This window comes from Perissodus microlepis, chromosome 9 (assembly GCF_051167445.1).
Source record: "Perissodus microlepis isolate ML-2025 ecotype Zambia chromosome 9, ASM5116744v1, whole genome shotgun sequence".
Taxonomy (NCBI): domain Eukaryota; kingdom Metazoa; phylum Chordata; class Actinopteri; order Cichliformes; family Cichlidae; genus Perissodus; species Perissodus microlepis.
The window spans coordinates 22,820,944-23,105,963 of record NC_140469.1 but is presented as its reverse complement, the minus strand read 5'-3'; the positions used below and the strand labels follow the sequence as shown (position 1 = coordinate 23,105,963).

Genomic DNA, 285,020 nt, shown 5'->3' with positions numbered 1-285,020 from the left:
TTGTATTATGAATACATATTCATTCTTTGACTAGTACCCTAAAGAGTAATATGAAAGTAGTAATCTAAAGGGAGAAGACAAAACCAAAAGCCAGCCACAAAAGGATACTGCCCACAGACAAATGAATAACGTAAAGCCTTTGAGTTTCAGACTGTATGCTTTGAATGTACTGAATGATCTTGCATTTCTTTCATTTCATATAGTTTTTTAATTTTGCAGAAGAGTGTTTTATTTTTTTCCTTCAGTTTGTCACTAACTTAATCCCTTTGACCAAGTGTTTACATTATTTTATGGTGTTTCTGTCCTGAACATAATACTTTTTGATCCTTAACCATGCTATATTTAATATAAAAAAGATATAGTAAAAAATAATAATCCATAATGGAACATAAAGCTTAGCTAGTCTTAAAGCCTTACCACAAAGAGAAAACTAGCTAACTCAGTTGATAACCTGGTACTACTCAATAGCACTGGGTTATATCCTCATTGGTCTTTCCAAGTAATTTTTCTTCTTTGTGACATAAATTCATCACGGTGCAGAATACATTTCTCAGATATTTGGTCCACGTTGACACTACACAGTTGCTGATTTGTTGGCTACACATCCCACTTCTGCTATTTACATAAGCAAGCAGCTAAAAAGAAATACCTAAAACAATGGCCAGGGAGAGTGTGTTAACTAGAGAGCATTTAATGACTCTTACTCAGTTTATTTTCTTTCAAAAAGAGCCCGAATAGATGTTTTTGTTTCCAGTCTTTATGCTAGGCTAAGCTAACTTGCGGCAGTGTACAGATCTGCAGACAAAACAGTGGTATCACAGAGTGAGCTACACAGATAACAGTCTTCCTTTAATCCAGGCATGTTTGCCCTTTACAGACTCTTCTCCAGCACAGTGCATTGCCTGAGGTAAAGCAGAATGAATTATCAGTGTTATTTCCAGGGGCTAGTGCAACTCCTATGAAATTATCCTTTTCAGCTTCACAAAGTCATTTCTCCATTGACGGCGCTAATCTGTCCTCATGAATTTCACTGACATAATAAATCAAAATCATTTGCAATACACACACACACAGACAGAGAGAGAGAGAGAGAGAGAGAGAGAGAGCAGAGGAATCCCAGTCACATTGTTCTTCAGGAAAGGTCATCAGATGTTAATCATGTTTTGCGAGTTAGCATTTCCAACAATTATGGCAAGAAGTAATAAGTAGGTACGTAAAATTGGCTTTAGTTGTTTGCAATTCAGAATGACCTTTGGATGGAGTTGTTCAATAATGTTACAAACTTTTTACCTTCTTCACCTGAGAGCTTCTGTACGTGATGGATTGTTTTTTTCCCGTATGTGAACAGCGATTAATAATGAGCATCAAACAAAGGTCACTGTAATATATTTATAATTGCAATAACATAGATGAGGGTTGTTGATACAGTACATCATGTATGACAAACATGATAGATTGCAGTACAGTCGCTGCAAGGTGGGAGATGTCAGGCATGAAAGCTGCCCACCCAATCACTGCATGTTCAAATACCGTACTCGGAATTAAACGTGGATCATTACGAAGTTATCAAACACTGCACTTCCACAAGTGCCTTAGAAAATATACACTAAAAAATATTCCTGAGCCTCATAAAAATGACACAATAATCTTGAGTAAGATATAACTGAAATATATAACATCAAATGTTTATACCTGTATCATTAATCTGGACTGCACTGGTGGTTCTTGCTTTGAATCTAGTCATCTTTCATTTCACGACTTCTCTCTAAAGTCATCTGTCAAAAGTTTAAAAAATATATATATATATATATAACATAATGCAAAAACACATTATGTGCATGTTATATGTTCAGTTTTCTACTCTAATTTATTTGGTATCTTGCAGGAGAAAAATATTATGAATTGCTGAGGCTAACCTCCAGATGTAGAAATCCATCACAGAGTAGAAATACCTCCCTCCTCTCCAATTGACCATAATGCTAACATAAATCCTTATATATTTCCAGAAATCTGCATTTTACAGCAGCACTCTTTGTTATTAAAGGCTGCAGAAACGTATTCTGTGAAAAGTAGGAAGTAAAAAGATGGAAATACAAACTGATTTGAAGGCAGCAATTTCTGGGCAGTCGTCTCTGTCTCACCATCCCCCAGCTCATCTGACATGTTTGCTCTTTAAGAAGGGAAGAAAATGCCCCAAAATACTTCAGCTAAGAGTACTTTTGTGAAATAAGAGGCTGCAGCAGTGGTGGGCATGCCATGAAAACAAACTGACACTTAAAAAAATACAAACTGCTCATGTGTTGAAGATATTTTGAGAGTTTATCAGGAAGTAAAGTTGTGCGTTTTTGTCAGCCTCATTTGCCCAATTATCATCAGCAAAACCAGTGCCGGATGCATTAAACTGTCTGTGTTACTTTTCAGCTGACAAAAGATTGTTGAGAACCCCCCGCAGGAACCAGCAGCCAAAGACCCTGAATACACCAGAGGACTCCACCTATTACAACCTGATTCATGTAAGTCTAAGAGAAGGCGACGAACGATTTCAGATATTTTCTACAACAAAGCTTTGCCGTCAGCTGCACCTGTAACCGCCTTCCCAGCATCTAGCTTTAATAATGCACTATTGATTGTCAAATTTTACCCTGTAGTAGAGCTCTTTACCACACAGCGTATGTTGCCAAGGTGAGAAATATCAGACTATTATGAAGCTGTCTGGAAAAGTATTTTTGTCAATGGAGTGATTTTCTTCAGAAGTTTCCCTTTTGTACTAAAAGTAGTCCCTTTTTATTCAGTGTTTATTGTTAGAAATCTTTTTATCATTTTGGTGCACAATAGCACCTGGTTGCTGTTTACTGTTCTGTTTGTTCTGTAGTGTAGTAAAAACTGCAGACACAATCTATCTAGTCGATAATTAGACTGACGATCTCTTTAGACATTTAGGCATTCAACACTCAAAGCAGCAGACTTTTACTAAATCGATTACTGTGCTTTCACATTTGCTCAAGTAGTTTTAAAACAGAAGAATTCCGTTAAACTTTAGTGGAATTAATATTTAAACAATGTTTCATTTTGCATTGTTGAAAATATGTAGTGATTGTTGAATCATTGTTGAACAGCCACTAAAATGGTGGTGCATCCCATTAAAAACAGACATGAAAACATAAAAACAGAAAACCTATGGCTAAGGGGAAGAAAATCCACTCGCTGGACCCTTTATTAGCTACTATGAGGTTAGACCCCCTTTTACCTTCAGAATAACCTAAATTCTTCATAGCAAAGCTAAGTATTGAGTTTAAATGAGGCTTAGTTGGTACTACAAGGCCCAAAGTGTGCCAAGAAAATGTACAGTGACACCATTATACTATGGTGGATGGAGAGATGCTTTCATGTTGTTTACACCCAGATTTGACCCATTTGCCATCTGAATAATGCATCAGAAATCATTAGACCAGAAAATGTTTTTTCTTCTGCTGCTGTAGCCCATGTTCTTCAAGTTTCAACATGTTGTGCTTTAAGAGATGCTCTTCTGCATACCTTGATTGCAGCAAATGGGTATTTGAGTTACTGTTGCCTGCTTGATAGTTGTGTGGGAAAATCCCAGCAGATCAGCAGTTTTTGAAATAATCAGACCAGTCTGCCACATTCAAAGTCACTTAAATTACTTTCTTCCCCATTCCGATGATCAGTATGGACTTCAGCAGGTTGTGTCTATATGGTGCAATCAAATTGGCTGATTAGATACTTGCATTAATGTGCAGTTTGGCTAACGAAGTGGCTAGTGGGGGTCTTTTATCTGACGTTTCTCACTGAGTGACTGAAATGCCTCTCATAGACATCAGTGACCATCATGCTTCAGTTTAACGCATTATTTCCAAATTGTTGTGTTTTTCTCTAGATTAGTTGATTGTGATTAGTGGTAATGCTCTCCTATAAGATGATATGTCACCGTCTTATACAACAAGATATGTCATCTAGAAACCATGAATATAGAGTGTTTGTGGGTAAATCCATCCAGATATTACTGTTGGCTGTTTGACATTTAATAATCAGTTCTCCATCTCTCTTCATTCAGCGGTCTGTCCAAGATGATAAACGCAAACCCAGGAAAGAGGGGTAAGTGTCCCACTCTTATTTTAACAACCTATTAGCTACTGTTTTATGAGGTTGGCATGCTGCCTCCTTGCTTGCTACTCCTGGGCCATAGTAACAACTACAGCCTGGTGCCGACATAGGGACAGTGAAAAGGCATAGGATCCAAACTTAATGATCCACAGTGATACACACATCCACAGTTAAATTAATTGCCCTCATCTTTTACCTCTTTACATTGGCTGAATATCATATTCTTAGAGAAATTTAACGTAAGGAATCCCAAATTGGTGGTTTGGTATCATTTATAGGAGTTGTTCTGTGGGTTTCTGCATTATGTGACATGTTTCTAATATACTGGTAAATGTTTTCAGCATTTTTGTTAAAGAAAAGAAAATGAAACCAGAAAGTATCTGTGGATGTGTGCAGTCATGCATATGTATGTGCTGTACAGGCCACAAGGTGAGCATCCCGCACAGAGTGAGGGGTTGAAGATAGACCGATAGGGCTGGCTGAACAAGCAGGGGCCTGGGTACTTTATCACAGCAGTCTGAGGAGACACAGACATGCACACACACACACTGAGCCACCTTGATGTGGACACACACAATACAACACAGTGCTAAACATCAAGGGTAATAATTTGTTAGCAAATAAATAAAGCCAGCGATGGACAGGAGCAGTTTACATGCATCATTAAGGATGAGAAGGTCAGCAGGAACAATAGTGTCTCTGGCTGAAGCTGACAGCAATTGGGCTTGGGAAATGGGAAAACGTGGGTGGTAGGGATAGAAAGCTGGAGAGTATACTGATGTGATGATAGTAAATGAGAGTGAATACATGAGAAATGGGGAGGGAAAGTGTGATTGCATAGCACAGATATCTATATTTTAGTACCACCTATTCAGCATATTTCAAGCTTATGAAACCTTATAGGCTTCTCACCACACTGCATTTCAAAAATATGTCTGTAATCGTTGTGCATTCAGTGCATAATTAATTCTGTCATATTATTTGGGACATTTCAAACAAGTCTGCAGCTATAGGTTAATGTATGCTTGTGGCTAATGATATATTGCTACTTTAAGCTAAATACTAAAATGTTGATCTCTGGTAATATTTGCTTAGAGCATTAAAAAGGCCTGTAACCCTATTTTTAAGAAAAAGTTGTTATCTAAGTTATTAGAACTCAGGACATTTAGATTTGCCTGCTTCTTGTTGGTATGAAATAGTCTTCCATCTGCTTTTTTCCCCAAGGGGTGATAACATTTTACATTTTACACCACATCTTCCTGAAGCAAACGTCCCATTTTTCCAGGACTACACTAACATATGACACACTGCGGTTGGATCTCCTGCCAGAAATAAACCAACGATCTTTTGTGTAAATGCCAAATGTGTTAACCATTACACTACAGACAATTCATAAAAAGCTAACTGTGAGCTAACCTTTTGTGTTCTAAAATGAGGCCAGATTTAGACATTGGCTATTTCTTACCTCAGTAGCTTTACTTCTCAGTGTAAGAGAATGTTTACAAAAAAAGCCACCATGTTGATTTTGGTCTGAAATTAGATACCCCACAAGTTGCATTCATCTTGCTCATCAAGCATACAATGCTGGGAAGTCATCCAAAAATGCTTCCGTGTGCATATCAAGGTACTTCACTTCAATCAAATGAATAATTTGTCTAAAACAATTGTCTAAAACAATTTCACTTTCAGTCTGGAGTGACATATGGCTGTTGCTGTCCCTAAAGCCATGCATGGCTACATAAATCAGTAATGACAACAGTAATTAAAAGTAATCTCTGAAATGTGGTAATGCATTTATGTACTTCATGTCTATGTAAATTATATGAGTAAAATCGAGTGTAGAAAGACAGAAATATAAAGTCAACCTTCCCAAAAATTAAAGAAAAAAGAATTTTTAGTCTACCCAGAAAAATTCAAAAAATCCCAGACAAGCCCCGCTTTTTTGTTCTGACCCAGCTTATAAGCCACTTCTTTATTTTGGATTGAGTGCCTTGTAAAATGGCAGAATAGCCACCTAGCTTTAAAAAAAGAAAAGAAAGTTTGCTCAGTCACTCCTCAAAGCTTCTCTCACCTTATCAAAGAAACTCAAATGTTTAGTCAACCAGAAGAATCCAGAAGATCCCGGACGAGCCCCCATTTATTTTCTGACCTGGCTCATTAGCCAGTACAAAAAATGAAGAGTGATTTCAGAGCTTTAGATTACTGAAAAATCAAAGTTAAAAACTGAGATGATGCAGTATAAAACAACAGTGAAGACTATATGCTGTACTTTACCAATAGTGGCTGGCCTAAGCCAACCCCCAACCCAGGTATACCTTTATCTGGTATGCCTGAAAAAGACTCATGCACTGCCACTCCAAGGTCAATAAGGGGTTCAGAAGGGCTTGTTAAATGTGCCATATCTGGTTAGTTCAATGTGGCAAGTGCCTTGAGATATTCAATCAATTTATGTTGTCGTGTTAGTAATGTTTGAGTTGTATATGGCAGCGGTCCCCAACCTTTTTTGCGCCACGGATCGGTTTATGCCCGACAATATTTTCACAGACCGGCCTTTAAGGTGTCGCGGATAAATACAACAAAATAAAACTAGTACTGGTACCAAAAAAAGAAGATTTACTCTTAACACACGTGAAAAGACCCAGGAAAACCGAGTTAACAATAAAAACGATAACAAAATAACGCTGAAAACCGATTAAAAACCCTGAAAACCACACATTTCACACCTGAGCCTCAACTCTTTCAGCCCGATACCAAACAACTCACGGACCGGTACCGGTCCGAGGCCCAGGGATTGGGGACCGCTGGTATATGGCATAAAAAAAGAAAAATCAGTGGATGTTGTAGGAAATGGCAATACTTCAGCTAGTTAAAATACAACCAGGTATAACCTGAAGTCTTTGTCACAGAGCCATCTTAACAAACAAACTGAACATCTGCATTCCTCTGTGAATTATTTGTATCTAGTGCTACAAAAACTTAAAAAAAAATTAATAGCTCTTATATAATAGATCAAAATCTTGTGCTAGCCATTGTCATTGTGGTTTTTCTTTGTCCGTGCTGTGTCAATCACATAATTGAGCTAATAGTTTAGAGGACAGGAGAGGTAATTATAATCAAGGAGAAAGAATGTATTTCAGCTATAGAATAGCACATTTATTGTAATTCATCAGTGGGATAATTGTGTGCCAACCCCGCCTCCAAAAGTACAGTGTTCAGGTCAAGCTTCAAACACATCACAATGTAAGAATGAGATCAGTGTACTGGGCAGTACTGACTATATATTCTGATAGTGGTTATTACCTTATGTTAATAATGTGTGAGACATATTGATCTGCACATTGAAACTGTCCTTTTCACACTTCTGTTCAAATGGAGGTCAAAGTGACGGCTGAGAGAAGGGCTGCACAGTGCAGATGGACAGTTTGCACAGTCTGGTGAGCAGATACCTGGATGATGAGGACTTGATAATTATCCTCTTCTCAATAAGATTTGTCTTCTTTCTGCTGCTCAGTTAATTTTATAGTCACTGCTATCACAGAGACAAATTTTAAAGATGTGAAATCAGCTGGTGAATTAACTTGGGGAAAATATTTTTCTCCTTTTCTACAATAAAGAAATAGTTATATTGATGCCAGCATTTAGTGGCTTCTAAAAGAAAAAAAATCACAAAAAGCAGAAGATCATGAGTATCTCAAAGACCTGCTTATAGACGAAGAAAGTTAGAAAAAACTATAGCTCTGCACGTGAGCAGAATAGCTAAACCCTCTGTTTATGAGGGGCAACCAGTCAAAGGAAAGTTAGCCTAAAGGGGAGTGGCCTTTAAGGAGATGTTTTGACTTGTTTTAGACAGGAAGCAAAGGGCTTCACAACAATCAAGTATAAGAAAAACAAGTATAATTTTGAAGTCTGATTCATGCAGAGCAACTTCAGTCAAGTCAAAAATAAAAATTTGAGTATGAAATGAGCACATGTGGTCCCCTTTAAAGAGTTGCTGAGGTAGCTGCATTGAAGTCCATATAGCCAACCTGCGCCTGCTCCTAATTTTAAAATAAAAACTTGAATAGAGTTTTATCTGACCTTAGACAAATGACTTTATAATCAGATTTGAACGTAAAGTAAGAAAAACATAACGAGAGGGAAAGCACTTAACTTCAATCAAAATCTACTATTGAGGTTGTTGTGTTTATGAGAAATGTGTTGCATTGATTTTTACAGCATTCGCGTCTGGTTTCAGTCACACCTGTGCTCTATTTGCATCCGGAGAACCTGTTTAAAGACTATTTGATGACACTCTAATGTCTGTCTGACCCCGTCCTCTTATTTTTGCTGTAGCTCAGGGAAACTGTTGGATGTGGATGACCACTACTACCCAGCCCTCTCTACCAGCCGTTCTGAACCCTCCATGTCCAAAGAGAACACATCATCCATGCCTGAGAGGAAGCAATCTATAGGGAGGAGGCAGTCAATGGAAAGGAGGCGGTCCGTAGAGAGGAAGCAGTCCATGGACAGGAGACGATCTATGGATAGAAGGCAGTTTGGGGACAGGAGGCAGTCTGTAGAGCAGAGACTGACTGCTCCCAGTCGACAGATCCGAGAGAGGGCCGCCACTGAACCGGAGCGTCCCAAATCTGCCAAAGAAAACAGGTGTGTCATTTATGTCTTCTTCATAGTGTCTCTGGCAATAAGTACATGTCCTATAAAGTGTCCCTGTATTTTTGTGAAACTGTGCATGACTGCATTAATTACTTGTTTCTGCTTTTTTAATAATAACAACTGTAGACCTCCAGCTAGGTTTCAGCTGTAACATGAACCAACCCCATTCAAAGCACCTGAGAGATAACTTTCAGCTATGTTGTAATCAGCACCATCAATAAGCTTCAACAAGGTGGAACCACTTTTAAGCTGGAAATCAGTTTCCACTTTTTATGATGCCATTTTAATCTTTGTCAATACCAACCACGAGGTCCCATTATGACATTTTTGGGATTGTTTTTCCAACCATCTCGTCATCATTTCCATCGACTCGCAGATGAAAGATAGGTTATGGCCTTCAGGATTTTTGTCCAGCTGACCGCTTTGTTACCGTCTGCACGTACAATTTATTACAGTTCAGCTTTACTGATTCACAAATATAGTCACAAGTTACATTATTAATGTTTGCTAACTGAATTTGTTACGTTTCTACTTCAGCATAATAATGATACTACTGTTGCTACTGTTTAAAAATAAATGTAATCTCAGTGAATTTGGATGATTTGTAAAGTCAGACCTTAGTTTACAGAAAGAGGGAAAAGCATTATCTACATAACCATAATAAGACAAAGCTATACAGGCTGTATATGAAAGATGGAAGTTCTCACCATGATATCACCCACTGAAGACACTTCAGAAGCTTTTTGGCTCCATCTTGGATTTAAGAGACAGATCTGATCGTATTTTAGTGAGGCTGGAGTGCTAAGCTAGCAGCTAATGTTGGCTAGCTGGTAAGGCTATAGTTACAGTAAGGACAATAGTGGTTAGAGACCATGGCATGCTACAATTTTATTGCAACTGTGTACAGTAAACTTTGTAGTTTTGAAAGTCTTCACACCAAGTCTATGAAAACTCAGTCAATTGTTTTCTTCAAAGTGACTTTGCTGCTTTAAAGTTGGTGATAAAATGGCAATAAGATGAAGTCAGTCTGCTGAATAAGGTCAAGTAAATAATTACACGCAGTGTGTTTATGATAATAAGGAAAATTGCTGTCATTCGTTGCTAATCTGTTGCAGTCTACACATTCAACAGAAGTTCGCATAAATTACTTATATTCATAGTCCAGTCAGAACCTCACAGATATAAGACAGAAATTCTGAAATTCCTTCACAAATAGTGATGTAGTTGTCTCTTGTCTTTAATTCTAACGTTGTGCTTGATTGTATAGGCACAGTGCACAGATATCAACTAATTAGTGCTTTGTAACATGCAAATAAAATACCAGACTTTAACTCATCACAAGCGTGGACTTGGAGAGTTTGTATCACTTAGCTGGTCAAATAATTTCATCATAAAGCTACAAAAGGCAGAAACACCACAAACACAGTCAAGACTTCCAGTTCAGTGACTTTAATTAGCTGAGGTGAAGCCTAGCAGACAGATTAGCAACCTAGCCTGCATCCACCTGTCACTCAAACCAGTCTCACCCATAATAATGCATAATTTTAAGCCTTGACTAAATTTAAATTGCTGATTCATAATAAAAATTTCACTCCACAATAAAGTTTTTGTGAAGAGGTAAATTATCTGCAGAGCCAACAACTGGGCTGTAAACATGTTTATTTTTACAGAAAGTTGTTCAGTTTAACATGAACTTACTGCAGTCTGCCTCAAGTGGCTGTTTGACGAACTGCACCTTTTGACACTTCAACTTTCTTTTATTTTTCAGTGCTATGCAGCTGCCTGTCACTAAAAGATATTATTAAAGATTCTTCAGATCAGGACTACAAATCAGATACTTGATTTGTAGTTTTAGTCTGGCCACATCCTTACTCCATAATAGGACTTGTGAGGTACCAGCACCTCTGTTTATGAGTCTGGTTTTTGAATTTTAGTTTTTACTTGCTCGAAGGATAAATTCATGTATGAATTTAATCTATTTTCCCTTCATCTTGGCCGCTCCCTTGGACAGCTCATGATAAATGGCCCAAATATGATAACCAGTATGAAAACCTTGAACCCTGAACATGAATCTTTTCATCTCCTTTCCATTTAATTTTGTTTGTTTGTTTGTTTACATCCCCACGTCCTACCTTGTGTTCAACATTTCTGTTTTTATCTACTTGTGCTGAAATTAGTCTCCTTTGTGTAATCGACAGACGCTCTGTTCCCAGAATGGCCTCCACAGAGAGCCGGACTGAAGAGAATCCATACGACTTCAGACATCTACTGAGGAAGACCTCGCAGAGACAAAGGCTGATCAAACATTACTGAATACAGGAAGTGACTTTTGGCTGTTCGGGACTTGATCGGTCGGGATCGCTGATCGCACCGTGTGGCAGTTTGTCCTGCTAACAACAGCACATGTTTCATTTATTTTATTGATCTTCAGACACATTGTACAACAGTTTGGGTAGGAAATGAAACTCCTCTGGACTTAACTGTATTGATTTCCATACATACAGTGAACACAGAGTACAGTCAATGTAAATAACAAGATGTCATACTTTTAAACTTGCTGTAAAATAAGGTTTTATTTATGAGACCAACAGTCTAGTTACTGGTATTCTGTATTTCCAATGTTTTTTCTTCGATATCTTTATTTTCTTTCAAAAAATTTGCAGGTTGTGCTCTTAAAACTTTGCATTTCAAGTCATTCCGAAGTCTAATCAGCTTCATATTGTGAAGAATGTACATTATTTTATCTGCTCAAATGTTCAGTTTGTTCACTTAAACAAAAAAATATATTAAATTCCTCGTCCCATTTCATTATTTTCAGTTCGTTGCTCTCAAATTAGCCGAAATCGCAAGCTTGTCATAACCATGCAAAATGAATAACGTAGAAGGAAAAATGCAAAGACATTCAGTGTTTCATTGCCTGTGTATATAAAGTACATCAATTCCTCACATTATCCCCCATCCCACGTTATTGTTGCTTTGTGCGCAATAATCACTACATTTGAAATAGCATTCACTCAAATGACAGCCTTTGATTCTTGTGAATATTTGGTGGAAAAGTGAGAAGGACAGAATGTTTTTTATTTATGTATTTATTTGAATATTGATGCCAGATTCAACCTCTGACCTTTATGTGACATTTTTGAAAGAGAAGCCCCCCTTGGGGGCTGTTAGTGAATTCCCAGCTACATGTTGACTACACACAGTGCACAGTGGCACAAAAACACGTAGGGCTGAAGAAATCCTGACAAAATGCAGACTACGGGAGAAAAACTGTTACAGCTTCCTCCACACACAGGATTCACAGACAAATGATTTAAAATAAAGAAATATTACAAAATGTTACACCAAGTTTGAACAAAGAATAAAACTCGGAAATGACACAATAGAGTGAGTGATCTCATAATACACTGAGTGTGGGTTTATATATATATATATATATATACATACACATATTTTAAAGGGTTCAGTTTATGTTAATGAGTCTTTTTGGGTATTAGATAACTGTTGACCAGTGCATTTATAAATCACGGCAGATGAGGCTCAGTGTCGCTTTGATGCCTGCAGGGTTAATTTACACTAATTCGTGGAGACAGAAGGTGACAGTGTTGGACTTCCACGTGGTGATTTGTAACTAGATATTGTAAGTAACATAAAATGTTATTTCTGTAGCACCTTTGCAGACAAACACACACTGCTTCACAACACAATACCAGAGCAAAGAAAAACAGAGTTAATATTGTTTTTAACTATTTCCATTTGTTTTCCTCCTTGTATCCGGATATTTTGACGCAGTTAAACTACAGATTTACCGGCTTAACTTTATTTTGGATGGGGTGGGTGGAGGGGGGGCGGTCTCAAAATAAGAGGGGAAAAAACACTTTGTGAGTAAAGAAAATAAAGCATGCCCCTCTCTCAGTAATAAATATTTTCCGAGTAACGCGCCCCTGGAGTGAGCGGAGAGAGGAGGGACCCACGAGCACTCTGTGCATTTGAACCGAGTCCCCTCTCCGCCCCGCTGTCTCCTCCACCGGAGGCTGGCAATTAGAGGTCTGAAGAAATAGGTCTGCGATTGCTGGGCAGATGAATTAGTTGGCGTTCAGTGTCTGTATGGAGGGTAAGTTCTGTGCGCAGGGGGCCAAAAATGTCGGGGATGTATGGAGTCACGACGCACGACGCAGCGCGGCTCGTCATGACCTGAAGTGAATCACGACGGGATTGCTTTAGTGACGTGAAATTTAGGTTGGCTGCAATTAGGCATGGCTTGTGCGCCGCATATTTACCACCAGCTGTAGCCTCATAGCTGCTTTTTTCCCCCCCCCTCCACCATTTTCATCACCATTTTCTTTTTGCTTATTGTTTTTCTCTGAGTCATTTTTTATATAATGTAGCAGCTTTGCATCAAAAGACATTTCACTACATCCGGAACTTGCGCAAACTATCTTGCGCTGTATTGCATTTTTCCCCCTATTAAGTAAAGAGCGTGGCTGCTCTGCGCTGGTCAAGTGTTTGCGGATTTCTTTCTGGACACGGCGCTTCATGCTTCGTGCACCTGTGGACGCCTGCAAAGGAGGAAGCGAGGACGCCTTTTGTGATTTCTTTTATTTTTTTTTACCCACCCCACGCTCACACACGCACATACGAGGGTCGGTTTATTTGTAGTGTCTTTCCAGCGAATTAAAGCGTCTGTCGGATGCACGGCTGGATTTCAAGCAGTCTGAAAGGTCTGGTCAGATTCAGCACCACATCGGCTCTGAACAGCTCCCGGTCGTCGCGTGTGGATGGGCTCTGTCGTTCTCCGCGCCTCCTGCAGCTCCTAACTACCGGCAACAATGGCATCACACGGGTTCTGGTCTCTTGGCGGAGATAATGCGGGGGCCAATACCGGGAGTCAGAGCCCGAGTACGCGTGAGTGGCTTTTTGTCTTCAAACCACCTCCTGATGGACCGGGCGCAGTAATTCCTGAGCGTTGTCTCAAGCCAGTGCCCTGCATTCACCGAACCACCAGACAGGCCTTATAATAGGCAACAATCCTGCTTTCTTTTTTTTCTTTTTGCTTCTTTCTTTCTTATTTTTCTCCACATGAGACATTTTTCGTGTATCTAAAGAGCTGTTTTATTCCAAGTTGCATGGCGCATTTTGTGTTTCCCTAAACTTGGACTGAAGCTGAAGCCAGCACATCCCTTATCTGATTTATCCCACTTCTCTCTTTCAGCCAGGGCTTGGTGCCAAGCAGCGGCCCAGAAATTATCCGGAGGAATTGGATCGAAATTATGTGGTATGTTGGGGAAGGAGCGGGGGTGGGGGTGGAGACGGAGGGGAAGCTATTTTTAGGCAAACCTGCCAGCTATTTCCATCATCCAACTGTCTGGCCCTAGAGTAATAAAAATATATATTTCGATGCTCTTTTTTTGTGGGTTTCCAAAGCGCTGCTAAATGTCGGGGAGGTGGAGAAACCCGCCGAGCCGGGCGCCAAGCAGCCGCCCCAGACGGCTGCAGGAACCTGCGGCTGCAACAAATCCTGCAACTGCACCAAAGCTGCTGTGGGCTTCTCCGACCTCTATTCAACAGGTACAAAAGTGCACTGTGAAGCTGGATTAATTTTAAGATTTATTTTCTTCCCCGAGTCCAAACTTGGCTTTGCATTGAGCAGTTTTCACTGTGCGAAGTAGGCTAGAAAATAGACATTGTTTTTATGCAATATTTGTATATAATCATCTTAACTATAAAAGGAAATAATCTCAAAATGCGTATCAAATATTTGCATCTGATCGCACAAACTCCTGAGAAATTATTGGCTGAAGTTATCCGCTTTAATCTCAATTTATAAAATAACACATTGTGTATTGGATGAATAGTTTTGTCCATCATTTTCATTTTTTCACCACATTCTGAGAGAGGAGTTATGTTGGTCTGTTCTCCTCAAAGAGGGGCTATTTCCGAGAGGTCACCTTCACCAGAATCAGGTGTTGAGCGCAAAACACGAGATTTTCGTATAAAGCAGAATCAGTGTTCGGACGTGGAAACAATATAAAATATTTATTTGTATGGAGGAAAAATTCAAAGACAAAAAAATAAATAAAACTTTGACTCGTGTAAATGTGAATCTTAATATTGCGTGGAAGCATTTTTTGCACACATTCCTCCGTCCTCAAATAAAAATCACAAAATGTCTCCACTGTAATCCACCCCCCCTCTCGCAGACCTGTTACCGGCCACGGACGGTGATACCAAAACGATGACCTTCCTGCAGGAAGTTGTGGATATTTTACTGGCCTACATAGTGGAGTCTTTCGACCGGGAAACGAAAGTTATTGATTTTCATTATCCGAACGAGCTGCTTCAGATGAACAACTGGGAGCTGCAGGACGAACCTGCGACTCTGGACGACATCTTGATCAGCTGTCGCGCTACATTGAAATACGCCATCAAAACAGGTGGGCCTGGGTCTGATTTTATTGCATGCATGCAAATCAATAAATTCACTTTTTAATATACATATATGTTTATTTAAAAAAATGCTTCGGAGTGTTGGAAGAAATTTCCCCCCCAGGCTGTATCATCACACGCAGGCCTGAATCCCGGCCTTTCGCTCATCTTTGTGTGAAATCTGCCAAAATTCCAATATTTACGCATATAAATGGCAAATTAAAAACATGTTTTGACAATAAAATAAAAAGAAAAGCTATATAAATTACAGAGAGCCACTGTGAAAATTATGTTACACCCTACAAATTATTTAAAACTCGAGTTACTGCAAAACTAAACTGGAAACACGAAAGCGGTAAGCTTAAAAAACCGACCCGGAAAGAGAGAGGCAAACAAAGAAAACGTCTTTAACGTGTTCCGGGTTTAATAAATAATTAAATAAAATGATAAATGATGCCTATAAAGCATCAACACAGTTGTCCTCCTTTTCCTCCTCCTGACCACCAGACCGATAAATGCAGTGACGCAGTAAATCTGGTTCACCAAGTAGGAGATAATAGGCTAATAACCAGGCTTCATAGGCCAAGTCCATTATTCTCCCCTGAGTGACACACGCAGGGGGGGATTTACAGCAACGCCACAGGACAGATTTCAGCCTCCAAAAAAAAAAGAAAAAGAAAAACTGAAAAAATAGTTTATGGTGGTGATGAATATTTAACAACCTTAAAAACAATTAAAATCACACTGTAATGCGGATATAAGCAAAGATGTGAGGATTTCAATCATTTATTGTAATCATTTATCAGCAATTTTCCTCTGCTACGAGAAAAATGTTTATTATTATTATTTAGGAATTATATGGTGTTGAGAAGGACATGCACCAGATTTATAAGTACAGTTATATCTTCCTTCCTTTGTTTTTTTTTTCTTTTTTTTTTTTCTTGATCACCCCCATAAATTACTCTTTATTTTAACGCCCGTGTTTATGACGCACACTGAGATCTGATCACGTGTCAGTGCTGTAACATGGTTTGTGTGTTTACCTTTTACATTACACCAAATGTTTTCATCATTTGGTGTTTTCATTCACGTGTTTTTTTTTTAAGTTGACTCTGCAGCTACAATTCTAACCCGCAATTAAAGCGCTCAGGAGATGACAGCTTCTGCTCGCTAAGGAAAACCTTAAAATTGCAGCCATTTCACACTCCTCCTCTTTGCCTTTTCCATCCTCTGCTCCTTTCCTGTCAGCCCACCCCAGGTACTTCAATCAGCTCTCCACGGGATTAGACATGGTCGGACTTGCAGCCGATTGGCTAACATCCACCGCCAACACCAATATGTAAGTATGTGGTCTGCTTCATCGCGATTTTAAGCGGTGATAATGATAATGACAATGGATTCCATTTCCGGACCATCCGCGTGCAGTCTGCTCTGCGTCTGCATGGCCTGATAGCCCCCCCCCCACGCACACACACACACACACACTCAGTCATGGCGAATGAAAAGGGCTGAGGCCCCCACCCCTCAGCCCCCCACAAGGCTCCCCCCTCTCCCCCTCAGCCTTTTATCCCTCCCCTTCACCTCTGATCCTCCTGGGGATTCGAGAGGAGAAAATTAGCTCTGAAATTAAATTCAGACTAATCTGGAGCTAATTTCACATGTGTGTTTTGGGGGAGATAAACTCTTTTGGCAACTGTGAGGAAATGAAAAGTAAACCTGCTGTTTACAGTGGAGGGAGGTTCAAATGAATACAGCCAGTATCTTAATACAAAAATATATTTATAAATATATATAGAAATATTAGGGAGCACACAACAGAGATGCAAGTTTTAAATAGGAGCAGGATGATGAAAATGTGGGAGTTCAAAATATTAAAGGAGTGCATTTTGTCAGTAAAATTTTGGGTGTTTGGCTTGAAAAAAATATTTTCATGTGCATTTAAGTGTTTCTATATAAATGGAAAAAACTTCAGAATGCATCAGAGCTGTTAAAATGTGTACACACGATTGACAGTAATTCTGCACTTCTTCAAAAGTGAAGCCAGAAACCTCCAGAAAACCTCAGAATCTGAGCATTTTTTAAATGAACCTCTGCACAGGCCAACGACAACCCTCCTTTCCTGAAACGTCCAAACTTCAGATTTTTAAAAAATAATGTCCGTTTAATGGCAGCTTTTTATTTGTTGATGAGTCACGATGGCACCGTGCTCCTGTAACGAGCGCCATGTGATGCGTCTTGTGTAACGTGCAGGTTCACCTATGAGGTGGCTCCTGTCTTTGTGCTGCTGGAGTACGTCACTCTGAAGAAGATGAGGGAGATCATTGGCTGGCCGGATGGGCGAGGAGATGGCATTTTTTCTCCTGGTATGTTTGCATGGAAGGTGGCGCAGAGCGCTCTGACACCCCTCTGTTTGACTGGAGATGGAACTGGCTGTGTGTGTGTGTGTGTGTGTGTGTGTGTGTGTGTGTTGTAACGTGTCAATTTGCATTTTGATGATATAAATGGAACGTGTTTCAAAGCCAATTAGCATAAAATAATTTTCAGTTTAAGCCCCCTCACCCACCCCAATCTTTAATTTCTCCCATGCACTTCATAATGAGAGGCAATCATCGGAGAATTTACTGACAAAGCCTGTGATTGGCTGTGACATTGTGGACAGCGAGATGCAATTTTGGATGCTTTGTCATTTCTTGATATGCTCTTGATAAACAAAAGTTTGTTTTACATGAACATGGACATCTTGAAACAATGTAGCAGCCTACTTTTTTTATCAGTAGTTTATTGGCTTACACATTTACCTAACAAGCAAAAGATTTGTGGTTCAATCCAATGAGAAGACAGATTCCTTTGGGGTTGTGTCAGTAAACATGCAGAGCTATCTACTGTGGCAGCTCCTTGAGAATAAGGGAGCAATCGTTTAGAAACCCTGCATCACTCCCTGGAGACACGTCCCTAACTCAATCCTGTCTGTCCTCCAGGTGGTGCTATTTCTAACATGTACGCCATGCTGCTGGCCCGCTTCAAGATGTTCCCTGAGGTGAAAGAGAAGGGAATGTCATCCGTTCCCAGACTGGTGGCCTTCACATCCGAACATGTAGGCATCCGTGTTTAAAATCCGCTCGATTATTTCCTCACGGCATCGTCAGTGTGTGTCTGCTTGACTCAAACGGTGAACACTGAACACTATTTGGACATTTCTTTAAGTCAAATGTCAAAAAATGTATCTTTCAGCTGCTAGAATAACACAAAAAAGATCTCATGGTAACTGTGGCTGTGCTTGATGTGTGACTACGTGTCACTTTAACTCCACCGCTGCTGATAAAAAGCTGACATTATGCGCGTCGCATGCAGAAGGACACGAGGTGACTGGTGTGCCTGTCACCTTCATCTTTAGAGGACAGCTGAAAGATGCTGTGAGGAAAAAAGCAATGAAATTACAAACAAATCGGTCATAAGACGTACATATTTACGGATCCGGTCACTTATTATCTTTTTTCCCCCCTTGTCTTCAACTCTTAGAGCCATTTTTCAATCAAAAAGGGTGCAGCAGCTCTCGGCATTGGGACCGAAAGCGTGATCTGCATCAAAGCAGATCAAAGGTAAAACTGGCTTCAGTCGTGCATCATACTTCAGTTAAACCATGAGGCATATTCATTGTTTTTGATGTTAAAAACACTCGATATAGAAACAGTTATTATTGTATTATTGTGGAGAAACACTACAGCCTTCTAATCCTCACAAACTTGTTTTACCCAAACCAATAAGGCCTAAAAACCTGATAATGTTCACAAGTAACAGTAAAAATGTGTCACTCAAATTTATATTTCATCTTGTGACCCTTTAAAAGAAGTCCAAACCCTAGACTGGAAAACACTCAATGATGTGTAACTACAATACTTAACAATGATTCATGACTATTTGTAACCTTATAATATGATATGAAATCCTTTATATATTACTGCTTATAGTTGTACTTAAAGGGACAGTTCCTCCCAAAATTACATTTACATTGTTTTCTCCCTCTCATCTGTGTTTCGCTTTATCCATCTGATCTGTTTTGTGCTCAGTTTTGGAGAGATGTCCACGTCTTGAATCTAATGGAACTCTCCTCGAGGCGTTAAGAGCATCAGAGTATCAGCATTGTCTCTTTCAAGTAATCGTGAATAGGTCAACCGAATAACCTACAAAACTGTTTCCATTGCTCACATTCCCCAACCAACGGAAGTAGAAGCTAACATTAAACATTAAAGTCAAGAGAGGTGACATTAATGTTTACAGCGTGCCTGGAAGAAAATGGATGAGCGGGTGGACTTTGGCTTGTATAGTCGCACTGTGAGCTTTATGGACGGGCTCTGGGGGTCCAAGCCCATACATAAAGGTCACTGTGCCCCCTAAGCTGAATTCTACTGGCATTTAGAACTAAAAGTAAAATTAAGCAATAAAATTTGGCAATAAAAATGTTTAATACCTCAAATGTTGTAGTAACAATTACGCCAGTGTTAATTATTAGGTTAAATACCAGAGTAAGTCAAGTCTTATGCCTCCCTGTCAAAGTTAGTTGCCCATCCACTCCATGTGCTCTGGTGCCGACCCTGTCCTGTCCCTTTAAGTAGAATTTCAAATGCAATACTTGCACTTATATTTTCTGTATTTCTGTTCCTGTGCTGCCTTTTGTTTTTAAGGTAGAAGGCCTTCTTTGCCCACTGACAGTATGACAAACAACTTTAAAGCCAACTAAAGCTTGTTTTCCCTTTGCAGCGGTAAATTGATCCCAGCTGACCTTGAGAGGCGAATACTGGAGGCAAAACAGAAGGTAAGATGATGTACATTTATTACCCTGCTATAAATAGACAGATATGACTTCATACAGTTTGGATTTTATGGGGTGCACTCGACTGAAACTGCAGGGATGATGAGGGAAATTTGGGAACATATTGTAACAACATAACGGCCTCATATGCAGTATTTTGGTTGCTCTTGTGCAGGGTTTTGTACCTTTCTTCGTAAGTGCGACTGCTGGGACAACAGTGTACGGAGCTTTTGACCCCCTCATTGCCATTTCTGACATTTGCAAAAAGTACAACATCTGGATGCACGTGGATGTGAGTAAAGCAAGTTTCTTCCTGATTTATTTAAAGTGTCATATTGACCTTTCACATGTGGGATTTTTGGAGTGTTTGTGCACAAGAGGGATTTTAATGGAGGCATACACAGAAGCAAAGAGCTCACCTCTGAGTTTGACAAATCTATTATGTCTGTCTCGCCTCTAACTGCTTGCGGTTGACCCAGATAGAGAGCGCGCCATTTCCTATCTAACACTGGAGATTAGAAAAACTGGAACAGAGGCTGTAAATCATCTCCTCCCCTGACTTTACCATCATGGGCCGTCTCACTGAAGGAACTCTATCTCTTAATGAAAGTGATTTAGTCCTGACAGGGGGACACCTCTATTAAGAGCAATAAATGGCCTTGTCTGTCATCCCTCAACTAGCTGAGATGGGTAAAAAAAAGCACGCACGCATGCACACATGCACACACACACACACATTGTGATTGTTAATCATTTTCATTGGTTTATCTCCTAAATTTTCTAGCTACAGCTCCCAGAAAGACATATACTCACTTATTAATACACTTTATGTGGTACACCTTTGGCCCCCTTTTTGCCCTCAGGTCTGCCTTAATTCTTCCAAACATAGATTTAGCGAGGTGCTGGACACGCTCCTCAGGGGTGTTGGTCCCTTTTGACATCACACCATTGCACAGTTGCTGCAGATTTGTTGTCTCGACATCCATGCTGCTAATTTCCCATTTCACTCCATCCCAGAGGTCCCTATTAGATTGAGATCTGGTGACAAAAAGTCAAAGTTGTGCATTCAGAGATGCTCTGCTTCATACTTTGGTTATAACGAATAATTATTAGAGTTACTCTTGCCTTCGTATCTGCAGTGTGGCCATTCTGTTAAGACCTCTGACATCAGTACGACATTTTCACCCTGACAACAGCCACACACCGGATATTTTTGCTTTTTCAGGCCATTCTCTTTAAACCTTAGAAATGGTTGTGTAAGAAAATCCTGATAAAACAGCAGTTTCTGAATTACTCAGTCTGACTCCAACAACCATCCCACATCAGTTAAATCACCTTTCTTCCCCATTTTGATGCTCAGTTTGAGATTCAGCAGGTCGTCTTGACCATGTCAGTGTCCATGACCACATCACTCAGATGTTGCCATGTGATTGGCTGATTAGATATATTCATTAGGAAGCACTTGAACAGATGCAGTGTATATATTCATAGACAAAACAGTGATATTAAAGTGTACTAATACTACTACTGTGTGTGTGTGTGTGTGTGTGTGTGTGTGTGTGTGTGTGTGTGTGTGTGTGTGTGTGTGTGTAGGTGTGTGTGTGTGTGTGTGTGTCACAAAAATAGTCCCTGTTGTGTTTTTAAATCTTAAATATTAAATGAGGTTGGGCTAGTTGGCAGAACTTCTACAGAAATCAAAGGCTTTAGTTCTGGAGTGTTAAACATGTGGCCAGGGCCAAAATTGGCCCACCCAGGTGTCTAATCAGGCATTGTAGATGGCTTTGCAAAATAGGAAAAATGCAGGGGAGCTTGGCATACATGTTGGAGTATTTACTGTGTGAGTGATGAAGTCAGTAGTACACAAACCATTAAATGACAGGAAATCAGATAGAAATTTTTTTACAGTAAAAAAAAAACCCATTTTCTATTAATTAAAACAGCAATTCTTTTTTTTAACTTATGGCACAAAGTTCGGGTAATGAGCTGCCAGTATGATGTCTGTCTTTTTGTGCTCAGACTTAATTTTTGAAAGTTTAACCGCAAGGAGCAGTGCTGATGTTTTTTTATTTACTACAGTAGTACTTCTTTGTATTGTGGAAAGACTGAGACAGTTCATTTTTCTTAAGACATGTCAGGATTTCACCATCAGTTTTATACATGGATGGTTTATTAAATGTGGATGCTAATGTCTTTCATCTCTTCGTGTTTCAGGGAGCATGGGGAGGAAGTCTGCTCATGTCCAGGAGACACAGGTGGAAGCTGGACGGAGTTGAGAGGCAAGTAACTGTTTTATGTGGTTTGGCCCCAAATGGGCAAATATTATAAGCTAATGAGCATTTCATATAACGTTGAATGATGGTTGGTTCTTTTTGTTTTGTTTTTTTAAACTGCAGGGCCAATTCAGTCACATGGAATCCACACAAAATGATGTCCGTCCCTCTGCAGTGTTCTGCCCTGCTGGTCAGAGAGGAGGTAGGCCTCAATTTCTCAGCCCCATGCTGCGTATTCCTGCTTTTGTTTATTGAGGTGATTCTGTAAATGCTCTGGCTCTCACTTCACAGGGTCTTATGCAGAACTGCAACCAGATGCACGCCTGCTACCTATTCCAGCAGGACAAACACTACGATCTTTCTTACGACACCGGAGACAAGGCGCTGCAGTGTGGACGTCATGTGGACATCTTCAAGCTGTGGCTCATGTGGAGAGCTAAGGTAATATAAATATAAATATAAAGTTTGATGATTGTAAGCAGCTATTAATAGGGTATAAATAATAATATGCTAGAACACTATAATCAATGAAGATTGTTGTACTGTCTGCAAAAATGTATATATTTGGCAGCATGGGTCTGTTCTGGGACCTCCTTGGCCTTCTGCATTGTTACATGGAAAGCTAGAGGCAGGGAGAGCAGCAGCAAGACCTCACCTTTGATTGATAAAGTGATGGCATGCTGCTACAGAGCAGAAATCAATAACAATAGCCGTACTATTCAGTCAGACACAGCTAGAAAAGGAAGAGCTGTGGATCCAGATGTGTTGCAAAGCAGCTTGCAGATTTAAGAATGTTAAACTGTCTTAAAAAGTGCATCTTGTGCAAGATTTGTCAGTCTAATGGTTAGAAGAGTATCAGATGAACCATCAGCTGATGCTGGCTGTCATTAAGCTAATCCAGCTGTTGTCAGACTGTTGCAAATGCTTTCTCTCTTTTCAGTTAATTAAGCTGCTTCCCCTTGTTTCACTTTTCATTTTCGTTTTGGCTCTGCTATATTATATTAATGCATTTTTAAAAAATTGCTTATGCATAGATTATATATGAAAGCTTCTCAAAATTTCAGTCATTTACTCTTCTAAGAAAATGTGTCAAAACTCAGAGAAAAACTTTGTGAGTTATTAAGTCAAAATTAAAAATAAAAACCTGAAATTTTGAATTATGGATGTCAAAAAAATTAAATGACGGAAACTGAGTTTAACTTCGGAGAAGAAGACAAACTCTGAGATCCTACAGCAACTTCTAAATGTCTTTTATTTGTTTGTTGTCATTTTAAAATTGCTTTTATACTTTAATCTATATACTAATATATATTAATTTTGTATTTATTTATTGTTTGAAAGTGTCTTGTGTCGTGGATATGTGACATCAGGTGGGGGAAAAACACCACTTTTGAGTTTTATGGACCAAATAAGATGCCACCCTGGTTTTCTGCTGGACACGCCCCATTTCCAGGGACCAGATGACCAGATTTAAATCAAATTTTCAAATATTCAACCTATCCTTGTTGGTCCCTCATTGGCTAAAATGCATTTGGCTGCATATGTAACATGTTTTAGATTGACCCTGATGAAGCCCAAAGCCAAATGTTCTCTATACTATATTATAAATTTATATACTGCTGTGGCATTTGAACAATTGCAGATAAACATCTTTTCTTTGACAGGGCACCATTGGGTTCGAGGCTCAGATTGACAAGTGTCTGGAGCTGTCCGAGTACCTCTACAACAAGATTAAAGACAGGGAAGGATACGAGATGGTCTTTGATGGCAAAGTATGTTCACATTCATCTTTCATTCTCTCTAAAGGATAATTCATCTGCAGTCACACAATCATGTAAAAGTAGCTGACATTAACCCATGTTGCTCCTTTTTCCTCAGTGTCATTATTGCTGACTTGATTTCCATGCAGAGTGTTCTGGCTTTGAGTTGGATGAATGCCATTTTTACCTCCAGATGCCAGTGTAATGTGCTGCTATTATGTTTAATGAATAGCATAACGGCCCATAATTGCTCATATGCATATGAATAGCGTGGTGTCTGAAATATCCTGCACTAAACTGAAGTACAACACAAACATATGTGGGTATGAAGAAAACTCTCTTATGAAAGGGGTGCTTGGACACATGGGGTAATTTATTATGAAAGCTCTTTAATGTTTCAAGCCTTATTGTTTTCCTGCTGAGCCCCAAAAAGGCTATGAGCATCATAACCCAGAGGGGGATGAGAAAAAGCCAAGTCCTCTGGGCAATGGCCCAGGTGCTCACTTGTCTGTGCCTTCCATTGAGCCATTACATCAATCTGATGTTGAATATACTACAGCCAAACCAGCCCAGCTGTATAAATGAGGCTGGTGTGCATGGTTAGTCAGCTGTTGGTAATGAATGCCCTTCCGCTCTTATGCAGACAGGCAGGCAGGGAGTTCTTGCAGGGATTCGGGTGCCAGAAACTAGTACTGTGAGGAGCTTTCAGACATCTAGTGACAGAAGGCACGCTACCTGTCCGATGCTGTGAACTCATATTGGATTGTTGCTCTGGGATGCAAATCAGCATTTTCATTCAAAATCAGTTTGGCTTAGGATACAAGCATTTTAATGTCATAAGATTTCTGCAGGATTTTAGGCATGAATAGCTTTGAATTCTACAAAACGGTTGTATACCATGTTTAAACTGCGTGTATAAAGGTGTAGGTATATGCAATACGCACACAGACTGTATATATAAAAGATGAATCCTTAATTTTCAGAATTGGTTAGTGCTAAATTATATCACCTCTGCTGTCTGGCCCTGCCTACTATATTTTTTTACTTTGCCATATATAATTAAATTCATAATTCGCCATTAAATAAAAAAGTAGAACATATTCTACACCAGGGTCATTTTGAAGTTTTAAAGATGTGCACACCAAGACCTGCTCTACAATTTAATGGGCTTATGAATAATCATTACTCTCATGAACGCCAAGATAAATCAGCATTTTTTTTATTATTATTTTTATACAACTGCACTCAGTCGCTGTTTGTTTTTCCTCAGTTTATTCCTCTGATATCTTGTGGTCTGTGTGTCCCCTCAGCCTCAGCACACCAACGTCTGCTTCTGGTACCTGCCGCCTGGCATCCGCTACATGGAGGACAAAGAGGAGAGAAAGAAACACCTGCACAAGGTGGGTACTCTCAGATAAGAAGTCTCACTGTAGTATCTCCCCAACACAACTTTCACGAGCCCCGTCATTCATATCCAGCTCGACTATCACACATCTTTCTAATTAGGGGCAGCTTATACTCAGGATTAAAATACTACTTTGCCCTGCACATGAGGAGAAAAAAATGGCAGCGGTCTTAAACAGGACACAGAGTACGGGTTAAAAAGAAGTGAGGCTTTTCAGCTGGCTAATGTGGTGGCCATTCAGAGGATACTACAGCAGCAGGGGCCTCATAATTGACAATCAGGACAAACAGATGGCGTTCATGTCTGCCATACAAAGACCACTTCTCTCTCTTTTCTCTCTCTTCCCGTTGACTAGAAATTGTTACCAGCTTCATCATTGCTCTGCAAATGCAGATGTTTCCCTTTGTTTTCTTTGAAAGATTACTTGAAAAAAACACCATGGTCATGCTTCACCGAGTAGACAGACTGACTGGACAGCTTTTCCACACTCTGACTCTGAGCCTGAGGGGTGACGTAATGCTGCCAGATTAGCACTTTGAGGAAGAGCTAAGAACTGAAGGAGCCCTCATCAGTTTCCACGTGTCTTAATGACATCCTCTAATGGATGAGGAGAATGGGAGGAACTGTTAAAAGATTGATTTGAAGGAAATCAGCACACAGTAAATTATTTTGCAGCAAGCACGCCAACTGCAGTGAGACACCTGCAAGACATTAGGAAAAAAATGACTGATTATGTGATGAGAGCTGTAGGGAAACAACTAACTAATCTAGCAGGCAGTAATCTGAAACTGAAGTCAACTTCCTCGAGAAGTTAGCTGAGTGTTAAAGCCTGTTTTGGTAATACCCACAGATTTATTAAAATTCTTGCACGATTATTCTGGGTTATATGAGCCACGGTTAACTTAAGCTCTTAAGCTAAAGCTGCACTGAAACTGTCACTTGAACTTGCTGGATCTCATCTGCATATCCTGAAGTTGGTCATGATGAAACCTTTTTATACAAATCCTCTAACCAACCAAGCCCTAAAAATGATATTCCAGAGACACAGACGCTAAGGAGTTTTCTCTCAGTGAGCCATCTAACAGGCCGAGCGTCGGTCAAAACGAGCACTGAGAGTTTCAGACATGAAATTGAATCTGTCGCCGCTCATCACTACAAAGAATCTACACCAGCATCGTGACTCTGCTGAGTACAAAATAAATGAGCATCACCCCTGGCTTCGCTCTTAGAGATAACCTCTCAGCGTGGCAGGAGCAGTAGTCATGGGGCTGTGCACCCAGCTGCTGTTACATTTAGCTGTCAGACCGATGGGGGGGTAAATGACCTACATGGTCTGTAGGTCTGATGAACCTGGGAAGAACTTTGACTTGTATAAACAAACAAGCACCCATTTAGATCCGATTACACGGAAAGAGAAGTAGTCAGGCAATACTCTCCCAAACTGTTCCTGCAATTTGAGTTAGACGACAGTTAACAACCATGTAAAATGTAAAAACACGAACTAAATGCTCATATAAATGAGATATTATCTGTGAAAAAAAGTAGTTCTGCAATCAAATCATTTAAAGTACTGAGAATAAAATATTATTTTCCTACATTTTTATTTTAAAAATTTAAAAATGCAAGTAAACAGTGATTACTTTTATTATATGCAGACACAAAATTTATGAGAAAATGTCAAGATCCTACAGTCGTCCCAGGGTTTGCTGAATTCTTGTTCTTTAATAGTTTTGCATTTCTTTTTTTTTTAGTTTTGTTTAGGTTTTGTTTTGCTCTTGAGCATTTTTAGCCTTTAGGTGTTATTATATTTGAGTTCTGTTTACTGTATGCATTATTGCAGCTTTATTTGCCCCATTGGTATTTCCCTTCATCTCCTCATCTCGTCCCATCTCTTCTGTTAAGTTCACTCAAGTTCTGTTTGTCCTTATTTGAATATATTTCCTGTTTTAGTTTTGTGGTTGTTTGTCTCTTGTGTTTTGCATTTAGTTTTATTTCCCCTTCAGCCTCGTTAGAAAATTAATAAACTGGTGTAGTAATCTGCACAAAATGAGTATGAGTTGACTTAAATAGAAGAAGGACACAAAATGACCATAAACAAACTCAAAACAAACACAAGGTCAGGATATAGTCTGAGGATATCCTTTCTCACATTTAACACTAAATCGAGGACAGTCCGCTTCAGGCCCGCTCTATTTATTGGAAATACTGTGTGCTGGTCTGGGTGTTTCTTGCTTAGAGCACGCAGGAGGTAAGACACGTAACGCTGTGAATTCACAGGATGCTTACCTGCTTACCTATTCTTTGTTAACATGGTTAACCTTGCAAAGCATCTAGCTGTATAGCTCACCATGTTTGTGAGGTAAGGTTGCGAGACTTTTTCATTTGCGCCCAATGGCCCATTTTGTCTCTGCCCTGACCTTCTGTGTATCTTTCACATATTTTATTTTCTCTTCCTGAAGGAACAGCAATTCATGCTGTATTTGTTGCATGTTGTCAGGTGGCTCCCGTCATAAAAGCCAGAATGATGGAGTACGGGACAACTATGGTGAGCTACCAGCCACAAGGGGACAAGGTCAACTTCTTTCGCATGGTGATCTCAAATCCTGCTGCTACCTTTGAGGACATCGACTTTCTTATTGAGGAGATTGAACGACTTGGCCAGGATCTATAAGACACATCTCTCCAAATCCTCTTGTACTTTTCCCCTTGACGGATGAATTGTTTGTCGTGAATGTACTGGTAAACTTATTTTCTTTTCTCTCAATCTTTCCTCCAAAGTCTCATATTTAAGAGTATATTTGAGAAAAAAGATCCGCAGATATATCCATATATTACGTATTGTAGCTTTGCCGTGGGCTGACTTGGTCCAAAGCTATGTAAAAGTGCTTCTGTCTGCTTCTCCTGTAGTGTAGTAGATCCCAGAGTAGTGTAAGTGACGTAACTTTAATGTAATTTTTGTGATATGAAATGCTTGTGCAATAAGTCGATGAGAAAGAGTTTATTTCTCAATCATTTCTCATTTGCCGAGTCCGTTGTTAAGTGCCAAACGTGGTTGTGTTCTATTGTAACTTTAAAGCATTTTAAACTTCTCGTTTAAAACAAAAATAGCACTTCACCTTACCTCAGCTTAATCAACTGCCTTTACATCTGCACATTATACTCAAAGCAGGACAGAACTCCTTCTCTTACCTGGTGTTGTTACACAGTGCCAGCACATGTTAAAGACATAACCCAGCCAGAGCAGACTGCATGATGGAAACGTGAAAACAGAGCAGTTCAAAGCATTTACAATCAAGCCAGTTCACCACCCATCACCTCTGCCTTTGATAGTTCAACCTGCAGCTCATGATGCTGCTCTGCTTATTGATTATTAAGACTTTTTTACTCTCTTTCTAATGTGTTTAGGCGATAAAGGCTTGTAAAACCCATGCCGCTGGACATTGTTGACTTGCTACATGAATACATCGAAATGGGATCCATTTCCATCCTTGCTGTATAATTAGCTTTGCTCCATATGTTAGAATGAAGAGCAGCACTTGAGCTATAATCCTTAAGTTTCCAGTGTATTGAACTGCATTGAATAGATTTCAGATTTTCTGCAGTAGTCATCAACTGTATTTGTGTCCTGTTACTGTTGCTATGTGTGGTAGTAGTACCAGTTGTTTTCCAAAGCATTTCACCTAACAACCTTATTTTTTCATTGCATATTTGACAGACTAACTGCTGAAAGCCAATCTGCTGCCTCCAGGGGCCATTACATACATGTATTCATTTCCTTGCACTGAGTAGCACACCAAGGTAGTAGTTGAGTAGACTTTTTTTCTCTTCTTGGAAAGGACACCAACTGTGCACATGACCAGACATGTCCAAGGGTCTACAGTTTGCTTTATGTAGGCTGTGTTGGGAACATTAGTTTAGTCCAAACAACATAATGAGTCTAATGTAAATTACTTCAAATTCTCTTAGAAGTCTTCTTCACTTCTTTACCTTGACCGCTTGACATTTTCATTTTAAAGGAGGACAAATTAGGTAATTGTTTGACTATTTTTATCACAACCCTGATGTTCCAATACAGCTCCCAAATTAAATTCATTGCTCAGTAAAGGTATACCCCAAATACGTAGGGTTACCCACTCCATCCGAACGAACAACTTCCTGCCAGCCTGCATCATTAATTCACCTCTTTGAGACTTGAAAAGGCGAAGACATACAAGGAAGCATGTTGAAATTAAGTCCTTGCCTTGTTTCTTTTGCACAACAGTATATGGGAAGTATGACCAATTGATCATTTAGGCAAAGTGCTACCAAGGTGCCCCAAAGGGCATCATAGCCCTGGCTTCACTGCATGCCCACTGCCATTTATATACAGGGAATTTGCAGTACTAAAGATTCACTATGAATGGATCTGTTATCTAACTTTGTGGATATTCCTTGTACAGAGAGTCTATGTCAACGTTTGGCAAAAATGCCTATATACTTTGTTTTATTTAAAATGTTACAAATGAATTGCTTTTTAGTGCTGGTTGCAGTGAACCTACTGGAACTTGGATGTTACAGGGTACATGGTGCATTGCCCAGGTGGCAGTTTAAGTCATATCCCCTTTTTTCGCCCCATCAGGTTCTTTAATTCCAGTACCATCTCTGGGCACTGCTCCCAAAGCTTTGTGGCACCAAATTGCCGCTAGCCTGCCAAACAAAACAGGACAGAAATCTTAAGGATTATAACTTTAAATATGAAAGAAAAGATTTTCTTTTTGTAGTCACGCTTTTGAATGAGCACTTACTGAAAGGTTGTGGATCTTAAGAAACCAAGAATTGGGCAATAATGGGGTATTGTTGGGATATAGGATCTTAACCAGATTTGCAGCTACTGTATACCTGACATTACTTGCACTAAATCACTGTTGGGAGGAGCCGCATCCCTTTGCATTGCAACTGAGATTTTGTCTTTCTGCATTCACAAGCAATATTTGAGTATGGGTCCAATATATATATCTATATATATATACATACGCATATATGTATCCTGCATAATATCAAAAGGATCAATAGTAAATGATAATCAAGTTTCCAGACCAAACCCATGGTAGTTTGCAAAAAACAAGAACAAAAAAAGAAACCTGGAGTAAAAGCAGGCTTATCGTAGGCGGGTTAGTTGGAATGTGAACCCTGATTTATCAGGCAGAGGTTCTGTAGCATTTTCATTAGAACAAGTTAGAAAAGCACAATTATAGCTCAACATGGTCGGTCAGTGAACAATCACTTTTGATCATAGACTGTAAATAGTATTTCAAGATGTCCTAAGTACATATCTTTGTGTATACATACGTGTATATAAGACATTTAACCAGAGACTATTTGTGAGGTAAAGTTCTTCATATTTTCTCTATCTCCAATATAGATTACCTGTATTTTCATCCAGTTTGTCCAAAAGGCTTTTTTCCTTGTGTGTATGTATGTTCGATACTTGATTTGTGACTTCTAGCTATTTCAAAGATGTGTTTCAGGGACTGGCTTTAAAGAAACTGATAGATTTTACTTTGAAATACTTCCAAGTCTTACTCAGAGACTCGGGTGTTTGGATTTTCAATGAATATGCAAAGCCATTTTGACTCTGAAGCCCTGTGTTTTTCGTGCACAAGTGATACTTGACGGTATGTGCCAACTGTGTACCTTAGTGTGTTTGTAAGTGTGTTGCCTTAGTATGAATTTTTCAGTATTGTCTAGTTTTCCTCCAAATGGGAGGTTGTGCACTTTAGAGTATACACATGATCAAATAACGTGCAATGTCCGATGGTTGTCCATAAGTTGATGTTTAAAAAAAATTCTACTACTCAAGATATGTAATTTAAGCTCTTTGGTCTGAATGTGCACTGAATCGAGGGTCTGCCAGAAATGAAAGGATTTATTTTTTTCTCAGTTTGTAGATATTGTAAAGCTTCTCCTTTAAATGTTTTACATCTCAACGGAGAGTTGCCTAAAGTTTCAAATTTTTACTTTCTGTTTCGCCCCAAACCAAAATTGGCTTCCACACTGTGACACAGACAGCATCTGATTTATTACAGCGACAATAAAATCTCACTTTGGTAGTCTCGGAAAGCCAGACACTTTGTTTCTCTTGCTGCTGCTGCTAGACTTGCTTCCTTTGCACGACATGCATGCGATGCCTTGCCTATCCAGCTTGTTTGATATACAGTCTCCTATATATCTATTTATATCTATCTCTCTCTCTATATATACATATATACAGTTTGTGTAGCTCCTGTAATTAGCTTTAGTGTCCGATGTATAGCTTAGCTTGTAGATTAGTGCTGTCGCTCTAGCCTTTACATGTGATCTCTGTGTCTTGAGCTTCCTGTAAAGTTTCTTTGTGCCGCCAGCATGCTAACCTCGCCTAGCATTGTACTCCTCTCCGCGCTTGATCTGACTTTCTCTATCCTCTGTCTTTCTGCTTGAAGACTGTCGCAGCTCTGAACGTAGCGTATTATATCTATATGTGTAGTCCCTCAGCATGTCTTTCTGAAAGCTCCTCTCTGCTCTGCGCCTGTACGACCTTTTTCTCTCTTTCTCTTCCGCTTCGCCCTCTGGTAGCAGTGACAACGTATCCTCGCGCTTTCCTCTGATGTTTCTCGGCTGCCCGCTGTCGTTCTGTTCGCGTGTCTGAGACAGTGTGTTGGCTTGTGTCATGGTGCCCACAGTGTCACCGTTTCTGATGTTTGTTTCACAAAGGCCCTTGACTCTGTGGGATGTATGCGAAATAAATTTATCTTAGACTTTAACAAATATATAAGGAAAAAATAGACCCTAGTTTCTTGCTTATGAGAAATATTGTTTGTTTATAAGAACAGTTAAAACTTCCAGTATTCAGAGTGCAGATCATTTCACTGAATATGGTGCAATTTTGAATCATACATTCTGCAAACTGCTGTGCTGGCTTTATCAAACGTTCATTTGTCCTGAACTATATGTTGCTCTTGGGAAAATAGAAATAAATATTGCCAAAACAAACAAAAAAGTGTGAGTCCCTGTTATTTTTACTCAAACCTACAGTTTTATGAGTATTCTCACTGCCATTGTAGCCTGCAGCACTAATGAGTCCTCAAACACTTGTGAATGGAGCCAAATGGCTAAAACATCTAAACCTGCTTTCAGACAAAAAGCTGTAAAATTTTACAATATACACTCAGGGCCACTTCATTAGCAACACTCTGTGGCAGCAACTCCGAATGTCACACATTTGGTGTATTTCAGAAACTGCTGATCTACTGGGATTTTCCCAGATTTCAGCAAATATGCCATCATCTGAAGTTCTCTGGGTGAAAATGCCGTATAGCAGCAGAAGACCACACTGGGTTCCTCTGGTCAGCTAAAAACCATCGTCTGAGTCTCGATTTCTTGGTAGTAAGATGAGAATATGAACACATGGATGCAACCTTGGACTATTATAATCCCGTGCTAGTGTTGTTCCTAAATCATCATAACAATGATCGTCCAGAATCAGCATTACAAGTAACCAATGACTTTCTCTGAACAGTCTGTGAAGGTTCGTAGTTTAAGGAGCTTGGAAAGAAAAGCATCTGGACTTCTTTGCTTGAAGATGGTTCACCTCTCATCTGAGAAGCTTCATCAGTTCTAAGGTCAAATGGTGGAGAGGCCCAGATTTAAGCCCTGTGGGAGTGTCCCTCACGAGCCAAGGTATGAAAATGGGTGTTGGTCACAATCAGACAAGGTTTCAGGTGAGCTCATTGTGAAACCTAGCCCTACCCTATCATGTGATTTCCTGAGGTCAGATGGCCCAGGATGTGAGTGGGCATTAAAGCATCTGGGAAGGGATCTCAAAACTGGATTATAGATGACAGACACTTGGTGTCGAAAGCCACCGCCTCTGTTCAAAGATGGTCATTCACAGTGGACAAAGATGGCTTCTTTCACTCCTCTTTCAAGCCATCTGTCTTCTCTGTCCAAAATGTGAACACTGGTGTCCTCAAAAGAGTGACCTTTGTCCTTTAGATGCAAATGGACAGCCAAGTCTTGTCCCGTCGAGGAGGCAAAATTTGACCTTAGAACTGAAAAAGCTTCTCGGATGAGAGGTGAAACATCTCCAAGCAACTCAGAGAAGTCCAGACGCTTTTCTTTCCAAGCTCCTTAGACTTAGCAGTCAGTTAGCATTAGCAAAGAATTTACATTAAAAAGAATTTAACGCTATTAAAACCTATCCTTAGCAAACTGACATGAGTAAAGTAAATCTGGCTGACAGCAAACCTAACTTGATAATCTATTTATTTCATTAGATACATTGATAAAGAAAATAATCAAAATGATTACCATGAACAAAGGCATATCTTTTGTTTTTTCCATGCAGCGCAAAGCTATGACATCACAACAATGCAACTGGTCAGTTGCAACTCTGTGTACCATTATCATGATACTGCAGGAACAATACCAACATAGCATGACGTTTGCATAATTAGAAATTTCTGATCCAGACCTAGAGTTTTCAGAGCTACCTTTTCACTCACCACCTTATGCTTGATAAAAGTTTATTTCGGACTCATATTGGCCAAAGCACAGTGTTACATGAACAGAAAACATTTAACGTGTTACATAAACTGGGGGGAAAGTCCTTGAATGGTTAAGTGGGACATAATAAGCGGCACTTTTACAGCACTACAAAGTAAAAATGGATCTGCAGTGTGAGTGGAGGACTGTTGGCATTTATGTAATCTCTTTCAGACCTTTACAGTCATGGTTTTTATTGCCTCTTGAGTTATAAAGTCAAAATGCAGTGCATGGACTCAGTTTTCAGACATCAAATGAATCCAAAAGGCAGCATTCTCATTGAATTTATAATACATTCCGATAATTAACTCTAAAACATACACAAGAGGGAAAAGAGGAATTTAGAACTCGAGTATTACATGTATCTCCACATGTATAAATACATTAACAAGCAGTCAGAGCAGATTAAAAACCCTTTTAATAATCAAATGTGCATAATAAAAATGATCTTATCCAATACATTTAAACACCAAAAACTATAGTGCAAATATGAACACCCTCTAATAATAATGCAAAGCAGCACTGTCACAGTTTCAATCTACAACAGCAGATCTCTCTCCAAGGCCATTGCTCTATTTTGCACTACATGTACTCCACATCGCTACTGTGGTCCATGAAAATTGGCTTGGTAAGTTTTGAATAAGCAAAAAAAAAAAAGTATTTCTGAGCATCTTCACTGGCAGGTTGCTCTCGTCCCTCTAGGTGGCACTGCCGCCTCACGATTTCCATCACAAGGAAGCCACAGGGAGTTTGTTTCTGCCACCAAAGCAGGCGTGTCCAGCAAATGTGGATGGAAATTCTTTTTTTTTTTTGGCAAATAAAAATTATTTTTCCTGTGTTGTCCCCACGAGTTGTTATTTTTACATTTGCGCTCATTCATTTCTGATTACAGCTTCCTTTTGAGTCCAAAGAAAAGAAGAAAAGATTTAAAAAGACATCCTGTGTAATGCGAAGGATTACCAGATGCTTTGCGTCACAGAAGTTTTTTAAAAAAAAATGATAAATTGTATTGACTGATGTCTCTCTCTGACCAATTTTCACCTCACAACCAGACACAGAAACACACTTTGTTTATTCGAGCGAATTAAAGTCCCGATAAGACAGAGATGCATAATTTAAACAAAACATCTGGGGAGCTCACTATCAGCTGGCTCCGCTGACAGCACTCAGAGGAAATGGATGGTTTTAACATTACAAATAAAAACTGGAATCATTCAGTTAGTTAACTGTTTCCACACAGTGGGTCAAGACAGTTCAGCACAGCCACTGATCTGTCTCCAACACCTGATTATTCCCCAAGATGTAGATGAGTAAGAGAGATTATATTTTGCATCTTTGTAGTTTCAGACTTGATCAGTATCTCACTCTTGAACCTTCTGTGGACCTGATTTTAACAAATAATCAGTTATGTCGAATCTTCTTCCTGCATAGCAACGCTGTTCATAGTTCAAGCTGGCGACCGTGTTATTGTTATTGACCGTGTGTTTCCTATACCACAGCAAAATCATTATTAGCACATCTGGGTTGTATTTCTTAATGTTTAGTGGTTCTCTCTTGTTTGCTTATAGTAGCCAAATGCAGGAGATGTATCCAGATTAATTCTGTTAAAAAAAAATAGCCTCAGGGGGTGCAATAATTATCATTAGGAGCATATAATATAACAAAAACAACATGCTGTTTGTTTTCATGATTGCACTAATGGAAATGTTCGACTTCTATGTGTTTTTTTTGAAGTTCTAATTTAAGTGTAGCAGAAGTTCTCGAAGTGAAACGGGTTCCTCTTCTGAGCACGTACACAGTAACTTCATTTGTTACTGTGGCCAGAAGTCAAATAAATATTGTTTTAATAGTTTTTAAGATCTCATTTACATGTGTGCATGTTTTGTGTAGGCAATCAAAAGTTCATTAAAGTTCTATAAAAAGTGATCATTTGGAAAATAACAGCTTGTCTAGTGATTGCAAACACACGGGGATTCAAAATGTAAATTTTTTTACAAATATTTTTTGGACAGACTTCACTGAGTAGCAGTTTCATATAGCAGGGGTGAAGCTGAAGGTAATAGATAGCAACTGGAGTCGTCAGTCTGGTTGCCATTGGTTGGTGAAGCAAACGTTACTGTGAATTTGAAGAGCTTGCAAAAAGGGACTGATTGGCTGTCCGGGATGGTCCTCTCCTCTGGCCTAGTGAGAGCTGGGAAAGGCTCCAACCCCTGCTGTGACTCTGAATGGATGGATTTTGACACCATGGCCGAACAGAACTGACAAACATAGCATCAAGGATAGCACATACAACCAGAGGGTTTATGAGAGAACAGAGCTTCCTTACTTAACTTACTTCTTGAAAATATTAGATTCAGAAAAGAGCCCGAGGCCAAAGGTGTTATTAGACACACATTTTCCTCAGAAAAGCTTTTGGAAATCCAGACATTAGCTTTTGATATTCTTGTTCCAACAGGAGAAATCCTGCCTTTATGTCTTATCAGATCTGGAAAATTTGTTGGAGAGCTCTAGTAGCCAGATGGTTATAGCCCATGCCACAAGACTGAAGTGGTCCTGGTTCAGTTATAGCTGAAGATATGCGTTACATGTACACATCTCTCTCATTCTATATTATCCGTTACCTCTTAATTATCAGATTAAGAGTCCTCAGCATTTCAGTTAGAATCACTTTATAACCAAAATGTATTCTTCTGTCCATCTTCAGTGATTTGTATTTCATGGCGAGCCTCTATTTTGGGGGGCATCCCTGCCCATCCACTTAGGTTCCAAGTGATTGCTGACCAAATTATTGCTAAAGTCCCAGACACAGACCCTTCAGACCACCCAGTTATAGCATTTCAGTAATTCCTCTATCAGTTATCCCCAATGCACAGTCTTCCCTAGCAACAGCTGGTCTGCTAAGAAAAATGTATATTCCCTAACCAGTTGGCAAAAAGCTCCTTGTGACTCGTTTGGTCGCATATTGTTGCAGTCATAGTTTAAATAGAAGTGACAAACATGCGCACAAAGTTGTCCAGTTACTCTCCGAGCTCAAGTGAAACAGCAAAAAGTGCAACACAAACCACAAATGAAAACTGTTTGCCGTCAAATTAAAAGTTGTGCCCCGTGAAACATGTTAGCTACAGCGCTGGGGCACCTTGAACTGTTTAAGTTTTACTACCACAAGGCTAGTTGTTAGCAAGTATTTTCAGACAAAGATGAATAACTACAGGTTACCAAGAATCTGCTAGCAACCAAAGCAATCATTAGGAGGCTGTGCAACCAATTTCATCCCCCAAGGCCCAGCAACCTTCAACAACCACTGCCAAGCAGAACACAGATTTCTCCCTCTCAACAGTTGGTTTCATCGCATCCAAAATGGTGGACAATGTGAGCATGACATCTATGAGAAACCTCAATTCCAATGTGAAAAATAAATCTTTATGACGCTCTTACTTTTGTTCAATAAGAATCACCACAGATTTATGCAGTTTTTGTGATTTTGAATGCAATCAATTTGAATAAAACACAAATTTTATGCTACAAACCAACAACACCACAATGCCAATATCACCACCACTAAACTCCCACCTTTGGTATTAAGACACTGAATGTCATCAACAATGGTTGAGACTTATTTAGTGGCTTCTTCGCAACTTTCACACCAGGGCATGCAACAAGGATAGTATTTACTAAACATTTCATGAAGATACTGATGCATGCTCAATCATCCAGGTAGGGAAGTTAAAAGTTTGTCCAGATGAACAAAATCAACTTTCTGGGATTTCATGTAGAAGAAGAAAAGCATTGTATTAGGTCGTATTAACAACTTCTGGTATCTAACTTTTCAAAAAGTCCAATGACATTGTGTCAAGGAAATCCAAACTATAAAATGTAAATTCATTTTCTGACTCATTTCTGAAGCACTGTGCCCTAAATGAGATTTGTCAGTAGGAGGGAGGTATCACAGCTGAGCCTTTTTGAGCTAATGAAGAGTAGAGCACTTTTTCAACCCTGAAGTTATAAAGTTTATAAACTCAACAGATTCTTAAAAATCTAATTAAAACTAAACTAATAAAATATAATGTTATAATAACTACTTTCAAGTAAAACATTAAAAGTTCAAATGAAATCTAATCTCTATCTCCTCACTATCTGAAAAGTCATTATGAGAGCTAGCCTCCCTTACACAGTGGGAGTTTTAAATCTTCCACAGAGACAAAGTGGCTTGTCAGCTCATTCTCCATTAATTATCATCAAGGAATTACCTATGTGTATTCTCGCCATCACATTTTAAATTCTTGTGTCATGAGACTTCCAAATTAATTTCAATCAACTCTGATGTGCTGCCTCTGTAGATTCTCTGCCACTGCTATCTTCCAGACGGGCAGTTCAGTCTTCCCCAGAGTCGAAACATTTCCATCGCTGCTTTTACAGATTAAAAGTTACCTCAAAGCGCAACGATTACCTGACCAGGTCTGGCAATTCTCAAGGATTTACTCTGCAAGCTTCCTTCCGCTGAGTGATCAGAGATGTTCCCACATGAGCAGTTTATCACCTGGATGATCTGCTCAGTGTTTGCAGCAGCCTTGACCGTGTCACAGGCCTTGTAAAGTCCCGACACTGTATAATCCTACATGCTGTTACACAAAGAGGAGACAAGCTGCTCGTTCCAAACACACAGGCTGCAGTTAGGAGAAATGTAGCAAACATGTCATAAAGTTTAAGATGGCGACATTACTCCTTTCTGAAACTTGCCGGTGATTTATGAGGGAACCAGCAGATGGTAAAATCAGGGTAGCTGGCTCGAGAGAGGTTTACCAAAGCATTTTGACAGAAAAGGCAAAAAAAAGGGGCAAAAGGGTTCTCAGACTCTCTTTTAAACGACTGAAGTCTTTCCTGAAAACAAATCGAGTGTGTGCGTGTACAAGCATGTGTGTACAATGACTAAGCCAAGCCAGATGTTGATGTCTGCTGAAGTTGGTGGCACTCATTATGCAGTCTAAGTTGCTTAAATTCTCCCTCTGCCTCTATGTTAACCTGGAATCTGTAAGGTAATACCCAGTGTTTGGATTTGCTCGGATGAAAGCCTTGTCAGCTTATGAAAGAGGGTTTTGTTGACAGCAACAAAAAAAACAAAGCATGCATTTGTTTCTCAACGTGTAGCTTTACTTGTCAGATGACCAGCCAACTCTGAAAGCCAGGAGTAGATTAAAATAGTATCTTAGGTCCCTTATCAACGAGACAACAGCCAGTTCATTGAAGACAAACATGAGCTAAAGACAGTACGGGTGAGCAGGAGATAAGTTTGGAGGGGAGGCTGAATTAGTTAGGTAGTTTTTGACCTTTTCTTTTTAATCGAGTTCACAATTCCCCCCATTAAAAATCTATTTAATTGCTTAATAAGTCAATTTTACAAGGTTAGAATTGGTTAGATCCTGCAAGTTATGCAATTTTTCTGGGTATGCTAACATCAGCTGCTAATGCTGTGCCAATCAACTGGTTGCCAAGATTAGCTTTAGCAACATAAAATATTACTTGTTTTCATAAAGAAAATGACAATCCTTCATATTTATAACATCATTACAACTTCATTGTACATTTATGCTCAAACAAATGTAGCTTTAATGTCAAAAAATAATAATAATACGAAAAGGTCTGATGCTATTATTTCAGCAGCTAGCATTAGCGTCACTACTGGCACTGTGAAAGTATCCTCTGCCTATTGATTGAAAACTGGATAGTTGTTGGATCCACTGAGCAGCACACCATCCAGGTACTGGTAATGCACTTTATGTGAGCGTAAAAGCACTTCTGCACTGTGTTTGTTGCTGTTGTTTTGAAATTGCCAGACTTGTGGTTGCAACCTGTTTAGCGTAATGTTTATTGTGTCTACTAATTGCAAGAAGTTACTGAGCTTTATGTTTTTGTTTTAGGCGGGGTGGAGTTTGCATGTGTTTATCTCAGCCTTAGAGATATGGACGTTTGTTTGCTTCCTGTTATTTTTCTGTGACACTGCTTGGCTGGTATTTAAAGGTTTTTTATGGTCCTCTGGTTTTGTTTTATTTGCTGTATTTGTGTTATTTATGTTTATGTTGTGCTGTTATTCTTGTGCTGGAAGTCAGATTGTTGAATTTTTATGTTTGTTTAGTCATGACTTTTTCATGAAAAAGCCATGACTAAACAACATTTAGTTTTCTTGTTTATTTGAACTCACGCATCAATTAAGTAGGGTTAGTTTTGAATTCTTGGTCTTTATGGAGCTTCACTTCCTGTTTAGAGTTTATTCAGAGTGTGTTTAGTTCCCTCAGGGTTTCCCTATCAGTTCCTCCTTCAGTCTGCTCTTTTTATAGACCTAAAATGTTACTGGTGTATGTGAAAATATAAATGTGTGAAAGTGTAAATGTTTGCCGTACTGACTTTTTAACGTGATGACACATCAGTGTTGTTTTTATTCCTCACTGCATTAGTTTCAGCCTCTGTACAATTCAGCCTGGGGTATTTTTCTACTAAATTCACTACAGAAATCTGTGAACACAACTTAATAGAAAAAACACAGTCTGATGAAACCAAAAAGAATTGTGTTCTTTTTTATAGTTTCATGGCTGACTTTAACATTTTGCTTTAACCCATCAACCTGTTTTCATTTATCGATTCGGAATTCGACATTTCAGTGGTGCTCAGTTTCATGTTTCACCTTGACATGATGTGGTTCAGAGAATCTTGGCAAACACTTGTTTACAGCATGACTAACCATGTAATCCCTTATATTATACACACATCAGCTACGAGGCCAGATGACTGTGCAGAGAGACACCAAAGAAAAGATGGAACAAGACATCAAGGATTCATATAAGCTGCATTTCGTGTGAAAACAACTGACTGTTTAGCAGTTACAAACCTCTCCAACTTGCCATATTTAATTATAGGCGCTATTTCCTTACACTGTATTGCCAAATGTATTCACTCCCCCATCCAAAGGTGTTCCAACCACATCCATGGCCACAGGTGTGTAAAAAAAAAATCGCTTTCAGGAGCTCAGCAAATTCCGTCATGGTACCGTGATAGGATGCCGTCTGTGCAACAAGTCCATTTGGGAAATTTCCTTGCTACTAAATATTCCACAGTCAAGAATGACAGCAGCTCAGCCACAACTCTGCAGAGTCAGTCACTACAGACTTCACGTGGCCTTCACATTACCTCAAGAACAGTGTGTAGAGAGCTTCATAGAATGGATTTCTATGGCTGAGCAGCTGCATTCAAGCCTTACATCATCAAGCGCGATGCAAAGCATTAGATGCAGTGGTGCAAAGCACACTGCCAGTGGACTCTAGATTAGTGGTGGGTTGTTCTCTGGAGTGATGAATCACACTTCTCAGTCAGGCAATCAGCCAATGGACGAATCTAGGTTTGGCAATACTTGTCTTACTACATTGTGCCAGTGTAAATTTTGGTGGCAAGGTGAATATGGTGCAGGGTTATTTTTCAGGAGATGGGCTTGGTCTTTTAGTTCCAGTGAAAGTAACCATGACATTTTGGACAGTTTTATTGCCCCACGTTTGTGAGAACAGTTTGGGGTTCACCCCTTTCTGTTCCAACATGTCTGCGCACCAGTGCACAAAGCAAGGTCCATAAAGACATGGATGAGTGAGTTTGGTGTGGAAGAACTTGACTGGCCTGCACAGAGCCCTGACCTCAATGCGTTATAACACCTTTGGGATGAATTAGACTGTGAGCCAAGCTTTCTCGTCCAACATCAGTGTCTGACCTCACAAAGGCTCTCTGGAAGAATGGTCAAAAATTCCAACAAAATTGTGGAAAGACTTCCCAGAAGAGTTGAAGGTGTTATAGCTGCAAAGGGTAGGCCAACCTTATGCATTAAGTATGGGATGTCACTCAAGTTCATATGCATGTGAGTATAGTATACTCTGAATACAGCATCACTTCTGTCTTGTTTTCTGCGAGTCTGTTAAGCCAACTTCATTAGTCAGAGTCAGTTGTCCTCATTAGCTTCTATAACCTCACTGTGCACCGTGTCTGCTACCTAAGCATACATGATGTTCTGCTGCAGAGCATACCAACCTTACACACACACAGCACTCACTCTGCTTAACTTATTGTGGTATGCGCAGAGTCATTTGTATGGATGCATTCTGTGAGATAGTGAATCTGTAAGCTCCTGCCGGAGAAAGCAATTAACCTCACCGACCACCGGGGAGTTGATACGAGTGAGGGAGCATCTCTCCGCCGTTTAAATATACACCAGAGGGGCTCGCGCGCTCATTCAGTCAACCTATTATTCATCATCAGCGCATTAAATGGCCTCTTCATGAAGACAGCAAGACAGGCCTCACTCCCTTTTACATATACATGTGTATACTCCCCCCACACACACACACATTCACTTCCACAGCCAGGCTGACTGATCCCCATGGCTCTGGAGTTTCAGTTGCCCTTGACGCAGAAATGATTAAGGTCAGCTAAAGAACAAGAAAATTAAATGCTGCATTCCTAGTGATCTGGGAATTTACCAGACACTGGAGGGAACTATGCACAGCCTTTGCCAAGTCTGGAAAAGGGAGATAGAGAATGTCCGGCCTGATTATTTTCAGTGCCAGTATAGTTTTCGCCTAGCGACAATATCCAATAGAAACAAGTTTCGTAATTTTTCTGCAGAATAGCTATTTTCTTTTTAAGTGTTTTTTTTTCTTGATAGAACAAAATCTATCCAGTGACATTTAAAGAAAAAATTCAATTTAAAGGAGCTCGTGGTGAACTTTTTCCTTTTTTGTGAGACTGCAAACTTTTCACAAGCTGTTCAATATGAATCTCACTGTGGTTACTGACCTGCCAGCTCATTCCCTCATGCATCAGTAACCTCTCTAATGAGGTGAGAAACAACAGCACAGATGGACAAAGGAGGGGAGGAAACTGCAACAGATGACTGGATGCATAAAAGAGGAGGATGATGGAGAATTCGTGATGAAATGAAGACTGAGAGACAACTAGTCAAAGATATAGATGCAGCAGATCTGTCCTTGAGTGCATGGCAGTTACACAGTGGGCTTTATCTTAGACTAAACTATGTCACAGAACAGCATAAGCAGAGTTAAAGTCATAATTTGATTGAAACTTCATTGATTTTAGACAATCCAACTTAGCTGGTTTGATACCTGGCAGACATCTACCAAACTAGTCAGCATCTACCTGTCTCTCAAAGCAGTGGTGCCATAATGCATACATCTTGATTCTTTTTTCTTATTATGCTCACTGGCTAAGCGTCTCTCACCAACAAGTAACTATGACTTTTTCCATTTATTAAAATAAGTTGTCCCATACAATTTTGAAGTAAAAGGAGCCAATGTGTACATTAAAACATATGCTTCACAACCCCAAATAGCAATTTAAAAACCTCTCAGAGGGGATATTATCTGGAATGTCACCGTAGCTGAAAGATGTAGCCCTATGCGATGGCTCTCAGTTTCCTGTCTAAAGGATTGTATCCACTGAGAGCCATCCAACTAGTCAGTGCACAAAGTTTAAAAAACAGAAAAACTTAAAGATTTACATCATGGAAAGATCTATAAGAAAATGCAAAGTGAGCTACAGTCATCTGGCCGGTGTGCTGTATAATAAGAAAGTGATTTTAATGGCTATAACTCAAGTGTCTGGTAAAAACTTTACAATGAAGACATTTCAGGCTTTCCCCATTTTGACTATTTGCTTTGATTAATTCTCAAAAGAAATGAAAAATCTGGATGTAAAACATCAACAACACCAATACAAATTTTCTTCACACCCCATAAATTCACCATAGTGCACTAGTGTAACGCACTTTGTGGAGGTTTACAGTGTCTAACGTGACCACATGGTCTAAACATTTCCCCGTAGACGAGAGACCTTGGCTCATACAGTGACATCCGCTTCTGATTAAAGCAAGCCTGTCTCCGGCTTTGTCCTTTTTAAGTCAACATCGGAGCAGACTGGGGCCAGGTTTCGGTTAGGAGGGTGTTCACCTCGACTACAAATCACTGTGACTGATGTGTCTATTGAACTGACACCATGTTGTATTTTTGCTCCAAACATAAACAAATGATGCTGATTCACATTTAGAATATTAAGCTAAACACTTTCTAAACACGAGAAGGGGTAATATTAGACTTTGCCGGATGGTTTGGTTGCTGCAACACTGCTGCTTTTGGAATAATCAGTGATTTTTGTCAAAGTAGCTCGCATGTCATCGACTGAGAGAACCACAAACACAAAAACCCTTGGAAAGCAAATAAACTCACAACAGATGCATTGTGGTGATAAATGATGTCTCTCTGTTTAGCCACAAAAATACTGGCATGCAAGTCTGCAGCCCATTAAAAGGCATAGCACCTTTTATGTTGTTGAAATGACAACATTTATGAATTTTACCATTTTTTATTCTTTTGGTAGATTAACCAAACTTCCTTTTCAGTTTCCTGCAGCTTTATACCATCCTGCTTCTCAACTGATTGTTCAGGCTGTAATGTTACAATTTTTGTTCATATTTATTGCATCTGCATCAGAGTTTCCAGGAGTGAAAAGTTCTGAACGTAGTGGAGCGTTTAACAGATGAACAATTGCTTTGCCTAGAATTACGTCACATCTCCGAACACAAGTCAGCTGCAAGATCAAAACCAGCTAAACTGCCTGCCTAATAGTAAATAGGTCCTTCTTGTGCTGCTAAAACAGTTCTGACAAAACAGTTAGGGCATGAATGGGAGAACTCTGGGGGTTTTAAATTGGGACTTGGGAAGTTGGGGCTCTTTGAAGTGTGTCTCCTGTCATTCCTAAACAGTTTTTGTGGTGTGGAGGGGCGTACTTGTCCTGCTTGGGGAGACCACTGCTGTCAAAATGCCATTGCCTTGGTTGGTGTGCTTGTTCTGCACCAATTTGGGTGGGTGGCAATCCAAATCATGAGTAAACATCCACATGAATGCCAGGATCGAAGGTTTCCGAGCAGAACAGTACTTTGTAACACTTTATCAGAGTTATTTACCTGTCAGTGGTTTTACTGTTTTTCTACCCGCTTCTTCTTCTTAAGTGCTGTGCCAAATGGCGATTGTGTTACTCCAAGATTCTCTAAACAGTTTGGTGGGGTTTTTTTTCATTTAGTCTTTCATTCGGTCAATAATGGTTTGTTTTCTTCTGCCTCTGCACTGAAAAAAATATGTTGTTGGATTTACTTAATTCAATGGTGGACATTTGTTGCACACAGATGTTTTGCTTTGGCAGCAACTTAAACAATTGAGTTAAATTAACACAATTTATTCATGTTCAATAAACCTGTGCAATTTGTGTTGATAAAATGTGACTTAAACATGTTTTGATGAAGTAATTTGAGCTCTTGGAATATTTTAATCCTTCACAATTTTTTCACTTTATCCCAACACCATTCAATAACTTTTACCCAATACTACTTGGTCACTTAAATACTAATACTGTTATCTTCAAATTACATTTTGCTATTATATTCTAGTATCAAATACACAATTTTCAAATGGAGGCCTTATAACAGATTGTATTGTTTTCTTCCAAGATGGTTGCTGGCATCCACCAGTAACCTTTCAAAACAAAATGTCTAATTTCACTGCATTGACAGTAGGTAAAGAATTAAACTGACATTACTCCTCTACCGAATCTGTATAAATCAACAGTTAAATGATGTCAGTTCTTCCGTGTTCTCTGGAATCAATCGCAGCAAAGAAATTAGACTGTTTCTTTTGAAAAATGTTACAGGACAATACAAAACATTCTATTTAAGGCCTCTGACGTCAAGATTCAGTTAAACAACAATTATAACTAAACAATTTGAGGTAATGTTAGTTTCCATTAACATTAAATTAGGTTACTGAATTGGCAAACACCTTCCTATTAACATTACCCATTTTACCCCAATAACTAAAGAAATTAGCACTTGCAGGTCAAAAACTTTATTCAAGAGACGCAAAAATAACATTGATACAGTGACTGTCAAGAATTACAGCACTGATCATACTGTGACATCTTGGTTCAAAACAGCACACTTAGAAATATTCAACGTTCTTTACTTCAACTGAATGAAACTGAAAATACCATTTCACACGACCCATATGGGATATTTAGACTGTATAACTGTTCACGCTACATCTCTTCACTAGTAAAAGAAAGAAAAAATACAAAGAGAAATTTAAAAATGCTGCCAAACAGACAAACAGAGAACTTGTACAGAGCAAAAGGAAAAACAAACAACAACAACAAAAACGGTTCGTCCTCATGGCAGTTGCAGAGTATATAAAAATGAACCCTGCGATCTGTTCCTGGAATTGAGCTTCAAAAATGCAGCAGAACAAGTGTGAGATTTAAATGTCCTCTCACCTAGAGCTGATCACCTCACATGCATAACAGTGAGCTTTCCTTGCAGGAGCAGTTTTGTCTTAGTTGTGAGCTTTTCTTGAGAGCTGAGTTGCATCCAACTCCATTACCACCCTTTGAATCACCTCAAAAGTGTAGCAGAGCTGTGATGGGTAACTCATATCGAAGGAATAAAAAAGGCCCAAACAGCATGGCTACTGCAAAGGTCACGTTATCCAGATCTTGAAGAACTACTATACCCTCGATGATGATGCCAACATCAGAAAAGTCATTGCCTGGCGCATCCTCTGGAGACAGATGTTCATTGTGGTTTTCTCAATCTGTGCAGTGGCCTCAGTCAAGTCCTGGTTAAACACAAAACATTTCTTTAAGATTCCTTTTTAAACTCATCTCTTTTGAATCTACCAGTTCTAATGTTAGAGTAATTTAAACCAATGAAAGCAACATAGTAAATAGCTATACCAAAGAGTGGCCTGCCATGCTGCCATTCATGGTCTAACAGAGTTTCTAAGAGAGAGTGAAAAACATAATAATTTCAAATGCTTTACATTAGTTTTTGTTAGAAAGACACCGGCCCATCAGAAATCCAGGTTATGTCACTCAGAAGATGTTAGAATTTAGACTTTCAGCCCCACAATTTGGTTAGTTGTTGGTCAGTTGGTCTTTTTTTTTTTTCAAACAAAAGCTAATGTAAATATTGGTGGGATTTTCCTTTGTACACTAGAATGACAAATTTAAAGTTTTTTCACACTGATGTGACCCCTAATACAGGGGTGGGGCCTCAAGGGCCGGCGGCCGAGTTCACTACCAGGCCTCATGTGAACTTCAAATTATTAAAGAGGACTACTGGTCCTAACCAGTCCAATGAGGATCAAGTGGATAACTAAATGCATTTTTAAATGTTGCAAAGCCACAATCTACTCATAAAACACTCACCATGAACTCCTGCACCAAGATGTTGCAATTGTCTTTCACACAGATGCGGAGCACTTTGATGAGACTCCCTTTGAGCATTAATGTCATCCTTAAGTATTATAACAAAGAAAACAGAGATTTGTGAACTTTTCAGTAGCACAGAAGAAAATGATCCCAGACAAAAACTCTTGACTTTTTAAACCAGTCAACATGCAACACCAGCATCTACAAAGCAATATCAAAAATTCCTGTTTGACATCAACTTTATGGATATATAGTTTCCAGAACATATATTTTTAAAAAAAGATACATTTTTCTCAGCGGGCCAGTAAATGCATGACGAAAATTATGGCATCCTTTCAGTGGAATCAGTACTCACAGGTAATAGTTGACTGTTTCAGTGGATGCAGCATAAAAATCTTTTACTGACCTAATGCAATACATATACACTTTGTAGTTAAAGAATTTTAAAGTTCTTACTGTCATCGTGGCAGCTACATCCTTTAGCTTTGTGCCCTGTTCCCCCGATCACTTTGCAAACACTTTCAGCAGACTGTCAGAGAGAAACTCAGCTCCGTCAGAAACCTTGACTGTAAAGGCATGGTTGGGATGCACTGGAATGCTGCATTTTATCTGAAATAACATTTTGAAATTTTGAAATAACAGCAGGCACTGTGCTTGGTTAATCAGTAATGTTTTGTTGAATAAAAACTGTGTTTCCAGATCTTATGGGATTAAACAAAATCCAAAGATGTTTGTTTCTGATTTGCAACCCAACAACCCACAAGTTACAACCTCATTTTAGTTCAAGTGTGCATTAATGTGAGTCCAGTAATCACCTTTCTGACAATACATACAGGTATAAGTTAAACCTATGGCAGATTTTGGATTTCTCTGTTGTATTAATAGGGTGGTCTGTTTGAGTATGCATGCACCTAATAATTATACAAAACCCATTATAATTAAGTTACAGAAACCTTAAGCGAAAATAGAATATACTTTTTCACCATAACACCTTGAACCCACAATCCATCAGCTGACTCCTGGTGAAATGCAGAATAGAGGTCGTCTCTCAATGTGCAGCAAAAAAAACAAAAGGACTGCAGGTGAGGGCAGGTGAGGGCAGGAGGGGTAGGGATGTAAGCTAGCATAATGCCGCTAATGATATTAGCTAAAGCTGTTCAATGTCCAAAATCTCACTAACACCAGGTGCAGTAAATACACAATGTAACTGAAGAGTCAGTTGGCAAATCTATTCACACAGAAAACCAAATTATGTTATGAGTGCCTCATAATTAGGTTTAATGTGATATTACGGCTCTTGTGCCAAAGACAAATTCAAATGAAAAAGCGCCAATTCTTTGACAACAGATAAAACAGCAAATAAGCTAACGGCTCTTTTTTAGCATGTTACAAGGCGACGCTCTAGACGTTTAACTACATTTGGCTGAAATATGGTAAATATTAATTCAAAAAATCAAGACATACCAAAAACGTAGAGTTGGCTGCTCAACTTGACTGAGATGGATGCCTTTTTTGAACCACGATCCAAAGCCCGCGAGATGAAATCACGCGTGGTTTCACGAGATTTAACGTTGCTATCTTATTGACTTACTTCACCTGAACATGATATGAAAATTTAATACACCCTTTCTGCATATCATGTAGTTTTTACACTATATAGTTACATTTATCTTTAAAACATGAGGTAATTGTGTTAAATACATGCAAGATGCTTACATAAATCCAAGAGATGGCCAGTCCCTTTTTTCAGTGTGCTTCTTCTCCCTTCGATTTATCCAGATGCAATATCATATTCCAATCCTGCTCTTCTTCAAAAAATCTTGCTTGTTTCTCTCTGGTATTTTTATATACTGATCTTTGGTGTTTACTCAGTCCCGATCCCTGTAAATGCTAATTAAGACCCTCAATTGCTAATACTTGCTCATTAAGACTAGCATTTGGTTGTTATGTATAAATATCATATTGTTTGTTGGTCATATGCAGAGCCTGCACACAGCTTTGCAGATCTTCATCTACATGTTACAGCAGTTTGCTGTAACCAGGGGCAGTGACAAAAAAAATGTGTGGAACAGCCCGTCAAATGCAAAAACATTTAAAAATGCCTTCATTTTGTCTAGTCCATCACTCCCGCAAAGCCCCATATACTTCAAATTGAACGCGAATTTAATTTTCTTTATTTTGCCACAATTTTATGTTAAGATTATTTTGGGTTTTATTGTAAAATGTAACTATATGCTATTAAAAAACTGTGATCAGCTGTCTTTTTGCAACATGAAGTTTTTGCAATGTGTGTTCAAATATGGAACTTAGCAGGAGCGCTGGGTGTTTTTTCCATATTTTAACAAGCCAATACTTGACAATGTTTGATGCATTTCTCCCAAATTATAGATCTTGGTTCATTTTGATGGTAAAAAATACCAGTGAAAATTCTAGGCTTTTATCGGTAATAATCGATAAATTTCAGTGAATTTCACAGCACTCATTATAAATGTCCAAATTGTCTACCGCAAAATTTTTGTGCAAGTCGGAGATGGTTGAGCAGAAGGCTTGGTTGGCTGGAGATGAGCCATACCCAAAATCATTCACATAGTCACAGACCTACGCAGGCAGACAGTTTAGCCCCTAGTACTTACAATGTGATTACTTTATTCATTATTAACCTCGTTCTACTGCCACCATTTGATATTGACCTCATCTTTTTTGTGTGTCTTGATCTGTCTTAATTACAGCTGATATATTATTTTGTTTTTTAGATTCAGCCTTACTGAGGGTTAGCAAACAATATGATAATATTGTATTAATGTTCACAGAATTGACATCCAAGTCACATAATTCCTCTAATAAAGGAAAAAATGCCTGCTACGCATAGACTGTGGTGCAGGTAGTTCCTAAACTGTTGACTAAACTTCATATTTAAGTGCTACTGTGATGGATCACCTTTGGGCATTAAGTCTCACAACAATCACCGTGCCATCTCCCACAATCTGGACTCTTGATGAATGTAGGCCTATAGTCTTAGTTTTTTAGCTCCTATCCATTCAAGGGGGAAAAATCTGCCTCTTTATTTGATTTAGCAGCTTCCCCAGCTAATCGCTACATTTCTCTGCCTTCCATTTGGTCCAGAAAGGTACCATAAAGTGGGTTTTTTAGAGCTTTTTATCAGTCGACTCCTGGAAGTTGATTGAAGGGGAATTTGTTAGCGCTACAGTGAAAACAAAACCACAAAAACACAAATCTATGAGGAACAAAAAGAAGCAATATAGGGAACAAGAGTTTCATCACTTTGTACTTTTTTTTAAAATTCATTACTAATATAGAAGTGGAAGAACTTTAAAGTTTGGGTTTTTTAATATACACACATAGCTCTCTCTCCTTTGTGTTTTCCCTTTCCTGTTCTGTTTCTCTGTCCCTGTTTCTCTCTCTGATGTCTCTGAAACTCTTCATGTGCTAAGAGTCTCATTTGATCTACAGCGTCAAACATCTGGAGCAGTGCTGCGCCCAAACACCTGTTTCCAATTCAGGCAGCCGACAGAAACATTTGATTGTTTCTCGCATGCAGACTCCCCCTCACCCTCACCCCCGTCTCTTGCTCTCTTCCTTCTTTGACTCATAGGCTATTTGTTAAATTTAAGTCAAAGAACTGGCCTTCCATAGGTAGTAATAGATGGAAGAATAATATGAAGCTGATTAAGACCAATTGTGAGGAAAATACAGTGTATGATTTTTCAGGTGTTTTGGCACCTTTGCTGCCGAATAAGGCTGCTTTAAAAAAGGCTGCTTTTAGTTTCAGTATGTTTGAGGTTGAGCTGAGTGAACACTGTCGGAAGGTCAAACTTTTACCCGCCAATTTAAAGGAAATTGATAGCTGTTCACTGTGAAATGTTGATTGTCATGATACGTGGTTCCAAAATATAAAATCACTCTCGGGTTGATAGAATAAAGGTCACATTAGAGGTCCAATGATGTGGCTACACAGGAATCCATTAGAGGCACATTACGCATTCACATATACTACAATGATCCAATAACTCTGTAAAATACCTTTCTCGTCTGGTGAGGATTAGCAGCGAAACTGTTTTTCATCCACAAGTCAATATTTTTGGAATAAAACCAGCAAAGTAACATTTTTTTTTTCAAAAGAAAAAAGAAATTCCTTTTATGGCAAAATATATGTATATTTTATTTGGTGTTGAACCAGAATACTGTAAATACACTGACGTTCCACAAGAAACTTGCAGGGAGTCTAAAAGCACCTCAAAAATATCACCGCGTGCAAAGAAGTGAGAAAAAAGGTGAAGAATTTCAGCGGCGCCTTTGCTGCCAGCTCTCTGAAACACTTAATTATGCCTAATTGTTCAGAGGACAGAACACACACAGAGGCAATTAGGAGGGATATGCATGGGCAGCTCTTTACAGAGGAACAGCGTTTAGGCAAAAGAATAACAAAGGAAGATGTTTGCATATTCCATAATACTACGCAAAACTATATGTGTACAAGTAGACACTATCACTACATGTCTACTCAGTGCTTTACTCCATACTATACATATTTTTACTGTTTTATCATACCTAACAATTCATATGCATTCCACAGCAAAATACAAAGGTCCTGTTTCGTAAAATAAATACCAAAAACAACATTTTTTTTAAATCCCTGCTCTTTTAAATGGTACTACAATAGATTTGGCGAGACTATTTTTTATATATTTCAGCAAATTACCATATTTTGAAAGGAAGTTAGATGAGAACAATGATAGCATTCTCATATCGGTGTGTTATCTATGAAATTAGCTTAGTTTAGCTACACACAGAGACTGAAACAGAGGGAAACAGCTGGCTTGGTTTTGTGCAGTAGTTAAAAAAAACAGCCTGCCAGTATTGTCAAAGCTCAACAATTTACAAGTTAAATTGTGTTTGTTTAATCATTACAACAAAAAAGCAGAGCCGTCAAGGGCTGAGAAAATTAAGCTACTGTAGAAGTGCCAGAAACTCCAGATCCTCAAGTCTAGCCTCGAGGCTAGCTTCAACTCCCCACTTAAAACACTTATTCACAGTAGAGATGTTCACAGCCTCATGCAAAAACTGGTTTTCTTTGATGTCCTTTAAACAGACTAATAACATCCTAAGTTGGTGCCTCTTCATGATGTCTGTGTAATGCTGACTGAATTGCTACATGTGAATGCCAACACAGGCAGCTGGAGCTATTAGCTGTTTATCTTTGCTAGCTAGAAGTGACTGAACCAGACTTCTCCAACACAACGGTGCCAAGACCCTACAAAAAAGCCTATTAAACAAGAGTTAAAAAGTTCAGTTGATGACATCAAGACGACTACATCCATCTTAACGGAGCAACTCAGCAAAAGCTAATGTGTAATTTAGCTGCTTTATGAGGGGTTATTTCCTAACTCTGAGCATTTGCCAAGTGATTTTGACTAGTGAGTTCCACAAGCCAAGGAGTTACCAATCAAAGCAAAGAACACCTCCACAACCTGCATTTTATTTGGAACTGAAGCGTATTTATATGCTTCCAAGTTTTCTGTGCTAGCCCACAGAACTGCCAAAGTGCGGGTACCCCACAACGCAATGCTGTGACTTAACACATTTGATAGGTTAAAGGTGTTACAGTTTCTGTGTCTCTGAGGATGCAAAGGTTCACACGGTTAGAATGCCTAAAGCGCTTGAAATAAAGGCAACAGGACTTCTTTCTGATGAAAGAAGACATTTTAACTTTCATTTAAGTGGCTTCGTCGGTTCTAAAAACTGATGGAGAGTCGCAGATATTTAACTGCTGCAGTGGTGTCCCCTTGGAGGTGGTCCTGCAGGTTGCTGTAGACACAGATGGATGAAGCAGGGAATGTTCCTTTGGTTAAATGCTGCTGTGTATTAGAGATGCTAATACATTTCCATACTGTTGGCTAATACCAGGTCAGCTGTTTCCCCTGTTTGAAGTTTTTGTGCTAAGCTAACTCCAGAAAACGGTTCTCTGCATTTCCCCAAATGTTAAAATACTGCTTTAACAACCTCATAATTCAATACAAAAAGGTTTAATACAGTATGGATGTTAAGTATTAATATATACATATTAAATGATTCACACGCAAAAGTAGACATGCCAATGTGTGTGTACATACGCACAGACATACATAAGCACCATTTCCAAGTATCCACACCATTTACACATACAGACAAACACACACTCACACATTCAGACATTTGATGTAGAATTGGTCACTGCTCAACCAGCCGAAGTACTTCAAGCAAAAAGCAGTACTTTTAGCATCTAAGTGTTACACCCTACAAAAAAAATAATCATAAACGTCTATACAGGTGCAGAAATATACATTAAAGATAATGTGACAGGATATGTGGAAAAGAAGACTACATTTTATTAGCCCGTATTTGTCCTTCAACATGTGCAAAACTGTCTTTTTCCACAAAATGATGATGAGAAAAGCTCAGCCCCTTCTTGGATCACACTGCCACCCAGAGAATTGAAATGTTAGTGCCGCCCTCGTGTGCTATCTGGTTAATTCGTCCACGGATGCAGTCCAGTGTGACGTACAGAGCCGTGCCATTCTGGACTTGAAATGAGGCTCTCAGCCCTACACTGGCCCACTCGCTTCCTTCAGGCATAGATCCTGACACCTGCTGAGCCACAGGACCAGCCTGCTTGCCCTGACCCCCTACCCGCTGCAGAGTGAGTTTTACTATATTACAAGAGTGGATCAGCTTGAGGTTGAGAGCTATGTTCACTGTTCCTTTCTCACGGAATATAAAGTTCTTCCGGCTGTTTGGCTCCCCAGAGCGGGCCAAGTGGACCTGTGGTGTATCTGGGCTGATCTGCTGGAACAATAGAGGTTTATTCCTCACCGCTCCAAAGGGAAGACCGGTCCTGGACACAGTAGCCGTAAAGGCTGACGACACTGCTGAAGGAATCCAGATAAGACTCAAAATACTGATTCCAGTGCTGTCCCCAAAATAGCGGACGTTGCACTGAGACGGGGATGTGATCTCAAAGTTGAGCATGTCTCCACTGTCCACGCTCACAGCACCTGAGAGTGTAATGGAAGTGTCCCTGTAATTAACGCCAGTCTTAAAAGCCTGCATCACCTCTTGGCCGGTTCCGTTGCGGTTTATATAGGCAATCAAGGAGAAACCCTCTCGAACGCAGGTGTGCCCCATGGAGTAAAGTGCTTGCTGAAGGACAAACTTGACCACTCCGCGCTCGGTGAAGCGCACCCCACGGTTGTCATGAGTCAGGCTGATCATGTAGGGGTCTGAAACTGAGGTTATGCGGAAAGTTGGGCGGTAGCTGGTCTGGTAGTGCATCAGCAGGGACATCTGAGCTGTCATAGCTACAGCACCAGTATCATGAGACAACCAGAGCAGACTCAAAGAGGGCCCTGCAGCATCATACACGTGAAGATCTTTGCTCTGATTGCAATGTTGATTTGGACTCCTCAACAGCAGTGTGAAGCTGTGGTTAGGCTCCACCTCCACCCCGGTACTGACGCTGACCCCCTGGAAATACTTCCCATCTGGTTGTTCGATGCGAACACCGCTGAGGTCCTTACCCTCCTCCTCCTGGCTCCCATTTAGCCTCATCCCCAACTGGAGGAAGTTCCTGCAACTGTGCTTTATTGCAAAGTTATGATCCAACCACACCAGCCCGTGCTGCTGGAAGGTCAACTGGCCGACCTGGTTGGACAGCAAATCGCTTTTTTCTTTGCTTCGTATGTTTAGCTGAAGCCCAGGAAAGATGTGGGTGCCAGATGATCTGGCGGGGGGAACTGCCACATTCGCCATCCAAGACTCAGAGAGCCGGGTCTCCGAAAGCTGGCCACAGATGGTGTCACTGACTGCTGTACAGGGAACAGTGACAGGCTCTCCATCACAGTCAGAGCAGGCCTGGCACTCCTGCAGCTCCTGGTTGTAGAAATATTCATGACCGCACAAGCCCATTATTGCGTCTCTCTCAGAAATGCCCAGACACCTGAATCCCCCTGCAAAATAAAAAGGTCCAAACAGGCTCTGACAGCTGCATAGACACGTAGCTCAGTAAAGTATGGCTGTTTTCTCAGCGCAAATAACGTTTTAGATAAACTGGTGGGAAATTTTTCTATATCAGAGTGAAAATAAGGAATAAGGATTCATTAATTATCAGCAAAATAAGCACTGCGAACTCACCTGGAGTATTAAGGCACTTCACTCGCTCTCCACAAATATTTGGTAATTCAAGGCATTCGTCTCTGTCCTGCAAGTCATGCAAATTAAAAGTATCATCATGAGTGTATCCTGTACATCAATAACTGGGTTTAACTGACGCATTCTTTAAAGCATTTATGCTTGATCAGGAAATAGATAAGATGAGCTATCTAAGCTCAAAGGTATAAACATTCTCACCTCCACATCAGCTATGTTTAGATTTTGGCATATGCTGGCATATGCTTGGGAACCACTAGCTGGAAACCAACACGTGAAACCTCAACTATCAGCTAAAACCGCTTCACACTTTTTTTTTTTTTGTTTGTTTCCTTTTTTTCCTGTTTTGCTCTCAGTTTGTTTTGACACATCAGATGACGGCATACCTGGCACATTCTGTCCGCAGTTGGAGAGCACTGTGAGATGAGGAAGAAACCTGGTGGACACATGGTGCACTTTTCACACCGAGCTGGGTCCTTTTGAAAGTCACAGTACTCCTCTGATCCACAGGGTGAAGGACAGCCCAGGAGAGGCTGAGGAAAGTGAGCCTCCCCGACCACATCCATCACCTTAGAGTTGATGTCCACTTTGTGGACGGCGTAGGATTTCTGCAGGTGGCTGCGGGCTTGGCTTTGCAGTCCAGCCAGCTGGCTCTCGAAGTAGCTCTGCAGCTCGCCCTTCAGGCCCTGGAAGGAAACCTGTTTGAAGGTGTCTGAGAGGAGACCGTACTGGGCCTTCACCACATCCATTTGCTCATACATTCGCTGCTGCTGCTCCAGGATTTCACGCTGCTGTGACAGCAGGGCCTCCTGTTGGTCAGCGAGCTTCTGCTGCAGATCGCGGATGATAATCTGCTGGGCTCTCAGGGCCTCCACAAGCTTCTCCTGCCCCTTGGACAGCTGGAGGTGCAAGATGAGGGCATCTTCCGAAGGAACTTCATTCTCCCCTGTCATGAAATAAATGCACAGTGAAGGGAAAAAAAACAGGGAGAAGAAATCGATTAGATGTCGTTAAGCCTTGTACTGAGGTGTGACTTCTCCAAACAGTGCTGACAGTAAGTGTGAACAGCCTGTGACTCCAGCTGCATAGCCAGCCATGGCCAAGTGTAGCCTACTAAAAGTTTCCTGTATGGAGCCACATCAAAGCATTCAAAATTTTCTGGGCAATTGACTCTGAGACATTTTTCCAGTCCAGCTACTCTTTGCCCTGCAGGTATCTTTTTTTTCTTTCTTTCTTTTTTGTGGGGGGAGGCTGAAGGTCAACAAAGTTGTCATTTGTCTCCAGAACACTCTTGTGTTGATCATTAATGAGAGATTGTAAGTCAGTAAAGGGCAGCATGCATTTGAGTTATTTATATACACCCACCTTTTAGTAAAGGCATATCACTTTTAAGAGTCACAATGTGCATGTCTGCATTTTTTTTTTTGTTCCTGGCATGCAGGAACTTATAATATAATGTTAAATAGATAAATAAATAAATAAATAATATATAATAATGTTGATGAACATAGCAGACCTGGCTTGATATCACATGTAAGCTGGACACCTAAAGGCGCTGCGCCAAGTTCCGACGATGGATATCCAAACTCCGGAAAATCCCCCAGAAACTGCGCGGCTCTGTCCGACAGATGTACAGGAGGCACGCTCTCCTCTGAACCGGCCAGACATCCTTCTCCCACACAAGCCACTGCTCGAGCTTTTGGCCGTATCCTCAGCGGCAGTCTGCACTCGATCCCTTTACAGTCTCTGGTGTCATTGCTGGGTTGAATTTGTCTCACATGAACAGCGCACTCCGCATCGGTGCATCCTGCAGGTAAAACTTCAGGCGCACTCCTCCGAGTGCTGCCGTCGCTGTGCCGCCCGCGCAGTAGCAGCTGGGCGCCTGGAAAAGTCTCCGGTGCCGCTCTTGGAGAGCTCGGGTACACGCGGTGTTGGCCGGCGGCTACATGAGCCGTTTTCCCCTGCGTTGACGGGTTAAACTGCCGCGGGGGTCTGGAAGATCGGCTCCCCGGACAGTGCGCCCCGGTGCACGGTCTTGGATCGCCGGTGTCTCCGCCATAGCAGTGCGTCCCCCGGCAAATCTCCGCTACAGCTTGCGCGGCGTTGTGCAGCGATACCCAGGAGAGTTGCAGCAACAGCAGAGATGTCAGTAAAAGCATTTTCGCATCTAATATGTGGGCTTACTCTGCCTGCAAAAGAAGGAAACGCGAGGTAAGAGTCCCAAATGGAAAACTTGGAGGAAAAAATCTCAAAGGTGATAACTCAAGCCATCACTGATCTCCTTCTCGATTAAACCCACCTCTCACACAACTGAAACAAACTTTACAGACTTGGCAGCTCATCTGTGCACATTACCTTCAGCTCCAGGGTTTGGTGAGGCTGGCTTTCCCGACCGTCACAAAGGAGTAAAAACACTGGACTCACGCATTACTGCCGGCTCTCTCCATGCCTGACCCACTCTGAGGGCTTCTGCACTATAATGTCAGTGTATGTGGCATTCCTGAGACTTAATTAGCATCAGGTTTCCCCAGCTACAAATTAACCCTTCACCCTCTCCTCTCCCTTGAGTTCCCCTCTGAACTAAAAGGTTTTGAAAGAACAAGAATAAAATAACATTTTTGATGCCTGAAACTGAAACATCCCTAATTTCAACCTGAAACAAATAAACGAAAGGGGAAAAAATGACATGCATTTTAATTATATCTCATCTTTTCACTTTTGACTTTGCTCACTGTTGACTTTTCTTTGACCCTGTGGCCCTCTGAGTTGCAAAAGCATACAGTACTTTTTGTTTAGCACACCCTGAATGTTGAGACAGCTGCTGGTTCCTCAACCCAGCGTCCTTCGTGCTTTAGCGCTGGCCTTGTCAACCCTTTTTATAGACAAAGCGAGCAGAGGTCAAACTTTTGTGAAGAGACCTATGGCAGAAGTCAGGAATGTGAAAAACACATCTGGTTTTTGGACTCGCTCCCAATTTCTCTCCTTTTTTTGTTTTTAGTGCTTCTGCACAAGCACATAAGGTTATCTGAGGATGACGTCTGCATGGATGTTATTAGTTAAGCAGTTCTGATATTACTGTCTTATTCAAAGGTCCAGGAGCCAAATGAATAGATGCAAAAGTTGTATGATCATATTTAACTGAATAACTCAAGATTTAGCCAAATTTCAGAATATTTAAAGCAAAATGCTGGACATTTTACAGCATCATGGGTACAGACTCTTAGAAATGTACATGTTTTAGTTTACATCACTCATTTATACGTCTTGTGATTATTGTTTCAGGGTTTCTGAGGTGTTATTTTGTCTTTAGACTTTGATTGTTGTGGACATGTTTGTGTGGATGTGGTTTAGAGTGTTTGTGTGACTGACAGCAGAGTTAGGGTTTAGCAAAGGAAAGGGGCCACTGTGAATGAGGCTCCTGTAGCGATTAATCACATCCAGCCACCGTTTCTATTCTGGGTGGCTGTTAAAAATGTTCAATCAAAAAGAGTTCCTGTACCCATCTGGTGCAAAGAAGAGAGGAGCTGAGGCGAGGCAGAACTCAAGAAAGACGAGTAGCTGCGTCCAGAGTGCAACTTTTCATCTTCAAAGTAAAGACGAAAGGTTACTTAATTAATTGCTTATGACGGCCAATCAAATGGCAGTAATTTACTGTAAAGCTTGTATTCTATAACACACAGCAGTGTAAATTTGATTAAAGAAGTCACACTGTACAATTAAACAGTTTAATGCTGGTAAAAATGTACCTTATGATTTTATTATAACATAATCATGCCTTTTTCTCTTTTAATTTTGTCTTTCCGTGTCACATTTTGGGCGTTTTTGCTCACGTTTTCGACTCAGCCAGTCACAGCAGTCATCCTAGCCCATGTTAACAAAAGCAAACCTCATTGTATTCATTTATTGGGCTCAGATGGCAAATAAATTCAGCCAAGCAGAATAAGGAGGGCTGTATCAGGAATCCATTTGTATGTTCTTGCATTCAAAAACATCCAGCTAGCAGTTGCTTGTTATCCCGGTGCAAACTTGCGGTGTTGATCATTGCACCACAAAGAGGGAGTGGGGAAAATAACTGCAGGTTGGTAGGTTCACACCTCCCACTGATTTCAGTCATGTTTGGCATGTACAGTACAGCAAAGAACAAACAGAGGGCACTAAAAGACTCCTGCATGCATCACTTTTCACATCATCTCAGTGACAGTTTCTCCTCTGCAGCACTACATATCGTTTTGCAAGGTGCCCACTGGTTTTGTCATTATCACCCCATTTCCTTTTAGTGCCCAGGCACAAGAAATGCATCTTGAGGTGTGTTGGAGCGCTCAGAATGCAGACTAATGGCTAAAAAGAATGCTCCACACCTCACACCTTACCATATGCAGTTCTGCAACTTTCAAGCCGACAGACTTTTCTTTGTGCAGTAGAACTCAAGGCTCGACACTGCAGATCCCCCTTTAAGCACACAGTTTGATTAAATAACTAAAAAATAACAATCTCGTTCAGCTTCTTGGCTCGGTGCTGTGATGTATGAGCTGCAACATATGCTGGCAAAAACCATTATCAGAATCAGCTCTCCTGGACCACCCTCAGTCTCCGAGGAGAGCGCAAACGCAAAGCGGAGCAGACAAAAAAATCCCCTCGCTCTCTGCTGCCGAGCTCCACAACTGTTAATCAGTGTATTTATTTGAGAAATGTTCTCCGAGGCACTGGCGTGCTTGTGTTTGGGAGATGTTTAGAGCTAATGGGAGGCTGCCTTTGGTGTCCATCTGTTTGTCAAACCCTGAGAGAATGAGGAAATGAGGGTGGTTGGGACACATGCTTGTACCCAGGGTGTTTGTTTAATACATCACGAGTCATGAAAGACTCTTGGAAGCATTCAAGGTTATTTGGTTTCCCCCTCGTGGTGCTCAGATTTACCATATGATGACGGGATTTCGCCACAGTGGTTTGTCTTTGCTGTCATGGCTCAGGCTGGTCTTGAGGGGAAATGGGACATAGAAGTGTTAATATTAGTAAAAATCAAGATAATCTGTTCTGTTAGGCATAATTTCAAATTAATTTTTTTATATTGTATGTGAATTCTTTTTAAGGTGGAAAGAGGATAAAAAAAGAGATCAGAAATCTTGTTTTTGGCCTCCCAAGATGACTCAAGGAGAAATGCAAATAAATACAGCTATCTGTGTCTGCACGGTCAGATAACAGAGCCAGAGGCTATTCATAGTTTGACAGTTTAACTCTCCTTGGTTCCTCCTAAAGATAACCGACTTTGTTGCACCACACCATTACCCTAAGACAATTCTTCCTGATTTTAACAATAAAAGCTAAGATTTTATGTAAATTAATGTATTCTAGTGCACTCTGCTTACATTTAGGAGGTATGTTAGAGGTTGTACAGCAAATAATGCACTTCATTTAGGCGACTGTATTTTCTAACAAGAATTTAGACAAGTAAAGCCCAGCTGAAGTGTCTTTCACCACTACAGCGTGCCACTCCTGTCTACAGACTTGCTGTAAATCAGTTTCAGTGAGGTGAATTATTAACCAAGACCCGTCACATTCCTCCCGCTGATTCAGCCTTTCTCTCGATCCAACTGAGGCATTTCTTTTTTCTTTCAATAAAAAAAAAAAAACTTCCCAATCTGCTCGAGTGGCTGTCAGTCACCCTCGAAGTCTTAGTGAGAAGCCACAACACATTTATGATTTCTCCCTCGCTGTCCCCGTTGGCACAGTTACAGTACAGTGCAGATAAGGAGCACTGTTAAGGAGAGGATGGATCAACGCTGCCCAGACAAGAGTGTTGTGAAAGTGCTGAACTCTGTAGCAGGAATGCAATGACAGGTCTAGACCTGAACTTCCGCGTTAAGCAGGAAGAAGCCAACAGTCAGACAAATGCAATCTTCAATCTGCTCGCACACCCAAAATCTGCCTGCATATGACTTTAATTTTTGGTGTCGAGCTTAATTAGAGAATAGTTTTTCGAAGTGGAGCTGATGTCCATGAAGCTGTTATCTTGAAACTTAGTGGCGAAGCAAAGGATTAACACATTTTAAAAAGGTGAGTTTCATCTCTGTTAACTTGGATGTTGTGCCTTTGGATATAACGGTAACAACCGAAGCTGCTTTCCTCTGAACGCAGAGCGAGAACATTGTTCGTTGATGTTTGAGCACATTACAAGTGAGGATTGTGGTGGCTGTTGTGCTGAAAAACAAAACAAAATAAAAAACAAATGAGAGATTTGTTTGTAATATATGTATATTCAGCTACAGCAGAATAATTTAGCTTGAGGACGTTATGTACAGATATGTTGTAGATGAGAATCTTAGACATCCTGTCAAACTTTGTGAGATACAGCGCGCTCTGATAAAAACTCTCAAAAGGTTTTAAATTTAATAGTACGAGAAATTAAAGAAAACTCTTTTTAGAAGATTTTTTTTTACCATGTTTTAATTTGGTGAAAAGAATGTAAGTTCATATCTTTCCAACTGGGTGGACCCCGCTATCGTCTCATAGTGCTGCATGACTCAATAACCACATGAAACTAATAGGGCCGGCCTCTTATATTAAAGTTAATAGTGCTGTCATGACGGGAACATTTTGTATATTTGGCTTGTGGCATTTTTGGTTTTAAATCATGTCACAAAAATATGAAGTGAATTTGTTATGAGTATAACTGAACGCATTGCTTTCAGAGCGATGGATTAAAAGGCTTTTAGTCAAGGGGGTGTTTGCTTTTTCTAAGAGATGTTAAGCAAGAAATTTTATTAAGGGTACTGATTGTAGTAGGTTTGAGTCTGATTTGAAACCTGCTTCAGCAAACATTAGGGTTCTGATTCATTTTCATACTCTTCAGTGGTTTGTGCCTGCTGCTCAACCTCTAATTTGCCTACTTTGCAAAAAGAGTACATCAAGTCTTGTAAACACATCTGCTTAAGAGCCAAGCACAGAAATATGATCCGATCATACGAGGGAGAGTTTCTGTATGTTATGGTAAACACTGGAGTTGATGTCTGCTTTTGATTTTCTACCCTGGAGCTACATATGTGTGGCATGTAAAAGGCTGAGACATGTATTTGAGATTATTGGGGGAGGGAAGGGGGGAGGGGGGTGTTCTAGAGGAATGCAGAAGCTATAAGCTATGAGGTGCTTTTAGATTTGCTGTTTTTTATTATAAAAAGTACAACAGTACAGTTGCCGCTTTTCACAATGCGCTCATTTGACGTCCAACAATAACATTTAAGAACGCCGATAGGTCACAAATGCCTTTTGTCTGACAATAAAATAGTGAAAAGTGTGAAGAGACAGTGGCACAGTTTTGTGAATCGAAAGTGTGAAAATGTGACTACAAGTTCACAAACATGAACTCTGTTGCGGTAAATTGATATATTGAAAGGCACATAAAGCTACAGAGCTTGCAGAGGAAAAATTCCTGGTGTTATTAGTTTGGTTTCTTTGTAGAGCTATTACTCATTCATAAAAGGGACACTGGGGTGACTTTGAATAGTTGAGCTGTTCTGGTCTTCAGCTTTCAAGTTTGCGATTTTTTCCGGTTACTGATGATAAAATCTTTGGCCAGATTTCTTTAAAAATCCTTTAAAAGTCTGATTTTAAACGGTGCTTTAATCATGGCCGTTTCCTTGTGAGGTATTATTGACTATTTGGTCAAATGTAGGATTTATTGTGTTTTCTGTGAACAGCCAATTTATACAACTCCACAGATTGTAGAAATAATCAGTGTAGCTTCCAGATCTAAAACGCATTTGTTCTAGTAGCCACCAGGGGGCGACTCCTCTGGTTGCAAAATGTTATGTTTTAAACCCTCATTTAATATAATGCAACACTAACTTTATTCATTATGTTTCCATTTATAGTAAAGTAGATGCTGAAGTTGGGTATATTTCACAACCTGTCAACATTGTGTTTGACAAATTGCTTGTTTTCAAATTCACAAACAGCTACTGTAACTAGGTAAGCTCTCCCAAAGTACACCCAACTCATCCCCTAAAGCTTGAAAAGTCATGAGTACATTATATTCATTAGTTTCTCTCAAAAAAAAAGTAAAATTTCAAAGGTGGATTTGGTCATCTTTGAACAAATCTAGGATACCTTCAAGCTTCAGAATCCCCCGTCCTTAAGGTCACATTTGAGTAAAACTAATTAGTCCACCCATAATCACACTAGTGGTGCTGCAATGACTCTGAGGTTAACACCTTTATCTGTATATCAGTTGCAGGATCACACCTACAAATAGCACAGAAAAAGTCCATTCCTCACATTGTGTCTGAGATATCACTCCACTAATGCACACGTCTAAGACACCGAGGAGGGAGTGTGTTAAAATTGGGTCGATTTGTTTTCACCAGCGGAAGCCGTCTTGTTTTCACGGTCTGTTCCTGCCGCTTCTCACTTCTCCTCGCTAATCTGGGAGCGGTTCATTTCATGCATTTGGCGTCAAAACACAGCCTCTCAGCAAAATCTGACTGACTGACTAAACTTCTCTTCCAGTGACTTTAAAACTACTAACAAAAAGTAGCACCAGACGTTCAGAGATGGTGCGTTCTTTTACTCGAAACGTCTCACGCCGACCACGTATAGGTGAAAAAAAGTGACATAATGAGAACTGAGGAAGCAGTACCATGAAATTTGCAGGCAGCTGCTTGTGTCACCATTTCCGATACCATTTCAACATTGCAAGTTCCAGGAAGTTTACCAGTTACCACTTCCTCCTGGGGGTAAACCGTTTGTGTAAAAGGTGGAGGATTGCGCTCACGTGCTATAGCAGTGAGCCCCACATATGTACGTCACATGGAAATTATGGTGCGCAAACAAATTCTATCAGTGCGCAGAGGCGTTTCAGTTTATGAACCGTGCGATTTGATATATGACACCAGAAGATTAACAGTTTCTCGTGAGCTTCCAACACGCAGCATCTGTTAGATGTTTGAAACAGTATTGATCCTGTATAAACTCTTTCCTGGAACACAATCAGTCACTCTTGTCTCCTACACAGTGTCAATGAGAGATGTACCCCTGTGTCTTTTAATTAAATTCCAGCAATTTATTTTTTTCGTGTTGGATCTAAATGTCATTAAACACATTCCAGACTCTGTGACGAGTGAAAGCAGGGAGTTAAACTCTGCAGCATCGCCCAATATTTTCCTCTCTAATGGACGCTACCACGCAGCAGAGAAAAAATAAAGACTAGAGGATAGCAATGCAAATATCTGTGCAGAGAATCTCACTGCATGAGTTAAACCAATTAGATTAGGGCTGATTTAACAAAAGAGGTTGCAGCCACCCCCCACTCTTCCTCTTGCACACCCTGTGAAACGCTTTTAATTAGTGCTTAATTCACAAAACCAGTCAGAAATAAGAAGAAAATGCATTACATAACAGACTCATACACGTTGTCATGCTTAGTCACCCTCTAAAGACTCATACAGAGGCTGAAAAAACACAATAATAGGGTAGCTCTTTGATGCTAAGCATTCTTGCAATATGAGGTGTGGCTTAGACCCAGTAAGTACAGCGCATCGGTTTCTTAATCAGTTTAACCACACCAAACTTGAGACTAACCCCAGCAATTTATAACTGACCTGAGGCAAACCGAAGCTTATATTCATGCAGTTTAATCACAGTCCGTCAAAATTAGTAAGCCAGCAACACTCGGGTTAGCTGGTAAAATGTCTTGATTAAAAAAGTGTTGTTTTTAAAAAAAGGTCGCACTTATTTTATTGCTTTTACTTTGAACATATTAACAGTGAATCAGGTGTTACTCAGTAACTGTGCTGCGCCATGCTGACATTGTTGTGACGTCAGATTACAATATTGAGTAATCTGCATAAAACATTATGCAAATTGGAGCTGTTTTTTTCACATTGACTCACATTGAGATGTTTAGATAAGCTGGATGTGTTTGTTATCGTCACTCTATCTCAGAATGAATGAAGGATAAGATCTGGCTGAAAGCATTAACTGCAGCTGAGTGTCATATTCTTCTTTTATATTGTTTCACAAATGTACAAGTTCTGACCAGTGAGATCTTTTGACCTGATGATGGTGCTAAATGTACTAAAGATTCAGACTCATTCTAATTCATTAATAACTGCATAGTCTGCATGTTAAACAAGAATATTTATATCTTTCCCTTCAATCTCTTCAGTAGATACTTAATAGATAAGTAGTAAAAGTCATGGAAATCGGTGATTAATCCTCTGGGGATCATGACTAATATACATTTTAATGCAGTCTTTCTGGTAATACAACCAGGCACAAGCAAATGTTTACTTGTTATTTTGTAGCATTCAGGTCAGTAGAAGGTGAGAAGGTGGAACCAGTGAATCCGGATGGTTTACTGGTCATGAAACTCCTCTAATGAATTAATTTAGTAGTGACAGCTTCAGCAGTTACCCACTCATACCTTATGTTAACAAGCCTTTAGTAATAATATATTTGCAGTTATGTGAAAAGTAGGCCACTACCACTATCCTCTTAATAAGTAGCAGCCAGGTGCTGCTAACCAAATACTTTTGATTAACTGATCATGAGCAAGTGTGAGCACGTCTATAAAAGCAGATCTGGACTCTTCAGGTTTGTGTTAATGCAATGCCAAGGGAAAAAAGACATCAACGGTCATCTTAAAGAAGCAGTTGTTTAATTGTCCTTTAGTCTGCGAAAGGTTACAAGGCCGTTTCCACACACTCTGAAGTCCGTCAATCTACAGTGAGAAAGATTATTCACAAGGGGATCGTTTGAATAATCTTCCCAGGAAACCATCACCCTGAGGTCAGATCATGCAATACTCAGAGAAACTCCAAAAAGAGCTACACCTCAAACTCTACCTCAGTTAGCATGTCAGTTAGCATAAGTTAGCAGAAGACTTGTTTGAATGGGTTTCTAGGAGAAAGCCTGTTCTATCTAAAAACAGCATGGCAGCACTGTTTAGTTTAGAAAATTTGCATCTGAACAAACCACTCTGTACACAGAAATATGATCTAGTGTGTGAGGCCATCTGTCTGACACATGAAGCTTGGCTCGAATTTGAAATATTCCTTGAAATGGGACAAAGATCCAGAGCACAGCACCAAATCTACAACAGAATGGCTGCAAAAGAAAAGAATCAAGGTGTTGCAAAGACCCAGTCAAAGTCCAGACCTCAAGTCGATGGAAATGCTGCAGTGAGACCTTAAGAGAGCGGTGCATAAATGAGTGTCTTCAAACTCAAAGAACTGAAGTATTGATGTAAAGAAGAGTGGGCCAAAGTTGCATCTTTATCAATGAGAGACTGATAAAGTCATAAAGTTATTAGATTAGAAAAGATGGTTCTATAATTCACTGATTTATCGGGTGCACTTCATTTGCAGTACAGTGGTCATTATCAGAAACATGCTATACTAGAAGCAGAAGAATTAGGAGAGCCCACATGTAAGCAATATAAAGTAAGCTACCATTAGCACCACTTTAACTGGATGAACTCCCACTGACACCTTCAGTGTTTCTGTGGTACCACTCACGTACCAGCATAAGAAAACAGGGACTCTGTTTTGACTGCACATTCCGGACCATCATAACATTTGCTTTGAGAAAAGAGGCTTCAAATAATACGTGCAGGGGAGACGGCCTACTGTGCATAATTACGAACGTAAATCTCAAGCGAGGCTTTCGGAGTGGTTTTCAAAAAAGGCGCAGTGACCACGGTGGCTCCTCGGGCTGTTACTCTGCTTAAAATGAAAAACATAACCTTCATTATCCTGACATTTCGCTTCATCCATCCACATCGGGGATGCATATAAATCTGTACCAGCCTGATGTATGAGTCCATTTTGAAACTTGATCAGCAGTTAAGAGTAATTTCGAGCTAAGCACATTATGGAAGCTTGCATACTTTATGCTCTTCCACTTTCCTTAGGCATCATAATGTTGCATGCAGTTTTTCTTCTTCTTCGTATAATGATTCAAACAAACACTCATCATACAACATGAAGCATGATTTCAAAATCCAGATTACTAAAGGACACAGCCGACAGCTTAAAAAAGTCAACTCTGAATATGACAGAAAAGGCAACATAATATTTACTCGCTGCTTCACTCACTTGCTCCAACAAGAGACAACAAGTTATGGCAAATAATGACTGCCTGCAGTTATGCATACACACTTTGTTCCTTCAAGTCTGGGTTGGACATGTTTCGCAATATAGCATAACCTGGGGAAACGTTTTACATCTGCAAATACTTCACAGCAAAGTAGCAGCACTGTATCAGCACTCACCGCCTGCACTTGCTTTTACCCATGCAAATGGACATACCGTCTGTTTCATCTTCATTATTCAGTGCAGCTCATTAATACATATTATAAATATTATATTTTTTCAAATTGGAAATAATGATCATTTCTATATCTGATTATTCTATTGATTCTTTCACCAGATGGACGACATTGACGCCATGTTCAGCGCCATGCTGGGGGAGATGGACCTCCTCACCCAGGTGACTTACCAGCCATTGTTTGCTTATATATTTTTATATATACTTATTCTATTCTTGTTGCTTTATAGCACAAAATACCCTTAGAGCCATCTTTTCAAAACACAAACATTGAATATGTAGTTAATTTTCGGTGGATGAATAATGTGATTGCTCCTGTCCGTTCTGGTGTGTATATCAATTTACAAAATAGACAAGTTGTAGCTGTGACAACAAAATAAAACAAAGACAAAACCAAGAACTGAAAGAGGAAAGAATGAGTGGATGACGCGTACCCAGGCGCACCCTGAAGATACATTTTTCTGCTTATTTTTTCCTCCAGTTTCCAATATCTGAAATAAGCGGGTGTCACTTTTTCATCTCTTTTTCTCCATTTAAATTTAAATATATTTAAATTATATTGTATAGAATGTATTAAACATGACAGGATTTAATATGATACCAATATAAAGTAGCAGAGGAGCTTGTGCCACTACCACATTTTCTGTTAATGAAAGGCATAAATCTCAATGTTCATGCAGCACATAGACAAAAATACATTTTTTTTGTTCAAGCTGCCCATGATTAATTATCTCGCCTAAGGACTTAGAGATACTTTTCTTCTTCAGAGAAGATGACAAAGTAACAAAAACCCACCATCCTTAACTGAGACGCTCGTGACTGGGACAAAACACACTTTGTGGTCATGTAAGAACCATAAATACCACCCTTTTCTGGAAGGGTGGGTTAAATGGCAAAACCCAACCGAGTAAGGATTACGCCTTTTTTTTCCCTCTTAGTAAAAAACCCCATTGATCACTTTAATGTTTTCCATCTCAGTTCTTCCAAGATGGGGTGTCATATTGTTCATGCAGTGGGTACACTCTCACTCTTACCCCCCAAAAGAAAATAAATACAACTCTGTCCTCTGACATAATGTTTTAGAACAGTTTGGTTTCAGAGCGCTCAAACATGAAAGTGTGCTCCTCTGCGGTGGGGGGTGGGGAAGTATTTTGGCTGTGCAGAAATTGTATTTGCGTTCTTACAACCACACTGCTTGCTTCATTCTGTGTCTCAGAGTCTTGGAGAGGAAACGGTGCCCCCTGAAGCTCTCTCCGGCACAAAGAAGGAAGTCAACTACTCCATCGGCTTCACTGACCTGAATGGTGACTTCACATTTTGACATTATGTGTGGAAACACTACAAAGAGCTGGGCGTTGAGCTTTTGTGCAGTGTCAACACCCGAGTTGTGCAAGGGTGGGATGTGTCGTGTGCTTGCTCAAATTAACAAGAACTAGCATGGAAATACACAAAATAAAAAATAGAAAAGGTGCACTTCCTGGCAAATGAAGGCACAGATTAAAGTCTAATTACTCACTGTTTGCCTCTGGGTTTAATAAGCTAAAAAAAAATGAGCTGCAATAATGTTAGAACAAGGTCACAATATCAGCTGGTGTTAGCATCTAACTTTCCCCTTTTCTCCGTTCATTGTAAATGCCATTAAATCTTGTTAGATTGAGTTGATAGGCTGTGCAGCACTTTATAACAAATGCCTGCCTTGAAGGACTTTGCAAATGGAAAATGTCCTTGATATAAATAAACTATCAATCACAACAAATGGCTATGTTTTATAAAAGACTATAATCTACATGCGCTCTTGCAGCTCAGTAAGGCTGTGCCCAAATGCGCGAGTGCAAACTGTTAATGCCATCCACTTTAAACTTAGCAAATGTATTACTGGGGACCAGAGTATGTGCAACACAGAGTGAGAGGTAGATTTAATAAGGTGCTTTCACATTTGCGCTAAAGGATGGCTACAAATTTAACCATCAAAACAATGTGCAAAATTTTTAATCTAACCTTAACATATTTCTATATTAAGATGAGATGAGATGAGATGAGATAAGATAATGGGTCAGGGGCCTCCTGAAATGTTTTAATCCTTAGGCAGAGGTGTGAAAAATACTTGGAAAAAAGTATTTTTCACATCTCTGCCTCTGCCTGGTCAAAGAAATTTTGAGATGTTATCAGTTTGATCCTCACGTGATCCCACAAAGATAGTTGAATAAGTACATGCCATTATTTTTCAAAAACTATTTCTCAAATTCTATGTATCTGTAGTTAGCAGTGAGTCGAACAAAATTCTGTCTCGAATGCAAACTTTAGCGACCGTTAATGCAATTGTAATTGTAAACGCAACAACAGACGCGCAACTAGATGCTATAATTGCTCTGTGTGGGATGATGTTCATGCAGACTGGCCTAGTTATTAGGGGGAGATACATAAATAATAAATAGTCATACAGAGTTCAACACTCAATTACTAACAATACAATTATTCTAGTAAGATTTATTTATTGTCTTTGGTTTCCTGTGATGAGCAGTTCTCCAGAGCTGCAACCTTTACCTTGAAAAGCCACAGTCACACACATTAGTTAAGTGAGATTGACCTCAGAGCTGGACTCTTTTCATAGCAGTAACTTTAAGCCAAAACAAAGTAATCCAGGTTGCACTCGCTCCAAATCAGCAAAGGCAAATTATTTTGACTGGTCTATAACATACAGTTACTTTTCTTTATAAATGTATTAACTTAATAATGCTTTGAGGAATCTAAATACAGGACAGCCTACAAAAAGCAAAACTAAAATTTGCATGCAGACGAAACTGTTGCTTCTACTGAATTCTGAAACTTGATTCCTCAGTGAAGCAATATTGGGAACGTGAATGAGGAATAAAATGAAAGAACTCCTTTCATTGACTTTGTTTAATAAAACACAACTGAAAGGGGAACTTGTTCAAAAAAGGAAAGTTCTTCATAATTAGGGAAAAAAGGCAAATTACTTTGAAAAAGGAACAAAAGGAAATTCTATCCAACAATATTCTCTATTGAGGAACTTCCTGACAAAATTTTTCTGCTTCACCAGAGTCCCTTCATGAACTGGAGGGCAATGACTTGGATGCACTCATGGCCGATTTGATGGCTGACCTCAATGCAACGGAAGAGAAATTGGCAACAGAGATAGAATGCTTGAAGGCACCGTCAGCGTCTCAACCAGACTTCCCACCACCGCCCAAGGGCCTGAGCATCGAACCTGCCCCATCGCACATTTCACCGTCATCTGCAGGAAGCAGAAGCAGCAATGTTAGCACTCCTGTCCCTTCTGCTGCCTCCTCTTTAGCACCTCCACCTCCTTCTGGTGCAAAGCCCACAACGGTGAGTGAGCCCACATGCAGCAATTCTGCAAGTGCCGTTTCAAACCTTAAACCAGAGCATTAATCAAGGCTTGAGAGAGCTAGTTTCGAGGGCAGTGCCACAGGTCAGAAGGAAGAACCGTTTGTTGAGCTCCTGGTAGAACAAATCAACAACGTCACAATCTTTCTTTTATTTGCGCATGTCTTGGTTTACCATGAGTAAATGCTTTATAAGCCATGCGTGACAAGACAGTTTTACAACAAAAACATCACCAGTTCCCAGCACATAAATTTAAGATGAGTTTTGTATGTTTTCGTGAAACCTGGAAGAGTGGTATTGCTCTTAACGGTGAGATCATAGCAAAGTCGTTCCTGGATGGAGGCATCTGTTACAGTTACAGAGACGTGTGAGGCGAAACAGCCGAGGGTCTGTCTGGAACAGATCAAACACATACGGCAATGAGAAAAGTGTAACGGGATCGATAGCAAAGGTTGGGCTTGGAGTAAGGGAGGTAAGATGTGACAGTTTTGGAGGTGGGGGTGGGGGGGGGGGGGGGGGGGGGGGGGTAGACGGGAGCTTATTGCTTTAGCAGAGGTTGTTACCTCATCTGTCTGAGGTAAAAACACCAGCTGTGCTGAGGCAGCGAGTGCGTCACTGTAAGGTAGACGTGGACGAGTTCATTAAAGTTGCAGTCAGGATTTTCACGGGTGATTGCATCTGGAGAAAACAGTAACCCAAGTTAATTGAGATCTAGCAGGTAGGATTTAATGTCTGAGATGGAAGTCTTGCATGGAGATTTCAACACCCACACAGGAGGGGATGAAGTGAGAACAAGACATTACACCTCTTGAAAAATGTTGAAGTGCTACATCACAGAGATAGACTTGCTAGAGTTTGATCTTCTGACTCGCCCTTGGGACCCTTTCTGCAAACTAGAAGTACGTGTCATTACTTTCTTGGAGAGTTTAATGACACAGATACGACTGTCTTTGCACAGTGAAATATGAAGCTACAAACAGCAGCCAGAAAAAGTTAACCATAATCATTGGATCTGTACACAACTTTATGCAACATAAACCTCCTAAATGATGTATAATGATGAGAGCTATAGAGCTGACTGGAACTGGTTCTATGGAAAAAGACTTTGAGTCGGTCACTAATGAGTCACAAAGGTCTCTAACCAAACAATCACGTTGTGTATTGTTTCTAAGGCCTGAATCCACACATGTAAACACACCTGAGGCTACACATAGGAGTGGTTCCACTTGAAAGTAGGACCTAGGTGGGATGATAGGCTCAGCCCCCAAACACTTGACTAGTGTTTGTAAGAGATTGTGGTTTTGTTAAAGTAAACAGTTTTACAGCAGTAGATAATAATAGAAAGCTCCATTTTCTGAGCTTCCAGTGGTGGTACTGGTGTACTAGTGTTGAGCTTTGCTTCATTTAAAGGTGAAGATATACTTTACATGCTCTTATTCGCACAGATGTTACATTCTGCCTTACATTAAAATGAGCCGTAAGTCATAACAGTATTCATAAATGATCTAGTGGGTCATTTTCACATTGAATCACACCTTGAGAGTGCGTCAATGAGGTTGCTCCTAGTTCAAGTGAACTGCAGTAATCTCACTAACCTACACATGTTGTTAACCTCAGAACACCCCATAGAGTGTCATTATATGGAGTAATACTACATAATGCAATTAAGTAAGAGTTGTCTGCTGGGAACTTTGTGTTTTACACTTTTGATGTGAAATATCCCCCTCCTCATCATTAGCCCCGTTAAAATTTTAAAAATGACTCACAGAGATGTCTCATGCTTTCCTTTTTTCTTTTTTTTGTTACAAAACTGCAATATTTTTTGTTGTGACTCATGACTTTATATGATAAGAAAGGAACTTTTGGCAACCTTTATTTTAAATTAAAAACAGTTTTCCTTGAAAGATAATAATTGTATATTGTCGAACAAATACCAGATTATAGCAGGGTACACCCTGAAAAGGTCGTCAGTCTGTTAAAAAGTGAATTAACACATTTTCTTTATGATTGTGAAGTTTGTTAATTTTCTTTTTGGTGCTTACATTGTACTTTTCTAAAAAAAAAAAAATGGTTGACGACCATGTACCATCTCATCCCTGTGCACATCTTATTCAGGAGGAGATCGAGGCGCAGATGAAGGCAGACAAAATCAAACTCGCTCTTGAGAAACTCAAGGAAGCTAAAGTTAAAAAGGTAAGACAAGCAAACACCGACTTCTTGTTTTGCCCTCTGAGCTGACGTCCACTGCCAAGAGTAGAGACGTATAGAATTACAGCTACCTGAACATTACTGTAGAAGAGTTGATGGTCAAACATAGCATGGGTTTCCTTTTTTCTCTTTTGGAAGAGCCATCAATCACAGTAATGGATGGTTACTTTCATCCAGCCAACATCCCGCAGGACAGTGTGGTTTCCTGTTTGGGGGTGATATGTGGACACTTTCTCATCTTCAAAGCAGCATTCAAAAGCTCAGACATGTGTTCTTGCATGCAAAGCTACACTTCCAGAGCAGCAATTTTTACACAAAACCAAACTAGTTTCACGCAGATGGCATGCCATTCTTTTATCATAGATGACTGTGACTGATACGACTGCCAAGTTTTACTCTTTTACTCGTGATTTGGCTCTTCGCAGTGACCTAGTTCCCTGTTAAGATGGTAGTTACAAATTCTTAGAAGTGAAAACTAAAAAGGAACTTTTTCCAAAAAGCCATGTGTGTGTGTGGAAGCTGAGGAAACACAGGCCACTTTCATATGGATGTGTGTCTCTGGGTTCATAGAAGAGATACAGAAGTGCCAGGTTCACTTCCAGGAATTTCAGCAGAAAGTGGTCAGAGGACCACAAGTTTCAGATAAGCCCACTGGTTTCTTAGCATGTTTGGGGATATTTTTTATAAGATAGCATCTTGGGGAGAGGAAGTGCTAGGAGGAAAATAAAATTTCCAGCGATAGTTCATTCAACCACATGTCAAAACCCGACTGTTTTTCAAGGAAGGGTGAAACTGAGTGACTTGTGACCTGAAGCTTTAAATCCTCTTGTGATAACATCTCTGAAACCCCCATTTTTATGACAAAAAGCAAGCAACTGGCTGACCTTAGTGCTGTGAAACTCCTCAGCTTTTCCAAAGCAGGATTTCTTACCAGATGAGAGGAATTGTGAAACCATATGAGCCTGCAGGGGAAGAAATGCTTTGCTCTGGGGCAAAATTAATCTCATCCAACACTCTGAGTGAGGTGCTAAGACTGCAAAAAGACAATAAAGAAGAAATTACAGCAAAGCTCGAATCAGAAGACAGAAGTGCTGATGCTCGAAGTCTTCCAGTAAAGCTAACGTTAGGAGACAGAAACATCCATTTACTGTGCATATCCTGTAATTAAACTGGCAAACAAACAAGCTGCATGTGCATAAAGGCTGGATTTAATGTCTTACACCTGCTGCTGTCCAACATGTTGAAAACCTTAAACTTAAACCTTTTGCTCTGTTTCTTGCTGGGAGTTAGATTAAAAGATGCAGGCTAAATCTAGTTAATGCTAATCTATACTGTAAACGGCTTTCTATGAATACTGTGAATGCAGTTCTGTACACAAGACGAAGAATGTGCTTGTTTGTTCAAAGATTACAAGAAGTATACAGTAAAAATGAGCTTTAACTCTTTTGCTTTGGCAAGCTAAGGTAAGCTAATCCAGTTTGCTATAAAAATAGAATTTTTAAAATCTAAAGTTGTGCAAGAACACCAGAAAACATCACTTTTATATACTGGAATGATATTTTTTGTGCTTGTGTGGTAAAAAAAAAAAAAAAAAAAACATTTTTAAAAAGCTGTGTTTTTCTGTTTGACAGTTGGTGGTGAAGGTACTAATGAATGATGGCAGCTCCAAGACGCTGATGGTCGATGAGCGACAGAATGTCAGGGAAGTTCTGGACAACATGTTTGAGAAGTCTCATTGTGACTGCAATGTGAACTGGAGCATATGTGAGACCAACCCAGAACTGCAGCTTGGTGAGTTACCATAATATAGCATGTAAGCTACCATAGAGTAGATGCTATACAGTGCTATGTTGATGGTGTTAACTTCTTTTAGGGTCAAATGACTTAGTCTGATGACCGGTCTGAAATTATCTGACAACCACCGGTTGCTAGAAAAAGATACATATTCCCTGACCGTTTGACAAAAAATGCTCGTGACTGGTTTGGTCAGTAACAAATTGCTGTGGTTGCATCAAGACACTGTCTGTTCTTGTCTGGAAACACTTGCTAAGTAACCGCTGAGCATTAGTGAACCAGAAACAGAAACCGTCGTGCAATTTGAAATGTGTTGACAGTTTAGCTTTTATCTTGAAGGTGATTCTCCATTTCTGGTTTCTGTTACACTTTTTTTAAATTTTTATTTTACTACTGCTCGACAAGTCAGTGTCTTACATGCAAACTATGGACAGCCATGGCAACTATAGCAATCATGAGGAGGTTTTTAGTGACCAATTTTATCAGCCAGCAACCTCCAACAGCCACTCGCTAACTGGTCAGGGGTAACAGACTGGTGGTTGTATCATGATCAATACAGGAGACAGTTCTTGATCAATGTGAGCATAATGTCACACCAAAAAACTCTATAGATGAGCCTTTGTCTTGACCTTTAAAATGTTCTCTGAATGAGTTTATGGGCCAAGTCACTGATTTTTATTCATAATGACTGAAAAGTTATGTCAGTTTTGTAAATTTTGGTTATTACAAGCGTCAGAAAGGAAGGAACCCTGTAAGGAGTCTGAAGTTCAAATCTCAGTCACTGTTAATTAATGGTAAGTCTAAGTTGAACTGAACAAAAGTTACAGGCACTATATGCAGAATAGCTCGGTCACATATTTCTAGGAGACGGTACTGTATAAAGCTGTGTGTCATCAGCATAGCTGTGGTAAGTGACACAGTGTCTGTTAGTAAAAATATATAGTATATGTACCTTTAAAAATGCTGCAGTGAGTCTGATGGGAAATGCAGCCGCAGTGTTGATGGAACCTTTATGGCCAATGATTTTAAGGCACCATTGCACTATGATTCAATATGTAGTTATTTCATAAGATATTTGCTGTTTTTAAAACCCGCAGACAGGTTAAGTGTTTTCAGGGGAAAATAAGAAATCTTTTCTGCAAAGAAAAAGACGTTTGCGATTCGAGGAGCAGTTTGGAATAAATCAAAGAACTCGATCGCACGAATGAGTAACTACCTAAATGACATTGGCAGAAAATACAGAGAAAGATGTCAAAGTTGTGCTGACACCGCTTCACCGACAAGTGACATCTGGGTAATTTAGTGCAGAAACGCCGTGGCAATAAGCACTAGCTGAGCAGCAAATATATCAACAAAACCAGAAAAACACAGTGTTGGTATATTACTGTGTTAACAACACCAGACTTCAGTGTGTTTTTATATGAACTGTCAAACTGTCTCAAACACACTCACACACAAAAATATACACTCACTGTACAAGGTGGGATATTTCACCCTGGTCGAGATGATGGACTGTGTTTTTATTGGCACGGTGGCAGCCAAACTGCACCGAGCTCACAATGAAACACTGATCTTACTCCCATCCATCTCTTTCTTGCTCTCTCCTCTCCTTTATATTTATATTCTCTGTCGCTCTCTTGCTTACACTCACACGAGGAGTGTAGACAGGTGGGTTTAATTTGCTGTATCGGACACTGTCAGTCATCCTCCCTGTCATGCGGAAATAGAAGCCTTATGATCTCAGTCCTCCGTCTGAGCTGTCTGTGCTATATTTACTTCGGCTGCTGGGCTGCACCTCCATTGGCGGTACCATCTGCTTTTTGTGTTTTCTTACCACTTTATCAGATTTTAACAGAGATAATTGGTGTTTTTAAATAGCCATTTTTCTATATCATGCACAGAGATTTGTTTTATTTCATCCTGAAGCAGTTTTAATCAAATACTGGTGGTAAAACCATTAACTTTTGTGAGCAATAAAATATGAGTCGTTATTATTTTGCTTTGAAGAAATTTTATATGCTGTTGTGACGCACAAAATTAATGGCTAAGCGTTGAATTATTCAATTTCTTATTTTTAATTTGAAGATGAAGAATAAGAACATGTTAATCCACTGCAGTTTACATCTTTAGACATTCATCATAATTATATAACTTTAATAATATATTATTTTGCTGGGGACTGTGGTGTGTAGAAAATATTACTCAGAAACAGAAAAATCATAAATTTGTTAATGACTGTTTTCAACAGAGGATAAATACACGTTTCTGACAACATGAGAGGACAGTGGTACAGAATAATAAACTTTATCAGATTGGGATATATATCATTAGGTTTTTTTTTCATAACACTTGTTTTAAAAATGTTTTCCTTTCAAAGAATGTGTTTGTTAAAGGGTATAATACATGTAAAATAAAAATAAAATCTTCAACTAAGACTTTACTCTTGGTACGGATGGAATAAATCAACAAAGCACTCTCATATATATATCATACTGTACATAAAAGATGGACAAAGCCACTGTGACATCACCTATTGGTTTAGACTAGATTGTCTTTTCACAATAATTTTTCGGACATTTTTGCCTTTGTTAGATAAAACAGGGAAGATTAGACAAATGTGGAAACCCAGTGAGCTAAACTACCAGTCATGACATTTACAAGTGAAGGTGGAGTGCTAAAGGTATCAGCTAAAGCTAACTAGCTTGACTGAACCTGCAATTTAGTTATAAGTGTCATACAGAGAAAGTAATAAAGTACTAAAATATCACTCTCAACAACTCTGAAAAACAATTCTTGAATGGAGGAAATTAAATTCACAACAAGCCATATTATTTCTCAAATAATTATACACAAATGCTCTTAAAGTAACAAATTAGATGAAATGATACCTAGCATGTAGATAGCAGCTATGCTAATGTTATCACCAACCTCTTATTTGAAGCAAACAATGCAAACGTCAAGCCTTTGTACAGTTAATACAGTACAATACAGAGTTTTTGTTGTTGTTTGTTTGATTTTTATACAAGGCATGTATTTCAACTGTAAATTTGGGCATATTACATCAGCCACTGGATTTAGCCTCTCCATTCTGAAGCTTCAGCATTAGCTTTTTGGCTGTCAGCAAACTACATCATGATAACGAGAGAGACATGGCTTCGGAAAGATATTCCAGACACCCTGAATCAACTAGAAAGTTTTTTATGTGTACAGGGAGGGGGATTTATGTGTCTTCTTCTTTTAAAGCAAGCCTCAAGTGGCCATTAGAGGAACTGCAGGGTTTAGTAATGTTTTTAATCTCAATTTCAAGTTAAATTCCTCTTCCTGCATTTTGATTTATATTCCCACTTCTATTTGCACCTCATGGTAAAGATGACATATCTGTGCTGCTGGTGCAAAAAATAAGAGCCGACGTGCGTTTTTCCCTTTGGTCAGCACTAACCAAATCATAGTTCTTGGCTTAAATTAGTCGTCTGACACACAGACTGCTATCTATAGTGTGCCAGCCATGCAAGAATTCCTCTGTGTGCGCCATTTGACTCACAGGCACAAGAGTGTTTGGGATTTTGTGTCACCTTTGGCTAACTGCACAGCAAAACAGCTCCAAAATGGAAACAGTTAATTCATTTTTAAACCCTTGAACATTACTAACACTGCAGCTGACCTTTAATCTTCTTCAGCAAAACGTCAAAGCAAATCATGCCCAATAAACACCCACAGAGCTCAACGAGCAACACCAGCTCTCCAGAAAATCTCCACTGTTATACATTCACCCATGTGCTCGCCATGCACACTACTGAAAAGCACCATGTGGTTAATGCAGTTCAAAGGGACTTTTACTCCTAATAACTCACTCCAGCAAGCAAAGTCACACCATCCATTTAATGATTGTAATAGTCAAACTAGTCTGGAACCCTGGCAGCAATTTATTTAATGCCTACCTCTGCCTCAGCTGGTAACCCATAATTTGAGACCAGGGCTAAACTACATTCAAAGGGCCAGTATATGATGGAGATCTACAGCACCAGGCATGTGGGTGGGCAAAGGAGGAAAAAGGAGGAGAAGGAGGAGGAGAAGGAAAAAGCTCTTAATGTGTTTTGGAGGTTTAGTACCATTTAAAGTCCTCCCAGCAAATGCTGAAGGTTGGATTTTATTGGGTCCTCTCTTAATTCAGCTCATTTGAAATAGACAATTGTAAAACTGTGCGATTGACTTTGAAGCAAGTGCAGCTGATTTAAAGATTTCGCGATGGAGTGATCTACTGCGGCGAAGCATTTGTTTTGACTTGCTTCATGGCACAAAGATAAAGTCTGGCGTGCTTTCTGGTTTGAACAATAGTGCACCGAGAAAGTAAACTGGAGACAGTTTAATCTTCCAAAGTGGCTGAGCCAAACTATATCTCATGGCTGATTGAAGAGAGATCAGCTGGATTTACTGCAGAGATAGAAAGAAATGGTGCTTTACTTAAATGTGCTAATAATATCTGACATTCAGAACCACCACATGTTGCATGAAAGGACCAGCATCTGAGAACAAGGGAACAAAAAATAAATTCCTTCAGCGTGCTTTTCACCTCCGGCTCTGAAGACTTTGGACTGCTTTCTGTCATTTTAGTTTTAAAATGCAAAAGTGGGAGGTTACTCTACAGTTCCTAAAAGCATGGGGAAGACCGAGGAGGAATTTGCAGAGGCTGCTATGCATGTATAGCTAAATATATTAGCAAAAAATAAAATACAGAAGCTGTTTTTTTTTTTTTAATTTTTCAGAGCAGGAAAAGAAACGTATTGCTCTTTGAACCTCAGGCTGCTTTGGCTTTGCAAATGATGACTGTGTTAGAAACAAAAAGAGAACTACTTGTTTCCTTCTGTTGAATTTAAAACTGACCCCGATGAAGGTTCAAAGCAAAAAATTACTAATCTCACAATACAATTTTTAAAAAAAAAATAATGGACTTTTGTCCTCATCAGTCATCTAATCACATCCTTTTAGATGTGAGCCTTTCTTGACATTTCACAGGGTAATAATATTCTTTATTTCCACTATTGTCCAGTGACAGCAGGTATAAATTTTAGTGATATATTAAATAAAGCTAAAATTAAGTAAGATGAAGCACCACATGGATAAGCTCCAGCATTAAAATCACAGATTTTAAACACTTAATTAGAAGGTTTCTTTTTCTTTTCTTTAGCTTGATACTTGATACTGTGGACATATGTGTAACAAGATATTGAACTACAGTTTTTTAGGAAGTAGACAAATAACATATCAGAATAGAGACTATAAATAGCAATATGTGTGTCATACGCTTGAGAGACTCACTCAGGTCTGGGTTAAAGTCGCTCTGGCCCTTTGGTACCTTAATATTCTCCAGTTCAAGCCTCTTCATTCCCCTGGCGTGACTTTGCATGGTGGAATTTCAAAAGCTAAACTATGTGAAGAATCTGTCATCTCATTAAAAAAAAACAGTACATCAAAATGACTCTTCTCCAGCAATATTTCACTATGAATGTGCCAGACTAATAAGTTATACATCTATTCTTTTCTTTTGGCAGAACGGGCGTTTGAAGACCACGAGAACCTTGTGGACCCACTCTCAGCGTGGACAAGGGACAGCGAGAACAAAGTACTCTTCCAGGAGAGACCAGAGAAATATGAGGTTTTCAAAAACCCACAGGTTGGTCTACTTCAATAGTTTCTCTTTTATAAAACTATATGAACCTCTATAAATGAACACTGATAATAAGCAGCGTTCGTGTGGGATCTCACACATCCATTGGGTGAGATGTGGTGTGGCTCCTTATTCTTGAACTGAATTTGTGCAAATCTATCTGCACGTTGTTTCAGCTCTGCGCCGTCTGGTTGTTTTCACCTTCTCAATTATGCAATGTCTTTTCGTCCGTGCGGCACGACCTCTTACGTTTATGTCCACACTGCAGTATATCAAGCGAAACAGCTTCAGGCAAAAAAAATTTGATCTTGGCATGTTTGTGATACCATGAGACCCTTTAATATCTTACAGTATTTAATGGATTCGGTCTGTTGGCAGAGGCAAACAGCTGGGTTGGAAAACCAGCGAAGATTTTCTCGTTTTTAAAGTATTCCATCATGTCTTCCATGTCTTCCAACAAAAGACAGATCTCTTTCATACAGTATGTCCTTATTCATTTACTATTTGAGCTTTTGACACGAACTACCAAATAGATTTTCCCTCTGGGCTTTTCCTCACAATGAAAACATACTGGCTCGGACTATGATATGACGCCAAAGTATTTCACTCATACAGAGACAAAAGGGATTGAGACCCCGATGTTTTTTGTTTTTTAAAGGTTATATGACTTCTTCTGCTCTTTTAGAGAATGATATCCTTTAGTTTAATTCCTTAACCCTTAAAACCTTGAAGGTAGAGGAGCTAAAACTGCTCGTTTCAGACAGAGGATGAACCGACAAGCTGCATCAAGGCCCAGTGAGATAAATAAGCATTTTTCTGAATTGTTATTCATGCAAACCTTCTTCATATGATTCCAAGAAGAAAAGAACTGAGCTGTAAATAAGTCTAATAGGTCCAGTTTAAGTTGTTTTACAAAGAGGTGGCCTAACCAATAAACCAACATGCCCGTCCCTAAAGCAATAATTCAAGCACTTTGTTTTGTTCCTGCAGAACTTTTATCTGTGGAAGAAGGATAAGAAAACTCTCAGAGATATGAAAGATAAGGACAAAGAGTTATTAATACAGGTAAAACACACTCACATACAACCTATAGGTGTAACATCATCCATAAGGTGACTTTTTCCTATTAGTAACTTACCCTTTCACTGCAGGAGAACTTCTGCGGGACTTCCATCATCGTGCCTGATCTCGAGGGGGTACTGCATCTTAGAGAAGACGGAAAGAAGTCCTGGAAGCAGCGGCTCTTCCAGCTGAGGGCCTCGGGAATTTATTATGTGCCCAAAGGGAAGACCAAGGTCAGGAGTCAAAAGGAGAATGCAAGAGAGAAAACACACGTCCAACTGCTAATGCTCTGATTCAGCCGGCCTCAGACGTGCTGAACAGGAGTGGTGAAAGATGAAAATCCCACAGATACAGAGATATTTTTGCTATGTCAACTGAAACCCTAATGAAGTGTAATATCAAGTTTTTTCATCTTTCCAAGGGGCTGTTAAGAGTCTTTCAGCTTTATTAACCCCACTTTTGTGTTCTGCACCGCTGGATATAACTGGGGTTATTACTCCCCCTCTGATACCTACAGTGTACTTGCCACATATCTCAGATCTTTTGGCAGCTCCTGCTCCCAAATAACCATTTATGCATCACATTATACCCTGCTACTGCATCTGTAGGGTAGATATTGAATTTAGTTGGCACAGAAACAGGTAAATGGCAAAAAAGAAAAACCCCAAACCGAACAATCGTCTTTTGTTCCCTTTCAGTCGTCCCGTGACCTCGTCTGCTTTGTCCAGTTCGACAACGTAAACGTCTACTACGGCAAAGACTTTAAGAGCAAATACAAAGCTCCAACTGACTTCTGCTTTGTGCTGAAGGTAAGGCTGCATATCGATTCAGCTCACTAAAAAGCCACACGCCACACGCCCTTTCATTGTGGACCAGATAAACGCAGAAGCTGCAACTTCCTTCACACTGTGTGCTACACTGAGTGCTGCACTATTTATAAGATGCTAACCAAAGTGGTGAGCGTGGCAAGCCCTGCAGCTGCCTGCATGGCTGGAAATTTTCAAAAGCAATTAATACTTCGATTTAAAGAAGTGAAACAGCACCGTTTTGTCCTATTTAGTCTCAAAAGTGGCAAGAATTTCAAGAAACTTCCTACTTCTTGTAATCATTTACACAAAAGTACTTTTTGTCTATTTAAGAGTGATTTTAAAGTGTAATAGTGGCAGTAGTTTGAGGTACTTACAGTAATCATTTAAGGGTAAAAAATGCTGACGGACGCAAAAGCAAGAATTAGATGGTTTGCTGGTCAGTGTTAAAGGGATGTGAAAGTCTGCTTTTTTCTTTTCCCCTATCTTGTCTGGGAAACACTAGAATCAGCAGATCCCATTAGACTAGATGTTGAGGAGCAGAGCAAAAAGAGCTTAGAGAAGCAAAGAAACTGAATTAGCTTCAAGTGAAAGACAAAATACTCGAGGCTTGGGTTGAAGGGAATAAGGCGCTGCTGCAAGGGCAAACAGAAAATTACCTTTCAGAACTCCAGCCAGGTTTCAACTGGCCTCCTGACCTTAAAGTTAAACTTACAAAGTAAATACAGTAATAGCTGAAGCTGTTCTTAGCTGCCAGAATGTTAAATTAGCATTTTGACAGATTGATGAGGTGGCGTTTATGAGCTGACAAAAAACTGCTGCAATTCAAGGACGACAACAGAACAATTTAGCCTCATCAATTTGCTGTTAAATACTCAGAGGAGCAGCCGGAGGTGATCTCTAATACCACCCCCATTATGAATAACCAAGCTTCTATAACTCATATTGTGTCATTACAAGGTAATTTAACTTTGGCTTCAGGGAGGGAAACAATAGACTGGGGGAATTAATGTTACAGTAAGTGTTTATGGTCATAAAGTTGGCATATGTGGATATCTTCTTGCATGGAAGCAACAACAAAAGCAAAACGAACATCAGCCTTCTCACTAGTCGCAATAATATGGAATTACATGATCCATCTGAGGACTGGTTTCTGTTCACACCTGCAAACAGAAATATCCCACAAAACAGGAAGTGAATATACATATTTATTATTTATTTGACTTGCACCAAACTATCTGCTTCTAGACCCACACTGCCCCCTTATGGCTCTCTGTAATATCGAGGAGAAGGTAAACAATAGCAACAAGTAGGTCACAGTGTAGCAGGTTTAGCCTGTCGTTGCCTCAAAACCAGCTTAGTGTGCATTTAATATAAGTGACTGTTAATATATTTAATTAAGATAGGGTTCCTGTAATGAAGCAGATTTGTGCAGTTGGGTTTTTAAAATACATTTCAGGACATAAATTATCATGGAAACTTAAAGCTAATTTCTTGAACTCTTTCAAATCTGTACATCTGAGCATGAAAACAGTCATGAGGACTCATAAATTATTAATGCTTTTATGAGAAGATGAGACCCTGCATGTGCATAAAATCCTGATCAATCTGCCAGAATGGACACGAAGGAACCGGACCACTTACAGAGTTACACCAGCTGTTCAGCCATGGAAATCCATGCCGTTAAGCTCCTGGTGCGCAGTTTTTGTGCTGATGTTAATGTCAGAGGAGATCTGGAGCTCTGCACTTACTGAGTCACCAGAGCCTTGGCCACTTGTACAAACTATGTGCCTCAGCAATCAGTGAACTTTATGTGGTTTGACACTTTGTGGCTGAACTGCTGATATTCCTTGTTTGCAGTTTGCAATAATCCCATTTACAGCCAATGGTGGAATATATAGGAGAGAAGAAATTTAATGAATGACATGAAAGACCTTATATTCAATGGTAAAATAAGTCCTAATTGGCTATGGGTTGTTAATTTCAGTTGTTAAAGCTGTTAAAAAACATTTCTTTGGACATCGCGAGTTTAATTTAGAAGGTGGGATTGATGCAATCTGGCTGATCACTTGCCACATATACATTGCATCTACAGGAGCCATGAAAGCCTCTGGTCCACAGGTTTTGTGCTAATGCTAAAGGAGCTCTGTAATGTTATGTGGTCTTGCTACAGTTTCTAAACACTACAGTTTGTAATAACATAACTTACAGCTGATCGTGTAATATTGAGAATGGAAGATATTTCAGAAACGAACTTGTTGCAATGGTGCCATCCTGGAACATCCAAATTCAGTATTCAAATTCAGTGAGCTCTTTAGTAGAGAAAAAAACATCCTTCACAAATGTTTGTAAAGCAGACTGCACGGTTAGGTGCTTGATTTTATACACCTGTGGTGATGGGACTGAAAACACAAGGAATCAAAGATTAAAAGGTGTGGCCCAATGTTTTTTCCATGTGGTGTTTTTGATTGGCTGATCAAAAACGTATAAACGTATGTGGCTTTGCCTCTGCAGCATCCTCAGATCCAGAAAGAGTCTCAGTACATAAAGTACCTCTGCTGTGATGATATTTGGACCATGAACCTTTGGGTGACCGGAATACGGATTGCAAAGGTAAATATGAAAACTGTACAAAATACAGTTTTTCCTTAAGCAAAGATACAAAATCGGGTTGTCTTTTTCTTTTTCTTCCAGTACGGGGCATCGCTGTATGAAAACTTTAAAACAGCAGAGATAAAGGCTTCTAACTCTGTGTGGACGAACCGCAGCACTCCATCGAGCTCCAATCAATCAACGCCCTCACCCACAGTCAAAGGTAGCATGACATGCAATTTCTCCTTCACTGATGGTTTCATTGATCTGATGCAGTGATATTAGCACACACTTTTTCACTTGTACTGAAAGTTCACTTGAGTGTTTCTCTTCCTCTTCCAGCTAAATCACCAAACCAGGCCAACGGTCATGCTACCAAGCCGCAGCCAGGAACTATTTCTCAGGTAAATAGCACTTCATCAGAAGGGAAGCACTGGTTAGCCGTTATTGTGACTGTTTTTATAGTTTAGTCTATAAAAACAAACCATGCATAGGACAAACTGAAGCTAGCTCCTACATTTCCCATAATGCCATCAACACCATTTATCCAGTACAAGCCCTCTCCTCTTCTTTTGTTTAAGAATCTTTTCCCTTCCTGTCAATCTTATATCTTTCAATATTATTCTAACTTATCAGAATCCAGCTCCACCACCACCACCACCATTAGCCGAGGTCCTCCCCCCACCACCTCCAGACCCAGTGCTCCCTCCTCCTCCTCCTCCCATGGCTGCCAAGACTGCCTCAAAACCCACCCCCCCAAAGCGGAATCAACCAAACAACTTCCCTCCACCTCCACTTGATATGGACAATCTCCCTCCTCCACCACCACCTCCACCCACTGACGACCACTTAGAGGCTCCGCCAGACTTTCTTCCACCACCTCCTCCAGCTACTGGCTTTAGTTCACTGCCACCACCACCTCCTAGTTTTGGTGGCGTGGACCACTCTCTGCCCCCCCCACCACCAGATCCAGTGTCTTTGCCACCACCTCCACCTGACCCAGTGTTTGTAGCTTCTGGGGCTCCACCACCACCACCACCACCTCCTCCACCACCACCTGCTGCTCCTGTCGCCACCCTAAGACCAGCTGTGAGGACCTCTGGGTCATTGAAGAAGGTTCCTCCGGCTCCACCAAAGAGGACTGCACCAACGCAAGGAGGCGGAGGAGGAGGAGGTGGAGACTTCATGTCAGAACTGATGCTAGCCATGCAGAAGAAGCGTGCAGACCAGTAGCCTGAACAGAGAACTTGTGGAGTATAAATACAGAATGAACTATGCCTGCACAGCCAACAACTTAATCAGCCTTTTCTCAAAGATGAAGCTAGTGGAGTTCTCTGTAGATTTCTCCTTTTAGTCATTCATCCTTTTTCTGAACAGCTTCCAAGACAAAAACGAGTTAACCTTTGAAAAAAGTTCCGTTTTGAAAAGCATTTGAAAACGTTGGGCTCAAAAAGACTATTACAGTTTGCTTTGTCATGCTGTTTTCGTACTTCCATATTGTATATATATTTGCATACATAGCTGTAAATACTGTAAAAACACAGTCATTGTGTTACCAGTAAATATACAAGTTAGATAGTTTGTTTTCATTTGACTCTTCAACCCACCTAAATAAACCCTTGAATCTCCTGGCTGTGCTGCACCATCAAGATCTGTATTATTAAAATATGTTGTTGCTTTGCTGGACAAGTCGTCAGTCTGCCGCAGGGCCAGCACAGTCTAGACCTCATGGACATGGCTAAATGCTGTGCTTCCTCCCCTCAGACAGGCTTTTACAGTAACCACCTGCAGTCGGTGCTTGTTTGTGGATCTCTTTGCCTTTTGGAGCAAATATATTGCACAACAAATGACACATCACACCAAAATATGCTACAAGTTTTTTATTAGGAGGTCACTCATGACGAACAGCTGACCTTTGACCTGCTAGCCCACTGTGGAGGTCTTGCTGCATAGCCCGCCTCCTCTGCAGTCTCTTGTGTAACAAAGGGTGAGGACAGGATGTGGTGCAGCAGCTCCACCTAGTGGTAAAGTGGTAAAGTAAACTGTAGTAGAAACAAATCATAAACAACTTCGAGTGTCGTTTCATTTGTTTTGTGTGACAGGTCCTTTTATCAGACACATACCTCGGAAAAGTCATTCCTCTCAGCTTTCCTTATTGCAGACTCTGCCATCCAGTTCCTCAGCACATATCTCGGATTTACATCTGTAAAACATTTAATCCAATCAGATGTTTCTGTCACCACTGCATAACAAACATCTAAGAATATAAATATTTATATCCCTCATCGTTTAATCAACATTAAGATTTAGTTACAGTTTGATTTACTTTTCATCCTGTGTTGACGATCCAAATCGCTATCATCCTGCTGTCTGAACAGAAACAGAGGAAAGAGATTAATTCACAGCAACAAACATCCTGATGTCACACAAATGTAAATAAGTAAATTCAAAATGACCTCTCGTGACCTTCCTTACCTACTGAGCCGGAACAGGTACTTGTTAAGCCAATCAGAAAAGTGCTTGTGGTGTGATAGGTCATCAAGAGCCCACATCTGATTTAGAAATAATACAATCCTTTACATTTCCTGCATGCCTAATTATAAGAAATGCATGCTGTGCAAGGAAAGCTCAGTATTGGTACAACTGATTCAACAGATCGGCCAGCTTCACAACAAAATCTAGAGATTGAAAGGAACAACAACATTTTGTCACTTTTAGCTTCACCTGCGTGAAGTTCTTGTTAAGAAGCTGCTTGGCTGAAACTTCGCTGAGCTCCCTGAAGGTCATGGTGAAGTCAGACTCTGTGTCCTCCATCATCTGTAAAGGGAAAGTGAAATTACAGTGCAGAGAGTGAGACTAAACTGATTTAGAAGACTGAAACAAACTGTATAATAACAACCGCAATTGGCTCACCTTAAGCAGGAAAGCAATGAGGTCGTTATCGTCCTCATCTTCACCAAGAAGTCCCAGTTTTGCCTTAAATATCTGGTGAACCCTGAAGTGGAGACATGAATAAATGCAGTCTTGGCTTTGCTGCAGCATGAACACAAGTAAGATAACATTTCACATGAAGCTCACCTCATTTGGTAAATGTTAGCATATCCTTTAAGAATAATTTTCGCCCTGCAAAAGGTTAAGATGACAAGTTTACAATTTGACTTCATGAATTTCTTCAAATTACAAAAGAAGAAGTCACATTAATAAACTTGAAGGTGTAATAAGCAGCTACGTATATCCCACTGAACTTTTACCTCTTTTTTTTTTTTACCTATTTGCTCTTTCAATAGATTACAATATTTATGCAAAAAAGTAAGTACAGCATTAGCATAAGAATTTTAGCATTTTAGGTTGCATCATTGAATAGCTTCACTCAGGCTCTATTCTTGACCACTCCTCTAAAAATCTCTTGACTGTCTCTACTGCCTAGTTTGAATTCACCTGCAATATTTTAATAGGATTTAAATCCAGTCTTTGATTACGCAGCTCATTATTTATACTTTTTGAACCACATTTGTGTTAGTTTTTTAAGGTTTTCACGATCCACTGCAGCTTAAACTTTCAGATCACTTTGTCTTCCTCCACTCTTTGGAACATTTCCAGTCAACATAAGTTAAGTTATACTCCTGAACAGCTCCTAAAAACATTTGAATTGTCCGTCCAGAGAACATCATTCCAAAAGTTCTTGTATGTAGTTCTGCAATTGATACATCTCGTGACTTATTATCCGTGGAATTTGTGCAATCTCTTCATGACTGTTACAGCCCTAGCAGGCCTAGTGTGTGTGTCTGTGTGTGTGTTGGTGGATGTGTCCTGTTTCCAACTGCAGTATAAAAGCTTGAGAGAAGCCCCTGAGCCCCAGAGTGTGGGTCAGCTCCAGTAGTTTTGTGATGTGTGTTTCTGCACTAGCAGTAAGTGGTTGTGTTCTCCATCCTGCAGAGGATTGTTCTGTGGTGTGTTTTCTGTTAGGGGCTATGAATGCATAGTTGTTGCCTTCTTTGAGCAGAATTGTTTTTCTTTGGTCTGTTTGTTAAATGTCCTTTTTGCTGCAGCACCTCTGTTTTGCTGACACCTTCATTTCTGTTGTTTGATTGAACTGTCTCTTTAAGTTGAACCTTTTAATAAAGTTTCTTTTAAAAACTGCATGGTTTGCTTTTTCACACAGATCTTCCTGTTGTTTTTGCTTTCATCCCAGTTCATTTTCGAGGGATATAAAAACAACTATAGATGATTCGTCTCACAGTGAAAAATACATTTACAAGAATAATCCAGAACTTTTTTTGACACCTTAAAAAGATTTGTAGATATTTGTATGATGACAAGAAACACTAAATGGTTGTTTGCTTTGCTGGGGTCAGTTTTCATAAGAGGGATAGATTTAAAGTGAGGGGTGTACTTACTTTCCATGTGGCTGCTTTCATTTTGTTGCATTGTGTGACTACTTTATTTCTACACTTTCTCAAAGAAAATCTTTAAAGATATATTGGAATTAAAATATGCTGAAAATAAATTGTGGGATGTATTATTCTTTTCACATGGCTTTGTGTGACTCTGAAGTTATTTTGCTCGTGTTTCTGTGCTTTTGTTTTTCAAACAAACAAACAGGCTTCTGTAAGAACGAGCTAACAGCAAAGCTGTTCCAGTTTGTCGAAATGACAAAAAGAGTTCAAGTCCTATATTTAGTAAATCCCCCTTGAGACAAAGTGATGTTGTGGTATTCTTACTGTTTCTGTTGTGTCTGTGTAAGCACAGGAATCAGAGCCACCAAGAGTTTCTCTAGATTGAAGAGGCCAACATTTGCCTGAGCTCCAATGCTGTACCTGCCTTCATCATCAGATGTGTTGGGGATAAAATCTGCAACAAAAAGAAAAAAATATATGTATTTGTTTGAGAACTGACAGCAAGAGGATTTCAGTTATTTTGGAGTAAAAGCGACATGAAACAGTCTACACACTGGGGTTATATGACTCCATAAAGCCAAAGGGTCCGTAGTCGATGGTGATAGAAAGAAGACTGAAGTTGTCTGTGTTGCACACACCTGTGGTGAGAACAGCGACAGCTATCAGTAGTGTTGGTTTAAACTGTGTGATAAGAATGTTCAGTTTCTCACCATGTGCAAAACCGACTGACATCCACTGGGCAATCAGATGTGCCGTTTCATTTACAACTGTGGAAAAAAACACCTGCAAAGAAAACCTCAATAGCTTATTTACTTAAAACAAAAGCGGTACATTCAGCTGTGCTTTTTTATTACTCACCAAATATTTTTCTGGGTTGTCTGGATTTATAAAAGGAAAATGTTCGTCTATCACAAAGTTCAACAGCTTTCTAAAACAAAAATAACGATAAACTAACATTACAAACACAACAGCACACAGAACAAAGCCAGATGTAAACAACTATGAAGTAAACTTTGTCATGTGCCCAGGCAGTCTTACCTCAGAAGATTTATTTCTCCACTTTGAGACAAAATTTCTAAGGATCCAATCCGAAACCATGACTTGGCCAATCGCAGAACAACAGCTCCTGTGGGGAATAAAGAAAAGCTGAACCAGAACAAAGATTAAGGCAGCAGACAAAACATCTGCATAACAGTAACAAAAATTATGCTGGATTGTTAAAAAGTAATGCAGTTTGAAATAAAAGGCTCCAGTCATGGGTAAATCCTGTACCTCTCTCTGCTTTCACATTTCCATTGTAGAACTGATCCCTCAACACTGGCTCCTCACTGACAATCAGACTAAAAAAAGAGCAAAGAATTAGCAGATAAATATAAAACACATAACAACTAGATGGTGACAAAAATCACACGATTCACACAATTTCTGGGTTTTAATTTCTTTAAAAACGCCTCTTTTTTTGCAAGTCACATGAGTCAAGCTCGTATGACTTGAACTAATTTTATGTGAATGAATGAAATATAAATTGATAACACATTTCTGCACATCAAAAGTCCTGATTGACAGTTATTAGGGTAAAATTTGTAGTAGGTAAAACTGATCATTGCCTTGTGTGGATAAAAACACAAAGTCCAATGCCAGAAAAATTACTGCAAAAGCTACAAGTTTTATGGTTTCGGCTAAACAGGGACGTCAACAGCCTTTAGCCCGAATCAATCACTTGCTGGGAGTTAATTAATGATAATACAGTGCCAAATCAGGTAAAGAAGCACTTGGAAACCAAACATCCGTCTTTGCTACTGAATCTGAATCAGAGGTACCAAGAATGTTTGATTGCTTGTAAATGTCTGATTAGGCAAATTATTATTACTACATAGAATCATGGTAAAAACAAATAATTATCATCAACCAAACACATTTCTTTACTTTTTGTGCTAAGTTTGTAATCTCATACCAAACTTATAGCTCTCAAAATCATTTATTCTCACCTGGCAGCTCTGCTGGTGGGAACACCCAGGAAATGCATCGCTTCACTGCACAGGAACTCCCTGACAGAAGACCGGATTACAGCACGACCGTCTCCTGACCTGCAGCCAGATGTGAAGTCATACTTTTTTGGTTGCATTGCATGACTGCACAGTTCTACAGCCATGCATACTATTATTAATAACCATGCGTACTACTTATTCATTTTTAGGGGTCATTACAGCAGATCATCTGCCTCCATGTCACCCTCTACCTAGCATCCTCCTCTGCCGTCCTTCAAAACATCATAGACCCTACAATTAAAGCCCCTACTCTCACCTCCACGCTCCTGCCTTTCCTTCTCTTTAGCTATCTCCTAACACACCTGTATATTACTACAAATAATAAATGTAATAGCTATTGCACAAATATATGTACAAATAAATACAAACCTTGAATATGGTGTTTTTCCAGATCCTTTAAGCTGGAGTTCCCATACCACTCCCTTTCTATGAAAATTGAGAAGGAAAATATGTAAAGGCTTTAAGTGGCAGAAAATTACTTAAAACATAAAAACATAATTTTAAAAAATTAACTTACTTGTTTGAATATTGACCAAGGAAATGAGCTCGACCATCACCCAGCTGGCCTGCCCAGTAGCCAAACTATCGAGGAAAGTAAAGCGTGTCAAAAAGATCAAGTCAGCAAATAAGCAAAAGCTTTATAGCTTTTAAAAAGTTATCAGGTATAAAACTCATTTATACCTGATGACCTCCATATCTGTGAGCAAGTGGCACAGACCCCGGCAGTAGTCTGCCACCACTCGCATAATGCAGAAAATCACCTGACCGAGTCACTGACGCATCTAAATCTAAGATCCCCTCGATGACATCCTGTTAACACAATTTTAGACATAAATGAATTCACTATATTGTGAAATTACAGTGCTGATAGTGACATGGCATCCTCACCTTAGACGCTGCTGTCAACCTCAATGGACCTTTCAGTGGGGTTGGAATGGATTTGGAAAATATGCAGTTCTTCACAGTGCGAACAAAGTTGCCATCAACTTTGTCGATTGGGAGTGCCTCTGCAGAGAGGACAGACGGGATTGTATGATAACAGCGCCTTCCTCTATATTTTGACCTGTAAGGACAAGAATCTGTTTTACCCAATAGCTTCTTGCAGGAGACTCTGAACTGGTTGAGGTCGTGCATGAGGCTTGAAGCATTCAAGGTCCACTTGGACTTCACAGTGTGCGATGACGATTGGCTGTTTGATGCGGTGTTGTGGCCACTGTGACACTCAGGACTTATATTTTGGCACAACTCCAGGACATACGCAGGTGTGAAGCTAGATGCTGCCACCAGAGCCAAGACTAGTGCTGTACAGGTGCTCCACATTTTCACAGATGGAGCAGCTGACTTATTGAAGGGTTTCAACTTTTCTCTGGCATGCCCCACTTTAAGGTTCGTACCAAACGCCCCACAGCTTTATCAATCATTAACTTAAAAAAAAATCATATTATATTCTAGTTCACCTTAATTTTGTTTTATATTTTTCACCTGGTTATCCACATCCACAGCCCAGGGTTTGAGAAGTACTGCATTAAAGATAGCAGATCTGAGGGAAGCAATAAAAAAGGGTAAACCACACTTCCCCTTAGTGCTTATTCTAAGCCAAACAGCTGATCTTTTACTTACGATAGTAAAAAAAAAGACTTAGTCGCTATTAATAGGCTACTAAAGTGTTAAGTAAAATATAATTTTTGTTTGCCATTAAATGGAAATACTGGAGTGATGTAAAAGGATCTTAAAATTGTATTTCGGGACTTTTAAACCTTAATCAGAGTAAATAAATTAGCAGTTGCACGTTACGTTCATACACAATTCCTCCAATCAACTTTTAAGGGTTTTTTTTAACTATTAACTTACATAAATAACGAGTTAAACATGAACTAAACAACCTTAACTTTGTCTGTCAGCTCTACCGTATACCCGTAAATAACGATATGGTAATTTTAGTTTTTACGGTAGTTTATTATTACATATTACACCCCAAATAATAATAAAGTGTCATGAAAAGGCGAGAGCTAGCTTAGCTGTTAGCAACCCAGCAACTAGCCTCATCCCAGACATCCGTATATTATCTGAAGACGAGCTTGAAAACACTTTTTCCAGCACTAGCTTGAGGTATGTATACCTAAATTATTGCGCATTTACTCTCTCTATCATTTCCTGCCTTCTGCTGCTCCTCGTTATGAGACGTCACCGGATATTCCTTTACTGTTTTTCCGGTTCACGTTGCGATATGTAACTTCCGATGCATGCTGTTAACCTAAGGTAACATGGCGGGGCCGTGGTGGAGGCAATGCCCGAGGTTGACTACGGGCTGCACGGCCACGAATATATTAGAAAATTTGTGGCACTTGAAGGGCAGGCCTGTGTCTTCCTCCGCCTCTGCATCCCTGTTGAGCCGGGCTTCCTGCATCTCCACGCCGGAAACCAGGGTGAGTTTGCGGTTAATAAAAAGCTGGAGAGCCGGCATGGAGGACTTTTCAAAACCAGGAAGGTCATTCACTGCAGAGTGGTGGTTTAGAGGCAATGCCCACTTCTGCTTTATTCCACTGTCTGTCATATCCCATGCCAGTGAAACTTTATTTACATTCCTCAGTAAAGAGAATTTTATATCTGTGTGTTTAAATGAAATGATTGGTGACTTGTTGAGCTCATAAAGGTTGAGACTTCCTGCTTGCACGTAAGCTGTCTTTGACTTGGCCAGCTGCCTGCCTCAGTTGCATTTGATTCATTCATTCATTCATTCGGCATTGACCCACATGTGCAACACTTCAGTTATATGAAATGTAACACCTGCATTTTAAACAGAAAACAATGTTTCTATCTTGTATCAATCCCAGTTAGTGTGAGCGTATTCTTTATTTTATTGTTCCTATGTTAAGTGAATGCACCCAGGGCTTAAAATCTGGGTCCATAAATAACTGATCCTGTGTAGGTTTAAAATTGTTTAATAACAACTAACTCCAGGGTGCTGGAACCTCTGCAAACCTGATGTGCTGCACATGCCTGAGCTCATCTTTGTTATGATCTCATTTTCAATTTCAGCTGCCAACAGCTGCACAGATAAACATGAAAGCAGGAAACTTTCTAATCAGGTGAGTTGTTAGGTAGTCCAGCTAAGTAGTGATTTTTACATTTTATTTATTAATATATTTTAGGAGATATATCTTTTGTGCATTTCAAATCACACGTTCAGTTTCAGCATAAATATTTGCATATCTTTCTTTCCAGACACCAGTCACGGTTGCTGCTTCCAACACTACAGTCTTGCTGTTGCAGAGCGACACACAGTGACACAAAGCCCAAGGACCCCTTTACGTTAGCCCAGAAAGACTTGACGAGTTTATATGACGACATCAAAAAAGTAAGTCTTCAAAGAGATCAGTCCAATTTAGCTTTCAAATAGAATAGTTGTGCTGAAGCCATTGTTGTGCTGTATTCTGTTTCGTGTTGCATCCCTTTCTCTGGTCACTTCTCGAAAAGTAACAGCTTTATTTCAGCTCACATATATTAGTTTTTCAACCCAATTTTAAGGTTGAACAAATCAGTAGTTAAATCCAGATGTTTGCAAAGCTTTATCTTTAATGCAGTCAGGATTCATTCACTAATACTGGCAGGTTTTTACCTTTTTACTACTTATTAACCACCAAGCCTGTTAGCTTTCCCATTTAACTGTACTCTGAATTTCTCCTTGAACCAGTCTGCCTCCCCTCTCACCCGCCAACAGAGCAAAGCCACACCCTTCTTTCACAATAGGGGTTTTAAGCTGCTAAAGAACGTAGAGAAAAACTAAAAGGAAGTCTGTCTGAGATATTTTTGCAATGGCTGTGACAAATTAATAAAGGCTGTTGGGTCAGAGTGGGCGGTTTCCTGCCCTGTGGTGATTGGCAGATTTCTTTCTGCACAGCAGTTGCTTCTGGCGGAAATAAAACGCTTGCTTTTTACTGTCCTTTACAGGAGCTGTTTGTGTCCAAAGTAGAGCTGAAATCTCTCTGTGAATACTATTTCGATGGCAAGGGGAAGGCCATCCGACCAATGATAGTGGTACTGATGGCTCGCGCCCTTAACATCCACAGCAACAGAGCCGGGTAAACAACCCTAAACTCAGTTGTATTTTACTCTGCGACACACGGGTCAGAGTCCTGATTACACCGTCATGACAAGCTCTTTGTTTCAGATAATTGCATCTGACTTCCTCCTGTTTGCTGTCTGTGTTTGTCCACTGTAGAGATTTGCTCCCAGGGCAGAGGGCCATCGCTATGATCTCTGAAATGATTCACACTGCCAGCCTGGTGCATGATGATGTCATAGATGGATCGGATAAGCGAAGAGGGAAGAGAACAATTAATGAAGTGTGGGGTGAAAAAAAGGTAAAGGAGATAAAATCGTTTGGTCTGATATGTTTTTCCGAACCACCCGTTCGTATATCATTCGGCCTCCTCTCTTCCAGGCTATCTTAGCCGGAGATTTCATCCTCTCGGCTGCCTCCATGGCCTTGGCTCGTATCGGTAACATCACAGTGGTGAAAGTTTTATCTCAGGTCATAGAGGACCTGGTGCGAGGTAAGTCACGATGAGCCGAGAACCAGCATGCAGAAGAACTGGCCGGAAGAATGCATTTACATATAGCCTTGTGATTGCAGGTGAATTCATGCAGTTGGGTTCCAAGGAGAATGAGAACGAGCGATTCAAACACTACCTCGAGAAGACCTTCAAGAAGACAGCGAGTCTTATTGCAAACAGTTGTAAAGCAGTATGTACGTTCTGTCTTCACATAAATAGCAGAGAGATGGAGAAAAGCCTCGTTTTCTGCACTTCTTAATGTTTTTTTCGTTGACTGTCTGCACTCTTTCATTTAAGGTTTCCATTCTGGTAAACTCTGATCCTGAAGTGCATGAAATAGCGTACCAGTATGGGAAGAATGTTGGCATTGCATTTCAGGTACCGGCTGTTAAGCAAAGCGTCGCCCTCAGTGATAAGCAAATATCAGTAATGATTTTTTGCACAGTAGTTATATGTAATAAGGTGGTTTGTTTTGTCCTGTAGCTGGTGGATGATGTTTTGGACTTCACATCTGGAGCCAGTCAGCTGGGGAAGCCCACAGCGGCCGATTTGAAATTGGGTTTGGCTACTGGTCCGGTCCTGTTTGCTTGTCAGCAGGTGAGACACCGCCACCATCGCTGTTACTCAAGACATGCAGACAAACTGTGCACCACTAGCTGAATGAGATGGACTGCAAACTGTCTTTAGTCAGGTTTTATCTGTTTGTCATTTCAGTTTCCTGAGCTTCATGCAATGATCATGAGACGTTTCGCCTCCAAAGGAGACGTAGATCGAGCCTGGCAGTACGTCCTTCAGGTATGAGCCGTAATACGCCATAAGTGAAAGCCTTAAAGGTCCAACCAAAAGAAGGGCTCTCTTAATAAAATTTATATCAAAAAATAAAATGATGTGAAATTAGCTTCTTAAAAGTCATGACACATGCATGTAGGTCAAAGTCTAACAATCTGCACTCTGAAACTAACGATGTGAGGATGGTTTTATAGATTTTTGGAAATGCATTTAAAAACCCAAAGTCTCATTTACAGAAGTAGTCAAACTCACTCGGTACTTTTAGCAGTACTGTCACTCTGGTGTAAACTGTGCGAGCACAAATCGCACCTGGATTTGTGCAGATCCTCCAAAGCTTTGTCAGATTAGATGGGAAAGTGCTTAACTGTCATCTTCAGGGTCTATCCTCAGATGTTCTTTGGGCTTTAGATCTGGGATTTGGCCGAATCACTCAAAGACAGAGACTTGTCCCAGTGCGTCCCTTAGAGAGGGATCGGTCCTGATTATTAAAAACGGTGTGGAGTGCCTTGGTCAAGGACTTTTTCTGAAGCAAGAATTTAATCCGGTCTTACTTGTGCTTTAAGGTGAACTCGCTTCCTTTATTCTTTTATGAATTTCTCCTTTCTCCCTTATTGCATGATGCTGCCACACCGTATTTAACCATAGGGTTGGTATAACCAGGTTATGAGCAGTGCCTGCTGTAATATTTAATCATTCACAAAAGGCTGCAAAACTGTAACCAGAAGTAGGTGTTTAGTAAACGAAGCTGAGCTCTGCGTGACAAAAAAGCAGTTGTCAATGATTTTAGTGTTTTATTGTTGATAGCAGAGCCAGAGCAGACTTATCAGCAAGCTGATATTATTATCCAGTATTAGCTACTTGCTGATAGTATCAGCATTTATAGCAGTTGATAAATTACTTTTTTTTTTTTTTTTAAAGGATAGGAGAACCACCCTTCAACCATGTTATGAGTGGCAGATGCCAGTTGCCAGCTCACTGGTTGAGCAGGTGCCCATATGCCCTATGGCTGAAATGCAGCAGCCCGGGTTCACATCCAACCTGCAGCCTTTTTCTGCCTGACTACTTCTTCGTGTCTTCTCTTCACTGCTAACCGATCACCAAAGAAAAAAGGCCCGCCTAAAAAGCAAAAAAATACATAAAAATAAACAAATCTGTGCATTGAAGTTATGTAGTTTCTCCACCAGAGGGAGCTCTGCAGCTTCTCTGTCGACAACACATGTTTGGAACGAGCTGATCCAAGCAGACACATTTAGATAAATAAATGATAAATGTTAGGGAGACTCTGCTAAAAAATATTTATTTTTTAATTACCACATATCTGTATTGGTCAGTCTTAAAAGTCCGATATAGGTTAATAGATTAAAAACTTTAATAATGTGAGTGCTCCTCCTTCTGTTTTAGAGCAATGGTGTGCAGCAGACCAACTACCTGGCCCAGCACTACTGCAAAGAAGCAATCAGGCAGATCAGTAGGCTCAGGCCATCCCCAGAGAGAGACGCCCTCATCAGGCTCACAGAGATGGTGCTAACCAGAGACAAATGATCCTCCTCTGCTTCTCTTCAGGCAGCTATTCCAGGGGAGAAAAGCAATTTACCTGCCACCCTTAAGTCCTTAGACCAGCAGGGTTGGACAAAAATAGCGAGGGAGGCAACAGGAGTTTGGTTTGGATGGACCTCTGGTGCTGATCTGAGTGCCAACTCTGGCTTAACAGAACAAAACGGCAAGCAGGGTCTGAATCGTGGCGCTTTTCCTCTTGACTTGAGGTTTGGTATTAAGGATGCACTGATTTATTTTTTGGGCTCATTCTGATGTTTAAAATTTTAGTTTGACGGAAACCTGATGCCAATGCCAATATTTATTTTGTTGTTGATAACAAGAATCATCACAAAAAGAAGAATTTTAAAGTTTTTCAGCTCCTCGTCAAACGGTCTTTGAACATTTAACAGGCCAAAGTTGGTGCAACACAAATGTTACCAGATTTGTTGAAAGCCCCAAACCAGGCCGTTAAATTTGTGCATCCTTACAAAGCGCAAGTAAACTTGGTATTTAGGCAAATTGTGATGTTTGAGTTTCTTACAGGAAACATATATGTAAATGAATAATTACAACTGAAAACTGCAGCTGAACCCTTCACTGCTTACAGTACTGTAACTGCAAAAGCCTCCCGTGGCTCAGACTAGCAGACTGTGAGTGAACAGTTTGTTACACGCTGGTCCTGAGCTGCGATGGAGGCGTTGCAACATCTGTGTAATTCCTAATGAGAGGGAAGTGCATCGTTGTGTACTCGCTTGGATCCGTCCTCACCTCAAAGGCCAATCAGTCACGTGTCTTTCTTTTCCACTCTGAAGTGTTATATGGTTACTTCTGTGATGCAAAGTGTCCTGTAACGACCACGGCCTTAACATCTGCAATGACTGTGCGCTCAATAAACCAACTGCATCATTTTTTTTATTTCATTCAAGCCGAAGCTTTGGTTCCTTGTCAAAAGTAATGACACGCGCATGTTGTACATAGATTTGTTTATTATAAAACACTGTACATAAATTTCTCAATCAACATTTTATTATGTACAAATGAAGGGCAGAGAGAGATCTATGACGAAACTGAGCTGGAAATAAAAGAAACTGGGTGAAAGGTGACCACAGCAGGTAGCGGTTTAACACTGCATTTGGAGGTCATGTTAGATGACAGAACCAGCATGAAAAAGTACAAGATGATGATTCTTATACCTGAGAGACACCTACGTATGGACTGGCTGATTTATACTGGAGATAATGTATTATATACACCCGTGCAGCCCAGAGGATTACACGTTCCTAGCAGTCAGCGCGGTCTTTGAACCCAGACGGGGCCAGTGGTGCTTTGAGAAGACCGAGGAGGTACTAGTTGCTTAAATGGTCTACGTTATCGCATCTGAATTGTCACGTGGCAGTTTTGGGGCAGGACGATTCCACTCTCAGGTGACAAATTGCAGGAAGTGTTTGCCAGGCCAACAGAGGTTAAAACAATTTGCGGTTTTCATGATGGTGATGAGATCTGGTGACTCCAAAGGGCGTAATCACAGTTTTCATACACAAATGATCCAGTGACCCCCTCTGTGCCCGTGACTATTAGTAACCTAGAAAGGGTTAGAAATGTTTCAACACTTAGTAAGAAAAAAACCCTGTGCTGTGGTTGTCCTCATCTTTACTTTGCTAAAATTGTAGTGCACAGGTTCAGAAGCATTAATTTGTCACCCATATGCACAGGAATGATATTCCTGCCAGTCACCGAAAGATCTTCCACATTTTCTGCATATAAAATTAACAGTGAATCCTAAAATGCTCCATAATAAGCCGAAAATGGATGGAATGTCTTTGCTTTAGATGGACCCAAATTCATGAAATTTAAAAGAAGGCGATAAAAGGGACGAGCCTGTCATTTACTTCAGTTTTTTAAAAAAGTGATTTCAACAGTGTAATAAGAAAGCAAAGGTGTATACATTTACAACATAATGGAAGGATAATGGCAATAAACTTAAAGTTACATTAGCTCTTGAAAAATTTTGCATGCTTCGACGCTGAGACTGATTTTCCCGCAGTAAATTTTCTTTCCTTTGAAATACGATTTACAGTATTTATTTGCGAATCACCAACCGTCCATCTGTCATTTACAGAGTTGAGGAGGAGGAGGGCGGCACCACTAATGAAAAGCATATGATCGACATTCACTGAATTTACATTACAGAACCCCCCCTTCCCTCCCGGAGTGGCTGCAGCTCGGATTATGTACAACCAACAGTACAAACACTTCCACTGAAGGTGCTCACGTTACATTTTTATTTGTTCCATCGAAACCTAAAAACTCTTGTTCACAAAGTTTTTTGTTCAGGCAAGATCTCACCGTACATCCTTCAACTGTGTGAGCATGTGCAGTCCAATTCATTTTAAAAAAAGTTTATTTTACATATTCCTTAAATGTTCCCCACCTGTCCATAACACCAAAATTAACTAAATAGATATACCTTTGTCATTTTATTTGCAATCAGTAAGGGAAAAAACATTCCGTCATATCAAAAGAAAAAGGGCGGCGGGGGGGGATCACATGGATATGCATCTCGGGAGTCAGATTTCTGCCGTCAGTCTCTCAGTGGATTGTGATATGACTGAATAAATATGCTGTACTTTAACTGAAAGGTCCCTTCAGTCGGCGTAGTGCATGATGGACTCCACGTAGTTGCCGGGGAAGAGGCCGGTGGTGCCGTTGCACACGCCTTCGAACCACCCGTCGTCGTTCTTTTTGATGACGTAAATAATGGCGCCCTCCATGAAAGTCAGCTCGTCGTCCTTGTCCTTGGCGTAGTCGTAGATGGCCACCACTGCGAACAGGAAGGGAAAAGGTTTGCTCTTGGACTCAGTACCCAACGACAGGACTTCGCCTGCAAATAATTAGAAACGTTAAGCAAACCTTTCTCGATGTAGCTCTTGGGAGCCCACTGGGGGTCTCCGTCGGCGTAGGGGTCGTTGTAGTGCACGACTGCGGCGTCTTCCTCCTCGTAATCCACCGGAGGAGGCGGCGGAGGCGGTGGCGAGTCGTCAAACATGGGCATGTCATCCGGAGGAGGAGGGGGAGGTGGAGTAGGAGTATCTGCAACTATTGAACAGACATCAAAAGTGAGACTCGTTTTGGTTGGAGTCACAAGATGTCCTTAGTGATAGAGGTGGCGGCGGTGGGAGAATCATGCATAAGAAATAAATCAAGGCATGCAAAGTTTGTCTGACAATCAAGCAGGGTGCAAGGCTTCTCACAATTGACATGCCGTATGTGTGCGAACCTCTCAAGTGGCTCATGTAGTTTGTGCTCCTGTTGTAGCTTTGAACGTCGCTTCACATGCATATGCAGAAAAAAGGACACCTATATATATTATTTATGAGCACTTAAATAATGAAAAATACACTCCAAGTCATGCCATTTAGTAGGTTAGAGCTGACTGCATCCACTCCAGGACAAGAAAAGGTATGAAAACATATACTGACTGCATCTGACACTATAACAAACTGAAAATATGACGCCGTATTGTCTAGAATATACAGTTAAAGTGTTGGATGCTAACATTAAACACGGCCAACAGGGTCACTGTTTGCTAAATTCTCTGCTTGGTGTCAAAAAGATGGAATTTCCTTACATGGGTATATCAGGCACACCTCATCCATCTGACTGAGGTTTACAGTAGATACAATTTCATTTTTGAGACCAACAGCACCCAAAAGCCAAGGTAGGTGTGTGTTACTTCAAATTGAGCTCACTGGCACGTCTGTCTAATATTGGTGAGACCAAATCAGACCAAACAGTTACTACAGTTTCTGTGCAGAAGTTTTGCAAACACAACATAGCTACCAGGGTTTGTTTAAGAATCTTGTTAACACTTACAAAATGTTCTTATGCAGTTGAGAGTAACAGCAGCTTATTTAATGGTGTATAGTGTGTACATTAAGGTCTGAATTTTGCCTTGACAAAAAGGAATTGTGCAAGTCTTTTTCTGGTCAGGGGCCCACAAGTGCCAGGTTCTGTTTGAGGAAGCCAGACGAGGGGCAGCCAATCAAAGAAATGGCTTTTGAGTTAACTGGGGCGATCGTGGCTCAAGAGTTGGGAGTTCGCCTTGTAATCGGAAGGTTGCTGGTTCGAGCCCCGGCTTGGACAGTCTCGGTCTGGGCAAGACTTCACCCGTTGCCTACTGGTGGTGGTCAGAGGGCCCGGTGGCGCCAGTGTCCGGCAGCCTCGCCTCTGTCAGTGCACTGGTGATGCCATCACCAGTGTGTGAATGTGTGTGTGAATGGGTGGATGACTGGATATGTAAAGCGCTATACAAATACAGACCATTTACCATAACTGTCAGCTAAAATGCTTTGCTAACAAAGTGTGAATTAAGGAGTTTCAATACAGGCCACTATAAAATAAATAGTTTGTGGTATCAGCAAACTATCCAGAGCTATTCTAGTGAAGTTTACCATTAATATATTAGTTCCCTTTCAATAAATGAGCATATGGCAGGTTTTGGATCAGAGGGGACAGCAGAGAGTGGTGACCATTGGCACGTTTTTCCATAAACATTATCAATGACTTTAGCGTAACTCTATAGTGCTACATGTACTCTGTATTATACCTCTATAGTAGTGTAGATTTGTAGCTGCAGAAACAAAGAAACGAAATTATAAGTTGCCTAATAGAAGCTTAAATAATGAGTGGAATCTAGTAAGAATCAGTTCAGTTTTGGAAGAGGACGGTATTAAACAGGATGAACACAGTGCATGCTCTGTGTTTGGGAGTTGGAACAGTTGGCGCAGATAACGAGGAAAGTGCTGTGTGTGTGTCTTAGCCTCTTCACTTACTGCTCTCCTGCATCCTGGCCACAAAGCCAGTCAGAGGTATCTGTGGAGTCAGCTGGGGCATGGGGGGAGGAGGAGGAGCGATAGACACTGAAAGCCAGCGGAGAAAAAGGCAGGAAGGCCGACAGAGTGAGCATCAGAGAAGGAGAAAAAGACAAAGCCCATCAGTCACCAAGAAAGACAGTTCAGGGTCCAACCCAACCCCCAAGCAAACAACAGTCAACACAGACACACTGCAAGAACTGGGAGCATGTACACATCTAACAAAAGCACAGTTAAGCACTATACTGGAAGACTGATTGTTTAAATAAATTAATATTTTTTTCTTCTATTTGACAGAGATCACAGATCAGACGCAAACATGAGCTGAAAAGTTCAGCAACATCTGCGACTGTGATGAGATTCACATGGTATCAGGGGATCATTAGAGCAAGAGGATAAAAAGCAGATTATGTTTGATTTCTGTCGATCAGACCGTTTCCACTAAATCGAAAAAAAAAACAAAAACAGGGGACTTCTAATAGCCACAAGGGGGCAGTATTTACTTTAGATGTCTCATCCTGAACTCATGTGAAGCAACTCCCTTCAGACCTGTTTTAGTAATGTTAAAACTACTTTAGATTCTCATGTTAGTTTTCCTCAGATCACATGATCAATTTTAGGTTAAATGCTGTGAATAAGTAATAGTCAAGAACCAGTGTTTCAGAAAATATCACTTTTAGGCTTCAGGCGATGACAAAGCTATCAGGAATCTGCAGATGTGCAAGAAAGACCACATGTGAGGTGTAAATTCTCTCTGAATGAAGTGTTTGGAACGGAATGGGCACATCTGCACATCTGGAGGTCATCTGGCTTGCACTGTGATCTGTATAAATGGGATCCATACAGCGTGAAAAGGCCACCTAACTATTCCTGCTATCTCAAGCTGCAAGTCTACCCTTTAAAAAAAAAAATAAAAAATAAAAAGAGACTTAAAAATCAATGATGCCTGTGCTTTGCCTTTATTTTCTTGACCCCACCTAATAAAGCTGTGCGAAGAGATCTCTTAGCAATATAGGCATAACTGAAGTGAGGTTAACAGCTGACCTAACTAAACTGCAGTACAATACACAGCCAGTAAACTTTGCCTAAGTTTTTACAAGATGCCAAAGACTGACTCTGCACTGCTAGCCAACATTGATTGCCTGCATTGCATCTGTGTACAAATCCAAGGATGAGGCATTCTGCATCAATACTAAAGACGCCCCACAGTTGGATAAAAAGGCTTAACCTGCACTTTCAGATTAAAAAAAAACGTCAATAGATCTGTGAAGAACTCAGCCTGACCTTCAGAAAGCACTGATTTACTTGCAAATATAAAATATAAAGATTTTGTGTGTGGCTACAAAGGTTAGTTCGCTTCGGGTGCATGATTTGGGAAGAATGTGAGGTTGTGTGTCCTTCAGTGACAGCTCTGGATCTAGAAAGCAGTTGGGAGCTGGAGACAAGAGGGCCTTACTTGAGTTCTGACCATAGCCAGGAGTGCCTCCATTAATATGAGGCTGCTGTTGCTGCTGCTGCTGCTGTTGTTGCTGCTGCTGCTGCTGCTGCAAGGAGAACTGCGAAGTGACCGACGGCGCCCGCCGGTAGGTGCCCGTGGCCGAAACCATAGAGACAGAGGAGTTGGAAGAGTTGTGCCGCGAAATCTGCCGCGAGATGGTTCCAAACTGGGACATTGGAGCGGGTCCCAGACCAGGTCCAGGGGCCACAGCTAGAAACCCCAAGGACGGGGAGGAAAGAGAGGAAAGCCAAGCAGGGTAGCAAAGGAGGGAAGAAGGTTGGAAATGAGAGGGAAGGGGGAAACCAACCAAAACATGAATCATCAACACCATGTGAGATAACATGAGCTTTTACATTCTGATCAGAGCCCCCTGCCTATTAAAAACATGTTAAAGTTAGTCAACAAAAGTCAGAGGAAGCAGGTGATCTTGGGGAAGCAACAGAGATTGTAATTTGATTATAAAAGAAACAGACACTTCATGAAGAGTTTCATCAACAAGTTATCTTAAATGTAGCTTTCTTAGACAAGAAGGAAAGGAAGGATCGATTGAGGAATAAGAACGCAGCAACAGAACAGATGGATCCTGCAGGTTGTCGCTGAAGCAACAATTTAAACAGGGATTTCAAACTCATTTTATATGCCACGCTTTGATGTGAAGTGAGCTGGACCAGTGAAACTGCATGATAAATGTATGAAGCAAACAAAAGGTTCCCACAGTTCATTGGTCAGGGTGTCCGGTAAGTATAGATTTAGAATATGAAGCTTTCATTGATTCACTTTGGTGTAGTATAGATGGCAGTGGGTGTGTGGGGGATCTTTATCAACAGGAAAAACTGTTCAAAATCTTTGCCCTTCCTTCACATTTTCTTAAGTTGTCAAGGATGCAGAATTGGAGTCTTTACAAAGCCGATTCAGTGTGTTTGACACGGTTTAAAAGACTGCAGGTAGCATTTAGGATTACGTGCATCACTACACCGCCATCAAAGAATAACTGAAGCATCTCTGTGAACAACAGCTTTAAAAAAAACAACAACAAAGAACTATTTGAAGATTGAAGCAATGTGTGCGGCTGTGGCCGACAAAAATAGAGAGGGCGAGGAGGGGTTTAAGTTTTTTTTCTGCCTTTCTTTCTTCTGCTCGAGCATTTCCTGTTCACATTTCTAGATAATATACATCCTCTCGGGAGAGATAGGAATGGGTGGGACCAGAGGAAGTAAAGATTCAGAGGAAAACAACCACAAATAAACTTCGCTACAGTGTCACCAGCAGAATAATTATAAGTGGAAAATAAAGAGACTTGTGATGTTCAGAGGATAAAATGTGCACAATTCAAGTGATCATCTCGGCCACAAAGATTACCGGAGTCGATGAGCGAAGAGCAGCTGCTGCTCAGGCTTAGACACTTACCGGTGGACACCGATGAAACAGCTGGATGCTTTTAAGCTTTACAGAGCTGGGACTCTAAATCAATCCCAGCATCACGAATCTGTGATTCAGAGGCCGTGTAAATTAAAACTACATCAGGCACTGCTGAGTATCTGAAGCACCCAAAAGGCTGGCTGAATGGTTTGGGGAGTCCATTACCCTGAAATCATTATGTGGCATTTGCTGTGGCTCAAACAGTCTCCATACTGAGTCACTGCTTTACTTTCTACCAGTGAAAATCATTAGCATCTCTGAATTCAGCTTACCCACTCTCTAAACCTGTTGCAAAGACGCATTGAGCACAGTGTTCAATAAAAGGCAACTAACTACATAAAAACATAACAGGGTTTCCAATAAATCAGGTTTAGAGGGACAAATTAGCTTTAAATGTATTAGATGTGACGTGTTGTTTGACCCCTCGGTCTACCAATGCTGGTGCAGCAATTGTAATTTTAAAAGTTAGGCCCAATAGGAACGTTTTACTTTTTATACTGCATCTGTCTAAACAGACCGCACCCTGCATCAGCAAGTTATCTTTAGCTTTGCCCGCTGATGGGTGAACATTTACAGTAACGACCGAGTTTGGGGATGTGTCAATCTTTTTTTGCAACTTTGCAAAAATAGTTTTTCTGTTTCATCACAGACCATGATCACAGCTAATGCACACGCAAATAGAAAGTAGCAGCGATGCGGCACAGAGACGGCTGACAATCAAATGGGGAGATTTAAAGATGCAAACTCATCTCAAATTGTAGCCACGCCGATTACCGATTAAAAGGGTTAATTATGAAACCAGAGTCTGGAATGTCCACAACCAGCTTACAGCTTTAAATGTGAATGATCTTGAGTTCAGGAAAGTGTTGCCTGATGCAGCTTTAACCACAATCATGTTTTTGGAAATTAAAAAAATAAATAAATAAATCAAATGAGCCACATACTGTACCCTGCAGTAGAAGTCTCAAAGTCACGTTTCTGTACATCTGTACAGATTTGAAATAAAAACTTATTTTATTATCCACAACAGCTTGAGATTAAAATGTAAAGGACTAATTTAAGAGAAATTACAGGCACTAATTAACTTTAGCCAGGCCCTAGGTGACATGAGACTTCTGTATTAACCGATTACACTTCAGTGAAGAAGAGCACCACCACCACCAAAACCACCACCGTGAAGGATTAAGTTAAATGTCACACTGTGCTTAACAGAAGCACGAAACTCTGTCCACACTGCAAGCAACGACAGAGCTGAACAACCCAGAAATCTTTGGCTGATGTGTTTAGTTCAGCGAGTTTCTTGGCTGGGGAAAGCTCGTCATGGCCAACGCTCGTCGAGAGCGTAATTCGATTTTTATCTTTCTCCCCCATTTCCTTAATAATGTTTCCTCATTTTGTGAATACCGCTTCAGCCTAAGTGGATGACAGAGAAATCTCTCAGAGATGATGCGGCTGTTTCTGTTGCTTTATTCTTGATTTTTTTAAAGAGGAAAGCTATGAGAAGATTTGATAAGAGGACCCTTTGCTTGCAGTGTGCACAGACAGACATCGGCACCCACAGCACCCTTATTTTGTGCATCTCCATCTCCATCCAGTCGGCAGAGGTCCCACAAGCGGCTCTGGAGCTTCGAGGAATCTCACCTATGGGAGGTGGCGGTGGTGGCGCTGGAGGGGCCATCCCGGCCATGGGAGGAGCAGGTGGAGGTAGAGGAGGAGGGGGTGGGGGAGGCGGAGGGGCTCCCGGGGGAGCAGGCATGGTTGGGACTGAAAGGAGGACTCACGTTAGTGACCATTTAGCGGTGAAGCAGGAGCAGAGCGTGTCCTTGCCGCCTCCTACACCTCTATTACATAACATCATATCAATTTACTTAAGAACCCTCTGGGCCCGGAGGAGCGCTCCGACTTCTCGCGCACTTGGACACACTCCTTTGCAGTATGAATCGAGTGTTTCCATGGCGACCAGCTTGCACATCACAGAGAAAGAGAGAGAGAGGGAGTGCTGTGGAAAGTCCTGTGCTGCTGGCCTGATCCTGGCGCCGAGGTAAAACAGCTGCTACGTCAACCTACAATGCTCCAAACTTAAACGCAGCACCATCTCCGCCGTGATCACGGTACAGCGCGACACCACGTGTAGCAGCTCGTCGTGTTACGTGGGCTTTACTGTTTAACTGTAAAGTGTCAGGCCTCACGCAGCTTGGCCTATTTACACAGTAGGATAGAGAATCAGCTGTGCTTAGAACACAATGGGGCTCCATAATCCCTGTCTGGTAAACATAGGCTTTGTGATGCACACTCTCTCTATCTGCCAGTAGCGTCATACATTTACACTTTATCAAACTTCATCATATATTCAGATTTTACGCTTAAAAACACTTAAATTGTATTTTTTTAGCCATATATTGATTGAGAAATGTATGTGTTTAAAGTTTGATTCACAAAGAACACACCATTGACTGTACCTAAATGATGGACAATCAGTAGCAACATTGATCTGTCCCAGATGTTTAAGAAGTCCAAGGTTGTCACCTTGCATACTGTTTTTTATTGTCTATTTTACTCTAAATAATGATAATGACTTTAAACAAATGAACACTGTTGCATTAGCTATTAGCTAAAGCTAATGTATAAGGACACATTCTCATTAGACGTTTACTGAGGTCAAATATCAACTGAGCTGTAGGAGCATCTTCTCATTGACTTCTGTGAAACTGGACTCATCTTTAAACAAGAGCAGTCGCCCTTCGGTGACCATTTCAGACCTGGAAGCTACATCTAGATTTGATTTAGTTAGTGTGCATCTTGCCAAACGGAGCAGTCCTGTAGTGTCATCATCTTGTTTTAACTGGGTGGAAAATACACCAGAACTCAAGTGACAACATTCCTGAGGGTGTACACAGATTTCTTACTCATTAAAGCAAATATTTCTCCCTGCGTTTCTAATCCAGGTTATAAAAAAAAAAAAAAACCCACTTAAAAATAAAAAACAACTGCCAATAAAAGCCTCACTGAAAATCAGCATAATTTGGATACCGACTGGCCGATTGTTACCGTTTACTGTTTAAGTCACCATCACTGTCAAGCTCACCTGGTCCAGAGTTGGGGATGGAGGGTGTAGGCACGGCGATGGGAATGCCAATTCCGCTGCTGCCGCTGTTCTCCCTGCTGCCGCTGCCCCCGCTGCTTCCACTGAGGGAGGAGAGACAGAAGGAAAAAGAGGACATTGTTTTATTCAGGGCAACCTGCTTAGACTGCACAGCAGGTAACACTGCAGATATAGGGGACTCTGCTGCTTCGCTGCTTATGTCCCATTTAGAAGTAAAAGGCCAAAAACTCCACATTTTTAAGTAATACTCCAGGGTGACTTTGCTCTTCCACACTTATTCAGTCTATTGGCTTGTTAAGACCGAGCTGCAGGGTGACACACCCAAGTGAAAAAGACATGAGTCACCCTATCGAAGCACTTTTGGTCACAGTCTGTCAAAGAAACTGAATAAAAAGTCAATATTCCAGGATTTAAGAGGGTATTTAAGCATTCAGCATGCAAACCACCTTAAAATATCTTGCTTTTGACACTCCAATTGCCCCCCCAAACACAAATTTACAGTGATCATCATATAGTGTGGATGATAATCACCAACATTAAGCCTTGCTTTGAGAGTAATGGGGGGAACAGTCACTTTGTTGTACATGATACGAGGCCTTGCCAAACACGTCTAAATGTTCCGCATGATTTATTTTTAGAGAACGAAATAAAAGGAACAAAGACGTGACTGTATAACCGGAACATCAGTCTGCACATCAGTTTAAGCAGGCCACACACATGCGCACACGCTTACTGCAGCTAGCACACATTTATGAGAAGCAGGTTAGTCAGCAGGATTTAAAGATTATTGAAATTGGAATTTATCATACCAACACACACATATTTGTGAATGTTTTCCTACTACACACCCAGTATTATGTAGAATTTGTGCTACTGTAGATTTACTGGTACAGGAATAAGTGTGACGCATGAATTAACGCCTCACACCACTGCATTTATAGCCTGAACAAATCTGCAGTGTCTATCACTGGATGGCTCTTTGTGCGAGTTATTTGTTAGGCTAACTGGTGACTAAATTGACTGTAGATGTGGACGTGACAGTCGTCTCTCTGCGACGAACTGGTGACCTGTGAACTGTGGATCCTGATTCTCACTCAACACTGCAGTTAAGAAAAAGGACATATGGAGTCATGTTAAAGAATGAGGTGAATATTCATTAGCTGTTTGTTTTTTTTAAATAACAAAAGCTACAGAGGAACAACTTTTTCAACATCCTGAAATTATAAATTATATAAATTATATATGCGTTTCAAATATTTTGAGGTGTTGGACTTAAATTTTAAGACATGTGTTCCCAGGACCCACATCACAGGCAATTTTCATATTTTTTTATGACAAATTATCTACTGTTCTCAAAAAAAATATTCCATTCATAATAAATTCATGAAACCAGCACAGTGATGTGGATGCTGTACTGATCTGTTGCGGTAAAGCGAGAGCTAAGCAGAAAAGCGAAGCTGTCGATTTACTGGTCCATCTACGTTCCTGCCCTCACCTACAGTCATGCGCTCTGAGCAGTGACTGAAAGAATGAGGTCGCAGATACAAGTATTGGAAATTAGTTTCCTCCAAAAGGTGCCTAGGCTCCCCCTTGATATATGGTGAAGAGCTCAGAGGGACTCTGAGTAGAGCCGCTGCTCCTCCACATTAAAAAAGGAGCCAGTTCAGGCATCTGACTTGATGCCTCCTGGACACCTCCCAGTAGGCGAGGTATTAGGAGCATGTCCTACTGGGAGAAGGCCCCAGGGAAGACCCAGGACTGTCTGGAAGAGGTGGCCGGTGTGAGAGAAGTCGCTGCTGTCGCTGCGACCCAGATAAGCGGTAGAAGATAAATGCATGGATCATCAAACATTTAAAAGGCGATTCTGTGGAAAATCCGTAACATAAGACCTGCCAATAAGCATATCTTTAAAAAAAAAAAAAAAAAGCATAAAAGACATTGTTTTGACAGACTTGCCTTAAAAGTCTCTGTCCATTCCATCCCACATAGAGACAAAGCCTTTGTGGGTTGTGTCACAAAAGGTATTCGTCATAACAATTAGCTAAGTCAAATATGTGGCGCTACCTGCTCCACTCTCCTGTCACCCCGTGTGAATAAAGGAGCAACTGAAAGGAGCTTTGCTCAGACATAATGTTTTTACTGGATTTCAGCAGCTTTGCCCAGCACTTGGATGTAGGTCATGTGTATGTAATATGTATGTCAGCTCTGCATTTTCAGCCTGTACATGACCCTACAGCTCGTAGATCAATGGCCAGGACAAATAATTCCCTCCTCCCGCTCTTTCGCTATCTCTCAGGCTGGCCTTGATCCTCATTTCTGCTACAACCCCTCATCCCACCTCTTCTTTTTTTTCCCCTGCCGCTTTCATCCTTGTTTTTCAACTGATCCTCCCCTCACCCTTAACCATCCCTTGACCTCTTTCTCTGATCTCTTCATCGCCTGTAAAGTGATTCCCCATTCATCTACCAGAACCCCTCTCTCCCTCATCTCCTCTGATTCCTTCCACCCCTCTGAACCCCTGCTCACTCCCACCTCCCCCACATCCCTTTATCCCCCTTTCCCTTCACCCCTCCTCCCCTCCCCTCTGCCCTCTCCTCCTCTCTGATCTGTGTCAGTCAAGCCCTGGGGCTCTCCGGGCACAAACAGCGGGAGTTACTCCTCTAAAGGACGACGGTGGCAGTAGGAGCTAACTGTCTGTGACTATAGAGGCTAAACAATATTGTGCCCTCTTTTAAAGTCAACACCCTTCCTCCTCATCTCTGTGATTTAGATTTATCCCTTCTAATCTCTCTATAACTTACCATTCCTTTGCCAACCCATTTATCTCTTCCCCTGCTTTTGCTTTCTTTAGTCGTCTTTGTTTCAAAATGGTGTCAAATAAAACCAATGAGCTCTTTCTGCGCTGCTCCGCCTCCTTCTTTCAGTCTGTACTTATTACAGGGAACTGTTGATAAATTAACTGTGAGGCCTAAGAAAGTTCCAGCTCACTTGCTCACAACTGACAAAAATCTCTAGAGCCAATATGGAAAAACAGCTTTCTCCATGAAAATGAACAAAAAAATAAAAGCATTCTGTAGTGTATACGAGTATCATCACCTGGAAGGAGGCATTCACCTTTTAAAGCCATCTGTGACACTGATATTTAAAGGTAGTCGTCTGGTATTTATCCATACTCACTGTAAATAGGCAGCTTTGACGTTTCATTTGAAGTGGGAAGTCAGGAATCCCAAGATCCTAACTGGAATTTCAAGCCAGTGTTGAGCCAAAAAGTAATTTTTTTTGTTTATATCTAATCTCTTTGGTTATATTGATGAAGACTGCAGTTAACAGGATTTGCAAAGGTTTTATGTATAAAATAAGGAAATTACCTGTTCTGCCAGGACCTTATGACTCTGAAATCTTGCTTTCATCAATTGCGTCTTATTTGCAAGGCCAGACATTATGTCCCGCACAAGGACGTCTGTACTTATTGCAACTCCCTTTACTTTGGTCTTAACTCTACTCTTCTCCATACACTGCAAATTGTTCAGAATGCGGCGGCTGGTTTTCTTACTGGTACTGGGCGGCGTGTTTCTATCACCCCTGTCCTCGCTGACCTGCACCGGCTCCCCGTTAAGTATCGTATTCAATTCAAAATCATGCTGCTCACCTTTAGAATTATTAACAATATAGTGCCAAGTTACCTCACTGAACTACTTAGTGCTCTAGCAGGGGTGTAAAATCTAAGATCATCTTCCCAGTTTCAATCTTTCAAATCGTGGTTAGAAACCTATTTATTTAACGTCGCCTTTTATACCAGTTAATGCTTGTTTGTTAGTTAGTTTAATGTTTGTTGCTACTTTCGTTCTATTTTTAACTACTTTTAATTATTTTAAATTTTTCTTGACTCTCTTATCTTTTACACATATTGTTCTATTACGCTTTTATATGCATTTCTTTTGTCTCTGTGTTTTTAGTGCCGTCAACCTGCTAGCATGTTTGGTACTTTGCCATGGCCATCATCTTTCTCTACTACTTACGTTTGACCCTCTCGTATGTTAAGCACTTTGGTATTCCACTGGTTTTAAATGTGCTATATAAATAAAGTTTGCTGTTGTTGTTGCATTAAATCCAATCCTGTCCTTTTGGTCAATTAAAAATATCTTTCTAATGTATACTTGATTGATCCTCCTCTCCGCATTTAACCCATTCACTCAGTGAAGCAGCGGGCAGCCAGTGTGGGAGCGGGGAGCAGTGTGTAGGGACGGTACCTTGCTCAGGGGTACCTCAGGGTCGCTGTTCAGTGGATTCGAACCCCCGACCTTCCAATCATGGGGCCACCACTGTACCTACTGAGCTATCCCTGCCCAATTTCAGACCTGTGATGTCATATTTGCTGCTATTTCTGCTTCCCCAGCTCAGCCAGATCTGGATATGATATAGGATATATCCTATAAATATGGGATATAAAGAATAAATACAGATATGTAAAGTCACTTTTCCAAAAGCTGATTGCAGTGTCTCTCTGATGGAAAGGTTTTTTTTCCTGGTTCAAAAAGACTCGACATCATTTTTGATAGATATGTTTGACAGCCTAACAGTTTAAATACCAGCAATTATTTTTTGGCACAACACCGAAACGGTCGGACTTCCCACTTGTAAAGTTGCAGAAGCAACACCAAAGCTGACCTGATGCGGTAGTGAGTTTAAACAGCAATAAATTTATAAAGCCTTTAATCTGTGCGTCCACAGTTGTGCATTTGTGACTCGTTTTATGCATCTGTGTATGTAACCATAATCTAACCATAAGAACAACTAATTTCAAATCAAGTCCTTCACATGGCACAAAATGTTTTGTATGATTTGCACAGCAAACATTTTTTGGGGTGTGCTTTTAGGGTACCCTATAAAAGAAAGATAGCAAACCATCCATTTGCACTTTTGAATTGCTTTATAATGACATAAAGAATATGGGTATAGCAGTTAAAGAAGAAGTTGATAGTTCTGCAGGAACTATGTTTAACATTTGTATTTTGGTACATGCTGTGTCCACAAAGCCAAACACCATCTTTAACATACAGACTCTGTCCGGATATCCAAACCTGTAATGCTAGATTAGAGCAAATTTTTACTCCAAGCATTCTGCGGTGACTAAAATTAGCACGGCTCCTAAAATAAAACGTTCCCTGCACGCAAGAGTGTAATCGCTCCTATACAAAGATATTAGATAATAGCAGGGAACGTGTAGCAGCATACGGGAGCCTATATTGAATTCAGACCTCAGCTGAAGATGACAGAGACTGTTGAGCTGAACAAGCACAGCTTACTTCCAGGCAGTGTAATCAAATAGTGATGCCACAGCGATATTAGCTGCAGCAGGGAGTTTGGGACTCTGAGGACAGCATTCAGTTTGTTAAGGGGACATCAGAGCAGATCGCAACGGTGACGCCAAAGAACCTAAAACTGTGCACATTCAAATACGTTTTAACAGATGAGGCAGAACAGCTGTAGGAAAGAAGCAACAAGCATGAAACTAAAAGGGAAGTTGGACAAAGAGGGTTTAAAAATAAATAAAATTTGCTCATAAATACGTAATATTTACGAGCATCACAGCCAGCATTACAGGCTTTTTAGCTAATGAGGAGACTTCACTCACTCGTAACTCAAATTTGATGAAAGCTCCTGGAGATTTCTGGGGAACAATCCGTGAGAGTAATGTTCAAGGGGTTCCACGCTGTGGTGGACTTTTTTTCTTTTTTTTAACAGCACTTTATTTCAAAGGCTTTTACAGATATTAATATCAGAGTGATTCAGAAGCCCTCCAATCCTTGTCAGACAAATGCTGGATTTAGTGTAGTGGAGAAGAAGAGGTGTGAAAGTGCTCTAAGCCGCTGAACTGAATGAAGAGATTAGAACTAGCCGACATAGAGGGGACCGGTGTTTTTGGATAGATGCTTTACACACATTACTCAAACCCTAGGTTTATATTCAGTGAGCAGTTTTAGTGGTGTAGCTGGAACAACCAATTCCACTTCAACCTCTCAAAATTTTGGAAAAAAAGTGTTACGTGCCTGTTGCACTGTTCATAAAAAGCTGCTGATTAGCACTGCAGATTTTAAACTGCACTCTGCATGAAAGTATTTTTCTGTGACTCTCTTATCCTCTTCTAGCGTCAATATTTGGTCAGTTTTTGGTCATATATTCGGATCGTATTCCTCTCACGTGCTACTACCACACTTCTTTTAACTGCTTCAGCCTTTTTACGTCCGTATTGGAATTTTATATGTGGTTAATTGTACTGCAAGTCCTTAAATAGTTTGTCCTGAGTTTTTCTTCAGTGTCGAAGTGTAGTTGTTTATTTGTGTGTTACTTAGTTGGAATTAGTAGGTCTCTGCATCACTGCACAGTTTATGGAAACGGCTTGCTGTCCTAACTTGTTATGTTTAGCCGTTAATTTATCATTAAAATATATACAAAATATAATATTCTGGTTACAGTAATATATACAGAAAAGCAACAGAAGCTGCTGTATCTGCATAGCTGCGTGCACTGATTTTTCCCTCTTTCCTCATCTACCTGTGCGTGCGTTGCCTCTGGCTGAGCGACGCCGTGCGCCCGGGGCTCTGCTGCTGTCCGTGCTGGCTGCCTAGTCGGGCGGGGCTGGTCATGTAGTCATTGGGAACCGTGGGCGGCTTCACTGGCTCCAGGGTCTTGTAGGGCGTGTTGCGTCTGGAGTGGCCCAAAAATGAAAAGCAATAAACAAATTATGGTAAAATCAAAGAAAAGAATGATCATCACTGAGCATAAAGCCTACTATCTGAATGTTATGGGTGTGTCCACTAAAGCGTTGTAAATCCTATCAGTTTACCCAGCTGGATGAGGTGCGCTAAACATCGCTGTTTATCCCTGGAATTAATATCTGATCAGCATCTGTGACTGTGTTTGTGCACCGGGGCAGGACGCACTACAACAGCCCTGCATGTTTCTTTTTCTGGATCCTGCCACTTATCAGCTTCTTTTCCAGCAAAAGTGACCACTGATCCATCAAGTTCACTCCTCAGCAAATGTGCCCAGTGTTTTTATCTCTTGGACTTATAAAGCAAAAAATAAAGTCAAGTGACGTGCTTAAATTATTCATAATTAAAGGACTGGGTTTCCTTTTCTGGTGACTGTGATGGAAATCTTACCCAAGCGTGCCACGCCCGGACATCGGCGGACTGGGCGGCTTTTGCGTCGGCGGATTGGTCCTCGATAGTGTTCCTCCTCTGATCGACTGATTGTTTCCATGTTGCTGTGGTTGGAAAGAAACCCCAGAAGAAGCTTGTTTTATGCACACATTCCTCCAGTCACAGTGGGTGAATATTACTAATGTGATCACAATCTACTCTTACAGGCTGCCCAGATGACACAGCGTAATATTTGAGGGTAGATGTAATCCCTCCCCCAGGGTGTGCAGTTTACACTCTGATGGAATTTTGGAGCAACGGCAGTTATCTGGGAAACCCGTAAGCATTAAACAAACTACGTGACATTAAGGGACGAGTACACAACATGAAAGTAAATAACAACACATACATGGTTGGTAAACAGACAAGGGAGTGTGAATAAGACTACGCTCATCTGTGGGAGGACTACAGGTCAGTTAATGTGAAGTAACATGGGAGACGATGACAGCAATCACACGAGGACGAGTCTGCCGTGGAAGGGAGTTGAACAAATCTATCAATAATACATCGGAGCAAAATGGGTCATGTGACAAAGCAGACTTACCTTGGCTTTTAGCCACTTAGTGTGGGCGAAGGAAAAAAGAAGAAGAAAAAAAACACAGGAGAAAGAGACAGAAAGAGGGCATGTCAAAACAGCCACATGTAAATGGATCAGTCCAAGTTAAGTGAGCAGCAGAAAAATGATTCCTCCTTGTATTTACACTGTTAACTCGTAGCAAGACCTCAGAAGGTCAGTAGTAAAAATCATGCCATTTATAGAAAAACACTGTTTCCTGACTTGTGCCCTTTACTCCAGCACCACACCCAGAGCAAGAGCCAGACAGCAAAGATTTTTCAGGGATCTAATGGCAAAAGAAACTGAAGAATTTATTTTTGTGCATCGACAAAATGACATAAGAAAAAGTTGCAGAGAACCACTCCAACCTTTGATAACCTTTTATGCATTTTCTATGATGTGAACTGCATAATTTCAGATCATCGCTTCACTGGCACCCCTAGAAAATGAATTCAAAACTCATACTTGTGTAGCTTTCTGTCTGAAAACAGAGCCAGCATAGCAGCGGGGTTGATCTGCAGTTTGACAACTACAGAGTCAAGTGGCTCATCTATAATGCAGCTTCCCCAGTGGCCTTTGCAGAAAGCACTGTAGCATCACAGGACCACAACAGAAAGAACGGATGAAATCAAGAGTAAATTCATAGCACAGGTCAACAGGAGCAGACCTTTGCACGCTTAAAAACAGGAAACTGCTTCAGTGCAGCTGCGAAAGGCTAACTTCATGTTCAGATTTCACTCTCCTCGGGTTATCACAGCTAGAAGAGATTCAATTTACAATCTAGGTCATGCTGGAAATGCCAAGGCCCACTACTGCCTCGCCTTATCTTCCTGGCAAATGCTGCATCTCTGTTCTGCTGTACAAAATAAATAAATAAATGAATAAAACAGACGGGCAGTGTGGAAATGCTTTACTGACATCAAAGGTGAATTATGGACTGACAGGTTCAGGGTGAAAAAAAAGAAACTACAGCTCTGCAGTGTGTCAAAGGTGCATGAAGGCAACAGACACTGCCGGAGGTCCGGTTAATATATCTTACATCTTATTAAACCTGTGTTAACTGCCGCTTCCCTTTAAAAGCGTTGAACTTATTTAATGTGACGCAGCCGCTGCCACTGGAGTTTAATGTGACTGAGCTTTAAAAAAAAAAAGCAGCTGAAAAATGCTCATTTAAGGTTTTTAAGGCAAAACTTAGCAACTGTAACCAGTTAAAGTTGCAGCGCTCTCGCCTGCAAACTACTGCCTTTGTGTGAAATCTGAACATGCCTGCAGCTGCTAAGGGTAAAGGTCTTGTATCAGTAGCCTGTCGGGTGTTATCACATCTGCCAGAACTGAACAATTAACCATTGCTGCCCTAACTAGCAGTCACCAAGGGAGCAATCTGCGGTGCTTAAGAAATAAATAAATAATTAATCTAAAGATGATCCTCCAAAAATTGCAGTTCGCCTACTTCAGGCTTGCTCCAAAAACACATGATAGGTTTGAGTTGCAGAGGCAGCTGAATGGGTCTGGCAGGCCTCACCTCAACTAATTCACGTCTTTGAACTAGAGCTCTCTACCATGTTTGCGCCGTTGTTGCATTTCATTCAATTTATCTTACTAATGTTAAGGCTCGAAGTGTTGGTGGAGGCCAAAACTACCGTGTAATGTCCATGTTTTATACAGTCTCTGGTTGGAACAAAACACCACTTAACTGTTGGTTCCAACAGGGCCATTATGAACCATCAGTTTAATGATATATCAGTGATAAATCATTAAACTGGCGGTACAAACAAATACGATCGTACAGCCGTGCCTGGCTACACCACAAATATCAGGGGCTTTCAACATATGTATGCTAGACTGATTCTTTCATATAGCGTAAATATGTTTACAGACAATGTGTAAGATTAGAATTGTGCTCACTTGTGACTGTTTTCATACACTCACAGCAGTGGATTAGTCAGATTTTTACTCAACTAGGAAACGAGTTACCAGAAACATCCCCGATACAGAGGAACAACAGCAGCCGCCGTCTTTGTCATGAAGAACTTGAACCATCCCCTTTAGTAATCTTGTAAACTCTTAACTGACACAGGACAGAATATCAAAGGACTGAAATCTGACTTCAAACAGCCGACGTGCCTGGTGCATTCCTGAAAGCCTCGCTGACTAGATTAAGCATCATCTGACTGGAAGAATAAATCTCATCTTTCGTATTAAAGCTAAAAAGCATCATGTTGCTGTCAGAAAGCCTGCAGGAGCATCCTGATCTGTCAGTGGTGAGACTGCAGTGATTACTGCTGTGTTCTGTTTGTTTATACCACATGAATTTCATCTTCCTTCTTTTTTTTCCCACCTCCCATTTATATAAAAACTTTTCTTCAATAATGTATGTTAGCAAACCAAATTTTATTTTCCTCTCCGCAGGTGTCTAACACCAACTTTTTGTAAGGTCGTAAAGCCAACTCAACATTTAGGCCAAAGCTAACCCTCAGGCAGACACAGCAAGTCTGAAAGCAAACTGGAGCAGATATTCACGATCTGAACTCATATTAAGGTATTGATTCTGGTCAGTAAATAAAACGCGGCTACAGACGTTCAGACTTTTGACAGCTGCCATTGCAGCATGCGCTATGAATTAATGTGGAGTATTGATGTTGCGTATCGATCGCTCTCTGGCTCTCGACATGCATAGATGAGAGGAGGTGAGTGATGTAGGGCTGCCGGATGTGCGGGTGTGCGCTCCCCACATTCATAGGCTAAACGTGGCATAGACAAAGACGTTTAAGGCAGAAAATCCACAGAGATTAGGCTCAGAGTACTACGTGATGATCTTAAAATAGACTCAAACGGCTTTAAAGCAGCCGTGCAGGAGCACGACACTTACAGTGATATGAATTTATTGTGCATCGACGAGGCCTAATTTTGAGCGTCTCTTTTATTTAATCTAAGGAGTAGGTACAGAACTGGGGATGATTAAAATGGACCTTATTGCACGGTTATGCCTGGTGATCCTGGTTTTGATTAGATTAGATGGAAACAGTGGGAAAAACAACCTCACCTCAAAATTCGCAAGTTTTACTTTTTTTCCCTGTTTAAGCAATGTAGGGAAAGATGTTTGATAAGCACAAAAAATAAAACAAAGATAGTTGGAATAATTAAGAAATAGCATCATCACAGTTTGTCCAGCTTACAATACTTTCAGGGCCGTCTGTACCACATGTAGCAGAGTAGCATGGCAGTGAAGCCATAAGACTGCAAAGTTTTTCTTCATTGTGGCCAACCACTGTAAATATGACACATCAATCCACTGCTGTGAAAAAAAAGAAAGACTTGACTATCAGTCTGTTGAAATGTGTTATTTCTGGGTCTATCGCTCAGCCACACCTCTGGAGTTTGTGATTGTATGATATTTTCTGTGGTAGTTTCGGTCTGGACCCAAAACTAAAAATGTGTATCGCCACTCCAAATCCACTATCACTATCTATTTTTGTAAACTGTATCTGCCAATTATTTCATTTTCTCTGAATCTTACTCACAGGAAGAAAGACTCCTGCTTTTATTATTCCTGAAACTGTAAATAGCCACACATTTACGGCTCAATAGTCATAATTACTGGTGAAAGTCTAGAAAGTCTAGGGTGTAACACACCCTAACAAAATGTTTCACATCCCATTAACCGTGACAGAGGGCTTCAATGCAACTCCCCACACAGAAAATTGAGAGTGGCACAATGGCTTTTATCTGGTCTTATCAATGCCTGTAACACTATGGGACGCTAATGGCGGGGTCTTTAATCCAATCTGTCTGACAGCTGAGATTGATTGGCTGACTGATGGCGCAGAGGATGCTCATGAGGGAGAATGGAGATCTCCAAAAAAATAAATAAATAGAAAAACTGCCTGCAGCTGTCAGGAAATGATGTCACCGAGCGACCCCTAGAGCGAGCCCTAATGGCTGGGAGCTGCGGGTGAGTCTCTGTTTTGAAGAGTTTATCACATCAAAAAGCTTCTTTGCTACCTTTCACACTGAAGATAAATAAACTACAAATTGAACCATAACATCATCGCCATAATGAGATTATGAGAGCGGCTAAAGTGCCTTTAAAAAAAAAGAAAAGAAAAAAAACGTCCCACAAATGTGTCTCTGATCACCATTTTCACAACAATCCAAGAACAGAGCTGTTTTCTGAAAGCTACATGATGTAATTGCTTTTTTTTAAGTTTATCTCCATCTCCATCTCCACCCTCCCGAACCAGTTCCCACTAACACACACTGCAACATATTCCTGCAGGGTCAGAGAGGGGTGTTTTCTGAAGATGAAAGAGAAAGCACAAGAGACGCCGTTTGAGCGAGAAAAACAGACAAAGTGGGAGAGGAGACAGAGAGAGATAGGAGTACCTCTGGCGAGAAAGCAAAGAGGGGGAAGGGAGAGGAAAAAGAAGATGGAAAAACTAATGGACTGAGCAGAGGAAAATATTATATGCGAGCAGAAAATTAGTGCCACATACACACAAAACAAGAAAAATCTGCTCACCTTAACGCCGTGGCCGACATCATCCAGTAGAGTGTAGTCAATTGGCTTCCTGATGTACCTGACTGGCCGCTCCATATTGGCCGGCGCTATGATCTTATGAGTCCTTGCTGTGTTCTTGTTAGTGGTCAGGATCCCGATCTCTCGCCTGGCCACCTTCTCTTTATGGATGTCCACCGTCTGTAAATGAGAGAAGTGAAGATGTGTGTCACACAGAAAACTTAACAAGGTTTAATTAAATCATGAGGCTGTGCTTTTCATCAGTGGGGCCTTAATCTAAATCTAACACGGCAATTCAGCATATTAGCGAGGTAAAAGCACACAGACACTAAGTAAAGATGACTTACTGTTGCAAGAGCTGTTGGAGCGATCGCACAAATCTCTCAAAAGAAGAATAAACTGAAATTTACTATATATTTAAATCCTGTTTTCACAATTTTCACTTTTTCAGAGAAGCGTGTCCTTCCAATATGCTTTGCAAGGGTCAAATGCTTTATTTATGCCTCTGGTGGCTGCTTTTCTCCTGAAACTGACCCATTGTTTCATTTATTGGTCACACTGCTATACAGCTGTTTCCAAATGACATGACAAATTTGGATTTCTTAATACACTTGATCATGTATTACTAAATTTGGGCAGATGACTATCGCTTGTGCACACGAGGCAAGCACCAACTTCCAGAGACTTCCAGAACTAGACTTTCAGAGAGTCAGAAATGACATTGTGTTGTCATTTTCCATAGAAGAGAGAAAAAACAGATCTGAACTCCTGACAGAGGTGCCAGTAGCAGCTAGTGGCACCTGTGGTTGCAAAAAAAGGCTTCTGGTCCTTTAGACGTCTACTGGAAAACAGCCCTGAGTGATGACCTTTGTAAACACTTTCTTAATGAGTTTATGGGCCCGCTCACTTATTTCTGGTCATATTCTATTCTTTCCAAGCATCATAATAAAGGAATATCAAGGGTATGTTAGATGCCAACGAACCCAAGATTTATGCAGATTTGTTGAAGACTGAGTTTCTGTACTGATGATGTATCAGTGCAGATTCACAGATTATACAGAGGGAGATGATGCAACAGCTTGGAAAGATGAGACCACATCATTATAGCTATACACCAGCACTTTATTCATTTTATTATTCCTCAGACACTCAGAACTTTATTTAGGTTTAAAATTAGAGGCTGAAACAGGGGTAAGTCGCCTTTTACTGTGTTTGTGATCACTGATAATGCAGTGATCTAACAAATAACAAGGTTTGCTTAACAGCTCATCCATAAAAGCATTTGTTCCAGTTTTTGCGAGTCCAGTTCTAGTGTTTTACTTGATTGTTACTTAGCACTATGTAGAAGGTAGCTGTGTCTAATAATGGTGCTTCAAACAGGGCTTCACAAACCTTAATATAATCTGTGCTTGTCTATGACACATTTGTGTATTTTTTGGTGTTTGTTTTGTGGCCTTTAATGTTTATCCACACGGCTATAACCTCACAAGTACTCACTACACAACCAAACATTGAACGCCTCCCATCAAGCCAAAAGGAGCCCAGGAGCAGCTGCTGCTGTTGCAATGGGAGATGAAAGGCCGCAATGTCTGCAGAGGCCAGACCAGGAAAATGGTGGTCTCTCGTGTAGGGGAAGGAGTCAGAAACCAGCGCCAACAGAGGATTCCTTTCATGCCACAGTGATCTGAGGCTGGACTGAGCTTTGTCTCTTTATTCTGCACTGCTCCACTGTATGTACAGACTTAGCCCTCAAGTATCATTCATCCCAGAGTTGAGGGAATTAGTAACACTCAGGATGGCTTATATGTAGCCCAGCACAGCACAATCACGCCAACAACATCTCTCTTTTTTCCTCTCTCTGGGTAACATCAAATCTAATTTTAAACTGTGACACTAATGAGATATTCGCCTGAGAACTGGCAACAAACTCTAATATCTATTAAGACTGACGCATAGCAGGTTCCTGCAGGACATGCAGGGGTATTAAAAAAGCGGATTGTTCACAATTGCAGAAAAAAAGAGCAATCAATATTTTATAAGAGCCAAAGATATTCTTGCATAATTGCTCCCTAAGAGACTTCCCATGCAAAGAAGGAGCGTCCGTTCTGTTCCAGTGCCCTGTTGTGTCTATTTGAATTAAGAGATATGACAGAGTGCTGATTACAGCCATCTTTTTTAACCTGAGACAAGCTGCCAGGATACAAGAGGCTCTTGACATAAAAACGAACTGTAGTGACAATATCTTCCCTGAGCTGCGAACAAACCAATGCACAATTTAGTGGATAAGAGCCCCATTATGATGGGATTTGAGCCAATAGCTTTGACTCCACATGCAGCTCAGAGATAACTCCCAAATTGTCATATATCATGATCATCTGAAAGCAACTGGGCCAAAATCGAATCAGCCTATTTGGCTTCCATTTGCAGGGGATGTGATGGAGCTCAGTGATCGGCTGAGATGGAACAAGGCAGAAAGAGGGGAAAAGGAGGACGAGGGATGGGCTCAGTCAATCTAGACCTGGTTTTACTTCGAAAACAGCTTTGCTCACATTTCACCACTGATTCTAAAGAAAACTGAAGTCATAAGTGTTGCACACTGTCATAAGATTCTATGAGGAAGTAGACAAAACATGAAAAGTTCACTTGAAACTGGAAAGAGAACCGTTGTTGAAATGCAGCAGCTAAACTGGGAAAGAATCTGTTCTTGGCTGTACATACTTCCCATATCAGAGAACAGCGTTCGGACAAACGTCATCGCAGCTGGCAGGGGCAGGAAGTTAGAAGCAGCGTAGCGAGTTCATCTCCATCCTGTACAAGCCCTGCTGCAGCAGTGCACAGCCCTGATGTTACACAAGTGTTGACAGAAGGGTAAATCTGAAACCACCTTGTTTAGCAAACTTCCACACAGCGAGCAGCAGCACCCCGTGGATATCGCATTGCTAATCCACTGTCCACTGTCCAAAGAACATTAAATGGATCTGACAAAAAGGTCTAAGTATGACAGTGCATTCTGGCTTCACCCCATCGGACTCACCCAGCAGGGAACCCAAATCTGAGCAACTGCGACTTAACGGCCCATCTCTTCCCTCGACTGAGCGGGGAAACGATTTTCCTGACTTTTCAACTGGCACTAAAAAGGTGTTTACTCGATCCCAATGGTCCATCTGCTGGGTGGAAAACGTCTTGCCAAACTGAAAGGTGCATGATTCACATGTGCTCTCAACCACTGCCACCCATATGTCTCAGGCCTATGGCTGTTTTCCCAAAACACTGAGAAGTTGGTGTTTGGCTTATCCATCATCTAAGGGCTTTTAGGACTTTAAAGTGCCCCCCACTTCGTTGTCTGCTTTTATTGAACTGCTCTTTTCATTTGTCACCTTGAAGTCCTTTTTTTTTTCCGGCATCTTTTATTTTTTTTTCCCCTCTCTTTTTTAACCCTGTAGTTCTTCCCACACCCAGAGGAGTCACCCATCTATGACTAGTGCAGGGATTTAGGTCATAAATTGGAGCTACTGCCAACATCATCAGCGTCATCCACATTCAGTTAAGAATGCGTTAGACTTGGAGACTTTTTCCCCATTTTGGAATATGAGGGAGTCGGTGCAGTGCTTGCCACAATGAGAAATTCTTGTTGCGTTGTTAGTAGCAACCAGTGGCTAAATATTTAGGATTTATTTATTTTGAAGCCAGATTGTTACCGTTTTGGTAGAGGCTGTGCCCGGTTTTCATTGCTAAGCAGCATCCCCACTGTTGGTCAATGGTAACTTTATTGTCCCTAATGGGAAATTGATTTGCAATATGTCCATACAGAAATATGGACATAATGTTGCCAAGTGCTTCGTCAAAAGAAAATATTTGGGTTCATCAACATTACTTTGCTAATGTTCGCATTATGCAGTGTACTCAACTTTCACTGTAGGTTGCATCAAAAAAACAAAAAACAAAGACACACACACACACACACACCGTCAACGAAAGCCAAAAAAAACTTTGCAAACAACTTATTGTAACTGTCAGTGTAGCCCACCCAATAACAACAGATCGCTTTGGATCAATGTCCCTCCCAGCCTGCTCACCAGTGATTGATGCCAGTTGATAGGTGAAATTGGTCGCAAAGAGGTAAATGGATAGCTGTGACCTTTGAGATGTATCGATTGCAGTGTTAAGGTACAATTTTTACTTAGAAAGGCCAAGGGTTTCCATTCCCAGTTTACATCGCACATTTACAGCTTCATGACCATTTGGTGAGCAGTTGGTAAGTGTTTGCAGACAAGTCAGTTCTTCCATGCAAACTATGGATGCCCATGGCAATCTGCTAGTAACCAAAGCAATTGCACAGAGGTTTTTGATGTAGTACAATCTTTATGTCCAATTTCACTTAGCAACTGGTCAACAACTGACGCGAAAATTATAAGTCTACTATTAAAACCTGAGGCCCCATAAGCACCCACTGTAGAGGACTACTCCTCCTCTAATTTAAAAACAATACCCAACTTTGAGAACACATCGCTTTCTGGTCTTCAAATCTAAGTCGACCCCCGCTTTCAATGAATGCTTATTGCCTCTTTCAGGCCAGTGCAGCCCACTGCTCAGATAAGGGGGAAGGCTGGACTACTTGGGAAAGGAGGTCATACATTGACAGAATGTATCCACACGAGATCAGCAGAAGGGGCATAAATCTCTGAGTGAAGTGGGAACGGCCAAGCAGAGGTCTAGGGTTGGAATTTCAAAATCTTGAACAAACGTAACTTGACAACTTCCCACCAGACAAGCACACAGTGTTTTGGCAAGCGAGTTGAGCAGCGACTTAAAAGAAAAGAACTAAAAACGTGTACACTTTATCTGGAATTGAGACAGTTGCTTTCCCTTCGACACGTACTGGAAAGAGAAGAAAACAGCCTTTTCAGCACTTTGGCAGACTGGCTGCAGGATGATATCCTCGGTAAAACGCCGACTATGCACAAACGCACGGACAAACAAAAAGCTTCCCAGCGTGTACTGTAGGCGTAGTAAGGATGAGCTGGGCACTTACACTCAGCATGGGGAAAAACCTACAGCTAGACAAACACACCCTACATACCGATGTTTCTGTGTGTGGCTTGCCAGACCAGACAAATGTGTCAATAGTTAATAACAGACTTCAGCTACAGATAATTATAAGATCTGAATAAAATGGTTCAGCAAACTGACAAGAGAAGAGAATATCTATGTTCTTAAGTCCATGAGAGCTATTTTTACCACCATAAATCAGGACTACACGATGATGATGTCCAGACATTGGAGGTCCTTGTTGTACTGTGCGATTACGCCGTTCACTCAAACATCTGAACCTCAATTTCAGCCTTGCTGCAGATTAAGGAGTGAGGTGAAGACAGCCTAATCAGGCCATCTCTTCTTTTCAGCCTTACATCTCCAGTAAATCTTGACCATGTGCAAATACACTCTCTCAGCAAAACACTTTTCCCCGCCCACAAAGAGCAGATTTGAACAATTTGCAATGCTCGGTGTTTAAGCAGCTATCTCATGATGAAGTGCTTTCCTGCTTCTAGGTCTGCTTCCACAGACCTAGACCATTTCCTACACTTCCCAAAATAACTTCATGACAGAAGAGTCCTGAAAATGTTGCTATTGTGAAACGTGGAAACACTAGCTCACAAAGGAGCTAGGGTTCAGACGTACTATTAAGACATCTTGTGGTTGTGTTTCACAATTATATAATTAGGCTCATCTTGGCTGGAGAGACTGTGACTGTTCAATGGAAGAAAAAATAAATAAAAACAACTTTTTTTTTTTTTTTTTTTTATTAAAAGACACAAAACCACAAGGATCTCTTAAAAATCCAACCCTCTGTGTCCTAAAATAAGAACAAAACAACTCCCAAAGAATCCATATAAGACAGCATTACTTGTTAATCTCAAGGCAAATGACTACTTTTAGTTTGTAGTGTGGTTCTAACAGAGGAGGCTCTACAAGCTTTTTCTGTGATCAACTATAACTTCTTACAGATGCCACAAGCTGGATAACCATAAACCATTCTGTGTACTTCAGCATCAGGCATAAGGCGTGGCTTTAAAAAGAGAAGCCATCGTGTCAGATGAAGAACTGTTATTTACTCATGTATAAGTCGATGTGCTTTCTCATCTTTGCATAATCCTTTCCTTCTTTAATGACGCAGGCCTGGCATTAAAGTTTGACTTTGCTACACAAGTGAATGTTCCACAAGTAATGAAATGCAGAAACTGGTTTGACGTGATTTATATTTGAGAAAATGACTGTGAATATGAATATATTCATTCATATTGATCAATATAAAACTGCCTGCCAGGAGTCCATATTTATTGCATAACGCAGTGCGTTTCATCAGCGACCTCTGCAGTCGTGCATATGAGAAGTAGCAGGATGCAAGCCAATGAAAAAACTTGATACTTCATTTAAAAGGATTATTTCATCAATCTCACAACACTGGCACGTAAAGCTGAAAGAAACAAAAAACAAACAACAAACCTTGGGCTTGGGTTTTTAATTGTGCGATGTGTAATTCTACCCGAGTCAGTCTAACCTGTTGCCAGTGACACTATGAGACAGTTACATAAAGATGGAACAAATGAAAGCAAAACAAAGTGTCGGTGTTAAGTGAGGGATCTCTTAAAAGCTTAAAAATTGAGTGTACAAAACACCGCTTCACATTCAAGTGGAACTCTTATGCTTTTCCTTGTTTTCTGTCACATATGCAAACTGTTTCAGTGCTGGATGCCCATATTAAACATGGCCAAGCCTTCAAATAACAAGGTCAGTGTACGTGTAAGCAATGCCCATGGGCCAAACGCTCAGGTTTCAGACAGTTTTTTCTACTTTTGGCTCCCTGTGATATCAATGAGAACAGATGTTTACAAGGGAGCCAATCAGAATACAGCGTCCTTAAAGGCAGAGGAGTTTAAAGGGCTTGTTTCCTGCAGTGCCATGCAACTGTACAACACAAATAAGGATTATTTTGATTGTTTTAACATTGTAGTTCAAAATGAACATCATTGGTGGCTTTAATAAGGCCCGGCATTTTGTGTAGCAGTTAGTTTTGTGAAATAATGACAAATGTTTGTCAGATTCATGATCATTACACTTATTAACTGTCTAAAAAGTTCCTAATCTAAATCCTAATACTGTCTAATTTGGAATCAGATGTGTGCAGGCTACCTTCATGCATGTATGGGTTAATTTAGGCCACATTACAGTCATATAAAACCCCTGTGAAACTAAACAAATAAATGTCCCATAATGCAAACTTTTCCTTTAAATGTAAGACAAGTTTGTTTGTTTGGGTTTTTTATCTTTTGCGACATAGTACAAATGGTTTGTACGGGCATTTGCATTCCTCAAAGTAGGATGTTAAAGAAAGTGCTGTTTTGGTGCAGAAACAGCTTTATTTGTTAATAAAGTCTGCATTTTAATAGAGCGTAGGAGCTTGAAAATGTAAAAGTTGTCAGTATTTCACAAGATAAAGCAAACACTGGGGGGAAAACAGAGGAAATATTCTGATTTCCTTGAGAAATATGTATTATATTTTTCTGCTTTGTTATCAGTATCGTGAACCAGTGGCCCTGAGGACTTTGCCCTAGATTTGAACCTCTTAACTCTGTTTGTGCATTGTAGCCTCATCTGTAAGAGAAGCTCCATCCAAAACTCCCAAATCCACAGTGAGGCAAAACGGCTGCTGAACAAGAGCAAATGCCTCTTTGTCCAATGCGTTTCTCAGCGTGATTGCAGCCAGCACATCTGAATCCCGTCATCTGTAGAGTCTAACATTTGTCCAAAACGGCCCTGCAGCGAGGCCGCTTCTCTGAGCGGTTAAAGCGACACAGAGCATGCCAGAGCTTCCATGTGCACTCTGAGCCAAAATGGGAGGTCAACTGCACTGTGGGGAGTTCTCAGTTTGGCAGCTTCGGTTAAACATCCCTCAAAAATCCGATCCCTCTGGTAAATCTAACAACCCACGTGTGACACGATGGAGCCAGGATTGGACAAGTGTTAAACCTCGAAGAAAGGCTCTCAGAGACACAGAGAGAGAGAAAAACACTATTAAAATGAGCCGGGAAAGCATGCCAAGGTCAACGCGGTGTTTGCTAACACAGCACATATGGAAACACCTCAGCTGGCCTTTGCAGTCTCACTTGGGCGGCAGCCAAGGCAGCATTCTGACTGAGAGCTGAAGTTTACATACAAACTGAAAGCTGAGAGCAAGCATTTACCATTCCCAGACTGAGAGGTAGACAACATTGAGAAGAACAAACACCTAAAACTGAGACTCAGGTGCAAAATGAAAGGAAAAGTGAAGGAAAAGCATTTCCCAATCGGCTGTGTTGATGCAAAGGTGACAAACAATTCCCTACACTGCTCTTGTGGTGCCGAACAAAGGTGCAATGATTAGATGCAACTGGAGAGTTGTTGGCTGGGAAAGAATGCACTGGTAATAATGAGAAGGCACTCTGCTAGTGGGGAAGGAGGAGTAACCACAGAGCAGAGAAGCTGATGATTCACTAAACAACCTCAGTCACCAGTTATTTCACATCATCACACATCCAACCTTTAACATCCATCCATGCAGGACGGAGTCACACGTCGCATTCAAGCTACAAACGCTCCCATATGGAAAAGATATATATAAATCTTATAAAGTTTGTATCTGTCTTGTGTGAAACTTGTATGAAAAGCATATACGAGTGAAAACGGATATAAGATCCCTTGAGAAATTATATAATGAAACTTGTATGTTTTGGATACTTACTAAAACAATGTATGAAAGTAATGAGAAAGTGGCCACTTTCATGAGTAAATCATGTAAGCCTTATATGATTTACTCATGAAAGTGGCCACTTTCATGAGTAATCACATATAAGTTTTTACTATTTCTTTTCCATATGGGCTACAAGGAGGAGAAAAATGCGACAACAGAAAATATGAGATTAACAGAAAAAAAATCATTAAACGCTGAAATTATTTATTTAGCGAGAATGACAAACAATTATTTCTTGAAGTTCTCAAATGTAAAGATTTGTTTTTAAACATTTTATAGAACAAACATGTTTCAATTAAAAAGGGGAAATTTTAATAACTGCCAAACAGAATGAAAAGTTTCACTTTATTCCCAAAGGGGTAGTTAGATTTCTTTTAAAGCAAAACAAAAAACAGGATCTGTTGGTCTCCTTTCTTACAGGTTTGATGAGCTGATCAACAAAATTGATTTTAAAATTTGCTACATTTTGTGTTTCACAAAATTGTTGTAGATCATCCATTTTTTTTTTCTTTTTAATGCTTGCTGTTACGTAAGCAAAAGTAAAAGTCTGTTTTCAGGTCAGACTTGTTTATACATTTTTATAAATGTTATTTTTATGAGTCAAATCACATTAATTCAAGATATGATCCATGAGAATGTGAGAAGATTCCAACTGGGTGGTAAGAATCATAATTAATTTTGTCCAACCAGAATTAAATGAACACGACTGACCGATATTCAAAAAGCTCTGCCAATGACACACAAGCATGAGCAAATTAAGCGCTCCCTAAATCACTGCTGGATGTCATGCCTGCGAGTGGCAGTTACAGCCGTTCCCTGCACCGTGCAGCTTTACATATACAGGATGTATTCAAGTCAAAAGACGAACATATACACAACAGATAAAAGGTTAGAGAAGCACAAACCAAATGTCTGGCAAAAGAGAAGGTGATCCCTACAAGCTGATCGTCATTATCCACTGTTTGGAAACTTTAGTGCAAGTGATGTGGAGTTGCGTCTGTGTCACAAAGCAACACAATTAACTTATTCAGCCATCAAAAAACATCCCACAAACTGCAGTGTGAAGGAATACCAAGAAAAATAGCACAATAGTTTCCAAAGTCAACTCAGAGATCCTTAAAAGTGAGCATGTACAGTCAATAAATCTATCAAAGACACATTGAAATCTCCAATGCAATCACATTGCATTTTGCTAAACATAATGAGTAACAAAGGCTTCAGAAATATTGCTGAATTACTGGACAAAGACACTCAATTACTGGTTATACTCAGATATGCTTGTGAATCTGTAGAGACATATAAAAGATGTCAATGTGATTTAATAAATAGAATTACAAAAAAAGGTCTAACTTCATTTAGACGTCACAGATTTGTGAATTTCTTTCCACAGAATAATTTTCTAACCCCCCATTTTTTTTTTCGTGAATCCAAACCTTCCAATACAAACCCCATATTTTAAATAACTGCTGTTAAGAGGCAAGAGACCACACAAGGATCTGACCGCCGATCCTGCCACATCACTATAATCCACTGAACGGTCATGTAGAAAAACGTGTAAATATCTAAGAGTGGAAAGTAGACCACCAGGCGAGAGAAAGGAGAGAGCGAGCAGAGGGATCAGCAGGAAACACAAGCAGCACACAGAAACGCAGACAGAACGAGAAGGTTCCAGTTCCTGTTTGGAGCGATGCCATTTCTTCCTCAACAGGAGGTCAGCAAGTCAGCACCGCAGCACAGACACAACCTTAATTCCTAGCATGCATGCTGTCTTATCACAGCCTTTTACACACACAAGCAGTGGACTGTAAAGGCATGCAACTGCTCATGCGAGGAATGACGATTGAAATGACAAATAACTGAAACAGTAAGTGTGCCAACCTGGCCTCATAAACACAAACCGAATCCGACTCTGAACACAAACATGGGCTGGCTCATGTGATCAGATAAGAATATTGTGTAACTGTAGAAACACTGAGTGAACCTCACAGCTGTGGGAACAAACTGAGTTTTCATTGTGCGTGCGTGTGTGTGCGTATCAGCTGCTTTCTGCATTCACTGCGTTCACTGAGTTCAGTCTGCACACAAGCCAGGTCCAAATGTAAGAGAGAGCAGTTGAAATCACTACAAATAAATATGAGCTGGCAAACAAACAGTCAAGTATTTTCAATAACGGCATGCGTCGCTTGTTTTATTACAGCACTGTCAAAGGATCATTTTCATTAGATTAGTCAACACAGATAGATCGATTTGTGCTATAATGCAAGTGCAATCTACAGTTTCACAGGATAAATGCTAAAAAGTTAAATCAATTCATCTAAATATTTTACAGGCTTTAATTACTTGCACTTTTCCTTTTATTTTGATATCATTTTACTCTGTTGTGCTGTACTGATGCTGCATTCGCACTGTCTTAAAAGGTCTTAACGATCACAGTTTCCTCCATTTGTGGCCTAAGATTGAGTTTCTTCCCCGATGCGATCAGTCAAGAGTCAAGAGAACTTAAGACTGTGCCACTAAAAATGGTCATAACCACATATATACACACAAATCGCCGGGTCTTTATTTATAGGTCAGAATGTGAGTTTAAGTATGTGCCTGTCTTTTTTAGTGTGGCATATTTTCATGCTCAATTTACCGACATTACCTTTGCTTCGTTCTCGTCTTCGATTAGCAAATGTAAGCATTACAAAAAATTGAGTCATTTTATTTAAAAAGATAAGATTACCGTCAAAATTTTGCTCATACTGCAGACGTTCAAAATCTTTAACTCCTTATGTTGTACATCTGTTAACAAATGTCTTTTGTTATTTAATAGTCTTTTTCACCAAAATGTAGCCAATAAGAACAGCTATAAATGTTGGTTTAATTCACTCCCATTAAAGAAAATGTGAATACTGTGTAGTTTTCTTCAAACAAACAAACAAAAAAAAAAATCCACCATTGTGAAAATAATGAGAGCAGAGCTGAAACAAAAATAAAGAATCACAAAAAATCACATATTCACCGTAATAATCTAATATATTTTCTTTCATTTAAGCTCAGTTTTTCTCTGCTGCATCATTTGCTGATTATTTGTGCTGGTTTCTCTCCTCTGCTCTTTGTCTCACTGTGAGCAGAGCAGCAAAGAACAGGAAGTCATGTCACTGAGTTGATAACAACACTGCAGACTCACCACCACACGAAAGTATTGGCATAAAAGCGTTTATGTAACACCTATTTACCCTGGAAGCTTTAAGATACATTATTATATTCACTAGGTTGTTTCTCCCCTTTCTCTGGCCTGTAACTCTTCCAGTAATTCTATGGCTCATCAATTTTGCCTTTAAATGAAATGCTTAATAGTTAATATCTTTATTTGGTCAAGTTTCTCTCCTCTGCTCTCTGTTTCACCATGCAAGCAGAGGAGACCTCTAATAGAAAGTGTTGACCAAAATGGTAGCCAAGAGCCATCTTTGAGTTTCTTCAGGCGTCTTTCTTGATAAATTACTTTGTTTTTCCATCATGTCCCATCTTTCCATATCTAACACTTACTCATGAAAAACTTGATGTAACTATGATTGAATCAGACATCTATCGCAGGTAAATGAGAGAGGCTTTACTCTCTCTTGCTGTATTTTCAGTGCCTCTGGGTGAATTGCGTGAAATCAAATTATGCAATGGAGACTGAATTTAAGGAGAACGCATCCAAAAACACATACACCCTTTCTTCCCGTCCTCCCTCTCTATTCGGGGTATCACAGAGAGGTTCTCAATGCGAGGCACGGCTTTCTTCCGCCGGACAAACAAAGCACTCCCTGTTCGCAGCCTCTTAGCAGCCACTTCACACGCAGCACAAGGTGGAAGCCCCGCTAGCTACTCTATTCTCCCTTTAGACCTTCCGCCTGAATACTGCAAAGAGATTGTAAATGGCAATGACAGCAGGGAAGGTGACACGCCAACAAACACCCAGAGGAACACATTGAAACATTTATGTAAGTTGTACTGCAGCAGGACACTGATATCCACTGAATAACAACAAGTAATTTGGGTACGATCAAATGTAGCAGAGACTAAATTATTACAAAATGTTGTAAATATAAAGACATCACATTTATGTTTTCTGATCTGCTACAAATGAGCCGAGCTTCATCTTCTGTGTCCACCTGCTTCATATCGAGCCTGCAGACAGCACAATATTTTGTCTGACAAGATGGTCACACTGTCAATTGAGTCAAAAACAAGTCATAATTTCTTGCTGTGCCTTGGCAGAGACAGCACAAACTACAAGTTGGTCGCTGGCCAGTCATAGCTTGGCATTTCTCAAGACTCATGATGAAGAAGGGACCAAGTACTGGAAACAAGAAGGCCAACAGATAAGGGCACAGACAGCTGTCTCGAGTTTGGAAAAAGAAAGAAACGGGAAAAATGAAGCAGGGATTGCCTGATTTCTTTGTACGACATCACAAACACATGGTGGAAATTTTTACAACAAATAAAATAACTTTCATGTGCCATACGGAGCACCCTGCAGTTTTCTAATTTGGCAAAACAGAACCCATTAGTCACTCGTATGCACCCCAGCACAAAGGTAAACAACATGAATGTGCTATATTCCAGACGGAGAGATGCCATCACAAAGCAGACACACCCTGACCAGAGTGAATCCCTCCCAACTGTGGGCAAACCAAAGAAAGCTGCCATGACGCCAGCACACGTCTCACCACAGGCACTGACTGTACTCTGAGGCATCTCTAGCTTTGAGCAGGAACTGGTACAGGCTTATGATACTGACAAAATTGATTATAGGGAGAATTATAGGACTCATCCAGCGCACGCAACAGCGTGTTCATGTTTCAGAGGCAAATGAGGAAATTTCCCCCGCAAGTTACAGGCTTTCCTCTCCATTAACCATTCAGCAGAATGCCACTGTGGCCTTTAGGGCTTCCGCTAATCTCACATCCATGAGCTGTGAGGGCAACACGATAATGATCCACCTCTGAACACGACAGCAGAGAGCTATAACAAACCCACAGCCTGCAGAGCTCACACAGCCCTCCCTTTTTGTTATTAAAAACAGAGATACGCTTCATAATGCCTAACTCATTAAGACCTCTGCTCTCACTTATTCATAAAAACAACCAGGCAGAGAAGAAGGCGTAATGAATGAAAAGGATATTAAGCACTGTGGCGTATGTTTGGCAACAGACAAAGCTGCTAAATCCTTTACATTTCCAGAGACCAATTATATTAAAAAAAAAAGAAAAAAGAGGCAGCAGAGTGTTATTCCTGTAGCTACAAAGGCTGTCAGCTGGGGAAAATAGTAGTTTGAAGTAGATATGCACCAACTGGTCACTGGCTTTTCAGCTAATTAGCCTTGACCTCTGACCAGCCTTCCTATCATAATAATAGAGTACTGTGTAAAAACTTTGGCCTGCTGATCATCTCTTATTTTGCTTCCAAAGAGTCACGCTTTTGTGAAACTTTATTGCTCAATGATCTTGAGCAACAGTTCCCTGGGCTTTCTTAAGGTTTTTCAACAGGGAGATTCCCAAAGAGCTATTAGCTAAAACATCAAATCTTGGTATGATGTGCAGTGTGTCGTTCAAGATTTTGACAAAAATAGCAAAAATAGCACTACCAGTAGCACTACTAGCACTACCAAAAATAGGTGGCTCCATGAAGGCTGCAGAAACAAGCGTAACCACCTGACCAGAGTACTGTGAAACATGCCACCTGGCTAACATAAGCCACACTCATCAAATTAATTTAGCTTTTGGAATAAGTGCAATGCATCTATCTGCCATTTAAAATCAATTTCATTTACATAACAATGTGATATTAAATGGTTTTACGTTGCTTTTGAGTACACACCTTTGATTTCTACCACTATGGTCAGAGTTGGCCATTTTCTTCTACACTGGATGTAGGCGTTAGTCTGACATTTATTCTCAAATTCAAGTGATTAGGAAATAAGTTCCTTTAAAATTAGAAGCTTTACAAGAAGGTAAAACATGTTGGGTAAGTCACATTTACAATGTAAATTCTGTCCAGTAACATGGAGCACTTTATTCCAAGATCTATCCAAGTGTGTGATTAAATGAAAAAAAAAAAGTATAATCAGGTGTAGCTGTGGAAAATATTTTTATTGTTCAATTTTTTATAAACAATGCAAATTTATATTTCTTAGAAAGCAAAATCAGAATCAGCCAAGGAAAGTGGCATTTGGTCCATCGATGCTCTTTTGGTACTCTTGCTTTATTATTATAATTTTTTTTTTTAATAAATGAGAAGAGCATAATGAGGGGAAACCTGGCTGTCAGCTGACCTAAAGTGACACTATTTAGTCATCTTAGAGGCTTCTCCATGGCTACACACTGTGCACAACATTGAGTTTAAAAATAGCAAAGGAAGTCTGGAATTTCCCACGACAAGATACGAGACCATGGAAACAAAGTCAAATAGTGTAAACTAAGCGGAGTGTTTAGTGCACGGCTTTCTTTGCTGATCTGAAACAACAGCTGTCTTTCAAATATTTTTTAGATGTAGCTCAGGGGGTTGTCATGGAGACTGAGGCAGGCAGTGGTGTCACAGTGACCTTGGTATCAGCTGAAGGCTGTTTGTCAGGAAACTGACTCAAAACTTAAAGTAAATTTGTCTTTTTGGGAGTCTCTCTCCGCTTTCTTTGCTCATCATCAGTCATCGTCTGTTCCTTTCCCTCACAAACCCTCCGGCGTCGCAAATGATCTTTTCCACCACCAGACTAAAAATGTGACCTTCAGTACGTCTTGTTATCAAGAAAAAGCAGGGAAAAACTAAATCAAAGGAACTAGAGCCTCATTCCTCATCCAACCACTCCAAGTATAGTCATTTTAACACAAATTTTGGCGTGCTCAGGGTGTGGTGAATCTCTCCCAGTTCTAATCTATGAGATGCCACATGGCTGGAGTTCTTTGTTTGATTTGTCTGAGCTCTTAATGCCTTCATTGGATGAGCGGCTGGATTTACCTGCACATGGCAAAACCCTCACCCTGCAGAGAGGAACGGCTACAGGAGTGAGCTACTCTATGTGTTAGCAATGTGGTTCAAGTCATTTAACAAAAGCGTTTAACAGTTAGGCTGCTAAAATACTGAACACGGTCAATAAGTAAAAGAGTGAGCTACTTACTCTCAAGTATAAAATAAATATCATTTTAAAAGTCTCTGATCAATTGAACCACATTCATAATGAACTACATAATGCAATTTCAGGTTGAAATTTTCCCAGAGAAAAACTTCCATCATCTCTTTTTTCCCCTCATGTCAGTCCTGAGGATACAAACCTCGTGTTTGCAAAAGCTTTATTGGAACTGGCACTGAACAAAAGTGACCAGGGGCTTCGTATCGAAGGCTCCGGTCACACAGGCCTAGAGGCTGCAATCGCCTGGCAACCACCGGTTGCTAAAACTGAGTATTTGCCAACAGTTGTAGGTTGCTGGCAGTTGCTGTGAAATTTCTTGCTCAAGCCAAACTTGCTCTGACCTACAGATCTGCCAATGACCCACTGGTAAAAAGGGAAAAACATGTATTGCTCAACATGTTGGTGAGTGGTTGTGGGTACGTTACTGGCATTTCTTTGGCGAGTAAAGTGCAGTCACCGGCTCTTTGTGTGGAAGACACCGGCTTGTCTGCAAACACTTGCAAACGACTTGCTAACTAGTAAAGAAACCGAAGAGGACGGAGAACATTTGTTTTCAAACTTTTACATTTCAGCTGTAAAGTATGTGATGCAAAGTTTTGCGTACTTTAAAAAGCACATCTAGGACAGGATTCATTTTGCTTGGGCAATAAACAGCGTGATGTGTGGCTTTGTTTCTTGCAACATGCCTGTTTCTACACAAGCTAAAATCTAAAAAACAAATAAAGTAAACAGCATTAAATAGACTTCTGACAGTTTGTGACTGACAAAAAATGTCAAATCTATTATTTCTAAGTTTTTCTTTAAATAGGCGACAGAATAAAGCTTTCAAATGCTGTTATTTTAGCTTATTTATTTAAAAAAAAAAAAAGTAATATGCTGTGGATGAATGGATTACAACCAGCTATGACAAATCTAACCCTGTGTTTTGAGGATGTCGATGGCTGTTGGGGGAACTGTTTCATCATTTTTATGCTTCTCAACCACGCTGACATAAAATAAAAACAAACAGACCACCAGTCAGGACTTGAGTAAGACTGATAAACCAATAAAGGGAACCATGGATGCTACTGTTTCATGCTGTGACTTAAAATAACCGAGTCTGTGTGAAAGTGAGAGGAGAAGTGGAAAGCGTGGGGCAGCGATCTTCACAGCTGCTTGGTCTGTGGCCAGGAGTTTCTGTGTGCATTTCTGACCTGAGAGATGTGGTTGATGGAGGACTCCATGCGCCGCAGCTGCGAGGCCTGGATGTCCAGCAGCTGCAGCACATTGTTGGCTAAGGCATTAATCTGGTAGGCCACGCTAGCCAGGGACTGGGTGGTGTAGGCTTTGGTTTCCTCCAGAGCTTTCCTCTTGTCCTGGGCCTGTGCACAGAAATAAAAATGTCAGTTACTATTAAAATTGACATAACATCAGGCCAAAAACACTGCAAAGACCATTTTCTCCCCCAACTCTCAGTTCTGAGATACCACACTGTAACGGATCCTGTAGCCACCATTCAAGAGCAAAATATCCGCTTTTCTAAACTCAGAGACTGCTTCACAGAGCTGAACCTGAGAGATTCAACACAATAATTCATTCGTATTATTAATAAGAAAGCACAGCGTTGATAGCAACAGTTCACTTGTAATTCAAGATCAGATAACAGCCACACCTCTGCTATTTCACATCTAGTTTAAGTAGGAAACTTTGCAACGTTATCTTACATGCAGTTTTATTGTCCCCTTCTCTTCTGTCTTCTCTGTTTATTATTTCTATCCATCTAGTTTTTCCTTTTTATATTTTTTTGTTTGCACCCTTTTAAAAAGCTTTCCAATTATTCTGTTTGGCTCTCCATGTGAATTTACAACATGAATACTCTTCTTTTTATCTATCCAATCACTTTTTTAAAAAGGTGCTACACAATTAAAGTACATTTTTATATATCATCATGTCAAAAAAAAACAAAAAAAAACACCTAGTATCATATTTTTGGTATAATCAAGCATGTCTGTGTGGCCCATAACTGGCCCACTCGGCGTATATGAAGCTAAACATTTACATGTATGCAGCAATGTATTCAGTAACAATTTAACGACATGTTGTTCAGCCACCTCCCTTCAGACGGGCATAGCTCCAAGCTGAGGAGCTGTTGTGTTTGATCTCTGTGGGCTCTTCCCTACACTGCTCTCAGTCACCAAGTCCAAAGAGCACTGCCTGGAGGGTAAACGCTGGGCTTTGATAACAGGGTGCTGTAATAGAAGACAGGTGGTGGCAGCAGTGGGTGAGGTGATGATAGGTAATGGTAGCATTAAGGGGGCAAAACAGGGGGAAAAAAATTTGACCATATGAAGACAAGAGAGGTGACAGTGCAAAAGAAAAAAAACAATCGACGCAACTAATACACAAACTGTCCATATGGCTGGCTAAAAGCTCCCGACCAGGAGAGCTGCAGCACCGGCTTTTCCACGGCCGGTGTTTCTTTTAGCGGGAATCAAAGCGGCAGATGTGTTGGGCGATAACAGCCTCAGGAAGCAGGAAAGATTCCTCCAGAGGGTTCAGTGCAAAAGGCCATCTGTTGAAATCACACTCGTCCTTGCGTGCACGCAGACACCTACCACTGACGCCGCAATATGCAATGTGGTGCGTGGATTAACAGCTGGAGGGAAACAGATGAAACAACAACCGCAAACAAACAAAAAAACAAACAAACAAACCAGCCTTTACATCCATGATAGCAATTTCCAAATTGCAAGAGGATGCAGATTTTTGCTGTATAAACAGATTAGTGAACAGCTCGTGCTTAGCTGTGCAGAACTGCTGGCCTACATATCACGCCACAAGTTAGTTTAAAATAAATAAACACGGCCCAAAGAGAAGTTGTGCAAGATCCATTCATTATAGATATACAGACTGCAAATGCAAATATGTTGTTTGCAACGCTGTTATAACTAAAAAAAACTGCATGATTATGTTGTTTTTGTTAATGCACTGCAGCTGTGAACAGCACAGACAAACAGGCCCATTGATGTTTCGGATCACAAACGCTCAAGTGTGATGTGTAAACTCTACTGTCTCCATTTCTGTCAGACATACAAATTAATTCAAGGTTGCCAAAGCTTAAATCCAAAGAAACGAAAACAACGTGATGCTGTTTGGGCTGCGTTCTCGAACGGCTGCAGTGCAAAACGCTCCAAAACATGCACGATCGCCCGTCCTGCTGACTCAAAGTTTCCCGCGGTGTTAAGTACAGAACATGTAAGCTGATGACAGCACAAATTAACCAGTCTGTATCACTTTGAAATTGAAGGTGCAAGGCCAGGACTTAAAATTAGTGCACCACAGGCTGCCCTTCGCTGCCGTTTCCTCTCCTTTGAGACGCAGACGCTACAACGACTCGTCCGCCAAGAAAGCTGACGTGACGAAGCAAAAAGGCCAGGCTGATCTTTCCTGGTTTACACGAAGGTAAATGTTTTACCTGCACATTAATCAAAAACTGACAATCTCAGTGAGCTGCACAGCCCGCTTTTTAGCCATTTCACTATATATTTCCCAAATAGTTAAATAACAGATCCCTCTTTGCCCTCTATTCTTCTTTTTCTGAACAGAATGATTCACTCTGCATTAGCTGCCAGAGCCGTGATATGAGGTCAGCGGTGGGTGCCGGGAGGACAGATGCAACACTTGATTGCATCGCCACTGGCGGCAATCTTAGATCCTCCTGCTCTAGTTACATCCCTGGCATCCCTAGTCCCTTTGCTGGTTCATGCATCAAATCCTCAAAACCAACCAGATTTGTTGTCTAATTACCCAGCAATCTGCACATTTCTTCAAAAAAAAAAAAAAAAAAAAAAAAAAAAAAAAAAAAGACAATGGGAGAGATGTAGTAGATCCTAAAAAATGAGAACAAACAGCGCTTTAGCAGACAAGGAACAAAGGGTGTGCACAATCAGCTCAAAACAACAGCACCGGCAAGCTGAGTACACTCTTCCACGGCAGGGAGATGCAGAGAATGAGGTGGGCTCTGAGAGAGCTTTAGCGCTCCTGGGGCACTTTATCTCATATTTCTGAGCTGAGTAATGACTGAGTGAAAGAGACTATGGAATATCCAGGCAGCAGCAGACAGGCTGTCAGCACCTGAGCTGGGTTTATAAGGGGAGTAGAGAGGAATGCACGGGCTGACTACGCACAATAAATATGTAGCTGGGAGCAGGGGCAAGTGAGATAATCAACCACCACCTTGACTGCATAAAACACAAACACACAATCAGAGTGACAATTCTTCAAAAACCCAAAATAATTGAACTGTTTTCCATGCTGCACGTACGCAAGCTGAAAAAACTCACAAAAAGATAAAGGAGTGGCAGTCACAAGAAAGGCTTTCCTGTTTTCTGCAGGGTTTTTTCAAGCTCTTGGAAGGATAGACACTCTTCATCTCACCCATCCAGTCTGGCAAGATAACGGCCACTGAAGCGCAATCGAGTTTCTGTTTTTTTTTCTTAAACAAGACGCTTCCATGTCAGGCTCTGCTGGCTGCATTAAGTGCCGTAAAAAGGAAAAACTCCTCGGGGTCAGACGGGTTCCTGCTCCCCTTCCGCCCAAAAGCAGTAGCAGAAGTAGGAAATGGACAAAATGAGTATTCCTCCTGATGATCTGACACGACTAAAAGAGGACTCAAGGAACTGAGACCAAATGTCTGTTTTACTGAATCATCCAGAAATTAGGAACATGACAAAAAAAAAAACAAAAAAACAAAGGGTTCAGTGGTGGGATACATTTGTTGGTGTTGCAGCAAATGCTAGAACTTGCAAAAACATTTCTGCTTCTTTTGATTTACACAGCTGACAAACCCATCTGGGTTAATGCGCTCTCACTTGTTCACAAGTGTGCTCAGCACACACACACAAAAAAATTAAATCCCACACACTTTCAGGAATGTTTGGAATTCCGCAACATGTCATACATCCTCAAGAGCTGCTGAGGGGTTTCGCCATGAACCACAAGTGTGGGGGATGAGCTCGCAGAAGCCAAAAACAAACACAATGGGACAGAAGTACAGAGCTTTTTTTTCCCTTATCTATAATCTTCAGACTGAACGTGAGGAAAAACTAATCCTAGATATTAGGCCTGACAACTCCTGCAACTTTGTCTAAAGGAAGAAAACCTTAGCAGGGATCAATCCTCTTCCCAAAGCAGTACTGTGCTGAGCTGAAAGAATAAGCCTAAATCCAGCTGGAAGGTTGTAGAGCTCACATGGCACTTTGCTGCCCAGTGATGTATCGACCGCTGATTACTGCAGAGTGGACGGGGCAAGATAAGTGAGGCAGCCGAAGGCTAGTGAGCCGTTGCATTGATGTGCGGAAGGTGGAGCCCATGAACGAGAAACACGTTTAAGATCTGACCGCGTGTTACCAAAGCTATTACCTGATCAATTAGTTCCCTCTGCCATCGTGCAGCGATATATTACAGCTCAAACGGAAGGCAAAACTGTGATAGCAATCTGAGACCAAATGTAACTATGTCAGTACCACTAAAGTTAAAGGAAGACTGTCGTTTCCAGTTTGCTGCTGCTGTGATTTATCTTTGGTGGTGTCCGTCTGTACTGGGACTTCCCCACGCTTCCATCATATTTGCTAAGTAGATCAGCTGATATGGTTGAACTGTGGTTGAGCTTTACTTTGCAGCTAGCTTAAGACAATACCTTGCTTTCTGCTTCTTATCAGTCTAGTAACATGCATTTCAAGGCAATTACAGTCTGTTGCTTTACGTATGATGGAAATAAAGCTACTTTCGGTGCAGCAGGTATCTGACACAACCATGAAAGGACTTCACTCTGAACTAAAACCCCGGCTGACAAATGTGAGATTTTCTTGAACTGACTAGGTTTTCTGTTAGACTTCCTTGTTCTAAGGTTACATTGGAAACAATTTGCTGGTCACTTTGTTCCCTAGTTGACATTTACTGCTCTGGGTGCTGGTTACTGCCAATGTATTTACCACCCCCTCATATGTCAATCGACAGTATTCTTCCCTGTGGTTGGTAGCTGCTTCAGTTGCTTGGCTAAAATTTTTCGATGGTATCTGGTTGCCACATTGCTGCAAATTGCTTTCTGTGTGGACACCGCTAACAGTTAATCAATATATCTCCAAGTTATTATTATTCCCAATTTACCAGTTACGAATGAGAAAATCCAAACTTCATAGGGCGTTCAACTCGCTACCATACACCTCTAAGAAAACCCATCAGATATTTATATTGGAGAGGCTGCTACCACTAACTTTGGGGTATTTGTCCTTTAGAAATTGACTTCAGAAATGATCAAGTATTAGTCTGGGAGCCCATCAACTGATCTCCTATTTTAGCCTCTCAGAGGAACAGCTAATTTCTTGGGGTTTTCAAAAGTTACCCAAGCCAAGATATCCTGTTCCATCTGTTATTCCCATTGGTTTACAAATGAAGACATTTTTTTAAAGAGATAATAAAAAGATAAATTGATAAAATGACTGTACACCTGTATGCAACCAAACACGATCGGTCAACAGAACTACAAACGGACTACAAACAGAAACCAGAAAGATACCAGAACCACAAATCTTGTCCCTTGCCTACAGATTCTCCATACTCATATAAAGACATGTTTATGGGAAAACGTCCGTTTTCTAAATGCTCTCTGGTTAAATCTGTGCCAATTAATAAGTCAGTTTATCACAGAACTGTTGAAGCTTTACTTTGTTTTATAAAGCCTAAATGTTTAAGAAGGTGCTAAGTGTTGAATTAACAATTTTTCGTATACATTATTATATCCACTCCTTGAGATGATTAAACTAAGAACGACCTACCTGCCGAGACAGGATGGTGAAAGTGACTCTGGAACGTGTGAGGAATAAAGAAAACCTGCACATGAAACAACTTCAGTCCCTCCTTTTACAAGGTCTCGGCTCTCTAAAATTAAAAATTAAAAAAAAAATAACACTGCAGCACGATAAGTGAATTCATAATTCCTTCTCCTCCCTCAAAGGGGCAGATGGAGGCTGACTGAAAGGCCATAAGGTCTACCTGACCTTGAAAATCTGCCAGCACGCTATTAGAAATTCCTTCAGTGTGTCAGGGAAGAGACACAAAGGGGAAGTTTGCACATGAAGGAAACTCATTAACCTTTATTGAGAGTAGGGCTGCCACGATTAGTCGACTAGTCACGATTACGTCGACTATTAAAATCGTCGACGACTAATTTAATAGTCGACGCTTCGTTTGAAGCTTTGTAAGATCCCAAAAGATGCAGGAATAAGTAGTAGGATTTAAGAGCGTAATAACGGACTGAAACAGAAGATGGCAGCACTGCATGTACAAGGATACCAGCTGCCGTTAAACCCCGAAGAAGAAGAAGCTGTGTCCCAGAATTCATAGCGCGGCCCAGCTCAGTTTACAACAATGGCGGCAGCTAGTTAGTTTTAATATTACTCTTATTATTCTTTTTGGGTCACAACATAAAGTTTAACATATTTTCAGGCGAGAATGTAGCTGTGTAAACTTCAAATATGTGCTCAGTTTATCAAGACACCACATACTTTCAAAAGCGCTCCGACGTTTTCGGAGACGTCTGTTACCCACTAGCTCGATAGCTAGCCGGGGGCAAGGCTCACTAGAGCCGTGAGAACACCGGCCTGCCGGCAAATCGTTTTCAAACCCACCGCCGTCTTTCGCTACTCAGGTTAAACATGATACAAGTCACTTAGATAACTTAAAAATGTTATTGTTTGGCTTTTTTTAGTATTTTATTTGTTCCTGAGTAAATCGGTTTGGCTGAGATTAAAGTTATAGTTTTTACACAGCTGAATAAACGTCAAGCAGACAGCTGATTATCAGAAGTGTGAGATGCTCGAGAATATACTCCGGTTTCCTGTTATATTTTAGATAGCAAGGAGTTTATTAAACTTCACCGAAACAATCTGCAAATTTCATTAAAATTTAATAAACTATCATTTTGTCTTTATTTTTAGTTAGCACATACCTTAAACACTTAAAGCTGTAAGCTAATGATAGTTATATAAGAGCAGATGCTGCTGGTGCAATAAGCTGTATGTTTTACGTCCAATGGATGATGATCTGATTAGTCGACTAATCGCAAAAATAATCGGTGACTAGTCGACTATCAAAATAATCGTTTGTGGCAGCCCTAATTGAGAGACTTGGTAATTGCTTCATCTGGCAGAAAGCACAAAGTGCTTAATTGATAAACAAGCAAAAAAACACTAAAAGTTGGGAAACTCCTTATGAATCCAACTGTAAGCCGAAACAGTACCATCAGAATGAATCCGACTGTCCAAAACTCCCACACTGTAACAGATCAGTTCAACAGTCTGGATCAAACCAACCCCAGTCAGCTGAGGGGGAGGAGTGACAGGTGGTCAAAAGGATGAATGGGTCTGGCTGGTAGGCTCAGAGCCGCTAGGCCTCTCCGTGCTGCAAGAAAAACCAGGCCACTCCACAGAGAGCAGGAGAGAGGGAGAGGCAGAGAGAAAGGACAGGAAATGAGGACTCAAAGTAACCCAGAGAGGCAAAGCTATGTTAAAAAAAACCACAAACCTATATTTATCACCTTTAGGCAAGACTGGCCCTCTTCCAAGAGAAAAACTTTCACGAATTCTCCTGGGAAAAGCAGCACAGGACAGGTACACCAAGGTTATATGACCGGGATTGTCAAACTACTGATCGATGGCCAGGCCTCGCCTCTTACATGTGATGCTGCCAGCATCGATCACAAGTAGAGATGGACCGATCCGATATTACGTATCGGTATCGGTCCGATACTGACGTAAATTACTGGATCGGATATCGGAGAAAAATAAAAAAAAATGTAATCCGAGCCATTAAATATCAAAAAAGCACCTCACAAAACTTGCGACACGGCGTAACTCGGCTCATAACCGTAGCATATCGCAGGAGTACGGTCACGTGATAGAGTGGCTGTGTGTATTTGTAGCCTCGCTAGCAATCCGGCATTTCATCTTCGAGGAAGTTTTCCCCAGAGAGAAGTAAAGCAAGTGTGTAAGTTCATCTCTGAATGTTTGTAAAGCATTCCCGCGTTAAGCTTAACAACCGATATATGAAGTGACTGCCCCTCTCTCTCTCCTGCTGCTACTTCAATGTGAAACTGATCAATGATCAGCTGATCGGCTTTTCTGTCGCGAGTCCGTCTCTCTTGTTTGTTTATCGCCCACTTCGTGCCAGAAAGAGGAAACCAGCGGCTGAATAACAGCAGCACGTTTAAGCTTGATAAGCTGTTGTTAGAATTTATTTAATATTACTTTCTACACCAGGATCTTTTTCTACGCAGCTGACGGCTGGTAACTGTGCAGGGGCGGGTCTAGCAAAGTTTAGCCAGGGGGGCCGATAGGGCATGAACAGGGAAAAGGGGGCACAAAGACATACTTTTCTTTCTTATTCTCAATTAAAATGTCAAGCTTTTCATAAATAATTATCTGAATCTTACACCCAAAGTTTTAATCTGATGTAAAATGTATAGAAGTCCATTACTGTATATAGTAACTGTTAAGTCTAATATACCCTAGTAAGCTATAGTACTTTTTCCTTTGGGAAGGTACCATCTGTGCAGTCTGCAATTTTGTTGAAGAAAGATGTTGAACCTATTTAATTATTCTTGAAAAATAACTTGATTTCTGTGTTTGTTTGTTTTTCACACTGCATCAAATTATAGTTGATTACGTCGATTAAGCATCATGAGGTGGAGGGTGGTTCCCTATTTTTATTTATTTTTTTGCTGGGAGTTTTAGAACCCTATTAGTTAGGTTGCTTAATATTTCTGCAAAGTACTCTTTAAATACCAGAATAGGGAGGATGGAGCAGGTTTAAGTTTATTAGATTGATCAGTTTTGCTGAACTATGAAATATTTTGGGTGCAGTGTATTTTTTGCATACAGGTATAACAGAATAGCTTTAGTGTTTTTTTTTTTTTTTAAACTTGAGTATGAACTTCTACAAAAAGCAGCAAGATATTAAAAAAACAGTTTTATTGATTAAAAAACACACTATATCAGATTCATATCGGTATCTGCAAATATCCAAATTTATGATATCGGTATCGGACATAAAAAAGTGGTATCGTGCCATCTCTAATCACAAGCTCACATTTTAAAACAACTCATTCAGGAGCAGCCCGCACTTCTTTTTTTCCTTTTTTAAAGAAAAAGTGGGCATCGTGCTGCCTCAGCACAAACAAAAAAAAAAAAAAAAAAAAAAAAAAAAAAAAAACGCTTGCAAGACAGATGACCTCCTGGTTTTCTACATAACACTTCCATTTCCCCTTTTTTCTTTTTTCCGTTGTAAACATCTCACTATACAGCGCTGCCACACATCGCTGTGATTTCATCAGGAATTTGGACCTTGTTGCAGGCAAGACCTTTCTAAGGAATTCCCAATTATCAGTGTAGTAAAGGCGTGTGCATTGCTGGCATTCAGATAGTGGAAACATTCAGATTCAGAAGACTTTATCCCCGAGGGGCAATTGAGAGACTGACCTTGCCGACCATACATACAATACACAATGGCCCTGTATGGTGGCTTTAGGAGTGTCAGAAAAGCATCCATTCAAAATACATTAAGTGCCACAAACGCCTTTCCTTGTTTGGAAATGACTGGACAATGATCGTGCACAATGACCGCTGAAAATTTTAAAGATTTATTGACTATAAATGTAGAGATTAAATGATGAGAGAGTTAAATATGATCGGCAGGACTGACTATCTGTCCTGGTGTACCACTCCTTTTGCCCTATGACAGCTGAGATCTGGGCTTTTCTTGGCTTAAAGAAGGCCTTTAAACAGTGACTATGCACATAAGCATGACTTGTTCACATACAGTTAACACAGAGTCTGTGTTACCTTACTTAACAGAAATCTGTCGGTTATGCTGAAGAAAAAAAAAACCAAAAAACTCTGAACTTTAGTTGGACGAACTCTTAAGACATTTGATGGATACCTGCCCAAAGACCAAGAAAAAAGGAACAGGGATAAGCTGCTGTTAACATTTTTACCACAATCTGGGTGGTACTCGTGTTTGCTTGAAAACCTTTATTGGTTTTAACCACTTTGTCACTATTAGTTTAAAGATTAAATATTTATTAAGTTTAGATAAGCTTTAGTTTTACATTTTTAGCTTTCAGCAGAATTATCCAGACAGTAGGCAGCTGCCTTTAGGGCCACAAATAGCATTAAATGTATATGCAGTAGTGCTCCCCAAGATCCTTTTAACCATGATATACACATAAGAAACCGATCAACTATAGTTATTAGCTCTAATTTCAGTTTAGTTTCCATTTGGTTAGTTTCCAAAGTGGGTTTTGGTCATTTCCGTTTAGTTTTGGTTTTAAATCACCATGATGTGGGTGGTGTTTGTCAGTGGAAAATAGACATTACAATACAAATATATCTCCTCATGCTGTAGAGGAATCTTAGCTTCCTGATCCTTGTTGGTTTGGCAAATTTAAACACAGTCAAAAAGTAAAAATAATAATAATTCTTGTTCAAGTAAAAAATTGTTTCAGCTAGTTTTAGTCTTTTTCATCAGTCCAGCTGTTTTTATTTTCTTTACACATACTTTTAGTTTTTAGCTTCTTTTTAATAACCTTTATTAGAAATTCCTAAATACATTTATCTGAAAAGATGAAATCAGAGCATGTTTGGCTTTTTTCAGCACAGCTGACTAATTCATTTTTATGATGTTGTTTCCTGAGCTCTATAGATAACAAATACAGCCTAAGCATGACTATTAAAGCCTGAATTGTGTCATTACTGTGCTGACAACCCTCTCAGTGCGTCCTCTAGCCAACATGGCCAGGTGGCCCACTTTGCATACGGTAGACGCGTCCTTGTCGCAGAGGTTACACAAACATGGCTCTGATTTGCATGAATGAAAAAGGGTTTTGAAAACAGCTAAATATTCCAATCTTTCTAATCAAAAGATCAATCAGAATAAACTGAACTGAGGTATGTTAATGCGAATCTTGTCTTGTTTTTAGAGGCACTTCCTGACACACAGAAAAGGCATTTCCAGGTAGTCGGTCTTCAGAGTCAGCAGGGCAAACAGGAAGCATAACTCTGACCCGTCAGTGTGTCATATGCCACGCACGCACAGCTCGAAACGCGCTCTCAGACCAACAAAAGTCACTATCAAGTTGGAAAAGTGGGGCAGAGATCTGTCCTTGGTTAAACAGAGCTCTCACCATCTGCTTCAGCCCGCTGAGCTGCACTATAGTCCGCATAACCCCAAAGTCCCGATGACACAAGCACAGAGAGAAAGAAGCAGGGATGGAAATGTGAAGGAGTGCAGAAAGGACGGGCCGATTCAAGCTGAGGCATGTTGATATGTGCGTGTTTTCGAGTGTGTGCGTTTCTATCAGACACACAGAGAGCAGGAGAGAGTGTCTGCAGCAGACAGAAAGGGCTTATGAAAAGTGCACTCGCTTCACAGAGAGCTGGCGACGTGTGCTGAAAAGCTTAAAAATCCCTCTTTTTTTTTTGACGTCAGCACTTCAAACAAGGTGCTCGACTAAAATACAGAGGCAGGATCAGACGCACGCCGCAGAACTTTTTGTACAGTTTAGTTAAAGTCTGAACTAAATTTACATCAAATACTGAGCTGCGGCTCGTCAGCATCATCCACTCCTGCTGCACCTTTTATGTACAGCCACACACACATAAAGACATCGGAAGGCAGCGGCTGAGATGTTCTTGTGAGTTTTCAGCTCATTAGTTTGGAGGGGGTTGAGTCCTATGACACCATTTGGGAGCATCTTCTAAAGATCTACACAGCAAAAAAAAAAAAAAAAAAAGGCATGCGTTATCAAGCTCAATCTACAAGTAATTTTTGAGAAAGTAGAAGAAGAAAAGCCTATTTTATTAGTTTTAATCTGATGAAATCTGATGAAATCTGCCTGGTTCTAGTCCCCAAATGCACTAACTGCAAGTCACTTTGGACAAAGCACAAACAAACTGAGCAATTTATTTAAGGCAGCAAAAACGACAGAAAAGAATAAATAAAGGAAGGAAGGAAGGGGCAAAAACTGGAAATTAGTAATCAATATTGTTACGATTAAAAAGTTTTAAATAGTTTAAATAGTTTCTCCTAACCCCTCTACCAGTTGTGCCCTCTTTATGAGCCTAAGGCTTCCTGTTAAAAGGGAGTTCTTCCTCCCCACAGTTGCCAAACGCTTGCTTATATGAGAATCAGCTGATCGTCGAGTTTCTTTTTCTACATACAGATATAAATTTATCTGTGTCGCACCATCTTAAATAACTTCAGAGCTCAACACAAAAAAGCAAACCCATCTTGACCACAAGATCTGAGTGCGAGCGTTTAAAACGAGGCATGCTGATAAAAATGAACTTACAGCAGACAAACTATGATTTAAATGACTATTTTAATTAAGTTTGTCAGTATTGCTTCACTGTGGGAAATCACATTGAGACCTCTCGTTCTACAAATGGCTGTGGCACAGAAAATCCCATAACAAGGAAATTCCCACGTTTAGTTCCACAGCACTGCTTTTCACAGGAAACAGAAAGAAAACGAAAACTCTCAACTTTATGGCAAAAGTGGCAAGAAAAGCTGCTTGACGGCCTCAAAAATGAGACAAAGTGGTCAAAGCTTTGCCCTGCAGCATTTGCGCAGGCACCCTGCCACAGGGCAAAGTTGCCTAATCTTGCGAGGACAAGGAAGAAAACAAAATTACAGGGAGTCCTTGGGGAGTACAGCTGGAGAGGACACACCCTCTTTAGCTGATATGGGTGGGTTGTCTTCCTGCTGAGAAAAAAAAAAATGTGGGCTCTCTTTTCACTGCAAATGTTTGCCTGTCACATTGTTGCTCTGTCTTTTTTAGCAGCGGCTCACCACATTTGTTAGTGCCCTAAAAAAGCAAAGCCATTGGTGGTTATTAGACTTTGTAATGAAGTTGCAGCATGGTAATCACGTCACATCACATCCTGGCCCACATTTATTCTAGAAAAACAGCACGCAGACACAGTAATACTCCCTGTATTAGGTTACAGTAAATTAGCTGCCTTGTTATGAAAAAGAAACCTAGCAGAAATTAAAGCATGAATAATCTGAATGAGGGATTTCAAAAAAATCAATACCGCCAACCTTTATTGACCAACTAACAAGGACTTTATAGTCCTCTCTGCTTCACAGCCCAGCTCCAAGCCAACTATATTATCCTGAACAAGCTGCTTTCTGCAGATTCTATGACTTTACAGTACATTTAACAGTTTAGAAGTAATGCAGCAACAATAAACATCAGAGCATTTGCACTCAGTGCTCAAGTCCATAATGTAGACAGTATAGCATCACTTTAACGTCCCTGAAGTATCCCAGTGGGGGGCTTAAACTGTTTTTGTGGTATTAAATGTGAGTTTGACCTTAAGGAATGTAAAGGGCTGCTACGTTCATGTGGACTTGTAGTTATACTATGGCTTTCACTTTAACGCACGTAAACCCAACTCACTACTAAAGCAACGAAACTGGTGTAACTTTGTCCTCGAAATAAAACTATTTTTTAGGATAGGGTGTAACATAATCAATGACCTGCCTTGAAAAAAAAAAAAACACGGGCCTTCCTTATCAGCAGTGACAGTGGAGGCAGTTTAGAAGCGAGCCAGTGTACTACTAATTGTTTTGTTAAAAAAGAAAAAGTAGACACACCCTCTGTGTAAACGGAATGAATGTGATCAATGGTGCGGGGCAGACGGGGGCTCTTTAAAACGTCCCACGGCCGTAAAAGCCCCGTGGGTAAAGTGTTATCACAGCTCCGAGCTTTTAGGGATCATTTGACGAGCCAGTCCACTTCTTTATCCACGTTTCCTGTCCCAACAACCATTCAGTCCGGAGCTTGCCGCGACAAAAGGCGGACCACAGATACAACAACCCTGTGGCTCACTCACTTACCTGGACATAATTGTTCTCGCAGTAGTCTGCTACTCGCGTCAGGTTTTGGTAACTCTCCACGAGCGCTCTTTTACCGGCCGGAATCTCTTCCTCTAACAACATTTGTAGCTCTGCCATCTTAACATCTCTCCGCAGAGCCTCCCTTCCCTCTCTGCCTTTCCTTTGATTGAAACAGCCACCAGCCTAGCTCTGCCTCAAAAAAAAAAAAAAAAAAAAAAAAAACTCCTTTGCCTGCTATTGTGGGATTCCTGCCTGCCCTCGCTTTGGCGTAACGTCAAAGCGAAGATCGTGTGTATTAATGAGGAGGATCACTACATCCGCAATATTGTGTACGAACATTTAACTCTCGATTTTATTTCATTTTAATTCAGCACAAGGAACAGGAGAAACAAGTGTATTTGAGAGTATTTGAGATATATTAGATATATTAGGAAAACATTTGTAGAAAAAGAAGCCAAATTCATAATTTACTGTGAATATATGTATTTGACCAGTTTTACTTAGAAATTTTAATTCACTTTGGATGAAAATGGTAATTTTGGAATAAAGAAAGTAATTTTTAGGTGAGTTATTATTTTATTTTTTGAAGGAAATGGTGCAGAATAAAGCGTTATCTTATTGCAGTATATTCTACAATATTCTAAATGGCAACATTTTTATAACAACAGAGAAAATGCTACATTTTTAAAATTAATATAACATTTTTAGACATTTTAAATTCATTGTTGTGACAGTACTGAGCAAAATTTTGACCCAGCCTTCATTTCTAGATATTTTTCCTGGAATATGTCAAACATGTTATTGAAACATGAGCAAACATACATGGAAATATAGCATGAAAGGCAGAACCAGTTTGTACAGTTATAATACGCTTGAGTGTCTTCTTTTGAATGTCTTTTTGATGAGCCCAGTCTCTTTTGGGGTTTTATCTTCTTTCTTTTTTTTAAGGACAGACTTCCAGACACTGTTTATCTGCTGTTGATCGTTTTTTAGGCCTAGCACTTCTTCTTTTGTCCTCCACTTGTCCAGTTTCCTCAATTTTTAAGGATGCACTGCACACTGTGCTGAGTTTTCAGGTTTTTGGTTCAAAAATTCTATTTATGCCTGTCAAACTGTGTTATCTTTGGGATTTTTTAGATGGGACTAAAAGTAAAAAAAAAGTGCCTAAAGACACTATTTAAATTTTAAAATTGGTTCTTTACCCATTTGTCTGTTATGCATAGATACAACAGTGGGTCCTCTCTTGAGTTGAGCATCTTTCCTTATGCTTAAATGATGCACAGGTCAGTTTTATAAGGGGTTTAATGAACAGGGAAAAAAAATCCTCAGCAGCCCATCCCCAAAGAAAAATTAGAAAGAATTCAGAAAGCCTGGAGAACTTTTGCTCAAGAGCACTTAAAAAATAATAATACAAGAACATCTGGCTACTTGAAAGCAAAATATAAAGAATTTTGATTTGAAGAAAATATTTATTTTATTTATATTTTAAGCATACCTCTAGCCCTGAGTTCATACTGAACCACAGATACAGAAAGATACATACCTATACAGATGTGGGAATATATATTAGCAGGGTATGTATATGTAATGTGTATATGTAATGTAAGTCCACTTTACATCAGAATGTATGTCGCGAGGTGTGGGCGCGGAATTAGGTAGAAGAATATTGCATGCAGTTATTGTAGGATTGCGTTCAGTGTCGCAGCTTTAGGGAAGAAGGTGTGTTTCAGACAGATAAGATAAAGGATCTAAGGACAAAGTGAGAGCTCTAGCTTTTTTCTGCTGTCGACCTATCAGTTTTCCAACGAAGAGGGAGGGGAAAAAAAGAAAAAACATGGATCTGTCTAGAGCATGTTGGGATATGTAGTTTTGCTTGTCGACATGAGTTTGTGTTTTCATCCATAAGAGCGAAGTAACATTATATATTTCACTTCGCAACAGCTTTCTCACTCGTTTGACTTTAATATGTTGTTTTTATATCTAAACCATATTTTCACAGACGTTTTTTGTTTGTTTTCTTCATGTGGACGCAGAGGATTGTGGAGTTTGTAGGCTCTGTCGATATACAACAATAAGACTACAATTCCCACAGTGTGTGCTGTTCATGGCGTCTGGTCAAGGGCTAATGACAAGTCGCCTTCTGACAAACAGATAGGCCCGTGATTTTAACGGTAAGTAACGACAGTTTTAAGCGGTTTTTTCTCGAAAGTGTGTCAGTGTAGATACCGTTTAGCGGAAACGACATTGTCGCTAAAGCTGTGCCACACATTAAACGTTGTGTCCTAGATATCCAACTGGCTCAGCCTCCTCCTACTGGTGGTCATAACATATTGTAGACAGTTAACTTTCAAGTATAGCTGGTCACATTAGCGTCGCAAAAGTCTGCTCGTTTGCAGACGAAAACAAACCAAACTGTTGCTCAGAGCTAGCATAAATGCTATAAACAAACGTTTTTAACGTTTTGTTTTTGGGTTTTTTTGCAGTTGTCGTGAGTTTGTTTACTGCTTGCAGGTGTTGTTGTTGTGCTGTCTGCAAGTGACACGATGGAGGTGGAGAGCGTCCGCGTGGAAGATGAAGGGCGCCTGACCCAGATGAGGTTTGATGCCGCCGTGAAGGTGATCAAGAGTTTACCCCCGAATGGTGAGTGAACACCTCACTCGAAGCTCTCTTTCTCTCACACACAGACACACATATACACACACACAGGCCAGTTCAACCAGCTCAGCCACCCCCGGGCAGGTGCGGTGCAGCAGCTTGTGCGATTTAAATAATCCACTTTGGCCTGCTTGCTTTGTCCCCAAGCCATCACAGATTTGAAAGAAATAGAAATCAGCCACAACTCTGCACGTGGAGGGTAAGGCTTTTTTATGTGATGAGAGTTTTCTTTTCCTCAGGTCCCTTTCAGCCCTCCAATGACATGATGCTCAAGTTCTACAGCTACTATAAACAGGCCACTGTGGGACCATGCAGCATACCCCGACCTGGCTTCTGGGATGCAGTTGGAAAGGCGAAATGGTAAGTTAGGGGGCGGTGGTGGTTGTGCACTTAGGATTCCTTCAGAACTCAATTCTATGGGGAAAAAAATGTGATTTCAGGGTATAAAAGGAATAATTTGTGCCAAGAGCAATCAGTATACTAAATAATGAGATGCTGTGTTGCTATGATTTGTTTGATTTGTTTATGGCTTGGTGAACCAAAGACAATTTTCCCTCGATGTGTGTAATAAAGTCTATTCTACTCTATTTCTCCTGCACTAATGGTGTAACAGGAAGATGCATGCACTTCCCCACACTCCTTGTTTTAAATCTATGTGGATCAGTGTACTTCTAAGAATAGTCCCCCAGACACAAACCCTGTTGCTGTAATGTTTTATCATATTTTATCATTCTCTGGCGGTCACATGAAGACAGCTTGTGATATTCAGAAATGGAAATCTCACTCTGTTAAGCTCAGGCTGTGTCAGGTGATCTCTGGACTCATTAAAATATATCAGTGACCTCTTACCCACAAAGCTGGACAGTTTCTCTCAAGGAGGGGCTTGTACCTGTGTGTTTTCTCAGTCCTGTCTGTCATGAAGCATTGAGTTTGATCACAAACCTTGAAGCCCTTGCTCACCATGATCTGCTTTGTCCTTCTGTAGACTCAGATATAGCTATATTCTTATTTGCAAGGCTGTTTTTGATGTACTAGGTTGGTCAAAAGAAGTACGGGATGTTACTGTTTTTGGTCTCAAGACTTATTCCTTCTGTAGTCATTTAAATGTTTAGATTCAGATAACTTGATTAATTCCAAAAAGGTCAATTTGTTTGTACCTGTTAAGCATCTGGTCTCATAAAGGATTTTTAAAGGACTTTGAGGAAGTTGCTTGAACTCTCCTGCCCTGTTTTTGGCCTGGTTTCTACGCAGCTGCTGATTGCACCGCTGCCTGTTCTGCCCAGGACACCCTTGAAAAAGTTATTTTTAATCTTAAACATGATATTTTCGTGGTTAAATAAAGGCTAAATGAACACATGTTTCATGGGTAGGTACAGTTTCTAATGAATGTTTAAGTGTCTGCCAGACTGTGATCCAAAGTTAGTAAATTAGTTGGTGTCCTCAAATAGTCTTTCCATATTGACTCAGCTGAAAACTGGAACTGGCACAAAGGCCTTCAAACACACTTTTGCTGACACATGACATTCTCTTCTGTGTGTTCCACCTTATAAAATTATATAACAGTGCATGTTTTCTTCTTTCACTTGCTTTTATTTATTTTATTTATGTATTTATTGTGATAGGGATGCCTGGAATTCTCTTGGAGAAATGTCCAAAGAAGAAGCAATGGCATCTTATGTTGATGAAATGAAACTGGTACGTTTGCCGTCCATCTCCCACCTCTTGAAGCACCTTTTTAACCTGTCTGTGTTTCATGTCCTTGTGTGTAATCAAATGACACAAGCCATGTGAAGAGTAACACAGATACATTGCCTTTACAGTCATCTGAATCAGGAATAACCCAGTTACACCAAATAATTTATACCGCAATACCGGTACTTTGAATTTAAAGCACTTCCTGGTTGTTTGTGACTGTGGGATAATATTCTCATTGTGCTCACTCTGGATTTGGTTTTCAGATCCTAGAGGGGATGCCCATGACTGACGAGGTGGAGGAGCTGTTAAAGGTCCTCGGCCCGTTCTACGAGCTGGTGGACGAAAAGAAAAAGATCGCGCAGATATCAGACCTGAGCACAGGTTGGTGTTTCCTCGCCAGGTGGATTGCCCACACGTTTTACTTTGTGATGTGGAGTTTAACCTCTTTTTTTGCCTCTTGTTATACGCTCAGCCCGTTTGACTCAGTTTGCTAGGCAACTGGAAGGCAAGTACATTACTGTGTAAACACACGGGTCTGTTGATATACTTTACTTCCTGTCTGGTGTTGTAGCTCAGATGCTTTGAGTCCTTATTAGCAGTCATAGAAAGCTTGCTTGTAGCTTACCTCAGTTAAGGTTCCCCTTACAATCAGAAATGGACACATTTCATTTTAATATGTTAACATCTTAAGCAAGTGTTTGTGAGCTTATAAAATTCTTTCTGTTTGTGTGTGTGTGTCTGTAGGGTTTGGCACAATGATGAATTCAATGGCATCAAAAAGTGTTGCAAAGAGCATTGTTAGAAACATGGAAATGAACGGCACTCTGGAGACACGGCCTGCAAGGCTTAAACAGAAGGAAGTGAGGTCAGAGGAAGATGCGCTGCAGGATGATGATGATGAGGAGGAGGAGGAAGATGACGATGAGGAGGAGGAAGAAGAAGAAGAAGAAATGGTGACAAGGGAGGTCAGAAAAGGTAACAAAGTTGCTCCTTTTGAGTATGAATATCTGAAATGATATTATTACATGTTAGATGCAGATTTCCTCTATCTTCTATATTTTTTCCTCAGACAAAAAATCTGGACCATCACAACCAAAGAAGAAAACTTTAGCTAGGAGACAAAAAGCTCCGCTGTCAAACGGTAAAGTCGCTAACGGGGCCACCCATCTGACCAATGGCAGTCATTCCAGAGCTGCTCTGAACAGCGACAAGTCCCAGGAGGGTTCACTTGGCGAGCCTCTGCTCAACGGACACAATCCAGGTAGGAAAACCGATATTCCAACATAGGGCTCTGTTTCAGCCCACAGTACATCCCTACAGCGGTCCAAAATAGTCATTGAGGACTCACCAACACTCAAGCTGTCTGAGCACCATGTGATCAGATAATCTGCTAAGCTTCATTCTCAGAGTTGCAGCACACATTGAATCTTAACACTTAACACATCCGCTGCTCCTGGGACAGGCTTAATGGAGAAAATTAATGGTTCTGTAGAAACTGAGGGAAAAGCCCCTAATTCAGTGAACTTCCTCCTTGTCACTCTGGTAATTACAGTGCAGACTAGTCATCATAATGGAGAACAAGTCTTGAGTTTTGTGTGCCCTTTTGCCCTCTTTGTAATGACATTAGATCCAAGTGTAGCTGCGTCTGCACCCAGTCACCTGACCAGCGACTCAGACAGCGAGGTGTACTGTGACTCTGTGGACCAGTTCGGACAGGAAGAGGCAAGTAAAAACTTAAACATCACAGAAATATCAACTGAGTTTAGCCAACTGGACTGTTTTTTACTCATCTTGTTGTTTTTCTGAAGAACTCTGAGCATAACCGCTCTCTGGATGATTTGGATGAAGAAGAGAACCACCTCCAGCCGCCTCTGGAGGAGAGACGGGAGACTCAGGAGGATGTACAGGGTCCATTGCAGGTTGTCAGATGTGGAGGAGAAGATGGAGAGGCAGGTGGAGCAATGTCACAGAGGCTGAATGTGACTGTGCCTGGTGGCTCTTCAGTCAGAAGAGGAAGGGGTAAGACTGCATTCACAGGGTTTTACACTCACATTTAAATGTTATGAAATGCAATCACAAGGATGACAGCATGATTCTGTGGAGCCGGCAGCTCTGTGTGGCTTTTGTTTTTCCATTTAGTGGCCTTTCAGTGTCACAAAGACTGTCATTCCATTGTATGCGCTGACACCCAAGCATGTGTCAGTTATTCAAATTCCGTTCTATTTTTAGGCTCCAGGTCTCCAGGCCTTCGCCCTGGATCTCAGATGCCCATGCACAGTGCTGGAGATGGAGACGGGGGCCGCTGGGGAGGTGCAGGAACACCTGGAGCGAACCTGAATGAGCAGATCGTCGTGGCACTGGCCAGACTGCAGGAGGACATGCAGAGCGTCCTGGAGAGGCTGCACACACTGGAGGCTCTAACTGCAAGCCAGGTCTGATGATATTCCAATGAAAGTGACTCGAAACAAAAAATACAATGTGGCTTCTTTGAGGCTTAACTAAGAAAAAATAATAGATAACATCAAGTGTTATCTACATCTTTCCACTCTGTGTGAATACTTTCTGGTCTTTATAAGCAAGTTAAATATAACACTATTTTTTTAAATATAAACATAGCTGTGTCAATGTCATTGATCGTTGATCAGTAAAATAACAACCTTTATTTATTAATTAATTTTTTTCCTGATGAAAACAAGGCGATGGCTAAATAAAAATTAATGCATAAAGAGAAAACTATGATAAAGTGCACATACACTTTTGTCAGCGCATAACAATGAGATGAAAATAGTCTGGCGAGGTGACAGCCAATCAGAGCTAAGTAAATTGTGTAGAAAAAAAAAAAAAAAGACGACACGAGTTTGGAAATGATCCAATAAAAAGTAAGCTCGCCTTCTCTTTTTTTATTTTTTGCCTTTTTTTAAAAATGTCATTATTATTTTATTTTTATTTTATTCATCATTTATATTTATTTACAATTTATTTAAAAATAATAATTCTTTGAAAATTAATCTAGTGCAGTAAGGACAGACATGCATATTTGACTCGACTAGGCATATGGACACATTTCACATTTGATGTCAGGAAAAAATCTTTGTAAGTCATGTGAAGCTCGCCTCTGTAAAAACACAGCAAACTTTTACAACTTTTTGTTTTATTTAACTAAATCAGCTTTAGATTTAAGCGACAATAATCACACACACACACACACACACACACACACACACACACACACACACACACACACACACACACACACACACAATCTTATGACATTTTAGTCAAAAAACTATGACTAAATCTAAATCAAAATTTCCTGTCATAATTACACTATATGTAAACTTAGAACTATACAGCAAATGATTAAACTACTCGTGGTGGCTTTCTGCAGTTTATAGACTGCAAGGCTGACAGCAATGTTAAGCTATCTATGGTGAGTAAAATGAGCTGGCAATGGAATTTGATTGTACTACTCATTTTATAATGTTTAGGCAATTTTAATTATCTTCAGTGATCTATTAAATAAAGTAGCATCAGCTACAGGACTGGACAGCTGGCTAGTGACAGGATAATAACTTACTGTGAAATAATGAAGAAGACAAGGTAAACAAAATTTGAAGCTAACTAAGTAACCTCTCTAAACAGTAGGTGCTTTCTTATCATAATGCTACAGGTTTCTTTTTATGTGTATTTCATTTTAACAGGAAGCTGGGATTGTGCAAGAGTCTCCTGTCCAAAATTGGCTGCAGTTCAAACAGCAGTGGTCACACTTTATACACAGTGACATTAGGACAGGGAAGGGAAACACAGGTGGTCATAGTGTCATAAATAAAACAAGTGAAAGGCAACAGTTTGAAGAGCTGAATTCAAATATGATGCACGTAGTAGTGAATTATGCTAAACTACATGGATTTTTTTTTATATATATATAAATAATATATAAGAACTGGTCTTTGTTTCAAGAACCAAGAACTTTGTCTTAATAAGACTATTGACATAAAACAGCAGTGCAGTGGTTAGCACTTGTTGTGTGGAGTTTGCAGGATCTCCGTGTGCCTCCGCGGGTTTCCTCTTTGTATTGCTGCTTCCTCCCACAGTCCAAAAACAGACATGTTCAGTTAATCAGTCATTTGTAATCCGCCATTGATGTGAGGTAGATGAAATGCATCTGGCCATATTTTGCTGTATTGAATTCATTAGGACGATCAGGTATCCCACTTCAGGTGGGACTGAATATCATTCATTTCCATCCTGTCTCACACATTTAGATAATGTCCCATATTTTGATTTACTCTAATATTAAAAAGTTAACACAGCCTGACAGACACTTTTCATCCAAAACTGCAGGTTAACCTGTCACCATCTTTTGGTGCCAGTGGAAAAGGACATGGAACAATAAGTACTTAAAGGCTACTTGCAAGTGGATAAGGCCAGTAACTCACAAGAAATGGTTTCTGAGAAAGAGATGTTGCAGATTTGTAGATGAAGTGGAAAAGCAGCTGAAATAACAGTTACTGGGAGAGATGACTCTAAGAAAACAAACAGGATGAGTTCTGTGTGTATAAAGCAAATAAATATATATTTTTTTAGCCACGGTCCAGACCTTGGACACAAAGAACCTTCAGCTTCTGTTGATGCTTACTGTTTACCCAGAAGGAGTTTGCAAAAGACATTCATTTAAAAGTTAGCTTGTTGGAATCCGCTAACTGCTCCGCTTAATAACATTTACAAAAAGGAAGTGAAATTTGTGCAAAAAAAACCAATATCAAAAATATATAATATATAGATTTCTATGTGGCTTTAGAAATTTAAGATAAGATATACTTCAGTTATCCCAAAAGCTGGGAAATCACTTTGACAGCAAACAAATATAAAAAAAAACAGACTACCTCAATAAAATAGTTTCTTAAATTAAATCTCATAAAGGTTAAATGAATTGCTTAATAAATCACTAATAAAATAAATATAAGTTCTTTCTTTTTAAATGTACCCATAATGACAGATTATGAACTCTTTCTTTTGGCAGGCAAGATCAGTGGCTCTGTCTCCTACTTATGCATCTCCCCCAGTGAATAATAGGAGTCAGGTAAACAGTTGCAGTCTTCATTAAATTTTTGAAAACAATCTATTGAATTTCCAGCTGATTCAATTAATTTAAACCATATGTTCATTATTAGAAGTTAACAAGTTTCATTTGTAATAGCAATGTATATTTTTTGTCCTCCTAGAAACCGTCCTGGTGGCCTTTTGACATTTCACCAACCAGTTTGGCCTTTGCTCTTATATGGCCATTTGTGGTACAGTGGCTTATCCACCTATACTTGCAGAGGAGGAGAAGGTAAGAAACATATGGACAACACACATAGTCCAAAATTAGGTGAAAATTCACAACCTGCACTTAACAGACTTTTCCTCGGTCGTTAACAATAAAGATGAGTGAGTGGAAGTTTTTTTTGGTTTGTTTTTTAATCTTACTAAAATCGTATTGACTCATATGAGGTTCACTCCATTTCTTTGGCTACAGTGGTTTTGCTATAAAGTGCTTAAAAGATTGTCTGACTTTAAGAAGGTTTAAAAAAAAAAGTCTTTGCTTTCGTAAAGTGTCCCACACTTTTCAGGTATTTCTGATATTAACTAATTTCATTTATTTTCTTTTTTCTTTTTCTCCAAAAGACGAATCAACTGAACCCAGTGACGACAATAACAAATCCCCAAAATATTATGGATGGGTTGCTAATGGCTGTAACTCTTCCCCTGCTTAGACCCATGGCCCAGTAATTAGCTCTTGCACTATAAAGAAAGCCCCTAAAACTAACGAGAGAGAGGAAGCAGTCTCTCAGGCGCGTTGCAGCGTGGATGTGGAGTCACAAAGGAAGATGAAAGTATGGGCTTGCTGTCTGTGATTATCCAACTGTTTCAAGATGAATCTACTGTATTGGATTTTTTTTCTCTGTAAGAAATGGTCTGAGTCCAGCTGTAGAGTAGCTTCTCAATTATTTCCGTAACTGAGATATTATTGCACACAAATCGGCGTTTTCAGCTTAAGGTTTCATTTGATGTTACTAGAAATGTCCCCAATTCCCTTTCATTAGTTGCCCAGGTAATGCTGCTATAGTAAAATATTGTAATTACTGTAGAAATGAGGAATAAATGTATTAATGTACTGAAATGTGAGATTCTTTTTAATTCTAAGTTAATATTTATTGCTTTTAGCAACAGTTGCAATGAAGACGTTGCTGGCCAGCTTTCAGCTGTAAAAGTGAGATTTCTGTTGAAGTGAATGTTTGCGTGTAGGTCAGACCAGGTTCAGGATGTTTTCATCAACGGTTTTGCTACATATCAGTCTGCACATCACCTCAGATTGTTTTGTACTTCAGTTTCTAAATAGAAGAAGTGCCTCAGCATTACAAGGTATTTTGTACTGTAGGCATTATGATTTCTTACATTCTCTTATTGTAACATAACCCTTGCATTTCTGGACCAAATTCAGACTAATTGTACTACTTAGTGAGCCATGAATTAGCAGAAATCTTCCAATCTGATATCCGATAACTAATGCATAATGTTTGTCACCATCTGTGTCGTTTATGCATTTTTGTTTTCTGTGTTGTTTCATTTTAATGTGTGAAGAATTTCATTGGGATGATAGTAATCGTGAATTGTTTGCAGAGCAGCGAGCTCCATATAAATTGTATACAATAGCTGTACAGTCCAAACAAAAATGCAATATTTTAATTGCATCTCTGTGTAATATGATGCCATATTTACAAAGTATGGCATCTGCATTAGCACTGATCTTTCCAGCGCTATTATGTTTTAATTAAAGGAAAAAAAATGCAATAGTTTACCTTTCTACTGAAATGTACTAAGGCTTTCTCACCCTCTCTGCCTGTGGATAGAGTGGTGTTTGCATGTGATAATCTCAGCCTGAAATAAAGTTTTCACAAAGCAGGTTTGTCCACTTTATTTCAAATAAGTGGTTACTTGAGACCTCACAATAAATCTACTATAGCCAGCAACAACTGCCCACACACTGTGCCCACTACACCAGCAGCAGTTGTGGGTCTGAGGATTTCATCCCAAATACCTAAGGGCACTCGGAGTACAAGTGGTTCGCAGGTCGAGCTTTGGATGGGCCTCCCCAGACCATCGCTGAACTGGTCATGTTAGATGATTAACGTTCACCTGACTCTTTAACATCCGTCAAATGTGGTCAGTGTGACCCTGCTCTCATCTGTGAAGAGAACAGGGTGCAAGTGACAGATCTTTTAGTTCTGAGTGTACATGTAGATGAGCAGTAGGGTGGCAGACCACCTCACAAAAAGCAGCAGAGACCAGTCCTGTTGCTGGGTTTATACCACTTTATGGCCTGGTCCAGCCCACCTTGTGTAACTGCTCATCTCCTGGTATTCCCTTCACATTTAATTTCTTTAAGAAGTGTACAGTTGAGATTTTTCTCCAAATAAAATTCTGCAAAAATACTCAAAGAACACATGTTGTTACAAACAGGTTTTATTTGTTTTTTCTTTTTTCCTAAGAATTAAGATAAAATTGTGCATGTAGCAAGAATTAACCAGTAGTGTGGAAAACTGAGTGGATACAACAATCAAAATTAGAAACATTACGTAAAATAAGTCCTGCTGGGATAAAGTAACAGTCTTGTCTTGAAACAACACTACACTACATTTACATACAGTATATAAGACATTATTTATGAATATGTTTTTCTTCAACACTAAAACATGACATTTGTACCAGTACAGCAGAAAATTGAGCATATTAACTTTAACATCCTCATCACAACAAAATCAAGCAGCAGATAAAGGGGTGCCTTGCTAGTAGAGTAATGCAACGCAGTAGTGCTAACATTAAAAAGATATTTCTTGTAGCTAAGTGGCCCTTTTTAATTGCACAAATGTAAAATGTTTTCTTTAAAAACAATATTACAACAGCGAACGGAAAAGCCACCCTAATCCACATCTTCACCTCGCATTTACTTGCAGAAATCCAAGGTCTGAAGTGTTTAAAAATCACTCTCACATCATACATTCGAGCGAGAGAACAACTTCTATAGACTGAAGCCGGACACGGCAATGTGCTGAGCATTGTTTCTCGCATCAAAGTAAGAGGTGTCGGTTTCGTCGTCTGGTTGAGGTATGAAAGGCATCGGCTGGTTCTGCAGGTTGTCCCAGTCCAGACCGTGAAACAGGGGGTGGCACTTCAGTTCTAATGGAAAATATAGGCAAATGACAAACAGCAAAACACACAACAACCCATTTCTTCTTCTTCTTTTGTTTTTGAGAACATAGGTTCAAATTAACTTCCAACTTCTAAAGTCGGTATAAGTATTTTATGTTAAGTTAATCTGTTCTAAAATGGGGTGAATTTTCTGTATTTACATTACATTTTTCCTTATTTATTCATGTTTAAAAAATATAATAATTTGTGTTTTTATTGATGTGTTTATTTCTGTTTGGATGACAAATACTGTTGAGATTTTCACTTGATGGGATAGTTATTCATTAAGCCAATTGTTTCTTTCTCTTTTGGTCTTTTATTTTGAAAGGTGGTCTCTACCTTTTAAGCCAGCGCGTTTTGTCATGTCCATGGTCAGCAGGATTTCAATGGCATTCCTGGAGTCTACAGATAACTCCTCCTCCCCCTCAGGCCAGGGTATATCTACAATAGTTGATAGTAACGTAGGCGTGTTGGTAATCGAGAAGAAGCTTAATGAGTTACATATTTTAGATGGTTTTGTGGTTGAGGGTTGGAAGAGAAGAGCAAACCCACCCCTGTTCAGAATATTCTGGAAGACCAGCTGGGGCGTCTCGTCATTGAATGGCGGCACACCTGTGAGGAACTCGAAAAGACACACACCAAGCGCCCACCAATCCACCATGAAGTCTGCCCGGGTAGACGACGACGACAACAACAACAAAAGAAGAAGGAATAGTCACATTTTTGTACAGCCGTGGGCCTGAAACGCCTCACTTTCCCCTGTGATTTCTGTTAGAGTGCACACTAACTGCACCGCAGTGGCAAAAGCAGGGACTACGTGAGATACTGAGTACTGGGGAAGAAAACATTCTTTCATTCTCACATACAAAAACCTAAAAACATATCATTAGGATTCGTTTGTATTAAAATTTGATGTCAATTAAAACAAGCAGAGTTAATTGAGGGTAAAACAAACAGGGTGCCTGCAAACGTTGTGCTTCTCAAGACTTATTTTTTAGTTCTCGATAGCTGCACAGACTTAAAACCATGATTACAGTTATAGGTCTCTACTATTGAGCGAATAAGACAATAGATGAATAAATTCATGTCACAGAAGTCAAATAGCAGCGATCAAGCTACAAAATTGCATTGTGCAACTGACAGGAGACACTGCCCTCAATGTGTTAACATCTGAATTAATAACAGCATGGCAGATCAATAGGTTATTATTAGATGACATTTTGTGTGATGCCAGTGCCACTGTGCATTGACAGTGTGTCAGAATTGCTCAAATTCTATAGATTTATAAGAACAAAAAGAAGAAAATCTTTTTTTGCCAAATTAAAAGCACATCAGCCACAGCTAATCCGATTCCCCTGCTGGCACAATGGTGTTAAAAGAGACTTGAAAGACCCAATGCTTTAACCTTTAGAATCACACACTTGAAGCACCATCCCTTTCCCCTTTAATTAGGCCCACAGTTTGTTCACCGATCCAAAGGGCAGAAACAGCGGGGAAAGGGAAACGGGGCAGGAATCCGCTCATTCCCTACAGCGTATTAGCAGGCCGGGGAACATGCAAGCTCGCTTGCAAAGAAACATTAACGTTAAAAACTTACCACACTGACCACTTCCTGAAACTAAAAGAGAGTGCCTGTCACAAGAGCTACAATGTCAAGCAAACTATTCAGTTAAAACAAGACTGAGACTGACTGACTTTGGCTTTGTCATCGTTACAGAACCTTTGAAGATTTCTCTCTCTTACCATGTGGTTTTCCCAGAAGAAGCTCTGGAGCCAAATAGTCAGGGGTTCCTAAAATTGGTACTCCCTCAACAGGCAGTGCTCCCCTTCGGACACTCTTTGGAGTCCTGTAAGGGGTATGAGAGGTCGACATGGGCTGAGGAGTCTGAGGAAACAAAAGCATTCATTTCATTAATATGTACATAATCCTATAGAACTGCCTTTTATTGAATCATAAATGTAACCTGTGACTGCCAAACTTTATTAAAGTGGTTGTCATTGTCAGTTATGTAGAAGATCTTCGAACTTCAGTTAAAGAGGGGCAACCAATTAGAAGAACGTCAACTTAAAGTCAGAGGACAGGAAGTTGATAAGATAAAAAAGCAATTGATTTAAATTGTGAGACAAGCAAAATTACTCTAGTAGAGCACAAAAATAAAAATACTGACTTAACAATGAGAGCGTCAGGTTGCGTTTCTGGGGCTATGCAGACTGCTGTATTCCTCGTCCTTCCGTGCCTACCTGATAGAGAGAACCACTGGAGCTGGGTCTCTTCTGCACTGGTGTTGCAGCTCCAGATGCGACGTTATAAGAAGCCGTTGTGGACACGTCCATAGCTTCCACAGATCCAATGCTAAGTCGGGACACCCCGGACACGTTGGACCGATTAATGGAGCTACAATAACTACGGAAGGCCACGACATTTCGCGGCTTGAGGAATAAAGGGGACTCCGCATCACTGCAAGCGAGCTCAGGAAGTCGGTTCGCAAAGAAACAGCGAGATTCATCTCTCTCCAGAAAATGACCAAGTTTAGGTGTTTCAACAGTGGCCACAGGAGTTTTTGGTAGTGATGCAGTATAGAAGGAGTCTTTACTTTCTTTGTCCTCCTCTGGTGATAATGAATTCCTGTGTTTGACAGGCTCAGTTGGCTGGAGGGATGGGTGGCTGTCTATAGTGAAAGACATTTCGTGCATAGACCCATCAGAGTCCATGCTCAGGTTCCTACAAATGTCACTTGTCCCAGGAAGTGGTGACGTGAAACTCGTGTATGACAGGTCTTTGGCTCCACCTTCAAATACATCCTCCACCGGCTCTTCCAGTTCATAAAACAGACTTTTGGCTACAGCAACGGGACTGGAGCGCTTCGGCACCCGCTCTTCAGTTGCCCCGATCCCCTCAGTGGAGACCATGAAGTCGCCTATTTTGATGGTGGAAAATGTTCCAGTCAAGCCGGTGTGAAACCTCTCAGTCTCCACAGGAATCTCATAGAACCTCTTGTAGTCTGTGTTTCTCTTTTTGGCTCGGATCTCTGGCGTCCCTGGACTTCTTTGTAAATCTGAAAATGTTCTCTTCACGGATGAGGGAACTGCTAATTGACAAACATTCTCCTGAGCTGTGGAGACAGACTCCTGGTTGTTCGTATGGGATTTATTTTCTACAAGATGAGCTTCATTTGACTTTTTTGATTGACTGCAAGAGGCCTTATCAGAAAAGCAAAAGGTGTCCCGTTTTGTGGGCGGACTGTCCTCTTTGGGCACCTTCAACTCAGATCGCCCTCTCCCGTTCTGGTCATTCATGTGTTCATTCTCTTTCTGAAGAAAAAAAAAAAGTCACAATATGCAATGAAATGTGAGTGAGACACTTTATGAACAGGAAACTCCAAGCCAAAAAACTTTATTGGTCTTTAATTACACATGGATAAAAATAAGAATTAAGAAAATCCACTTACCTCCTCACACTCCCACAGTGGACTGGTGCCACCGTCAGTGTCAGTAGTGCTGCCTGCACTCATCGTCTGAAACCTGCTCCTGGTCTTCATCAATGTGGGAGTCAGATTTTTTGTCAAATTATGAGGACTAAACACGTTGCTCTTTGGTCCTATCAGATAAAATTTAGAAGAAAAAAACTGAACAAAAGGCGAAATTAGCATACATTTTCATTGTCAGCATAACTCGTCTTTCCACATGAACAAAGAATGACAAAATGCCAAGAGGATAGCTCTTGGCTGTCTACTACAGCCTGACAGCATCAGCTAATAATGACCTATCACTTAAAAATCTGCATCATATGCTTTCATGTTGTAACTTCATGGTATATTGATAACCATTTTGTTACCAACTTTAAAGCATGCATTTAACAGGAACCCTTATTATTTCCCCTTTTTAGTAAAATTTCTAACATAATGTAGGCAAAAAGAAAATAAATAAATCAACCTCCCAAAATAAAATGTCCTTGATGACATACTCAGTTTCCAAGGGTAGCGAGCAGGTGAAGACAGGCGATCTATTTTCTTCATTACAGGAGAATCAAGAGATTTATTCCTTGGTTTTATTTTGCCGCACGACATGGGACTGGACACCACAGTAGCGCTGCAGTGACGCTTGCCTTCTGCTGCTGGTGTATTCTGTGTTTAACAGAATAAAGGAAAAAGAGGAATTATGTAACACACACACACAAAACAACACATCTGATTGTTTTCCTGCATGTGAAGTGATTTGAATTCACTTACAAATCCAAGGGAGCTGATTAAAGAGAGGACTTGGCCTGGCGTGCGGGAATAATCCTTCTTGGGTTTAGCCAAAGATGGGGTAGTGAGGATATCCATAAGACTCAGCTCTAATATAGAAAGCACAGAGGTAAAGGAACTATTAATAATATTTCTAAAGGTGATGGTTACAATGTGCAAAAGCTGCTGGGAAGTCAAACCTCTGTCCAGCTTGACTTTAGAAAGGCCAAAATCTGTTAGTTTAATGTGGCCTTCGTTGGATATGAGCATGTTGTCTGGCTTCAGATCTCTGGGGAAAAAAATTGTTACAGTTCAAAAATGCATATAAACGTCGATCAAACTGAATGAAAGTGCAAGATTTGCATACACTGTAAAAGTACCTGTGAATTATACCATGACGATGGAGATAGTCTAAAGCCAGTGCGACCTCTGAGATGTATTTTACAGCCATATCCTGGTCAAAATAGCCATAGATATGAAGGAGAGATTTGACATCTCCACCAATGAGGTATTCCATTACCTGTAAGCATAAACAATGACTTAATAAACGGGGTCATTAACATGTTTAACGCGAGTCTATTTTTTTCATCTCTGGGCGTTACCAGATAGATCTTGGTGGCTGTCTGAAGGGAGTAAAACAGGTGAACCACGAAGGGACTTTTGCTCAAAGCGAGGGCATCTCGCTCTGCCTTCAGCTGGTTTGTCATGTTTTTATCCACCATATCGGCTTTCTTCATCACCTATGAGGCAGAAGAAATGTGCATTTAAGTAAGCTAGATCTCCCTTTAATGATTTAGAATAAGCACAGGTTAAAAACCCACTAACCTTAATGGCATATAAGCGTGCGTTGCACTTCTTCCGTGCAAGGTAGACCTTGCCAAAAGCCCCGCGGCTGATGGGCTTCAGCACGACGAAATCGTTGATAGACGGCGGTTTAAGGTGATGATCTACAGCTTTCACGTCGGCACACGAGCGGTGCTCTTCCTCTGCGTCCATTATTTAACTGCTTTAAAATGAGGGTTACGTCTGTGTAAGCCAGCCAGCTCAAAGTAAACAACACGCACTTGCAAAAGAACGGATTCTCTGGTTTGTTTTGAAATTTTGAATTCCGCAGATCTTTCACGGGGACCCCACTTAGTTGTCCAAGAAAGCGCCTGCGTGAAAAAGAACAACCTGTACTTGAACAACCCGTGTAGTGTAATTAGACGCTAGTTAATTTTGGCCGTCTAATTACAATTAAAACAATTATTTACCAGAAATCCATTATTTTGGAAACTGTTTTTAAATTTTGATCAGGCACTCACGAACAGACCAAAATGAGAAGAACGTGAAAATTAAATAGAAAAATGAATAATAACTGCTACGCTTTTTTTTACTATAAGGCACCTGATGCAAGTGAAGATTTCTTTTGTCATTTCTATGCATTATAAATTAATTTTAATGAGTTCAATGAAACAATCGCAATGATGCAAGCATCACCCGGAAGTAGTTCTTCTTTACGTCATTTTGTAGTCCGTTTGACCTCAGATGCCGGGGGATCCATTTGGCGTTATTAGCTGAAAAAAAAAGTTGTGTAACTGTTGAAAGTTGTGTAACAAGGAAAACCAAAAGGACGCCCCTTTCGGGAGGACGCATTCATTTGGGTTATATAGAGGGTCTGTCCTTACAAACCAGCCCTCCAAAGACGGTTTTGTAGCATCCATCGGCAAAAATGCTTTCGCTGTCTTCGTCATTTCAGCCACAGCAGGTAAGCCGACTAGATAGCGGCTTATTGACTTGGCTAGCTCATGTGTGTTCTTCTCGGAGTGAATTTAGTCTTTAGTTGTAAGTTATTGTTTATTTTAGGACTGTTATGGGAGTTATATCGACATGTAGCTCTGCTGCCTGTTGCTTATTTCACCCCCTTTTTTCCCTTTAGCTCGCCTAGTGTTAGCAAGAACATAACGATTACTCTAGAATAAGCCCATGCTTACGTCACGCTGTCACCCTGGGTCGGTGCGGAGACGAGCGTGATACGTGAGGTTTCGGTCGTGACTTTACCCAGAGATACGTGAAGGAAAATCTAGTTTAATTTAAGCAAAGTATTTGAAAAAATCATTCAAAGAGTAGAGGTTACGTAACTCGTCTGCCGTATGTGGGCCAAACCGCTCTATGTGCAGAATAACACTGACATAACAGTCCTGAACTCGCTGTCTCCGCCTGAAAGTCTCATTTAAAAACAAAAAACAAGTAGAATGGGAAACGTTAAATGTACATGCAGAAAATGTGAGGTGCTATGAGAGTGTTGTAAGCTACTGTTCTTGTGTCTTCCCAGATGATAGTGCCTCTCAGCCAGCTCATTAGTGCCCTCCACTCTCTGAAGAATTCAGCCACAGCTTCAATCCAGGCTCTTCACAAAGACTTCAATCCAGAGCACAGTGCATTTCTGAGAGAGGTGAGATCCATCTCCTGAGGATAGTAGCTGAAGGTGACATAGTACATGTTTTGTTACAGTGGACTATCTAAGGTAAACCACAGATCTGTTGATGGCGACTTTATGGAAGTATGTTTATGAGTAAACTTTATTGAATCTTCACTACTTTTAATGGCCGCACACTATATTATACTGTACCATAGTAATGTGTCTAAGTAAAGGATATATCTCTTTGTTCACTGTTTTAACGATCATTGCCTTGTCCTTATGGATCAGGTTGCTCCTCAGAAAATAGGTCATTGCTTATTTTGCAACAAGCGACTATGGAAGACCACGGGTCTGACTGTCCATAGAGAAAATTTTAAAGGATTTCTCCACTCTTCTAATGAGGACGTGAAAGAGGCTAGATCTTCTTATTTCAATAATTTTATGAATCATAATAAGCGTGATCCTCTACATCAACATGCTCTGATAAAGTGTCAAAGTAGTCTGCTTGTCAATCGATGTTTGAAAAGGGCAGTGGACTTTCCATGAAAAGTCTCCCTGTTTCTATGAAGACAATAACACTAAAAGACTTGATTACCAAAATGGGGAAAAGAAAACCCTCATCATCCTCGTTAGAGATTTTACCTGTTTGGAACTCTTCTCTGGCTCTGCATTAGACAGGTTTTCCTCATATTTATCTGACTGGGCTTTCACTGTTAGGTTGAATATATTCTCCTTTAACACTGTTTCTCTAACCTGTGAGCTGCAAGGCTTAATCCTGGGTCCATTATTGCCTTTCTTTCTACATTCTTCCTTTAGCTGGCATTATTAGATTTGTTTTTTTCTGAAAATCTTCATCATTTTCATGCCAGTAAAATGCACATACAGCTGAATTTCAAGCCTTATCAGCTGGATAGATTGTCCAACCTAACTGAATGTTTATCCGGATAAGTTACTGGATCTCCAGTAATTACTTTGCTATGTATTCCAAAAACACAGAGGCTGTGATTATAGTTCATTGTGTTGCTTATCTGCTAAGTCCAGTCTTCATAATCTTGGATATATATTTGATTCCTCTCTGGGCTTTGACTCACATGCAACATCTACTTTGACGTACCTGTTTTGTTTTGTTTTTTCCTTACATTTGTTCCCAGTTTATTTTAGAATAAAGAGCACTAAATGGCCAAGTTACATTCTGTTTATCTAAACTTCTTCTTAAACACGCTCTTGCTCACAGTAGGGCTGTGCGATATGACCAAAATCTCATATCCCGATATAAGAATTCTATCATCCTGATAACGATATAAATCACAAAAATGTAACATTTTCTGTAAATTCTGTGAATCTCGGGCAGCTCGACTTGCAGGAAGTGTTTCCAGCTGCGCGTCATGTAGCTGGAGTCGAGTGTTTTAACCGATGCATGAAACTATACATTTTTAGACATAAGTTGTAACGGCCGCCGTTTTCTTTGTGAGTATTTATTACACGGCGTGCTGCGGGGAAAAGCCTGTTCTAACGTTTGAGTCTAAGGTTTATTTTTTAGCACCTGTCGGCTCTTTTTTAATTCTCATCCGTAAATAATCTGCTCTTTCACGTGATTCAGTTTATTTTTAAAAGTCTCAACAGGATCTTGAGCTTTATTGTGAAAGGTTTATGTGGAACATAAACAAGCGGACACGCGATGCTGTTACCGTCGTTGTTGCTAACCACAACGCATAAAAACAGGTGCTTGTCCGTCCGTAGTGTGGTTATATTAAATATAAGAGAAAGAGAGAACTTTAAGAAAGTAATATAGCCACTACAGTGACCATCAAAACGATGAAAAAAATATTGCCGTAAACAGTTTATTTTGCGACACCACGAAACAAACGATAGTGTAAAATGAAACGATAGACGTTTTTATATCGTCATCCGATATATATCGTTATATCGAACAGCCCTAGCTCACAGTCTGAGATCCTAGGCTCAGAATTTGTTGGTTGTTCCTCAGGTGAGATTGAAGACTGGAGGCTATTGCATTTTTATTGTGACTATTTCTCATTTTTATTTATTTTTCTGTGTCATCTTTACTTATGTACTTACTTACTTTTAGGTGATCAGTTGCTCCATAGAGTAGGACAGGGCAATATGGCAAAAAATATTTATCACGATATGATAATATAATATGAAAACAAAGGCACTGCGCACGTGCGTTTTACCCATATTCTATCGCGATATTTCATTTTCTTATTATTGCCTAACATTATACCGGTATTACCGTGAACAGTATGATATGGCCCAGCCCTACCTTAGAGTTGTACATGACCTACCTTTGCTGTCCTTCACTTATAGCCCAGTGTGAGTCTGAAGGATCTGGGTCTGTCCGAGCTCAGGGCGAGTCAGCTGGACGAGCTCGTCAGCAGGTTACTGCCAACACCGGGACCAGAAGAGCCTCCCGCTGTTCCTTCGATATGGAGAACGAGCCACGTTTCTGCAGACAGCTTCTTTCACAACAAGCACGGTGAGCAGCTCAGTTGAGCTTTATTTATTTAACCAGATGTTTTAATGTGAAACAGACCTTGAGATTTTTTTCTCTTTTTGTACGATTTGTCTCACAGGGTTCTCACACAGGAATTTGGGGCTTTTCAGCTCACGATTATTCGACAGACAATACCACAGCCCACTAAGACAAGCTTGCTCAGAACTACAGTTTTTGCCTGGTAAGAAGCTGACGTTATACAAACTTAGTGGCATTAAAGCCCCTTTCAGGCATGCACTCCTTTCCATTTATCTGAAGGCACCTGAGCTTTTTTGGCCTCATGCCTGAGTGAAAAGTCAAAACACAATCTTACAATTTATACAGGTCTGATATATGTGTTCTGTATATGCTCTTTGTTAAGTTGCTTAGCTCTCAAAAAGCAGTCTTGGTTTAGGCCTTCAATAGCAGTAAGACAGAAAAAGCAATTTGGGGCTATCAATGGCTCTACTGGATGGCTTTCACTGTCCTTAACACTCAGTTTCACTTTACAACAAACAGGTTCTGTTTGTTATGAGTTGGTCTTCACAGCAGGGCCTGAGCTAAAGCACAGCCACCAATGGGGCCCCTATATAAACAGCAATACCGTGCTGCACACAAAAACTATGCTGTTTTGCAACGACACTGGCAATGATTACATTTTCAAAAGTGTAGTTACATGCGATTAGAGCACAGCTAGACTTACTTATGATAAACAGCTGTCATTTTAACAGACTGAAGAAGCCAGAAATGTTATATACCCCATGTCTGAAAAAGCTTAAAGATACTTGACATATAGTCACAAGTTTTCTGTCTGTGTAGTACGGGTCCAAAGTCGCGGTTTCAAGACACTTCGATCAAGGACCAGACGGGCGGAGTCTGGTTATGACGGTCCCGTGGAATCTGAAGCCTACACTCCAGGCTTCATGAAGGTATGCCACCACACGACTGATGTATCTGTTGCACTGTTATGAATACAGACTGTTGGTTAATCCAACATAAATTCAGTATTTACTGAATACTGAATTTCTCGGACACTGCACAGTTAGTTATGCAGTTAGAATGAACAACATACCGTAGTTTTTGGGTCATAAGCCGCTACTTTTTTCCCCCACTGTGAACACTGTGGCTTATACTGACGTGCGGCTAATGCATATTTTCTTTCATGCGGCCAAAAATATTTTGCCTGGTAACAGTAGACCAATAAAATTGATAAGTAGTATATATACCGTATTTATTTTTACTGGTTGTTAAGAGACGTTGTAATGTTGTTGTCCGTAAAAAAAACCATAAGCAACGTAATTTGTGTGTTACCGATACGTACGTATACTTAAAGGTAGCCGTGTTACAGACGCTGTTCGAGGAAAAAAAGCATTTGCAGTATGTATTTTTGTATGTTACCATGTTTATGTTACCTTACGGATTAAATTAAACGTTAAAAATCCTCACGTGTAATATTTCTGTGTAAATATCTCATATTACAAGTGAAACGCATACGGCTTAAAATCCGGTGCGGCCTGTACAAGTACAAAATTGATTTTCTTTCTAAAATTAGAGCATGCGGCTTTTAATCGGGTGCACTCTGTAGTCCGGGATTTACGGTACTTTGACCCTTTAGCTCTGTCTACAACTTGACCAAGTTGTTGCAGATTTTGAGTTGCTATTTGAAGCACACATTTAAATGAGGGGGAAAGCAGATTTACCATGTCTACTTTTTTCCCTCTCAGGGATTGCTCTTGAAAGAAAAAGGAGTCGAGGCGCAGTCTTTGGACCAAGTGATACAACAAAAAAACCTTCCAGAAAACCAGCAGGAGGCTTTCAAGACGGGTTTCACTGAGGGGTTCATGAGGTCTCAAGCTTTGACTCAGAGAACACAAGGCATGTGGTCCAGACAAAGACACAGTTACCTGTTTTTCATTATAACAGTTGGTGGCAGTGCTGAGCTGAGTACAAAGATGAAGATTGGCTGATTTGTTTTTTTTGTCTGTTATGTTTTACAGACTCACTGAGGAGAACCAGGTTGATCCTCTTGGTCCTCCTCCTCATTGGTATTTATGGCCTCTCAAGAACCCCGTTTCTCTCCGGTAAAGGCCCCTTTTCTGATGCTGGTTTGTTTCAGTCTTCATTCTTTCTTAAGCTTTCAAATTAAATCATAATCCTATATGCACACTGCCTGCTGATTTACACCTTCCAAGGGTGCAAAAGCATTAGAAAAGGAGTGTTTCACTTAAGCTGAAAATTTGGTGAACATTAAATATTCATATATATATTTATGTATTTATTACAATAATGTACTAGTGCGCATGTAGGGTTTGACAGATTATTTTGGTGCATGATACTGTGCTTTAACATATAAATATCTATACAAACTATTTTTTTATTTCATTACTGTGTTCGTGCTTTATGAATAACTGGTAGAAAATAAATGTGTGCTGCAGGAAGCAGCTGTTACTGTCAGACATTGAAAATATGTATTTATTGAACTGATTATTTTGGGGATCTTGTAGTGAGGTTCCGCACCACATCCGGTCTTGACTCTGCAGTCGACCCCATCCAGATGAAGAATGTGACATTTGAGCATGTCAAAGGAGTGGAGGAGGCAAAGAGCGAACTGCAAGATGTTGTTGAGTTTCTGAAAAACCCACAGAAATTTACCGTTTTGGGTGGAAAGCTGCCAAAAGGTATCGATGCTGCTAATTCTTTTCATCACTTTTTACTGATCATTAAAAAAATTCAGTGAATTGAATAGGGTGGGGTTTTTTGTTTTTGTTTTTTTTCTTATGTGTTTCTGTTTGGGTCTCCTCAGGGATCCTGCTTGTTGGTCCCCCAGGCACAGGAAAGACTCTGTTGGCACGAGCCGTGGCCGGAGAGGCCGATGTTCCTTTTTACTACGCCTCCGGATCGGAGTTTGATGAGATGTTTGTGGGCGTTGGTGCGAGCCGAATCAGGAACCTTTTCAGTAAGTTTACTGGATGTGAGAAAGTTTAGTTACACTTAAAATTGTATTTTAAAAACAAATATAACCTCAATTTTTGTGTTTTGCAGAAGAGGCAAAAGCCAATGCTCCCTGTGTCATCTTCATTGATGAGCTGGACAGCGTTGGTGGAAAGAGAATAGAGTCCCCTATGCATCCTTACTCCAGACAAACTATCAACCAGCTGCTGGCTGAAATGGATGGGTCAGTGTTAGTTAAACTGAATGGTGTGATAAGTGGTGTAGATACCTTAAATTTACAGTTGCCAATGTTTCGTTTTGCTCTTTTACAGATTTAAACCAAATGAAGGAGTCATTGTTATTGGTGCTACAAACTTTGCTGAAGCGTTGGATAAGTATGTTGATGATGAAATGCTTTTTATGTATGCCATAAACATGTTAAGTTTTTTGTAAAGTGACAGTAAAATGAAACCATTTTTTAGCATTTACTATCAGAGGTAGTTATTGTGCAGTTATGCAGCTTCTGATGAAACACATTCGTTTTACAGATATTAGTAAGACATTTTGAGTGTCGTTTTGCGATAGTTTTAAGTAGTATTTGTTCTCCTAAATAAAACTTAAACAGAATAAACTTCTGTGTACTAATTATTGCTGCTTTGCATCACTCTGTAGCGCTCTGGTTCGACCAGGAAGGTTTGACATGCAGGTGACGGTCCCTCGCCCTGATGTGAAAGGCCGCACAGAGATTCTCAACTGGTACCTCTCCAAGATCAAAGTAGACCCAGGTAGGTCTGGGTGTAAAGTATTCAACAATATTAAGGATATCTCTAACTACCTTTTTTTCTCCTATTATCCTTCTCTGCTGGAGCTAAGCCTGAGAAGAAACCTGTGTTTGCCATTTTTCTAAATGACGCCATTGTCTTTGATCACCTTTACAAACACTGTTGGTTTTTTCCCAGCCGTTGATGCAGAGATTATTGCCCGAGGCACAGTGGGCTTCTCAGGGGCAGAGCTGGAGAACCTGGTCAACCAGGCAGCCCTGAAGGCAGCAGTGGACGGGAAAGAGATGGTCACAATGAAGGACCTGGAGTTCGCTAAGGACAAGATCCTCATGGGTAAATGAGTGATCACGGTGCAGCCCACAGCACTACATTTCACATTACACTGATCACCTGTACATTATTAAGTGAGGAGACAGGAACACCATCATGATTATTTCTTTATGTTTCCATTTCACATTTCAGGCCCTGAGAGGCGGAGTGTTGAAATTGACAAGAAGAATAAGACCATTACCGCATACCACGAGTCCGGCCATGCCATTGTTGCCTATTACACCAAAGATGCAATGCCCATCAATAAGGCTACTATCATGCCTCGAGGACCAACTCTGGGCCATGTGAGCTTTTGTTACAGTTTTGCAGTATTGTACGAATTTCTGCTGGTATTGTTTGGGTTTTTTGGTTTTGTTTTGTTTTTTTTAATAAAGCATGCTGTGTTTTAGGTGTCGATGCTTCCAGAGAATGACCGCTGGAGTGAGACACGAGCCCAGCTGCTGGCTCAGATGGACGTCAGCATGGGCGGCCGAGTAGCAGAGGAGCTCATCTTTGGGAACGATAACATCACCACAGGTACGAGACACAGAGTGATTGATTGGTAGGACATGATTCATAAAAATAAATTGCTTGAGCTATGAATAGTATTTTATGATTATAACATTTAAAGGTTTATCAGGTTAACACCTGATTTTTGGTCAGAGGGCCCGGTGGCGCCAGTGTCCTGCAGCCTCGCCTCTGTCAGTGCGCCCCAGGGCAGCTGTGGCTAGAATGCAGCTTGCCATCACCAGTGTGTGAATGTGTGTGTGAATGGTTGGATGACTGAATGTAGTGTAAAGCGCTTTGGGGTCCATGGGGATTAAGTAAAGCGCTATACAAATACAGGCCATTTACCATTTAACACCCTGGGATTTTCTTTTTTCCAAGTATAAATACACTTGTTTGTGTGCTTTTATCAACATAAGAAAATAAATTTGTGTGGTTTGAAGAAGTTTTTATAAATTACTAGTCTCTAGTCTTACGCTCTGATTGTTTGGAAGATGACAAAAAAACATTGTTAACCATTTCAGGTGCCTCCAGCGACTTTGATGGTGCAACCAAAATCGCAAAATTGATGGTGACCAGATTCGGCATGAGTGACAAGGTGAGAATTTGGACTTGTGTGGCAGATGATCCCTGTGGGTTTTTTTTGTTTGTTTGTTTGTTTTGTTGTCTGTTTTTTGTTCCATTCAGCATTTAAGGACTTAGCAGTGCTGATCTGGGCTTTAACTGTACATACTGCTGCAGACGTACGTCTTTATTTACAGTAAGATACAATTTATGAAGCCATACACAACAATTGTCCTCAGTCAATTTGTCAGCCAAACTTTGTTATATTAAAAGCAAACACAGTAGCACGTCTACAGCTACTGTATTGAATGAATTAATCTTGAAGTTAATACAAATCTGTAATAAAAGAAGAAGAGGAGGGGAGTGGACCTAAAAACTGCAGTCCTCTAACATTTGTGTGTCATTCGGTGTAATTACACACAGCTCAGTGAAAAGCCCTTTGTAACTCGCTTTACAGTAATCACTAGCTACAAGTGGTCGATGCATGAGAAGGCCCATTGTTCATTCATCTTGGTTATGTGTTTGTTACAGCTCGGTGTCATGACCTATGGAGACATTTCAAAGCAAAGCCCCGAAACACAAGCAGCCATTGAGCAGGAAGTCAGAGCTTTACTAAAGGTGAGCAAAATATGTGTCCTTTAAAAATAATAATTAGAATTTTTTTTCTATTCTATTTCTCAAAATGTTTTTTTTCTTTCTGTAAATGTTTTTTTTTCTCTTTTATTTAGGACTCATATGAACGTGCTAAGGATATCCTCAAGACTTACAGTAAGGAGCACAAGAAGCTGGCTGATGCCCTCCTAACATATGAAACTCTGGACGCCAAAGAGATCCAGATGGTGCTGGAGGGCAAATCACTGGACCACTATAGACCTCAGCAGCAGGCGTTGTAGACTCATACATATATATGCACAACTGTGCAATCAAGCACAGGCCTTTGGGAGGCCTTGTTTTCTTTGTATCCCTTTTATTGTCAATGTGAAGATGACACTGAAACAATCATCAACGCTTTGATACGTCTCATCATTTACTTTCCTTCAGTGATTTTTAAATCATCTCAGTTTAACTGTGTGAAAACTATTTGTTCTCCCCAAAAAGTCACAAAGATGGTTTCATTCAGGGCTTTTTTTGTTCTCAGCTCTCACAGGGAGAGAAAAACAAAACCTCAGCAGTGGTTTATGCACCAAGGTCAAATTTCATATCATATGAATTTGTTTGCCGTCAGATTTTTCTCACGTATTTGTACTAACCAGTGAACACAATGGGACCTTAAAGTACCTTAAGCTGGAAAGTACCTTTTGGCTATGACCAGGCACAGGTGCTACTGCTGTTCATTGTTGAACTCTTCAGGTTAGAGTTTTGTTTTGTTTTTTTATATGCTTGCATTTACCATATGCATATCTATTTTCCTTTGTTCTTATTTATTGAAGTGCCCAAAGGTAAGACCAGCTGTAGCTGATAAATGAGAAGTTGTGTATATACTGTAAGCTTGTAAAAGAAATGCATTGGTGCTTCTGTTTGTCTTTAGATTAAAGCCTTCATAAAGCTCAAATAAAGATTGCTCTTACAAATCAGGCCTGGTTCTTCTTTTGGGGTTTGTTTGTTTTGTGGTTCTTAAAACAAGTTGTAGCATTAACATATCATCACCTTATAAAACTGATAAAAAGGCCTTAGTTAATTATTAATATATACAACAAATAACATCTAATATATGTCTCTACATTGCTTAGAATTCAATATAATTCAGGTAGCAGAGTTTATTTTTCCACTGTTATCTGTCATAGCTGAAAACAGTGGAAATTAACCTCAATCAAAATATTCGTAAGAGCTAGAATAGTAAACCAATCAGCTGAAAGACTATAAAACTGATGAGAACTTCAGGTCAATATTAGTGATGGTTTATAGATTTTAAATAGTGCTTTAAACCATTAAGTATGTGTGATATCACAGTGAAATCTCTGACAAATGTTTACAGCACCTTGTTGAATCTAGACTAAAGTGGCTGATAAGTGTATTTTCTGATGTTACACAGTGTCAAAGAACATCATGCTTTTGGAAATGCAGACAAAATGACAAATCAGATTCTTTAATCTACTGAGTGGCACATTTCTAACATTGCATCTTCTGTTGGCCAGTTAACAGGAGCAAAGGCTTAATTATGGCTGCGCTTAAATTACCTTAACCTGCCATTAGTGTCTTAAGTTCCAGGTGACTCTGGGGGAGAGGCTAAGAGACCAAGACACTGTCCTATTGTTTCATCTATTTAAAAAGGCTGGTACAACACTACTAGTTCTGACCAAAAACAGCAACCAGTGCGAAACATTTACTATGAAGAAACTTGAAATTTCATTTTGTGTTTTCAAAAAAGCTCTCAGAGCAATCTTATGATTGCCCCAAAGGAACAATGGAGGACGCTGATGACGACATAGCTGTTATTGGGATTGGATGCAATTTTCCCGGAGGTACGACTTCATTTTGACACCATTTAAAGCAATACTGAATATCTGCATTTTTTTTCTCCAAAGGTCGAAATTTTAAGATAATGTATACTCAGGTTGTTGTGATACTTTATATTTTAGGTGAGGGGGTGGACAGTTTCTGGAGGGTTCTGTTGGAGGGAAAGAGCTGTGTGGTGGATATTCCAGCTGAGAGGTTTGACACCACTCTTTGGTATGATGCAGAAGATAACAAACCTGGAAAGATACAGACAACCAAAGCAGCTCTAATAGAAGGGTGAGTTTAAAAATGTTTTAACCACTCTTAATAAATGGCAAACTCATTGTTAATTTGTTATTTAGTTGTTAACGAAAAAAAAGTAATTGAAAATGAAATGTTTACTAATTATTAGTATTCTTATTGATGTTGTTGCTTTTAGTTCGTCGGCAGTCAGTAATTACATTGTAATAAAATTATTAGACTGCTTATTCACAATTAATTGGTTAATTACTAATCATTTGTAAGCTTTGATGAAGTTGTGTATAAATACTGAATCACATTTGTAACATTTATGAGTAATACTAGTTGGCTTGTAATTTAAAATGTTGTTATGTGGTATGTTTATATTCATATTTACAATGTTCATAATATAGTAATTCATAATAAGCATTATAAAGATTATATTATTTTATTCATATATTTTATATATTTTTTATTGTGTTTTTATCTTATATATTATATTATGTTTAGATGAGATTATAAAGCTGCAGCTTATAGTTATGATACATCGTTAAATTGTTAAAGGTACCAAATTGATTGATTACAATTTGTAAACCTTAAAGGACAATTATAAAGTTTAACCTGGTGGGTGTAAAACTTGTATTTTCTGGATGGGAAACAACTCATGGTTGTCCTTTGAGTTTGTATGACCTGAGTGCCTCCTTGCCTGCTAGTTAACAATTAACACACACTTAAAAGCTGCTGTGTGGTGCACAGCCCTCAGAGTAAAGGACAGAAATAGGCTTAATCTAAGCCTTTCAGGACAAAAAAGTGGATACAGTTGAAGTTAATAGCCTGTTTTTGACTTGTTTTGTTTTTGGTTTAACACAATGACAAAAATGTTTGGTAAAGGTCAACAAAAACATAATATAGTAACATTAATAAAATTTGTATGCAACAACAGCTTTGCATCAGAATGTAAATGGAAGTGTCTGTTGTTAGCTATGACACAATACAGGATTTTTAAAGTATTGTGTATAACACAAACTACTAACAAAGTGACATAAATTACAAATGACCAGTGATTAGTAAACTGTATTATTTCTTTGTTACCTACAATATATAAAAGTTTAATTAAGTTATTTTTTTCTTTGGGATTTTTGAGTTATGATGGATCTACTTATTTTATATTCTAGGTTTAATGAGTTTGATTACAAGTTTTTTGGTATTACTGAATTGGAGGCTGACTTCATGGACCCTCAGCAGAAACTTCTGCTGCAGTGTACCTACAGGGCATTAGAAGATGCAGGAATAGCTATGGAAAGCATCAGTGGAACCAGAACTGGTGTCTACATAGGTACTCTTGCTACCATCTATGATACATTAAAAATCCTAAGCAATTTTTAAAATCCAGCAATTTTAAGTCTGTTTTGATTGTGACTGTGCTGCTGCAGGTCTTATGAACAGGGATTATGAGATGCTCAGAAATAATAGCCCTGGCACAATAACCCACTACAATGGCACTGGGACGGCCATGAGTCTTGCAGCCAACAGGATTTCCTTCACCTTCAATCTGACTGGCCCTTCTTTTGCAATCGACAGCGCCTGCTCATCATCTTTGGTGGCTCTTCATGTAGCCAGCCAGGCTATAAAGCATGGTAATATACTTATGCTTGGCTGCCAAAAAAATCAACTATTGGATGATGTATACAAATTAATTATTTAATGACCTTTCTTTCAACCAGGAGACTGTGAAATGGCACTATGTGGAGGAGTTAGCTGTATAATTGAGCCGAAGGTATTTGTTGCCCTCAGCAAGGCAAGCATGATCTCACCTGAAGGAACAAGCAAACCTTTTTCCGCCCATGCAGATGGCTATGGCAGGGGAGAGGGCTGTGGTGTAGTACTTCTCAAGCCTTTGAAACATGTAGGTTGATGATTTGATCTTTAGTGTCAAGTAGTTTTATATAATTGAGATACTATCCAGTCTTCTAATGATGTGACTTTCTTTGTCAAGGCTTTAAGAGACTGCAACAAAATATGGGGTGTTATCAGCAAGACAGCAGTCAATCAAGATGGGCACTCCGTCACTCCAATCACCAAACCCTCCATGGTTCAGCAAGAGAAGCTGCTGAGAAGAATCTACTCTAACTCCGACATCATGAACGTTCAATATATAGAGGCACATGGGACAGGAACCCTTGTTGGAGACCCAATAGAAGCGGGAAGCATCTCGAATGTCATTGCTAAACCCACTCGTTCTGAGACACTTCTCATTGGGTCTCTAAAGGGCAACATTGGACACACAGAATCTGCAGCTGGAGTTGCTGGACTCATTAAGGTACTGCTAATGATGAAGCACAGCACTATTGTTCCCTCAGTTTTCTACTCTGAAGATAGTGCAAGTGTAGATGTAAAAGCCTTGAATCTGAGTATTCCAACTAAATCTGTTAGGTGGGAGACAAATGGGCCAATGGGAAGGGTGGCTGGGATCAACAGCTTTGGGTTTGGAGGTACAAATGCACATGTAATTGTAAGACAGTATACAAATGCTACAGTTCCCACTGCAACACCGAAAGACTGTCCAAAAGTCTTTGTCATATCTGCAGCGTCTGAGAAATCATTAAGCCTGTCCATCACTGACACCCATGAAAGACTTTGCAGGAACCAGTCAGTTGATTTGCAGGCACTCTCATACACCTCAGCATGCGGAAGAAGTCATTACAAACACAAATATAGGAAGGCCTTCCTAATATCTTCTCTCTCAGATTTAGAACACCAGTTGATGTCTGCACTGAAGGCTAAGGTTCAGGCAGTAAGGTCTAACATCCAGGTAGTCTTTGTGTTCTGTGGAAATGGGATTGCCTACAAGGGGATGTGCAGGCAGCTAATGAGTAAGCTTCCTGTTTTCAGTGATAAGGTGAGAGAAATTGAGACTCTCTTCCAGAGTTATGGATCTTTCAGCATGAGTAGATGGCTTTCTAGTGAGCATGATAACAATGATTTCAATGAGCCAAATGTTGTACAACCTCTTCTATTTGCGATTCAGGTCAGCATTGCTACTCTTCTGAAACACTGGGGTATTAAACCTGATGCCGTGCTTGGCCACTCAGTTGGAGAGGTTGCTGCTGCTCACTGCTCAGGTCTCTTGTCTCTGGACAATGCTGTCAAGGTGTTGTACCACCGTAGTACTCTCCAGGGCAAAGTCAAAGGAGGGAAAATGCTCGTGGTTGGCAATGTGGCTGTAGATAAGGTATTAAAAATTCTTCCGAACTTTACTGGGAAAATTAGTGTAGCTGCTTTTAACAGCCCTCAGTCCTGCACTCTGTCAGGAGATGCTGATGCCATAGACACCCTCCATGAGAGGCTGAAGAGCATCTTTAAAGATGAAACTCTCTTCCTTCATGTCTTAGATGTTCCAGCAGCCTACCATAGCCATATGATGGATCCAGTATTAGAGGACATTAAGAGAAGAATAGATGTTTTAGATACCAACAACATGGAGTGCAAACTGTTTTCAACAGTGACTGGAGACAAATGTTCAGATGGTGATTTCAGCTCAGGCACATACTGGGCCAAGAACATCCGAGAGCCTGTTTTATTTGAACAAACGCTCCGTGCTGCCATCAAAGACAAGTCGACGAGGGGAAATGTGGTCTTTGTGGAGATTGGACCTCGTAGGGCTCTCCACAGGAACATATGTGAGACCCTGGGCAATGATACCGTAGTTCTTTCCACTGCAAACCCTGATAAGGATTATGGCACAATCCTCTCAACAGTGGCAAAACTATTTGAACTTGGCATGAACGTGGACTGGCATAAGGTCTACAGGGGTTTGGAGACATTGCCCACAGCTCTTCCAGTCTATCAGTTTGACAACACAAAGAAAGACCTGAATTTTGAATCACTGTGGAAAGGTGATGAGCCATCTTCCTTTACTCCCCATACACTCATATCCCAGATAAAGAGGGATACCAAAGAGTTCATGAGCAACCTCTCTTCAGAGACCGTGCCATACCTTTGGGAGCATAAAAACAACAGCATTTCCATTGTGCCGGGTTCATTTTATGTCGAACTAGCTTTTGCCTCTGTGATGGCAAGTTTTAAGCCACGAAAAACTATTACCCAGCTCCATCTCAGTGTTAGATTTGAAAGTGTGTTAACACTCAACTCACACTCTCAACAACTGAAAGTGAGAGTAGAACATGGAGAGAAGGAGGGCTCATTTGCAATACAGTCCTCTAATGCAACGCATGCCTCTGGAAGATACACATATCAAGATATCAAGCCATTGTTAGAGGAATCAAACATTTGTCCTCGAATGATCTTCCAACGGTGCAAGTTGGTTTGGACGAGAAATGAGATCTATTCAATTCTTTCTCAAGCAGGATTTGAGTATGGCCCTCTTTTCAAACAGCTTGATAATGTGCATTTTGGGGATGAATTCAAGGAAGCTGTGATGGAAATTCAAGTTCCTGGTGATCTTCTGAAACATCTTCATGACTATTTTATTCATCCTGTGCTGCTTGACTGTTTTCTGCAAATGACTGCTATGGTAGCAATGGGACAGCTAACAGTCAAGCAGGGATTCCCTTCAGGTATTACAGATATAGTCATATCAGCACCACTGCAGGAAGAGATGATTATGTACTTGCGAGCAACTCAAGAAACTCCTGACTTTACTGATGTGTGTGGTTGCTTTTCCACAAGAGAGGGCAACGTATTAGTGGAACTTAAGGGGGTCAGGATTTCATTCTTGGGCTGCAGCTCAAATGTTTCCCAGTCATTGTTCTTCCAAAATAAAGCAGTTGCTGTTGAAGAAGAATTGCAAAATGGCAAAATAAGAGCAGTTGTTTTTGAAGATAACCTCTGTATTGCTAAAGGACTCAGGCCATATTTGCACCCAGAATCAATCACTGTGGAGAGTAAAGAGCACTTGAAGGCATACCAAGTTCAAAATTTAGTGCTCCAGTGTCTCACCAGCAGAGTGGATGTGGAAAATATTCTCTTCCTTTGGGGTGTTGATAACCTCACTCATCTTTCATCTGAAAAGATGCTGGACTGCCTGATGACTTGCTGTGAGATTTTTCGCCATATTGTTCTGGCTGTGAAAGAGAGCAAACGCTCATGCGCTGTCCATGTCATTACTTACAGATCATCAGAAATGTGTGTGGACCATGTCAGCCCTGGTTTTGCACTTTCTGGTATGATAAGGGCTTGTGCAGCAGAGTTGGCAGATCTTTCTTTTCAGCTGATTGACCTTGCTTCTGTGACCAGTGAAAACATACAAACACTTGCTGAGGTAATAAACACCTGCAGACACCAAGAGGTTTGGATCAGTAAAGGGAAGGCAGCAGTAACAAAAATGGCACGGACCAGATTGACAGATAAAGCTTTGTTTGATGGTGAAACACATTCAGTGAATCCAAGAGACTTTGTTCTACACAGTACTGATCCATACAGTATAGCCCATTTGTCTGCCATCCACTGTGACACTAATGGAAAAGCTCTCCAAGAGAAGACAGCTGAAATTCAGCTAATCAGTGTTTGCCTGCATTCATCAGATTACTTCCCTGTGACCACTTCTCAACTGATCTTTGGTAAGGCAATGTACTGGAACAAGCATACATCACTGAATCACAGACTTCTGGCTCTAGATTTCAGTGGCATTGTCACAGCTGTGGGGAAAAATGTCAATAATCTGAGAGTTGGAGACCATATTGCGTCATGTTACCCAGTTCATGCCACCTCAAAAATTGTAATTCCTGAAGCAGTGTGCTACAACATTAAGACATTTCCATTTCTAAAAGAGACTCCATGTGTGTCTTATTTCATACTGGCATGGGAGATCTTGCAGAGCATACTGTTTGAAGATAAAAAGCAGCACAGAAAGTTGACTATTGTTTCCCCGAACTCAGGCTCTGCTCTGACGAAGGTTCTGGCTCTCACAGCAACCAGGTCAGGCTGGAGTGTTTCCTCTCAGTCACATTTCACTGGAGAACCTCCATGTTTTGATGAGAGTCACGCATTCGTTCTTTTGCCACCATTTGATGCCACTTGGCAGGAGATGTATGACAATGGGGGTCTTGAAAAACACATTATTTTCGTGTTTAGCAGTCATATGCCACCCTCAGTCTCAGACAAATTGTTTACTCCGAAGAGCGAACACATTCATGTGCATAAACTCGATGTGGATTATGTTCTCCAGAAAGCTTATCTACAAGCACGAAGCAGGAATATCTGCAACTGGTTAAAATCATTAGGCTTTGATACAGGATCTCTACCTCTAAGAAGGGAGTTGTATCTGTATTCAGACTCAAAAGTGTCCTGGTCCGGTACAATACATGAGTCCTATTTCACAACAGAGACAGTGCAGCAAATAGTTTTAGGCCATGAAGAATCGTGTAGCCTGGCATCTGAAATCCCTTTGTTTGCAATGCCTAGACAACTCTTTAAACAAAGTTGTACTTATATCGTAACCGGTGGGCTGTCTGGTTTGGGTCTTGAGACAGTTAAGTTTTTGGCCCACAATGGTGGAGCTTGTATTGCAACTCTGTCAAGAAGAAGACCTTCTGATAAAACAAAGTTTGAAATGGATCTCCTCCAGAAAAGATACAGGGTTGCTATCATAAACATCCAGTGTGATGTTTCTGTGATGATGCAGGTAGTTGATGCAATTTCAAAAATTGGTGAAACATTCCCTTGTTGCCCTATCAAAGGAGTGTTTCACAGTGCTGCAGTGTTGCACGATGCATTGATTGAATCTCTTGATGAGTCTCTCTTCAGAAAGGTGCTGCAGCCCAAAGTTTGTGGTGCTCTAAATCTTCATTATGCAACACTGCACAAAAAACTGGACTTCTTTGTGTGCTATTCTTCCATCTCATCAGTCATTGGCAATGCCTCACAATGTAACTATGGCGCAGCCAATTCTTTCCTCGACCTGTTCTGCCATTATCGACGAAATCTCGGCCTATCTGCACAGTCCATCAACTGGGGTCCTTTGAACCTTGGTCTCCTGCTGAACAAAGATCATTTACAAAAGTTTCTAGAGGCAAAGGGGATGATGATAATGGATGTTTGTGAGGTTCACGAGACACTTAAAAAGAGTCTTTTGATGAACAGACCCCAACAGGTAATATGCAAATTCAGCTTTAAAAATCTCAGTATCCATGTCCTTTCGCAAAATGGGTCTCTCAGAAAGCGATTGTTACCTTTGGTAGAAATGGAGCTCAAAGATGAAGTACATAACAAACCCAAAACCCAAAGTTCTTCCACATATGAACATGTGAGGAATATTGTGAGTGAAATAATCAATGTAAGTGCAGAGGAACTGGATCATGACTCCAATCTGTGTGCTTTGGGGATTGACTCGATGTTAGCAATGACTCTGCAGAACAAGATTTTCCAGGAGACGGGCGTAAATATACCTTTGGTTGTAATACTGGACCCAAACAGTACACTTACCAGTTTGGTAACTAATGTGTTAAAGAGTGAATAATTAATTGCTATTCTATTACTACTGATGCCATTTTAACTAAACAGTTACATTTGTCTAACTTGTTAAATAAACCCCAGGCAGTGTTTTCAAAGATAATTGGAGCTAATTAGCTAAAATAAATATTTACCCAGCTTCTAAACAAACCCTAAATTCCATTTCATTTTACTTTTCTACATTTATTGTATTGATTGTATGTATAGATTTTAAATGATGCTAAAGTCCCTTAATTTGGGTTCCAGGGGAGTAAATGTTGTACATACATTGTTAACATCCTGCTAATGCATGCTATTTTGTTATCTAATTGTTTAGTACAGTACATCCTGTCTCCATGGCACATGTGTCTGAATAAATGCTGCAACAGACTTTACAACACATCTTACAGTACATTTGTGTATAAAGCCTTGCTCACATATACACAGGTATTTTGGTAAATATAGGCTTTTCTTTATGTTTTGGCCTTTTGTCCACATGTAAATGCCATTTTAGGTCACTGAAAACTGAGCTTTCAAAACCCTCCTTTCAGAAACTCTGCTTAAGTGTGGACAAGGAAAATTAAGATTTTGTCTTCTTGCGTTTTTATGCCCCATTTTTGGACGTCACACTTTGTGCCGTGTTATTCTTTGCAAGCTTCTGGTTTGCTGATTAACTTTGGCATAGTACTGACAGTATATGACACGGTTTTTTGTTTTATGTGGACGGACATGTTTAAACATAAAAGTAGAAAAATCCCCATTTTAAAAATACTTTTGAACATGTAGACGTAGTTAAGAAGCAGCTAGTTGTGTTTATCATAAGTGAGCACTCTTAGATAGCTTCTGCTAAAAACTCTTCTGCTGCTTGTTTGCTTGAAACCAAAATATAATAAAAATAATGACAAAACAAAACATAATAATTCTTTATCCCATGAGTATTACAGTCACCTTATAAGCGCTCTGTACAAGACTTGCTATGAGAACCTCGACTATTTGTTGTGATTACAAATTTCTTTAATTTGTTTCAGATCATAATTTAATTACTTTTTAATTACTTATTTTATTTTACTTTTTTAATTTGTATTTTCAAGAAATTAATAATCCTCCTTTGAAAACATTGCTTCATTATTTGGTGTTGTGTATTAAAAGCTTGACGAAGTTTGTGTCTAGTACTCTAAAACTGTTATGCCCTTTGTCATAGCTCCATTGTAATAATATTTTAAGTCTGCATAGCATTGATCATGAAGCAGTGAGTTACACAAGTTATGCCTATGATCTATGATGTATGTACATAAATAAATTAAAAAACAAAATGAGCTTAAATCTCTTTTAATTCAGCTTTGAAACGTAGGGTGTTTGTGTCTAAGTGTACAAATAGATGACTTTTGCCATTGAAAGCTTTGCATATTCAAATGACTATGCCAGTTAGAAATGGTTCACATATTATGTACCTTTTTAAAAAAATAAAAAATAAAAAAAAGAAGAAGAAAACAATGTTATCAAATTTGATTTTTCTGTGTCAAAAAATAAAGAATTATAATAAAGACATGATACATCATGATAGCTTAGGTGAAACCTTTTCAAATTTTAAAACTAAAGTGCAGTGGATATTAAATTGCTCTATGATATTTTTTATTTTATTTTATCACATATTCATCTCTCTGGGACCAAATTGACCTTCCCATACGATATGATAATTTTGTGCTCAGCAGAAGGTTCAGAAATCATATGTGCCGCCAAATGATCATTCATTGGACATGCCAGCTTTTTTCCCATTAGTGTCATAAAATTGATAAACACTCAGAATTAATCAGTTAACAGTGATAAGCACTGATAGTAGATAGTAGAAGGAGAGAACCCAGTGACAGAAGCAGCAAGACCAATTATAAAGATAAAACATTTATTTCAATTTTAAAAAATAATACAAGATAAGGCACTTACTTTACATAATTTAGCAGTAAATGCATTTATACAGACTTACATGTTTAGTTGCAATACGGTTTTTTTCTGTACCATATTGGTGAGTAAAACAGTGGCATAAAATATCCTTTAAAAACTTCCAGTTAGTACAATACATGCCATTTGGTTAAAAAACCGCATTACTAAAAAAAAAATCAACCAAAATCTAAAAATGAGTGCCAAAAAGGATGCAAAGTTCTGTAAACAAGTAGCATTAATATCAGAACTTTCTTTTATTGCAATGGCCGTTTTATTTATTTATTTTTTAACCTAATCTCAGTGGAAAAAAATATATTGAATCCATTATTGTAGTGTTCTGACGGTTGATGGCTGATTGTATTCATAAAGTAATATCTCCATTTGAGTTTTTCACAATCTGGTAGAAACTTCAGCTTCATCTGGTAGAGACTCTGGGTTCTCACTGACATTTTCGCCTTCAGCTCCTTCACTCAGTAGAGCTGCCATTGTTGCAATAGTTGCACTGGGATCCAACAGTTTCACCAAAGGCACATTCACACCTCTCCCCTGAAAGATCAAATTCTGCAGAGTCATAGCCTGCATAGAGTCAATGCCTAAGGATGAAAGTGGTAAATCATCTTTCAGCTCACTCTGCTCCATGCCAATAGTCTCACTAAGTAGAGAAACAACATAGTCCTTTGGAGAGACGGAGACATCTTGTTTAGTTTCAGAGTAAGTCTCTCTAGATTTTTGGAAGGCTGCCTCAACTAATGCAGAAAGGCGCATAGACAAGGCGTTATTTTGGGAGAGGATATTGTATCTGATGTTTCTGAAGTGAAACCTGCAAACAGCTTGCTGGGGTCGGTTGAGCACAAGGCATTGCTCCAAGCTTTGATAAATCTCAGCCACATCTAAAATCATTATTCCCTTTGCCTCCAGAAAACGCTGGAAAAATTTTTTGTTCAAGAGCAGACCAAGGTTCAGAGCTCCCCAGTTGATAGACTGTGCAGGCAAGCTGAGTTTGCGCCTGTATTGACAGAACAGATCGAGAAATGTATTGGCTGCTGCGTAGTTTGTTTGCGATACATTTCCCAGGAAAGCGGAGATGGAGGAGTAACATACAAAGTAATCCAACGGACAGTGCTTTGTTGCATAGTGCAAATTCAGGACACCGTTTATTTTTGGCCTGAAAACCTTCTCGTACAGAGATCTGTTAAGGGTCTCAATCAGTCCATCATGCAAGACTACTGCACTGTGAAACACACCTCTGATCGGAAAACCAGGGAACTTCTTGCCAATGACATTGATGACTTTGTGCATATTCTCATAAACAGATACGTCACACTGCATGCTGGTGATGCTGTTTCCACACTGTTTCTCCACATTGTTGATTCCCTGCTGTACTTCTGGTGTGGGCTTGCTTCTGGAGAGAATGACAATGTACTCACCACCTCTTTGTGAGATGAACTTAACAGTCTCAAAGCCCAGACCAGAAAGACCACCTGCCACTACATACACAGACCTCTTTCGAAAAAGCCGTTTTTTTGTTGGGAGAAGTGGAATCTCAGACAGTGTGCTGCCAACATCATTTTCTAGAGCTACGACAGCCAATTTCTTGGAGCTGAAATATGAGTTTGGTTTTGCTGAATCAATGCTTTTTCGTTCAGATTTTGCACTCTGAAAGGTAAAGCTGTCAAGAGCCAATTTCCCATTAAGGTTTAAGGACTTAAGCCAGTGATAAAGGTATGGCCTGTGTGTTCTCAGGGATCCCTTTTGGAAAATGACTGGCATCTGAGTTATCTGTACATGAACACCTTCCTTTGCACTTTGGAACACTTCCTCAACGACTAGATCCTGCTTCGGAGATTCACATACGATTACAACATGTTGTAACCCTGGAAAGTTGCAAATTTGAGCAGTTAGGGATTCATCAAATGGAGGCAGAACGACAACTGCACCCAACTGACTGGCACCTACAAAAGTCCCATTGCACTGCGTTTCAACATTCACATTCCAGCCTGATTTGCGAGCGCTAAGTGCCAAGACTTTCAATAGTGCAGAATCAGGCACAGAGCATATGATTGTTATATTACGCTTGGCTCCGAGCAAAGCTCGATGAAGGATTTCCCATGCTAGCACAAAGTAGGAAACACAAGGTGTTTTTCTGAGGACTGGGAACCTTTTGGTGCTGTAGCACACTTCCTGTGGTACTCTGATCTTACTTGCTGCCACCACAGGATAACAGGAAGCAACATGTTCTCCCACTTTGAATTTCCTTACATCTTTTCCAACTGCAATGACAGTACCGCTGAAGTCAAGAGCGAGCAGCTTGTGTTTCTGAGATGAGTGCTTGTTCCAGTACATTGTTTTGCCGAATTTTAGATTTGAAGAGCTGACTGGGAAATAGTCGGATGAGTGAACACATATCTGACTGGGCTGGATTTCAATGAATGTATCACTGATCGGCTCAGCCTCCTCGTCAGAGCGAATGGCACTCAGTTTCGTAATTTCATGTGGATCAGCTGTCAGAAAAATACAAGGTTCAGACACTGTAGATGTATAAGTGCCAACATCATTGTCAGTAATTTCTAGTGGGGTGCGCACAATGGAAGGTTTTAAAACCTGTCCGTCTTTTACCACCAGTTCTGGGTGCTTGCTGCATGGGTATGACCTTAGGACATCAGACAGAGCTGCAATGTCCTCAGGAGAGATCCTGCTCATATCAATCAGCTGAAAAGAAAGATCTGGTATCTCAGCAGCGAACGATCGTGTCATACCAACAAGAGCAAAACCTGGACTTACATGATCTACTGTGATGTCAGATGAACGGTAGGTTATGGCTCTAATTGATTTTGGGAAGTGAATTCGCTTTAGCTCAACAACTATTTGGCGGAAAATCTCACAGCAGTCAGCTAGACTCTGCAGGATGATTTCAGCTGGCCGTGATGTGAAGTCTTCATTGCCCCACAAAAATAAGACCTCATCAAAGTTTTCTCTAATATCTCTGATTTTAAGACTTGCCAAAAGAGAAGGGAAACCATTGCCCAAGATGTCCTTTGCATGTGTGATGGGAATGTAAGTAGATGCTGAGTCCAAATGTTTCTTTAGACCATCAGCAATCCCTAAAGTATCACAGAACACCAAAGCCTTTGGAGGAGGAGTAGCAATGTGATCATTTGGGACAACATCGAAGGCATTGTGGTAGAAGTACTCATCTACCACATGAGAACGACTGCCTAGGTACTTGATTATGACATTTTTGACCTCAACCAACACTCTGCCTTCCTTGTCTGCAAAGCACCCACAAACCCCAAAGTGATCAGTGCCCACATCAGTTGCTCTCAGATAAATAGTCATCTCATTTTGCAAAGGTTCAAAGACTGTAAGACTTCCTATTTTGGCAGGAAATCCTGGCCTGCCAGCAAAGATGTGCTCTACTGCAACTGGGAGAAGCTGCATCAGATAATCCAGCAAGACAGGATGAATGCAGTAGTCATGCAAATAAGGCTGAAGTTCTTCTGGAACTGAGACTTTTGCAAAAGCCTCTTTCAGATCATCTCCATAGTGCACATCCTTCTTATTCTGGAAGATGTCTCCATACTGAAAGCCTCCTTGAGAGAGATACCCATAAAACTCCTGAAAGCTCACTACAGATGTGCATCGTTTGTTGATGGAGCTTAGTAAAATGCGCTGCTCCTCAATAAGCCTCTCTTTCTTTGAAACCACAGTGCCTGATGCATAAACTACAGATGAGGAGAGAACGGTGAATCTGGTTTCCCTCTCTGTTTGTTCTAGTTGCACTTTCATTTCAGGTGGATTCTGTGTTAAAAAAAATGGTCTGTGAAAATTGACACTGAGCTGCAGTGAACTGAGAGGTACTTTTGGTTTAGCACTGGCCATGCACGCAGCTAAACCCAGCTCAGCATAGAAAGCACCAGGGATGATGGGTACATCATTATGCTTGTGCTCTTTCAAGTAGAAAGAAGAGTCAGACTTTAGATCACAAGTGAAAATGTTGCTTTCACTTCCCGTCTGACACAGCACAGGATGATTCCTTGCTGTGTTATTCTGTGCTGCCCCAATGATAACATCCCTGTCTGAGCAGTCGAATTGATATTTAGGAAAAGGCAGAGGCACGGTCTCATAGCCTTTATAGAAGGTGTTCCAATCTACTTGAACGCCGAGTTCAAACAGTCTAGAGACAACAGACATGACTGATTCTTGATCTCTTTCTGGCTGCACAGAGGCAAGGACAGCCGTGTCATTTCCCAGAGATTCCATAATGTTTCTCTGCAGTGCCCTTCTTGGACCTATCTCAACAAACACAGTGTGCTTCTTTCCTCTAGTTGCTGACTGTACTGCCTGCTCAAAAGCAACCGGCTCACGAATGTTTCTAGCCCAGTATTCACCTGTGCAGAAATCTCCCTGCTGGACTTCCTTCCCTGTCACTGTTGAGAACAACTCTGTGTCAAGATCATTTGCCTGTAAGATGCCAATTTTTTCCACAATTTCTGGTAGAATTGGGTCCATCATGTGGCTGTGATAAGCAGCAGGGACATCCAGCACACGAAGGAACAGATTCTGACTATTGGCTGAGGTGCTTAGCTCCTTATGGAAGCGCTCAATTGCGTCTGCCTCACCTGAAAGGGTGCAGGACTGTGGGCTGTTATATGCAGCAAGGCAAATTTCACCAGAGTAAGAAGGGAGCAGTGAAGATACCTCTGATACAGCCATGTTGCTGATCACGAGCATCTTTCCCCCGGTGACTTTTCTCTGGAGAGTGCTGCGGAAATATATGACTTTTACTGCATTCTCCAGAGACAAGAGACCAGAGCAGTGAGCGGCTGCCACTTCACCAACAGAGTGTCCAAGAATTGCATCAGCTTTGACTCCCCAGTGCCTGAGCAAGGTAGTAATCCCAACCTGAATAGCAAAGAGGAGGGGTTGGACAACGTCTGGGTTTCTGAAGTCGCTGCTCTCAAATTCGCTCTCTAGAGTATCCAGTATGTCCAGAGGACTGAGCTTTTGGAAAAGGTCCTTAATTTCTTTGATCTTTTCTCTGAATATAGGCTCGTTTTTTAGTAGCTGCATGCACATACCATGGTAGGTGACACCATTTCCACAGAAGACAAACACTAACCTTGGATCTGAGAAGGCAACACTGATATTTTTGCCAACAGTAGCAATTAGCTTCTCTTTTAGATTAACTATAGAAGACACTGTGATGGCTTTTCTGTATTTATGTTTTTGGTGGGTTCTTCTGCAAGCTGACGTGTAGAGCAAAGAATCTAGATCAAACCAGTTTTCTGCCTGTAGCTGACTGATGGTATCTTCCATCATCATGTTAAGTGATTTTGAAGAAATTGCAGATATGACAAAATACTTGACTTGCTTCTCATCATGCCTTTGCTTAGAATATGACTGGATGTGCTGTGTGACAATGGCGTGTGCATTTGTTCCCCCAAAACCAAAGTTGTTAACTCCTGCAACTCTTACACTAGAGCATTCCCATTTTTCTGGTTCCTTAGGAATTTTAATGTTTAGTGCTGTGGTATCTACACTGGAAGCCTTATCAGTGTAGAACACCGAAGGAACAATGGTCTCATGCTTCATCATCAGGAGAACCTTAATGAGTCCAGCGACTCCAGCAGCAGATTCTGTGTGTCCAATATTGCTCTTTACAGAGCCAATCCAGAGTGTCTTTGAACCGGGAGGTCTAGATTTAGCAATGACGTTGGAAATGCTTCTTGCCTCTGTTGGGTCTCCAGCTGGGGTTCCAGTCCCATGTGCCTCTATGTACTGGACATTTGCAAGGTCAGACTCTGAATAGATTCTGCGGAGAAGCTCCTCTTGTTGTGTCATGGATGGTTTGGTGATTGGAGTAACAGAGCGGCCATCTTGGTTTACAGCAGTTTTGCTGATTATACCCCAGATATGGTCATGGTCTTGAAGAGCCTGACAAGCAACAAAAAGATCAAAATGAAACATGAATAAAAGTGTGTATTGATAAAGAACATCTTATACCAGAGTCAAACATATTACATGACATATTTGAACTTTAGCTTATAGTTATAAATATATAAACTAGATTGCACTGATGTGAGTTACTCAGCTGAAGGATAAATACTGCAGAGATTTCCACTTTGTCTTAAATCAAACAGAATGTTCTATATTTTGCGTAAAGGTATAAAAAAAGAAACCCTTCTTTTAACTGCTTCCCTTTTCACAACGAATTGACACAGTGGATGGATCCATATTTTTGATTTGGCAAAAATATTTTGCCCTTTCAGTGCAATCACCCATGTTTCTCCTGACATTTTAGGCAAACATTTTAACCACTGCACTATGGAGCCACTTGTACAGCTACAGAAAATACATTTGAAAATATCCTCTGTTCAAGCTGGTTAATTAGAACTAAACTAAGTGTGCAAAAATGAAAATGAAATGCTAAACCAATCTGTTGGAGACAATTTTTATAGGCTAGGCGAGCAGGTCACTCACGTTTGATGGAAAGTGTACAGTTGGTCACTGCAGTTATTTGCAATTGATCACTCAATATGAAAAAAAAAAGGGAGTCATTGTTGTGTTTTTAGCTCATCCTCCCGAAGGACCAACAGGTCTATGAGATGGTGAGGTGTTCATCGCCCATCTGTCTGTCCCTCCATAATTCACAAGGTTTGCAACTCCCCCTAGAATATTTCTCAGATTTTAGCTAAACTAGATTAACTGTAATGAATATGACAGTTTGTGTGCCTGCTGTACTTCTCAGTGGATTTTAATTATCATTAGTTTGTGCAACAGAGCCATTAGTTTGTACAAGAAAACTGATAACTTCCTTTCTGTACTTCATGTATTATAGTAATCTATGAATTGTGATGGATCATCAGCTGGTTGAGCTACTACATTGCCAACGTCCGGGTTTTGCACTTTGGCAAACTGTCCATTTAATGTTTAAATTCCTGAAGTATTTGACATTTTCTTATAATTAATCTGCATATGCTGACCTTTTTCAGTGGCTTTAGGAGAACTACTCCGCATCCGTCCCCTCTGCCGTATCCATCTGCTCTACTGGAAAAAGGTTTGCTGGTTCCATCAGGTGAGATCATCTTGGCTTTGCTCAGCGCAACAAAAACTCTTGGCTCAAGGATGCAGCTGACCCCTCCACAGACAGCCATTTCACAATCCCCTGATAAGATAATAGACACCATATCATCCCAATTAATTAAAAGCTAACGCCGCTTTCTAAATAAATACAACACTACAGAATGATTTCCTCTATTGCTAATTAACCTGAAGTTATCTATGCTGGACAGACCTTGTTTTATTGATTGACAGGCAAGATGAAGAGCCACAAGGGATGAAGAACAGGCAGAGTCTAAGGACAGCGAAGGTCCGGTGAAGTTGAAGACATAGGAGACTCTGTTTGCTGCAATACTCATGGCAAGCCCTGTGCCAGTCCAGTGGTTGATCACACTTGGGTGCACATGTGCAGCATTTGTTTCATAATCTCTGTTCATTATTCCTACAGAGATACATAAAACACAGGGGTCATGCACTTATCATTTTAACATTATTCATTTGAATGGATGTAAATTTTGATGGTAATTCTGGTATAAAAAGTAGCTTTGTTTTGGATCAAGCACCCATTATTGTAACACAAAACAATAAAAACACAAAACACAAGTAAGCTTTTAGTACCTTACCAAAAAACACTCCTGTTCTGGTCCCACTGGCTTTTTCCATTGGAATTCCAGCATTTTCTAAAGCCCTGTAGACACACTGAAGGAGCTGTTTTTGCTGAGGATCCATTTGTTCCACTTCACTGTCACTGATGCCGAAAAACCTGTGGTCGAATTCATTAAACCTGAAAATACCAAAAAAATAACAAGGTCAGATTCAGGCAATGGGATGTTCTAATTACTGTTTAAATTCTTCCTTCTTAGATTACTTCTCATACATGTGTTGCATTTACAGTGTAATGCATGTACAGACTCTAAAGCTGTAAAGCTGTTTCTATTGTATAAACCTATAATCAGTTTCTATTTTTGGTCTGTCCACAATTTCAGTGCAATACTCCACCAAAAGAAAGGAAACTAATGCAAATGAAAGGCAGATTTGCTTAAATCCAAAGTGCTAAAGACAAAACACTGCAGTTTGGTAAAACACAATGAAAGAAAAAACCTAAATCATGGTAAAAATAAAGTACATTCTCTTTCTATTCGGAAGTTTTACATACTGGACATGACAAATATAATTTGGTCCAGGTCACAAAGATAGGTCAATACAACCTAAAGTGAATTAAAACACATGACATATTACACCATGCTTTTATTTATTAAAACAAACAAACAAACTAAGCCAAAATGCAGAAGCGATGTGTGAAAAACTTTGAAAAACTAAGTAGAACTTCACTACTTACCATAGAAATTAACTGGTTGCCTAGCAGCCAAGCCCTGTAAATCAAACAAACTTGATTTACTGATCCGAAAGTTTGAGCACCTCACACTTGTTGATCAGTTATGTTTTGGTGGTTTGTTAGTCTGGAGTATTCGGGTTTGTGATATAACAATGTCAGAGAGGTAAGACAGCAATGACTAGTGGTTATTATTATAGGCAAGTGGAAAACTTTCAAGACAGTTTTTCATTGTCCCAGGAGTGGAAGTCCCAGCAAATTTACCTCAAGGTCAGCCTGTGAAATGCAATCTTAGACTCTGCAGGCCTCAGTTAGAACATTAAATGTTCAAGTTCAGACATTTATGGTGTGTTTGAAAAGGTTTACCAGCCTCTTCTCTCTAAAAAGAACATTTCAGCACTGCTTAGGTTTGCAAAGTTGCATCTGGACAAACCACAGGACTCGTTTGGACAGATGAGACCAAAGTGGAGATGTTTGGCCATAACACACAGTAAACACATATCAGGATGGTGGTTTGGACTTGTTTTATAGTCACAGGATCTGAGGACCTTGTAGTCATTAAGTCAACCACAAACTCTTCTGTTTACCGAAGTATTCTAGAGTCAAATGTGCAGCAATCTGTCTAACAGCTAAAGCTTGGCCCAATTTGAGTCATGCAAAAGGGAAAATGATCCCAGCAAATCTACAACAGAACAGCTAAAATGAAAATAATCAAGGTGTTGGAATGCCTCAAAGTCCAGACCTCAAACAGACTGAAATGATGTGTTGAGACCTGCAAACCTCAATAAACTGAAACAACATTGCAAAGATGAGTTGGCCAAAATTCCTCCACAGTGAAGTGCCTGCCTGATAAAGTCATGCAGAAAACTTTAAGTTATTGCTGCTAAAGTTGATTCTATAAGCTACTGAATCATGGGGTGTCCTCAGGTTTTCACACACTGCTTCTGCATTTTGGCTCAATTTGAATTAAACCCATAATAACACAGCGTAATATGTCATGTTTTGTAGTTCATCTGAGGTTGTACTTGCCCAAATTTAAGACCTGATAGAACTGGATGATTTTTATTACATCCTGATATGTAAAACCTCAAAACCTTTTTCTTAACACAACTGCATCCATCAGCGCTGTGTCTCATTTTACTGCCTTAATGATCATGTGCTACATTTATGACCGAAGGTGACTGAGCACTAAATTGCTTATATTTTATGATTAACATATGAGACAGTTGTTCTTTGTCAGCGTTCAACAAGCAGTTCAGTGAGTTCACTGTAAGTGGGTTATCTTGTTATTTGTATTTCACAGTTATATACAGCCAATAGGTGATGTTCAGTCTGTGACATCACCAGCAATGTATATACAACACACTAAGTCCATTAGGTCATCTTCCATCCAGGTGGATTACAGCACAACTGATATTTTATTATCATTCCCTGAAAGTCCTATTATGAGCACTTATGCTTCATGAATTGGTCTCCCAGGGTGAAAAGGTTTTTGTGGAGTTTGACTGTAAGATCCCAAGGAATCTGATTGAGAACATTCAGCAGGAAAGGCCTAAACCGAGTGAATTCTGCAGTTTTCCAGCAGGAACAACACCACCTGAATCAACTGGCAGATTTGCCTCCCTGCACAGAGGTAGGTTAAAGTAATCTAATATGTTAAGAAATGAACTGCTTTTCATAATTTTTGTAGTCACTCTGAAATGGCCCTATGTTTGAAAATAAAGCAGGGTTGTTGTTATCTAATATAACATGGACTTGATAAGAAAAACCTTCAGTGACAGTTAATGGGTTAAATTGAACCATGCATCATAAATTATTTAGACTCATTTCCATGGAACATTGTGCTAACTGATGGAGGTTTATTATGTTAAGAGGCCATATTTGAGTAGTCCAGTGTTTGGAGCACTTGTTTTATTTTCAAAAGGTAAAAAAAACCTAAACCATCTTTGGAAAAGCGTCAAAATAGTACGTCTCTGTTTTAATACAAATTAGGAGCAGCAGTGTAATTTCATTTGTACCCGCACAGTACAGTGAGTTCACTGTAAGTGGACTCACTGTACTGTGCGGGTGGCCGCACAGTACAGAGATGGTCGGAGGAGAGCGAGGAGGCTCTTAAGAATTGTTTTGAGTCGACTGTGTGGGAGGTGATCTGTGACAACCACGGAGAGGACATCGACAGCCTGGTGACATGCATTACGGACTATATAAACTTCTGTGTGGATAACACCATGCCTACCAGGACTGTGCGGTGTTTCTCCAACAACAAACCGTGGATTAACCCAGAAATTAAAGCCGTCCTTAAGCAGAAGAGGAGGGCCTTCAAATCCAGGGACAAAGAGGAGTTAAAAAGGGTGCAGAGAGAGCTGAGAGGACTGATAAGGAATGGGAAGGACAGCTACAGGCAGAAGATGGAGAACCAGCTTCAACAAAACAACGTTGGTGAAGTCTGGAGAGGCCTCAGAATCATCTCAGGCCACAAAGGTCAGAACTCTCTGCCTGGGAGGGATGTGAGGTGGGCAAATGAACTGAAACATTTCTTTAATAGGTTTGATTCAGCCATGAGGCAGTCTTCAACATCGGCTACAGACTCACCTACCCCCACTACTGCTGTCTCACCTCTGACACCTCAGACACTTCACACCTCCTCTACTCACCCTGCTCACTCCTCCCCACCCCCAACAACAGCATCCAATACACACTCAACACAAGGCTCCAGCCTGTCTCTCTCAACCACCCAGGTTAGGAGGGAACTGAGGAGGATTAAAGCCAAGAAGGCAGCGGGTCCAGAGGGCATCAGCTCAAGGGTGGTCAGGTCCTGTGCAGACCAACTGTGTGGGGTGATGGAGCACCTCTTCAACCTGAGCCTGAGGCTGAGGAGTGTCCCACAGCTCTGGAAAACCTGTGTTGTACCAGTGCCAAAGACTTCACGCCCCTAGGACCTCAACTGATACAGGCCGGTGGCTCTGACATCCCACCTGATGAAGACCCTGGAGCGGCTGGTCCTAGCTCAGCTTCGGCGCGTGGTGAGCTCATCGCTGGACCCACTTCAGTTTGCCTACCAACCTGGCATTGGGGCGGATGATGCCGTCATTCACCTCTTACATCGTTCCCTCTCTCACCTGGAGACCGCTGGGAGCACTGTGAGAATCATGTTCTTTGATTTCTCCAGTGCCTTCAACACCATTCTTCCCACGGTCCTGAAGGACAAGCTGGAGAACGCAGGAGTGGACCATCACCTCACTACATGGATTCTGGACTACCTCACCGACCGACCACAGTATGTGAGAACTCAGGGCTGTGTGTCGGACAGGGTCGTCTGCAGCACGGGGGCCCCACATGGAACGGTTCTGGCTCCGTTCCTCTTCACCATCTACACTGCAGACTTCTCCCACAACTCCACCCAGTGCTTCCTGCAGAAGTTCTCTGATGACTCTGCAATAGTCGGCCTCATCACTGATGGGGACGACAAGGAGTACAGAGAACTGACCCAAGACTTTGTGGACTGGTGCCAGCTGAACTACCTCCAGATCAACACTAGTAAAACCAAGGAGCTGGTGGTAGACTTCCGCAGGCACAAGCATCCTCCACTGCAACCACTGAACATCCAAGGTATGGACATCGAGGCTGTGGACAGCTACAGGTACTTTGGTGTTCATCTGAACAATAAACTGGACTGGACTCATAACTCAGACGCCCTCTACAGGAAAGGGCAGAGCAGGCTGTACCTGCTGCGGAGACTCAGGTCTTTTGGAGTGAAGGGACCACTCCTGAAGACCTATGACTCTGTAGTGGTCTCAGCCATATTTTATGGTGTGGTCTGCTGGGGCGGCAACATCTCTGCCGGGGACAGGAAGAGACTGAACAGGCTGATCCGAAGGGCCAGCTCTGTTCTAGGATGCCCTCTGGACTAGGGCTGGGCGATATGACCCAAAATTCATATCTCGATATTTTTTAGCTGGATGGCGATATAAGATATATATCTCGATATTTTTTTAAAGCCATAAAGTAAGAACAAAAAGAAAGTTCTTAGTCAAAGCTGTGTCCCAGATGTCACACAGGCACTTTTATTAACATACAGCATAGATGTACATGAAAAAAACTACTCAAAAATAAATTATGAGCATTTATTAAAAATAATGCTCCATAAATAAAAGAAAAGTATGTTGTTTTTGTCCATAACAAAAAGCTCACAATTGCGCAGTCAAAATGTAAACTAAAAGACGCTGAGCATAATAACATAGGCAGATTTCACAGCTGCTCTGTTCCCAACTTCTACTGCGTGACTGACAGCCTGGAGTTTGAAATCCGCTTCAGGTGCCATTTATGGTCCTTATACACACACAATACGGTAATATTACGTTGAAGCACAGTGCGTATTACTACGCGAGGCTCCTCGGTAGCCATAATGCTCCGACAATCCATCAAGCGGTGCAGCTCCGTAGCTTACCAAAGTTGTACTAAAACATTTTTTGAGAGATTGCTGAGCGCCGTGTTCCACAACCAAGCACAACCAGAATTCATACATAAGGCGCGCTATCAACTTTTGAGAAAATGAAAGGATTTTAGGCTGTGCAGCCCCTGTGGGCTGCATGGCGTTAGCGTGGTTAGCTTGTTAGCGTGGTTAGCTCGTTAGCACGTTGACGCCGTCCAGCCCCACGCACGGAGCGATGCGCAGTAACTCGTTAACGGAGATTTGCCGTGTTCATCTTGTCGCTGCCTGCAGGTGAAGCTATGGGGGAGGAGGGGGAGTTGTGCTCAGTGAAGGAGAGGCGAGGCGGAGTAACGTTGCGTAAAGACAAAAGTGGACGAAAGAGAGGCAAACTTGTGGCTCCACAACTATAATTATAACGTATATATCGATATAAAGGATATGGTCACATCTTATATCTCGTATAAAAATATATCGATATTTTTAAAAAAACTCGATATATCGACCAGCCCTACTCTGGACCCAGTGCAGGTGGTGAGTGACAGGAGAATGGCGGCTAAGGTGTCATTTCTGTTGGACAACATCTCCCACCCCATGCTGGAGACTCTGACAGCACTGAGCAGCTCCTTCAGTGGCAGGCTGCGGCACCCACGATGTGGGACGGAGAGATTTCGTAGGTCTTTCCTCCCCACTGCTGTCAGACTCCACAACAAAGACTTCAACTGATCAAACCCACACAAACCCACACATGTGCAATAAGACTGCTATATGTGCAATTCTTTTTCTGACAAAGTTGTACATTTGTATTTTCTTACTCAGTTGTATATAGCATTTGTATTCTATTTTATTCTATTGCATTCCAGTGTTTTCTAATTTCTGCTACATAACTTTGCACTTTTGCTGTAACAAAACAAATTTCCCACCTGTGGGACTAATAAAGGTCATCTTATCTTATCTTATCTTATCTTATCTTAAGCAACACTTCATGAAGTGTGAAATTGCCAAACAAACGTTTATATGACTGTATTGATAGGCGCACATTTGTGAAACAGATAAGCAGATCTAAATGAGATACGGGGCCATACCCGTCAATGAGAGCAGCCTTGGCTGTGCGGGATTTACCCGGCTTGTTGTCATCAGGATCATACCAGCTGCTTAAGTCAAATCTCTCTTTGGGAATTGGCACAGAGCAGTTTCTCCCGTTCACCAGAACCTTCCAGAAATTGTCAAGCCCCTCTCCTGTTTTTGGGGAGAAAATACATATAAAACACTTTTTAAACGTTATGTAACTATAGTGAAAGATTTTTCACTGTTCCTAATATACTATTTGGGGAATGGTACAGTTTTTGCCTGTGTATACCACCATTTGTGTCTTTTTAAGAATCTACTAGATTAAGCCTAGCAATGCCTCCTTCACCTCAGGAACAAATCTTTTGGGTGTTCCAGTGGACAGCTATCAAGTTTTTTGTAACAACCTGTCAAATTACTTTTGAGCCTCTGAAAATGACTGCAGTTCCTAAACAATTCATCTAATACTTTTGTCAAACCCCTTTAATCAAAGCTGAAAGTCTGCACTTTCATAATCTTGACTGATTTCAAATCCACTGTGGTGGTGCACAGATGCAAAAACACAAAAATGTCCATGTCTAAAAACTTCTGGATCTGACTATACACCATGTGATGCACTTAAATCAAATTGGGTAGTAAAATAATAACAGACAGACAGAAACTTCCTAAAGTGTCCTCACCGCCTGGAAAATTGCATCCAATTCCCACCACTGCAATGCTGTCTTCAGTTTCTTCCATTGTGACAGAAAATCACTGAAAAATAAATAAATAAAAAAACAGAAATCTTTAGTCTGTCAGCATGCAATCGCCATGGCAGCAGATCAGAAAAAAGTGGAGCGAGTTATTGAGTGAAACAGTGTAGTTAGTCCAGTTTAGTCATGCACCACTGTATCCTTACATCCATCCCGTTGGCAGTTTCCCTCACTGATGGTATCACTGCTGGACTTGCCGTTCTTATAGCCAGCTTCTTTTCTTTATCAAACATTAATGATTCATGCTATACGTGGCCATGGAGATGAAGGACTTCAGTGCACACATTTATGGTCCCTCGCAAATGATTAGACCACGTTTAATGGGCAAGTCAATATGTTTTATAATAGCATGGCCTTATCACAGTTTCAGTTTAACTAATTATCATGTTTAAAATCCTGGAAACATCTGGAAATGGTTAAAAAAAAGACATTTTACACTAACTCATATTGTTAATAATAAGACAAGTAAGTAATAAGTAAGCCATAAGTGTTATTACATATACAATATTACAATGTGCATACCACAGTACCCACATAGCAAGCAGGTCTGGCCCGGATCCGGTATCAAGCCGGCACTCCTGGCTGACTTCTGGCATGATAAGACATATGTCATCCAGATATGGGCCAGGCCTGGCATAGATGGCACTGTCTAGTGATGGCATGCCACATCTGGTCCGATTGTGCTTTGGTGTATGTGGCCCAGGCTCATAGAAAACAGGTCTGGCATCAAGCTGGCACTTCTGACTGACTGGTGTCATGGCAGGGTGTATGTCAACCAGATATGGGCCAGGTCTGGCAATGATGGCACTTTTATATGGCATTTATGTATTTTAGTTAGAAGACCCAAATGCCATGTTGCAATACTATACTGCTATGGTGGCCAACGTTTCAAATGCAGATTTGACAGGTTTGTGAGTGTACACTTTATCTGTAAGTGTCACAGAAATGGCTTATGTATAAAGAAGTTTAATAGATGGTTCCAGCAGTTAAAATGTTCTTGCTTGTACATTTCTGTGGTCAATATTGTAAGGGTGTGTTTATCTTGTCACAAAGAACAAGTTTTGTTACACCGCTATTATCGCGAGGTTTGGGCGTGATAGTATAGGCTGTGAGCCCACGTTTAATAATCACGCTAAGGAGTTCAGCGAGCTATCTGCAAAGGCCTGGTTAGTCTACCAGCGGTACAAGGTATTTGTCATTTGCCATAACTGTATTGTAATATTGTGAATATTTGTAATGTATGGTGTTCTAATTATTTTATGTTTTAATTTAGAATGAACAAGACTGTAAAGGTATTCTTCTAGGACCTCCGAAGTGGCAGGCGGCCACGAGGTAATTTTTTGTTGTTAAAGCACAAGTGTTACTTTTGATAGACTGAAGCGCTTAAAGCCTTTGTGTTTTATGTTTGTAGTTTCATGGCGTTCAATAAATGCAGCGAAGCGCCCGTCTTGAAGAAGCCGTGCCTGTGTTGTCATTTTGGAGTTATAGTGAAAACTCGCCCTAGCCAGTGCCGGTGAGAAGCTAATTACGAAGACGGCAGCTGCAGAGAGTGACGGTGAAGTGAAGCGACACAAGAGGGCGCCATTGCATAAGCTCACCGTTCTTGAGCAGCCAAGCACAGCGGCAACAAAGTTGTACAACTGGAGTAAGGTGGAAATTAATAAAGGACAGTGTTAAAGGTAGAATAATAGTGGTTTAAGTCAAGTTTAAAGAGCCACAATAAGTTTCTATAACACATTTGTCAAAGTTCTACTAATTTCTACTGTACTTCAAGGTGATGCTTTGTAGTTTGTTGAATAGTTCTGTGTGCTTGCTTAAGGTCAAAGTTTGAGTGAAGTTTACAAGGTCCTTTAAGAAAAGGTGCACTTAAAGTATACAGTATTTGAAATCTGAACACAGTGCGCTCAATGACATTTAACTTGACTCCCGAGATGGTTGACAAAGATCTCGAAGAGCACCATGCTGTACCACTTACCGAAGTGGAAGAAAATGATGATGAACAAATTACAGAACTACAGACTGTTCGTAAAAGTGAAAGAGTAAGAACACTAACAGAAAAGGGTAAAGAGCTTCAAGAGAAGAAACTCAAAGGCCTCCAACACAGATATGCTGTTGTTTTTGAAAAATTGAGATATGAAGCAAGATTGAGCAAGGTAATATTAAGAAATGAAGTTTCCAAGAGTGAATTGAATGAGCTCATCAACAATGTAAATGTTGCCTGCAAAGATGTACAAACCATTTATGAACAAATACGGCAAATACAAACTCCTGATGCAGATGAAAGACGCAAAGTGGATGCATGTACATCACTTTCCTCGTTCATTGTCAGAAGAGCTGAAAAACACTTACAAGGAGACCTTGCAGATGGTGATGAAGAGCCATGGCCAGATGTTGGATCATGCTTAGGATCTGAAAGTACTAAATCAAGGTCAAAATCACGAAGGTCTAAAAGTGGTTCAAGCCAGTCATACTCACAAACAATCAAAAGAATAGAAGCAGAGGCTGAGGCAGCTGCGTGTCAGGAAATATTAGCAGTAATGGAGGATCAAGAAAGGGAAGCAGCTGAACTAAAAAGGTTGGAACTTGAAAACTTGGAAAGGCAACAAACAATGGAGGAGCAGCGCAGAAAGATTGAACGCTTGGAAGAGGTTAAAAAATTTAATGCTGCAAGAGCTAAAGTAAAGGTTTATGCAGAAGCTGAAAGTATTTCTGAAAGGTGTAGTTTAGTGCGCAGTATCAAAACTGAGAGCGAGACCTCAGCAATCCCTGCTCCACCACAAGTTCCCTCTCAAGCTCCAAATACAACCCAAGCCCATAATGCCACAAGCCCTGCATTTGTTCCACATACTCCCACAGTCATAAACCAATCCCAACAAAATCCTGGTGTGCAACCTAAGGGCACCACAGGCCAAGCAGTAAACGCATCAAGTCCGCCATTTATCCCTAAAGCAACACAAGCTGCCGCTTCAGCAACTCATCCACAGCCAAACTTGGATCTAGTCAGCATACTAGCAGACGCAATAAGTGCTAATCGTCTTCCAACTCCGGAACCTGCACTGTTCTCTGGTGATCCTTTAAAGTTCAAGGACTGGCAGTTGTCATTTGAGACCTTGATTGAAAGAAAAAACATTCCAAAGAACGAAAGACTCTATTATCTCAGGAAGTACCTTGGTGGACCCGCAAAGAGAGTGGTTGAAGGATTTCTCCTAGTGGGCACAGATGAAGCGTATGATGCAGCTTGGGAAGTGCTGGAAAGGCGCTTTAGAGATCTGTTCACTATAGGAAAATGCTTCAGAGACAAACTTCACAGTTGGCCTAAAATAAGCTCCAATGGATGGAAGTGAGTTGAGAGAGTTTGCTGACTTCCTTAGAAGTTGTGAAGCTGCGATGCCACACATAAAGACATTAGGGGTTCTCAATGACTGTATGGAAATTCAGAAACTCTTGCTGAAACTTCCAGACTGGTTGACAACAAGATGGAATCGCGCAGCGATGAAAATAAGAAAAACCCTTAATGGAGAGTATCCATCATTTCACATGTTTACAGATTTTGTATCAACTGAAGCAGACTTAGCATGTGACCCCATAGCTTCAATGCAAGCACTCAAGGGTTTGGAAATCAGTAAACCCAAACACTCACGCAACCAAGTCGTTCAAGCTAAAACATTGACGACAACTTCAAGTCACTCAACCAGCTCAAGTCACATAAATCCCATGACCTGCCTTTACTGCAAAAGAAATGGTCACACTCTGGATAAATGCTTCAAATTCATGGAAAAATCAGTCCAGGATCGTATCAAGTTTGTACAAGCAGAAAGGCTGTGTTTTGGATGTTTAAAGGGGGGACATCATTCTAAGAAGTGTGATAAAAGGAATACGTGTGAGAAATGCCAGAAGAAGCATCCCACGTGTCTGCATGATGACAAGTTTGTAGAGCGTAAAAGGATAATGCCTGCAACGAATGATAACTCTCAAGACAAGGACGAAGGAGATGAACCAGCAACTGCAATCTCTAATAGGGTAACTCAAGTAACTTCGAGCACACTGACATCCTCCATTCTACCTGTCTGGGTTTCGTCAAAAAATCACCCAGACAGAGAAGTTCTAGTATATGCCCTCCTCGATTCTCAGAGCGATACATCCTTTATCTTGGATGAAGTAGCCCGGATCTCGACACAGATAAGAGTAAGGCTCATCTAAGACTATTGACCATGTCCGCCAAGTCAACAGTCATACCATGTGAGAAACTGGTAAATCTTCAAGTTAGAGGCTACAAGCAGAAAAAGAGAATTACATTGCCACCGGTCTATACAAGAGAGTTCATCCCTGTGAACAGATCACACATCCCGACGTCTGAAACTGCTTTGAATTGGCCTCACCTCGAAAGGCTGGCAGATAGGTTACCTCCAATGCTTGAATGCGAAGTTGGTCTGCTTCTCGACTATAACTGTCAGCAGGCCCTTCTTCCACGGGAAGTCATTGCAGGTGAGGAGAATCAGCCTTACACACAGCTAACTGATCTCGGCTGGAGCATAGTTGGTTGTACGTCTCAAGTTCAAAATCACAATGATGCTGCAATTTCGGACTCAAACATATTGCTTCTCAAGGTAGAAACAGATTCAGCGAAGAGACTATTGAGTTCATCCAAAGAGGTTTTTACGTTGATGACGGACTTGCTAGTGTGACATCAACAGTCGAAGCCATACAGTTGGTAAACGAGTCAAGGGCACTTTGTAAAACAGGCAACCTACATCTGCATAAGTTTGTGTCAAACGACAAAGAAGTGCTTGCAGCTATTCCCCAAGAGGAACGAGCTAAAGCCAAAGACCAGGACATGGCTCTTGGAGAACTCCACATTGAACGTGCACTCGGAGTACAATGGTGCATAGAGGCAGATGAATTCCAATTCAGAGTCCAAGTTAAAGACAACCCATTGACAAGGAGAGGGGTGCTCTCGATTGTTGCTTCAGTCTTTGACCCCCTTGGGTTCGTTGCCCCATTCATATTAATTGGAAAGCAAATACTCCAAAAGTTGTGCAAGGACAAAGTTAATTGGGATGAGGATCTCCCAGATCACATTCTACCACAATGGGAAGCATGGTTGAGAGACCTGCCCAAGTTGGCAGCTCTGAAGATCCCACGAAGCTACTCGCAAGATGCTGACATTGTGCAGTACGAATTGCACAGTTTCTCGGATGCGAGCCTCAGTGGTTATGGCGCATGTTCATATCTCAGAGCAAAAGGTAGAGAAGGACAGGTCAGTTGTGCACTCGTCATGGGCAAGGCAAGAGTTACGCCTATTAAGCAAACAACCATCCCAAGGCTCGAACTGTCATCGGCCGTGACTTCAGTTCGCATCGCAGATGTGATCAAACGAGAACTAGACAGCCAAAATCTACAGGAATATTATTGGACAGATTCACAAGTCGTATTAGCATACATAAACAATGATGCTAAAAGATTTCACACATTTGTCGCCAATCGAATTCAACGAATAAGACAAAGCACAAGTCCTGGGAAATGGCAGCATGTCAGCTCAGAGGAAAATCCAGCTGATCAGGCCTCAAGAGGTTTAAATGCTACTCAGCTGAAAGATTCAAACTGGTTGAAAGGTCCCGATTTTCTTTGGAAACAAGATCTTCCAGTCAAAGAGGAAATGGTGGGAGAGGTTGAAGAAATGGATCCTGAAGTCCGTAAAGGCTATACGCACACTGTACATTCGAAGGAAGCAAACCCAGTGCTAGAGCGTTTAAAGAAGTTCTCCAGTTGGTCGAGAGCTATCAAGACCATTGCCAGGCTCAGGCGATTCATCAAAGAGTACAAGGGTGTTCAACAAAGAACGAACAAAGAGACAGATCTTGAAGAAAGAAAAGACACAGAATTATTTATCATCAAGCTAGTGCAAAGAGACGTCTTTACTGAGGAAATACAGAAGATCAGATCTCAAGGAGAAAATTCTCTGCACAAGCGCAGCAGACTAAAGCAGTTAAATGCCTTTTTGGACAAGTCGGATGTTCTCAGGGTGGGAGGAAGATTATCTCAATCAGCTTTACGCTATGATGTAAAACACCCTGCAATTCTCCCCAAGGAGTCCCATGTGTCAGCCCTACTCGTCAAACACTACCATGAACGTGTACATCATCAGGGAAGAGGGATGACAATAAATGAATTGCGGGCAAATGGCATATGGATTTTAGGATGTGGGAGTGTTGTTTCTTCACGCATTTACCATTGTGTTAAGTGCAGAAGATACAGAAAGGCTACAAATGTCCAACAGATGTCAGATTTGCCAGAAGTGAGAACAGAAACGGCACCCCCTTTCACGTATTGTGGCGTCGACTGTTTCGGGCCATTCATGGTAAAGGAAGGAAGAAAGGAAGTCAAAAGGTATGGACTATTGTTCACGTGTTTATGTTCACGAGCTGTGCACATTGAAACACTAGATGACTTATCGACAGATGCCTTCATGAACGCTCTTCGAGTTCTGATAGCCATAAGAGGTCCTGTCCGGCAATTAAGATGCGACCAAGGGACAGACTTTATGGGCGCCAAAAGAGAACTTTTGGAGCTAATGAAGGATATGGCTCAAGAACCACAAAGAGCTATGGGTTGTGAATTTGTGGTGAACGTTCCGGCAGCTAACCACATGGGGGGCGTCTGGGAACGTCAAATTCGAACAGTACGAAGTGTACCGACAGCGATGCTGGAGAAGTTCTCAAACAGACTCGATACAGCTAGTCTAAGAACACTGCTTTACGAGACAATGGCCATCATTAACAGCAGACCTTTAAGTGTTGAGTATCTCAATGATCCCTTGGGACCTGAGCCACTAACTCCCAATCACATATTAACGATGAAATCTTCGGTTATTCTTCCACCTCCAGGAGAGTTTTGCAGAGAGGATTTGTACTTGAACAAAAGATGGAAAAGAGTACAATTTCTAGCAAATGAGTTTTGGCAAAGGTGGAGGCGAGAGTATCTGTTAAATCTCCAGCGGCGACAGAAGTGGCAGAATGTCTCACGAAACCTGCGAGTAAATGACATTGTGATACTGCAGGATGATAATGCTCCAAGATGTAAATGGAAACTTGCTCTAATAGTAGAGGCTATAGAGAGCTCAGATGGCAAGGTTCGAAAGGTGAAGCTCAAGACCAGTGAAACTACCTTTGACAGGGGGAAACCACGGACAAGGCTGATATATCTGGAAAGACCTGTTCACAAGGTAGGGACTTTACTGGAGACTGACATGCAAGGTGAACCAGACTCTAATGTTGACACTCATTAGAAAATCACATTGCAAACTGTGGCGGAGGTGTGGTCCCGGGCGCGGCTGCAGGGGAGGAGTGGTGCAGTGAGCTCAACGGGGCGGTGCTGGAGATGCCGGTGAGAACAGCTGATGGCGATTTGGACTGATGGTTTTTTCCTTCCCTTTTTATAGTGAGACGGAGAGGAGCGGAGGGAGAGGGAAATCAGCTGGGACCGACTGGGTTATGACTGTGTTCAGTCATAACCCAGGGAAAACTATAAATAAATGTGGAATCTGGTGATAAAGACCTGTGGGTGTGTGCACCTGTGTGTAGTGCATTTCACACAAACAATGAGTGATTTTGGTGGGAGTGTAAGTGTCACAGAAATGGCTTATGTATAAAGAAGTTTAATAGATGGTTCCAGCAGTTAAAATGTTCTTGCTTGTACATTTCTGTGGTCAATATTGTAAGGGTGTGTTTATCTTGTCACAAAGAACAAGTTTTGTTACACCGCTATTATCGCGAGGTTTGGGCGTGATAGTATAGGCTGTGAGCCCATGTTTAATAATCACGCTAAGGAGTTCAGCGAGCTATCTGCAAAGGCCTGGTTAGTCTACCAGCGGTACAAGGTATTTGTCATTTGCCATAACTGTATTGTAATATTGTGAATATTTGTAATGTATGGTGTTCTAATTATTTTATGTTTTAATTTAGAATGAACAAGACTGTAAAGGTATTCTTCTAGGACCTCCGAAGTGGCAGGCGGCCACGAGGTAATTTTTTGTTGTTAAAGCACAAGTGTTACTTTTGATAGACTGAAGCGCTTAAAGCCTTTGTGTTTTATGTTTGTAGTTTCATGGCGTTCAATAAATGCAGCGAAGCGCCCGTCTTGAAGAAGCCGTGCCTGTGTTGTCATTTCGGAGTTATATTATCCAAAACCTAGTGACAGTTTACTCATGTTTACCACTGTGTGGCTGTAGCTCAGGAGGTAGAGCAGGTCACCTACTGATCGGAAGGTTAGTGGTTTGATCCCTGGCTCCTCTAGTCTGCATGTCAAGAGTGTGAATGTGTATAAATGTAGTTGGGGAGCAACAGAGTTTCGTCATGTTACTTTTGCACTATTATGCTCCGGCACATGTTGTTATTACATTGCTTGATTAAGGTACACATTAGGCTGACATCTAGGCCAGCACAGGGCCAGCAGTGTGTCTGCACACAATGTGCTTACACATGGCCCACATACCACAAAGAATGACGGTCCTTTGGTGTCCCAGATAAGGTTTACCAGAGGTAATCCACACATGGGCCAGCACAGGACCACCAGTGTGTCTGCAACTGGCCTTGTGCTGGCCCATGTGTGGGCCCCCTCTGGCAAACGAGATCTGGGCCACCAAAGGGTCGTTATCTTTGCGGTATGTGGGCCATGTGTAAGCACATTGTGTGGGCCAGATCGGGCCCATACCAATTTTGCTATTTAGGTATGTTAAGTGATTGTACATAACTTTGTTGATTACTTGATTAGATAAGTTAAGGTCATAGTAGATATTCAAAGCCAAGAATGTCCAGGAGTAACAATATCTCTAAGGTAACTTTTGAACTGAAATAGTTTCTAATAATACCACAGAACAAATAGCTTACTTATTAGGATGATGTTTATTAAATGCTGCATGTCAAAGTTCCTCTTATTCACTCAAAATGATCACAGTTGACCTAATTATAAATTAATACAAATACAAATTTACGGAAATTTAAAATATGAAGTTAAATGTTGAGCAGCATAAGATTCTTTAAAACAATGAATAATTATTTATTTTTTCCCCCAAGGCCTTGGTCTATGTCAAGAGATTTTTGTTTTTATATAATTTGATCAGCTTCATGAAATGTGCTTTTCTGTTTCTAAGCAATCTAAATGTCTATGTGACTTCTCACCTAATAACTTCTATGATGAACTTATACAGCTACTAAACCACTTCCTGTTTTTAGAGAACAGTTAGATGTAGAGAAGAAAAACCGCAGCTCTTTCCGAGAACATGCAGATGTAGAAAAGGGGAAGAACCTGTTGCTCTGAGTGACGTTGTTATTTTTACACACACACACACACACACACACACACACACACACACACACACACACACACACACACACACACACAGACATAAGACCTATAAATAAACTACGCAGGCAGACGCAGAGTGCAGATCTCAGTGACTGTCCACGCGTGTAAAGACGACTGCAGTGTTTGTGTTTTCTAACTCAGGTGTCTTAGCTGAAGAATTACAGGGTGATTTAAAGAAATCCCCTGTCATTTAAATTGGTCCTTCGAGCTTAGCGATGGAAACAACAGACACGTTTCTGTGACTCCAATGGTCTGACTGCTGTATCCTGACGTCGTGGGGAAGCCAGCACCGAAGTCTGTCGACAGCCCTCTCTAGGTAGAGGTGAAAGACCTGGGACGTAAAAATTCGGGTTCAGGCCGGTGAAGTCTGGTCCACGGCGTTGGGATCCAGCCAAGACAATTTGAACAACCAGCAAAACACAACTGAGGGTGAGAAAACACTGTTTGGTGCGCAAAATGAGTTGGAAGTAGCAGTAATTACTTCAGGAAATGCGCAAAATGAGTTGGAAGTAGCTGTAATTACTTCAGGAAATGCGCAAAATGAGTTGGAAGTAGCTGTAATTACTTCAGGAAATGCGCAGAATAAGTTGGAAGTAGCTGTAATTACTTCGGGAAACGCGTAAAATAAGTTGGAAGTAGCTGTAATTACTTCATGAAACACGTGAAATAGGTTGAGTTCGCCGAAAGGAACTAAGTTTAGAGTGGTTCTAGAGGTAGCCGTCAAATACTTCGTGACAAATAAGGTTTAAGTTCGCCACAAGGAACTGTGTTTAGAGTGGTTTTAGAAGTGGCCGTGAAAAACTTCGTGACAAATTCGCGTGCAAATGTCTATCTGTGTGTATGTGTATGTGTTTTGGAAGTAAGTTGATTTTACAGCACAATACGTTGCTGAACTACTTCCATTGTTTTTATTGTTTTCTTTGCTGAGGCTCACGTACTGGTGACAACGGGAAAGGTTGAGTTCCGTCTCATAAAACTGACACCGCTCCGTGAATAGCGCGGAGTAGAAGGGCGTGTCAGCCACCACCCTGAAGTCAAGCGTGCCAGTGACGGCCCAGCAAAATCTTTGAGAATGGAGAATAAACAAGAAAAACTTACACCTGATGAGAAATGTTTAGAAAGACAACAAACCAGAGCAGGACTAATTCAAAAGAAAGACAGAGGAATGCATATTAGAACAGCAAGAAGCTTTAGTACTGCATGCTGGAGGTGTGGAAAAGAGGGACATTTTGTACGTGACTGTAAGAAACAAAGAAGCAGTTCAGACTAGGAAGAACATAATAATCCCTCATCAAGTAAAAGATTAGAGATCAAAGTTTAAAAAGGGCTGGATACAGACCCAACTGAATACATATAAATACAAGGAGAAAATAAAATAAACAAAAGGCTAAATTACATTAGAGTTTATTTTTAACATATTCAAAATAATAATAGCAAGGATAACAACCTGTAAACTGATATTAACAATGAAACATAGTTTGCATGACGACCATGTACAGAATGTATGGAATGAATGAAAGCAAATAATTCACACGAAAACCTATTAAATAAAACAGAGAGATGCATAAGGTACATTAAGGTTGTGTCATTGTTCAGCCAAGGAAAGTGTGTGAAAAGGTAAATGTCTCCAGCTTGGGAAATCGTGAAACTGCAGATCACCTGAAGCCCTTGATGGATACAAAATAAAACATAAATAAAATACTATAATAAACTGCCTGGTTCGCCATGCAACAGAGAACGAATGTGACTGAAGGTTGGATCTGTTATGAGGCAAACAGAAGACCGGTCTAAAAAGGTAGGCACAAACCTGTTCAGAGAAAAAGCAAATCTGTGCAGATTGGATGAATTCTAAATTATCTGTTTGCTGAGTAAGATGATCCTAACTATTAAATTGGCTCAGTAGTAGTATAGTGGTATACACTAATAAAATATTGTAATATACTATTGCTGTTATATATATATAAAAAAGATGATAACATTAGTGCTGATATAATATTAATCATAAGTGGCACCTTGGTCAGTTATGATGTGAGGTGGATAATTGTTATGAAGTAGTCTGCATCAAGCTTAAGGTTGCTCAAGCTCAGTAGAACGACACATGAGATGAAGATAACGAAGAAAATAACTAAACTGATGAAGTGCATAGAGGCACTTGACCCGCTTGAAAACCTGTCATCCTCGATGAGACTTTGCTGAGATATAGAACAAACCTATAATAACAACCAATAAGCCAAACCCTGTAGCTAAAGCTAAAGCTACAGGATTGAGAAGCTGAATTAAATATGTGGACACGGCTAAGCTGATGAGCATGTTACACATTTTCTTTTATTTTTTATTTATTTGTTTTTTAGAGCAGAAGCTGCATGCTATTAGAAGCCAACACATGCAGCTGTCTGTGAGCTCAGTTTTTTTCCCTCACACTTCTGCTTTGTTTCAGTGGCAGCATTTTTTCTTTTTCTTTTTGTGTCCTGACTCATGTATGTTTTTTGTTTTTGTTTGATTATTTTATTTTGTTGGTTTGGAAACGAATTTGTGGCCATACTTGTGGATCACAGTGACACATAGTGATTAGGCATATGATTTACAAATGCCTAGTTTTAGAGCTGTGAGCTATGTGCTGTGAGTAATGCAAAGTTAAAAATATATATATATATATATATATATATATATATATATATATATATAAACCCTAACTTAAAAGTTTGAAATATGTAAGATGTGTGAGATATGTGAAAACTTTGAAAAACTAGAAATTATCTAAAATGCCTTAAGTGAAAATGTAGTGTTGCATCTATAGAGAAGAAAAAAGAAGAAGAAGCATTCGGTTATTTAAAAATAGGCATTACAGACAAATACAGTTTTAGCATTGCCTGACTATGATAAGCCTTTCTTCTTACATGTAGATGGAGGAGCAGGTAATATGAAAGCAGTATTAACACAGGCATTTGGAGAAAAACAACGCCCGCTCGCATCCCTCGTGCGAATTAGACTCTGTTGCGTCAGGGCTGCCTAGATGTGTGCAAACCTGTGCAGCTGCAGCAGAGGCAGTAAAAAAGTTAGCTGACATTGTTTTAGGGCATACTCTGATGATCAGAGTAACCCATGCAGTGACTTCAATTTTAATCTAAGCCAATTTGTCTTACCTGACGCATGCAAGACATCTATCATGTGTTGGAATCTTACTGTCGCAATGACACATTACCGTCCAGAAGTGTGGTTAGCCGAACCCAAGCACACCTGTGGCCTCACCTGAAGAAGGTCATCCACACTGCTGTATGCAAGAATTAGATAAGGAGACAAAGCCAAGTGCTGACATTTACAGCACACCACAGCCGGTTTCAGTAATGTTTTTGTGGACGGCTCAGCGTGTAAGAATAGCCTAGGAGTGATAGAAGCAAATACCACTTGACGTACTTAAGGATGAACAAAAGTAGGATGTTTTAAAGTTTGAAAGTGCTTCTAAGTTAAGAAATGCATGAGTGATGTTATAAGAGTTTGATTAGCCTGTAGAAACAGGAAATATGGCTCTGAGTGCTGTGTGAGTAACAGGAAGTGTGTGTGTGACAGGAACTTTGCATGCCCATAAAAGGAGACTCACTGTGACAAGTGAGCACCCAGAGACAGACTCTAGCCAGATGAAGCAAATGGAGGTTTTAAGAAAAGAAATGAAAATGATATTAATGGTATGGTTTAGTGTGTCAATACAGGTTACAAATAAATAAAGGTGGACTTTTCTCAACCTGGAATTTTGAGTACAGCGGCAAAACCATAGATTAACATAATTGGGAGGAAACAGGCCAGATTTTGGCTTAAAATTTTACAGCTTGACCTCCCACTTGTCCCGATCCTGAGAAGAAACTCAAAGGACAGTTAATCTCCTGATGAAGATCGACAGAACATCGTGGACTTGAAGAATTAACAGCAGGCAAAAAGACAGTGCAACTGAAACCACACTGACGACACCAGCAGCAGGATGGAAGAAATCACGTGATGGAAAATGCCTGGTGAACTGGAGGCTGGTAAGAACAGTGTGACATAACTGTTTAAAGGCACTGAATGTGGTATTTTGCCAGGCTGGGACTTAATCTAAAAGGAAAATACTGAGAAGAAACAGAGAAGAAACAGATTGTGTTTGCTGGAGATTCAAGACAACAAAGGACACTTTGAGAAGGGCACAGGGGCCAGTGGGAAGGTGAAGTCCAGAGGAGTATAATTGGGTTGAAATTGAAGCCTGAACTCATGATGGTGTTTAGAGATGTCCACGTCACAAACAAAGAGGTAAACAAAAAGAAGGTAAAATAAAGAGAGAAAATAACTGACAATTACATTAATGAATAGAAAACACACATATACAAATTGTTACATGTGAAATTATTTTTGGAAAGAATCAGAAGTAAGATAGTTTGAATCAGAACTCAGTGAAAAGATGCATGAATTGATGCAAGTGAACCACTAGACAAATCTGTCAGAGAAACAACTCTGGCAGAATGGATGGCAAAACTACTAGAAAATAGGGATATTGTTTTGAACAATAAACTGCCGTGCGACGCTTCTCCAGTCTCTTGCAGGTTGAAACCAGGCGATTGGGTCCCTATCAAGTATTATTGACTACACCCACAGCCTGTAAAATTGCAGAGAGACCATCTTGGATTCATCAGAGCCACTGCAAGAAAGTAGAGCTTTCTTGCAGTGGAGGGTAAGGGGTGTTTCACCAGGTATCAGTAGGTCCAGTGACGAGGGAGGAGTGCTGATTGAGCTCAGCTCGCACTCTCATTCTCTCCAGCCACTGACCAACTTTAGGCTTACTGATACATTTGGGTGAAACCAACCTCAAGCATGAAGTGTTCTCAGGTGATGACTGGCTTCTTACTACTGGCAATGGCTCTATTCATCAGACTATCCGACCTGGAAGACGGCAGAAACCCATACACAAGCCGAGATAAGAGATGGACACACGACAACTTCCATCTAATGGACATGATACAAGACTAAATCTATCCGTGGATGTAAAGTGCCTGATACAGATACGTGCTTAACAGGACCACAGAGAAAGACTGCTACATCTGCTCACACATAAAGAGCGCATCAAAATACCTGACCATATATGGGAAACACGCTGGAACATGTGCACTAATTCTGATCTCTGATCACACCTTCAGAGTGACTTGTGTAAACTGCACATCAACATCAACATCCTCATCCAGGAAGGAACGCTCTCAGAATTGCTGTAATGCAACATCGTGTAGCACTGGACATGATCCTGGCTGAGAAAGGAGAATTGTGCGTCTTATTCAACACCATGTGCTGGACCTACATACCAGATAATGTACATTCTGTAAACATGGCTTCAGATGCCATAGAAACTGTTGATCGGCGTTGGACTTTTCCTGATTTTATTTTATTTTATTTCATTTTGTTTTGTTTTATTTTATTTGTTTTTATTTTGTTTTGCTTTTCTTTACTTGTATTATACCTTGTTTAAAGGCTGTAATCCCATAGATGATAAGTTTATTACTCACAGCATATGCAGATGTACCCGAACCGATGAAGATCATGAAGTCTTTCTTTTCCTATTTGTAAGATGAAGATGAAGTGCAACTAATGATGTAATAACTGAAAATGCGAAAGACACGTAGTTACTTACTGATGACTAGTACATTTCATTCTCTGTTCAACACGAGGGAATGTCAAGAGATTTTTGTTTTCATATAATTTGATCAGCTTCATGAAATGTGCTTTTCTGTTTCTAAGCAATCTAAATGTCTATGTGACTTTTCACCTAATAACTTCTATGATGAACTTATACAGCTACTAAACCACTTCCTGTTTTTAGAGAACAGTTAGATGTAGAGAAGAAAAACCGCAGCTCTTTCCGAGAACATGCAGATGTAGAAAAGGGGAAGAACCTGTTGCTCTGAGTGACGTTGTTATTTTTACACACACACACACACAGACATAAGACCTATAAATAAACTACGCAGGCAGACGCAGAGTGCAGATCTCAGTGACTGTCCATGCGTGTAAAGACGACTGCAGTGTTTGTGTTTTCTAACTCAGGTGTCTTAGCTGAAGAATTACAGGGTGATTTAAAGAAATCCCCTGTCAGTCTATGAATTGAATTTTTAAGCAACATAAGGAACAATAGACTGGTTTTCCTGGTTAGTGTTATGATCTTATTACCATTATCAAGAAACCACAGCCCCACAAAATTACAAGGTAGAATTGCAGCCAACAAGCATTGTCTTTATTACCCTCCCTTTCTGTTTAATGATTAAATGAATGAAATCCATGATTTTATTAACTTGATCAAAATATTTCAGGGTCTTAACACAGCAAAACATTTAATATTTTGGTACAAGGAAACGCAGACGTTCATAAGTTATTATTAGATGATAAATAATGTGTCTGTCTCAGTAATAAATAATAATAATGAGCTGAATTAATGAAGGATAAAGTAATGTACCCAGTGTGTGAGTTCAGGCTTCAGGCTGGTTTAACCTTTAGCAGGTCCAGTGTTGAATTTGACAGCAAATTAGGATATCGTTTTAGTCATAATTAAGGCATTAAATTATTTTTTGTTTCAGTCGACTAGGCATCACAAGATGATAGCAGAATAAATCTAAATTTGATTCATTTGATTTGAAAAATAAAAAGTGTAAAAGTTTGTCTGTTTTTACCAGCAGGAGTTGCTCCATTTTATTTTCCTTGACATCAAATACGAAATGCGTTGGTAGGTGCGCTCTTCTCCTTACAAATGCTGAAATTGTATTGGATTTCCGTGAGAAGAGCATGGGAATAAATGAGCCCCTCCACCCACACCCCCGTTTCCCGGGAACATATCAAACGTGCCGATCTAATCTTTCTGCACAAGGAAATAAATTCTGATTGGATTGCTTCCAAACTCGCCCCGCCTTTCTACACAAGTTTTGGCATTCCCATAGTGGCTGTCCCCCACCGAGCCGTGGACAAGCTCGAACACCTGCGACCGCAGCAACCGAGGCACCAACAGCTGCAGGAGATCTCTGCCCTGACTGGGGGCCCGCCATCTCCGGTACAGGAGGCCGTCGTGGGTCTCCAGGTTGTTGTACTGGGAGTAGTAGGCCTTCACTTCGGGCTCCTGTCCCGACACCCCCGTCCAGTCTGGGCGTTGCGCCGCCTCCAGCCAGGCCCCCACCTGAACCAACGTCGCGTCGGCCTCCTGCTCCCGCTTCAGCTGCTGCGTGGTCAATGGGAGCCATCCCCCTCCGCTGACCGCGGCCTGAGCAGTAGCCACCCCCAGCGCCTCCTGGGCCCGCTCCTCCTGTCGCAGACAGTAGCGGCACTCGACGGCCATGCAGGGCCGTCTGGAGAGGGCATCAGCGTTGCCATGCTGTCGACCTGCCCGATGCTGGATCTCAAAGTCGTAGACCTGAAGGACCTCCAACCAGCGGGCCACCTGACCTTCTGGGTGTTTGAAGTTCAGGAGCCAAGTCAGAGATGCATGGTCAGTGCGCAGGAGAAACCGGCAGCTGTGCAGGTATGGCCGGAAGTGCCGCACCGCCAGCACTACTGCTAGCAGCTCCCGCCGAGTCACGCAGTAGTTCCTCTCGGCTCGCCCCAGAGCACGACTGAAGTACGCCACCACCCGTTCTCCAGCCTCGTCCTGCTGGGAAAGGACCGCCCCGACTCCTACATTGCTAGCATCAGTGTCCACAATGAAAGGTTGCCGGGCATCGGGGTAGGCCAGGACTGGGGCTCTGGTGAGGGCCTCCTTCAGCTGTGCAAAAGCCGCAGCACAGGCATCCCCCCAGCCAAACAGCTGTCCCTTGTCAGTCAGGCGGTGGAGGGGGCTGGCCATCGTCGCGAACCCCTTGATCAACCGACGGTAGTAGGAGGCTAGGCCCAGGAAGCTCCACAGTTCTTTGACGTTCGAGGGAGTCGGCCAGTCCCGGACCGCAGCCACCTTTGCGGGGTCGGTGGCGATACCTTGAGCACTGATCACATGGCCCAAGAACGTGGTCTCTCTCGCCAACAGCCGGCACTTCGCAGGGTTGAGCCACAGCCCAGCTCCTCGGATGGCACTGAAGACCTTGCTCAGGTGAGACAGTGCACTGTCGAAGTCACCACCGTGCACCAACAGGTCATCCAGGTACACAACACAGCGGCTACGAGGGATGTTCACGAGCACCCTCTCCATCAGCCTCTCAAACGTTGCTGGCGCATTGCAGAGCCCAAATGGCATGACCCTGAACTGCCACAGCCCCTGTCCAATGGTGAATACAGTCTTAGGCCTTGCTTCGGGGGCTAGCTCCACCTGCCAGTAACCGCTGCGTAGGTTGAGGGAGCTGAACCAGCTGGAGCCGGTAACGTAATCTAGGGCCTCGTCGATCCGTGGAAGCGGGTACGAGTCCTTCTTGGTGACTGCATTGAGACGGCGAAAGTCCACGCAGAACCTCGGGCTGCCATCCTTCTTCCCCACCAGAACCACGGGTGCCGCCCATGGGCTATTGGACGGCTTGATCACCCCAGCCGCAGCCATCTCACGGATCTTCTCTTCCGCTACCTGCCGTTTTGAGAGGGGCAGCCGGTGTGGGCGCAGACGGATGGGCTGAGCAGAGCCGGTGTCGATGGTGTGCTGGACCAGACTCGTCTGCCTACAGTCTTTGTCACTGGCAGCAAAGATGTCCACATTCTCGTCCAGGAGGCACCTCAACCGCTGGCGCTGGTTGACGTTGAGGCCTACGCTGCTGCGCTGCCAAAGGTCATCAACAGCCTCGATGGTCTTGGTCGAGGGAGGTTTGTCGGGCTGAGAGGCTGAGAGGCTGAGGCTGAGGCGAGTGGAGATGACCCAGAGCCACCGGCATCCGAAATCTGCTGAGCGGCAGCTGCCCGACGCCTGTCTCGTCTGGTCCCCTCCGCTCCTTGCTTTTGGCCGTGCTGGAGGGCAAAAGTCTCTGCGCCAAGAGTGATAGCCAGCTTTGCGGTGTCAACGCAGGCCCCCCAGCGGGTCAGCAGATCAAGGCCGATGATGCACTGGTCCTGAATGTCAGCACCAGCTCCAGATCCTTCACTCGGATCCGCAACGGTTTCTTCCCCCGCATGTCAGTTCTCTCCCCCGTCACTGTCATCAGCTGGGTGTCGGTGGGTGACCAACCCTTCACAGGCGGCCCGGACGTTCCAGGGAGCACACCAGGTCGTATTAGGGAAATGGTAGACCGTCGCAGTCTGCGGCTCTGATTTGGGGGTAGTTTGGGGGGGGGGACCTGCTGGTTAGGTCACGAGGTGAGCACCAGCTCGGTCCTTTCAGCCTCAAGGAGCGCCTCACGGAGAGTTTGAGGCATGGCCAGGCGGACGTGTTGGCGTAGTCGCTCTGGAAAAAGTCCTCGCAGAAAAGCATGCAAGCTAAGCTCCTCACGGACTGCTGCTGGGAACTCCGGGTAGCTACGACGAGCATACAGCAACACATCCGCTGCAAAGGCGCCCAGGCTCTCCCCCGGCCGACGGCTCCGGTTGGTCAGTTGCTCCCTGCTTTGATCAGTGGAGTGCCGCTGCCCGAATCGCCTCTCGAGTGCCATGGTGAGGGCCTGGAGCTCATGCTGCTCTGCCGGGGCTAGGTCAAGGAGTACCTGCAGTGCATCTCCTTCCAATGCTAGTGCTAGGTGTGTGGCAGCCTCTTCGTTGCTCCAGCCACTATGCCTCGCGGCTAGCCGGACTTGTGAGAGGCAGGGCTCTAGCGGGGTTAGCCCGTTGTATTTCGGTACCTTAGCTGGCGTGGTAGGCATAACTGTTCGCGGTTGGGGGCTCGGCGTGTGGGTCGACAGAGGTAGCCCATGAAGCATTGCCCTAGCGTCTGTCGCGACGGGCCACCGCCGCGGTGCGCTTGCGCCGTCGGGACCCGTCGGGGGACTTACATGGCCACTCGCTTCCTCTCTCTTCAATCGCCAGCTTCCCAAGCAGCGAATGCTCTCCTTGACGGCTTGCTCCAGCCTCCGAATGTCTCTCTCCATTACGGCGAGGGTGAGCAATCCCACTTCTGACACCAATGTGGCGAGCTCAGACAAGGAGGAGACGGAGGTATCGTTTGGTCTTGCTTCCCGTGAGCTAGCCAGGGAGCACAGCCGTTTATTAACACACGCAGACCAGCACACCACAACAACAACAACAAAAGGCACTCTCTCACCCGGAAACACACAGTCGCAGAGAGAGCGTCACCTGTAACCATGGCAACAGAACAACAAACATAACTGTCAAAACAATACCCCGAACAGCCCTGACCCGCTACAATATATGTATATATATATATATATATATATATAGAGTTAAAGATGACATTATGACATTCAGCATTTTCTTTCTCTTTTTAAAAAACTATGATGAGGATAAGAATATTAAAAACAGATCTTTCACTAAAGAATTAAATAAACACTTGCAGGCAGGCAACAAATCATGAAAATCAAAATATGAACTACTGTTTGTACCAAATGCATATGCTCAGAGTTATGGAAAAAATAAATAGGCTCTTAAGATTCAGAGTTCTTGTTAATCAAAGTGCAATGCTGGAAAAATCTATTTAACATCCATTGTGGATTCTGGTTCAGTTGTACGCTGTCTCAAATGGTGACCTTTGAGCCTGTTATAAAATAATCAAGATGAAACCATATCCGTCTTCGCAGTGTTCAAAAAGAGGGAAGCTTTCACATGGTAAGTGTCATCTCAGCTATCATACTGAAGATGGCAGTACAGGACTGAAGCTTGTATTGAAAAAGGTTTCCTTACTCAAAACTTTTCTAAAGAGTTGCCAGCTTCTGTTTAATACCACGTGACATTTCTGTGAGCTATCAGGGTGAAGTTGTGGTGTTTTGAACATGTATTTTATGAAAAAAGCAGAGAAAAATATTTTTGTTTGAGGATTTTATGGCAGATTTTGTGCATGTAGATTTTTGTACACAAATGTGTAGAAATGGTGCAAAATACATCAGCAGGCTATGGATGACATGCAAGAGTAAAAGACACACGATTTCAAAAATTTGACTAAAAAGAAAAAAGTCCCTATCACAAGCTGTAACACAGCCAAGTCCTGAGTAGGGCATAAGTGTTTTGACGGTGTAGTAAAGAGTAGTCACACCTCTGTGTTTTATCTCTATTTGGCAAATATATTAAAGAAAAGCACAAAGTCTCAGCCAAGGCTGGAGGTGACCAATTGAACACTCACCAGGAACACAGATCAGCTTAGACTATGACCTTATTTTGAAATGAACCTGCTTCATAGCAGTGTAACTTAAGCACATGACTAAAACTGAAAGCTCAGATTTTCTTTAAGTCACCTCGATGAGACAAAGTGCTGCTTTAAGTGCAGGTCTCTGATTCCAAGAACAGTTCTTTATAAACATAAATACAGCTTTTCTCACACTTTGCTGCTACATTTGGAACTTTTAACAACTGACAGACATTTGTCATGTAGTATGTGCTCACGGTTTCACAGAGAAAGAACAGTCTGACTTTATTCAGTTTATTCACTAACATGTAGAAAAAAATCCCTCTGTTTTTTTGGGTTTTTTTTTTTTTTTTACCACAAATTGTAGTGTTTTGTTATAAGCTTCTTTTTTGTTTGTTCTCTGACTCAAAAACAACCTCCAAAACAAAACAAACAAATAGAAGAAGACTTACCACAGATAAAGACCCCAGAATCAGACACATTGATCCAAACTGTCAAAGTGAAACAAGTCACTGGAGCCGAGCAGGAAACAAAAACTCAATATTAATGAGTCACTGCAAACCAGACATTCCTGTCGGATCAGTTTCTAACGTTCATTGCTGTACATTCCTTGGTCTGTCTATGAAATTTCCCACTCGTGGGACTAATAAAGGTATCTTAACTTATCAGATAAACACTGAGCATGACAAACACAGGGGCGGTTGACCTTGATTGCATATAGCATCAGATCAGTTCAGAACATGTGTAAACCAAAGAGGTCCTCAAAATGGTTTCAGCAGTTTCTTCTTACCTTCAACAAGGAGCTCATGTTTTTGGTAGCATTTCATTCTGTCTGTAAACACAACAGCTCTAAAAGTTTTGAATGTATTCTGATAAAACTCTGTAGGGTGTAGAACATGATCATGTTAAAACTATTCATTATAATCTGGCTTAAATTCACCGAGGTCTTCAAGGTAGACTTTATGATTTGTTGGTGGAAAACTGACAAAAAGCCTTAAAACTTGAAACTATGATTCTTAAAAGTGTGCTGTGTAATGTCAACATTTTCAAAGCATAAAGATTTGAAATATCATATCAGATTTGACCTCTGACCTCTCCCTAAATCCAACAGATCACCCCGAAGGTCAAAGTAATAATAATGCTATATAGAGCCGATTATATAAACCTCTGTCATCATTGGTACTGACAGCATATATGGAATGATACATGTGGATTTAAAATATCAGGTTGCTTTGGACCTCTGACCTCTTCTTTAGGGTCAAATATGGTCAAACTTTCATAAAATGATTTTCATCTATACTTCAAATTCTGCTCCATTTATATTGGTGACATGTTTTATGACTGTTTTGTGCATTACAGTAACAGGTTACTGTAATAGGGCTCACTGCACCACTCCTCCCTTGCAGCCGTGCCCGGGACCACACCTCCGCCACACACCCCCACCGCCCGACTGACGCCGGGAGCCGTCCGGCCGATCCTACGATCCGATCCAGTGGAGCCACTGCATGGTCCGAGCAGAGGGTGAATGAGCGCCCCAGCAGGTAATAGCGAAGGGAGTCGACCACCCACCGGATAGCCAAGCACTCCTTCTCCACGGTGCTGTACCGTCTTTCACGCTCTGCCAGCTTCCGGCTGATGTAAAGAACGGGACGGTCGGCCCCCCTTACCTGCTGGGACAAAACGGCCCCCAGCCCTCTGTTCGAGGCGTCAGTCTGCAGAACAAAAGGGAGGGAAAAGTTAGGAGTGTGAAGCAGCGGCTCCCCACAGAGAGACTTTTTCACCTGCACAAACGCCGCCTGGCAAGGCCCCGTCCACTGAACCAGATCTGGAGCACCCTTTCGGGTGAGATCGGTCAAGGGGCTGGTCAGCTGCGCAAACCCCGGCACGAAACGGCGGTAGTAACCTGCCAGCCCCAGAAACCGTCTCACCTCCTTTTTTAGTCTTGGGGCGCGGGCAGGATGCGATAGCTGCCGTCTTCTCCACCTGTGGACGCACCTGCCCGCCCCCCAAGTGGTACCCCAGATACTGTACCTCCCTCCGTCCAACCGCACACTTCTTCGGGTTGGCCGTGAGCCCCGCCCTCCTCAGGGACTCCAGGACCGCAGCCACCCGCTGCACATGCTCCGCCCAGGTGTTGCTGTGGATGATCACGTCATCCAGGTAGGCAGCAGCGTATGCAGCGTGCGGACGCAGCACCCGGTCCATGAGGCGCTGAAAGGTGGCAGGGGCTCCGAACAAGCCGAACGGAAGCGTAACGAATTGGTACAAGGGAATCTGCCAGTAGCCCTTGGTTAAATCCAGTGTCGTGAAAAAACAGGCCGTGCCCAACCGATCCAGGAGCTCGTCGACCCGGGGCATGGGATAAGCATCAACCTTGCAAGATTACATTCACCTTGCGATAGTCGACACAGAACCGTATAGACCCATCCTTCTTCACCACAACAACGAGGGGGCTACACCAGGCGCTGTGCGACTCTTCTATCACTCCCATTTTCAGCATTTCAGCCAATTCCCTCTGAACAATTTGCCGTTTATGCTCAGGAAGCCTGTAGGGCCGTGAACGCACCGTCACGCCAGGCTGCGTTTCAAAATGGTGCTCAATGAGAGACGTTTGGCCGGGCAGGGGGGAAAACACATCAGCAAAACGCTGTTGTAACGCGACATCGTCCGCTCTCTGGGCCTGTGTGAAATGGTCATCACAAGGGAGGGAGGCGGGGATGATGGAATTTGGTACCTCTGGCCCCAACTTATCTCTCTCCTTAACCAGGCTTACCAGAGAAGCGGTTTCAGCCTCTCTCCACGCTTTAAGGAGATTGAGGTGATAAATCTGCGGCGCTCCTCCCCTGTCTGACTGAGCGACCTCATAGTCAACGTCCCCAATCCGCCGTATGACCACAAAGGGTCCTTGCCACTTGGCGAGCAATTTTGAGCTGGAAGAAGGGAGTAATACAAGCACTTTGTCTCCCGGTGAAAATTGCCTGAGTCTAGCCCCTCTGTCATACAGGCATTGCTGACGCTGCTGAGCCTGGAGCAAATTCTCCCGTGACAACCTCTCCAAAGTGTGGAGTTTTGCTCTCAGGTCCAACACGTACTGAATCTCATTCTTGGCGGGGCTCGGACCTTCCTCCCAGCTTTCTTTAATCAGGTCGAGCACCCCACGCGGCTTCCTGCCGAACAGCAGTTCAAAGGGAGAAAATCCCGTGGAGGCCTGGGGCACCTCCCGCACTGCAAATAACAGAGGGTCTAGCCAGCAATCCCAATTGCGTTCATCTTTGGTAATGAACTTACGAATCATGGACTTTAAAGTCTTATTCAGCCGCTCCACCAGCCCGTCCGTCTGAGGGTGGTAGACGCTGGTCCGAATAGATTTAATGCCCAGTAATTCGTACAGTTCCCGCAGTGTGCGAGACATGAACGACGTGCCCTGGTCAGTCAGTATCTCTTTCGGGATTCCGACTCGGGAGATGACCTGAAACAGTGCCTGCGCCACACTCTTTGCAGAGATGTTGCGCAGCGGGACTGCTTCCGGGTACCGCGTTGCATAATCCACCAGGACTAATACAAAGCGGTAGCCGCGTGCACTCCGGTAAAACGGCCCGATGAGGTCCATGCCAATGCGCTCAAACGGGACCTCTATGAGTGGGAGCAGGCGCAAAGGCGCTTTTGGTATGGCCGGCTGATTAACAAGTTAGAGTTTTTTCGTATCCCATATGCCCTGCCATGGGGTTATAATGAGCCGCCTGGAAAATCATTTCCCGGCGGCCCTGCGGCACCAACAACTGGGTGTGTGTCTCCTCCGTGCGAGTGTCACGACTCACTCGATATAACCTATCTTTTAATAAAATGAAGCACGGGTAGGTCCGCACGGCTTCAGGGCGCACCACGTGACCATCAATCTCAATCACCTGGTTAAAGGCTGAGCGTAGGGTGTCATCACGACACTGCTCCAGTGGGAAATCACCCGTGGGGGAAATTTCCGGAGCCGTCGGGTCCTCCCATGAAGGACCCGCTGTCTCCCCCTCCCCGGAGTCAGTGTCGGACGACCCCGCGTCACCGCTGAGCGCCGCGCAGACACTACACGCTACTAACGGTCGTGATCGCATCCCCGCATACTGCCCTAACAGATGATGAAACCCCGGCCAATTCGTGCCCAGAATTAGGGGATGCGACAGGCGCGGGCTAACCGGAGCCGTTACTCTATGCGTTTTGCCCTTATACTTTAATAACAGCGGCACTATGGGATACCTGTGAACATCACCGTGAACACACTTCACCTCCACCCATTCTGCCTCCAGCAATGCCCCGGAGCGAACCAAGCTCTGGTGCACGAGGGTCTGCGTACAGCCCGTGTCCACCAAAGCATGGCGTATACCCCCTCGAGTCCTTACCGGAATGCTGTACGTCCCTCCTGGACCGGGAGAGGGTGCTGGGGCACCGGCGACGCGGAACACCTGCCCCACTTCCATCAGAGGACAGTCCCTCCTCAGGTGTCCCGGTCGCCCGCACTTCCAGCACTCCTGCCCCGGCGTCTGTGCTGCTCTCCGTGGCTCAGGGGCGGCACTGCTCATTTCTGATCCCTGGGAAGGCCCGCTCTGCCTGCCCTGGCGCAGGTACCCGGCGCCTCGGTGCCCGCACTGGGGCTTGTTTGCTCGGTCTCCGGTCGCCGTCCCCGGGCTCCCCCGCTCTAGCGACAAGGTGGTCCTCCGCCAACGTTACCGCGACCTCCAGACTCGCGGGACGGTGACACCGGACCCATCTCGCCGTCTCCGCAGGCAGCCCCTCCACGAACTGCTCCAGCACCACCTTGTCCACCAGCAGCGTCTCTCCCTCTGATGATCCCGGCTGCAGCCAGCGCACCGCCGCGTCGTGCAGCTTCCGGGCCCAAGCAAACGGCCGATCCTCCGCGGCCAGCCGACAGGCCCGGAACCGCCGGCGATGATCCTCAGGGGTGAGTCCCATCCTGTCCACCACCGCCCGGCTCACGTCCTGGAAGCTGCTCCTCGAGGTCGGCAGCAGACTCAGGGCCGCCGTCTGAGCCTCCCCCGACAGCAGAGGAAGTAAACGCGGAGCCCACTCCACCTGCGGCCACTGGCAGGCCTCCGCCGTGGCACGAAAAGTCTCCAGGAAAACCTGGGGGTCGTCCCCGTCACCCATCCGGGGCATTGCCACCGACAGCGGGGGGGGCGCTCCAGAACCTGGGTCTGCCGGTCCGCCTGCTCCTGCAGCTTAGCCAGGTGAGCTCGCTGGGCCGCCGCCTGGTCTTGGCTCATCTTCGCCATCTCCGCCAGCATTTGCGCCAGGAACTGCAAAGGCTGGGCGGACGGCGCAGCCTGTGGGTCAGACATCCCCACGTCGACAGGGTTTCGGCACCACTTGTGAAATGCACTTCACACACGTACACACACGCACAGTTGTTTGTCGCCAGATGCCACGTTTATTTCTAGTTTTCATCTGTTATAACCGTCCACAGTCTGACAGCTCCGGTCTCAGCTGATTTCCAGCCTCCCCTCCGCTCCTCTCCCGTCTCACTATAAAAGGGGAAGGAAACCATCATCAGTCCAAACGCCATCAGCTGTTCTCACCTGCGTCTCCAGCACCGCCCTGTTGAGCTCACTGCACCACTCCTCCCCTGCAGCCGCGCCCGGGACCACACCTCCGCCACACCATATAAATGGCCCACCCTATACTTTCACTGTATAAACTTTATTTTCTGCTCTCCAGTCAAATATTTTAAACCTTGGTGATTGATTTGTAAAATATTTAATTACATTGACATAGATTTCATTTTGTCAGTGAAATAAATTACTACTATAACTAGACATCAGCAAAGCATGTAGAACTGTTACGCCCCTAGTCTAGGTGTGTAGAGACACACATACGATTTGAGGAGAGAGAAGCAAGTACCCGCCCTGGTTCCCAAACCAAACAACCGAACCTGGTTATGACTAAAAAAAAAACAACGGTGATTTTATTCAGTGTCATGAAGCATAGCTCCCATCTTTAAGAAAGGGGGGTTGGAGGGTGTGTTCCAACTACAGGGGAATCACACTCCTCAGCCTCCCAGGGAAAGTCTATGCCAGGGTGCTGGAGAGGAGAGTTCGTCCGTTAGTCGAACCTCGGATACAGGAGAAACAATGCGGTTTTCGTCCTGGTCATGGAACACTGGATGAGCTCTTCATCCTCTCAAGGATACTGAGGGCGCATGAGAGTTTGCCCAACCAGTCTACATGTGTTTTGTGGACTTGGAGAATGCATTTGATCGTGTCCCTCGGGGGGTCCTGTGGGGGGTGCTCCAGGAGTATGGGGTGTCTGACCCAATGCTATGGGCCATTAAGTCCCTATACAACCATTGCATAGCCTGGTCTGCATAGCCTGCAATAAGTCTGACTCATTCCTTGTGGGTGATGGGCTCCACCAGGGCTGCCCTTTGCCACCGATTCTGATCATGATTTTTATGAACAGAATTTCTAGGTGTAGCCAAGTGGCGGAAGGCTTCCACTTGGGTGGTCTCAGGATTTTATCTCTGCTTTTTGCGGATGATGTGGTTCTGTTAGCTTAATGGGGGATGACCTCCAGCTCGCCTTAGAACGGTTCGCAGCCGAGTGAGAAGCAGTGGGAATGAGAATCAGCACCTCCAATTCTGAGGCCATGGTCCTCAGCCCGAAAAGGGTGGAGTGACCACTCCGGGTTAGGGACGAGTTCCTGCCCCAAGTGAGAGTTTAAGAGAGTTTAAGTATCTTGGGGTCTTGTTCATGAGTGACGGGAGAAGGGAGTGGGAGACTGACAGATGGATTGATGCTGCGGCCGCAGTGACGTGGACACTGTACTGGTCTGTTGTGGTGAAGAGAGAGCTGAGTGTAAAAGTGAAGCTCTCAATTTACTGGTCGATCTACGTCCCTACCCTCACCTATGGTCACGAGCTGTGGGTAGTGACCGGAAGAACGAGATCGCGGATACAAGTGGCGGAAATGGGCCTCTCCCTTAGAGATAGGGTGACAAGTTTGGACATTCGAAAGGGGTTCAGAGTAGAGCCACTGATCCTTCACATCGAAAGGAGCCAGTTGAGGTGGTTCGGGCATCTGACAAGGATGCCTCCTGGGCACCTCCTGGGTTAGGTGTTCTGGGCATGTCCCAGCGGGAGGAGGCCCCAGGGCAGACCCAGGACACGCTGGAGAGATTATATCTCTCAGCTGCCCTGGGAACGCTGTTAAATCCTCCCAATTCTTTTGATTTTTGGGCTGAAGGAAGGACAATACTCGGTGTATAAATGCTCAATCAACAACCATTTTATTCCATACAAATCTTATTATTCCAAACAACACTTCTGCGCACAAACCATCCGGAGGGGAGATGAGCGCAGGAGGGTGTCCGCCTGATCTCGAAGTGTCTGAGTGTTCCTCACATTCTTATACTGTAGCTTCAGCCCCCCTCCACCTAGTCATAAAACCTAAACATCCACATTCTTTTTCTCTCTCAGTGAGCCTAAGTTATGACCTTGGCTTCCTGTGCAGTATGTTCTGTTCTTTTCTAATAAGACAAATAAGGTGATGACTCTCTGCACACAGTATTTCTTATACCTCAGCAGTATAATGCATCATAAAACAATATCATTCATTCACAATAAATCAGCAGTCTAATGTAATACAAATCAGTTTAATAACTGTAATAGTTATCACCTTCTAAGTCAGGAGAATAATGCAAACTAAAACTACATAATGATTTCACAATCTTTAATTAGGGGTCTAACGTGGCATAAGATAATATAATAATCTCACAATGCCTGGGTGTTCCCCCGGACAAGCTGGAGAAGGTGGCTGGGGAGAGGGAGGTCTGGGCTTGGGCTGCTGCCTCCGCGACCCGGCCCCGGATAAGCAGAAGAAAATGGATGGATGGACTATGAGCATACCTGTGATGTGTAAAATTTTGATGACACATCTCATGTTTGTCCAGTGTTGCATTATGTTGATGGTCAGTTAACAGGGATTCATTGTCTGCGGTTGGAAATGTTGGAAACAACATTTTAACTGATGATCAGTAATTCCGGATTCAACTGATTCTAAAAGCTGGAATTAGTAAATATTGTTGCAACTGGTCAACAAGTCAAAAGTCCTCAATATAGACTTGAAGGTATACACAAATGTCTTAAATCTTTTGTTTTTTCCAGTCTCAGAGCAGAAATAGCCAAACAACAGTTAATGACGGGTGAATTGTAATCTAGGTATGTGGGTAACTAGAAAACCTTGACCTGTACCTCACTTGAAATGTAACTTCACATTGCATCGATGTAGCCTGCATGGGTAATACAGCGTCGTCCATTTGTGCCCTCTAATAAGTCAAGGGCACTACATAGATCCAGATTTCTTTTAAACTGTTATTGTGAGAGACAACAATAACAGTAATAACATGTTAAAGTGACTAAGCTTCCAGGCAAGGAAGTTATTGAAAATATCTTCACTAGAGTGACTTTCTAAACCTCAGGAGGGAAAAATGATCAGATAGCAAGGTTGATAAACTGTACTCTTTGATTTTAACCAATGGCCTCTCTGCCTCTTCAAATATATTGCATCATTGTCTAATATTAGAAGACAATCAATATAACTGTCACGGTCCTGGGTTGGTGACCCAGTGTTTTGTATCTGGTTAATTTGTGTTTCTTGATTGTTTGTTATTTGTTTGTTTGTTTGTTATTCATGGTTGTCACTGTTATTTATGTTTCTGTCCTAGTATTTCCGGAGTTCTAGTTATTAGGGTTTGTTATTTGGCTTCCCTGTGTTGTGTGTTGTCTACTCTGTGCCCTCCTGTCCCATGTTTTCTCTGTTCCACCTGTTTGCAATATTGAGCAGCCATAAATAAAGCCTTACCTTTTGTTCAAAACATTTTCCTGCAACTTTACTGTTCTGCAGTAATAAAAATGTTGGTCTTGAAAGGAGTGTTGTGTTTAGACTGTAAAACGGTACCATACAAAAGTTATTACAGATTTTTCGTTTCATTAGAGTGGCCTACTAAACCTTGTGCAGTGAAAAAGTTCTGATAGCAGGGTCGATAAACTGTATTCTTTTTTTTTTTAACCAAAGCCCTATCTACCTCTTTAAACATATTATTGCTTCAGTGTCTAATTATAGAAGCCAATCAATATAACTACTATTTATGGAAATGTCAGGGTTAAACACACACAATGAGGAAAATGAATTTTGAAGTGAGTGTGGCTAAAAGGAAGTGAAAATGCAGTACACTGTAACGTCAAATCTCTTATCTGGAAGTTGACCTTAAACTTCATGTCTGTCTGTCATATCTAAAGCATGTGTTAACACTTTGGTGTTCTGAAGTAAAGTCATAAAAATGCTGATTATGAAATAAGTGTAGCATTTACGCTGAAGTATCAGATCCAACTGCAACATCACAAAGTGAGTACTGAAAAATTCTATGCATTTGTAACTTTTTGAAGGATTTTGACTAGTACAGCCTGAAATTTGACCGCTCCCCTCAAAATTGTATTGACATGTTAATGCAGCCATGAGTGGAAATTGTACTCCCCCTCATGTGTTACTGTGACAGGCTGCTTGCAAAAAAGTGCCTAAGATACTATTTAAAAGTTGTTATTGTTGTTTGTTGAGTCAGTTTTTATATTTGAATGATTCACAGGTAAAAAAAACAAAAAAAAAACAAAAACCCAAATGATTGGTGCCCAGCAGTTCACTGACAGTAGCTTTTTAACTATTGTACAATATTATACTTAAAGTCCAAATAACCCGCTACTAATGTCTAACGCTGGCAATGTCTTGGTATTTGTCGGTGCTGTTTTTTCCGTAGGGACAGACCATTACTCCTGCATTGTTGATAAGGATGTTCAGTTTTGGCTCATCTTTAGAAAAAAGTTAAGGAAAAAAAATGAGAGAGCAAGAGAGAGAGAGAGAGGGTAAAACATATGCAACTTTTCATGTGTGTTCATCAGTGTTGAGTAAGTTACTTTGAAAAAGTAATTAATTATAGTTACTTTTTCAAAAAAGTAACTGAGTTTGTAACTGAGTAACAAGATTCTAAAAGTAATTAATTACTTGAAAAGTAACTATTGCGTTACTTAAAAAAAATGTTTAATCCTCTGGGGTCCAGGTTATAAATGGCCATTTTTAAACACTTTTGATTTTGCATCTACGTTTCACCTTTAAATCTATTTACTTTCTCTTGTTTGGTATTATCCTTTTCAGCACAACCTCACGTGTCTGAATTTAATGTTATGTTTTCATTTTGACATACTGTTTTAACACAATTGATCTAAAATCATTTAAAAAAATCAAAAAATAGAAAAAGTTATATTTTTTTACTGTAACAACCACAAACATGTTTATTGAATCATATTTCATAACTTGAAATTCAAATATAAATTGCCGATTTTAAAATCCTATGCACAAGTTTCGCAAACAACAAAGTTATTTGCAGCCATTTACCTTTTACCCTGAAAATCATTTTACCTTTGTTGATGGCTTCAGCAAATTCTCGTATAGACTTGCTGTCTGACAAATCAAGTTTCATGCAAACAATGTTTTTGTTGCCTGAGCTTTCGATGATGTAGTTCAAGGCTGTGCTTGCTTTGTTCATGTCCTTGCATGTTATGATCACCTTTTCTGGCCCTAAAAAGAAAAATAAAAGACAGGAGTTAAAACAGCACATGCACTGAATGCATGGCGAAAATACATAAAAGCAAGGTGTAGTTCAGTGCGTGGAGAGCACCCTCTCTTGACAAAATGTGCACATTACATTATTCCTAACATACTTCAGAAGTTTTTAATGTGGACAATAAGAAACAAGACCAATAATCACTTAACATATTAGAAAACAAGCACATTTCTGCATAAAGACAAACACCACTTAGTTTACAAATAACTTCAAGTGATTATTTTAGAGAGAGAAAGAAGAAACTAATCTGCCTGATATACCCAAAGGCAGTTTCATAATTTGCTAGACAAAGACACATTTATTTTGTTTTGCCTCTGTATACCAACACTACCACCATGTACCTAAAGTTCAATTCAATTCAATTCAATTCAATTTTATTTATACAGCACCAAATCACAATAGCAGTCGCCTCAAGGCGCTTTAGATTGCAAGGTAGACCCTACAATAATACATACAGAGAAAAGCCAAACAATCATATGACCCCCTATGAGCAAGCACTTTGGTGACAGTGGGAAGGAAAAACTCCCTTTTAACAGGATGAAACCTCTGGCAGAACCAGGCTCAGGACAGGCCATTATCCATTTAAGAAGTACAGCCATTTTCATTGGCCCGATTAATTAGACAAGTAGGACAAGCATTTTCATGGCCAGGATAAACAATAAGGAGGCCTTATTGTTTCATGATAAATGAAGCAGACACATCTGAAGTTGATTAAAAGTCTTGAGTTTGTATTATATAGCTTTTCACTGAAATTCAAATATGATACCAATTTAAGTGAGGGAGGCCATTATCAGGCTAAAAAACTAAATAAACCTATAAAGGTTCAGGAGAGGCCAAGTCAAAAGCTTGGCAGATTCTTAAAAAGAAGGAATCCGCTGGTCAATGCTCAAGACCTTAAAGACCACAGAAGACAACTAAAATCGATGATTGCAGAATTACAGTGGCTTGCAAAAGTATTCGCTCCCCTTGAACTTTTTCACATTTTGTCACATTGCAGCCACAAACAGGAATCAATTTTATTGGAATTCCACGTGAAAGACCAACACAAAGTGGTGTACACGTGAGAAGTGGAACGAAAATCATACATGATTCCAAACATTTTTTACAAATAAATAACTGCAAAGTGGGGTGTGCGTAATTATTCAGCCCCCTTTGGTCTGAGTGCAGTCAGTTGCCCATAGACTAATGACTGATGACTAAATAGAGTGCACCTGTGTGTAATCTAATGTCAGTACAAATACAGCTGCCCTGTGACGGCCTCAGAGGTTGTCTAAGAGAATATTGGGAGCAACAACACCATGAAGTCCAAAGAACACACCAGACAGGTCAGGGATAAAGTTATTGAGAAATTTAAAGCAGGCTTAGGCTACAAAAAGATTTCCCAAGCCTTGAACATCCCACGAAGCACTGTTCAAGCGATCATTCAGAAATGGAAGGAGTATGGCACAACTGTAAACTTACCAAGACAAGGCCGTCCACCTAAACTCAAAGGCCGAACAAGGAGAGCACTGATCAGAAATGAAGCCAAGAGGCCCATGGTGACTCTGGACGAGCTGCAGAGATCTACAGCTCAGGTGGGGGAATCTGTCCATAGGACAACTATTAGTCGTGCACTGCACAAAGTTGGCCTTTATGGAAGAGTAGCAAGAAGAAAGCCATTGTTAACAGAAAACCATAAGAAGTCCCGTTTGCAGTTTGCCACAAGCCATGTGGGGGACACAGCAAACATGTGGAAGAAGGTGCTCTGGTCAGATGAGACCAAAATGGAACTTTTTGGCCAAAATGCAAAACGCTATGTGAGGCGGAAAACTAACACTGCACATCACTCTGAACACACCATCCCCACTGTCAAATATGGTGGTGGCAGCATCATGCTCTGGGGGTGCTTCTCTTCAGCAGGGACAGGGAAGCTGGTCAGAGTTGATGGGAAGATGGATGGAGCCAAATACAGGGCAATCTTGGAAGAAAACCTCTTGGAGTCTGCAAAAGACTTGAGACTGGGGCGGAGGTTCACCTTCCAGCAGGACAACGACCCTAAACATAAAGCCAGGGCAACAATGGGATGGTATAAAACAAAACACATCCATGTGTTAGAATGGCCCAGTCAAATTCTAAATCCAATCAAGAATCTGTGGAAAGATCTGAAAACTGCTGTTCACAAACGCTGTCCATCTAATCTGACTGAGCTGGAGCTGTTTTACAAAGAAGAATGGGCAAGAATTTCAGTCTCTAGATGTGCAAAGCTGGTAGAGACATACCCTAAAAGACTGGCAGCTGTAATTGTCTATGACCCAGCATTTTGGGGTTATTATATTCGTGTTCCTAGGCATATTGTAAGAAGGTTTAGTTCTTGTATTATCAGGTTGCTTTGAGTTATTTTTTTCATTTAGGTTACTCTATGCATTCTGAGTTATGTATCTCTTTCTGTTTACTACATGTTCTTGTCCTCAGTGTACTCTCAGTTATGCCTGTGGTAGGTTCTCCTTGTTGTTTAGTGTGTCTACCTGTCATGTTTCATGTCTGTTGTGTTATCTTGTTCTCAAGTTCATGTCATGTCTGCGTCTGGTGTTCTTTGCTCATTGTATTTAGTTTTACTGTCCCCCGTGTTGTCATTATGTTTGTGTCCTCAATGTGTCTCCACTTCCCCTAATCACCTCATGTGTGTATTTAAGTCCACAGTCTCCCTGTGTTCAGCATCACGTCATCTGCATATGTACCCCCATGTTTTCCTCGTCAAGGTCATAGTTTAAAAAGTCATAGTTTAGTTCATAGTCAAGTCTTGTTTGCTATTTTGTTTGTTTATTCATTCTTTCAGCCAAATAAAGGCTCGCTTTATTTTGGAAACTTCGTTTTGTCTCCACCGTGTCTGCTTCTAGGTCCACCTCATCTTCACACCGACGCACCCCGCTGTGACACATTCATCTTTTTAGAATAATCCACATTAAAATTTATGTTGTTTCTTCCAATTGTTTGTTCAACCATTGAAAATGTGGGATTGTGTCTAAAAATTCCAAAAGTGAAAACAATTTTTTTTTTTTTTTAAATAAAATGCCCCAAACTACAAAACCTGTGTCACTGCCCAAAGGATTCTTGAGCCAACTTTACACCCTCAGTCAATTACGAAAAAACTTGGTCCTTACCAGGTCTTAAAAAAATTAAAATATATTTGATTATTCAGATCGAACAACACATATTACATATTACACTGTGTCATTACTTAACAAAAATTAAGCCAAGTGCTTTGTGAAAACCTAAGTTGACAGCTTGCAGGACCATATTTAGCAGGAATGACTTGGAGTACTTTTTTGGTATATGATTTTATCAGTCTCTCACATTGTTGCGGACACATTGGTGCACTTTTCTTTACAACATTGCTTTAGGTCAGGGGTCGGCAACCCTGGGCACGTGTGCCACAGCTGGAACGCAAAGGGTTAACTGATGGCACGACCATAGCTGGACTGGCCATCGGGCATACCGGGCATTTGCCTGGTGGGCCGATGGTGATTTTTCGTTTTTATGGGCCAATGGTTTTTTGTGGCGTTTTTTTTGTAACGGTATAAACAATGAATGGTGGTGGATTGGCCAGATGCTGGCCGATGTGTAAAAATAACTCAGTTGTTTGGTGGTGGCTGTGGCGGAGCTTCCACAGAGGCCAGCAGGTGGGTGAGGGTAAGGGGAGGCAGGAGGAGGAGAGACCCAAGGCGGCTGCCAGTCCGAGTGTCAGGTGAACTGAACTTCAGGTAAGAAGTTATGACCTGCAGTCTATCTGGGTCAGATATAAACCAAGTTGAAGTGTAGTTTATTTTCTTGTGCTGACTTTTTACAGTCAGTTACAATAACTCGTACTGCATACTAGCTAGCATGACGGAGTTTCTATACAGCTGAGCAGGTGCTATGATGTTACTGATAATGAACTTGATTTTATTCATAAGGTTAGTTAGTAGAGTTGCCAACCGTTCCCTAAAAGAACGGAATTGTCCCGTATTCAGAGAAAATATTGCACGTTTCGTATTGAGCTGAAAAGGAACACAATTTGTCCCGTACTTCAGCTAGAATGGAAAAAGAGACAAATCTGGGGTTATTCTGTGTCTTTACGCTGTCAGCTGCCTCTTCTTCTCTCATTCTCTCCCCTCCCTCTCCTGTTGCTACTTCAATCATGAAACTGATCAATGATCAGCTGATTGGCTTTTCTCTCTTGTTTGTTTATCGCCCACTTTGCACCAGAAAGAGGAAACCAGCGGATGTCGCGCTAAACAACAGCAGCAGGTTTAAGCTTGCTCAGCTGTTGTTAGAATTTATTTAATATTGATTTCTAGTATCAGCTGATGTTTGCTGGAGCCACAGCATAAAAGCTACTGGTCATGATATCAGTTTGAATATGTGGTGAGAGGAAAACACGAAGATGAAACCAGGAGATGTCCTTACTGAATCATCAGAGCTGAACAGGTGATGGAGAAACAGGTTTACCTTTTAGGTGACATGAATGAATTAACAAATAATTATCCAAATCTTACAACCAAAGTTTTTATCTGATGTAAAGTGTATAGAAATCATACATATACCAACAAGACAGTGTGCATCACTGTCACAACAGCGTTTGTTTTCATTCAAAGGCTTTATGGTTTTTCCTATAATACCTGGTGGGCCGGTCTCTAGTCAAAATGCCCGGGCTGATTTTTTTGTCCCAGTCCAGCCCTGCTGGAAGAGAATATGGGAGAAGGACACAACCTATAACGGCAGTGCTCAGTGGCTAGTGGATCTGAGGGCAGACCACAGCAACCTCCCTGAACAGGGCCCAGTAACCATCACAGTGGCAGACATCCAAGAAAGGGTCTCCAGTATGACTAGTTGGATAACACCCAGCCCCGCCATGGTTCACGCCTACTGGCTGAAGAAGCTGACTGCATTCTATGAGCGTCTCGCAGCACAAATGAACCAACTACTAGTTGATGAGACGCACCCGGAATGGCTAATTGAAAGCTGGACAGTCCTGATCCTCAAGGTCCCCCAGAAGGGACTGGTCCCATCCAACTACTGACCAATAACCTGCCTCAGTACCACATGGAAGCTCCTGTCAGGCATCGTAGCGGCTAAGATGAACAGGCACATGGCTCAATACATGAGTGGGGCACAGAAAGGAATTGGCAAGAATTCCTTTCTGTGCCTAGACCTATACACGATCAACAGGACCCCAAGAGCCTTCATCAGGAACTCAATGGGGATGCAGCGGGCAACACTAGAAGCCAACTTCAAGCCCATAGCACAAGTCACCATCAAGTGCGGGATGTACCTAGGAGATGCTCTGTCCCTGCTGCTGTTCTGCATAGGCCTTAACCCCCTCAGTGAGATCATTGACAAGGCTGGCTATGGATACTGACTACGGAATAGAGCAATTATCAGTCACCTGGGTCAGGCAAGTCTTGAGGAGTCAGCTGAATGGTAAGAACAAGATCCGGGCTATCAACACCTACGCCCTGCCCATGATCAGGTACCCTGCTGGGATAAACTGGCCAAAGGAGGAGATAGAAGCCACTGACATCAAGACAAGGAAGCTCCTGACCATGCATGGAGGGTTTCACCCCGAGGCTGCACACTAAGCGGAAGGAAGGAGGCCGGGGACTGGTGAGTGTCAGCACCACAGTCCGGGATGAGACAACGAACATCCACGAATACATCAGGAAGATGGCCCCAACCGACCGAATGCTCAGTGAATACCTCAGGCAGCAGAAACCCAAGAAAGAAGAGGAAGACGATGAACCATCGTGTAAGCCCCTGCATGGTATGTACCACCCCCTGGACAGAATGTACCACCGGTAGATAGAGAAGGTGGCTGACATCCAGAAACCCTACCAGTGGCTGGAAAGACCTGGACTGAAAGATAGCACAGAGGCACTAATCATGGCAGCACAGGAACAAGCTCTGAGCACAAGATCCATAGAGGCTGGGGTCTATCACACCAGGCAAGACCACAGGTGCAGGCTGTATAAAGATGCGCCTGAGACAATCCAGCACATAACAGCAGGGTGCAAGATGCTAGCTGGCAGGGCATACATGGAACGCCATAACCAAGTGGCAGGCTTAGTATACAGAAACACCTGTGCCTAGTATGGCCTGGAAGTCCCGAGGTCAAAATGGGAGACGCCCCCAAGGGTGGTGGAGAATGACCGAGCTAATCCCAGATACAGAAGTCCCGTCGAAAAAATGGTGATGGCTAACCAACCAGACATAGTGGTGGTAGACAAACAGAAGAAGATGGCTGTAGTGATAGATGTAGCAGTTCCGAATGACAGCAACATCAGACAGGAAGAAGCAAGTGAGGTAGGGGGAGATCACCTCTGAAACTCGGTCCCTCAGTATTGGTACCCCTCAAGGATGTGTCCTCTCACAACTATTGTTCTCCCTCTACACCAATGACTGCACCTCCAAGAACTCGGCTGTTAAACTCCTGAAGTTTGCAGATGACACCACCGTCATTATACATGGTGCCATGCTGCTGTATCGCAAGCTTTTTTCCATTACTGTCATGAAGTTGACAAAAATTCTGAATTAATGAGTTAACAGTGATGAGTACTGACCATCACCTGATGGAGAATAATTTATATCAAACAAGCTGTAGTAAATAGAGAGAACCCAGTGACAGATGTGACAAGACAAGATAAAAGATAAAACATTTATTTAAATTCCAAAAAATAATACAACATAAATTATGTAAAGTAAGTGTGTTAACAGTAAAAGCATTTATCAAGAGTTACATGTGTAGTTGCAATGCTGTTTTTCTGTACCATATTGGCAATTTAAACCAGTGATATAAAATATCCTTTTAAAACTTCCAGTTAGTAAAATAGATGACATTTGTTAAAAAACTGCATTAGAAAAACATGAACCCATGAACCAAAAAAAAAAAAAACCCACCACAAAGGACTGTACTGTAAAAAAGCTTGATTAATATATGAACTTTCTTTTATTACAATTACCATTTTAATACTTTTTAATTGAATCTCAGTGCAAAATATAGATTGAATCCATTATTGTGTTGTGATGGCTGATTGCATTTATACAGTAATATCTCTATTTCAGTTTTTCACAGTCTGGTAGAAACTTCAGCTTCATCTGGTAGAGACTCTGGGTTCTCACTGACACTTTCGCCTTCAGCTCCTTCACTCAGTAGAGCTGCCATTGTTGCAATAGTTGCACTGGGATCCAATAGTTTCACCAAAGGTACATTCACACCTCTCCCCTGAAAGATCAAATTTTGCAAAGTCATAGCCTGCATAGAGTCAATGCCTAAGGATGAAAGTGGTAAATCATCTTTCAGCTCACTCTGCTCCATGCCAATAGTCTCACTAAGTAGAGAAACAACATAGTCCTTTGGAGAGACGGAGACATCTTGTTTAGTTTCAGAGTAAGTCTCTCTAGATTTTTGGAAGGCTGCCTCAACTAATGCAGAAAGGCGCATAGACAAGGCGTCATTTTGGGAGAGGATATTGTATCTGATGTTTCTGAAGTGAAACCTGCAAACAGCTTGCTGGGGTCGGTTGAGCACAAGGCATTGCTCCAAGCATTGATAAATCTCAGCCACATCTAAAATCATTATTCCCTTTGCCTCCAGAAAACGCTGGAAATGTTCTTTGTTCAAGAGCAGACCAAGGTTCAGAGCTCCCCAGTTGATAGACTGTGCAGGCAAGCTGAGTTTGCGCCTGTATTGGCAGAACAGATCGAGAAATGTATTGGCTGCTGCGTAGTTTGTTTGCGATACATTTCCCAGGAAAGCGGAGATGGAGGAGTAACATACAAAGTAATCCAACGGACAGTGCTTTGTTGCATAGTGCAAATTCAGGACACCGTTTATTTTTGGCCTGAAAACCTTCTCGTACAGAGATCTGTTAAGGGTCTCAATCAGTCCATCATGCAAGACTACTGCACTGTGAAACACACCTCTGATCGGAAAACCAGGGAAATTCTTGCCAATGACATTGATGACTTTGTGCATATTCTCATAAACAGATACGTCACACTGCATGCTGGTGATGCTGTTTCCACACTGTTTCTCCACATTGTTGATTTCCTGCTGGACTTCTGGTGTGGGCTTGCTTCTGGAGAGAATGACAATGTACTCACCACCTCTTTGTGAGATGAACTTAACAGTCTCAAAGCCCAGACCAGAAAGACCACCTGCCACTACATACACAGACCTCTTTCGAAAAAGCCGTTTTTTTGTTGGGAGAAGTGGAATCTCAGACAGTGTGCTGCCAACATCATTTTCTAGAGCTATGACAGCCAATTTCTTGGAGCTGAAATATGAGTCTGGTTTTGCTGAATCAATGCTTTTTTGTTCAGATTTTGCACTCTGAAAGGTAAAGCTTTCAAGAGCCAATTTCCCATTAAGGTTTAAGGACTTAAGCCAGTGATAAAGGTATGGCCTGTGTGTTCTCAGGGATCCCTTTTGGAAAATGACTGGCATCTGAGTTATCTGTACATGAACACCTTCCTTTGCACTTTGGAACACTTCCTCAACGACTAGATCCTGCTTCGGAGATTCACATACGATTACAACATGTTGTAACCCTGGAAAGTTGCAAATTTGAGCAGTTAGGGATTCATCAAATGGAGGCAGAATGACAACTGCACCCAACTGACTGGCACCTACAAAAGTCCCATTGCACTGCGTTTCAACATTCACATTCCAGCCTGATTTGCAAGCGCTAAGTGCCAAGACTTTCAATAGTGCAGAATCAGGCACAGAGCATATGATTGTTATATTACGCTTGGCTCCGAGCAAAGCTCGATGAAGGATTTCCCATGCTAGCACAAAGTAGGAAACACAAGGTGTTTTTCTGAGGACTGGGAACCTTTTGGTGCTGTAGCACACTTCCTGTGGTACTCTGATCTTACTTGCTGCCACCACAGGATAACAGGAAGCAACACGTTCTCCCACTTTGAATTTCCTTACATCTTTTCCAACTGCAATGACAGTACCGCTGAAGTCAAGAGCGAGCAGCTTGTGTTTCTGAGATGAGTACTTGTTCCAATACAGTGTTTTGCCGAATTTTAGATTTGAAGTGCTGACTGGGAAATAGTCTGATGAGTGAACACATATCTTACTGGGCTGGATTTCAATGAATGTATCACTGATCGGCTCAGCCTCCTCGTCAGAGCGAATGGCACTCAGTTTCATAATTTCATGTGGATCAGCTGTCAGAAAAATACAAGGTTCAGACACTGTAGATGTATAAGTGCCAACATCATTGTCAGTAATTTCTAGTGGGGTGCGCACAATGGAAGGTTTTAAAACCTGTCCGTCTTTTAAAACCAGTTCTGGGTGCTTGCTGCATGGGTATGACCTTAGGACATCAGACAGAGCTGCAATGTCCTCAGGAGAGATCCTGCTCATATCAATCAGCTGAAAAGAAAGATCTGGTATCTCAGCAGCGAACGATCGTGTCATACCAACAAGAGCAAAACCTGGACTTACGTGATCTACTGTGATGTCAGATGAACGGTAGGTTATGGCTCTAATTGATTTTGGGAAGTGAATTCGCTTTAGCTCAACAACTATTTGGCGGAAAATCTCACAGCAGTCAGCTAGACTCTGCAGGATGATTTCAGCTGGCCGTGATGTGAAGTCTTCATTGCCCCACAAAAATAAGACCTCATCAAAGTTTTCTCTAATATCTCTGATTTTAAGACTTGCCAAAAGAGAAGGGAAACCATTGCCCAAGATGTCCTTTGCATATGTGATGGGAATGTAAGTAGATGCTGAGTCCAAATGTTTCTTTAGACCATCAGCAATCCCTAAAGTATCACAGAACACCAACGCCTTTGGAGGAGGAGTAGCAATGTGATCATTTGGGACAACATCGAAGGCATTGTGGTAGAAGTACTCATCTACCACATGAGAACGACTGCCTAGGTACTTGATTATGACATTTTTGACCTCAACCAACACTCTGCCTTCCTTGTCTGCAAAGCACCCACAAACCCCAAAGTGATCAGTGCCCACATCAGTTGCTCTCAGATAAATAGTCATCTCATTTTGCAAAGGTTCAAAGACTGTAAGACTTCCTATTTTGGCAGGAAATCCTGGCCTGCCAGCAAAGATGTGCTCTACTGCAACTGGGAGAAGCTGCATCAGATAATCCAGCAAGACAGGATGAATGCAGTAGTCATGCAAATAAGGCTGAAGTTCTTCTGGAACTGAGACTTTTGCAAAAGCCTCTTTCAGATCATCTCCATAGTGCACATCCTTCTTATTCTGGAAGATGTCTCCATACTGAAAGCCTCCTTGAGAGAGATACCCATAAAACTCCTGAAAGCTCACTACAGATGTGCATCGTTTGTTGATGGAGCTTAGTGAAATGCGCTGCTCCTCAATCAGCCTCTCTTTCTTTGAAACCACAGTGCCTGATGCATAAACTACAGATGAGGAGAGAACGGTGAATCTGGTTTCCCTCTCTGTTTGTTCTAGTTGCACTTTCATTTCAGGTGGATTCTGTGTTAAAACAAATGGTCTGTGAAAATTGACACTGAGCTGCAGTGAACTGAGAGGTACTTTTGGTTTAGCACTGGCCATGCACGCAGCTAAACCCAGCTCAGCATAGAAAGCACCAGGGATGATGGGTACATCATTATGCTTGTGCTCTTTCAAGTAGAAAGAAGAGTCAGACTTTAGATCACAAGTGAAAATGTTGCTTTCACTTCCTGTCTGACACAGCACAGGATGATTCCTTGCTGTGTTATTCTGTGCTGCCCCAATGATAACATCCTTGTCTGAGCAGTCAAATTGATATTTAGGAAAAGGCAGAGGTACTGTCTCATAGCCTTTATAGAAGGTGTTCCAATCTACTTGAACGCCGAGTTCAAACAGTTTAGAGACAACAGACATGACTGATTCTTGATCTCTTTCTGGCTGCACAGAGGCAAGGACAGCCGTGTCATTTCCCAGAGATTCCATAATGTTTCTCTGCAGTGCCCTTCTTGGACCTATCTCAACAAACACAGTGTGCTTCTTTCCTTTAGTTGCTGACTGTACTGCCTGCTCAAAAGCAACCGGCTCACGAATGTTTCTAGCCCAGTATTCACCTGTGCAGAAATCTCCCTGCTGGACTTCCTTCCCTGTCACTGTTGAGAACAACTCTGTGTAAAGATCATTTGCCTGTAAGATGCCAATTTTTTCCACAATTTCTGGTAGAATTGGGTCCATCATGTGGCTGTGATAAGCAGCAGGGACATCCAGCACACGAAGGAACAGATTCTGACTATTGGCTGAGGTGCTTAGCTCCTTATGGAAGCGCTCAATTGCGTCTGCCTCACCTGAAAGGGTGCAGGACTGTGGGCTGTTATATGCAGCAAGGCAAATTTTACCAGAGTAAGAAGGGAGCAGTGAAGATACCTCTGATACAGCCATGTTGCTGATCACGAGCATCTTTCCCCCGGTGACTTTTCTCTGGAGAGTGCTGCGGAAATATATGACTTTTACTGCATCCTCCAGAGACAAGAGACCAGAGCAGTGAGCGGCTGCCACTTCACCAACAGAGTGTCCAAGAATTGCATCAGCTTTGACTCCCCAGTGCCTGAGCAAGGTAGTAATCCCAACCTGAATAGCAAAGAGGAGGGGTTGGACAACGTCTGGGTTTCTGAAGTCGCTGCTCTCAAATTCGCTCTCTAGAGTATCCAGTATGTCCAGAGGACTGAGCTTTTGGAAAAGTTCCTTAATTTCTTTGATCTTTTTTCTGAATATAGGCTCGTTTTTTAGTAGCTGCATGCACATACCATGGTAGGTGACACCATTTCCACAGAAGACAAACACTAACCTTGGATCTGAGAAGGCAACACTGATATTTTTGCCAACAGTAGCAATTAGCTTCTCTTTTAGATTAACTACAGAAGACACTGTGATGGCTTTTCTGTATTTATGTTTTTGGTGGGTTCTTCTGCAAGCTGACGTGTAGAGCAAAGAATCTAGATCAAACCAGTTTTCTGCCTGTAGCTGACTGATGGTATCTTCCATCATCATGTTAAGTGATTTTGAAGAAATTGCAGATATGACAAAATACTTGACTTGCTTCTCATCATGCCTTTGCTTAGAATATGACTGGATGTGCTGTGTGACAATGGCGTGTGCATTTGTTCCCCCAAAACCAAAGTTGTTAACTCCTGCAACTCTTGCACTAGAGCATTCCCATTTTTCTGGTTCCTTAGGAATTTTAATGTTTAGTGCTGTGGCATCTACACTGGAAGTCTTATCAGTGTAGAACACCGAAGGAACAATGGTCTCATGCTTCATCATCAGGAGAACCTTAATGAGTCCAGCGACTCCAGCAGCAGATTCTGTGTGTCCAATATTGCTCTTTACAGAGCCAATCCAGAGTGTCTTTGAACCGGGAGGTCTAGATTTAGCAATGACGTTGGAAATGCTTCTTGCCTCTGTTGGGTCTCCAGCTGGGGTTCCAGTCCCATGTGCCTCTATGTACTGGACATTTGCAAGGTCAGACTCTGAATAGATTCTGCGGAGAAGCTCCTCTTGTTGTGTCATGGATGGTTTGGTGATTGGAGTAACAGAGCGGCCATCTTGGTTTACAGCAGTTTTGCTGATTATACCCCAGATATAGTCATGGTCTTGAAGAGCCTGTCAAGCAACAAAAAGATGAAAATGAAACATGAATAAAAGTGTGTACTGTTAAAGAATATCTAATACCAGAGTCAAATACAGTGGAACCCCGGCTTACGAAGACCCAGTTTAACGAAAAATTCAAGTTACGAAGGCACTTAATGGTAATATTTTTGCCCGTGATACGTCAAAATGCCCGTGTAACGAAATCCACTTGCGAAATGCGTTTCGCTGTTCCACGTGAAAGACGTATTGTTGTTGCAGTGCGCTATTTCGTGTGCTTTTCGTTTGCAATTAGCCTATCGTTCATTCATAACGGGGCCGGCATAAGGCATAAATATGAGCGATTTTAAAAAAATGTTAAAAAAATATCATTGCACAGTGTACGTACGTACATTAATTAACATAAGTGTAAGTTTTAGTTTTAATGTTTAGAATTAAATTCCATAATGTTATGTACATGTACACGTACGTATGTATGCATGCATACATATGCTTTCTTCAGCCTCCACCAAGAACTTCATCTTCAGCCAGCATCGCCTCACTCAAAAGGCGATGGAAAAGGTGCTTCGACTTACGAAAAGTTTGACTTACGAAAGACCCTCTGGAACGAATTAATTTCGTAAGTTGGGGTTCCACTGTATGTGACACGACATATTTGAACTTTAGCTTATAGTTATAATTATATAAACTAGATTGCACTAATGTAAGTTGCTCAGCTGTTGAGATAAATACTGCAGAGATTTCCACTTTGTCTTAAATTAAGTGGAACTTTCTCTATTTTGCTTTTCTTTTTGTTTTGTGTAAAGCTATAAAAAAGAAACCCTTCTTTTAACTGCTTCCTTTTTCACAATGGATTGACACAGTGGATGGATCCATATTTTTGATTTGGCACAGATATTTTTTCACATGCTCTTCCAAATGCAATTGCCCATGTTTGTCCTGGACATTTTAGAGAAATATTTTAACCACTGTACTATGGAGCCACTTGTACAGCTACAGAAAATACATTTGAAAATTTCCTCTATATAAGCTGGTTGATTAAAACTAAACTAACCGTGCAAAAAAACTGTTTAATCAGCTGAAATTCAAATTTAACACTAAACCAAACTGTTGGAGACAATTTTTATAACGCTAAGCGAGCAGGTCAATCACGTTTGATGGAAAGTGTACAGTTGGTCACTGCAGTTATTTGCAATTGATCACTGAATATGAAAAAAAATTAAAGGGAGTCATTGGTGTGTTTTTAGCTCATCCTCCCGAAGGACCAACAGCTCTATGCGATGGCGAGGTGTTCATCGCCCATCTGTCTGTCCCTCCATAATTCACAAAGATTGTAACTCCCCCTAGAATATTGCTCAGATTTGAGCTAAACTAGATTAACTGTAATGAATATGACAGTTTGTGTGCCTGCTGTACTTCTCAGTGGATTTAAGTCATCATTAGTTTGTGCAACAGAGCCAATCAATGACAAGAAAACTGATAACTTCCTTTCTGTACTTCATGTATTATAGTAATCTATGAATTGTGATGGATCATCAGCTGGTTGAGCTACTACATTGCCAACGTCTGGGTTTGGCACTTTGGCAAACTGTCCATTTAATGTTTAAATTCCTGAAGTATTTGACTTTTTAAAAAATAATTAATCTGCATATGTTGACCTTTTTCAGTGGCTTTAGGAGAACTACTCCACATCCGTCCCCTCTGCCGTATCCATCTGCTCTACTGGAAAAAGGTTTGCTGGTTCCATCAGGTGAGATCATCTTGGCTTTGCTCAGCGCAACAAACAGTCTTGGCTCAAGGATGCAGCTGACCCCTCCACAGACAGCCATTTCACAATCCCCTGATAAGATAAAACACATCATATCATCCCAACGAATTAAACGCTAACGCCACTTTCTAAATAAATACAACACTACAGAATGATTTACTACCAGTTACTCTATTGCTAATTAACCTGAAGTTCTCTATGCTGGACAGACCTTGTTTTATTGATTGACAGGCAAGATGAAGAGCCACAAGGGATGAAGAACAGGCGGAGTCCAAGGACAGCGAAGGTCCGGTGAAGTTGAAGACATAGGAGACTCTGTTTGCTGCAATACTCATGGCAAGCCCTGTGCCAGTCCAGTGGTTGATCACACTTGGGTGCACATGTGCAGCATTTGTTTCATAATCTCTGTTCATTATTCCTACAGAGATACATAAAACACAGGGGTCATGCACTTATCATTTTAACATTATTCATTTGAATGGATGTAAATTTTTAACGCAATTCTGGTATAAAAAGGTGTCAGTAGCTTTGTTTTGGATCAAGCACCCATTATTGTAACACAAAACACAAAAACAAAATCAAGCATTTTGTGCCTTACCAAAAAACACTCCTGTTCTGGTCCCACTGGCTTTTTCCATTGGAATTCCAGCATTTTCTAAAGCCCTGTAGACACACTGAAGGAGCTGTTTTTGCTGAGGATCCATTTGTTCCACTTCACTGTCACTGATGCCGAAAAACCTGTGGTCGAATTCATTAAACCTGAAAATACCAAAAAAATAACAAGGTCAGATTCAGGCAATGGGATGTTCTAATTACTGTTTAAATTCTTCCTTCTTAGATTATTTCTCATAAATGATAATAATGATATAGCGCTTTTCTAGACACTCAAAGCGCTTTGCAATTCCAATATTCATTCACTCTCACATTCACACACTGGTGGAGGCAAGCTACAGTTGTAGCCACAGCTGCCCTGGGGTAGATTGACAGAAGCGAGGCTGCCATATCGCGCCATTGGCCCCTCTGGCCAACACCAGTAGGCGGTAGGTGAAGTGTCTTGCCCAAGGACACAACGACCAGGACAGACAGAGCTGGGGAGCAAACCGGCAACCTTCCGTTTACAAGATGAGCTTCCCAACCCCCAGAACCACAGTCGCCCATGTGTTGCATTTACAGTGTGATGCATGTACAGACTCTAAAGCTGTACAGCTGTTTCTATTGTACAAACCTATAATCAGTTTCTATTTTTGGTTTGTCCACAATTTCAGTGCAATACTCCACCAAAAGAAAGGAAACTAATGCAAATGAAGGGCAGATTTGCAGGTTAAAACAAAGGAGCTGAAGACAAAACACTGCAGTTTGGTAAAACACTGTGAAAGGAAAAACCTAAATCGTGGAAAAATAAAGTACATTCTCTTTCTATTCAGGAGTTTTACATATCTGGACATGACAAATATAATTTGGTCCAGGTCACAAAGATAGGTCAATACAACCTAAAGTGAATTAAAACACATGGCATATTACAGTGGTTCCCAAACTTTTAAACTGCAATAAATTACAGGTAGTAATAAAATACACTACTAACTCTAACGAAAACAGAGATTTTTAAAAACTCAGTTTTGCGTTTACGTGTGGACGAGGAATACAGAGTTCGTCACGCAACGTCAAAGGTATGTTCCTTTTTTCACGTCACGCTGTGCGCCACATTATTGTTTACATGAGATGAATTTCTACAATGGCAGATAGAGACAAAATACAGTTACTGTTAATCTTACTATCTGCAGTTTTTACATGCTTACATATACACACACAGTTACTGTCCCTCCATTTAGAAAGGCAGAGGCGCCATGGTGTAATTTGCTTTTTTCCTGTGTAATAATATTCAACATTGCTATCAATACATTTTTCAAAAAATGTCTCTCTGTGCAAAATGGGTTTAAAAACATAAATAACTGTGGGATACTGTTTGTCCGTGATTTGGACAGGGGGAACGAATTAGGGCAGGCTCAGCCTGATATTATTTGTATCCCACTGTAACTTTACTCTATGAAGAGCTAACATCTCCAAAATTTCAGGAGTAGTTAGTCATTTAAAGAAGTGTTTGTGAACTAAAAATCAAGAATGTGGGATGCTGTTTGTCCGTGACGCAGGGAAAATCAATTCTGCAGGGGAGACCTACCTTGGCACTTGTGCAGGTGAAGCCAATGGGAAGATATGCTTGACCATATTTTCTAATCTTTGGCTTGGAAGTTGGTTTGGAAACATATTTGGCGATGCTTCATCTCCTGCCTTGCGTTTGTGTGGGAGCCCCGTCAAAAACCTGTCCATTATGCTAGCAGTGTCCAAGAGTTCTTTTTTTTTTTTTTTTCATACCGCCCCCTGGTTTGGACTTGTTTTATAGTCACAGGATCTGAGAACCTTGTAGTCATTAAGTCAACCACAAACTCTTCTGTTTACCGAAGTATTCTAGAGTCAAATGTGCAGCAATCTGTCTAACAGCTAAAGCTTGGCCCAATTTGAGTCATGCAAAAGGAAAATGATCCTACAACAGAACGGCTAAAATGAAAATAATCAAGGTGTTGGAATGCCTCAAAGTCCAGACCTCAAACAGACTGAAATGATGTGTTGAGACCTGCAAACCTCAATAAACTGAAACAACATTGCAAAGATGAGTTGGCCAAAATTCCTCCACAGTGAAGTGCCTGCCTGATAAAGTCATGCAGAAAACTTTAAGTTATTGCTGCTAAAGTTGATTCTATAAGCTACTGAATCATGGGGTGTCCTCAGGTTTTCACACACTGCTTCTGCATTTTGGCTCAATTTGAATTAAACCCATAATAACACAGCGTAATATGTCACGTTTTGTAGTTCATCTGAGGTTGTACTTGCCCAAATTTAAGACCTGATAGAACTGGATGATTTTTATTACATCCTGATATGTAAAACCTCAAAACCCTTTTTCTTAACACAACTGCATCCATCAGCGCTGTGACTCATTTTACTGCCTTAATGATTATGTGCTACATTTATGACCGAAGGTGACTGAGCACCAAATTGCTTATACAGGGAGTGCAGAATTATTAGGCAAATGAGTATTTTGTCCACATCATCCTCTTCATGCATGTTGTCTTACTCCAAGCTGTATAGGCTCGAAAGCCTACTACCAATTAAGCATATTAGGTGATGTGCATCTCTGTAATGAGAAGGGGTGTGGTCTAATGACATCAACACCCTATATCAGGTGTGCGTAATTATTAGGCAACGTCCTTTCCTTTGGCAAAATGGGTCAAAAGAAGGACTTGACAGGCTCAGAAAAGTCAAAAATAGTGAGATATCTTGCAGAGGGATGCAGCAGTCTCAAAATTGCAAAGCTTCTGAAGCGTGATCATCGAACAATCAAGCGTTTCATTCAAAATAGTCAACAGGGTCGCAAGAAGCGTGTGGAAAAACCAAGGCGCAAAATAACTGCCCATGAACTGAGAAAAGTCAAGCGTGCAGCTGCCAAGATGCCACTTGCCACCAGTTTGGCCATATTTCAGAGCTGCAACATCACTGGAGTGCCCAAAAGCACAAGGTGTGCAATACTCAGAGACATGGCCAAGGTAAGAAAGGCTGAAAGACGACCACCACTGAACAAGACACACAAGCTGAAACGTCAAGACTGGGCCAAGAAATATCTCAAGACTGATTTTTCTAAGGTTTTATGGACTGATGAAATGAGAGTGAGTCTTGATGGGCCAGATGGATGGGCCCGTGGCTGGATTGGTAAAGGGCAGAGAGCTCCAGTCCGACTCAGACGCCAGCAAGGTGGAGGTGGAGTACTGGTTTGGGCTGGTATCATCAAAGATGAGCTTGTGGGGCCTTTTCGGGTTGAGGATGGAGTCAAGCTCAACTCCCAGTCCTACTGCCAGTTTCTGGAAGACACCTTCTTCAAGCAGTGGTACAGGAAGAAGTCTGCATCCTTCAAGAAAAACATGATTTTCATGCAGGACAATGCTCCATCACACGCGTCCAAGTACTCCACAGCGTGGCTGGCAAGAAAGGGTATAAAAGAAGAAAAACTAATGACATGGCCTCCTTGTTCACCTGATCTGAACCCCATTGAGAACCTGTGGTCCATCATCAAATGTGAGATTTACAAGGAGGGAAAACAGTACACCTCACTGCACGCAATGTTGATGGTGAACAGATCAAAACACTGACAGAATCCATGGATGGCAGGCTTTTGAGTGTCCTTGCAAAGAAAGGTGGCTATATTGGTCGCTGATTTGTTTTTGTTTTGTTTTTGAATGTCAGAAATGTATATTTGTGAATGTGGAGATGTTATATTGGTTTCACTGTGTGGACAAGAGATATTTTATTTTGTATTCTTATGGTGACAATTTATAATCAGAACTATCATTGATCAATCATTCATCATTGTCGAATCTGTTGATAGAAATAATCTCTGAATTATATCTATGGTAATCTGAGCAAAATATTAATATATGCATATTATCATCACTTTAATTAGTCTATTGTTGTTCTCTATCATTCTTTCTATCTGCTTAAGCTGTTGCAAATGGTATCCATATCAGTGTATTCACACCTCTCGAAGCTGTGGGTCCAGTAGGGCCTTCTACATTCACTTACACACATATTCAGGCCTACACCAACATGCACATAGAGAGTCATGGAAAGTACGCACGTTCACTCCCGCACGTATTAAGAACAGGGAGGTCGTCTCAGGACAATCTCTCGGTTGGACACACAGTCTCACAGAATTGCACAACATATCACAAACTTGTTTGTCTCTAAAGTAGTATCGGATGTCTATATAAGGAGAACTTTGGAACTGTTATCATTTCCAGTAAGATCTAGCTGTGATGTCATCAGGGTAATATAAGGATGGGGAGCGGTCTGCTCGAGGAAGATTGTAAGATTGTTGTTGCAAGTTTCTTCCCACACTGTACTGTGTGTTTTAATAAAATAATTTGTGTTGACCCACTATGGACTTCCAGTCGTATGTCTCTTCCTCAAAAATTCGAACCACGACAACTGGTAAAAATAAATAATTGAAATGGGTATATATTTGTTTTTTGTTAAGTTGCCTAATAATTATGCACAGTAATAGTCACCTGCACACACAGATATCCCCCTAAAATAGCTAAAACTAAAAACAAACTACTTCCAAAAACATTCAGCTTTGATATTAATGAGTTTTTTGGGTTCATTGAGAACATGGTTGTTGTTCAATAATAAAATTATTCCTCAAAAATACAACTTGCCTAATAATTCTGCACTCCCTGTATTTTATGATTAACATATGAGACAGTTGTTCTTTGTCAGCGTTCAACAAGCAGTTCAGTGAGTTCACTGTAAGTGGGTTATCTTGTTATTTGTATTTCACAGTTATATACAGCCAATAGGTGATGTTCAGTCTGTGACATCACCAGCAATGTGTATACTACACACTGAGTCCATTAGGTCATCTTCCATCCAGGTGGATTACAGCACAACTGATATTTTATTATCATTCCCTGAAAGTCCTATTATGAGCACTTATGCTTCATGAATTGGTCTCCCAGGGTGAAAAGGTTTTTGTGGAGTTTGACTGTAAGATCCCAAGGAATCTGATTGAGAACATTCAGCAGGAAAGGCCTAAACTGAGTGAATTCTGCAGTTTTCCAGCAGGAACAACACCACCTGAATCAACTGGCAGATTTGCCTCCCTACACAGAGGTAGGTTAAAGTAATCTAAAATGATGCCTAAAGTTAAGAAATGAAGTGCTTTTCATAATTTTTGTAGTCACTCTGAAATGGCCCTATGTTTGAAGATAAAGCAGGGTTGTTGTTATCTAATATAACATGGACTTGATAAGAAAAACCTTCAGTGACAGTTAATGGGTTAAATTGAACCATGCATCACAAATTATTTCACGAGTATTAATAGGACATCTAGACATATGTAAACAGACTCATTTCCATGGAACATTGTGCTAACTGATGGAGGTTTATCATGTTAAGAAGCCATATTTGAGTAGTCCAGTGTTTGGAGCACTTGTTTTATTTTCAAAAGGTAAAAAAAACCTAAACCATCTTTGGAAAAGCGTCAAAATAGTACGTCTCTGTTTTAATACAAATTAGGAGCAGCAGTGTGATTTCATTAATCAACACTTCATGAAGTGTGAAATTGCCAAACAAAATTTTATATGACTGTATTGATAGGCACACATTTGTGAAACAGATAAGCAGATCTAAATGAGATACAGGGCCATACCCGTCAATGAGAGCAGCCTTGGCTGTGCGGGATTTACCCGGCTTGTTGTCATCAGGATCATACCAGCTGCTTAAGTCAAATCTCTCTTTGGGAATTGGCACAGAGCAGTTTCTCCCGTTCACCAGAACCTTCCAGAAATTGTCAAGCCCCTCTCCTGTTTTTGGGAGAAGATACATATAAAACACTTACTTTTTACACTTCATGTAACTATACTGAAAGATTTTTCACTGTTCTTAATGTACTGTTTGGGGAATGGTACAGTTTTGGCCTCTGTATACCACCATTTATGTCTTTTTAAGAATCTACTAGATTAAGCCTAGCAATGCCTCCTTCACCTCAGGAACAAATCTTTTGGGTGTTCCAGTGGACAGCTATCAAGTTTTTTGTAACAACCTGTTAAATTACTTTTGAGCCTCGGAAAATGACTGCAGTTCCTAAACAATTCATCTAATACTTTTGTCAAACCCCTTTAATCAAAGCTGAAAGTCTGCACTTTCATAATCTTGTCTGATTTCAAATCCACTGTGGTGGTGCACAGATGCAAAAACACAAAAATGTCCATGTCTAAATACTTCTGGATCTGACTATACACCATGTGACGCACAACAATCAAATTGGGTAGTAAAATAATAACAGACAGACAGAAACTTCCTAAAGTGTCCTCACCGCCTGGAAAATTGCATCCAATTCCCACCACTGCAATGCTGTCTTCAGTTTCTTCCATTGTGACAGAAAATCACTGAAAAAAAAACAAAAAAACCCCCAGAAATCTTTAGTCTGTCAGCATGCAATCGCCATGGCAGGAGATCAGAAAAAAGCGGAGCGAGTTATTGAGTGAAACAGTGTAATTAGTCCAGTTTAGTCATGCACCACTGTATCCTTACATCCATCCCGTTGGCAGTTTCCCTCACTGATGGTATCACTGCTGGACTTGCCGTTCTTATAGCCAGCTTCTTTTCTTTATCAAACATTAATGATTCATGCTATACGTGGCCATGGAGATGAAGGACTTCAGTGCACACATTTATGGTGCCTCGCAAATGATTAGACCACGTTTAATGGGCAAGTCAATATGTTTTATAATAGCATGGCCTTATCACAGTGTCAGTTTAACTAATTATCATGTTTAAAATCCTGGAAACATCTGGAAATGGTTAAAAAAAAAAAGACATTTTACACTAACTCATATTAATTAATAAGACAAGTAAGTAATAAGTAAGCCATAAGTGTTATCAATATTACAATGTGCATACCACAGTACCCACATAGCAAGCAGGTCTGGCCCGGATCCGGTATCAAGCCAGCACTCCTGGCTGACTTCTGGCATGATAAGACATATGTCATCCAGATATGGGCCAGGCCTGGCATAGATGGCACTGTCTAGTGATGGCATGCCACATCTGGTCCGATTGTGATTTGGTGTATTTGGCCCAGGCTCATAGAAAACAGGTCTGGTCCAGATCTGGCATCAAGCTGGCACTTCTGACTGACTGGTGTCATGGCAGGGTGTATGTCAACCAGATATAGGCCAGGTCTGGCAATGATGGCACTATTTATGTATTTTAGTTAGAAGACCCAAATGCCATGTTGCAATACTATACTGCTACGGTGGCCAATGTTTCAAATGCAGATTTGACAGGTTTGTGAGTGTACACTTTATCCAAAACCTAGTGACGGTTTACTCATGTTTACCACTGTGTGGCTGTAGCTCAGGAGGTAGAGCAGGTCACCTACTGATCGGAAGGTTATTGGTTTGATCCCTGGCTCCTCTAGTCTGCATGTCAAGAGTGTGAATGTGTATAAATGTAGTTGGGGAGCAACAGAGTTTCGTCATGTTGCTTTTGCACTATTATGCTCCGGCACATGTTGTTATTACATTGCTTGATTAAGGTACACATTAGGCTGACATCTGGGCCAGCACAGGGCCAGCAGTGTGTCTGCAACTGGCCCGTGGCTGCACACAACTTATACATGGACCACATACCACAAAGAATGACGGTCCTTTGGTGTCCCAGATCAGGTTTACCAGAGGTAATCCACACATGGGCCAGCACAGGACCACCAGTGTGTCTGCAACTGGCCTTGTGCTGGCCCATGTGTGGGCCCCCTCTGACAAACGAGATCTGGGCCACCAAAGGGTCGTTATTCTTTGCGGTATGTGGGCCATGTGTAAGCACATTGTGTGGGCCAGATCGGGCCCATACCAATTTTGCTATGTGGGTATGTTAAGTGATTGTACATAACTTTGTTGATTACTTGATTAGATAAGTTAAGGTCATAGTAGATATTCAAAGCCAAGAATGTCCAGGAGTAACGATATCTCTAAGGTAACTTTTGAACTGAAATAGTTTCTAATAATACCACAGAACAAATAGCTTACTTATTAGGAGGATGTTTATTTAATGCTGCATGTCAAAGTTCCTCTTATTCACTCAAAATGATCACAGTTGACCTAATTATAAATTAATACAAATACAAATTTATGGAAATTTAAAATATGAAGTTAAATGTTGAATCATCAATCGATCATAAAGCAGCATAAGATTCTTTAAAACAATGAATAATTATTTAATTTTTTCCCCAAGGGCTTGGTCTATGAATTGAATTTTTAAGCAACATAAGGAACAATAGACTGGTTTTCCTGGTTAGTGTTATGATCTTATTACCATTATCAAGAAACCACAGCCCCACAGAATTACAAGGCAGAATTCCAACCAACAAGCATTGTCTTTATTACCCTCCCTTGCTGTTTAATGATTAAATGAATGAAATCCATGATTTTATTAACTTGATCAAAATATTTCAGCGTCTTAACACAGCAGAACATTTAATATTTTGGTATAAGGAAACGCAGACATTCATAAGTTATTATTAGATGATAAATAATGTGTCTGTCTCAGTAATAAATAATAATAATGAGCTGAATTAATGAAGGATAAATAATGTACCCAGTGTGTGAGTTCAGGCTTCAGGCTGGTTTAACCTTTAGCAGGTCCAGTGTTGAATTTGACAGCAAATTAGGATTTAGTTTTAGTCATAATTAAGGCATTAAATTATTTTAGTTTCAGTCGACTAGGCATCACAAGATGATAGCAGAATAAATCTAAATTTGACTCATTTGATTTGAAAAATAAAAAGTGTAAAAGTTTGTCTGTTTTTACCAGCAGGAGTTGCTCCATTTTATTTTCCTTGACATCAAATACGAAATGCGTTGGTAGGTGCGCTCTTCTCCTTACAAATGCTGAAATTGTATTGGATTTCCGTGAGAAGAGCATGGGAATAAATGAGCTCCTCCACCCACACCCCCGTTTCCCGGGAACATATCAAACGTGCCGATCTAATCTTTCTGCACAAGGAAATAAATTCTGATTGGATCGCATCCAAATTTGCCCCGCCTTTGTACACAACTTAAATTACTTCTGATTCAACCTCATTTTTATTCGTAGACAAAACTGTCAATACATGTCATCATAAAGTTGTCATCTTGTTTTTGTCAGAAAAACAATGAGGACAATTATTGATTAATGAAATGAACACTCATTTTTGGAGAAAAACATTTATTATCACACAAAACGAGACATGAAAGCATAACAGCCACAATGATTTAAATATAGTTTACTGAAAGCAAAAATGAAAACTTTTTGTTTAGTTTATAGCCACATATAACCATTAAACTTTAAGCATTATCATGAAGACCTCAGACACTGTAAACAGGTTGCTGTAAATTTTATGGCAACTTACTGGCTGATGGATGCAAGTAATAAGCTGTAAAAGGATTCGCAGGAACCGTCTTTGTAAGCACTTTTTACATCCTGCTGAAACAGCATTTGATATAAATTTGCTGTGACGGGATTTTACAGAAATTTACATTTACAGTAGTTACTGCACATTTATTTATTTTTGCTGTGTGTTTGTCTATCTACAGTGAAGTAACTGTTATTTACAGTAATTTTCCATAATTTCATTTACAGTAAACTTACTGTAAAGAAAATGACAGAAACCACTGTGTCTAGATACCAATTGTAATCATCAATATTAAATCAACGTGCATGACACAAGATCTGTTTATCGCAAAAAACTAGACTATAAATCTAAAGCTGTAGCAGGAAACATCACATTTGTAGGACTTGCACTTGCGTTTCCCACATAGCCCCAGTCAGGATTTAAAGCAGAAACCTTCTTGCTGTGAGGCGACAGTATGAACCAGAGCTACTGCGCGGCCCTAGTTCAGATCTGTGGTAGGGTACCCCATTTCCTCATGTGCACCATGTATCAAGAGGTGAAGCTGTTAAACTGTTAAACAGCATCTGCTGTTAAAGACCAGCAGATGCACCTCTCTCCTTTAGACTGTGCCATATAGAGGTGATATTTTCCATATGGTCATACTTATTTTGAACTGTGAACCATGTGAAGTTGCTCCAGTGAAGTCCAAGTATAAAAATATAGAGTTGACTTCACAGGTTTTCTTCACCTGTTCATAAGCCCTACACTTTTCTCTCTCTCAGATCCCCACCAGCTGCTGTCAGTTTTATTTCAAGTGTCCTTTGATAACTTGGCCTCTTGAACCCTGTTCTGGCAGTGAGTCACAGTTTAAACCCATTTATCCATTTGTTATCTGTTCAGTTCAGGTCTGCAGCGTATCCCGAGTTTCTGCTTTGTCCGCCTTCTCTTAGCATTTTCTCCCTGACCTGTTTGGCCCTACTATCAGATATTTTCTTGCTTTTGTTTATTTGATGTGACATTACTTATTACTAAGTAAATAAGCCAGATTTAGCCCTACAGGCCGATTTTCATCCATTACTCTTGAAGAAAATTAACTTTTTTGCACAGTTTAAAGTTTTTTAAATCACTGTTTCTATTATTACTTGAGGGTGCTTAATGTTTAAAGATGATGAAAACCTGATGAAGGGGATGCAGTTACTTAATACCTGATGAATGCCTGTTGATGTTGTCCCTGGGCAACAAACCTGTGTCACTGTGTGAGTCAAAGGCAAATGTGACCATAATAAATTATTTCCAAGGGACAAATAAAAAGTCAAAACTGTGCAACGTGCAGAATAAAGTTTTACAGCTGTGTTGTTGAGATAAAAGTGTTTAAAGATTGGCGTGCCCTGGCTGATAAATGCTCAGGCAATGATGCTGAAAATTGATTATTCAGTTGTACTACAATGGAAATTTATCACAGTTGTGTTTTCTTTGCATTAGCTGACTTGACAAAGCTTAAAACCCCAGTCAGTGATAACAGATATCGGCAATGGTTACAAACTATATTTGTTTTAGGATGTGCGCACACTAACATAAAAAACTGGTGTTTCATTCTTCATTCTTCAAGCTCTTCTCCACAAAATAATCGCTATGGGTGCCGCCTACTCGAGATGTTATCAGATAATGACCATAAAAAGGTGACAGAAATGTACAAAGAAGATTGGAAAAACAGTAAAATGTTGCACTGTTTCAAATATAGGAAGCAAAATTAATGCTAATCTTGAGATTTAGTGCATAGAGTGGCAAAATTGACATTTTAATTTAGTAAATTAATTTGATACTAAGTCTTTTAAATATTAAATGTTATAGTTATAATATCTAATATATTATGATATCTATATCTGTAGGTAGTTTGTATACACTCCTTTTCTGTGTATTTATTTGTAATATTTATATAGAGATGTATATATTATATATATTTTTTGCACCATGACACTGTGTACAAACTTGGCAATAAAAGTGATTCTGATTCTAAAAAGGCTAAAAATTTCATAATGGATACATCTCATCCTGGTCACCTACTTTTTGAACTCTTACCATCTGCCAGACAGTGCAGTTAGAGAAAGGACAGAAGGACTGAATAGCAGAGCAATAAAAAGCATTAAAATGCTACAATGTCCACTTGAATGTGCTCAGTGTAATAAGAGGTAGTGCAATTTGAGAGAATAGAGACAGGTTGTTTTTGTCTTTTCGATGTCTTATATATATATATATATATATATATATATATATATATATATATATATATATATATATATAGTTTACAGTTTATAGACTGCTGTTAATGATCTTTGCACTCTTGATATCGCACTTAATGGTATTAAATGTATTACATTTTTCATCCAAACTTTGAACATAATCTGTTTTTGAATAGCTTATATGTTCAGCGTAGGTCACCACGGTGATTTAGCTAGGTTGAAAGAGGGACACTTTTGTGACACAGAAAACTCTGACTTTAACAGGACATTTATCTTGCTTCATATTGAATTGCATAATCTGAGAAAGTATCCGTTACTCTAAGCCAATAAGCTGCTGCAAAACATCATGTTTAACTTTCAAAACCACAAATGGTGAAAGCCACTGTACTAATATGCTACTAGGTAATGACAAGTAACAATATAATTTCCATGTGTTACACCAAAAGTGTACCTGTAGTATCCGCCCCTCTCCTTCTTCAATGATGGGTCAACAGCACAGTAAATTGTGTTTTAAATTGAGTTTTTGGTAAAAGGACTGATCATATTTATGGAGAATTGCTGGGCACCATTCAGATAACGACATAACTCAGTCTGAACAACTCCAGGATGGAGAGAGTAGGTCGTCACTCCTGTGCCTAAAAGTAAGGAAAAAGTGAATGAAATCACCAACAGTAAAGCTACTAGTCATGCATTTGATTTGAACAGAAAACTGGCAAATTAAAAGAAAGAAATGACAGCGTGTAAGGTGCATTATTTACCTTCTAATCGTTTAACCAGTGAGCGGGTAAAGAGGACATTGGCTAGCTTGCTTTGAGCATAGGCTTTATTCTTGTCGTAATGCTTCTCACTGTTGAGGTCCTCTAGATTTATGGAGCCCCAGGAGTGAGCCATGGAAGATACATTGATAATCCAAACTGCTGGCGACTTTTTAATCAGGTCAAGCAACAAATATATCAACAGGAAGTAAATGGAGGGGGAGGAAATATGACTTTAAAATTGTCAATTTTCAGTTTCAGAAAATAGAGTGAAGTTAATGTATCTGGAAATAGTAACAATTTACTAAATACGAAATACTGTATCCCAAACTTGTTAAAGACTTTTACAATAAATGTACTACATCAAATAAATACCAAAAGAGAAAATGTGTTACAAAGACCACCCACACCTTATGATTTAATTATGTTCAAGAGGAATGCTATCCTGCTGCACTAATTCTGCACAAAAACATCAAATTAAAAAGTGCGAGATGTCAGTTAAAAGTTTTGAGTCTGTTTCTTTTGGTGGGGCATGTTTATCAGACTTATGATGTGTGAAGTTATTTCCCTAAATACAATTGAAAGGGCAAAATCCTTTTTTAAAAACTACATTTCTATAATAACCATGAGCGGGTGCATTGTGAGCCAGGCAGCAGCCAGGAGCGAGGTCCTGGCGGACCGATCCCCGGCTACCAAGACTGGCAATTGGGACATGGATTGTCCCAAAAGCGGTGTTCTACCTGCACTATGTATAGTGTGGGCGGAGCGCTGCTGACTTCGACTTCGACTGAGAAAATTGTTGAGCGGTGGAAGAAATACTTACCTCCTTAATCCCACTGGCATGTTTTCCTTGGAGAAAGCAGAGTCTGGGAACGAAGGGGATAACCCACCAATCTCTGGGGGCAAGGTCACTGAGGCAGTTAAACAACTCCTTGGTGGCATAGCCCCTGGGGTGGATGAGGTCCGCCCTGAGTTCCTGAAGGCTCTGGATCTTGTAGGGCTGTCTTGGTTGACATGCCTCTACAATGTTGCGTGGAGATCAGGGGCAGTACCCTTTTATTGGCAGACCACGGTGGTGGTTCCCATCTTTAAGAAAGGGGGGGTTGGAGGGTGTGTTCCAACTACAGGGAATCACACTCCTCAGCCTCCCAGGGAAAGTCTATGCCAGGGTGCTGGAGAGGAGAGTTCGTCCGTTAGTCGAACCTCAGATACAGGAGGAACAATGCGGTTTTCGTCCTGGTCATGGAACACTGGATGAGCTCTTCATCCTCTCAAGGATACTGAGGGCGCATGAGAGTTTGCCCAACCAGTCTACATGTGTTTTGTGGACTTGGAGAATGCATTTGATCGTGTCCCTCGGGGGGTCCTGTGGGGGGTGCTCCAGGAGTATGGGCCATTAAGTCCCTATACAACCATTGCATAGCCTGGTCTGCATAGCCTGCAATAAGTATGACTCATTCCTTGTGGGTGATGGGCTCCACCAGGGCTGCCCTTTGCCACCGATTCTGATCATGATTTTTATGAACAGAATTTCTAGGTGTAGCCAAGTGGCGGAAGGCTTCCACTTGGGTGGTCTCAGGATTTTATCTCTGCTTTTTGCGGATGATGTGGTTCTGTTAGCTTAATGGGTGATGGCCTCCAGCTCGCCTTAGAACGTTTCACAGCCGAGTGTGAAGCAGTGGGAATGAGAATCAGCACCTCCAATTCTGAGGCCATGGTCCTCAGCCCGAAAAGGGTGGAGTGACCACTCCAGGTCAGGGACGAGTTCCTGCCCCAAGTGAGAGTTTAAGAGAGTTTAAGTATCTTGGGGTCTTATTCATGAGTGATGGGAGAAGGGAGTGGGAGACTGACAGATGGATTGGTGCTGCGGCCGCAGTGACGCGGACGCTGTACCGGTCTGTTGTGGTGAAGAGAGAGCTGAGTATAAAAGCGAAGCTCTCAATTTACTGGTCGATCTACGTCACTACTCTCACCTATGGTCACAAGCTGTGGGTAGTGACCGAAAGAACGAGATCGCGGATACAAGTGGCGGAAATGGGCCTCTCCCTTAGAGATAGGGTGAGAAGTTCAGCCATTCGCTGGAGAGATTATATCTCTCGGCTGCCCCCGGACAAGCTGGAGGAGGCGGCTGGGGAGAGGGAGGTCTGGGCTTCTCTCCTTGGGCTGCTGCCTCCGCGACCCGGCCCCGGATAAGCGGAAGAAAATGGATGGATGGACTATGAACATACCTGTGATGTGTAAAATTTTGATGACACATCTCATGTTTGTCCAGTGTTGCATTATGTTGATGGTCAGTTAACAGGGATTCATTGTCTGCGGTTGGAAATGTTGGAAACAACATTTTAACTGATGATCAGTAATTCCGGAATCAACTGATTCCAAAAGCTGGAATTAGTAAATATTGTTGCAACTAGTCAACAAGTCAAAAGTCCTCAATATAGACTTGAAGGTATACACAAATGTCTTAAATCTTTTGTTTTTTCCAGTCTCAGAGCAGAAATAGCCAAACAACAGTTAATGACAGGTGAATTGTAATCTAGGTATGTGGGTAACTAGAAAACCTTGACCTGCACCTCACTTGAAATGTAACTTCACATTGCATCGATGTAGCCTGCATGGGTAATACAGCGTCGTCCATTTGTGCCCTCTGGATCTATGTAGTCAAGGACACTACATAGATCCAGATTTCTTTTAAACTGTTATTGTGAGAGACAACAACAACAGTAATAACATGTTAAAGCAACTAAGCTTCCAGGAAAGGAAGTTATTGAAACAAAAAAATATCTTCACTAGAGTGACTTTCTAAACCTCAGGAGGGAAAAATGATCAGATGGCAAGGTTGATAAACTGTACTCTTTGATTTTAACCAATGGCCTCTCTGCATCTTCAAATATATTGCATCAGTGTCTAATATTAGAAGACAATCAATATAACTGTCACGGTCCTGGGTCGGTGACCGTGACAGTTATATTGTCACGTGACAGTTATTTTGTATCTGGTTAATTTGTGTTTCTTGATTGTTTGTTATTTGTTTGTTTGTTTGTTATTCATGGTTGTCACTGTTAGTATTTATGTTTCTGTCCTAGTATTTCCGGAGTTCTAGTTCTTAGGGTTTTGTTATTTGGCTTCCCTGTGTTGTGTGTTGTCTACTCTGTGCCCTCCTGTCCCATGTTTTCTCTGTTCCACCTGTTTGCAATATTGAGCAGCCATAAATAAAGCCTTACCTTTTGTTCAAAACATTTTCCTGCAGCTTTACTGTTCTGCAGTAATAAAAATGTTGGTCTTGAAAGGAGTGTTGTGTTTAGACTGTAAAACAGTACTATACAAAAGTTATTAAAGATTTTTTGTTTCATTAGAGTGGCCTACTAAACCTTGGTAGGGAAAAATGTTCTGATAGCAGGGTCGATAAACTGTACTTTTTTTTTTTTTTTTTAACCAAAGCCCTATCTACCTCTTTAAACATATTATTGCTTCAGTGTCTAATTATAGAAGCCAATCAGTATAACTACTATATATGGAAATGTCAGGGTTAAACACACATGATGAGGAAAATTAAGTTTGGAGTGAGTGTGGCTAAAAGGAAGTGAAAATGCAGTACACTGTAATGTCAAATCTCTTATCTGGAAGTTGACCTTAAACTTCATGTCTGTCTGTCATATCTAAAGCATGTGTTAACACTTTGGTGTTCTGCAGTAAAGTCATAAAAATGCTGATTATGAAATAAGTGTAGCATTTAGGCGGAAGTATCTGATCCAACTTCAACATCACAAAGTGAGAACTGAAAAATCCTATGCATTTGTAACTTTTTGAAGGATTTAGACTAGTACAACCTGAAATGTGACCGCTCCCCTCAAAATTGTATTTACATGTTAATGCAGCCATGAGTGGAAATTGCACTCCCCCTCATGTGTTACTGTGACAGGCTGCTTGCAAAAAAAGTGCCTAAGACACTATTTAAAAGTTGTTCTTTGTTGAGACAGTTTTTATATTTGAATGATTCACAGGTAAAAAAAAAAAAACAAAAAAAAAAAGATTGGTGCACAGGCAGTAGCTTTTTAACTACTGTACAGTATTATACTGAAAGTCCAAATAACCCGCTACTACTGTCTAACGCTGGCAATGTCTTGGTACCAGTGATGGGAATGACAGCGTTACAAGTAACGGTGTTACTAATGGCATTACTTTTTACAGTAACGAGTAATCTAACTAATTACTATTCCTATCGTTACAACGCTGTTACCCTTACTAACAAGAAAATGCGGTGCGGTCGCGTTACTATTTTTCAACAAACAGACAGTTGAAGCTGTGTTCAGCTTACCGCGTCTTATATCAGTTGCACGGAAGTAGTTGCAAGTAATCTGGGCGCTACAGCTTTAAGCAGCTGTGCGCGCTCCCGCAGGTGGCAATCACTTTCTTGCAGATGATCACTGTTTGGCACAACACCGGTCTAACCTTTCTGAACAAGGAAATTACTTCTGATTTGATCACTTCCAAACTCGCCCCGATTTTCTACACAGCTCAATTAGTTCTGATTCGACCTCATTTTTATTCGTTGACAAAACTGTCAATACATGTGATCATATAGTTATCCTGTTTTCGTCAGAAAAAAAATGACAATTATTGGTGAATGAAATGAACACTCATTTTTGGAGAAAAACATTTATTGTCACACAATATCAGACATGAAAGCATAACAGCCATACTGATTAAAATTTATTTTATTGAAAGTGAAAAAACAAATGTTTTGTTTAGTTTTTTTGTAGCCACATAACCATTAAACTTTTAGCATCATGAAAGCGTCACACACTGTAAACAGGTTGCTGTAAATTTTACAGCAATTTACTGCCAGATGGATGCGGGTAATTAGCTGTAAAAGGATTCACAGGAATAGTCTTTGTAAGCACTTTTTACATCCTGCTGAAACAGCATTTGATATAAATTTGCTTTGACGGGATTTCACAGAAATTTACATTTACAGTAGTTACTGCACATTTATTTATTTTTGCTGTGTGTTTTTCTATCTACAGTGAAGTAACTAACTTATTTACAGTAAGCTTACTGTAAAGAAAATTATATTAACAACTGTGTGTAGCTACCAATTATAAGATCTGTTTATTGCAAAAAACTAGACTATAAATTATTTTATGGATTAATGAGGCCGTAAAAATTTAGGTGATATTGATCCAGTTGACTAATATAATACTGGCGATAACACAATTAACCTCAACATTTTTTGAAAGCAGACAAACAAATGAACGCTCTCCATGAGTCTGTTTAATGTCAGAAAGTAAAAAGAAAAGTTTTTGTAAACAATGTAAACAAGACTGCAGTCTATTATGAATTATCATGCAGATATTAGCCAATTAATTACAAACCTTGTATTAAACATTGATAAACCGAATATTTAAGCTTCTTTTAATTTTTATAAATCAGTATTATAAGCTTTCCACTGATCTTACACTTGCTATTCACAGAATTACAGTGTAGTTACCAGTTTCACTGTGTGAGTCAAAGGCAAATGTGACCATAATAAATTATTTCCAAGGAACAAATAAAACGCCAGAACTGTGCAGCGTGCAGAATAAAGTTTTACAGCTGTGTTGTTGAGATAAAAATGAAGTGTTTAAAGATTGTCGTGGCCTACATTATAATGAAATCATCAGGTAATAAAGAAACAGAATATACTGCCAGGATTTTATTTTCAGTTCTGAATGTCTCAGTCCCACGTTAAAGAGAGCAAACTGCAGCTCAGCTCCCACAGCTTCTCCGCCACGTTGTCGTCTTTGGCAGCCGCAGAACAGTTAGCAGGAGCACAGTCACTGTAAGCAAGGATGTATCACGTGAGCACTTTGTTCACTTGTGTAACACGAACATTTTATGTTTGTTAACATCTACTGAGCAAATAACACTCTGCTTGTCAGCCACTGTTGCTTAAAGACTATAAGTCAACATTAACAGTGGCTTCTTTTTCTAAATTTGTACACTAGCAAGCATGAAGAACATCCAATGAATCAAAAGTTTGCCATTAAAAATGTTTTAGGAATTTAATATTCAGTTGTAACCAAATAATGTAGAATAATCTACACTTTTTATTTATTTAACAAAATCAAAAAATACAATCCTGCAGTTTTTAAATACTTTGTTCTGCGTTGCATTTGAATAATTCATTTTGCTTCCGACTTTCTTTAATGGAGAGAAGCTGTTATTTCATATATTTTGCCTGCAAATTGTGGGTTAGCACTGTTGCTGCACAGCAAGAAGGTCTTAAGTTCAATTCCACCATCAGGCCGGGGTCTTTCTGTCTGGAGTTTGCATGTTGTCCCCATGTTTGCGTGGGTTCTCTCCGGGTACTCCAGCTTCCTCCCACAGTCCAAAGACATGCAGTTGGTGGGGATAGGTTAAATGATCAATCTAAATTGCCCATAGGTGTGAATGTGGGAGTGAATGTGAGTGCGAATGGTTAGAATAATCCTTTAATATTTTAATTGTCCCACAAGGGGAAATTTGGTTGTACAATTGGTTGTCTGTCTCTGTCTGTTAGCCCTGCGAGAGACTGGCGACCTGTCCAGGGTGTACCCCGATTCTCTCCCTAAGACAGCTGAGATAGGCTCCAGCACCCCCCCCCGCGATCCTGAAAAGGATAAGCAGAAGCGAATGGATGGATGCCTGCAAGTCCAGAGGTTTGTACTAAGATGGGAATTCATCACAGTCGTGTTTTCTTTGCATTAGCTGACTTGACAAAGCCTAAAACCCCAGTCAGTGATAACAGATACTGGTGATGGTTACAAACTATATTTGTTTTAGGATCTGTGCACACTAACATAAAAACTGGTGTTTCATTCTTCATTCTTCAAGCTCTTCTCCACAAAATAATCGCTATGGGTGCTGCCTACTCGAGATGTTATCAGATAATGACCATAAAAAGGTGACAGAAATGTACAAAGAAGATTTAAAAAAAACCAACCCCCCCCCCCCCCCCCCAAGTAAAATGTTACACTGTTTCAAATATAGGAAGCAAGATTAATGCCACAAAAAACTGCTAGACTTGAGATCTGGTGCGGCAGAATGGACATTTTAATCTTAACAAATGTGTGCTCTCCTTTAAATATTAAACATTATAGTTATAATATCTAATACATTATAATATTTATATCTGTAGGTAGTTTGTATACACTCCTTTTCTGTGTATTTATTTGTAATATTTATATAGAGTTGTATATATTATATATATTTTTTGCACCATGACACTGTGTACAAACTTGGCAATAAAAGTGATTCTGATTCTAAAAATTTCATAATGGATACATCTCATCCTGGTCACCTACTTCTTGAACTCTTACCATCTGCCAGACAGTGCAGTTAGAGAAAGGACAGAAGGACTGAATAGCAGTTTTTTTTCTCAGAGCTATAAGCATTAAAATGCTACAATGTCCACTTGAATGTGCTCGGTGTTTTTGGGGGTTGTGCAATTTGAGAGAATAGAGACAGGTTGTTTTTGTATTATTTATCTTACATAGTTTTTTTTTTATTTTATTTTATTTTTTTTACAGTATATAGTTTACAGTTTATAGACTGCTGTTAATGATCTTTACACTCTCGAGATTGCACTTAATTTTGTTGTAAATGTTACTGTAACAATGAGGAAATCCTATTCTATTCTGTGTTCTAGGAGCTGCTTTGCCAGGAGTGTAAAATGAGACTTTGCAGCAGATTTGAATCAAGTATACAAACATGCATACGTTTTCTGCATTGCCAAATGAATTGAAGCACATTCAGGTGACAATATGTGCACAGTTTACACTGCTGTAACGTTGCAGCTTAGCTTCATTTGTGATGTTAGTAATTCACGTCTAAGTTCCACATATGACATGTATTCACCTACCAGGGAATCTATATTGCATTTAAAACATGGTATTAAATGCATTACATTTTTTCACTAAAACCTTGAACATAACCTGTTCCCGAACAGCTTATGTCTTCAGCTTAAGTCATCACAGTGATTTGTCCAGGTTAAAAGAGAGACACTTTTGGGACACAGAAAACTCTGACTTTAACTGGACATTTATCTCGCTTCATATTTCACACCTTTAAATAACTGCTTCATGGCAAATATCTTTACTGTTCATCTGATTTAGTTTCCAGATTGCAAAATCTGAGAAAGTAGTCTTTACTCTGAGCTGATGAGTTAAACATCATGTTTACCTTTCATTGGTCTAAAACTACTAAGTGTTGAAAGCCACTGTATTAATATGCTACTAGATTATGTGTAACAAGCTGCAATATAATTTCTGTGTGTTACAGCAAAAAGTGTACCTGTAGTATCCGCCACTCTCCTTCTCTAATGATGGGTCAACAGCACAGTAAATTGTTGTCTGCGCTCCCTGGACAGAGTTTTTGGTAAAAGGACTGACCATCTTCATGAAGAACTGCTGGACACCATTCAGATGACGAATTAACTCAGTCTGAACAACTCCAGGATGGAGAGAGTAGGTCGTCACGCCTGTGCCTAAAAGTAAGGAAAAAGTGAATGAAATCACCAACAGTAGAGCTACTAGTCATGCATTTGATTTGAACAGAAAACTGGCAAATTAAAAGAAAGAAATGACAGGTATAAGGTGCATTATTTACCTTCTAATCGTTTAGCCAGTGATCGGGTGAAGAGGACATTGGCTAGCTTGCTTTGAGCATAGGCTTTATTCTTGTTGTAATGCTTCTCACTGTTGAGGTCCTCTAGATTTATGGAGCCCCAGGAGTGAGCCATGGAAGATACATTGATAATCCTAGCTGGTGCCGACTTTTTAATCAGGTCAAGCAACAAATATGTCAACAGGAAGTGACCTGGAGAAGGAGGAAATATGACTTTAAAATCCAATTTTCAGTTTCAGAAAACAGAGTGAGGGTAATGTATTTGGAAATAGTGACACTTCACTAATTACGAAATACTGTACTTACCAAAATACTTACCTTAACTTGGTAAAGACTTTCACAATAAATGTACTACATCAAATAAATACCATAAGACAGAATGTGTTAAACTTGCTTGTGCTTAAACTTTACTGTTCTGCAGTAAAGTCATAAAAATGCTGATTATGAAAGAAGTGTTGCATTTAGGCTAAAGTGTCAGATCCAACTTCAACATCATGAAATGAGTATTGAAAAATTCTATGCATTTGTGACCTTTTGAAGGATTTGACAGCTGACGGGAGGGGCAAGTCAAAAGGGGAGGCCTAGGGTGGGACTAGTCCAACCTGAAATTTGAACGCAACCCTCAAAATTGTGTTGACATGTTAATGCAGCCACAGATGGAAATTGCACTCAAGTTCATACGATACCATAAAAAAAACGTCTTGGGCCAATGCTCATAGTAAGTTTTTGACTTTTAAATATTTGGGAATCACCTTGTTGGTACACAAATATAATTTTATGCCTGTCAAATTGTGTCATCTTTGGCATTTTGTTGCAGATAGAGCTAAAAAATGGGAAGAAATTATGTGTTACTGTGACAGACTGTTTGCAAAAAAAGTGGCAAAAGATACTATTTGAAAGTGGCTCTTTGTTAAGTTGAGTCAGTTTTTATATTTGAATGATTTATAGGTCCAAAAAAATAATAATAAAAATACAAAAGTCTGCTTCCTTGGGAGAAGAATATATAGAAGGGAGTGGAAGTGGAAGGTGTGGGTTAAGACTTTTGCATAGCACTGTGGGTCAGAGTGGTTTGAAGCCACTGCCTACTACTCCTCGAGTCATTTAGGATGTGAGGCACTGTTATTTACTTGTACCACTGAGTAAAATTAAATATTTCCTGTCATAAGCAGACTGTAATTTATTAACTCTATTAAAAACCTTTTAAAGAATTTTCAACCAGTTTTGTGTGCTTCCGTTTGAGTTTTACCTGAGATATTATTTTCTGATTTCTTTCACCCCATTTAAAGAAATCTTGGAAATGTCCTGTGACGTGCTAATTGTTTTAGATACAACTTCATTTGTCAAATCTCTCCCCCCAAATCAAAAAGTCTGGAGAAGGATTAGTCGGTACTAATGTGGCTTTAAGTCAGGCCAGGTGTGACTGAGGCCTGATTTTATTTACCCAGGTGATTGACACCGATCTGCATCTCAAAACCATCAGCTGTTTTCCCGAAGGGACAGACCATTACACCTGCATTGTTGATGAGGATGTTCAGCTTTGGCTCGTCTGTAGAAAAAAGCAAAAGAAAAAAATAAAGGGGGGTGGGGGGGATTTAAAAATATGCAACTTTTCATGTGTGTTCATATGGATGTTTCTTTAGCCAGAAAATCATTTTACCTTTGTTGATGGCTTCAGCAAATTCTCGTATAGACTTGCTGTCTGACAAATCAAGTTTCATGCAAACGACATGTTCATTGCCTGAGCTTTCGATGATGTCTTTCACGGCTGCGTTTGCTTTCTCCATGTCCCTGCATGCTATGATCACCTTTTCTGCCCCTACAAAGAAAAATAAAAGACGGGAGTTAAAACAGCACATGCACTGAATGCATGGTGAAAATACATAAAAGCAAGGTGTAGTTCAGTGGGTGGAGAGTGCCCTCTCATGACAAAATGTGCACATTACATTTTTCATAACTTGCGAAGCTTTTAATGGGGACCATAAGAAACAAGACCAATAATCACTTAAGATATCAGAAACAAGCACATTTCTCAGAAAAGACAAACACAAAAAACAGAGAAACTAATCTGTCTGAGATACCCAAAGGCACATATAGTCACATATGCTTTTGCAGTACAAATAGTGCACTGCAAAAGCAAGATTTTTTTTTTTTAAGTAACAGGCAGAAAGACCGACAAACAAGCAGCACCACAGCATGTCTAGCAAAGAAACACATCGTATAATGATATCTATGGGTTTCGGAGTCAGGCAGAGTCAGACTTGACTAACCGTTGACTGCAAAAGGATTTGTCCATTTATTCTTTTTTAAATAATCCACAAACCACAAAACTTGTGCCCAGAGAATTCTAGAGCCAACTTTACACCCTCAGTCAATTATAAAAAAAGTTGGTCCTTACCAGGTCTTTAAATTATTTAAATATATTCGATTATTCAGATCAAACAACACGTGCCATATTACACTGTGTCATTATTTAACAAAAAGTACTGCGGGAAAAGTCCATAATTTGACAGCTTGTAGCGCCACATTTAGCAGGAATAACTCGAAGTAACTGTTTCAAGTATCAGTCTCTCACATTGTTGCGGACACATGTTGGTGCACTTTTCTTTACAATATTACTTTAGGTCATTGAGGTTTGCATGCATTTATTCATGCACAGCGTTTCAATCAGGTTGATGTCTGGAATTTGACTGGACAAGTGCAACACATCGATTCTTTTCTTTTGCAGCCATTCTGCTAGAGTTGTTCTGCTGCATGACACACTTTTGGCCAAGTTTGAGCTGTCAGACAAACAGTCTCACATTTGACTTTAGAATATTTTGGGTACACTAGATGAGTTCATGGTCGACTCAATGACTGCAATGTGCCCAGGTCCTGTGGCTGCAAAACCCAAATAATCACACCTCCACCACCTTGCTTTACAGTTGGCATGAGGTGTAGGTGATAGTTTCCTGTATTTGGTTTTCACCAAACGTGGCATTATGCATTATTGCCAACCTTTGTTCTAATCTTTTTTCTTCAGGTACTTTTTCTCTAACCAGGCAACCCTTCCAGGCAACCCACAATTGTTCAGTCTTTTTCTGAACTTTAACATTCAACTGAGGCTTGTAGAGTTGGAGATGTAGCTCTTGGGTTTTTTGCAATTTCTCTGAGCTTTGCACGACCTTGGCGCTAATTTTCTGGGACATCCACTCCTGAGAAAATTGGCAACTGTCCTGAATATTTTTTAATAATCTTTCTCAGTATAAAATAAGGGACTTCGTATCGTTTGGAAATGGCGTTTTAACCCTTCCCAGATTAAACATTATTCCGACACTGTTGTTGAAATGAAAAGCACACAATTGCTAATTTCTGGGCAGAACCTTAATTGTGTAATTCTCCTGTTACGCCACATTCCAAAGTTGGGCTTTTCAGCCATGTGCACACACAAAAATACTTTTTTTAAAATATTAATTAACATTAATACTGCTGTCTGCCATGTTTACTGGCTCATTAGATATTTGCTTGAAAAAGCACTTGAACAGGTGTAACTACTAAAGTGACCACGGAAAACAGCCTTTTCATTACAAGAGTGAATGGCTGTGTGTAACTAATATTTTTGTTCTGACAAAGCAAGACAATTTCATAAAATGACTGTAAGAAGACCCACTAAGGTAGGTGCAAAAATTCAGCTTCTTATTGTTGAATAATTGTCCACGACTATTCATTTTTTCTTCTAATTAAGACACACTAACACATTGCTTCATGCTCTGTGTCTGAGTTCATTTTGTCCTTGTATTTTACTTAAAAAACTAAAGAAAAATTTTACTATACCAAACAAGAACTGTGCCTAAAGATCTAAATCAGGAAGTGGTTCCAAATTGTTCCATTACTCAGCTACTTTTCCTGACAGCCACATGTTGCACAACAATGATACCAACATCATGGGAGTGGAGGATTACCACGCCTGAGTCATGCTCAGAATTTACACAGAACAATAGAACTTGTGTTAGCCTTCCTTATAATTTATCTACAGGAGAATCAATACTGGCAGATCTGTGTTTAAATAAACTGTTTTTATCGTAATCATTTTCTTGATGGCACGGTGTGGTTCCTGTGATCGGTCGCAGTAGGGAGAGGTGGAGCAGTGTGTTTGGGGTAGCGGTGCCTGATGAGGAGGGTGGCACACATGCTGGACATGACTAACTTCTCTTCTTACCTGTAGGACCGGAGATGAGAGTGACAAGACGCTCACAAAGAAGTACATGTACATGTATGTGGAGCTTAGCAATAACTAGGGAGGACTCATGGTGGCAGAGGCAACTGCTATTGAGACTGTCCAAACTGACATAGGGTGAGAGGCGGGGTAAACCCTGGACAGGCATCTAACACAAGCACACACTGTCAGCAGTAAAAAAAATATTTCCCAACTTTTAGGACTATCAAAATCTTGTGTGTAACTATGATTTCCATTGCTGATCCACTTCAGGGTTATGGGGAAACAGGGTGAGAGGCATGCCATGCCCTGGATGGATTTATACTCAACGGATGGCCAGAAACATCCATCCATCTATCTTAACCAAATTCACGTCCGCACCTGCAACCAATTTAGAGTCAGCAGAGTGTGCAGTGGATCCAACTGTGGCCTCACAGCAAGAAGGTCCTGACCTTGAACCTGCTGGTCAGGTGAGGCCTTTCTATGTGGGGTTTGAACGAGTTTCCTCCAAGGTTTACTTCATTGTAGTCTTTCATCTGTGCATCTAAAAGTCAACATTTCCTGCTAATAATTTCCTTTTTCCTCCTAACTCCATATCCTGATACGTAACACAAATAATCACCACTAAAAAAAAAAAAAAACAGTTGAGAGTTAATAAAGGTTTAAAATTTCATGATTTCAGTCAGACGAACCTCTCTTTGCCAGATCAATGGCAGTTTCTTTGCCGATGCCAGTGTTTGCTCCGGTGATGACAACAACTTTTCCCTCCAGCTTTTCAGCACAAGACCAGCTGCGCCGGAAGACATTTCTGGGATGTTGAGAAAGCAGACTTAATGTCACAATCAGCAACACAGGAGTGATATGGCAAAACACGCAATTACACAACTGTAACTTAACAGAAAACTCTTTCAACTTCCGACAACCCGCAGCAAAGAAAACATTATCAACAACGATCTAGTCATTAACGTATTAATGAATAACCCGACGTAATTTTATTCATTTATTGATCATGCAACCTTAACACAAACTCAAAAACTTTCAGACTGAGGGATTTTTAGGTTTATGTAAAGTCTGGTTACCTTAAAGACGACATGTCTCTGGATTTCAGAAGTCACCGAGACTCAAGTACCTCATCAAAACCCGAAATTAGTTAATGATCACTGATTCACCTCCACATGAAGCCCACAATGTTCATAGAAAGTCCCTGTAGACAAAAAAAAAAACATAACAAGGCGGAAATGTCAAAGTGCAGTCAGACTTGACAAGCTGGATTTTCAACCAATCAACTGCTAGGCCACCGGTGAACAAGAAAGCTGATTGGTTAACGTGAAAGTTTGAGTCTCACCCCCTAATAGGTGTGCTCGATTCGCGAAGGTGGGCTGCAGGCACGGGTGGGCAGGTCCGAGGAAGGAAATTGAAACAGGTTTTTCTTTTATTCTTTTCTCGAGGCTCCAAAAAGATCTCAGTTTATTCACTCCTCCTAGTGCTGCGATATTCGGTCAGTTCTTGCGCAATCTTGGTGACAACGGCGTACTACCACTAATAATAATAACAACAACAATAATAACTGAACAACAACTTGACACTGACCTATGAATCAAATTCAAATTCAAATTTTATTTGTCACGTACACAGTCATACACAGTACAATATGCAGTGAAATGCTTAGACAACTGCTCGTGACCTAAAGAAAAAAAGAAAAGGCTATGAATAAGATAGGAAATAAATATGAAAATTAAAAAGGGTAAATTTAACTAGGAAGGAATAAAATAAAATATAAAAATTAAAGTTAAAAATGAAATAACTGTACAACACAAATTAGAATGAAGGGTAAATTTAACTGGGAAAGAATAAGATAAAATATATAAATTAAAGTTGAAAAATAAAATAACTGTACAACAAATACACAATACACAGTATAGAACTATATAAGAATGTATGAAGAAATATAATATATATATATATATATATATATATATACAATAACAGCAGCTGTACAAGTATTAACTGGAAATGAAGAATATAATGACCAGTGTTGTGCAATCCACATTATTTAGTGTCTTGTGCAGTGCAAATATGCTTAAAGTGATTAAGTGATGAAGTGAAAAACAATGTCCAGAATGTCCAGTGTGTGTGTAAGAACTATATGTGTGGGTCAGTACTGTGTGGTGGTGTGATTGAGAGACCGTATCGCCTGCGGGAAGAAGCTCCTCCTCAGTCTCTCTGTGTTGGTCTTCAGGGAGCGGAATCGCTTTCCTGACCTCAACAGAGAGAACAGTCCGTTGTTGGGATGGCTGAGGTCCTTCACGATCTTCCTGGCCTTGGTCCAGCACCGCCTGTTGTAGATTGAGTGCAGGTCAGGGAGCTCGGAGCGGATGGTGCGCTCAGCTGACCGCACAACCCTCTGTAGAGCTCGTCTGTCCTGCATGGTGCTGTTCCCGAACCAGGTTAAGATGTTTCCCGTCAGGATGCTCTCTATGGTGCACGAGTAAAAGTTCCTGAGCACCTTGGAGGGCAGTTGGAAGTCTCTCAAGCGTCTGAGGTGGTAGAGACGCTGACGGGCCTTTTTCACCACGGTGTTGATGTGACAGGACCATGACAGGTCCTGCGTGATGTGAACTCCAAGGTATTTGAAGCTGTCCACTCTCTCCACTGGGCACTCGTTGATGACGGGGGTCTGGTAGTTCCTCTCCTGCTTAGTGCTGAAGTCCACTATCAGCTCCTTTGTCTTACTGACGTTTAGAAGGAGGTTGTTCCTCTGGCACCAGTTCTCCAGATTCCTAATCTCCTTCAGGTAGGCCGTCTCGTTGTTATCAGAGATCAGGCCCACCACGACGGTGTCATCAGCAAACTTGATGATGGTGGTGGAGCTGGTAGTGGCCACACAGTCATATGTGTACAGAGAGTACAGCAGGGGGCTCAGAACACACCCCTGGGGGGCTCCAGTGCTGAGAGTGGTGGAGGCTGAGATATGTCCGCCCATCCTTACTGCCTGTGGTCTGCCAGTTAGGAAGTTGGAGATCCACTGACACATAGATGAGCTGAGTCCCAGATGCTCCAGCTTGGTGGTGAGTGTGGAGGTAATTATGGTATTAAATGCAGAGCTGTAGTCTATGAAGAGCATTTTAACATAATTCCCCCTTCTAGTGTCCAAGTGAGTAAGTGATGTGTGGAGGAGATGAGAGATGGCATCGTCTGTGGAACGATTTGGACGGTAAGCGAACTGTAGTGGGTCCAGTGTGTCTGGTAGTGAAGAAATGATGAAGTCTCTGACCAGGCGTTCAAAGCACTTCATCACTACTGAGGTGAGGGCTACAGGGCGATAGTCATTGAGAGAAGCAGGGTGGGGTTTCTTCGGGACAGGAACAATGATGGACTCTTTAAAGCATGTGGGGATCACCGAATCAGGCACCTAACTCAAGGGTGCTGTGTCCACACATGACACCAGTTTAGCAAAGAACCAGTTTTTAATTGCATCTTTAAGCACTTTGTTAATAGCGGCCTGTAGCTTAAACACATAATTTGTGTTTGAATTTGCCCCCCAAAAAATGCCAAGAGAGACAGTTTCACTGGTATAAAATATTAATATTATTATTAGCCACAAATGGTCATTCCCAAAGAGTTTTTAGCAGATAATCTGGCAGATTTCAGCATGCTGTTCAGTGTTTCCTCAAAAAAGTTGAGGAAACTGAAGTGAAGTGGAAGACATAAGAGCGCAAACCTAAAAAAAAGAAAACACATCAACTACAGTACCTTGTACTTCTATGGGCCTGCAGTGTCTCGATAATGGCAATAAACTGATAACACTAACTCAAAAACCCCCCAAAACAGTGTAGTGTTCCTTATGTTGCTTAAAAATGAAATGTATAGACCAAGCTCTTGTGGAAAAAAATAATTATTTTATGATGTTAAAGTATGTAAGGCTGTTTAACCCACCAAAACACTGACACAGAACCTGAGATGAAATCAATTAATCTACTGTTTGTTGATGTTAGGATCCCTCTGTTTAGGATGCAGTGTTTTCAGTTTTGTTAATTTTCAGGATTTCTTCTGTATATTGATATTCAAAGGGTTTGTTTCACATCTAGATCTGGGGTTTTAGTTTATTTCGGATCCTTGTATCCCTTGAATTCCCATGACTGGTCTAGTCCCATTTTTGTCTCTTATCTCATATCCCTTTGTGTCAAGTTAGTAGTAATTCCTCAGTGATTAGCCTGTACTTCTGGTTCTCATTAGTTTTCTCTCTGTGTTTTGTGTTTCTAGCTTGAGGTCTTCTTATTTTTACTGACCTGAGCTCTGTTCTCAGTTAAGGCTGTTTTGTATTCTGTCCCTCGTTTTAGTTTTCATGCTTCCTCCGTCTTCTCATGCCTTGTCTGTAGTTTTTTTTTATCTGTCTGTGATTCAGCTTCTTGTCCTGTCTTGTCTCTCTTGATTGTTGACATCTGTGTTCCCACCTGTTTCCCATCCCTAGTGATGGGCAAAGCAAGGCTTCCTGAAACACTGAAGTCCATCTCAACAGTGACACCTGCTGGCCAACTTGGCTATCGCCACATCTCGATATTTTTCTGTGAAACAAGGACGCAGGCAAACCCTGCACGATTCCAAACAAAGCTACTTATTATACCAGACCGTCAGTAATTGTGATCATCACGTTTTGGAGAAATCTCCCCCAAAACAAGGAAAAAAAAATCTGAGACTGTTAAACGCCGCAATCTGTGACTGTAGTCATCAGCAAAATTCTCCATCTGTTAATGTTCGAGTTCTTCACCATAAATCTATTCATTAAAGAATGTTAGCTACCGCTCACCGCTCGTCTGCAGGCTTTATTTAAATGGAAAACTTCCACAACAGGCAAAAAAAAAGCTTTTTGCTAAAAAAAAAGATTTAGAGCAGAAGTTTTTTGCACTGCATTTTAAAATGAAAACATATTGCATTTATTTACAATTAAAGACACACAGCAGAAAGTGTGTTACTGTTTTACATCCACAGACACACAAGAAAAGAAGCAGGCAACATGAGGTCAAGTTATGGCAATTTTATTTGTGTATTTCAGTACATGTATTTAGATTAGAGTTTTTAAAAAACAAATAAACGTCCCAAGAAGAAGGATGGGGTGAAAGAAAGGTGGAGAGAGGAGGAAGAAACTATTGATCTCCTCAAACTTGATGCTGCTGGGTCAGTTCTTTCTCAGCAGTCTGCTCCAGAATCCCCTCCTGTCCTCGGCTTTCTTTTCTTTTTCTTTTGCCTTCAGTTCTTTTAAGGTTTTGTTGAGCTGCTCCTCGGCATCTTTAAATTTTTCTTTCAGCTGCTGTTTGGCCAGTTTCACTTTCTGTTTGAGGAGCTCTTTAGCTTCCTTTTTGTGCTTTCGTATTTCTTTAAGTGCGTCTTTGCAGTCTTTCTTGGTCACCGCAGAGCCGGTCATTTCTTTCTTGAATACCTTCACCTCAATTTTCTCTTCTGCAAGTTCTTCTTGCACTTTCATCAGTTCCTTCTTCATGTTTTGAGTGTAACTCTTTGTATCTTCCATTTCTTTCTTTGCTTCCTGTATTTTAATTTTCTCTTCCTCCAACACTTTTTGAGCTTCCAACAATCCTTTCTTCAAATTTTCAATCTCATTTTCTGCCTCATGTTTACGTTTTTTCTCCTCTTCAAGTTGTTGCTTTACATGCAGTAATTCCTTCCTTAGTATTTCAGCTTCAGCCATCACATTTGCAGCTTCTTGTGTTGCCAACTGCATTTTCCTTTTTTCCTCTTCAAAAGCTTCCTGCACCTCCTGTAATTCCTGAATCACATTTCCTGCCTCCTTCTTTGCAGTTTGATATTTATTTTTGGCTTCTTGTGCTGTGGTTTTCTCTTCCTCCAATGCTTTTTGAGCTTCCAACAGTTCTTTCTTCATGTTTTCATTCTCGTTTTCTGCCTGTTGTTTTCCCATTTTCTCTCCTTTAAGTTTGAGACCCACATGCAGTAATTCCTGCAATACTACTTCAGTTTCAAACTTTGAATTTTTAGCTTCTCCTCTTGATTTTTCTGCCTCTTCTTTTAATTTGACATTTTCAGCCTGTATCATTTGAAATTCTTCTTGAAGGTTAATCAGCTGTACTGTATTGTATGGTGAAGCACTCGCCGATCCTCTTCTCGTTCTCCCCTGATTCATTTTGGCCTTTTAAACAAAGGAACCAACGTATTGTAGAGGAGTGAAGTGAAGTTTTCGATGTTTTCTTCGTCAACTGTCGTTTGTCCTGCACAGAGATGCTGCTGTAGATGTGTCTCTAGCTGTGTCTGGATACAATGAAACATGCTGTAACTAAGTGCTTGTGTTGCACAGTTCAGATTCAAAAAACATTGATTCAGTAATTACAAGTCCAAATGATTCTGGTTAATAAAAAAATGGGAGTTTGCGCTTGGATATGTCTAGAAGCAGGAACTGGATCACCAAATCCTAGGCGTGGCCACGTGATCTGGGCGTTTTGACTCACGCTTCGGAGCAGCGTTTGGAAACATCCGCGCTTAAGAAGTTCAGCACAGTGTCGAAACGGCTGTTTCGAGCGTCATATCCCCTTGTTATGTTGTGTGTAGTGTCACCCTCGTCTTTGTTTTGTCCTCCCCTTTAGCTGTGTGCGCCCTGTCAACACGCCAGAAATGGTCTCAGTGGAAAGATGGCTATCAGGAAGCCTTTCTTAATCAAGGAATTAAAGAGAAAAGACTGAGGTATGCCAATTTACACAAGAACTAGAGCAAAAATCATGAACCATCAGGTTTAGTGATTAATACGAACAGTTATTCATAGCGATGTGTAAAACATGGTGGAGACTTTGTCATGGTTTGGGGCTGCATTTCAGCCAGTGGTGTTGGGGATCTTGTCAAAACTGATAAAACTGTAAATGCATTAAAGTACAATCAGATTTTGATCCATCGTGCAATACCATCTGGAAGGTGTTTGGCATTTTTCAGCATGACAATGATCCCTAACACTCTACCAATGCTGAACATTGGAACACTATCAGTGATGGACTGGCCTCTCCAGAGCTCGGACCTTAGCATTACTAAAGCAGTGTAGGATCATCTGGACAGAAAACAGAGTAAAAGGCAGCCAACATCCAAAGAAAGACTTTGAATGCTCTTCGAGAAGCCTGGAGAAATATTCCTCAAGTTACTTAGTGTTCAAGTTAGTGTTCAGGCTGTGTTTAAAATAAAGTTATATACATTTGTAATGTAATATTTTAAATTGATAATCAACTGCATCTAAAGGCCTAATTTTTTCTTTAGTCAAAGTCGATGAAGAGTCGAGCTGGCCTTAAATGTTATTGAAGTGGAGTAGTACAACAAAGCATCTCATGTCTCTCGCTAATTGCATAGCCTTTAAAAAGATTTTTAACCCATTAACACTGACTTATTTAC

General features: G+C 40.8%; 15 protein-coding genes across 35 annotated transcripts in view; 8 read left to right on the top strand and 7 right to left on the bottom strand.

Annotated features, from left to right (window-relative positions):
• The window catches only part of myo3a (myosin IIIA), a 74,001-nt gene extending 61,880 nt beyond the window's left edge, over positions 1-12,121 (top strand). For 4 of the 5 annotated variants that reach the window (XM_084939704.1, XM_084939707.1, XM_084939706.1 and 1 more), the window contains 4 exons: positions 2,422-2,513; positions 4,073-4,113; positions 8,455-8,766; positions 10,974-12,121. In XM_084939704.1, the coding sequence (XP_084795830.1) occupies positions 2,422-2,513; positions 4,073-4,113; positions 8,455-8,766; positions 10,974-11,088 (560 nt within the window). In that variant the 3' untranslated portion in view covers positions 11,089-12,121. The remainder of the gene's footprint in view (positions 1-2,421; positions 2,514-4,072; positions 4,114-8,454; positions 8,767-10,973) is intronic. The other variant, XM_084939709.1, reaches the window with a different exon arrangement.
• Positions 12,122-12,699: 578 nt separating this feature from the next.
• Positions 12,700-32,461, top strand: gad2 (glutamate decarboxylase 2). 2 transcript variants are annotated; one of them, XM_084939703.1, is made up of 16 exons: positions 12,700-12,889; positions 13,988-14,050; positions 14,200-14,343; positions 14,976-15,209; positions 16,450-16,540; positions 17,452-17,564; positions 18,180-18,295; positions 18,721-18,800; positions 19,960-20,014; positions 20,187-20,303; positions 22,223-22,287; positions 22,405-22,483; positions 22,573-22,722; positions 23,946-24,053; positions 25,352-25,441; positions 27,944-32,461. In XM_084939703.1, the coding sequence occupies exons 1-16, from the start codon at positions 12,883-12,885 to the stop codon at positions 28,115-28,117; spliced, it is 1,686 nt and encodes a 561-aa protein (XP_084795829.1). In that variant the 5' UTR covers positions 12,700-12,882; the 3' UTR covers positions 28,118-32,461. The 2 variants fall into 2 exon arrangements, with proteins under 2 accessions (XP_084795829.1, XP_084795828.1); XM_084939702.1 differs by lacking the exon at positions 12,700-12,889 and adding an exon at positions 12,896-13,680.
• Positions 32,462-53,335: 20,874 nt separating this feature from the next.
• nell3 (NELL (neural EGFL like) family member 3) lies at positions 53,336-57,994 on the bottom strand. Its single transcript, XM_084939701.1, has 5 exons — positions 57,865-57,994; positions 57,026-57,698; positions 55,896-56,455; positions 55,495-55,561; positions 53,336-55,310 (listed from the first exon to the last, which is right to left on the bottom strand). The coding sequence occupies exons 2-5, from the start codon at positions 57,666-57,668 to the stop codon at positions 53,779-53,781; spliced, it is 2,802 nt and encodes a 933-aa protein (XP_084795827.1). The 5' UTR covers positions 57,669-57,698; positions 57,865-57,994; the 3' UTR covers positions 53,336-53,778.
• Positions 57,995-61,330: 3,336 nt separating this feature from the next.
• Positions 61,331-86,951, top strand: apbb1ip (amyloid beta (A4) precursor protein-binding, family B, member 1 interacting protein). The gene is made up of 14 exons (XM_084939690.1): positions 61,331-61,560; positions 67,930-67,989; positions 69,044-69,131; positions 70,889-71,178; positions 73,312-73,389; positions 75,036-75,195; positions 80,748-80,869; positions 81,854-81,928; positions 82,015-82,158; positions 82,624-82,734; positions 85,246-85,344; positions 85,426-85,546; positions 85,666-85,727; positions 85,960-86,951. The coding sequence occupies exons 2-14, from the start codon at positions 67,930-67,932 to the stop codon at positions 86,554-86,556; spliced, it is 2,007 nt and encodes a 668-aa protein (XP_084795816.1). The 5' UTR covers positions 61,331-61,560; the 3' UTR covers positions 86,557-86,951.
• A 237-nt stretch (positions 86,952-87,188) lies between these two features.
• LOC146380540 (uncharacterized) lies at positions 87,189-93,398 on the bottom strand. 4 transcript variants are annotated; one of them, XM_084939691.1, is made up of 19 exons: positions 92,857-93,398; positions 92,657-92,775; positions 92,450-92,578; positions 92,286-92,350; positions 92,138-92,194; positions 91,709-91,807; positions 90,993-91,060; positions 90,759-90,846; positions 90,579-90,648; positions 90,431-90,503; positions 90,275-90,379; positions 90,045-90,174; positions 88,402-88,446; positions 88,237-88,318; positions 88,048-88,140; positions 87,799-87,875; positions 87,638-87,693; positions 87,447-87,526; positions 87,189-87,341 (listed from the first exon to the last, which is right to left on the bottom strand). In XM_084939691.1, exons 1-19 carry the CDS (start codon positions 93,086-93,088, stop codon positions 87,219-87,221), a joined length of 1,791 nt encoding a protein of 596 aa, XP_084795817.1. In that variant the 5' UTR covers positions 93,089-93,398; the 3' UTR covers positions 87,189-87,218. The 4 variants fall into 4 exon arrangements, with proteins under 4 accessions (XP_084795817.1, XP_084795818.1, XP_084795819.1 ...); XM_084939692.1 differs by having other exon boundaries at positions 87,650-87,693; XM_084939693.1 differs by having other exon boundaries at positions 90,275-90,358.
• Positions 93,399-94,032: 634 nt separating this feature from the next.
• Positions 94,033-99,569, top strand: pdss1 (prenyl (decaprenyl) diphosphate synthase, subunit 1). Its single transcript, XM_084939700.1, has 11 exons — positions 94,033-94,194; positions 94,808-94,857; positions 94,994-95,126; positions 95,720-95,850; positions 95,991-96,132; positions 96,213-96,324; positions 96,405-96,514; positions 96,622-96,702; positions 96,808-96,921; positions 97,039-97,119; positions 98,515-99,569. Exons 1-11 carry the CDS (start codon positions 94,033-94,035, stop codon positions 98,653-98,655), a joined length of 1,257 nt encoding a protein of 418 aa, XP_084795826.1. The 3' UTR covers positions 98,656-99,569.
• Positions 99,570-99,615: 46 nt separating this feature from the next.
• Positions 99,616-152,917, bottom strand: abi1a (abl-interactor 1a). Of its 4 annotated transcripts, XM_084939699.1 has the most exons (12): positions 152,699-152,917; positions 138,955-139,122; positions 121,821-121,997; positions 117,290-117,304; positions 116,707-116,810; positions 116,096-116,248; positions 109,523-109,623; positions 108,079-108,201; positions 104,977-105,228; positions 103,482-103,568; positions 101,560-101,745; positions 99,616-101,470 (listed from the first exon to the last, which is right to left on the bottom strand). In XM_084939699.1, the coding sequence occupies exons 1-12, from the start codon at positions 152,813-152,815 to the stop codon at positions 101,295-101,297; spliced, it is 1,659 nt and encodes a 552-aa protein (XP_084795825.1). In that variant the 5' UTR covers positions 152,816-152,917; the 3' UTR covers positions 99,616-101,294. The 4 variants fall into 4 exon arrangements, with proteins under 4 accessions (XP_084795825.1, XP_084795822.1, XP_084795823.1 ...); XM_084939696.1 differs by lacking the exon at positions 108,079-108,201 and having other exon boundaries at positions 152,699-152,915; XM_084939697.1 differs by lacking the exons at positions 108,079-108,201; positions 117,290-117,304 and having other exon boundaries at positions 152,699-152,915.
• Positions 152,918-154,741: 1,824 nt separating this feature from the next.
• Positions 154,742-163,996, top strand: acbd5a (acyl-CoA binding domain containing 5a). 2 transcript variants are annotated; one of them, XM_084939688.1, is made up of 13 exons: positions 154,742-154,869; positions 155,210-155,338; positions 155,593-155,713; positions 156,976-157,048; positions 157,312-157,429; positions 157,793-158,023; positions 158,118-158,309; positions 158,676-158,770; positions 158,857-159,067; positions 159,278-159,480; positions 162,072-162,131; positions 162,274-162,383; positions 162,719-163,996. In XM_084939688.1, the coding sequence occupies exons 2-13, from the start codon at positions 155,242-155,244 to the stop codon at positions 162,729-162,731; spliced, it is 1,524 nt and encodes a 507-aa protein (XP_084795814.1). In that variant the 5' UTR covers positions 154,742-154,869; positions 155,210-155,241; the 3' UTR covers positions 162,732-163,996. The 2 variants fall into 2 exon arrangements, with proteins under 2 accessions (XP_084795814.1, XP_084795815.1); XM_084939689.1 differs by having other exon boundaries at positions 154,778-154,869; positions 155,182-155,338.
• Positions 163,997-164,546: 550 nt separating this feature from the next.
• On the bottom strand, positions 164,547-170,631 carry mastl (microtubule associated serine/threonine kinase-like). 2 transcript variants are annotated; one of them, XM_084939686.1, is made up of 12 exons: positions 170,335-170,631; positions 170,112-170,249; positions 169,890-170,029; positions 169,710-169,798; positions 169,513-169,619; positions 169,248-169,407; positions 168,733-168,881; positions 167,525-168,595; positions 167,027-167,168; positions 165,836-165,949; positions 165,623-165,724; positions 164,547-165,271 (listed from the first exon to the last, which is right to left on the bottom strand). In XM_084939686.1, the coding sequence occupies exons 1-12, from the start codon at positions 170,503-170,505 to the stop codon at positions 165,114-165,116; spliced, it is 2,541 nt and encodes an 846-aa protein (XP_084795812.1). In that variant the 5' UTR covers positions 170,506-170,631; the 3' UTR covers positions 164,547-165,113. The 2 variants fall into 2 exon arrangements, with proteins under 2 accessions (XP_084795812.1, XP_084795813.1); XM_084939687.1 differs by lacking the exons at positions 164,547-165,271; positions 165,623-165,724; positions 165,836-165,949 and adding an exon at positions 165,959-166,901.
• Positions 170,632-171,022: 391 nt separating this feature from the next.
• On the top strand, positions 171,023-181,071 carry LOC146380535 (ATP-dependent zinc metalloprotease YME1L1-like). 2 transcript variants are annotated; one of them, XM_084939683.1, is made up of 18 exons: positions 171,023-171,256; positions 171,824-171,943; positions 174,239-174,407; positions 174,505-174,606; positions 175,224-175,333; positions 176,129-176,279; positions 176,402-176,485; positions 176,909-177,082; positions 177,208-177,360; positions 177,447-177,579; positions 177,668-177,730; positions 178,008-178,120; positions 178,295-178,450; positions 178,580-178,731; positions 178,837-178,963; positions 179,458-179,531; positions 180,029-180,115; positions 180,226-181,071. In XM_084939683.1, exons 1-18 carry the CDS (start codon positions 171,221-171,223, stop codon positions 180,388-180,390), a joined length of 2,169 nt encoding a protein of 722 aa, XP_084795809.1. In that variant the 5' UTR covers positions 171,023-171,220; the 3' UTR covers positions 180,391-181,071. The 2 variants fall into 2 exon arrangements, with proteins under 2 accessions (XP_084795809.1, XP_084795808.1); XM_084939682.1 differs by having other exon boundaries at positions 176,402-176,509.
• Positions 174,511-199,062, top strand: LOC146380534 (uncharacterized). 4 transcript variants are annotated; one of them, XR_014801320.1, is made up of 8 exons: positions 174,511-174,606; positions 181,866-181,959; positions 182,077-182,230; positions 183,349-183,509; positions 183,607-183,810; positions 183,898-184,079; positions 184,170-197,535; positions 198,553-199,062. XR_014801320.1 is itself a non-coding variant. In XM_084939681.1 (8 exons), exons 2-8 carry the CDS (start codon positions 181,902-181,904, stop codon positions 194,207-194,209), a joined length of 4,071 nt encoding a protein of 1,356 aa, XP_084795807.1. In that variant the 5' UTR covers positions 174,511-174,606; positions 181,866-181,901; the 3' UTR covers positions 194,210-199,062. The 4 variants fall into 4 exon arrangements, 1 of the variants encoding a protein (XP_084795807.1); XR_014801319.1 differs by having other exon boundaries at positions 184,170-198,214; XR_014801318.1 differs by having other exon boundaries at positions 184,170-198,635; positions 198,875-199,062.
• On the bottom strand, positions 191,951-227,573 carry LOC146380532 (uncharacterized). Of its 2 annotated transcripts, none has more exons than XM_084939679.1 (7): positions 227,211-227,573; positions 206,130-206,202; positions 205,467-205,620; positions 199,243-199,403; positions 198,855-199,061; positions 198,544-198,725; positions 191,951-197,494 (listed from the first exon to the last, which is right to left on the bottom strand). In XM_084939679.1, the coding sequence occupies exons 2-7, from the start codon at positions 206,185-206,187 to the stop codon at positions 191,951-191,953; spliced, it is 6,306 nt and encodes a 2,101-aa protein (XP_084795805.1). In that variant the 5' UTR covers positions 206,188-206,202; positions 227,211-227,573. The 2 variants fall into 2 exon arrangements, with proteins under 2 accessions (XP_084795805.1, XP_084795806.1); XM_084939680.1 differs by lacking the exon at positions 227,211-227,573 and adding an exon at positions 222,242-222,722.
• LOC146380533 (uncharacterized) lies at positions 201,490-214,688 on the top strand. Of its 2 annotated transcripts, none has more exons than XM_084939684.1 (2): positions 201,490-201,585; positions 207,475-214,688. In XM_084939684.1, exon 2 carries the CDS (start codon positions 208,109-208,111, stop codon positions 209,543-209,545), a length of 1,437 nt encoding a protein of 478 aa, XP_084795810.1. In that variant the 5' UTR covers positions 201,490-201,585; positions 207,475-208,108; the 3' UTR covers positions 209,546-214,688. The 2 variants fall into 2 exon arrangements, with proteins under 2 accessions (XP_084795810.1, XP_084795811.1); XM_084939685.1 differs by lacking the exon at positions 201,490-201,585 and having other exon boundaries at positions 205,604-207,533; positions 207,613-214,688.
• A 16,505-nt stretch (positions 227,574-244,078) lies between the features above and the next one.
• Positions 244,079-261,304, bottom strand: LOC146380531 (uncharacterized). Its single transcript, XM_084939678.1, has 7 exons — positions 261,228-261,304; positions 258,733-258,805; positions 258,067-258,220; positions 252,409-252,569; positions 252,022-252,228; positions 251,701-251,882; positions 244,079-250,057 (listed from the first exon to the last, which is right to left on the bottom strand). The coding sequence occupies exons 2-7, from the start codon at positions 258,788-258,790 to the stop codon at positions 244,514-244,516; spliced, it is 6,306 nt and encodes a 2,101-aa protein (XP_084795804.1). The 5' UTR covers positions 258,791-258,805; positions 261,228-261,304; the 3' UTR covers positions 244,079-244,513.
• Positions 261,305-269,415: 8,111 nt separating this feature from the next.
• On the bottom strand, positions 269,416-281,999 carry rdh12l (retinol dehydrogenase 12, like). 2 transcript variants are annotated; one of them, XM_084939677.1, is made up of 8 exons: positions 281,912-281,999; positions 278,702-278,826; positions 278,315-278,430; positions 275,088-275,246; positions 274,872-274,976; positions 273,413-273,622; positions 273,098-273,290; positions 269,416-270,603 (listed from the first exon to the last, which is right to left on the bottom strand). In XM_084939677.1, the coding sequence occupies exons 2-8, from the start codon at positions 278,713-278,715 to the stop codon at positions 270,501-270,503; spliced, it is 900 nt and encodes a 299-aa protein (XP_084795803.1). In that variant the 5' UTR covers positions 278,716-278,826; positions 281,912-281,999; the 3' UTR covers positions 269,416-270,500. The 2 variants fall into 2 exon arrangements, with proteins under 2 accessions (XP_084795803.1, XP_084795802.1); XM_084939676.1 differs by lacking the exon at positions 281,912-281,999 and having other exon boundaries at positions 278,702-278,875.
• Between the last annotated feature and the right edge of the window lie 3,021 nt (positions 282,000-285,020).

What these genes read in the sequence shown, in the direction of transcription:
- abi1a (XM_084939699.1), bottom strand. Translation starts at nt 152,815, where the DNA reads ATGGCAGAGCTACAAATGTTGTTAGAGGAAGAGATTCCGGCCGGTAAA. An exon ending in CCATCAACCACATCTCTCAG is followed by an intron (nt 121,998 to 138,954) that starts GTCAGAAATGCA and finishes TCTCATTTACAG; the next exon opens with ACGGTGGACATCCATAAAGA. An exon ending in CAGAGGCAACGCACGCACAG is followed by an intron (nt 109,624 to 116,095) that starts GTAGATGAGGAA and finishes CTCCTCCCTCAG; the next exon opens with TGGAAGCAGCGGGGGCAGCG.
- LOC146380540 (XM_084939691.1), bottom strand. Translation starts at nt 93,088, where the DNA reads ATGTGGAGCACCTGTACAGCACTAGTCTTGGCTCTGGTGGCAGCATCT. An exon ending in GGAGAAATAAATCTTCTGAG is followed by an intron (nt 90,649 to 90,758) that starts GTAAGACTGCCT and finishes TTTTTGTTTTAG; the next exon opens with AAAGCTGTTGAACTTTGTGA. An exon ending in ACAACCCAGAAAAATATTTG is followed by an intron (nt 90,504 to 90,578) that starts GTGAGTAATAAA and finishes TTTTCTTTGCAG; the next exon opens with GTGTTTTTTTCCACAGTTGT.
- mastl (XM_084939686.1), bottom strand. Translation starts at nt 170,505, where the DNA reads ATGGACGCAGAGGAAGAGCACCGCTCGTGTGCCGACGTGAAAGCTGTA. An exon ending in TAATCAGCTCCCTTGGATTT is followed by an intron (nt 169,408 to 169,512) that starts GTAAGTGAATTC and finishes TGTTAAACACAG; the next exon opens with AATACACCAGCAGCAGAAGG. An exon ending in CACTGTGGGAGTGTGAGGAG is followed by an intron (nt 168,596 to 168,732) that starts GTAAGTGGATTT and finishes TTTTTTCTTCAG; the next exon opens with AAAGAGAATGAACACATGAA.
- LOC146380531 (XM_084939678.1), bottom strand. Translation starts at nt 258,790, where the DNA reads ATGGAAGAAACTGAAGACAGCATTGCAGTGGTGGGAATTGGATGCAAT. An exon ending in AAGGCTGCTCTCATTGACGG is followed by an intron (nt 252,570 to 258,066) that starts GTATGGCCCTGT and finishes TGGTATTTTCAG; the next exon opens with GTTTAATGAATTCGACCACA. An exon ending in CAGAACAGGAGTGTTTTTTG is followed by an intron (nt 252,229 to 252,408) that starts GTAAGGCACAAA and finishes GTATCTCTGTAG; the next exon opens with GAATAATGAACAGAGATTAT.
- pdss1 (XM_084939700.1), top strand. Translation starts at nt 94,033, where the DNA reads ATGGCGGGGCCGTGGTGGAGGCAATGCCCGAGGTTGACTACGGGCTGC. An exon ending in TTGCAAACAGTTGTAAAGCA is followed by an intron (nt 96,515 to 96,621) that starts GTATGTACGTTC and finishes CTTTCATTTAAG; the next exon opens with GTTTCCATTCTGGTAAACTC. An exon ending in CCTGGCAGTACGTCCTTCAG is followed by an intron (nt 97,120 to 98,514) that starts GTATGAGCCGTA and finishes CTTCTGTTTTAG; the next exon opens with AGCAATGGTGTGCAGCAGAC.
- LOC146380533 (XM_084939684.1), top strand. Translation starts at nt 208,109, where the DNA reads ATGACATTTAACTTGACTCCCGAGATGGTTGACAAAGATCTCGAAGAG.
- acbd5a (XM_084939688.1), top strand. Translation starts at nt 155,242, where the DNA reads ATGGAGGTGGAGAGCGTCCGCGTGGAAGATGAAGGGCGCCTGACCCAG. An exon ending in GACAAGGGAGGTCAGAAAAG is followed by an intron (nt 158,024 to 158,117) that starts GTAACAAAGTTG and finishes TTTTTTCCTCAG; the next exon opens with ACAAAAAATCTGGACCATCA. An exon ending in AGGCTCTAACTGCAAGCCAG is followed by an intron (nt 159,481 to 162,071) that starts GTCTGATGATAT and finishes TTCTTTTGGCAG; the next exon opens with GCAAGATCAGTGGCTCTGTC.
- apbb1ip (XM_084939690.1), top strand. Translation starts at nt 67,930, where the DNA reads ATGGACGACATTGACGCCATGTTCAGCGCCATGCTGGGGGAGATGGAC. An exon ending in GCCCTCACCCACAGTCAAAG is followed by an intron (nt 85,547 to 85,665) that starts GTAGCATGACAT and finishes TTCCTCTTCCAG; the next exon opens with CTAAATCACCAAACCAGGCC. An exon ending in AGCCAGGAACTATTTCTCAG is followed by an intron (nt 85,728 to 85,959) that starts GTAAATAGCACT and finishes CTAACTTATCAG; the next exon opens with AATCCAGCTCCACCACCACC.
- nell3 (XM_084939701.1), bottom strand. Translation starts at nt 57,668, where the DNA reads ATGCTTTTACTGACATCTCTGCTGTTGCTGCAACTCTCCTGGGTATCG. An exon ending in TACATGTGATATCAAGCCAG is followed by an intron (nt 56,456 to 57,025) that starts GTCTGCTATGTT and finishes ATTTCATGACAG; the next exon opens with GGGAGAATGAAGTTCCTTCG. An exon ending in GAAGTGCCTTAATACTCCAG is followed by an intron (nt 55,311 to 55,494) that starts GTGAGTTCGCAG and finishes TTTATTTTGCAG; the next exon opens with GGGGATTCAGGTGTCTGGGC.
- rdh12l (XM_084939677.1), bottom strand. An exon ending in TGCTGAAGCCATCAACAAAG is followed by an intron (nt 274,977 to 275,087) that starts GTAAAATGATTT and finishes TTTTTTCTACAG; the next exon opens with ACGAGCCAAAGCTGAACATC. An exon ending in GATCGGTGTCAATCACCTGG is followed by an intron (nt 273,623 to 274,871) that starts GTAAATAAAATC and finishes CTCCTTCTCCAG; the next exon opens with GTCACTTCCTGTTGACATAT.
- LOC146380534 (XM_084939681.1), top strand. Translation starts at nt 181,902, where the DNA reads ATGGAGGACGCTGATGACGACATAGCTGTTATTGGGATTGGATGCAAT. An exon ending in TGGATGCAATTTTCCCGGAG is followed by an intron (nt 181,960 to 182,076) that starts GTACGACTTCAT and finishes TTTATATTTTAG; the next exon opens with GTGAGGGGGTGGACAGTTTC. An exon ending in CAGAACTGGTGTCTACATAG is followed by an intron (nt 183,510 to 183,606) that starts GTACTCTTGCTA and finishes GTGCTGCTGCAG; the next exon opens with GTCTTATGAACAGGGATTAT.
- LOC146380532 (XM_084939679.1), bottom strand. Translation starts at nt 206,187, where the DNA reads ATGGAAGAAACTGAAGACAGCATTGCAGTGGTGGGAATTGGATGCAAT. An exon ending in TGGATGCAATTTTCCAGGCG is followed by an intron (nt 205,621 to 206,129) that starts GTGAGGACACTT and finishes CCCCAAAAACAG; the next exon opens with GAGAGGGGCTTGACAATTTC. An exon ending in AAGGCTGCTCTCATTGACGG is followed by an intron (nt 199,404 to 205,466) that starts GTATGGCCCCGT and finishes TGGTATTTTCAG; the next exon opens with GTTTAATGAATTCGACCACA.
- LOC146380535 (XM_084939682.1), top strand. Translation starts at nt 171,221, where the DNA reads ATGCTTTCGCTGTCTTCGTCATTTCAGCCACAGCAG. An exon ending in ACAGTGCATTTCTGAGAGAG is followed by an intron (nt 171,944 to 174,238) that starts GTGAGATCCATC and finishes CTTCACTTATAG; the next exon opens with CCCAGTGTGAGTCTGAAGGA. An exon ending in CTGCTGGCTGAAATGGATGG is followed by an intron (nt 177,580 to 177,667) that starts GTCAGTGTTAGT and finishes GCTCTTTTACAG; the next exon opens with ATTTAAACCAAATGAAGGAG.
- gad2 (XM_084939702.1), top strand. Translation starts at nt 13,605, where the DNA reads ATGGCATCACACGGGTTCTGGTCTCTTGGCGGAGATAATGCGGGGGCC. An exon ending in AATTGGATCGAAATTATGTG is followed by an intron (nt 14,051 to 14,199) that starts GTATGTTGGGGA and finishes GGGTTTCCAAAG; the next exon opens with CGCTGCTAAATGTCGGGGAG. An exon ending in TGCATCAAAGCAGATCAAAG is followed by an intron (nt 18,801 to 19,959) that starts GTAAAACTGGCT and finishes TTCCCTTTGCAG; the next exon opens with CGGTAAATTGATCCCAGCTG.